At 45.0% G+C, this 288,358-nt stretch overlaps 2 protein-coding genes across 4 annotated transcripts; both read left to right on the forward strand.

Moving 5' to 3' along the window:
* The first annotated feature begins 43,056 nt into the window (after positions 1 to 43,056).
* Positions 43,057 to 197,759, forward strand: SLCO3A1 (solute carrier organic anion transporter family member 3A1). 2 transcript variants are annotated; one of them, XM_030014883.2, is made up of 10 exons: positions 43,057 to 43,431; positions 71,069 to 71,534; positions 161,133 to 161,231; positions 164,259 to 164,522; positions 172,801 to 172,965; positions 174,958 to 175,156; positions 176,084 to 176,222; positions 180,636 to 180,811; positions 183,959 to 184,023; positions 188,490 to 197,759. In XM_030014883.2, exons 1-10 carry the CDS (start codon positions 43,258 to 43,260, stop codon positions 188,867 to 188,869), a joined length of 2,127 nt encoding a protein of 708 aa, XP_029870743.1. In that variant the 5' UTR covers positions 43,057 to 43,257; the 3' UTR covers positions 188,870 to 197,759. The 2 variants fall into 2 exon arrangements, with proteins under 2 accessions (XP_029870743.1, XP_040979677.1); XM_041123743.1 differs by lacking the exon at positions 43,057 to 43,431 and adding an exon at positions 47,652 to 47,666.
* A 46,930-nt stretch (positions 197,760 to 244,689) lies between these two features.
* Positions 244,690 to 280,343, forward strand: ST8SIA2 (ST8 alpha-N-acetyl-neuraminide alpha-2,8-sialyltransferase 2). 2 transcript variants are annotated; one of them, XM_041123804.1, is made up of 6 exons: positions 244,690 to 244,733; positions 261,771 to 261,833; positions 263,815 to 263,943; positions 264,475 to 264,732; positions 267,015 to 267,308; positions 277,825 to 280,343. In XM_041123804.1, exons 1-6 carry the CDS (start codon positions 244,705 to 244,707, stop codon positions 278,108 to 278,110), a joined length of 1,059 nt encoding a protein of 352 aa, XP_040979738.1. In that variant the 5' UTR covers positions 244,690 to 244,704; the 3' UTR covers positions 278,111 to 280,343. The 2 variants fall into 2 exon arrangements, with proteins under 2 accessions (XP_040979738.1, XP_029871503.1); XM_030015643.2 differs by lacking the exon at positions 244,690 to 244,733 and adding an exon at positions 246,455 to 246,662.
* Positions 280,344 to 288,358: the final 8,015 nt, after the last annotated feature.

A 288,358-nucleotide genomic window follows, 5' to 3' on the forward strand; every position in this document is an offset into this window, starting at 1 on the left:
AGCACATACAGCACCCAGGGATCCTCAGCAATGCCCCAAAACCATGGAATCCAAAAGGATGTTTTTCCCTGTCTTTCTTCCACATCCCACCCTCGTGGGCAATAAAAGTGGAAAAATCATAGTTCTTAATAGAATTTCATCCATCCATAACATAATGTACTAGGGGATGAATTCCTGAGCTACCCCTTTTTGTACACAGACCTAAGAGGATGTGGTGGTGTAGATAACAGCATGGAAATAAGAAAGTTTTAACCTTGCTTCTGCAGCCATTGCCCGCTAAGCTGTTCCTCCTTTTCTAGATGCCCTCACCATCTCAGCAATCTTTTGTGATTTGGACTCCCATGTCAAAAAAGAGAGAAGAGCTGCAGCAAAACCAGAAGGCAAGGATTCTGCTCCCAGGCAACTTCAGGAAATTTTTTCCCAGCAGCTTCCAGAACATACCGAAATCTTGTCAGTGGAGTAAAAGCCAAAAGGGCTGGAGAGAAGCATCTCAGAACCATCATACCAATAGAAATGCTCCTGTGATGTTAAAAAGAAAACATAGTTTAAACATTTTTTGGCTCAGTATAAGTCCCTTCATAGAACGCAGTAATCTGGACAGACTGACTAGAAATGTAAGTCAAAGGGACTAATCTATTTTCATATATATATACCAACCTAGATATATGTATTTTAGATTTATAGTGGATAGCTCAACAGTGTCCCCTGAAGGATGTACTGTAAATGAGAGGTTAAGAAAGAAGTAAAAGATGGAAAAAAAAAAAAAAAAAAAAAAAAAAACCAGGAAAAGAAATAAGAATAGGGAGAAATGTGTGAAAATCCTTGGGAAAAATACTTCCAGCTAGTTTTCCTGTAATGATGACACAGTTCTGCAGTTTTACAGGAGATCGAGTAGTTGCTGGAGTGATGTCCAATTAGCTGGACTTCATGCTAGACTTCAGCTAGTTGTGCCCAAGAAACCTCTCTGCATTTCCAGAGGGCACTGCTGTAACAGAAAGATGAGTCTGATGCAACTCCCTCTTCAGCTGATCAGGGAAGCGGTATTTTTTTGTAGGGTGATCTCATTAAAAACCACCACCCCACTGTGCACAGGGGATGCCCTCAGTGACTATCCAGCAGGCACCAAGACGTCAAAAACTTTGCCAGACTGATGCTGAAGTCATCCAGGCAGACCAAAATGGGCCAGGCATCAAGAGCTGCACCAGCCTCCCCAGCAGTGTCCCTCAGTGCCACCAAGCACATCTCAGTCTGTGGGCTTATTTGGGAACAAATGTTTCTGCAGCATTTTCCTTTGAGCACTGAGATGTCTATGCAGAGTGAGGATTGCTCTTGTGCAGCCGTGTTCAGCTCAAGGCCGTGATCCTGCAGCGAGCTCTCTGTGCACGCTGTGAATTCATTGTGGGAATGCAGTTATCAATAACAGCCACAGCAGGATTAGGAAGTTCCTTCTATTCATTTAACATCATTGTGGTTTTTTTGAAACAACAGCATCAATGAGGCTTTCATTTTTTTACAGAGGAGAAACAATCTGACCACAATGAGTTCAACTCTGGCAGAGTTTTCTGTAGGGAATCCATTTGCTGAGCCACTGAGTCCATTGGCACTTTGCAGTAATGCCAGCGCTCGGTAAATATTGGCCAATGTGCCTCTAAGTACTATTAATGAAGTTAATTAACAACAAAAGTTTTCAAATGTGAAAAAGCTACAGGCATAGCCATGGTTCATTAAGCTTCTCAGAAGCTTCAAACAAATCTTAACTGCATTTCTCAGGGAAAAAAAAAAACCAACTTCTAAATAGTTGAAACATTTTAGCAGCTCTGCTCTACTTTATCAAAACAGCATCTAAGAGTATTGGCATCCTTCTGCAGGCAAACTTCACTGAAGGAGAGAAGTACAAATGAAAACAGAAAAAAAAAAATGTGCTTGTCCAGCATCATGGGTTGAACATGTGGCTGGTTTCCTACTCCTTCCAGATTTCCAACATCTAGGAGGATCCAGAGATGCATGAAATAGTTTTGGATAATCCCTGTGGTCCAGCAGCCTTTACCCTCTCTGGTCAGCTTTGGGACTGGGGTGCTTGCAAACCTCCTTTGGGTCAAATTACCTCCCAGGAACCTCCATCAGCTGACAGAGACACCAGCACTACTGAACATGAGCAAACACAGCTTTTTTTCTTGAACACCAAATCTCTACATGTTCAACAGGCTCCCAGAAGCTTTCTTGCTCTGCTGCAGGTGGAAGACCAGCACCAACTGAGCCGTGGAGGAGATAACATGCTGTCAAGGTGAGGTTGCCCATTGGGACCACTGACTCTTCTTCTCTCAGCCACCAGCTTTCTGGCTAGTATGAGCAGAATTACCCATGGTCCTGGGGAGATCCTTTATGTCAGTGTTTCTCACCTCTGTCTTTGATACCTTTCATTTCTCCATCATAAAGCAAAAGGATTACTGCTGGAGAGCCATCAGCAAAAGACAAAACAAAAGCAGATGTCTGGGACTGTTCAGCAAGGCATCTCCTGGTCCTCATCTTCTCTTGCAAAAAACCAGCAGAGTGGGTGTCAGCTCCTCACCTTACAAAGTAGATGCAATTTAAGAATATAAAGCATTGCATGGTGGAAAGGGAATGCCTTTTGCTTTGCAACACCTATGGGTATAAGGAAGATTGGTCCTGCTTTCTTGGCATGGCCAGCAGTAGAGTAAAGCCTGCAGGCTGTCCTGGGGGAATATTCACCTGTAGGTGACCTCAATGATGTACCCTCTTTCCATTCAGATGGAGCTGATGGAGCATTTAAGAGGTATTTAGGAAGGAAAAGAGCATAACCTTTTTAATAAGCAATTTGCCTATGACAGTGCTGGTCAGTCCAGCATATCCCTCTTATGTAATTAATCAAGACCAAGTGCTAGATTTGCTATTGTCCTATTTAATAGCATTATGGCGATCCAAGATTTAAGCCAGTGCTTTAATGTCCCTGCCTTGTTTAATACCATTACTGCATTACAGATTTAAGGTAGCACTTAGGTGGTAAATTTTCAAAGCAATGTCTAGGATTTAATGTCAACAGAAGTTCCACCACTAAATCTGCTGCTCTGCTTTGGAAATGTTCCTCAGCCTCTTGCCTGCTGCTTAACACCTGAGCTAAATGGGATACTTTTATGGTACTCCTCAGGTCAATCTAGTCCCCGGTGAATCATAGGCTCTGTGAGACAGATTTCACCCTGATGGAGACTTTCCCGTGGTGCAGATCTGGGGTGACAACTGATAAGCAAAGATGCTACGCTCACCTCTTAAAGCTTCATTTTCATTTGAACTAAATGGCTTTTATCTTGACCAGCAGAGAACAGGGTTTGTGGCAGGCTGTAGGAAATGGGGGAGAGGGAAGTACCAGATACCTTCTCTCCCCTTCCCCATCCAGGAGATGCAGGTTTGCACAGAACTGGTGCTGTTGCTGCTTCTTCACGCCAATGTTTGAAATCTTTCTGATTTAGGTAGTGAGATCCCACTGACAGCCACAGGACAACAAGTTTTCTCCTTGCTTCTTCCCAATTAAAAGCAAAATGAGATTTTCTTTGCCATGCCCTATGAGTCTGGTTTTCTCCATTTTTAAGTCTAAGCTAGTTGTAGCAATTATTCATTTAAAATCAGGGGTGGTTGTACCACTAGCAGCTGTTCAGTTGAAATGTTACCTAAACCTCTCCTCAGCTGATAAGCTTGTATCACAGTCTCTAACTAGGAGTGAGACTCGATTTCCCAAAGAATATCCCTCCTTAAATAGAAACCTAATCAAATGCATTCAGCATCCTCATTGGTTGCCGGAGCCTATTTCCCAATAATCCATCTTTCTGTGCCAGAGTATTAAGTCCAGTAAACTGAAAAAAGATATTGTGTAGGAAATTAAAGTTAGTCCATTGTGACAGCCATCACCTTTGGCTCAGCCGGCTGCATCTCTCCTCGCTGCTGTGAAAATGATTTGGGGAGCAAAATTCTGTTATTGCACCCTGATATTTCCCCAACAGTTCCCTGAAATATCTGAGAGTACAGAGCTGTGACGTGAATGGCAGGGTCAAACTAAAGACACTCAGGAAAAGTTAATACGAGAAGCAGCTACGCCATTTCATGGTCTATGTCCCTAGAGCACTACATACACATAGAGCCTCCCAGCAAGTAGATTTTTACACAGCTGGAAATATTTGTACCTGAAAGTCAAAAATTATACATTATTCTCAGCCAATCAGGAGACAAAGCCAGTACCATGTTGTCTACATATTTGGTAAGATTTAACCCCTGCTAATCTCCTTGAAGATGAAACACAAATAGTTTTCTCACATATAACAAGAAGAACATGAATCCTTCACCGAATTATTTACTGAATTACCTTCCATGACCAGTCATCAAAGGAGAAAGCAAAGTAGTAATGAATTGAGAAAGAGGTGATGGGAAGCTAACAAACTATTCACGTGGTTTTATTCCTTTGGGAAAAGCCCTTATTCCACCAAAATCAATGAGAATGGAATAGGATGAGTTATGATTTATTAATACAGTCAGATCTCATTGTGGTGCATTAAAGAGGTCATGATGATTACAGATTTTCTCTCAAAATGCTACAAACACAGCAACGTTTTTAGAAAGCATCAGGTATCAAACACCAAACTGTTTCCAAGGGAATTTATAAAATGCCACATCACAAAATGAATCAAAATAGTGCGTTTCCCAGTTTTTATCTTGTTTCCTTTTGGCAAGCACTAATTTGTCAACACACGCTAATCCAAATTCTTCCTTGATGTGGAGCCATTGTAGTCAGTTCTGAGGACAATGTAGTCACACTAGCCTGAATTTGGCAGAGTATGTTGCATCTGGAGCATAAATCAACCTGACTTTGCTTGTTTCCTTCCTTGATCATGCACCAGATAATCAGTAATGACTCAGAATTACTCAAAGAGTAGATATTGCTAGTTCGTTTTGTTATCCTCAATGTTGTCTTGTCTGTGTTTGCACTAATCATGCTCCAGGGTAGCTGGCTTTAATGATGGAATCATCAGAAAGTGGTAGTGTCTTTTTTGAATTCTTTGTGACAATATAAGCCAGCTGATGTATTGTTAGTGATATTTTTCTGCTTATATCCTTAGCGTGGATGGTACAAAGATGAAAGCAACACTGTCAAGCCTTTTTGACTACAGCTAAAATTCCTATTTGCTATCAGAAAAGATTATGTTAAACTAGCCATACTTGGGCTGGAGGTACCTTAAAGACATACTGCAATGACAAAAAGCATTACCAACATGAAGATGCAATTGCCTTTCATGGGAGCTTAGCTTCCAGGTATGACTGATTGTTTTAGGGCAGCAGCACTGACAGGCTGGGCCAATTTTATCAGTTGGAAATTTCCTTCTAGTTTTATTTGATTTATTTTATTGGAAAAGGTTCTCGAAGTGCTGGTGTAGGGGTTTTGTGTATTAAGCATTTTTCTTTGCTAGAAGGGATGTGTCAGGACATTGAAGTCCATCTGATTGTAAGAACTAGGCAGTGACTTTCACAGGGAGAAAGAAGGTTGCAGCTCAGAGGACCTGAGCACTGCTCTCATTAGTTTTTGCTTGTCACCAGGAAGCAAGTGAGTCTGCAGGGTGCTAACGGTGAGTGGACACAGGGCACTTTGAGATGGGAAGCCTTCTTCAGGCTGGGAAGCTCAAACCCTCACTGCTGCCAATCACCCACAGCATCTGCAGGGACCCAGGCTGGTCCCTCAGACCTGCCTCCAGAGCACTTCAGCTCAGACCAGTACCTGCTGTCCATGGGTGCTCTGGTACCTCTGGAGAAGAAATCTAAACACAACAGCAGTAGAAATGGAAAATGATCAGGAGCTGATGGCTAGCAGAAGTACAGGATGTGGGTGGAGAGTGCAGCGTAAGATCAGCTATGGTTTGTGAATGCTTTGGTGCAGCTGGGAGGGGCTTTCCAGCACCGGTAGAAATGTGCCTCCTGTTAGATGAGAACTGATGATGCTTGAAAAGATTCTATGAGGCAAAATAAGTGCAAACACTTGTATTGAGGTTCGACCTGAAATAAATTAATGAACAGTTTTATTCCCTTAGGTGGCTATTTTATTTGAAGAGCTGAGTTCCCTTCTTTTACTCCTGCAAACTGTTTACAGGGTCTTCTCAAGCATCTTCATTATCTGAAGCTCAACCAGTCATATCCGAGGAAGACCCTTGGTGTGTACATGGCTGGTGGGGAGCATGATACAAGGATCTTGCAGAGCAATGGGCTGCTAGTGGGTTGGCAGTAGACAGGGGGAACTTCCCTCAGCCGCTCTCTTCAGAGTCTGCTGCAAATCAATGGGCAAAATTTATGTGGTGTCCAGTACGGAAATGAGGGTTTGAGTAGCTCGTGGCAGAAAGATGTACCCAAACCCCACAGGCACACTGGTATGCTCACTAGTGCTCTGGAGAGAGGTTAAGGGTAGAATATTTCTCCTCTTCCCTGAGGAAATACTTCCAGCTCTGGGCTGGGACCCTGCACAGACCGGACACAGTCCTGAGGATGCCATCCCAGCAACGTTCACAGCCGCTTGCTGGGACTGAGACTATTTCCCTGTTGATGTGCCATCTTTAAAATTAAGGCAGCATCTGTTCCTAGGGTGGAAAGAGGGCTGCTCAACAGAGAAGCAGTGCGGTTATGTTTTATGACCATGGGACTATTTCCCTGATGTTACAGGCAGGTGTTCAGGCTGTGTTGCTCAAAGCAAGAGCTAATCTGCCCAAAGCATTGGGCATGGACTCATTGGCTGTCCTCTTCAGATCAAACACTTTGACCCTTTGATCTGCTGATGCAGTATCTCCTGTATGTGGCTGAGCATTTTCCACCATTGTTAGGGAATACCTACTGGTATTTTGAAGGACAGATCCCCTTTGTGATCTTTGGAAGAGACCAAATATTCATTTGACTTAACTTCATGCTTCCTAAGCGAAGAAAATAGCTAATCCTTGAACAACACAATGCAAGAAAAGTTCAGAGAGCTGCAGTCACATGAGGAAAGAATAGAGGCTGAGTGAGGAGAATTTTACTCATGCATTTAATTATCTGAGGAAGCCTAAATAAATTGGTCATCCCCAAAGACAGCTGGGATCCAGGATCACAACTGCCTTCAGAGGTCCAACAGCAAATGTTTGTCATCTCCCAGTTAGCGCTGCTCTGCTGGCATAAAGTCTCTATCTCAGCCTGAAAAGGGGCCCTCCCTGGAGATCCAGTGAAATATTGAATAGAGGATTATAGATGATAGAAAAAGAAACATATTCTGATACAGTAATAACACTGTATGTCTATGCAGTAATGATAGCTCATATCTAATGCTTCACAAAGATACCACAGCATTTTATCTGGAGAACAATGATGCTCTCATTACAGGCAGAATTCGAGGTGATGTTCATGGTGAAGCTGCTGAATGGTTTTCCTCATGAGACACCCTTCAGATCAGATCCTGTAGTGGAGGGAAATGTGGGGTTTACTTATTTGAAGTTCATATGTGTAAGGGGACTGAATTAAGATTGGTTAGGCAAACTGAACTCAGGGCGTATCTTACACATGGGGCACTTAACTATACAATCTTAACATCCTCTTAATGCTGTTTTTTTAAGACAATTTCACAGATGAAGAATGAGGAGTATGAAGAGTTGTGTTCACGGAAGAACACAGACCAAGTCAGCACCAGGTAGAAAGCAAAGGAGACAACCAGAGGCAAACTTTCTTAGTGAGAGAAGTCTCAGGTTAAAGCCTGATGTGGCTCAGCTGCAAAAGACATGCCCCACTGTACTTTCATCTGGAAAGAGGATAAACTTTTATAAAAAATGAGCTGTTTCTACTCTGTATTGAGCTTCATCTATTAAACACAGTGCCAAGTTGAGGTCAGACTATGGAGAAATACCCTTAGATCCTTTAAAAAAAAAAAAAATCTTACTTTTTAGAGGCAGATTAATTTTGAGAAGTAAAAAAAAGACACTGGCATAACATTTTAAGGAAGGAGATGGAGTTTGCTTTTCCTGAAAGCAGTATCTCCCCAAGTCCTTCCTTTTTCCATTAAGAATAACAATCAAGAAGGCTGATGGTTACCTGTGGTCTGTAGCTGTCAAACACCAGACAACAAGAAAAGATTGACTTTGCGCAGGATGATAGTTCCAAGACTTGGTTACGTGTCAGTGAATTATAGATTTTATTCTAAATTAAATTAACTATTACATGTTCAATATTGTGCACTTAGCTGTAAAACTCTTAAACAAAATTAACAGTAAAAAAGATAAATAATCGAATTAATATGGAAATGTAACAGAGGTGTACAACTTCCCTGTCCTTGCTGGTTTGTTTCATGAGTAATCACCTTCTTCTTCCTTCTACCGTGCTTAGTTATCTTAGGCTCTGATAACTGTGTGGTTGCCACATTACAGCCTTCAGCAAACCCATGCAGGGTCCCATATAAGAATTCAGATGATGACAGCCAACTGAATTTCCTGCTGCTGTCATTATAATCAACTAAACAGAAACTACGTGGGGGTCTTCGCTCCTGCTGGGCTGTAATGTAGATGTAGTCTCTGTGCAAGGTATCTTCTGTTGGTGAGATATTTTGGATCAACAAGATGTCAAAACCCTTCTTTACAATTAGAGATCAAATACAGCAGTTTAGCTCAAGATTAACACTGGCTTCCTGCAGACTTCTGGATGGAAATTGGTATTTTGGCTTACCCCTATTAACAGCAGACTAACCACAAATAAGGACTTGCCGGTGGCCAATGTACTAATCCATGGCCTGGTTACCCAAACTCTCCAAGAAGGACATGGACCTGTTGGAGCAAGTCCAGAGGAGGGCCACGAAGATGATCAGAGGGCTGGAGCACCTCTCCTATGAAGACAGGCTGAGAGAGTTGGGGTTGTTCAGCCTGCAGAAGAGCAGGCTCTGGGGAGACCTTATAGCAGCCTGCCAGTACCTAAAGGGGGTCTGCAGGAAAGCCAGAGAGGGACTTTTTAAAAGGGCACGTAGTGATAGGACAAGGGCTAATGGCTTTAAACTGAAAGAGGGTAGATTTAGGTTAGATGTAAGGAAGAAGTTTTTCACCACGAGGATGGTAAGGCAGTGGAACAGGTTGCCCAGAGAAGTTGTGGATGCCCCATCCCTGGCAGTGTTCAAGGCCAGGCTGGACGGGGCTTTGAGCAACCTGGTCTAGTAGAAGATGTCCCTGCCCATGGCAGGGGGGTTGGAACTAGGTGATCTTTAAGGTCCCTTCCAACCCAAACCATTCTATGATTCTGTGACTCTGTGTGTGCGTGTGTACATGTGTGAGACTAGGGCATATCATTTAATTTCTGTGTATCTTAGTTCTCCATCACTAGGGAACAGTTAATATTCCCTTTGGTACTCTGATAGAAATGCCATTCATTTTTAGGCTGACATCCCAAAGGCACCCATACCTTCACTTTAGAATTACATGTCTAAAGACAGCATCAAATTCCCATGTTCTCTCTTCATTCCTTGCAAGTTCTTCTGCAGTGGAAAGCTTTTAAGAAAAAAAATATGTCACTCAGCTTGTCTCTTTTTGTCTTTTTGAACAGACACTTCCAACAATGGAAAGCTTCACAAGAGGTACACCCACAAGAGCACAAGAAGGAAGGAGAATGCTCTAAATACATCTTTTGCCAGAAAAAAAAAAAGAGACCGAAGTAAGTATATCTTAAAAAACTTGTATTACAAGTTTTCTGCTTGATCACACTGTAAAAATCTTATTCATTTCAATGGAATTACCCCAGTGTAACTTCAAGGAGAATTTGGCTTACGTGGGATCAGAGCAGGAAGCTCAGGAGTAGAGACTGGCAGGATGCCAGAGGTGTTTCATTCCCTGTGGCTCCTTTTTCTGGGAAGGAGACTGAAAGGGAGAAAACCCCACAGGATACGTACTCAAAACATTTCATCAAACAGGTCACTCATCCAAGCCATAGACAAAAAGCCTATTCTCCAGCTCCTGTAATAAAATACACAGAGCTCTGACCTCACGGATAACTCTCTGCATTGGAAATCTGGGGCATCACTTTATGTGGTACAAAATTAAGTCTAGTAGACAGAGACAAGAAGTGACATTTCAAGGAGGAGGATTTCTGTTTGAATACTGGGGGGGGTCACTGTGCTGCCTGGTGACACACAAAGCATCGAACCAGTGCTGCTCTCCAGCTCCCAGTGCAAACCACAGCCTGAGCTGCTGAACCAGCTCTGCTCAAACATGACCACAATAAACTCCTGATGTCTGTACTGTATATCAACCAGTGGATTAAATATTCACCACCAGTACCTAATCTATAGCTAGAAGTTATCATGGTTTGCTTACGCATCTGGTTGACTAAACCTCTGGGCTGGTTTCGTCCAAAACTCCCACTGACATTAGCCAGACACATTCTGGGTGTGGAATCATCTGCATCCCCCTGAGGGTGAAAGATTACAACAACCTAAAGGATTAAAACTAAACCAGCGGTGCATACGGCACTGGGTCCATGGAAAGATTTATGAAGGTATGGCAATTGCAGCCTGCCAGTGAAAATACATGTTTTAACAGTACAGTGACTAAAACTAATGTTGTATTTCTGCTAGCTGCTGCCCGCGCATTTGCTGATGTATTTAGTTTCTAGGTTCAGGGCTAGAAGACCTTACTCATCACAGCTCTTAATGCTCCTATCCTACTGTAAAGCCTGGCACCTGACTTGATGAATAGTTACTCGTATTAATCATTGGAGGGGACCAGTTTCTTCTTTGTACATTTGTCTGAAAAATTGCTCTCTTTGTGGAAGCTTTTAATGGATTTCTCAAGTCTTTCTCAACCGTGACACATAATGCCTGAAATTCAACGGCAGCGAAAAATGAAAGGGACAAAAACCGAGATGGAAGCATAATTACCGTGTATCAAAATATAGGGCTCTGGTAACTGAAAATCACAGGTGATGTAGCAACAGTTTAACATTGTCAGGCACTGGGGTTGACAGTCCCCTTTCTCACAGCCACCCATGCTGCCGCCCTGCTCTCCCTTCCCCAAACTTAATTGCCTTGCAATTATTGGTTAGGAAAAAAAACCTGTAATCACTAGAGGTTAACTGCATCTCTCTGAAACACCCATCCCTGGAACTGACAGAGAGAATGGTCTCAGTGCTTCTGTCCATAGCATCATTTAGCAGTGACAATACAGTGAGGTTTTTTGGACATGTCAGGGGGAAGTTGCCAGCTCTCCTCTCGGGCTTGGACGGCTACTGGAGCATCATCAGCACTTTGCTATTTCCATTACAATGGGGCACAAATCATCTGATTTTAACAGACAACAATGACAAACCATCTCTGGGCCTGCAAGGGATGCTATATTGCATATAGGCCCTGCAGAGAAGCAGGAGCAGATCTTATCTTGCTAGAAGCAATAGAGGGGAAAAATGATGCAGCGCATTGACCTGGGGTGGGACTGCTGCCTTTTCTGGAGAAGGCTGAGATGGGATCTTACTGACCATGTCTTAGATCTTCTTCCTTCTGGCTTTTATATTGTAGACTCCACCAAAACCCATGTGCCCTCATGATCACAATTCACAGATCCACCCTTCTGTTCAAAACCTGCTTTGGTCCAAACCAAGATTTCAGGCTCTCTCTGACCTCTCCCCCGAATGACAGGTTGTCACCACAAGCTCAGTTTGGCAGGAGCAAAGCTTTGAGTCTTTCCCAGCCACCTTTTAAAACACCATAGACAATACCACTATTTCATCTGTCATCCAGAAATATGGGGGACAGACTTCCTTTCAGGTCACAATACCCAGGTTATTTCTAATTCCAGCATAGAGGAGCAGACCATATCTCTTTGCCGTATTTCCATACCCACTCAATACAACATATAGTTTCATGTCACACCTTACAAACTCTTCTGCCTGCTGTATGTGGAGCAGTATCCAGCATATTGTCAGCTATAATCAAGCAACGAGTATTACAGCAAATGATGCAGGAATATCATATGTCTGATTCTGAAATCTTGAAGTGATTGGGGAAAATCTTTACAAAGAATTTTACCAACCACACGTACAAGGATCACATTACGGGATTTACAGAAACACAGCCACCACATCAGTGCAGTACCATAATTTAGAGGCTGAAATTCTCATTCTGGGGTATGTGCCATAATTTTTAATAAAAACAATTCTAAAATAGAGCTGCTGCCAAGCAAAGCATTACCAGGGCTGCCAGAAGGCCTTCTGAGGTGCCAGCCCAGCAGAAAACCAGGCAGGGTTTAAACATGGCTGGTAAGGAAAGTTTCTTCAGATAGCTGGTGGATTTGCATGGGATTTCCAGCAGATTGGGGTGCTTCCTTTTCACTGAACTGGCAAATTTCTGATGGGGAAAAAAGTCCATCTGAAAATTTCCAGCCTGCACTATGTTTTACATAGCAGCTGAGAACAGCTCTTCCGAATGGTTTGAGGTAGGAAAGGAAAAGCACATTTGCCATACGACACTGGAAAGTTCACAGAGCCAGATGATAGTGATGAACCTGGTTCGGGGACAGGACTCCGCAATGACACATGGCAATCACAGATTTTCCCACAGCACTTTCTAGCTTCTGTTCTAATAGTGTCTCACTGTCACTCCTGAGATGGGTGAAAAATTCCCATGGGGGCCTCTTGTACTAGAAGATACCCAGACAATTAAGAATGGACTACAGCACAGAAAATATATAAGCATTTTCAAAAAATGCAACAAGTGCACTGTAAAGTGCTTAAATCCTGCAGCTTTTGTTCATGCCAAGCCCTCAAGCAATGGCAACTGGATACCAAACCGATCAAAGCAAAGTCTTGCCAAAAAGTCTTTTGCCTGGTACACTTGCTGCTTGTACTAAACACAAAGGCTCTTCTGGAGAAGGTCAAGCAGAGTTGGTGGCAACAAGTCCTGGCACCAGCTTCTGAGATACTAGTGGCCTCTGTGATTGCCCTGTGTGCTGGCTTTTTTACCTCACTTGCTAGAGCACCACAGAAGCTGTGTTGTTAAATGACTGATCGAGTCCAAAACACATATGTGATAAGCTACTGGGCCCCTCTTCTGTCTTGATAGTTTATGTTACATGACATGATTTTTCTTTCCGCTCTGCATCTTGAAAAGGAAGATCAATGTTGTGGAGAATTTTAAATTGGCTCACACTGCAGAGTAGATTTCATTACCTACATATCAGTCCTCGATGTACATAGTAATTCTCTGCCTTACATTACTGGAATTTTTTGCATCTTTTCTAGGAACTAGGTATTGATCCCTGGAAAATGAACAACAATTAAAATAAAATATAGACAACTGCAATCCCACTGGTCCCATTAAAGGATGAAATGCTTCATTAACACCTCATAAGAACATTCAGAATATAAGCAGAGGGCAACTTTCCTCCTTCATCGCTGGTGCCTGGTATCCAGAAAGGAATGGCTTTTAAAATTCCCAGGATTAGCCTACACATAAATTGCTCTATGTAACTAAGCCAGCTATAAGTTGAACTGCTCTTTCCTACCACCTCAAGACATTTTTTCTACTTTGAAATTGTTTTATCGTATTCCAGCCTAAATCAGTTACTTAGCAATTTAATCTTAAATGAAGTAAAAGAAATGTAAACCATCACAGAAACCATAATTAGTTTGATGAAACTAGGTCATACTGTAAATTAAACCAACACAACTTCATACATCCATATGCCCTTAAACTTCTTGACTGTGAAGAACCCATATCAAATTGTTGGACGTGATGTCCTCAAAACTTCAGCTTTGAGGTTTTGACTGGGAAAAAGCTCTTTAGTCTATCAGAGGTAGCAAATCTGACTGACATTTGAACATTGCAGAAATGCTGAGTCTCCACCCATGACTATATAGTTTTCTTATATATATTTAAGAAATGATGGGAAAAGAAAACTGAACAATATGCTGTGCTCCTGCTGATTTCCATGGGGCAAAGGTACCTCTGAAAATTAAGTCCCTAAGTGTTATGCAAGTCATAGCTTGCACACTAAGTGGTGCCTGGACAGAATGACTGGAAACACACACTAAATTAGCATGATTCAGGAAAGTGCAACTGGTTGACAGTGAGGAACCCAAGAGAATATGTCTCCAATATTACTTTAGGTGCAAAATAAAGTGTAAGCAAGCCCAAGAGGTAACCATTCAGTATGTAGACAGGATCTAACTAAGCTAGAGTCTCCCATGTTGTCTCCCATGACTGTGAGAGGTTGCAGAGGCTGTCCTAACTCCTCCTTATCCACCCACACAGGGTGTCAATGACGCCTGGATCACACCTGTCCTCCTGAATGACAGAATGCCCCTCTCAGAAATTCTATCTCAGCCTAGAGAGACAGAAAATGGTTCCAGCTACGGATCTGGCTTCCTAATGCCCAGAACAAGCTCATTCTGCATTTTCTGCCAAGTCTTTTATTGACTATTTCATCCAGCTAGAGAGTGATGACACCTGAGACATCAGTGGTGTTATGTAAATGTCTATCCCATAGAATCAGGGTTATCCACCTGAGGCTTCTGAGGTTTCTAGTTTACTTCTGAGAGGTCCATGAAGAGTAACTTGGAGTAATGCTCCTTGTCAGTTGGCTTAAATTTCTCAGCCTGAAAATGCTTAGGAGGGGCTGCAAATCCAAAAAGGTTGAAAACTGAGGCAGTCAATAGATAATGTCAGTCAGTCAGATACTGTTAATGTCTGACAGAAGAAATATCAATAGCTGGCATGATTGATGGGAAATGAAGGAAATACCACCCACAGACAAAAAGTAAATAGGATTTGGAAGCTCCGTGTTGCATTCATTTTGAGACTTCTTATTTTCCCCTTTTTAAAGCTGATTTGATTTCACTCCTTGGTGTAATCCTCTGATCCAGGCATCCTTTATAATAAATAGATAAATAAATACAAAGTGGCCCTTATGCCAGCACCATTAACAAGGGTGCTGTGTCAGTCACTGTGCCTGCCTGAGTGGAGCTTCTGTGAACCGCCACGGAGGGGAATGGAGATACACCTTCCTACATTGAGTGACCTCTGGTGTAATCAAGGGTGTGCTGCTTAATGCCTTGTAAACATGTAAGGGAAAAATAAAGAAAGGAAAAAGTGAATTTTTTTTTTTTTTTAACTGGAGCACAGAAGGAAATGATGGCTAATATAGTTGTTTTTTACAAAAAAAAAACCCAAACAAAAAGTTCTTTTTGTACATCTTCATCTCCTGGTGTCCGAGATTCTGAAGTGTTAAACCACTTGAAATGATAGATAACACAGAATTTTTGGCTGGAATCTCGGTCTTTGAGCTCTGCCAGGCTATAAATAAACATAGATTGATTTACATATTTATTAAATGCATTTTTACTAGGTTGCAAACATTTCAGGTCTTTCACATACTGTGGTCAAAATGCCAGCAAGGTCATTCTAAGAAATACAGCACAAGGATGTTTCCCAGTGCCAGAAATGCATCAGTCTAGGAACAAAGAAGAGAGAAGGCAACCCTTGGGGTCTATTGTGAGTACAGGTGGGGAGGCTCTGAAGGAACTTCATGGAGGTGTTATGTCTTAATAGGCAAGATATTGATGGATACCTTTCAGTTGCTGTCATTGGAACAATGTGACCTAGATTAGTTTGTGGGATAGCAGATCAGATTATACTGAAGAGCATGCCTGCTGCCTCAGGGAAGCATAAGGAAAGGTGGAGAAGTAAAGAAGGAAAAGCATGTGAGTCCACACATACACAACTATTATTTAAAATGTGCCGCTTCCAGGCATCTTTGAGAAAATAAATCCACCAGAACCATGAGCTCAGTTCTTGGCGGCAGCTACGTATCAGTTGCACAAAACTGAGCATTTCAGCAGGAGGTTTTAAGCAGGAGCTCAAGGAGCTATTTCCAAAGAGACCGAAGTATAAAAAGGCACCTCATGGCTTTTTGCCAAGGCCCCATATCTCTCCTCATGTGGAATGAAGTGTTCTGATTTTTCCAAAATCCAACTAGAGACTACTTGCATCTTTAGCTGCCTTCCATCCAATAGGGATTTCAGGGACTGTAAGATGCATCCATTGCAGCTAGGGCTTCAGCTCACATTTGAGCAGGTCTTCAGTATTAACCACACCGTCTCCTTAGTACCTGCTGTCTGGCTCAAGGCTGGAGCAAACTAGCTGGCCAGCTGCATGAAGACACTTGGGTACCACAAGAGGAGAGAAAGACTGGCTTACCCTTGGCAGCACAGCTGTGAGCAGATTGTGCCACGTGGTGTGACAAACTCAAGTGCACACTGGCATGTTTAACAAGGACAATATAAACAGTGCCAACACGAGTTATGTTGGGAACGAGTGATGCAACTTTTTGTTGCTACTTTTCTTTCACACCTTCAAGCCTTTTGACCAAGCTGCGCCACAAAAATGTGAGAAACATGTCATTCACTGGAGGGGTGAGGAAATACTGCTATTCTGAGCAGGAAAGAACAAAGTCAGCTACCGAGCCAATATGTAGATCACTGAAGAGTTTACATATTGTTGTCAAGTATGGATGCCAGAATCTGATGTCTTTGATGGCACATCAGGAGTCTACTCAGTAACATGAAGCCATATCAGAATGGAAATTAATTGTCACACTCTAAAAGACTGACGTTTGACAGGTTACAAGGCATCATGAAAACACCCTCATAAATGAAGAAATTCAGTTCATCCATCAGAGCCTACAAATGACCCCGCTGTGAACCCAGAGGTGCTGGGATTCTCAGGAACACCTGGGGGCTCTGCCAGTGCAGCAAAGGTGAGTTTGGCCAGTCATCCTCCACGGCCACCCGGCATACTGCTGCCCCAACGTCCACATCAGGAAACAGGATCTGTAACTTCTTCTTGACTCACACGTCTGAGAAGACCCTGAAGCCAAAGGATCAACGGGCATGAGGAAATAGAAGAGGAGATAGAAAATTGACTGAAATGTACTGTGACTAAACTACCAAACACAATAGTAATGTGTTACTACAGTGGGACATAAATCAGTCGTTTATTAGTATACCATTCACTGCAGGGCACTTTTAAATACTGACCCCTGTAGAAGCAAATGCCCTTTCAGTACCAGTCCTGGTGTGACTCTCAGTTTCTCAGGGATGTAGGGACTGAGACAGTTTAGTATCTGATGCTACTGAGAAATACAATAACACGCAAAGCAGTGAAGCACTTTACAACAGTTATAAAAATATAAGGTACTCTGCTTAGCAGCTGTAACAGAGCAATAAGGTCATGCCAGCAAGCACCAGTACACCCTAATTGAATTATCTTTTTCTTTGAAAGAGTAAAGCACTCATGCTAGTCTCCTGGTTTTGTGTGCAGGTGGTTTCACAGCACTGCAGTATACAGAAAAGGCTCTGTCCTCCAGATCACTGCTGATTTTGTGCCCAGCAATGTTCAGGAGAGTTTTGATGGGGCAAAGACCTCAGAATTTTGCCTCAAATCAATTGCCTTGATAAGAAATCACACAAATGGCTGCACGGGATGAGAGCAGAGGTCTGTCTAATCCTGTATTCCCTTCCTTATCACGGCCAAAATCAAAAGATATGCTGGACACCGCCTGATAGCCTCCCTGAAGTAGAGTTAAACTCAAGTACATTTGCTTTGCACTTGTGCATCAACAGACTCAGATTCTGGAAAAATGACAGGGGACATGTATTAAAGGCTAGGGGCTTTCCAGTAATAACTCCCATAAACCAGCCACACCCGTTGAGATCAACCAGGCATGCCATTTATTTGGTGTTTTGATAAATTATACCTCTGGGATGCACCAAGCACCAGATTTTTAAAGCTATTCAGCTGTTGAACTCTCCTTGATTTCAGCATAATTGATTTCAGTGGGAGTCAGGTGCCTGTATTGCTTCGCACTTTGGGCCAATCCCTCCTGTGGTAACTGTACCAATTAGGCAGGAGAGCTATTTATCAGAAGCCCCATTAAACAAAAACGGTGGCACCCAATTACATCTAAATTACCAGTTCAGCCACCCTGATGGCTGAATGGGAGGGATGGCTGTTGCTGTAACACTGGCACCACCCTTGACAGGGAGAATTTCTTCCATTGTATCCCACTTAGAGTAACTCTCATTCAGGAAAAACATCTTGTTTCCTCTGTTAACCCACAATTTTTTTTTACCCTTCCACCAGGTCACTCTGACATTGCAACATACTAATGCTGCAATGGATACTAGGAAAAAAAGCAGGCTGAATCCAAACCTAAATGAGTGGGGCTTACATAATTAGAGGGTGAGAGAAAGAGAAACTAGAATCAGAGACACAGTCTTTTCAAGGTTTCCAAGGCAGCAAGTGGCTGCTTCTCACACAGCATGCACCACAATCGTGTTTTCAATTCTACAGCATCGGTTTCCCCTATGATGAGGAGGAAAAAAATCCCCACTCTTTTGAAATGTGAGTGCTTTTGAAATAATAGTGAGAAGGTCCGGGACATTATGCTCCACATGAGTAGTTGTGGTGGTATCTTCATTTATTTGATATCATCTTTTGACATTTTGTTCCATTTGCAGGTGAGTCGTTTGTAATGTTACTTACAAAGGATTCTGGTGTCGTGATCTTTAACTTTTGCCCTGCATCTAATACTGAAGATCATTCAACCATGATGAAACCAGCTGGAGGAAATTCCTCTCCTGCAAGACATGAAGGCCAATGACGGTATGAAAGATGTGAGGCTGCTTTGTCATTTATTGCTCCATATTCCATATGTTTGTCTGATTGGTGTAGGGAAAGGTCCATTTATTAATACAACAGTTCATGTGAATTGTAGGCAGCTGAAAGAAAAGAAAAAAGAAAGCAAAAAAAACAGCCAGGAAGACAATGCAATGACTGAGCAGGCCAGTCTCAAGGGAACTCGGGATGCTGCTGGAAACCACATGAGGATGGTAAGTCTAGCAGGCTAAGCCTTCCATAGCATCATGCTTTGGGCGACAATCTTGGGAAAAAGGGGATCCAGCAGGAGAGACAATTTCTGCAAAGCTGTCAGAACACCAACAGGTGAAGCGGGTGAAGAAGCTGACTCTAGGAAGTATAGGAATATTTCCCTAGACAGATGGATCTTTCTATATAGGTCAAATTTTAGTTTTCTGCCAGACTTCTTTCTCACTCCTAGGACGACACCAGCTGCACCACGCTGTACTGCTGGTTCCTCATTCCTGAAAGAAATTTTTTCCAGGTGCCAAATCCAATTAGAACAATGTAAGTAGCTCAGGTGATGACAGGGAACCAGAGCCAATGTGCTGGGAGGAGTAAAATGCAGAGAGAGCTATAGGAATCTGCACCACCAGGAGACAGACCTCCTGGCCTGCCCACACCACTGCGTTTCCCAGGACATCGCTCCCAACTCAAGCAAGCTTCGCATCTTCCCAGGAGTGCCTGAAAAAGGTAAATGCTGACTAAATCTGCTTCCTTTTGAGATCAGCCTTTAATGAAAGCTCCTTGTTACCCACAACCTTGCTTCAGTATGAATGAGCCAGTTAACGCACTGATGGTATATCAGTGCATCACTGTATTACAATTCAGAATTTCATGCTTACTACTGTTAGGGGAAAAAATATGAATAACTCATTTAGCTAGATTTCATTTCCTTACTCTCTGCAAGGTCTACAAATTAATTCCTCAGTGGGCTTTTGTTCCGGCACTTAACCTGATCTTTTCAGTTGCACCAGTGATCACTTCTCAGTTCCTGCCCTGTTCTGCAAGACAATAGCTCCACAATACCCTGCCTTCTGTGATCTGCCCTTGGTAGAGCTCTCACACAGCCATGCCAGACAGGTCAGAAAATAATTTCACATATTTGGGTGGAATTTGTAATACCATAGTGGTTGGTTTTTATCAGAAAAATCTCTGTTCTTCACAGGACCAAAAGCAAGCACCACCTCTATGGGGTTTCCCTTAGCAGTCATCCAAGCACTCACCTGGCTTTAGCTAAGGCCAGGGAAAATAATAAATGTGACTAATTTCTGTTAAAAGAAAGAGAGAAAAAGAAACTGTTATTTTGCTTTCCTCCACCATCCTACCCCAGTCTATTTCTTCTCTGTTCTTTGCCCAGCTAAATTGTTCATTCACTGTTGAGTCCAACTAACCTTTTTTATAATGTTCTGGTCTTGATAGGTGTGGGAAGGAGGGCATGGGGACTAATGAAGTAATTACTCCCAGCCTGTTACTTTTAGAATCTGGCACTTAGGAAAAGCTTCAATGGTATTTTTTCTTGTGATGAGGAAAAAAGAAGAAAAGAAAAAAAAAAAGTGGTGCTGCTTGGCCAAAAGCTTAGTGACTGAGGAAATCGTCTCCAAACATCCATACCTCAGGGTGAAAGCTGGCTTTCTCCTTCCTGGTTAGCTAATGTTTTCACACATTAGGCTGTAAAATTGTTAAGTGGAGTATTAGGGGCTTCTGGTTTCTCACTGTGAATGACACATAAGGGCACCTTCTTGCTATGGTAACAAGCAAAAGACACAGTGTTATAGCTAGAAAATGTACAAAAGTAAAGCTACAGCAGAAACAGTAAAGGTGGATAGGAAATGCTTTGCTCATCAGGGAGCGTTACCGAGATACTGGGTAGGGGGAATGGGAAAAAAAGACAAAAAGTCATCACTGTTGCCTCTTCTCACTGAACATGTCAGGATCTGGTGCTTCCGTAGATATTGGGCTAGAAGCAAAATGAGACTGGGATTGCCAGTGCGCTGAGTCCTGCCACTGAGTCTGTCTCAACCAGAAATCTTGTGGTCTTCTTTCTTTGGATGTTTTTTAATATATCATCTTTCACAGTTGTAAAATCCCCCATCTATTATCTTTCCTTATTTCCTGAATTTCTCCATTTCTCAAGCAGTTGCTTCCACCCCACCCTCCTTAAGATAACACTCTCTTGAGCCATGAATATCCCTGTTCAATTCTTTGAGACCAAACTCCTATTGCATTTAATGAGCACTTGGCCCAAAACAGGAATGACACCAGGTCCAGGAGATCTCCGAGCAGGACTTCAGCCCAGGTTAGTGCTTTTATTCTTACTCTTATGTATAACTAATCTCCAGTGCCTCCAACGGATAAGTGAGTGTCCTAGACAAGAGTCTTAATACTTCCCAAAGGGTTTTTGCAGTTGATCCAGGCTGGCTAATAAGCCTACAGCTTGTGCACAAGCTTTTAAACATCTGCTCTAAGTGCACCACTTTAGCCCTTTGAGTTTGGCCTTACACGTGCTATTTTTGGCTTGTGCTAGTGACTGACATGTTGTCCTGCTGACTGTGTTATTTCACATCCTGGAAACACTGCAGGCTGGGAGCTACAGGACTCTCGGCTTGGGAAAAACATGTTTCTTCTGTAAATCTCTGTAGTCTGAGTCTGTCTTAGCAAGAGTCACCGAGCAATGACAAGAGAGGTGAGAAATGAGATGGGTACTGAAAAGCATTAATACATAATAAATAAAACAGTGGCATAACAGACAGAATTTGATCAGCTGGAATCTCAAATATTGGTGTGGAAGAGGAGTATTTATAGATACGGGCTGCTCCAGCCATGTTTAAAAAAACTGGCAGAAGTTAGAGGGAGAACTCAGATTACTGCGTAGGGTGGAAATGGCCAACCTACGGTGTAACATTTGCAATTCTCTGGAAATCTTTGGGATTTCAAGCAGCTTGGGGCAAAGTATAATTCACACACATGGTGCCTGCCATGTGTTCAGCCCTCTCTACTCAGGAGGCCAACTGCCAGGATTTGTGTAGCATGTATGGGTATGTATTTGGATAAAGCGTAACTGGAAAGGGAACTTATGAAAACTTCTCTTTGCTGAGGTCACCTGACAAATTTCCACACACAGCTCTAGCACTGTAGTTGTTTTATAATTTGAGCCCAAACGATGCCACTATAAAATTTTTAACCTTTGTGACTGTTCCTTCATTTCCAGAAAGGCACGGGGTTTTTTCTGTCCTTTACTGGCTCAAAATTTATGCATCAACAAGTACAAACAGCTATTGCATCTATGTCAGGTTCCCATGTAGATGACTCCAACCTAGAGCATGTAACACCTGCAGCAATGGTGTATAGGTCATACCTCAGTATTCATCACTAAACAGTTCCCATTTCCTCAGACACATGCAGCAATGAAGTGCTCTGAGTATTGGAAGGACAGTTGAGTTTGACACAGGTTTCATTGATTCAGTGGATAATAATCCTTCCTCTGGCAATGCGAATAGTCTTGGCAGTGCCCAAAATGTCTCTGTGAGTGCTGAGGAGGTGCCAGCTGCTGACATGGTGGGAGATTGAATTCAGCCCGGGGAAGCGGGGAGGATCATTTCAGTTTGTGGCTGCAAAACAATCAGGGGGTGAAAAAAGAAGGGCAGGAATGTCCATGCAGTTATGTGGGTTTTCCCTGAGATGACCCCTATGGATACATTTATTCTGATTTCTCTGAATTTAGCGTTTGTTTGCTGGCTTTTTTTTTTTTTTTTTTTTTTTTTTTACTGTTTGCTTCATGCTGAGCTTCTAAAGGCTCCTGAGATCATTCTGTTTGCGTATCCATATATCTACATGTCTGCCTCTAACCGACCCTCAAACTATCGAACCTGTGGGTCAAATTCTGCCAGCTTTCAGCTGAAGCCAAATTTCAGCTGAAGGAAAGGCTGAACCATGGTCTTAATCTTTCCTAGACCACTAGGCAATGTCCTCAGAAAAGAGACACCAATAGGTCGGACCAGAGTTCAAACCTCTCAAAATACTATAAAATCCAACCGCTAAGCACACCATTGTAGAAAGCCAAGCTTCGCTTTATTGTGTTTGACTTTATTTAAAAACGCAAATGGCCGCACTCCCCGTCCATCCAACCTGCCAGTGAAGATGAGTATGAGGATGTACAGCAGACAGCGCACAACAGTGCTTTCATTATATCTTGTTATGCTTTAGCAGAAAACTTCAAAATGAAGCCTGAAGATTTAATGTATCAATGAACAGTGATTTTGCCTTTCACTGAAGGTACAGAAGAAGCTATAAACACTTCTGTAAACTCAGAGGAGAGGCCTTGCACAGTTATGTTTGCAGACACTGTCTCCCAAGATGATTAACGAACAACAGTAATGGGTCTGTATTTGAGCACAATGCTGCTGGAGTTAATATCCAGATCCTTCCCTGTTTGGGAAAGGCATTTTCTAGGTGTTTGAAAATGGGCTGGTTAATCATCAGAACTGGAGTCATTCAGGCGAGAGGTACTTCAGAGATGAGCCAGCAGAAAGAAAAAAGGCTGCTATGTTTCCTAAAGGTGACAGATCTGACAACATTTTGTTTCTTCTGGAAGACAGAGATGCTTCATCTGGGTTGACATCAAGGAGTACGGTCAGGGTGTGGGATTGTGTAGACTTTATTTTATTGATACTGCATAAAGGCAAAAAGTGACTTTTTTTTTTTTAATTACATTTTTTTCAACAGTCACGTTTTGCAAGACACTATCTATGGAGAAAAAGGAGCACTGCATGATGAACAGTGGCTTGTGTCTTTAAATATTAACCAGAGTTCTTGCACCAACAGTGCGAGTGAAGATGATCTTTGTCTCTCATTATATGCAAGTTTGGATCTTCCACACTTGGTTTGGCTTTCTGCCAGTGAGAGCATTGCGCTAACACCTTTTCCTTTCAACCTTTTTTATAAAACTACAAGAAACAAATTTATGTCAAAGAGTATTGACTGGCTGGAGAGCTGATGTAAATTAATGTTTGTGAAATGCCATGGAGATGTAGAATACTTCAGAAATGCTACTTGTTATGAATGGTGATCAGAACAGGTGGGGGATACACATACAGCATGCCTGTACCGCTCAGGGAGGAGGAAAGGTCTATTTGGATTACACATGAGAGACCAAGTAGTGCTGAGGGTACAGTGAATTGAAGGGAAGAGCTCAAGAGCAGCATGGTTAAACATTTGGGAGAGCAGAACTGCTGTCAGCTCCCACTCAGGATTTGAATGCATTTATTACAGCTACGAGGCTAACACTTTCTCTTTTGTGCTAACTTTGGTTCATCGCAGAGCACGTCCTCCCCCTCTCCTTCCCGAGCGTCTGCTGAGGTCACACCTTCTCCTCTGCTCCCCTGGCCTCCGCGTTTCGGGGACGAACACGTGTTGTTACTCACCCGTACAGCACCCAGCACGCACCGAGCCTTTGCTGCCGCTGAGCCCATCCTAGTATCTCCATAAGGGGATGGAGGCATGGGATCAAGAACTTCCCAGAGCTGCTGGGCCGCATTGTATTTTGTCTTTCAAATTCAGGATGAAGGGACAGAAATCAAGTGAGAGCCAGGAGACGCTGCACGTCCAATATAACGCTTAACTACCAGTACTTTTTCTCTGCTACATGTTCTGGTCTGGTGGAGTTTAGGACCCTGGCCTTTCCTTGCTGCCTCATTTCAGATGCCGTGCAGATGCCATCCAAATTCCTTCCATTACCCGCGTTAGCACCCATGCTACAGGTTTTCTCTGTTGGTGTGGGCACCTCAGCTTTAGTTTGGTGACAACAGTGGGATTTCTTTCCTGCATGTCATTGCTTGGCTTGTACTTGTCATGGTCTATATGTACCACCTACAGACAGGGTTGGAGAGTTGGTACGTTAGTGAATCCTGCTCTAAGAGCAAAGATTCAGAGAGAGCAGGTAAGATCTCTTAACCAGAAAAATCTTGCTACATTAAATCTAAATGAAATCCTTCTTGGTCTTTCCTAAGTGCTAAGTAGCCCTTACTGAAGCTTTTCTTTTTCAGCTTAACTCTTAAGATGTTTTACATATTCTTTACCCAGGGAATAGCTACTAATAAGGTCTGAGCACACTCTTGCAATTTCTTTTAAAGCTAACTAACACAAACCTATCCCTAAAGGGTTGCTTTTGTGTCAGGACTCCACCTTAATTACTATAACTTTACCCATACTCTTGGCTTGCATATTACTGGCCTGTCTTCCAGCTTGACTCCTTATTTGCAGGTGTGGCAGGTTCTGGGATCTCGGGGAGTGGAGGTCATCTGTGAGAGAGGGAGAGGAGAGAGAGCAAGAAATGGTCAAACAAGCTAGCAAATTTCTCCTTCAGTCTGTCAGCCCCCAAATTTCCAAACAAGGGAATAAAAAAAAGACAAAACAGAATTGGACCCTAAGGATTTGGTGGCTCCAGAGGAGGATCCAGCTAAAGTATTTTCAGCAAGAAAATTTCCCTTAAAACAGAAATTCAGATGGACTGAGTCAATGCAGTTGAGCTGACTTCAGCTAACGATGAAGTCTGGAAAAAGTGAGGGGAGCAGTTTTTATGTCCTAACTTTCATGTTCACATTTTTAAATCAAAATATCTCATTTCAGGTGTGCCAGTTGCAGGGGTATGTTTTCAAGCTGAAAAGATTTGCCTCTTCATGCTGAGACAGGAATTTTTACTGAAAAATTGACCCAGAACTGATTTTTTTAAAAGGAAGAAAAGTTTATAATGGTAAATAATCCAAAGCTGAAGAAAACTAGTTTTTTTGAAATATCCATTTTTACTTGCACTAAACTGATTTTCTCCAACGCTCTTATTTTCTATTTCTGCCATTAAATCCAAAAGTCAGGTTTTTTCCTGTGCTTCAGCCCTTCAGGCTGCACCATTCTGACTCCTCAGCACTCCAAGGGCCTTTGCGGGAATTAAGTGCGTCTCACAAAAGGACACATTTCTAGGGTGAAGGTTTAATTTGATTCTGGACTGTGTGACTGAGTGGATGAAAAAGCAAACAAGAACTTCCTCATGCTCCTGTATCAGTTCTGCTAATCGGAGTTCTAAGAGTAAATTAGTTGATTCGCTCGGTTACGGGTGGGAAATGAACTAAAGCAATCCTCCACTCTCCAAATGTCCAGCCAAAAGTAACTTAGCCAGCTAGGAAATAAGGAAAACAGTGATGTCCTCCTGGTCCAGGCCAGCCATGTGTTATTATCCTCCCCAGGCAGGAAGGCAATGGCATGAAAGTTCTCATCAGCAGGGACTCCATGGCACCAGACTTTTGTTAGAAGAGCTTAACAGGGAACACAAGAGCATTTCTGGGTTTAGACAGAAGGGTTGGTCATGGCTTTCTGGTGTAGCATATTCAATTTATAGTTTGTTGAACATACACAGAGCTGCAGTGAGCTACTTCAGCAACTCGAGTATCCCACAGCCTTTCCCTTTCCCTTCTTCTGGGGAATCTTTCAGGGGTCCTTCCATACTGGACCTGTCCAGTAGTAGCCCCACAATTTCTTTTCTTCTATCACAGCAACAGATCACCAGAGCCTATATTGTGCTGGCAGCTCTGCAGTCCCATGCATAGGTAAGGGGACACCCTGAGGCAGCCTTTCCCAAAATAGGGAGACAGTGTTGCCATCCCAGCCAGCTCCCTCATAACATCCATCTGAAATAGGTTAATACTTTTTTTTTTCTTTTTTTTTGTTTGTTTTTTTTTTTTAGATATAGATGGGTAGATTGGGTTGAGGTGGTCATCTTAGGGGCACATCCAGAGCGGGCTGTCCCATCTCTGTCCTGTGCAGAGCAGCGCAGAGAGGTAGAGGTGTGATTCCCAGAGCAGTGCAGTCACATCGTGTATGCCATGCCCCAGCCCACCTTGGGAACCAGCTCAGCCCGCACTTCCTTGGGGATCCCCACCAATGCGCCACTCTCTGGTGCACAGATGCCCTTAGAAAGTGAGCAGCACAGCTAGAAGCACTGCCCAAATTTCATGGTATCTTTCAGTCATCTTTGTCAGCTAAACTGTACTTCTGTCCTGGGAATACCCCAGTGATGTATAGCTTCAGCTGAGGAGCTAGGATTAGAAGGACTTTATATAAGGCCTGTTTGATTAAGTGGCTATCATCAACTAAAAACTTGGTGCTTCCCGTTAAGTACTCTCAAGTGCGTGTCCTCATTTTACTTGCTCTGTGCTTGCATTATGCTTTGGAAGAGGCAGCCTAGCCTTTTTGCCTCATTCAGGGCCACTTTGCCAACGCTAATAAGATGCTCCGCCTTGTTGAGTGCTAGTGTAAGAAACGCAATGCCCTGATGGAACCTTTCCTTAAAGATGTTTCTCCAAAATCACCACATCATCCTGTAGTTTATGGTGTAAATTGGCCCAGCCCCTGTGAACTTTCTGCTCCGGACCAGATCCTTCAGTGCTCCTCCCCCAAGGCAGCGCTCTCCTTCTAGCAGATCAAAGCCTGTACCACTCACAAAAGCTAAAACAACAGCACTCTCACCTTTTGTCTTTGTTTCTATTACTGTGCCAGAGCAGTTTGGTTTGCTGTCTTTTGCAGCATCTGTGCTCAGGCTTCAGTGATTTCCCATAATGGCCCAATATACTTTCCATGATCCATGTTCAATTTATACGCACACCCCACTTTAATCCTTCTGTCCAGATCAGTTATTTTATACTTTTGTACATCAAATTGCATTCACCATCTGTTGGCCCAGTTGCCCTACATAAGCCAAACCCTCTGAAGGTATAATTGCAATATTGTTCATTATTTGCTTGCTCCCTTTCCTCCCAATATACATAACGACAGGAAAATTGAAGAAATAATTTAAATCTAATTTAAATTCCCTTCAGGTTTTTTACACTGCGCTGATCAAAATAGTAGCTAGGGTCTTCAAAAGAAGAAGCCATCCATCTCAGAAGAGCCTTGATGCCCTCAGATAGCTATCTGTGAAAACGAGTGAATTTTTGTAGGACTGGAGCATGGTGTACCAGCATTAACTAAGCTGACGGCAAATGCTATCAGCGCATCAGCATGCTGTTAAATCATTGCACAGAAGAATTCCAATCTGGTTAATCAGGATCTGATTTTATACTGCCACTTCCATGAAATAAATGTACCCAAAACATTATTTTCTTCTTGTCTTATCTATCCTGATCTCTATTTCAGCCAAAGCTCGTTGTTCTAGGACTGTGCACTATACATTGCGCTCGTACGGTTTTTCAAGCATCTACAGAGAAAGCTTGTCAGCGCCAACCCTCTTCCCCAGGGATAACTATTCCTTGAGCTTTGATTTAAGTTTTCCTACAGTCAGGAGGCCACCCACAGATCTCCAGTTCTGCCTGACCTGCTTCATTTCTGCCTCAGCACTAATAATAGCAAGGGCAGGGCAGGGAATAAGTCTCTGGCAAGACTCACAGGTAGCCCAGGCCTGGGTTTGCATTTACCTTTAGGACTTAACGGTGGGGAGGAAACTGCTGCACAGCCACGGGGAAGTACCTCTGACAAACATCAGAGGCACATGCTCCAATGCAATACACTTCACCAGTGCACACCTCCTGGAGGAGCAACTTTGGTGGGGATAAATAAGACATGTAATTTCTTGTCAGGCTGTTGCATTTCCCACCGCTCATTTTAACAATTACACTATGTGACTTTTTTTATTAAACAACTGAAAAGAATAGATTCTTGTAACCTAGGAAGAAAAATTGCCTGGAGAGATGAAACATACCCAGACTTAATTTTCTCTCTTGCGCTTTTTGAGGTGTTTGCAATGAATGTGTTTTCAGTACAGCAGCCAATAATGAGACCTGTGGTTTTGGCACTTCTTTGCCACACTCACCTTTTCAGCAGTCAATTTCCTTACAACCAAACTCAGGCAGAATAAAAGGGCACATCCAAGCTCTGGCTTTGATTTTTGCTGTTAAGAGAGGGCACAACTTTCTCCCCCTGAAATCAGTGGAAACACTGCCGTAGATTACAACAGGAATCGTTAGAGTCCCATAATTATTTCATATGCATCTTTCTCCAAATCTTATTTTTAAAGTAATTAATAAAAGAAGCGATTGCTCTTTAGTGAGCGATGTCCCAATGTGAATTGTAATCAATGCTTCTTCCAAGTGCTTCTTTGCACTGATATCTGTACCAGTCAGAGGCTTCTTCTATAGAAAGGTTACGCAAATGCAATTTTCTTTTTTACTATTAATTATTTTTCAGACAGGGCCAAGTTTTAAGAGCATGTCTGGATTTACAGCTTCAGTATTGGAGTCGCTCTTCTGAGTAAGAGGCTGACTTTAAGACCGACCTGGAAAATATATAAGCAAGGAGCACACATGCTAAATGCTTCAGCACTTCTCTTTGCTTTCAAGACCAGCAGGCTGTACATAAAACACACTCCAGTATTCAAGACTACAAATTCAATGCTTTTTTAAACAGTGATGCTTCTGAACTCAAGATCAACCTGTTGTAAACAGATAATAAGATCAATCTGAAATCCTATGTGTTTGCTCAACTGAGGCACCTTTGAAACCAAAATAAAATGTAGAAGAAAAAAAATCGAACTGTCTTTGAAGACCAAATAGAGAAGGATACAACTGAAAAATAGATACCGAGACAGACATCAACCTGCCCTCTATAAACATCTATGTTTAATTCCAATTCAACAAGATGTGACATGGTATCACGATGACAGAGATTATTGAAATTGCCGGTGATAGATTTGTCTGGTTTGGTGCTGAGCCCATGTTAAAAGTGGGGAAGATCGGGAAGGGAGAAAGGACCGGGGGAATAAAGGCTTTTGTTCCACATGATGTGTGATTCATTAAAAATGCATCTAGCTATACCTGGAATATTTCTCTTGTGAGGGATAGAAATACAATCCCCTTGAAACAGCTACAACACTTTTGTTGGGGGTATTTTTTCCAGGCAGAGCAACACAAATACTCCCCCGTACAGCTATTTCTGCTGGAATCGGTGCCCAGGCAGAGCAGGTTCCTCATGGCAGGGGCAGGATGGCTCAAGACCTCCAAGAAGGAGACTGCTGCTCCATAAATCAAGTACATTGATAAACTCAAAGACAGACTTGCAGGAGTAAGTCCTCAGCGTTGCCACTGCTACTGAGTTTCGGGGTGATTTTTTAAGGCAACATCTAGGTTATGAACATGAAAATATGGCACTCCAGACTCTCAGCCATCTGAACATGGCCGACGGCAAATGCTCATTTCTAAGTTTCTCACCAGGGTGAGTATTGATTTCACTTCTCACACTACACTAGTCACTTGACCAAGCTGCAATCTGATGTTTAATGTGTTAGTCACACTGGCTTGTGGGGACTTGTGGTCTGTAGTCTATCATATGGTGACCTTTATGACTGGGAGAGTCTTAATCATGATAAAAAAGGCTAATATAGAGGTATTCACATCATTATTTCTAGCACTAGGCAATGGGATAGTTGAAGGAGTAGTAAGGTATGAGTAGAGTGGCATTTACTGTCCCCCATGGACAAATGTAGTGATTTGTTGTACAGTTTAATATTTTTTTTAAGGACAAGGACAAAAAGCTGGCTGGATAGGCAGCTGAGAGGAGCTAAATGCTCTGTTTTAGGTGAAGGAGCACTCAGAATAGAGGCATCAAGGCTGAAATTCCTCACATTAACTGCTCATACAGCTTTTCCCGGCATCCTCATTCCCCTTCAAAAGCACTGAGCAGAGAGTTTGTACCTCAAAATGAGGGATGAACCAATGACATCCCGAAGTCTTGTAAAAGCTTGATGTTTGTTAAGCTCAACATGGAATATGGTCAAATACTCTAGCAGCACACAGACATTAAAAATGACCAGGAGAGTCCAGCCCACAGGGAGTTTGCAATATAAGATGCTGACCTATGAGCTGGAAGGTCTCTGCTCCCATGAGGAGCCCTAATAGCACAAACTGTATTTTTCATTGAGACTGCTCTCACCCCTCAATGTCCTCCCCACCCTCCATAAGAAATATACGAAAGGGATCAATATTTCTTCATTCTAATGTTGCCATTTGCTAGCTTTCCTTGTAATTTTTGAACTCTTTCCACCTTCCAAACTGTCCTTTCTTTCTATAAACATTATCACCTGTCCAAAACATTTTCCAGTTATTACATGAGCTGTATCAACATCCTCCAGAAAAGTAAGCAGCTGTGATTTATGGTGAGATCCTCCCCGCTGTGAAGGGTTAACCTGAACCTTATGTGCTACTCAAGCTCCCAGGCTGACCCTCAGTGAAAATTAATAGCTTGTATCTATTTAATATTCCTTTCCAGTACATTGTCAAATCATTTCATCTGTGTTTAAATGGATCAGTGGTTTTCATCTTCAGTGTTTCCTCATTCCTCTTTTGGTTTTTACTAATCTTTTGCTGTTTGCAGGTGTGTTTAAAATCATAGAACAAAGGCCTTTTGTTCATTGCTTTTATTTTTATTTAATAAGATTCTTATAAAGTTGGAGGTAAAGGACATGCACCACATTAACGGATCTATGCTGTCTTGCTCCAACTAAAAAAAGTGGATCACATCTATATATTTTATAAGTTACATTACAGACGTGTCTGTGTCATCATTTGCAGCTAATCAAAACATGCCAGTTGGCCACAGATTTCCTAAACACATGCATCAGTATTATTTGTCATGCAAGTCATTAATTTAAAACTGATGCATCTGTTACAATCATTGGTGCTCGAGATGGAAAAGATCCATAGGGAGGCTTTCAGCTTTCCATTTAGTGCTAAAGAGGAACTGAACTCTATCAGATGTATTATTATTGTCATTATTATTTAATATCCCCCTCTGCCTCCCCTGCACGCTAGCCACTTAACAGAAAACATGAGTACAGACCTCGTCTCAGATTGCTTGCCATCCGAGTGATGGACTAGACGTCCAAGTGTCAATAAAACACATATCACAAAGAGAATGGCATGGCTGTACAGGTGCTCAGGAGAGACAGGCCAGCTCATTGGTGGACACAGAGGGATTTGGGGGTTGTTTTTGCTGTTGAAGTGTAAACGCGATGGTACAGCTGTGAGTTTTTAAGAATGGCATGACGGTGAAAAGATTCAAGGAGTGTATTTGAGCACTGATACTTTATTAGCATGGACACCAAAGTGCACTAGAAAGAAAGAAGTATAATGCGATATATTGCAAATGCTAAATAACGGAGAGATGACAAACTAACCAAACTGCTGCTGTAAAATCCCTCTTTCAGACTGGGTTCAGATGCTCTGCAAACATTGGGCAGTACCTAAGTCTTGCATGCCTTCAAGCTTGTATTAGCCATGCTTCCAAGCTCAGGAACTTCTTTATTTCAGTAGTGCTCATGGCATCTCCAGCTTGAAGTTTGTCCTTGTGCTGTTTCTGCAGGACTCATATGCCCGACTTCCAAAAAAAAATGAGCTTGGCAGCCAAGGCTGGGACCTACTTATCTTTAGGAATGCACTCTCTTCATTACGCTTTGCAGGTTACAGAACTGCAGAGATACTGAGTTTCCAAGAAAACCTTATGGACGTTAACCTTGGGCAAGGGCAGGGGACATTCTCTGTGCTTCCAGGTGACCCCTGGAGCCCAGTGATGGTCACATCCATCACCCAGCCAGCTTTCCTCAGAAAAGCATATTTTGAATTTGTTCAGATCTTAATGAGTCATCTATGTACTATCAAATATTTCACATTCTACATGGAACATCTGAGTTTCCTAAATGACACCATCAGCTGGGGTGACTGCAACCATCGTAAATAATCATCTCCTCAATGTAATGAGTTACCATACAAGGAAAGTCTTGTCTACCAGGTAATGAGTCACAGCTTCACTTTGTTGTAGATCAGCTGAGACACTTGATTTACTGTGAGGGCTACCTGTATTAAAACTAATCAGAGGCTATCGAGGAAACCCAAAGAGATCCAACCTGCCACAACTTAATCTCCCCACAAATAAAATGTACTCATAAATCAGGGCAAGCATGTAAATGTGCCCCTCTAATGCTTCTATTAGGAAAACTAAAACCACAAAAAGCTCAGTAGGATGTGAAAACCATGGTAATGCCGGCAGTATTAGACTACTTCATGACACACAAGAAGCTGGAAGATACATTCTGCCTTTACAGCTGGCTAATTAGTCAAGACAGAGAAAGCAATCTGACAAAAATGTTGGTGTCTCAGTTTCCATTTTGAAACTTAAAATTGACAGATTTTTACATTTTTATTGAACTTCCCTGATAAACACAGAGAAAAAGATAGATAAAAGGTATTAAAATTGTCATCATAGTTTTTACTTACTGAAAAAAGAATTCTGATAGAAAAGCAAGTAAACAAAATATACTGCTATTAGTAAAAAATTACATAAAAAGCTGAGTTTCGCAGAAATATGCATATTAATTACAGGGAAAGCATCTCACTAAAAAAACAACAGTAAGGAAAATACGATAGAAATATGATCAGATCTGGTGATGAGCTATTCTCAAGCAAGCGACAGCATTAGTTCATTGACAGGGTATTCAGCTTGATCAAGAAAAGGCATGTTGATACAACTGAATGCAGTGAAAACCACCCTCTTGAACAATCTTTACCATATCATGTTGTCCAGGTGGCAAATGAACATACATGTAGAAGAGAGTGGAGACTCAGACTTTGTACTTGGGAGAGTGGTACCTCTAGAACTTCAGTCCACAACAGATCAGTTCAGCACTGCTGCAATTTATGTAAGTCAACAAAGTTGAATATTATCAATTTTTTTTTAAAGACCTTGACTGTCATCCCCTTAGCAGATGTACAACTTTAGTGCTCTGTTCCAGAATTGAATTTTTTCTTTGGTGCTAACAGAGGAAAGAATCAAGATCCTTCTCCTTGTCAAAAGATTAATGATATATGTCCACATGGAGGAAGTTATGCAAGAAAGTTTTGTATAAGTACACTGGTTGTTTTAAGATGTTGTTCTCCATTTTGCTTCAGTGTGATGTGCACAGACTATTAATAATAGTAAATTGTTGCATTTAGGACAAAAATTCAAGGAAATAATTTATAACAAAATCTGCATTCAAAGCTATCTCAGCTTATACATACTGGTCATAAATCACCAAAGAGACATTTATGATTGATTTACAAGGAGATTTTTATATTACCACAGATATATAAAAATAACAGTTGCCTTCTGAGCAACTGTCCTTCATCCTAATTATGCAGCCAAACAAATCCTTGGTAATTGATAGGATGTTTTCAGAAAAAAGACTTTGAAAGTCAGAAAGGAAGCTAAGGTATAGGTGCAAAGGTTGATACTGGATGATATTTACAAGCAGTTGCTGTTATTCATGTATCTGCCAGGCAGACCAGAAGAAGAAATTATATTGCAGGACAATACGAGAACCAGAGTAGACAATGGGACATAGTTCCCATCCTTGTGGTGACAGTATTGGTTGTGGTGGCTTTATGGCATCAAAGCCCACTGAGCTCAGGGGAACATCTCTGAAAATAATGTCTCAAGGTAATTTCTTTCATTGGGTTAGATGCTGCCTGTAACTTTCTTGCATTAAGTGCATATGGTCTCCTCTGGGAAAATGAACGATTTTAGTGGGGGAGTGAATCCCATCTCTTGATGTCCCATTTTATGTATAAGAAGCTGGGACCAGTTTCTTAATCTAGAGGGGAGGGAAATTTAAATGAGTTGTGACAGGTTGGTTATCTTTTAATCCATTTGAACCCAGCCATGCTGTTCTCTGCCATGAGATAACGATTAACATCCAAATGTTCACTGATGCACTCTCAACATTAGCTGAATGTCATTCTTGGCTTGCGGACAACTCTTCACACTTTGAAATGTAGGAGACAGATAGAAACTGTGGCTCTTTCTCAATGAAAACTAACTGCTGAGTGCTCACCTGCAGGTCACTCTACCTAAACAGCAAACATTCACACGAGAGCTTGCAGGATATTTCCTGCAACCCAATTATTTTCTTTTTAAAACAGCAATGAAAAGTGGAGCAGGAATATAACTTTGCTAAGAACCTGTCAGGCTTTTCTTCTCCTTGTTGCTGCTTTTCATTTTGCTCCATTTTCTCCATGCTCAATAAATGCTCTAGAATTAGCGTCAGATGAGGCTGTGTTTGAGAAGCATCAAGATAACAAGCTCACAAACCTCCTTTAATAACACCTTCCTCTCCCATACCCTGCCTTTTCTGGTGGAGTGTTCACAGGAGAGTTGTTCTGCTACAACAACCAAAAATATGGGTTCTGTTAGCTTTGCAGTAAGTAAATGAATTGGGCATTTTTTCCCTGATGGCCTTGCTTAATTCAAGGTGAAGTAGAGCAACTCTTTGCTGCCTTACTGAGGCACTATCAAATGACTTGTTTTTATTCTTTGACCTTCCATTGCTTTGCCCTGTTTTCATATTGGAGGTCAGTCCAAGAGCGAGTTCTCTTTATCTTCCACTGACTTATCTGAGTTCCAGCGAGGTCAACAACTCCCCTCTCCCCTGCATTCCTCCATCCTGCATTTTTATTGTTACTTCAGAGATATTAGACTCCTTCATACCAAACACTGTAAGGATCCTTCATAAGAGGAAGTTCCTGTAGCTAAGACCTTAAGGACGAAAAAGATGCAGCAAGACTCAGGTTCTCTTTGGATACAGCTTGCCTACAGATCCACAGGAAATCTGCAGCAAGGTCTTCAGCCACTCTATTGCAGTGACTTCAGTAAAGGTTCCCCTTACACTTGATTTAAGTGTTTATACCAGATGACCATTGCCTTAAACGCCAGTTAGTATACTCAGGCATTACTTATTAGAACAGGATGTTACAGACATTTCAGTTTCACATGCTTTCACAGACCCAGAGTAATTTAGGGATCCTGTTAATTCTAAAAGATGGATCAATAAAGCACAGGAAGGGTTAATCAGTGTTCTCCTGAATAAAATAAGTTAAAAAAAAAAAATCCAACCCCTTTCTTGGGGTTCCTACTTGCTTCCCTTGGCCTGTGTGCAAAGCCTTTGAGGACCAAAGGCTGTCAAGAATGCTGAAAGTCAATTACTACAGGGTCTCAGAGTACAAGACAGAAGAAAACCATCTAATTTTGGCAAAAATGCTCACTATACACTTATATTGCTGCTGGTTTTCAAAGGCACATTGTTGCTTATTAACATGAACTGTTACGCATATGCGTCCAGTCAAAAAGATTGTGACTGACCTTATGGTACGTGAAGGCATTGGTACAGCTAAGGTAACAAAAGGGTGTTCTTTTACATCAAGCTAGCTCAACTGAAATTACATAAGTATATAAGGTAACACCCAACAATACTGTTAGCTGCTGCTAAGAAGAAGCTATTGAATTGAACTGGCATCATGCACCAGTTGAAGAGGTGAGAGAATTCAGTTCTGGCCAAAAAGAGGCAATAAAAAGGCTAGTTTATGGGAGCCGGTTTTGTTTTGAGAAGTCATCAGGCAACATCACAACACTGTCAATGCAGTTCCTTCCTTTTCTGTCTGTACTGGTCCTACTTTGTGCTTGCTGATTGTCTTGTTTGTTTCATGGGTAGCATAGGACACTATTTTAATTGTCATCTGCTCCGTATTTAGCTTCAAACTGACCCATGAACACCTTCGCCTTAGCTTGACAGAAACAGCATCCTCCACAGTGGCACATGGCAGGTCTTTCATCTATGACTACAATGCATGTTACAGAGACTCTAGTACAACAAATTCACCACAAAATGACACAGGAAAGTCACTTCCATTGGGAAGATCCAGCTAATCCAGCAAAGCCCTAAGCCAGGTTTTTACCAGCTCAGAGATGTTAATAAAATCCATTCTGCAAAGAGATACACCAGTCATTTCAATAAACTAAGGAACTAGTATCATGAGACAGATACATGCTGCACATAACATCTAGAGAAAAAAATACGACTACGTCGAATAAAGCAAGCACAAATGGTAGATTGAAAGCATTCACGCAAAAGTGCAAGATCCACAGAGAATATAGTCATGGACAGTAAATAAAAGGGAGGTCAGTCTGTGCAGCCATGGCTAGATTTCAAGATGCCATTGAGTATCTCTGTAAACAATTTCTTTATTAAGGAGACAGTTTGATTTACAAGTATTTGGTCTGTCAAGTTATTATCTAGCAAGAAGCATCAGGGCACAACTGTTCAGTGTCTGGCTGGAACTCCACTTGCTTACAAAGTGCTTATAGCCCCCTTGGTCCAAAGCACTTTACAAACTTTCATATAAAAGCTCTGCCGCATTTTGCTATTAAAGGAAGTTACTTACGATGTGGAAGCACATAGAAGGAACGAAACTCTCTTCAGATAATATAAAAAAACAAATTAAGGGGTCAAAATTAAATCCCAGGAATGAACTTTGGGCTGACCCACTAAGACTAATGCTCAGAGTTGGGCAGAAGTGTCCATGTGTCACCAGCAACTGTGACTGTGTGAGAGCTTGGTGTGACTTCCTACACAAAAGATGGCACCGTCACTCCTTGTTCTACCCCACCACCTGGAAGACAAATTCTTATTGACTCCAGGGAACATTGCCTTCTGCTGCATCATCAGCCACGGATGAGTCTGGCCAAGAATATTTTCCAGAGTGTGACAGTGGCAGGAAAGCAGAACATTTGTAATAAGCTGTTCCTACTACGGGTATCTTAGTTGCTTCATAAAAGCACATCAATTTGTAACGTACAAGCAGATGACATTCCCTTTTTTAATTTTTTATTGACTAAATAGAATTATCTTCTAGAATTAGAGCTTCAAGGTCTCATCCTTACAATACAGAAATGAGATATTTTTATTGTATATTGACTTACAGTTTGGACAATCATTGCTTTATGAGATGCTGATTAACAGTCAGGAAAGTGGTAGTCTGTTGTCCAGTAATTTGCTTTTCATTTTCTGATTCTGCAAATTAACTTTCCTACTAAATGAGGCGTTAGGCTGATATCAATATTTGCAGGTACTCCACAATTATACTGTGTTTGCTAAATCACATTGCTTTAATTCAAAAGTCATTCTGATTTCCATTTAGACCATGATCCTGCTGGGTGCTTCGTTCTCCTGTAAAAGTGTCGCATGCCCTCAGGTCTCATGGAGTCAATGGCATTAGAGATTACTCAGCTGCCTTCAGATCTGAGTCTCATTTATTTGGGAAAACCATAATTAGAGGTTAGGAGCCAGGTTTATGCAAGGTAGGTTGTAGACAAGTCATCCAATTCTTGCATTTAAGAATCTCCTCTCTTTTTTAACTGTTTTCATAGTGGGAGCTTTCAAGGTGAACCTGCACCTCTTGTTAAACTAATGTGTCTTCATTTTCTGCAATTTTTAGCTTCAGTGAGGTGTTCTCCAGCCTTTCATCATCTGGGGGAAGGAACAGCTATCTAATCAGCTTGTCTGAAGGAAATGCCTTTTTAATGAGTCCAAGTCTCCAGCAGGACTCAAAATAGCAAGGCAGTAAAGTCAGAAGTGTTTATAGAAAGAAATTGCATTAAAACTGTTAGCATCGTGGCATCTTGGAAATGACAGCTGCTGATATAACCACAAGCTGTCCCAATCTCAAGCCTCCTTACTGCTGTACACCCTTGGCTGATGTGCATACTTATACCCCCATTCTACACTGGCAGATGATTAAAATCCTTTCCTGTCACCTCCCTCCTGTACCAGCTGATCCATAGGGTTTTGCACCAGAGATTCACAAAAAAGAACTTCAAAGCCATCCCAAGGAAAAGCCTCTTGGCTAGAGTCCTGGGATTTCTTATTTATTTATGCATTCTTCCTTGCTCTTTGAACATATCTGAAGTTATTCCTCATTTTCCTAATATGTAAGCCTTCCCTCAGACAAATGCACCGAGTAGGACCAGCCAGGGGTGCAGATCTGGTGCCGACGGGACATGATTTATGCTACATGCAAATCCATTTTGGCAGCACATGAGCTTTCCTTTCATCCAAATGGCTTAAAGCAAATGAAAACTGGCCTCAACATGGCTGCACTGTCCTGGAAAGAAACCCAAATGGGTGTAGTCTGAGAGTGATATCTGAGACAGCTGTGCCTGACTTTTAATTTCACTGGCATAATTTTGAATGGAGCAGAATGCAAACCTCTCAGGAACATTATTTTCCAGCACCATGACATCCTTGCAGCCAGGTGAAAGCATTTACTCTGTCAGATCAAGGGGCAGAACAAGTGTCAACCCGGCAGATCGAAGCAAGCATGCCCCAAAGGTGGCTCTCAAGATGACGTTTCTCAGTCACTCTTGCAATTACACCAGATTAACAGTGATTTGCAGCTAGGTTGGCACCCAGAGCCACAGGGCAGGAGAGAAACCCTAAGGCTGCACTGCAGGAACACTGGTCATAAAACAATAGCCATGGGGAAGGGCGCGGATGCTGACACTTGGGTGAGTATTAAACTCTAATAGCTGCCCCTGACCTACAGCAGTGTAAAGCAGAGCAATGAAATACACAATTGCCCTGCAGAAAATATCCAGAGCAGTTTTGGTGAGAGAAGATAACAGTTATGGTTGCAGCACTGCTTTTGTTAGGTTTTGTTAATATACACCACAGGAATGATAGAGACCTGTGAGACCATCGTCTTCTCTTAGCACCTGTCCTTGTTTTTCTCTGCTGCACCCACAGCAAGAATAGGTACACTGGGTGCCCACCGCTGCTCCAGTGAGGCTGTACTGGATGAGCACACATTAGCTCTCTGGACTGTAAAATATGTCTGGAAGGTTTGGGAATTCAATTCCAACGGCAATTGTAGAGATGCCTAATGATATAGATCAGCTGCTTGCCTTGGCACGTTTCACAGAAGAGGTTTCCACCAGCTCTGCTTAAGGAAAATCATCCTTTACTGTTCCTCCTCCTGTTACCAACACTGCTCATGGTTAAGCCTAGATTTTCTTTTTAAGTTTGCACTTTTGCCTGTTGAGGTGTAAGATATCAGTTGAGTGCTTCCCTAGGGTCCTCATCCTTCATAGCTCTCCCTCAGTTCTTCTTCTGTGTTAGCCATAAACCCCATATACCATAGGCACCGATTCTAGACATGGATCAAAAAAGTTATGCCTGTCCAGTATCAAAACACATGACTACACAGATAATTTTCAATAAGATTAACCACAAAAAGGAATAAAAAAAATGAACCAAAGCAAAAATGGTTTTAGGATGATGACAGATCAAGAAAACTCCAGCTGCTAAGTTTACCCAAAGGTGAATGTTGACACAAGCCCACAGGTACTTAGCAAGGAGATTCCAGCAGACAAGAGGTAATAAGACTGTCTCAGGGGAGCTGACTCCTTAAAGATTGTAGTGTCCAACCTTATCTATGGTAGCACAGTTGCCTCCCAGCTATGAATGTTCAAGTGTTTATAAAAATCTGACAAGGTATCTGCAAGAAATTTAATGCAAATTATTGTTGGTGGAAAAGTTGCTAATGTTTGCTTTGGTTGGGGAAATAGCTGAGAATTGTGTTGGCAAAACTACTAAGCCCTGAGGAAAAAGGACTATTCTAGCTATAAAGCCCCTTTCATTCTAGGCTAATGATAATCCAAGAACATTAGTATTCCGCACATTAGTAGTTAAAGCTAGGTCAATTTAGACCAGAAAAACTGTTTGGGTATAACAATAATTAACTATTAAATCCAAACAGGTCACTTGTCCATCCCTGAAGCACTCTACTGAGATCTCTCAGGAATGTGGTATGTTGAAGAGTGGCAGAAAGCAAACTCAGGTCTACTGATGTACTTTAGTGGAGATGCAAGACCCTCATTCTTTGTTTCAGCAGAGCAAGCCAGGAGGAATTTTTCTAAAGGAAGTAAGTGCAAGTATACAACATAAAGAAGAGAAAAAAAATCCAGGCGTTCTGTCTCTTCTGGACAGAAATTTAACTGATAATTGTATTCTGCTGCAATAAACTAACCAACCAGATGTTTCAGATAATTAGTATTAGAGTCAAATTTTTCTAGCAGCTGTTTTCCTTTTGACAGACAAGCAGTATATCTGCTTCCTCAGCCTGGACAAACTCTTCCAACAGGATGTCTAAGACGTGATCAAGACATGTGATGGCGCTTGCATATATTATATATATATTCAAGAGCTTTAAAGCATTGACTTGAATATTGGTAACTGCGGTAGCATGTGCAGAAGTTTATTTGGGTCCCCAGATATAGACTCAATGAGTTATATAAGCATTCAGAGCTTTGCTGCCTTTAGCACCTAACCTAGAGCAGGCAAAAGCTGACTGGAAAGACCAGCATGCCCCAGAAATGGGGGGGGGGGGGGGGGGGGGCACGGAATGTTCAGGGAATTTTAAGACTTCCCCTGACATAATTCTACATGTTCAAATGTTTTAAGAGACACGCCTCTATTTTCACTTATTGAAAAGTCTGTTAGATTGTCCATCCTGTTTATAACGCACCACAGCATCCATCTGGAGCAAAGCATCTGTCTAGCCATGCTAATTGAATTAGTTTGTGAATCTACCCATCTAGAGACAGAGACCTTTCTAGCTTTCCAACGTCAGAATTTTTATAGCAGAGGTCCCTAAATAAACATGTTAGGAAGGAGATGAGCACTTTTGTAGTCTAAAGAGATTTCAAGAAAATGAGCTTTTTTTTTTTTCATTTTCTTTTGGTGGAAGAACCAGCTTTCCCTGGATGGAAAACAAACACCTTATGAACTGGCAGAACCCTGTACAGATGAGCCAGTTTTTCATGACCTCATGCAAAAACCTTGGCATTTGAGGCTTCAGGTAGCTTCTAATGTGCATCTTGTGAGGTGCATAATGTCTGAAAGACTGATACGTATCTCATTAAAATTAAGACCACTCAGCTACAAGTACCAGACTGTTCTCCCCACTAATTATTTGATAATGCTGCCTCAGGCCATCAGTGTTGGAGATTGTGTCCCTGGGGTAGATGGGACTATTGACACCTGCTGATATGGCCCAGACCTGCTTTAAAAGCTGTGGCGAGCCAAAGTTCAGCATGGGAGGGAGCTGGTGGCAGCTGATGAGCAAAGGGCAACAGCTGAGCATGCCAGGTCTCTAGCAATTCTTTCCGGCCATAGTCTGTGGTTCTGCTGGGACAAGGTGCATCAGCTGGGCTTGGTAAAGACTCATCAACCTGGGTGGAGACTCTGCTCAATATTAATTTTCAGTATCGTATTTCTTAAAGGTACTCATATAAAAGGCGGCCAAAATAAAAAGCCCCCAGACAACGATGATATTTGGGGGGAAGAAGCTCAAGAAGGGTGCTGAAAGAAAAAAGGGCTTATTTAAACTGTCAGTTCTCTTGACTTGCTGGTGTGCCTGGTGATGACTGGCTTATGCCTTGAAAAATTAGAACGTTCTTAAGTTCCATTTTCAAAGGCATCTTCCTAGGTATTCAGGAGTTTTGAAGCCTCAACCACCTTTGAAAATGGAACTTCGGGTGCAAATCATGTAGTTATCTTTGAAAAATGTAACCTGTTTCCCCAGAAAACTGTTCCTCTCAAAGGTCACAGGCATCCCGGTACTAAATGGATTAAGTACCTAAACCTCCACTTAACTGGAAGTTTAACAACATGAGGAAGTAAGGCAGCAGCCCCCAGTGTGGACCCAGAAATGAACTGGAAAAGTGCGCTTGAAGAGCAAAGCAGATCTGGTGTTGCTGTTAACGCCAGCAAGGAATGTGATCTGTAATAGTAGAAGTGATGATCAGTGGTTTTTAAAAGAAGGTATCTCTTGAAATTAGAACTCGAGGTGGGAGTGACAACAAAAGGCCCCATCAGAACGGCACGTGGCTGGGGACACGAAGCACGGGCCTGAGAGCAAAAGCTGCTTGCCCACGTGGCAGCGGCGCTGCAACGCACGACACCTACTGCCGCTTATTCTTCTGAACATGCAATTTTTATACGGCCTCCCTTTGCCCTTTAGAAAGGAGCACTTGCAGGAGGATGAAATTAGGGCGCCCAAGGGCGGGGGATGCCTATTTGGGGGCATCATGCCCTCAACCTGCGTGAAAAAACTTCCAGCCCCGCGTGGAAACCTTCTCCGCTCCCTCTGCTTGCGGGCTCCGGCCCCGCACCGGGAGGAGCCGACCGGAGGGGGGCAGCCGGGGTTTTGGGGGGGGGTGGTGCGGCAGCCGCCTTCCCCCCCTCACCCGGCGGCGATAAGAGGCGGCCCCGCCGCCCCGCGCGTATCCCGGGACGGGGCCGCCCCGCCCGCCGCGGAGCCTCCGCCGGCGCCAGCCCCAGCCCCAGCCCCGCGCTTTCCCCCGCCCCTCGCCGGCGGGGGCGCGGATCCGGCCTGCGCGGGGCCGGCGGAGAGAGGGAGCGCGGCAGGGCGAGGGGAGGAGAGAAGAGAAGAGGGAGGAGGTGGAGGAGGAGGCGGTGGCGAGCTGGTCATGGCAGCAGCCCGCGGGCGGAGAGGCAGCCGCCGCGGGCTGCCGCTGTGATTGGCACCCCGAGGAGGAGGAGGAGGAGGAAGGCGCGGAGCAGCCGCGGGGCCCGCCATCCCGCGGCGGCGGTGCCCGGGAGGATGCCGGGGAAGCGGGGCTCGGCGGGCGGCGGCGGCGGCAGCGAGCTCCCGGGGGCCGGCGCGCCGCGGCAGCGGAGGCGGCGGAGGAAGGTCTCCTGCTTCTCCAGCATCCAGCTCTTCCTGGTGTCCGAGTGCGCCCTGATGCTGGCCCAGGGCACGGTGGGAGCCTACCTGGTGAGTGGGAGCCGGCCCGCGGAGTCCGTCCGTCCCCCCGCCCCGCGTTACCTGCCGAGCCGGCGCGGCGGAGCTGAGCCGCTGCCGGGCGGGGGGCGAGCCGCGGAGCGGGGGATGCGCCGGCAGAAGTGGAGGGGAAGTTTTCCTTGCAGCCGGGGCAGCTCGGCGGGCAGCCCCCCGCCCCGGGTGGGTTTTACCACAACCCGGCGTTTCACGCCTTAAATGACTCAGCAGCGCGGAGGGGTTACCCTTCTGCCGTCCCTCTCGCGTGTGCGGCGGCAACTTCTGCAGCCGGTCCCCCGGACTCCCGAACGGGCGGCGCACGGCCGTGCATGCGGGCTGGCTCCTCACCGCTGCTGGTTCCCGAGCTGGCCGGTAACTCGGATCCAATGCCAGCTTGTCCAGTTTATACTGAATAAATACCAAGAACATCTAGCGGGGCGTTTACTTCGTGCCTCCCGCGCCACTGATTTTCCTTGTCCTCTTGAAGTCATGCAGCGGTGTTAAGCACGGCAGCCCCCGAAGTCTCGGTGTTAGGGAGAGAACGGTCAAAATAAGGCTCTGCGCTGAATCTGCATAGTGAGATCTGGTGTCAGAGGCAGAACTGTAGTAGAAGAGTTGGAAAGATGTCCATACGGCTGTGCTGGTGCCTTTTGAGTATACACAGAGAGAGGCAGCCTGTGAAAATGAAGCGTTCTTCTTCCAGCAGATGTAAGTGTGTAGTTGATTTAAATTTCTCAAAATAGCTTGCTGGATTTCAGAATTATAGTTTCCATGGAAAAGAAATGTATTCATAATCTCTGAGGCTTTTTGAGGCCATACACGTAATGTATTATACAGTAAGTGGAAGATCTCCGCATTTGGAATACTTGTATTTGGTGTTTAGCACTGCTCCTCTCTCACGTGTCAAGCTACTTATGCAAATTTGTACTGAACGTGATCTATAATTTTTCAAGGTACGTGGCTAAACTAACTATGGTTAATATTCCCTGTTAATATGAAATGGAAATTAGCAGTCATCTGCATATAATAAAACATGTGAGTTTAGTTTGGAACATATTTCTAATTCCAAAGGAAACTACATCACATCTGTTGAGATAAATCCAGCAATTCTGTACCCTATGTGAGTATAGGTGGATATCGCTTAATTTGTGGGAGCCAGACAGGGACGTGCCTCTTTTATGGGAGTAATACCTTAGTAAGTAAATACATTGTTTCCGACGAGCTACTTGCAAAATGAGCTGTCAGCATGAATGAGTGTGGGATAATCCTTCATCAAAGTAATGGCCAAGGAAGAGCCCACTGAGGTGATGTCACCCAGCGGGCACCGGTATGCTGGAAATGTATAGATCTGCTAGAGGACTGTATATTGGCACACTTTGCTACAGTGTCTGAGCGTAGGAGCAGCAGTAATAGTCCCTAGTATGGCATTTTCCACAAACTCCTTTGCGTTGCTCTCTCTTCACCAGTTCAGCATTTCTTTTCCTGTTTTCCCCAACTCTCGTGCTGTGCTTTGTACCGGAGTAGCGCGCTTACTCCCTCTCGCTCCTTTGGAGCGTTTCATGCACCCCAGCCTCACCAGCTGGAAAACACCTCTGCCATCCTGATTCCTGGAGTCCTCCCTCCCTCCTCCAAGGGGTTAACTCGACTGAGGTGCTGCTGTCTCTACCCTCTGCCATTCTCCAGGACTGTATCCTGGCCAGCATGACATCATGCCCCCATGGCCAGCCTGATCCACAAACAGTAACAGACAACTGGTCAGTGGGGGGAAGAAAAAAAAGAAAACTAAACTCACAACAATCCCCAGCATGCATAAGCAGTGGCCCAGCTGCACTGGGCAAATGGTCCTCCATTCCCTGTATAATTTGTCTGCCGTCATTGCAAATACCATGCAGCTCTTCATGCAACAAACAGATGCAAATGTGGAATTATCTTTGGAGGGTAGACCTGTGCTTAAAGCGAATCTGGATGAGCGCTGTGCTTACAGGTGTCACGCGGGAGTGAAAGCAGAAGCAGGGAAGACGCTTGGTGCAAAGTGTGGAGGACCTAATCGTTTTTGCAGACCGAGTGTCCCGTGGGGCCGAGGGCTGTTCTCAGGTGCTGTCTTGGGGTGAAATCATTGGAGGCACTGCAGAGTTGCCCAGGTGTAACTGCAAGTGGATATTCATTTATTCAGGCTCCTGGGATGAGCAGGGGCTGTTGGGCTCAGCAGTGGCGTGCTGGGCTGCTCCCCGAGGGACAAATTAGCAGGCGAGACAAAGCGGAGAGCAAACAGAAAGACAGACAAATAGGGAGATGCTGCGGAGGACGGACACAGTGTGTAGTTCTGGGCAGTTGAATAAACTACTAATTTTAGCCTGTCAGCAGTGAGCGAGTACTGTATTCATACTTCTGCTTTGCTTGGCCACATGTGTGACTTTCCCTAGTTATTTGTAACTCAGGAAGAGAAACCTTTTTTCTCCTTATACGGCGACAAGTTGGTTTCCTCGTTTTTTGTCTGCCTTGCTCTGCCCAGGGAGACCATGAGGGCAAAAACTCAGCTTGTTAAGAAAACAAGTCAGGGGCTTGGCTGCTTAGGAGTGATTGAAGAGCTCAGTTTTGATTGGGCTTGGCTTTCATGTCACTACATTTAGAAGTGGATATTGTTATTTCTTTTTAGAGATGTAAAAACTTCTTTTTTCCATGTTCGCTGTACAATAAACTAGTAGCACCCACTTGAATATATGTACAAAGCATACATTCATTCATTATGTGGTTTTGAAGCAAAGATCATTCACTTTTATTTGTTCGTAAAACATTGTGCTTGCCAACAGGGCTTTATAAATAATAAATGCTGATAAAAATCTATAAAGTCCAATTCTTTTCCCACAGAACTCAGCAGTGAAAATACATACCTCAGGATGCCAACAGTGGATGTCTCTGGTTAATTAGCACGGTGTTTCTGAGGTTCTTCATGTGAAGTTTTAGGGAGCGTTTGATCAATGTCACGTTCCAAAATATTTGTCAATTATTGCGCTTGCTGTTTGCAAAATGCACATGTTCCAAAATGACTTGGTGCCATATCCTGCATAGTTTATGCAAATGCAAGCCTGCGCTGCTGCCTTAATTTCTGGGGCTGCTGAATACACCCTATTATTTGCATATTCTTGTAAGGTTTTGTGTATGCATTTATTTGGTTTCATATAATTACTCCTGCGTGCTTTTGGAAACTTGAATTTCCCAGCAACTGCAGTGGCAGCAGGGAAAAGGCTGCTTGTAGTCTGCAGGCATTCCGGCTGCAGAAGTTACTCAGGTTTTTCGCAGCAACTTTTAAAAGCCCAGATGATTTCCACCCCTGGTCGCTCTCCTGCAGCGTAGGTCCATGGATTAAAGAGCCAAGTGTTACTGGTGCAGATGGCACCAAGAGGGAAAGGCTGGAACCTCTGTTTTTCCAGCCGGAGCCTTGTGCCTTTCAGGCGAATGCAGCAGTGTGATCAGTCATGCCTGCCGTGCAGCGATGAGGATTTCGATAAGGCTGATTCACATACCTTGGCAACACTTCCCTCCCTGTCCCCCCCCACCCCTGGATTCCTGTGTGCATCATATTTTGGAATATTTTAACTGGTAATAATGTTCTAAGTGCTCCTGATGGTTTATCGCCGAGGCATTTCATCAACCTGCCAGTCAAATCTTTTGCCTAGCCAGCGGTGAAATCATTGCTTTAGCAGAAGGCGAAGAGCGCTCGGTTTGACAGCCACAGTTTGTGGAGCAGGAGCGCAATTTAATTTTCTCTCCCTAGCCTTTAGCCTCGGCTCGCTCTGGTTCAAACTGACCTAGTTGCAAGCATCCAACATCTGCCAAAGTCACGGGCTTCTTTAGATAAAGGGCATGCATATGGGAAGCGCGTTGAGATACAGTTATTTGGTGTGCTCCGACTAGCTGTTTTTAGAGAGCTTTACTGGCATGTCTCTGTTTGCTGCAGCTTTGAATGCAGCTATTCATGTGTTTTATCAAGGGATAGAGGATGACTAGCCTGAGCATGAGATGGAAAGGAAAATAATTGGTCCCTCCCAAGGAGGGTGCATTGGTGTTTGCGTGGGAATGAATGCCAAATTGTTTCTTGTTTTGCTGAATGAAAACTTTTGAGCCATGCTTAACTTCCCGGCTCTAGCTTTGCCCGTGCAGCAGCGTTTGACTGCAGCTTGCAAAAGCCCTCTTAACATACCTGCGGTAAAAATCATACTCTGTGAGTCCAGGTGAGATTGGGTGTGTGTATGTGGTCTCTGAGACAGGCTCCTTCTGTTCAGTTTTATTGCTACTGGGGTTTGGGATATTAATGAAAATTTAAAAATTCCATACTCAGGGAAAAAAAGTCAGTATCAAAGATACATATAGAAGTTAATCATCAAAGGGTTCCTGCTGGAACAAACAGAAATAGGGGGTCCTGTGAAATGGACAACAGGGAGTGGAGGGATTAAGAGCAGAATCTGGCTCTTGGATTTTTAAGTTGCTTTGGTGCCAACCCCTTCCCCTCCTCTGTTAAATGTGATAAATACAATACCATTTTCCTGTTACAGAAAGCAGTTGTCTCCTGTTGTAGAGACCCGGTCAAACCCTCCTTCAAGTCAGTGGAGAGGTCCATGTGGAGGATGTCATTAAGGACAGTTTTAATGTAGGAGTACTGCAGTGCTTCAAAGGTTTCTGTTGTGCTTGGTGTTGTACAACAGAATTTGCCCCTAAGTATTTGCAGTCTATTTGCAGTCTACTATTTGAGTAGACTGGGTGGGAGAGATGTTGCAGGTGGGAAAACTGAGGCAGAGATTAAAAGCTTGATTCTGTTGCTGAAGCTATTGATAAAGCTTTTGCTTGGTTAACAGTGGCAGAGCCTGAACGGCTTAGGCATGGGCAGAGAAGAGTCTGGCAGAGCAGGGCATTCCAGTTTCAGGTGCTTTAGTCCAGTGACTTAACTGCAAGAGCAGTTTTTCCCCATTGAATTTATTATTGTTTTTATTAAAGTATTTATTTTCCTAGAATAAGAATCAGCTTTAAAATACTGCTGTCCTTTTTTTTTTTTTTTTTTTATTTCCATCCTCAGCAGTGCTGAGTAATAAATTAGCTGTAATGCTCATAATTTATTTGTCACTGGGGTATTTAAGGGGGAAAAAAAAAAAAAAGGAGTGAAAATAAATGTTTTAGTAGGGATGAAGATTGCCAAGCATTGGCTGGTTATTGCTTACAGTTCATTTTCCCTTAATATATCTTTGCTGGCAATGTTATTTCTGGAAAGTTGTTTCTAGTATGCCTTTCCCATTAGAGAATATTGTCTTGTTTTGCAGCTGAGTTGCACAGAAAGTTATTCTAAACTAGCTCTTTTGACTACATTCATATTTCTTCTCTAAGAAGCCTTTTGATGTTTTTCGGGTCTCTGACTGTAGAGTAGAGGAGAAACCAGATCCAGCTCTGTGTTCTGATGCCTTCAGACTCCTGTGGGGCTTGGGTCGGGAGTGTGGCATTGACTCATTAACATAAAAACTTTATATAAATTATATAAATTCTGATCCAGGTGTAGGTTGGATTTTTGAGTACCAGGAAGGCTTGTGAGTAACTGGCATTTATACTTTGGTTTACAGTTGTTTTTTTTTTTAATCTACTACTAAGATATGAAATGGTGTAGAGAGAACAACATGTTTATCTCTTACATTATATACTGTGTGCCCTTTGCGGAGTAAATCCAAACTTACAATTTGATGCCTTCTTGGTTAAATGCATTTAAAGGCAAAATGCACTTGATGTGTAAGAGTGTGGACTAATTGATTTTAGTATTTAATTCTTTTTATTATTTTTAGCAGAAAGTTTGGCAGTTCTTCCTTTTCCCTGTAAGGGCCAAGTGATATTTGTAAGCCCTGAAAGAAAGAGCAGCCTGTTAGAAATGTTATGATCCATCGTAAAACCAATGTCTCATTTCTTTTGGCCAGCCTTCGCTTCCAAAATCTCTTTTAGCATTTGCTGTGTGCCTATGTGACAACTAGCTCTCTGAGTTTTAATGGCCTGCAGTATTAAAGCAGCTGAGGTTTAAGGGGATCTTGAATTAGATCAGAGAATACATTGGTCTGAAGGTCTGTGTTGTTCTTGCTTAGTAACTTTATGCAGCGTGACTCTTTAAATTGTAAAGTAGGCCCTGTCCCAGAGAAGGCTCAGCTGAACTGCAATCCCTCTCCTTCTCTGCAAGGGAGAGCAGATATTCCCTGTTGCCCAGAAAGGGGTGTCTCTCAGGTTACAGGGGCTTTCTTTTGCCTTACTTTCAGGGTATTGTAAAGGACCAAAAGCTGGCTTCTGTTCTGCTACAGCAGTGTAAATTTATTGCTTCAAAAGAGTTATTCTGCAATTCATCAAAACGAATTTGTCCTCTGTGTATAATAATCTAAAATGTTTCCTTACTTGTGCTCTCCTTGGTCTCTAGTTATTCCTTCACGGTAGCAAGATTAAACAATGGCATACTATTTAGTGGGTGAGGTTGCAGCTTGGATGAATTAGTGTAGCTTTGTCTTCTGATCAACACCAGATGAGGCTGCGAAGTGATATATTTTAAGCGTCACCCAAGGAAGTTTAAATAAACACATGATAATACTTTGTGTAGTAACTCCTTTAAGTGCTCCAGTGAACTTCAGAAGAATTCATTTTTCCTATTGCATAGAAAAATGGGCCACTGATGTTGATTTACAAGGTTTCATTATAACTCTGCAGCAAAACCAGGACTAGAACCCCAAGAGTCCTGTCTCCAGGTCACCTTGGAGTAACCACTAGACTCTCTGTCTCTTTGTAGATACATACTGCAATGCAAATAGCATTGCCTGCTCCACTAAGTAGAGAGTTCACACTGCCATACTTCATACACTATCAATACAATCAATAGCGATAGCAAGCTGTTTAGGGAGTTCCTGGAGTGTCTGGCACTTGTTCCCATTGGTGCAGGGAGGGCTCTGCCCTGTTATGGGAAGCATTTTGTAATGTTTAGAGAGATGGTCCCTGCATCCAAGATGTTTCAGTTTGAGTGGATGGATCAAAGCATGGAGAAAAGGAACCATTCCTTTTTCCCAGATTTTAAGTGGGGATGCAATTGTAATCAAGTAGAGAATAAGACCTACAGCACAGGTATGACTGGATCTGCCCCTCGTCACTTAGCAGATCTAGGAAAGACCTCAGAACTAAAATCAGATTTCTTAAGCTCTCCAGTCAGCAACTTTCTCTTTTCCAGCCTCATTCTGAATGTGATGCGCTTCTGCATTTTGATACCTAAATATTCCTTACTGAAGTGAGTGAGGCGGGCCCCCTCCTTCTGCTGTTGCGTAGTGCCCATCGTATTGAAATTGAAGATCTTTTACTGGGGCTTGTATTGCAGCAGTGCCTGAACACAGTCAATAATTTTAGATGACTGCTTGCGGCATAAAAGCAAAATCTTTATTTCAGGTTTGCTTGAATATTTATCATCATTGTTATTTATTTTCTATGGTTCAGGAAGAAGAAAACCAATTTGCTTTGGTTTGGTTTTTGTTTTTACTCTCTGTTGCCTCTCTCTCTTCGTAGTATCCTTTCTCCTTGCCAAGAAGCCGGCTGATTTCCCTGTATTTTTTTAACATCTTAATCTTTTTAGCATCTGCAGCTATTGCATGGATGACTTCTGCATGTTCGCAGGCCCAGTGACTTTTAGATAAGTGGCTGTGAGGGCAGGTGTGGGAGCACAGAAGTTGTTTTTCCATTCTACATAATGATCTGTTTTCTGGGCAAGGATTGCTGGAATTGTCTTATTTTTAATATTTAAATGTCCTTTTAAAACACTTACCATGCTGTTCACCTGTATAATTCATAATGCCTTAGTTTACTGAAAGTGGAAAAAGACTTAAAATTCAGTTTTATGGTGATCCATAAAATGACAGTGAAGTTTTTGAAGGAACCTGGATAATTCAGTTGTATTAAGGTCTTTGTGACTCACCCAGCATTATGGTTTCTGAAGGAACTATGGCAGATTTGCTTTCAAGGTTGGGTTTTTTTTTTTGGTTTTTTTTTTTGGTGCTTTGATGTTTGCATCTGAATTCAACTTTTTCTCTATTATTCCCCCCCCCCCCCAAAAAAAAAGGCAACTACAAACTCTACTATGATGAAACTGAAAGAAAGCTTGGCTGTTTGCGAAGAGTTGTGGGGTGTGGGTGTAGAAGAATACAGAAACCTTTCAGAAATGTTTCCCTTTTTTTTCACTATATGTTTAAAAACATATAGTGGTATATTCCCCCCCCAGTTAGATTTTTGGCTGAATTGAAATCAGCATTGGTTTTGGGTCAATATATAAGAAACAGCCTTGTAGTGTATGTTGTATGTGTGTATTTTAAAGTGATACTTAACATTTTAATGCCTGAAGAATTCAATGAAACGACATTGAATTGCTTTACAGTTGAGGTGCCAGGTAGTGGTGCCTTCTATGTTACTAAATCAGATGAATTATTCTATAAATTTATATAAGGTGAAAAGTAAGTATTTTTCCTGTAGTCTGCTTGGAACCTGTATTAGATGGGAGCTTTGCATGCTCTCAACTAGCAGGGAGCACCTACATTTGCATGCAGGGTGGCCAGAGGCTAGCAGTGATGGGTATGTTTGCTGCATCAGGACAGAATTCTGAGTCTTCTGTAGTTTCAGATTTGTTTCATCCCTTTAATTCTCCAAAGGGATAACAGGGGGGTGAGAAAACACTGTTAACTTCATAGGATTGCAACCTGTGGTGTTAAACAATGGATGGTCTTTGTTTTTTCTGGTGGAACTTCAACAGGAAGAGATGCAGAAAGGTTGCTTTGGGGTTCTTGTTTTTTATTACTGAAAAGGAGGATGTGAAATAGCTGCTACCTCTTTCCACTTCTCTCCTCAGCTTTGTGCAAACACTGTGTGGCACATCATTAGCAGTAGACCAGAGAGTTGCTCGGGAGTTGCTTGATGCTGGAGTGTGGGCCAAACCTCACACTTTGGCTTGAAGGGAATCTCTGAAAGGCTGCAGGAGGACTGGCATGTGCCTTGCTTGGTACAGCAGCAGGACGAGGCCCCTTCGCCTCCGAATAATACCAGACCTGTATGTACACATACACATGTCTATACTGAGAAATGTCAAGGGAGAGGAGGGGCAGCATTTGAAGCTTCCAAAAGAGAAGCTAAAAATACTGACTAAAAGAAAAAGATTTTGAAAAATATGAAGGAGAAATGGCCCCAGTAGTGTCCTGCTGCTTGTTGTGCTGCGCTAATGACTTTCATCTGCTGGAAACATGCTTACTTCTCATCCTGACACGGTTCGAGTGTTGCATGATGTATTGAGATGCCAAAGTAGGGGTTGATCCTTTCTTTCCCTGTAAGTGGGAAACAACAGAAAGATAACAATATGTAACTAGGTCTTGATTTTTAAAGAGGAAAAACTTGAGTTTAGTTTTCTAGTTTTTCAGTCCTATGGCTTGCTTCTCATCATTTCTCTGAGCTGCAGGAAGAGCTGTCATTGTAATGGTTTAGTAAAGCTATTTTTGCTAAGTTGTTCTTAAAGCTTTAACTTTTCTCTTTTTAAAGAGTATCCACCTTGCTTGGTGAGGTGTTGTGGTGGGTTAACCTTGGACTGCAGCCAGACGCCCACCCAGCCGTGCTCTCACTCCCCTTCTCAACAGGGCGGGGGCAGAAAATGAGGTGAAAAACCTCGTAGGTTGAGATAAAGACTAGTAATTACTGTCAGGGGCAAAACAGACTTGACCTGGGGAAGATTAATTTTTATTGCCAATTAAAATAGATTTGAATGTTTAAAACAAAGGCAAAAATTGAAACACCACTTTCCCCCCATCCCACCCCTTCTTCCCAGGCTCACTGGGAGCATGTCTCCATCAGCTGCTCGCTGCGTTCTGCTGGGAGAGCATCCACCCTCGCCCATGAGCTAAACCGTTAATCATGTTTGAGCATCAACGTGCTCGTTGCAGAGATGTTGGCTGGCATTGGGTAAATGGTTTTCCCTGTGCTTGGATCCTGTCTGCACTTGGTGGTCAGTTGCTGGTTTTTGTGGTGTGCCACTGGGCAGCAAGCAGGTTCAGCCGAAGGAGAAACACGTCTGTGCGACTAAAACATGGTGACGTTCTTTCTGTCCTGCAGGCGTTGTCTGTAAAATTTGATTATTGTGGGAATTAACCTTCCCCATAGCCTCTGCCAAGTGCTGCGGTTTGTGTGATGGGCAGAGACAGTGTTGGGCATATAGGCCCTTTATGTGAAATAGTGGGCAGCATTTTTAGGGCTTACCAGCAAAAGAAAACTGTGGGTTTTGTTTTTGTCTTGTTCAATGTACAGGGCCGAGAGCGGTTAATTACAATGGGCCTTTCAGCCTCTGCATGAGATGCACACTTTGTTTCCTGCTGCCTATGGCTAGTTATAATGCAGGTCCTTATGTCTGAAGTCAGCGCAGCTGCTGGCTGAGGGTCAGGAGCTTTAGCTGAAGGGATGCCTTGTCTAGAGGTGCTTGTTTGTGAAGGGCAGTGATGTTAGTTTTGTAGCATCAGCCGGTTTGGGTGATCCGGTAGTCAGTCTCGTCCAAGGTGCTTAGTGCAGTGAACACCCACTGAGCTCGGTTGTGTTCCTGCAGGAGCCTGCCACATCATGTGTTCTCCGGCTTTGGTCCAGAGAGGGGTGCTTTGGCCCCAAGTTTGTATTTCTGTCGTCAAAATGTGGTGTCAAAAACCACATGGTTAGCTTGAGCCCTTGGGTCACAGTGCTATGATGCTAGTCTAGGTTGGGTTTTGTTTTCTGTTTCTTCTCTTGCTGTAATCTGTGATATTTAATACTATTAAAAAAAATTTTATATCAAGGGATCTGGCTTGAGGTTACTGAAAAGCTTTCCCATAGTCTTTGGAATTCAAACCTACCAACTTGAAAGAACTTGAGAGCAAAGGCTGAAAATGGAGGATTTCAAGTATTCCATGGAGCTAGATAAACCATTCGCTTCCAAGAGTTTATTTGCTCAATTGAGGCCACTTCTGCATTGGCAAATCTCTCTGTGAATGAATGGATTCCAAAAACAGCTTGGGAGTTATTCGATGGCTATTGAAGTTAAGCCACGCTAGCAAACCATGTGCTAGAGGCACAGCTTTGTGGGTTTGCTGTGTCATTTGGCGCAACTGTACAAGCTTTCTCAAATACTGGCCCTATACAGAAGTCCAGTGTTTTCTGTGGATTAGGATGCATCAAGGCTGCTGTGTTGCTCTTAATCTCAATGCTAGCTCTTACCAAGAAGGCAGAAGTTTCAAATCTCTTCTTGCTGTGTCTTGTGGAAGCATTTGGGGCTTATGGTGTAGCCTCTTGTAGCTGAGATGGCATTTATTGATGTGAATCATTCAGCTTAATTCAATGCTGGACAAGCTTTTTGCCAGAATTTTTATTTTGCCTTCTTATTTAAATAGATCCCTAATGAATTACTGTAGTTGTGTATAATGACTCTTGGGAAATACTGGATGCAGCCTCTAGAATCAGTTCTGTGACGTTTTCAAATTGCAAACTCTTGAAGTATATCTCTGAACAGTGCTCAGAGTCCCTTGTCGCTATCTGAGTTTTCAAGATGCTCCCACATTAATAAGCTCCATCATTGGTATTCTGTGGGCAGATATCCAGTGAGCAACTGGTTAGCCGGGTAACAACTCGGAGGTAAATCTGATTCCAAAGTTCTCTCTGCTTTCACTGCATTGCTGGGATGAGAGGGTGGCTGGCAGGAGAAACTGGCTTGTTTTCATCCAGGACACAAGATTTTTATTTTATTTCCTCAGGGTCAGGGCTTGAAACCAGTTGTGGACTCTGCACAGTTGGGATTTTGAGTCAAGGGAGGGAGAGTGGGAGAGTTTGGGATGGAGGTAGGAAAGCAGAATTTAACTTCTTGGAGAGTTCTTTTTACATAAGGAGCTTCAAGTGGGGCTGCAGCAAATAGTCATATGGCTTCAGTGAATTGGATTTCTTTCTTATAGAAGTCACAGTGAGTCTGGGAATCAGTATAAGGTTGTATGTTCTCATGTCTGGAAGCTTTTTTGCAGGCTCTCCTGTAATGTCCCAGCTCAATAATTCTGCGTCCCCATCTTCAAAATGACTTGCTCTGAGATGGCATTACTGTTTGGGGGGGGGGATGGCCAAAACAAACAAAAATGTTCTGCAAATGGCCTGTAGCAAAGTGCTAACAGTGCCTTTTGGCATGAATAGAGTGTGTCTGGTTACTCCAATGTTGAATTTGACCAAAACGTTATGGATTTCTGTTAGGCATCGCACTGAGGCTTCAAGGTATGGGGTCTTTAAGACATGCACAGAACTTTGCTACACTGGAAGTGCAAGTTGAAACTAAAATAACCTTTGCTTTCTCCTTTATTTACCCCCTATGGTGCATAGTGTGTAGATTCAGACACTTTCAATTTCGTTCTCAGCATCCTGATTATGCTCAGAACTCTTGGTATCCAGACAGCATCATGAAAAACTAAGTTCATCGAGTGTTTCCAGGAGTCCATGTCACTGTATTTCCCTGCCCTCTCCCTCATCCCTGCTGCTCATGCAAGTGAGAGATTAAATGATGGGGTAACAGCAACTTGTTTCCTCTGAGCCAATATTGGCTAGGCAGATTCTGTCGATGGTGGCATCTTGGCAGGGACAGAGGAACATTCCTGCCACACATGGGTAATGTTTTCAAGCCAGGCTTTTACTTTGCAGCTGGCTGTCCAGAGCTGTCATGTCCAAACTGCCTCCCTTCATCAGTCAAGACTAATGTTCGTGCCCAGAAAAATCTGTTTTTATTCGTATTTGGACAATGTGACATGTGGCAGACTTGGGAGTGGTCAGCTTTGCCCATAGGATAATGCTTGTTGGCTGAGACACAACTACTATTTGTATTTTCTGGTGAAGATGCAGACTAGGGATGTTTGGGCTCATTTCCTTGCTTTGTCATGGACTTCCCAAGCCCTTCTTTGGGCTTTTTCTTTCCATCAGCAAATGTGCTAGCTATGGTATTGTCTGGCTTCATGGGCATCTTGTGGGCTGAGATGATGGGCACTCAGCTGCTACAATGATGGTAACTGGAATGAAAGAGGCATCTTGGCTTGGACCCTGAACCAGGTCTGTATCAGCTACCATAACAAGTTGAATTAACTGAATTAATGGGCTAGTAATTTCGTGTTATCCTATCTGTGGCTGATCTGTGAGGCTTCTCCCTAGGCTATGATGCAGCCTTGTTGCCAGCTGAATGGTATCACAGCTTCCTTCACACCTGCCTGAAACCACAGGGTTGAAGCATCTAGCCCTTTGTTTTTTGAGCCTTCACAGGAAAAGACTACTCGGGGCTGCTTTACTTGCTCTTTGGTAGTGATGGATTTTAAAAGAGCCTGAGGGTATTATTTTTCAAAGATGCTTTCTGAGCCATACTCTCATTGACAAAAGTGACTTACTCTAAGTGTCTCTTTCAAAATGGGACTCTTGCTCCAAAGCCACTAAAGTGCTTTTGAAAAATCTCCTTCCCTGTTATGCACTGCAGTGGACTGCTTCAGTGGTGTCTAGATTCATTCAAAGCAGGCCGAATTTAGAGTCTAAATGTTACGTGCCTGGCTAATAAACTGTATTGTAATTAGTGCCTTGGGGAGGCAGGAACCAGGGAGAAGCTGAGTATAAAGAGAATGAACTTCATGTAGAAGCTGTCTGCGAAGGATGAGTGAAGAACTGTGGAAGGAGATGAAAACATGGGATTTGGAATGGCTGTGGAGGATATGTGCAATGGGAAGAAAATAGGCATGGAGCTGTGAGGAAAACTTTAATAGGCTTGGGTTAAAAAAGACAAAAGATCTAGCATAGCAGGTAGTGAGACTGGATGAAGAATCATCTTTCCGCTGGTAAAATCCTCTCAGTTAACGTAACCTGCAGACAGGCTAATGCAAGCACCAGTTTTCCAGCTTTCCCCATGCAAGCTGGACTGGACTCATCCCTGTTCTCCATCACAAGTCCACTAAAGTCATCTCCCAGTTTGGGAAACCCATGCTCAGAGGCTGCATGGGCCACTTTGCTGACATATCAGGGGCTTTGTCTTGCTTGGTTTCATGCATATGGCTTTCATTTCCCTTGCTTGCTGTGTATCTCCCAGCGAAGCTTCATATGGCTTTGAGCAATGCACTGGGAGATGACAGATGCGTGTTGGTGGGAATACTGCAGCCATGTGTGCAGCTCTTGTCCTGGCTGGTCTGTCATGCACCTGCAAAATCAGGTTAAGAGAAACCAGAGGTTGGGAAAGTACAAGGAGAAAAGAGATAGCACTCGTGTTGGCTGCACTAACCAATTGGTTAGTGAATGTCTCTGTCCTGGTGTTAAACATTGAAGGCAAAACCATTGCCACTTTGCAGTGCCTGAATTCTGGATTCCTCCCAGAATTTGGTGTGCCCCTGCTGTAGGAGCAGTGGTCCTCCATGGGAACCTCTCTTGCATTGTGCTTTTGCTCATGTCAGACTCTGGTAGGTAAGTAGAAGAGGTGGTGACTTCTGTTTTCCTTGCATGTGCTAGTTGAATTTTTGCAGGGTCTAGTGATTCTACAGTGAAGGGATCCCGTCAGCTGCTGTTCAGTGCCTGTCTCTGACACGGGTTATTGTTAATCCTGCAGACACAGGGGTGAAATTCAGCCATTTGTTGTGTACAGCCACAGCAGATGCATTTATTCATTGGCTTTTTGATAGCTCGCTTCACAGTGAATCCTAAGGACCAGAGCTCCTATCATCTGGTGAGACATCTCGTTGCCTGTATCTCCATTTTACAGGGGACACATTGAGACAAGTGAGATTATGACAAGTCTGCAAGTTATAGCTAGATCTCCCATTTAATTTTTCTTCAACTGTAAGAATTTTTTTATTCCCTATGTGTTATTTTGTGTGTGTTATTTTAAAAGACACTTGTAAATTGCCTTCTGTTCAGGAGGAAAGAGGCTTGCTGCCTTTGAGAAGTGGCAAAATGGGGAGATGAGATGATGGTACGGGATATAAAGTTGCATGGCTTGTGTTGCACTCAGGACTGCCAAACTTAAACATGCAAATGTCACAAGTCTACCTTTTACAACTTCCACCCCACCATTCTTCACACAGGAAATGCTGAGATAATAACCAGGTTCTCAGATGGGAATAGATTTAAGATCACCTTCAAGCCCTGACTTGTCTGTTTACACCACGAACCCCCTGTGCTCACCTCCCAGCCTGCCCCATTCTTCAACGGGAAGTTCAGCAGCAGCCGGCACGCAGCTCCCTTTCGTACCCTTGGCTCTGCACAGAGGCAACGTGGAAGGAGAAATGAGTCGTTTGTGAACAGCTTTGTAGGAGGGTGTTACTTAGCAAATAAGCAGGATGACACGGACAGCTCTTGTGTGGGCTGCAGGGTGTGAGATGGGGATAAGCAAGCAGCTCATGTAGCTTTGGGACAAGCTCGGGGTGTTGCTAGTTAAGTGGTAAAGAGACCCTAATTCCACCTGCAGATGCTTACAGTAATTTGGTGTTTCTTTTATGAGTTGTTATGAATCACAATACAATGTGGCCATTTTGTTGGTTCCCTTTTAAATGGCTTCCTTCCTCCCAAGGCTTACTAAATTAAAGCGTTTCATGTACTGGTTGATGAGAAATGCCTCTAACTTCTTCCAAAGCCGAGTTCCCATTTGTTGTAGCCAGGCATCATTCCTGCTGGGTAGGGAGTGGAGTACGAGAGGTATCAGCAGAGCCAGAGCAGATGAGGAGAAAAGTAGTAGGACTTGTCAGAAAACCTCCTCTCTCAGTATATAGCCTTTATATAATCACTGTTGTCCTCCAACCGTGAAAACTGAATTCAGCTTCCATCAAAGCTTTTATTAATGCTGCTTCAGAGTGTCCTGCCTGTGTCACTTCTGCCCTGGTTCGTGCCTGGCAGCTGGGAATGCTTCTGCAACCAGCTCCACAGGCCTCTCTTCTTGATCTGCACTGTGGCATAACTCGGATGCAACCCTTAGCCCTGAATTCAGCTCTTGATCATAAATTAAGATAACATGAAGTCCTTTGCATGACAGGTTTTCTTGTCAGGCTCGCGTTATGGTTTCTGCTGTGGTAAGTAGCCCTGTTTATAGTAGAAAGCCTTCTCTGCAGGCATAAAAGTGTTTGTGTTAGGAAGTATTTTACTAGGTAAACAAGCAAACTTGCATTGATTTGGGGAGGCGGAGAAGTGAGGGTGTTGCAGTGTGACAGCTTACAATCCTGCCTCTCCAGTGCTTTGATAGTACTTAGGAAGGGACTTCTTTCCTGTTAACAGTCTTCTAGAGACATGAGTTTCATCTCCGCTTTGCCACTGGAAGTGAACCTTGGGCGATGGTGCCCTGTTTACAGAGTCCCGGACCCATGTATGAATCTTGGTGCCAGTCCTTTATATGGCCAAGAGTGCCTTTGATGCTATAGGAGCCTACATCTGAATTATATACAGTTTAAATTCTTCTTCATCTGGCTTTGTACACCTACGTGCCAGCCACAGGAAAAAAAGGAGATCCATCTCTGAATGTGTCAAAGATGCTCTGGCTGCTTTCCCTTGGCTGTTTACTTTGACAGAGCTAAGTGGCTGCCCCTGTTCATGAGCCCCTGCTGCTGTGCACTTATTCCACACGGAATTCTTCATCCTCCGGGTTTGAAATGTGCCGGCAGCGCTGTTCTGTGCTACAGTTTTTAAAGCACGCAAAAATACAGTTACAGGGTTGAGGTTTGTGCTTCTTAGTATGCTTATGATGCATTATTTTGCTGCCAGTGAAAATGACATAACATTTAAAAATAAATAAGGATTCAAATATCCACTAGCTTTGTTGTTTGTGTGCTACTAAAGAGCAGTGTAGGCTACAAATGGATTCTGGCATGGGATGTATTTATGTAGATAACTTGTCAGAGACTAAAATATTACCTGCCTTCCCACAGTGAGGTGAATCTTGAACAGCAGCAGACTTGGAGGCAGAAAGCTTGTGTGGACAATCAGTCTGCAGTTGTGATAATATCACCATATGTTGGGACTTGAAAAGGTTAACAAAATGCAGATCTCAGCCATGGTGCTCATCTGTTGCAGAGCAACAGAAAAAGCCTTTCAAGTTTTACTAGGAAGTTCCGTGTGGCCTGGTGCTCTGTACCTGGGTCTATTTTGAGCTGTCGGTGACTCATACTAACTTTCCATGGTGGATGTGAGGGGGTAGTTGCAAATAACACCCCTGACAATCTTTTTGTTCACACCTCTCTAAATGGGGCAGTGTTCCTTCTCTTCCTCAGGGGAGGCAGGGAAAGGGGGTCAGTCCCTTGTGTCCCATGCAGGATCCTTAAGAAACAAATGGGGAAGATAACGACAGCCCAGTTGCCTTGCTGATTGCTGCAATGATTGCCTGGATTAGAGGTTAGGTTTTTATGTTGCATATTTGATCAGTATGGATCCCAGTTTCACTAGAGTAGTGGAAAATACACTTGTTTAACTTTGAGAGGCGTGTGAGGGGTTTTTTCTGTTTTAAGCTACTTTGAAACAAACTGTGGCTTTGCACTGGTGTATCAACTCCTGACCAAACAGGATATCTTCTGTGGGTGCCGACTGCTCTTTGCTCTGTTTGCAATGTGCAACAGCGTATAGCATTGCTGTGAGTGTTTGTGGCATAGCTGTGTAACCCGCAAAGGGTGACCCAGATACACTTGCTTTGTGCCCTGCGTTGGCTGAGGGCAAGTGGCACAGGATGCTTCAATTACTGAAATGTGGAGAGATGTACAGTGGGGTACAAGAGATGGCAGAAGAGTTTTCTGCATGGTGCTAGAGAGGAGGGGTTGCCAAAAATATGTGTCTTGCCTCGAGCAGGCGTGCGGTGTGCTGTTTCTCTTGCTGCACAGAGTAATACCCTTTCTACTCAGGCCCCTGAAAATCCTGACTTTGAATGTGTGCTTAATTTGGATTGTGTCAGTAATCTCAGAGCTGGTCACTAGAATATAAAATTAATTTTTCAACCAGTGAGGCATATATCCGAGCTGCAAACTCGTCGTGGCACTAGTACAGTAACTTGCAGATTTTCCAGTGCTGGCCTAGAAACAGCATAGGCACATGCAGCAACAGCCAAGCTAATAACACCCTACTTCTCAGCAGTGGTTCAGCTGCGGCGTCTATTATCCCTGTCATGTGAATGCAAATTTCTATGCAGAGATGATTTCCAGACCTTGAGCAGAGCCAGCTTGGGTGTGTTCGTATCGCCACCCTTTTTTGTTTTCCCTTATGTTCATGTGCCCAAAGCCAGCGTGGGTTGCCAGCATCTGCGGTGAGAACATCTCTTAAGTTTCCACTGACTTTACTGGATCAGGAATGGTGTTGAAACAAATGATCAGCAGCCTGAGATGGGAGGTCCTGATGCCTTCACTATTTCAGCAGGACGGGGAACAGCAAGGAATGCTGACGCCTGGGCCTGGGCAAAGAGTATTAAGCTTGTTGCCCTCCTCCCAGCCATCCGATAGCAAAGGAGTGGGCAGAATGGTGGATAGTCATCTGAGTGCAAAGGTTGCAGCTCCAGCTGGCAGGTCTGCACCATCTACCCCAGTGGTGGCCAGTGCCTCTACCCAGACGGACCTGCTGAAGGGAGAAGCTGCAGTGCAGACCTCAGACTGCAGGAAGAGCCTAGACCTTTCTCCTGGGGCAGGGACAGGCAGCAGAGCTGTCTGCAAAAGGTGTGCCCAGGTGGAGGACCTCCTGCAGCATGTGGCTGAGCTGCAGGAGGTGGTGAGAAGGCTGCGTAACATCAGGGAGGCTGAGAAGGAGTTAGATAGCTGGTTCTGAGCACAGTCTTCAGTGGACCCACGGCCAAACAGCCAAAAACTCCCCCACTGGCACACAGGGAAGGGGGGGGCAATAATGCACAAGAATGGAAGCTTGCAATGGCAAGGACCTGCAGGTGAAGGGACTTCCCCCAAAGCCTGAAGTGCCCTTGCAGAACTGCTTCACCGCCTGCAGACTGAAGAGGAAAGACCTGTCACATCAGGAGAGACACTGGAGCCAAGTAAGGCAGCCCGATCTGCTCCCTGTGTAACAACCAGTGCCACTAAGTGATAGTAGTAGGTGACTCTCTTCTGAGAGGTACGGAGGCACCCATCTGCTGACCTGACGCATTCTCTAGAGAGGCGTGCTGCTACCAGGGGCTCCTATCAGGGATGTCACCGAGAGACTACCAAGCCTTGTACAGTCCACCAACTATTATCTGCTGCTGTTGTTTCATGTGGGCACCAGCAATACAGCCAGGAACAGTCTGAGGAGTATCAAGAAGGATTACAGAGCCCTGGGAGCAGTGGTAAGGGACTCTGGAGTGCAGGTAGTTTTTTCATCAATCATCCTGGTCAAAGGGAAGGGGTTTGAAAGGGTTAGTCAAATCTGGTGAATCAACAAATAGTTACAGGACTGGTGCCAGAGCCAGGAGTTCGGCTACTTAGACCATGGGACTTGCTTTGAGAAATCTGGTCTACTGGGGGCTGATGGGGTCCGTCTGTCACGCAAAAAGGAAGCCTACAGAGGGTGGAAGCAAGGACAGGTAGCCTGTGAGGAATGCAGAGAAATTGTCCAAGCAGCCAGGGATCAGGTTAGGAAAGCTAAAGCTCTGATAGAATTAAATCTGGCCAGGGATGTCAAAGGCAACAAGAAAAGCTTCTATAGGTACGTCAGTGATAAAAAGAAGACTAGCAAAAAAGTGGGTCCTCTCCAGAAGGAAATGGGAGAACTGGTTACCTGGGACACAGAGAATGCTGAGGTACTCAATGACTTTTTTTTGCCTCGGTCTTCACCGGCAAGTGCTCCAGCCACACCACCCACGTCACAGAAGGCAAAAGCAGGGACTGGGAGAATGAAGAACCGCCCACTGTAGGAGAAGATCAGGTTCGAGACCATCTGAGGAACCTGAAGGTGCACAAGTCCACAGCACCTGATGAGATGCATCTACAAGTCCTGAGGAAACTGGCAGATGAAGTTGCGAAGCCCCTGTCTGTCATATTTGAGTAATTGTGGCAGTACAGTGAAGTTCCCACTGACTGGAAAAGGGGAAACATAACCCCCACTTTTAAAAAGGGAAAAAAGGAAGACCCCGGGAACTACAGGCCAGTTAGTCTAACCTCTGTGCTCAGCAAGATCATGGAGCTGATCCTCCCAGAAACTATGCTAAGGCACATGGAAAACAAGGAGGTGATTGGTGACAGCCAACATAGCTTCACTAAGGGCAGGTCATGCCTGACAAATTTGGTGGCCTTCTATGGCAGGGTTACACTGTTGGTGGATAAGAGAAGCGCTGTGGATGTCATCTACCTGCACTTGTGCAAAGCCTTTAACACTGTCCTGCACAACATCCTTGTCTCTAAATTAGACACATGGATTTGACAGATGGATCACTTGGTGGTTAAGGAATTGGCTGGATGGTCGCACTCAAAGAGTTGCAGTCAACGGCTCAATGTCCAAGTGGAGACCAGTGACGAGTGGCATTCCTCAGGGGTCGGTATTGGGACCAGCGCTGTTTAACATCTTTGTTGGCGACATGGACAGTGGGATTGAGTGAACCCTCGGCAAGTTTGCCGACAATACCAAGCTGTGCGGTGGATCTGTGCAAACCTCCTGAAGTTCAAGAAGGCCAAGTGCAGGGTCCTGCACATGGGTCAGGGCAATCCCAAGCACAAATACAGGCTGGGCCATGTACATTTGCAGCCCAGAAAGCCAATTGTATCCTGGGCCGCATCAAAAGAAGCGTGACCAGCAGGTCAAGGGAGGTGATTGTCCCCCTCTGCTCTTGTGGGACCCCACCTGGAGTCCTGCTTTCAGCTCTCGGGCCCCCAGCGTAAAAAAGACATGGACCTGCTCGAGTGGGTCCAGAGGAGGGCCATGAAGATGATCAGAGGGCTGGAGCACCTCTCCTACGAGGAAGGGGTGAGAGAGCTGGGGTTGTTCATCCTGGAGAAGAGAAGGCTCTGGGGAGACCTTATAGCAGCCTTCCAGTACCTAAAGGGGGGCTGCAGGGAAGATGGGGAGGGACTCTTTATCAGAGAGTGTAGTGATAGGACGAGGGTGTAAAGGTTTTAAACTGAAAGAGGGTAGATTTAGATTAGATATTAGGAAGAAGTTCTTTACTGTGAGGGTGGTGAGGCAGTGGAACAGGTTGCCCAGAGAAGTTGTGGATGCCCCATCCCTGGAAGTGTTCAAGGCCAGGTTGGATGGGGCTTTGAGCAACCTGGTCTAGTGGAAGATGTCCCTGCCTATGTCAGGGGTGTTGGAACTGGATGATCTTTAAGGTCCCTTCCAACCCAAACCATTCTATGACAAAATGCCAAGGGAGTTGTCTGCTTTTTAAAAAATTGGGCTCAACCCCAAGTGATCATCTGAACGCTGGAACTGCGGAGCAGAAAACATCAGAGCAGAGGATCATTGCCGTTCCCTTGGGCTTGAAGCCTGAGCCTGGTGGCTGTGCTGTCAGCTCAGAGAGTGGGTGGCAAGGCGGGGTGAGCCCACGGGTACCAGCTCTATGGGGAGGAGACCTTGCCTCCAACTATGGGATGCCCTTTGCCCTGTCCTGCATGGCTGCTGGAAGAGAGGATGAGGTGACATCTGAAGAAGTGGGTGGAGGTGCGTGGAAGCAGCAGCTTTTTCTGGCATGGTCACTTTGGCTCTTTGAGGAACCTTGTGTTTCCCAGCTCTGTAATGGAGACTATGGGAGACAGTTCACGTTTGTTTTCCTTTGGGAACATAGTTGCCAGGCAATTATTTTACACCCTGTAGCACTGCAGACATGTCTCTTCAAGTCCGATCTTTTACCACATAACTGAGAAAATGTATTTTACATTAAAAAGGAGCCTTTTAAAAAGGCCCTTCAGGCATAAAGTCAATGTGTTTTCTATATATAACCCTGTATTATTAATACAATGAACTTATCTGTAGACTCTGTGGGTGAATATGACTTGATCATTGGAGATACGAACAATATGATATTCATTTTCTATGCATTGTGTCTCTGACTCCATAATGGTGTCCCCAGCCTTCGGTTCATTTCTTAGTGATAAAGTGGGGCAATAGTGTGAAGCAGGTTTGTGGATTGCATTTTTGCTGAGCATTAATATAAAATAAACAGCCTATAGAGAGAACAAATTTACCTTGCTTCAGAAATGCCAAGATCTATAGATTTGGGACAGACAGGAATGATGAATGTGAGCATGTATTATTGAAATAAGTCCAGAATAGCATGGCAAAAGCTTCCCTGGGTTTAGTTACGGGGGTTGCTATAGAAGTTGCTTTGGCTGGAAAATTTTAAGGTGGTGATTGATGTCTGTCTTTTTTTTTTTTTTTCTTTTGATGTGGGTCACTTATCACTGTGTGCGTTATGTGAGATCATTTTCCTTTTTCCATCATTGAAGAGTGTTTTACAGTGGACTTAGGAGGCCCCTTTAGCCCAGGTCCTTTTGAGCTTAGTCTTCGAAATCACACGAGATGAAATGCGTGTGTGCAGACTTCTGTGGCTCTGTAAGAAGAAGAGACAGTGCAAGCATGGTGTAAGTTTTAATTACTTCTTGTTATTGTGTGTTAGGCAGTGTGTTCACAGAAAGGGAGAAGGCTGGGTTACGTGATCTTTCTAGATCCCAAGCCCACTTTCTGCATGAGCAAGGTACACAGATGCCCAACCTGATTTAGTTTACAGTGGTCCATTTGACTGATGTGGTATAGACTTAGTCTGGAGGAGCATGAACTTGTGGAGTAACAACAGCTGCATGGTTCTGTTGATATCTCTAATGCCATAGCTAAATCTTAGTGGATCTGCTGCTAAAAACTGGGTGGGAGGTGTCTGGAGTGGGTGAAATGGGAGTCCTGCTGGAGACAGAGGATGCGGTTAGACACAGAAAGGCAGTTCCTATCAAAGGGGCTGGTGGAGACCTTGAGACATGGAAAAGGCAACGAGGCTGGCACGATTGAGGGCTGTGTACAGTGCCGCAGCTAAAGTACTTTGCTAGTCAGAGAGCCTCGGTGACCTGCTAAGCACTGGTCTGCAGGACAGACAGGAGGACATAAGAGCAACAGGCAAGGTACAGCTGTCTTTAGCACAGGGACATACCCATACGAAGCTGTAGCTTTGGTACTGTTCCCAACATTGTGGGCACTGGCATTTGCCACAATTACAATGCTGTCTCTACCTCTGTCCTCTTATGCCTTCTCTGGACTTGTCTGGTCCAGTGGGTGGTTTCACACCACTAACTTTCTGGGGTCAAACCGCATGTGTCTCATGTTATCTTATCTGCATGAATTTTACTGGATGTTGTAATAGCTTCCTGGTAACTGTTTTCATCTTACGTTAGAAGCTTTTTTGACTGAATATCCTCTTAATCTGTTCTTTCCAGCCCTGGCAAAACAGCTGTGTAATTTGACAGGAGCCAGGAAATAGCAGCTTCACAGCTAATAACGTGGGCTCCTTGTGTTCCCTGCTGTGTTTTAGCAGGAGGTTGTCCATCTGAAGCCGCTGTACTGCCTCACCACTCCATTCTCCGCGTCCCTGCTATTAAACCAACATCCACGTGGACTGCACTCTTGAATGCTCAACCTGGTCTCAGCACACAGAGACTCTTTATAATCCTTGCAGCCTGTTCACATGACGTCACTATTTTACAGGGACCTGTCGTGTCTTTAGCAACGTTTTATGTAACTCTCGATAAATAGAGTTAGTGTCTAGGAGCAGTGATGGCTTATCTGCTGGGGAGCAGGCTTGTGAAAGGGAATACGGGCAATACAGTGCTCTTTTATCTAACAGTTAGAAGGGCACCGGGAGCATCCCACATGCAGACTGCAAGTATTTAGTCAGATTACACTTTATATGCAGGAAGCCCCGTAAAGCTGGGATATAGAGAAGGGTGGGAGAAAAACCTCAGCCCATGGCTAGAATCAGTTTTGAATAAACGTAGGTAACATCTCTCCTGTGCTAATGCCGATTTTGTAGTTGGCCTGTGTATTTAAGGTCACAGCCAATGTCAAAGCAAGAATTTTGGCTGTGCTGTCTGGGCTGCAACCACCCTGGATGTAATGCAGTTGTGCTCCTGGTGTTCTCTGGCTAAAAATCTGCACGTTGACAGTTTATTTCCCAGCCCTATTTTTATTTTGGGATTTATTCCCCCCCTCCGCCCCTGACTGTCAGTGTTTTGGAGGCTACTCTGCTGATGCTGGTCTCAGCGCTTTGTACTTGGATGCTGTTTTCCTCTGGATGCTCAAGGCTGATGTAATGATTTTGTTCTTTCACTGTTGCCCCCCACTGCACCCCATACCCCACTTAATAAAGACAGAGCTGGTAGCACTGGGTGGCAGTGCTACAGTCAGAAGGAGCAAGCTGGGAAATGCAGTGAGGTCTTGCCAGAGGAATAAGGATAACTTCTGCCAGCTTTTATCAGGAGGGTTGGAGTTTGCTTTGTGTTCTCCTCCTCCTCATCCTCCTCCTCATCCTTTTGTTTCAGTCTCTTCATCAAAGCAAAGCAAGAAACTGTTAGGGGATGGTGGGACTCTGGTTCCCTATTGTGAGTAGTTTAGCTTTTGTAAAAAGGAAGAGAACTACTGAAGTCCCACTGAAATAAGAGCAGAATGAGAATTGGGACTTCTGACTTTATTTCCCAGGTTTGTCACCAATTTACTGTACCTGTCAGTGTGAACTGCACTTAGAAATGGTGCAGGTTTTTATCTGAAATCCAGCTGTCCCAAATCTGACCCTTGTGTGGCACCCAAGTGTTTCTAAATACCATCCTGCTTTCTAGCCACTTGTATATATGTATGGTAAAAGCCTAAAATTCAGCAGCCAGGTCAAAATGTGAGAGAGACTTCCAAAGCTACATAATACCACTTGGCTTTGGGAAGTCACTTCTGTTGGCTTTCAATCTCCCAGCCTAAATTATTCCATCACAAATTAATTTTGTTGACTGTACTTGTCTCGATATTTGGCTCTCTGTGCCTCAGTTTACACAGCTGTAATGAGTAACTAATAGTTTCCTATATAGGTACAGCTCAGAAATGAGCACCATGGATGTGAGTTTGCATGCTCAGAGTTATATACTCATCTTGGAGAGATTCTGCCAAAAACGGTGTTCATGGGACCTCAACTATAGCCGAGTTCTTCTAGGGATGTGCTGGAGGTGGTAGCATGAAGGAGGGCTCCCATACTGGCGGCTTTGTATCACTTGGCATTTGTTGGTGTTTGCTGTGTGGTGTTGAAGTCTGGAGTCCTACCAGTCGGTCTGCACCAGCCCTGTCAGATCACACCTTGCAATACAACCAGTCCTGTGTTGTGGATGATAAATGTAGCTCTGTTGCACGAGTGCCTGGTGGGGCTGCCTGGGACAATGGCATGTTGACTGTATCCCTCCACCTTGGTGTACCTTGCTTTGAAAATCCCAATGTAGTGTTTTCTAGCAGTGTCTGTCCCCACCTGCTTAGCTGTGTCACCCTGGCTCCCACGGAGGGTTGGGAACAGTGATGTTGCTGTTAGATGTGTGCTCAAGCACTGCCTGCCGAGCAGTGTGGCCAAGGTCGCTGGAGCAGGGACAGGCCGTGCTGTGCCCTCGCATGAGAGGACATCGTTTCCCCTGGTGAATCACAGAGCTGTTTCATCCCAGCAGGTACCTGCACCCGGTCTTTCAGATGAAGTGGCGATCTCCTCTCCCTCTGACATGCTCATCTTCACTTGGCTTTGGCGTGGGGAAGAATTGTTGCTACTGCACTGTCTGGAGTCATAGGGTTCGATTTTTAGGGTGGGTTTTTTTTTTTTTTTGTTCACCTTGCCTCAGTTCTTGGCCTTTTAGTGGGGGAGGATTACAGTGGTGGTATAAAGTGATAACTGCCTTTATGGGATGAAGGCTGAATTTTCAGAAAACATTAAAACAATCCAGTTTTGGAGATTTGACTTGGACACTTATCAGGGTCAGGTTTGGGAGCTTTTGCTTATGCAAAGCAGCAGAAGTGGGTTGTTTCCATTTTTCCATTTTGTTGCCGATGGGGCTGTCTTTGCCCAACAGTGCCCTGGTGTACCCTAACAGAGGCTAACTGCCCCCGGAGAAGAGCTGCTGTCAGAATACTTTAAAGTCGGTCAGACTGGCTCCTGCTTCGTGAGGTTTATCAGCAAAGATTTTCAGTGCCTCCAGTGGGAGGCTATTTTTATTCTATCCAGGGGCTACCTTCTGCTCTGAGGTCTTTATCACTTTTTTTTTTTTTTTAATAGAGAAACCTGCCTGTTTTAGGATAACCTTAAATATCTTCATCTTTTGCAATCTGAAGAACAAGGATAGTCTTTTATCCAAGGTAAAAGTTTTTGGCATTTCTGTGACACGTTCAAAATTTCTTTTTTTTTTTTTTTTTTTTTTTTTCCTGTATAAGGGGGACGCTGCTATAGACTTGAGAATGTGCTGAGTTTTTCTCCCTTGAGTAGGGATGACAGCAAGTGAGGTACCTAATGTTTCGTTTTCATACTCTGATCAGTGCTATGACTTTTGCAGAAAATCCACATTGTGTTTCATTGCATCATGTAATCAAGACTGGAAGAACTCTCAAGAGATGATCTGGTTCATTTTCCTGCCCTATGGCAAGATCAGTCATACCTGTGTCTTTCCTGACAGATGCCGGTCTCTGCTCTTTTAAAGATCTCTGCAGCCTCTCCAGGCAGCGTATTTCAGTGCTTCACAATCCTTACCAGTAAAAGTCTAGTTTCTCCCCACCTTGTATTTAACTTGAATCATGTCTGCTGCAGTTTAAACCTGTCACTTCTTGTCCTGCCCATTTTGAATACAAAGAACAGGTCATTCCTTTTTGCAGCAATGTTAAATATTTGAAGACTATTCATGTGCTTCTCTCTTCTTAGTGTTAAATAACCACCATTTGTTAAATCTTCCCGTGGTGGATTTAAATCTTTTATGTAAACTTTAATTGGTCTGTCTTTTAAAAAATATTCTCTAAGTGACGATCCCAGTCATTAACTAATCCACAAACAGTTTAAACCCTTTGATCAGCATTTTATTTATATACTTTAATAGAAGCCTTCTATGCTGGTCAAATTGCCTATTTGTGCATCACTGTCTCTGACTGACTTGATGGCCTTGTGCTGGTGTGCAAGTCAAGTATCCACAAGGTTTTCTGCTGCTCGCTAACTGCGGTTCATTCCAAGAGAAAGATTGGGTGCCTGGCATGATGTGAGGCTTGGTGTGGTTTGTGCCTTGGTTCTGTGGGACAGTGTTTCCAATGGGAAGGCTGTGCATTCAAATAGAAAGCGAGCCCAAAGAGAGGCTAACCAGTCACAGAGTCATGGGTCTCTGCAGGCACCCAAAATATACATTGATGTACGCAGGAATTTGGAAGTGAACATGTGGTCAGACAGGTGGTAGGCTGTGAAATGTCACTTGGTATTAGGACCTTCTGATGTGGCTGTATTTGAATAGTCAGATCATGCTTGGAGGTCAACTACTACTATACTGTGATTTGGACGTTGTTGATGTGTATGTTTTTGGCTCCAAGGGAAAGTCAAGGAAATATATGCTTTAGCAGGACATATGGGGAGGACAGAAGGCAGGTTGTATTCCCTCTCAGTAATTTTCTCTGGATTTCTCTGTTGTAGGTGAGTGTTTTAACCACCTTGGAGCGGCGATTCAACCTTCAGAGTGCTGATGTGGGAGTCATTGCCAGCAGCTTCGAGATTGGCAACCTGGCCCTCATCCTCTTCGTGAGCTACTTTGGAGCCCGAGGACACCGGCCACGCTTGATAGGATGTGGAGGGATAGTCATGGCCTTGGGTGCCCTCCTTTCCGCGTTGCCTGAATTTCTGACCCATCAGTACGAGTATGAATCGGGAGAAATACGCTGGGGGGCTGAAGGGAGGGATGTGTGTGCTGCCAATGGGTCCACCAGTGATGAGGGACCAGACCCGGACCTTATCTGCAGGAATAGGACTGCTACCAACATGATGTACTTGCTGCTCATTGGAGCACAGGTCCTCCTGGGCATTGGTGCTACCCCTGTCCAGCCCCTGGGAGTTTCCTACATTGATGACCACGTGAGGCGTAAAGATTCCTCCCTGTATATAGGTAAGGCTCTCTGAACTTCTCACTGAAGGCTTTCCTTGTGGGCTGGCATCTCGCTCCTGTTTTCTGTTTGACACCAGTGGAAGGGATGCCTTGAGGCCTCTTCTCCGTGTGCTGCTGTGCTTGTGAAGGTAACTTGGCATGGGTATCTACACCAAGCCATTGTAAGCAGCAGGGAAACACTGTGATATTTGCTTGTATTGTAGCAATGGTAAAGGTTGACAGCCATGGTGATTATTACTGCATGATTAGGCAGATGCTCACTGCTTCTATTGTGTTTGCCCAGATTGCTTTAAATTCAGATATTGGTGGCTTATGGTTGAGTTTTAGCTGAAGAATTTCCACGTGGCATATGTGATGAGGATTTTTTTTTCCCATGGTGCCCTAGTTCCCTTCCTGTTCCAAAGCATTTGTCTGTGTCTAAGTGATCGTTGCACTATAAGGAGACTGAGAGGAGATGCATGTCTTGTCACTACCACCATCACATTGTAGCAAGGAAGTGCCTGTTACGGCGTGGGTGCTGTGACCCAGCATGCTGTGGCAGGACCCCAGATAATGTGATCCCTGTAATGGAATGGGGTGCGGAAGCTGGTGAGGTCTATTTTGAGATATGGTGAGCCTGAAGTAGAACTCCCGATTCTGGTGATCATGTTGCAAAATTCTTCCAGTTGGTTAAGATATGAAATTTTGCTTCAGTTACCCAGTGAAATATCTCTGTTATTGGAGTAAAGTGCTCATGGGTTTCAGCAGCAGTACCTTCTCCAGAAGGTTCAAAGAGGATGTTGTGGGTGAAGTTGTTCTCTGAAAAAACTTACCAGCTAGGCTCATTCTTCTTCCTGCAGGACTTGTCACTAGATAAATGGCTCCAATGCAGTAAATCAGTGAAGTGTGTGCTGCCATTAATGCAATCCTTCTGCACTTGTTAGTATAGCTTCTAGTAATCAAAACTCTGTGCACTTGTCCCATCATCTCTGTCTTGACGTGACTTTCAACTGAATGGATGATCCCATTACTGTTTGTTTTGGGGTTGGTTATTTTTTTGCGAAGACGTTTTTATCAAGTTCCCAAGCATAGCTGAATGCAGCTGGGGTATGACCGTAGACAGCAAAGCTGAACAGTCCTGCTGACTTTCTGAATGGTGTTCAGTGTCTTGGGATAGCGAAGAGGCCTGTTGGAAAGACTGACTATATAGCATGCTATGGCATTCCTGGTTGTATTGCTACTTTACTTAAAGAGGTTCTTCTGCATATTCAAAGTCTGTCCATGTTTTCCTGTAACTGGCCATAAAAGCATAGTATTTCAGCATTTAGCTTTGTCCTTGGATCATTATTCACCTTCACTTGGTTCTGTAAGTGCTGGATAAAGCAGGATGATATATAAAATACAAGATACTGTACAGCCCGAAGGTGAATAATGAGACTAAATTCACTGGAGCAACTTTGCCAACACCATAAATGATGAGCTGGAATTAAGAGTGATTCTAAGATTATCTATTATAAATAACTATATAGAGAAGCAGCAACTTCTTTCGGTCTGTTCCATGGGCACTTTTTAAGCAATGCTTTATGTCTGAGAACAGGATTGAGGAGGGTGCATGAGAGGAGGATTAGGAAGAGTGATTCTTTTTGTTCCTGAGATACATTCATCTTGTATGCTAAAATAACTTCTTTAAAGTTGGCAGTTCAACTGTAGCTGGGAAAATACTGCCAGAAAATGATTTCTGCTTACTATATGCTGCTTCATTATTTTTCCTTCAGACATATGCTTCTAACCATGTTCCCTTCTACTGCAGAGTTTAAAAAAATACCTGAGCATTTTGGGGTTGTTTGCTTTACGGGCTTTAGCTATGAAAATCATAATCTGAATTTCTATGTATGAATTATGGGTTGCAGAAGAGTGCATGCATATGCGCTCAACCAATCAGCCGTACCAACAATGAAGTTTAGTATCTGCCCTGTCCCAGCCTATCCATCACAAGTAGGTTTTCAGATATGGGATGATTAATTCTTGTATCAACCTGCAATCAATTTGGCTAGTAAAAATAAAAGCTAACAGGAAAAAATTACAGCAAAAAATCTATTCTGTGAATGAATATAAATGGAGAAGCAGCTGGTAGAAATGTACGTGTCTTCTCAGGTTTGTGAATACTTGAGAAGAGGTCAAATTCCTCAGTTTAAAATGTTTTTTGAGAATTATTTGCTCAGATTTGTCTTTAACTGATTAATTTTGTTGATGTCATCAATGCAATTTTCAGTGGCCTTAGCAGAAAGCTGGCTGAGCAGCTTACCCACTTCATTCTTCTGTTTTGCAGAGGAAATAACTACAGACTGTATACTGTCACTGTGCTATATTTATATCAGTTTGCTTTCTCATAATAGCATGCTCACTCAATAGGGGCTACACTGTGTGTGACAGGATAAAACATTTTTGGGTAAGTTCCTTCAGTTTAAATTAGGAGCAAATCTGGCATAGGTTGTTCTCTCAGGATAGAAACTAATTAATAACAGCAATAATAGTCTGGCCAAACTTTCTGTCATGGCTGGCTGTGACTAAGAAATGATCAGATTGACCAGTTCATGCTGTCTTTAGTATATTGCTAACATCGGGTATGTATATGCTGCATTTGGGCTGTATTGTAGCTGTGGGGGGCAGGAAGCAGCAATCGCTCACCTAACAACTAAGTGCTAGTAATTGTTCACCTGCTGCAATAAAAACCCTCTTGTGTCCTAAGGCAGTGAATTAGATAGAAATAACTCTGTGCACTGAGAGTTGTTTTCCTTCTTTCTGAGTTGTACAAGAGTTCAGTGGAGTAACTTAATATAATATCTAATACTGTCTCTTTGCAGTGAAATGACAATACAGGAAGACTCCTCTAGTTTCAAAAAAACAGAACAAAAAAAACCCCAACCCCAAGAACGTGTCGTCCCACGTGTCCCCCCCTGCCGCCAACCGTTCTTTTTGTATTAGTACTAATACATGTGTGCAGAAGAATGCAGATGTGATACCATATGGAATTTAAAGTGAAACTTTGGCTTTAACTGCTAGTGCAAGTAATAGCATCTGTGGAATATAATATATTTCTGGCCATGAAGTCCGTCAAATCTGGCTCGTGGTTTCTCTGCAGTGACAGGCACACAGGAGATGGTGGGCAGTGCACCTCTGTTGTGCATCCTTTGAAAGCAGAGGTTGCTCAGGCTTGTGCTCTGCTAAGGAGGTGAGGATTCATAGAGTTTCATAATTAGAGAGACAGGGGTGAGATATTACAGAAAGATATCTTTGTGGCATGGGCTGCTGACATGTAGTTTCATGTTTCTTAAGCTAATAGCAGATTTTTTTGATGGCTGCAATGTGTTGCTACCAAACTCAAACAGATTCTGTTGCTGTAGTAACCAGCCCTAGCAAAGAGGGCTGTGTTGTGGTAACTGAGGGCAAATCAAATCAAAAAGATGCGTGCATGGAAGTATGCACCAAAGGATGTTCAAAAGAAAACACATTTGTGCTGTAACAGAGTTAGAAAGATAGCGGGACCATGCCTGCTCCTGCTAATGATGGGAAATACGTTCTCCTCCCATTTCAACATCCGAGCGCCTGCTCAACACAAAGGTCGTAATGTTGGCAATAGCAGCCAAAAGATGAAAAAATAAAGGCATTTTCTTAGCTTTTTGAAGTTAGGAAAAAATCTTCTGGTTTGCTGCTGGTTTGCTTGCTTCTCTCTGTTTGGGTCTGCTCTTGTATTTAAGATCTGAACTCCCATCTAGAAGTTTCCAAACAAGCAGGTTAATTTTACCTGTGTATTTATTGGCATCTGGCCATAAGTAACCCCTTTGAGTGGAGGAATTCCTCACTCCTGCAGACTGTGCAAGGCTTGTTATTGCTGCAGCTTCACTAATGTCAAAGGATTCCCTCGATTTGTGGCATCATTTATTTTTAAGGAGGAAAAGTATGTTGAAGACTACTTACTACACAGTTTCCTTCTCTACCCGCTAATGACTCACTTGACATTTCCCTCTTTAGTTCATTTTCTGCTAGGTCTTGCTGAGTTCTGTTGAAATCAATGAAGACTTTGTCATTAGGAGGGGGATCAGAGCAGTCATGGAGCTGATACGGGGGTGGGGGTGGGGGCGGAACCCAGATCTGACAGTGGTTGTATGGATTTGCTGCCTCTTGGATGAGCAAGAGCTTGCAAGTATTTTCTGGTCACTGGAGCACCCACGTTGCTCTCAGCAGTGGTTTGCGTGTTCAGTTAGAGCCAGTGCAGTGATGTGGTAGATTAATGTTATTAGCAGTCTCCATACACACTTTCTGGGCTTCCTGTAGCATTTAACATTTGCAGATAAAAGTTGTTGCATCTTGTCTAGGACATGGTTGCCTATAGAGCAGAATGAATAGCCTCTGGGAGCCAGTATTTGATCTGGCACAATTAAGGGTTGCATTATATAGAGGAAGTTGCTATTATTCTGTCTCCTGTTGATGGAGGAAATTGATATTGATGTTAGAGGGAGCACTGCCAGATTGTGTGGCTCATTCAGAAGAATGCTGTGTTGATCTTTAATGCTATTTAAGTTTGCTGAAGCTGTCTTACTGTTTAACTTCATAGACACATACCCCACACATTCAGAACCCATAACTCAGACCCCTTGCTGACTTGCAGAAACTGCTGTAATGGGAAGAATTACTTCAAGGAAATCCCAGAAGGGGCAAGTCTTGAGTCAAGGGAGTAAGTGATGAGGAGTGATGAGCGCTCCTGAGTTATTGGTAGTGCAAGGGTGTGCCTGAGCACAGTGTGCTCAGGGCCATAGAGCTGTTCTTGGCCTGCTTCATGGCAGGGCGGAGGAATGGAAAAATAGAAAACTCAGCACTGCTGGACCTGTCTGTTTAGCTGCTTTCTTCTGTCTCATCTCCCAGGCTTCTGTCTGGCCTTTTCTGTGTGTATTTTGGTTTATCATATGGTTGTTCCAGCTGTCACCCTTGGTGTAAGAGGAGAACTTGACAGGATGGTGTTCTCTGTCCACATCTGCCCAGATGGGACTAACCCAGTAAGGGGGACAAGACCCTGCGTTGTCACTGCTGACTTTGACCTTTGCAGCGGTGTCGGGTTATTTTACATGGAATGTGTGGAAGCACTTTTTGTTTTGTGATGACAGTCATAGAGAAATGCTCACTCTTGCTTCTGGTGCTTTCTTGCTTGCTTTAAGCACCAACTCCAGATTTGTTGCAAAGGAAGACAAACATGCCCTAGTTGGAATCTTGCTGTCTCCAGGGATAAATTTGTCCATTTGAAAAATCACTTATGGTAGCTTACGTCAGTCAAAATGACAGCAGCCATTGTGTTTTGGAGAAGCAGAAGCATTTTCTTGACTGACAAGAATTAAATCTGAGAGTATCTGTAGCGGTGAGTTAATAGCAAGTTATCAGCATAAGATGCTGAAATCGTCAGAGTTTGAGTCAACATTTTGTGTGTGGCAATACGAAGAAATAGTACTTGGGTTTCTATTAGGAAGCTCATGTTGGTAAGCTAAGCAGCTTCTGTGAGTTTTGAAACCATTCATCTACTGTGTGTCTTCATAGGATTGTAGAATGGTTTGGGTTGGAAGGGACCTTAAAGATCATCCAGTTCCAACCCCCTGCCATGGGCAGGGACACCTTCCACTAGGCCAGGTTGCTCAAAGCCCCATCCAGCCTGGCCTTGAATATTCCAGGGATGGGGCATTGTCCTGGTTTCAGCTGGGATAGAGTTAATTGTCTTCCTAGTAGCTGGTACAGTGCTGTGTTTTGAGTTCAGTAGGAGAAGAATGTTGGTAACACTGATGTTTTCAGTTGTTGCTAAGTAATGTTTAGTCTAAAGTCAAGGATTTTTCAGCTTCCCATGCCCAGCCAGTGAGAAAGCTGGAGGGGCACAAGAAGTTGGCACAGGACACAGCCAGGGCAGCTGACCCAAAGTGGCCAACGGGGTATTCCATACCGTGTGATGTCACATCTAGTATATAAACTGGGGGGAGTGGGGGAAGGGGATCGCTGCTCAGGGACTAACTGGGTGTTGATCGGCGGGTGGTGAGCAATTGCACTGCGCATCATTTGTACATTCCAATCCTTTTATTATTACTGTTGTCATTTTATTAGTGTTATCATTATCGTTATTAGTTTCTTCTTTTCTGTTCTATTAAACTATTCTTATCTCAACCCATGAGTTTTACTTTTTTTCCTGATTTTCTCCCCCATCCCGCTGGGTGGGGGGGGAGTGAGTGAGCGGCTGCATGGTGCTTAGTTGCTGGCTGGGGTTAAACCATGACAGGCATCCACAACTTCTCTGGGCAACCTGTTCCACTGCCTCACCACCCTCACAGTAAAGAACTTCTTCCTAATATCTAATCTAAATCTACCCTCTTTCAGTTTAAAACCTTTACACCCTCGTCCTAGCACTACACTCTCTGTTAAAGAGTCCCTCACCATCTTCCCTGCAGCCCCCCTTTAGGTACTGGAAGGCTGCTATAAGGTCTCCCCAGAGCCTTCTCTTCTCCAGGATGAAACCCCAGCTCTCTCACCCCTTCCTCGTAGGAGAGGTGCTCCAGCCCTCTGATCACCTTCATGACCCTCCTCTGGACTTGCTCCAACAGGTCCATGTCCTTCCTATGTTGGGGGCCCCAGAGCTGAACGCAGTACTTCAGGTGGGGTCCCACGAGAGCAGAGTAGAGGGGGACAATCACCTCCCTTGACCTGCTGGCCACACTTCTTTTGATGCAGCCCAGGATGCAATTGGCTTTCTGGGCTGCAAACGCATGCATTGCTGGCTCATGTTTAGTTTTTCTTCCACTAATACCCCCAAGTCCCTCTCCTCAGGGCTGCTGTTAATCCACTCATCGCCCAGGCTGTATCTGTGCTTGGGATTGCCCTGACCTATGTGCAGGACCTTGCACTTGGCCTTGTTGAACTTCATGAGGCTCACATGAACTTCATGAGGTATCTGATATTATGTACATTAGGTTTCAACAATAAATACTAAAAAAAAAAAAAATTTAAAAAGGACATGGCGTTTCTGATTTTATTAAAAAAAAGGGAAAATGTGTTCAATGCTATTAAAGAAAAAGCCATAAAAATTGGAGAGTTGAAAACCCCAGCCCTTCGCAGGATGTACCCCCATTGTCTAACCAGTATTCTTGTATGTAACTTACTGTATTTGAAGGACTATAGAATGGGCAGTCAGTGACAGCATCTTTCATAATCGTAAATGTCTCCCTTTTCTTGAAGCTTTTGGAATTCTGTTTCCTCGGGGACACCACGTAATTCTGAGAAACGTGAATATTTTGGAACTGAAAGAGCAGATTTTACAGATGTTTGGCTTTCAGGCTGGAAATCTATTCTTTTCTTTACATAGCGTGATATCTACAGCATGATAGGTTCTGTGTGAAGTTAGTGGGTACCCACAAAAATGTGTTGAGATGGGCATTGGTTTTGTCCCTTCCCAATTCTGTATTTTTTTCGTTCTGTGAATTCTGCCCCCCCCCCCCCCCCCCCCCCGTCAAGAAATTCACTTAGGTTTCCAATAGCTGCTTGCTAGTTTTGCCTCTAACTGCTGAAAAGTCTCTTGCGTGGACAACAAATGCATTTTGCTCAGTCTTGCCCTTTCTGAATTTCTCCAAAATTTCTTGAAGTGTGTGTTTGAACCTACATGCCTAAACCATAGCAAGCAGAATAATTTTTTGTTTATAGCATACAAGTCGTATCACCAGCATTTTAAGGCCCTCCATTGGTGCATATTGATTGGAAGGTCTTTAGGACCCACTTGAGAGGTCTGTACAGCTCTGCTTATCCCTTCCACTCCTCACAGCCTTTCCCACCTAGCTGTATTCCTTCCTTGTGTGGTCTGCAAACAGCACAGGTACTTTATTCACATTAGCCCTTCTTGCTGGAACATGCTTCTCTGAGCTCACTCACTTAAGGCTCTGCCAGCCTTGTGCTTTCCTTAACTCTTTTTCTTTTAAAGCCTGTTTCTACTAGGTCTTATGTAGTGGATCTTAGCTGACTTCCTATCTGCTGTATTTCCTCTGTGTGCCCGCTCAATACCCACAAGCTGCTTGGTGAGTTTGTCCACTTCCATGTGGGCAGACGCGCTTGCAGAGCATGAGCACTTGGTCCAGAGAATTGCTTTTCTCCTTGCTGGTATATGCAATTTTATAGGTATGTAATATTTTTAGCCTGAAGACTTGATGGAATTTGGTAATTGTTTTGTTTGGTAAAAGCATCCTCCTATGGGTGATCTGGAGAGCCGAGCCTTTCTGCCACAGTCTCCAAGGGGTTGAGAAAGACACAGTATTAACACTAAACTAAAAGGAGTGCTGTTGCCAGCATGAGTGCTGTTGATGCCTGCTCATTATTGAAAGGTGTCTTTGCATCAGATTCACTGGGTTGTCTTCCCTGTGGACTAACTGTGATCAGATTAAATCGCATGGCTTCATGCGGATATACCGGTATTAACTGTGTTGGCCTAACCCACTGATCCATTGATAACCTGCAGCCTTTTGTAATTACTCCCCTTTGGGGAAAGATCTGTGTTCTCATTTGCTGTGTGTCAGCGGGGCTGGCTCGGTTACACATGTCCCCTTTTACAGTGCCAGTGGTAATATCCTGGAAAATTAAATGGAAACGTAAACAAGTGTGTAGGGTGTATTAGAGCAGTAACAATAATCAATTAATGGGAATAACCTTCCCCACTGCAGGCAGGAAGGCTGAGTTGTGATAGGCAGTAGCTGAATGGATGTATTTATTCAATTAAATGTATGTATGCACAAAGTCGTAACTGCTATGGGCTCCATTATTTTATAGCAATTGCTCCAGTTACCTTAACCTTCTGCTAATAGCTTTTTTGTTATGAGCTGAGTAAATAAAGCTTGAGTCCAACACAAATGACTTTGTGTGAGAGCATATTGAGGGTGGGAGCTGTTACCATGTTACTCTGTGCTCTCTGTGTACTTTGCAGCTGATTTTTGGCTTAATTGGGATTTGCTGACTCTGGTGTCTTGTAAAGATCCCTTTGTTTTTTGAGCATGTTGGTTTCTTTCTGTAGTGTATTTAAAACAGTCATCACCTGGGAGAGCCTAGTGAGGTACATCGTTCCTGGGGCAGCCTCTTTAAAGCAGTGCCCTTGTCATTTAAATGTCAGATATGCAGAGGACAGTACATATTAGTCCTAAGGTTCATAAAATTAATTAAATAGATTGGAAGGTGCTGAGTTGCCCATGTCAAGAGCTGAAGGCTGTATTGTACCTCCTCGATGGCGCAAGTGGCAGTGAGCTCTGGTGTGTGCTGTCAGTCTTGGCCCTTCTCCTGGGCATTTGACTGAGACTCCCCAACTCATTGCACATAAGAAGCCTCCAGATGTTTTGGTCCCAGTTTACAGGCTGGCACTGAGGACACTTGGAGCTGTGTTTAGCATGTGCCTTCCCATTGTGGGACAAGGCACAGGATCTGCCCCTTTGCCAGCATGAATCAGGGCACTGGCCTCAAAGCAGTGGCAAAAGTCTTGTTGCCCAATACTGAGGCTTGTGTTGTCCTCTCCTCCTACCCAAACAAAGAATTTGGTATGGAGGATATTTTAGGACTTGTCAGAAATGATTATCCTACTCATCCTCAGCCAAGTGAGCAAGAGGCAGCTTTCATGAATTTTGCTGTGCCACTGTAACCTTGCAACAAAGGGCAGTGACCAGAAGTAGTGTTAAAAGATAATCACTGCCTTGAAGTTGCAAGTAGTTACTGCTTTATTGTATAGCCTGACACACACATCCTGCCCAATGCCAGCAGGGCTTCAGACCCCTGTCGCTGCTGCTCTTGATGTCTGCCATGTTGTGAGCTGCAGGGAAAGCTGGCTGGCCTGGCTGTATACCTCTCCACCCGTGGTTATCTGCAGGACAAGGTGTTTGTATGAGTGTATAGGAGAAAGCAAAACTCTTTCACAAAAGCTCCTGCTTTCACTCTTTCACAACTGCCTCTTCTCTTGCTGGGTGAGGTGCTTGACCAATTTTTTTTTTTTCTTTTTTTTTTTTTTTTCCCTTTGGAGAGGCTGCTGCAGGTTTGAGCTGGGTGCCGGGCCTGCTGATGTTCACACCCTTTGGGTGCCAGATAGGTGCTATTTGAGTAACATCCTTAAAAGTGTTTGCGTTTGCGAAGTCCCGAGCAGTGCCACAGCACAAACGTACGGGTCTGTTGACACATGGGGCCTGGCAGTGCTCAGCTGCCAAAGCTGCTGTTAAGCTGCGTTTTTATCATGACTGCTGTGCCATGCCTTGGCAGCTCCGCGCAGGTCGCTCCCCAGCGCAGCAGCTGAAAGGGCAGAGCTCCTTCAGGGCTGTGGGGAACAGGGCAGGAAGAGCTTTTTCCAGAGGCTGTGAGGGACATCAATAGAGTGATGGCCGATCAGGCCCTGGATGAGACTTTCCTCAAGGCTGTGTGTGTAACTGGCATGAGACATCCAACAGGTTCCTGACCAATGTGACAGGTTCAGTGTATGAACCTAAGTAATTAAAAACTAATGGCGTTAACACCAGAAGAACAGCTGTGACGTGAATCAAAGGTGTGGGACAGCCCAATAGTACCTGTTTTGTGACGCCCGGGGCAGAGCTGCTGTGGAGACATTGGTGTGGTCTCAATAACTCGCAAGTGGCTGATTACCCCGATGGACTAGCTGGGAGGAAGAAGTGAGGCCCCAAGTGGTGGGTACCTTGCAAAACAGACATAAAATGCCTTGATGTGCTTCTTGGTCACCTTATAAGCCATAAGAAGAGCCAGTGGAGCGGGAGCCCTTCCTGGTGTGGTGCGTGGGCTCAGGGGGAAGGAAGGTAGTGTATGCGGGGGCTCAGTGACAAACTGAAACCTTGTATCTGGCATACTTGTCACCAGGGGCCTGGTGCTGGGATTTAACCTACTGAAGATCTGCCTGCTTATTTTGGAACCCTGTCCACACTGCTGGCGGAAGAGCCGCCGCTGCGGTGGTGCCAAGGTGTTTCCCCACTGACTAACCTGTCACTTCACAGCCGTCAGTCACCTGCGTCTTCCAAACCAGCTCTGCTGCCACAAGGAAAATGCTGAGTCAAGGACCTAAACTGAGCTTGAGAAAGATGAAATTGGCCATGAGCTGCATCTCTGAAGGTCTGTCAGAGAAAGGTACAGGGCAAAAATGATGTTCCCCTTTCACGTATAGGGTTTGGTTCACCCTGGGGGTAAACCTGAGGCTTTTTGACCTCTCTTTGCCTCCACGCTGCCCACACAAAAAACAATCTGCAGGGCTATGGTGGCAGCTGAGTGCATGCAGAGCATGGCTGGGGAGCACCGCACGCCACGCGAGTGCTGCACGCTGCAGACCTTGCGGTCAGGCGTGGGGAGGAGGAGGCTGGGGGTGCCCACGCTGCCGGAGAAGGGCTGCAGAAGGCCTGTGCTTGGTTCGTCTGGGGTTATTCAGCTAGGAGCTTTCCCCTTGGCTTTGGACAAATCCTTCTGGCTTTGCCTTCTCAGCGGTTGGGGTTTGGTCTCGAAATTGCTCCTTCGAACTTTGGTCTATTGAAAGCACTTGGAGAGTCTTTTTTCAGATTTCTTTTGGCCAAGGTACAGCCATTTCATTAACTGTGCTGCTAATGAGGTATTTGGCTTTTCCTTAGAGGGAGGCCTGGTCTCTCTAAGTCCCCTTTTGATTTCAGTAATAGGGATTTTGTCTGGAGGACGCTATCCAAATTTGGCCCTTTATTAACCAATTAACGTGAGGATTTAAATAGGTTCTCTGATGGATGTTAACAACATGTCACGTTGCTCTTTGACTTAATACCTCAGAGCACTTCGCTGCAGCTAAACAAGACTGCCTCTGTTACAAGGTGCAGGATCTGGCCAAAGGCAGCAGATCAAAGCAATAGCAGAAATTCAGGAGTTCAAACAGGTAGAAGAGCAAGATACACCGTGCACCACTTCTTTCCTCACTGTCTCCCTCTGCTAACCTCGCTTTTTCACTGTGGTTTTCTGTACATTCCTATCCTCAGTGTTGGACAAACCATTCCAGCTGTAACTGTTTGTACAAGACAGTGATACTGCTTATTAGAGTTGGAAAGAAATAATATTAGGGGAGGAAAAAAAGACAACTGGGACAACTTTGCTGTATTAGTCATTGCTGCAGAGACCAATTACCCTTGTGATGAAAGACCACCTGTATCTTGTTAGCCATCAGCTAACAACATATGGATGTCCTAATTCAATCAGACTGATCATCAAAAGAACACTTGTTAGAGAAAGCTTTCCCTCTGCAGAGTTATAAACTCTGTGCTGGGGGGACTGAGAGGGGTGGTGAGGACATCACTGTCCTCAGCTGTGGGTTGCCTCAGCATTCTGTTCATTTGGGGCACTCATGGTGGGGGGGAGGTGGTCAATACTCCCCCTCCGCATTTTACATAAAAACTCCCATTCCTGCAATGCAAGTGTAAAGATGTTTTACTGCACTTTTGTTTTATGTCAATGGATATCTTCATTTATGTCCTTTGTAAAAGCATGCTGTTCTGGTACTGCTGGTAGACAAGCATGCTGTGTTTGTAGACTGTGCAAGAAGCAGCATTGCAGAAACTAAACTATTTGCAGTAGTTCTCTGTAAGCTGTGCAGAGTTTTCCACAGATGCCAGAGGGTAAAAGGTTTGTAGGGAGAGATAACACCTTCTATTTGATCAGCGGAGACAGCTGGAAAACACACATGTTCATGCTTGGTGAATCTTGTTCAGACCAGTGTGACTACTTATACTTAAGGATTTACTTTTTGTTTCCCAGCTGTCACTTGATCTGGTGAAATACACTTCTTGTCTCTCCAAACCTTGCTTCCCTTCCTGTGTTTGTGAGAATTATGTATCACATGCGAACCTGGTCTCTTCTGTAATTGGATATCACACCTCATTAGGGCTTAGCATTCTGGAGGTACTTGATTTATAAGTAGTAGCAAAACTCAAGTTAAGCATGGGTTAAACAAATACTCTTACTCCAGCAAAGTCTCCAGGGTTATAAAAGAAGTTAGCAGGAGCGTGAGAATAGACCCCAGGAATTCTGACACCAGTGCATTGCAATTGCTCTGAGACTTAAAACATTTCACTGCATTGCTGCAAAACAATGTATCTTCCATGGGTGCAGACATTCCTTCCTTTTCAGTGTCAGAGGGGTTAATGGTCCTGGCTTCTTGTCTGCTAGCACTAGCCTTCTCCACCTCTGCTAACTATGGTTAATTTGTCTCTTAAGAGTTGGATGATTAAACTGAGTCCAACACGGTCTTTGCATAGTGGTCAGTGAGGTGCAAGAAGCAGGTTGAGGACAGTCAGACTCCACACTGCTCCATAACCCACTTCCAGGAGCCACCAGCACAGGGGACGTGCGCCTGGGCTTGTCCAGTCACTTTTGAAGTTTACTTATGTTTATGGTCTGCACAATAGAAATGGCAGTGAATTCCACAGTCCCCTGTGGCTTTTCTTATCACCTAGTTAGGTTGCACATTTTTTCTCCCCAAGTCTGTTACTTTCTTGTTTGGATGCTTAGGATTTGGGCTTTAAGGCTATGAAGCTGGTGAAGGGGGAACAAAAGTGTTCTCCTGGACTGAAGATATGGTAGCTGCCTGTCAAAAATCTCGTTGCTGCCGGAGATGGTAGTCATGCCATCACCCTGGCCTTGCCACATCCCACTGATAGGAGTGCTCCGGTAGCTCCTTGGACTGGTAAGAAAGTGCACTGGAGCAGGGGGGATAAAGCACAGGTTTGTGCAGCTGGCAAAGATTAGGGCAGGCCATCCCATTAAGTGAAAAATGTAGTCTTAAATGGGTTTTGCTGATGCATAAAAAGACCTGCTGAAGTGAAAAATTCAGATAAACAAGAGAAGTGAAAATGAAGCTGTGCTGCTCTCCAGTGTTACTGTATAAAATGCTCCCATGTGTAGCTCGTTGAGTTTGTCTCACATTCTGCACCCCCCAAAACTGTGGTAATGTGGAGACTAAGCAGCTCGAGCGAAGCTTACTGAATAAATTAGACTCGCTGTCCTGTGATATTCCAGCTCTGAGTAAACAGATGAGACTTACTCTGTGCCTTAAAATCAGCAAGTTTGGGCTTTATTAGCCCTGGAGGGGTAGTAAATTCTAGAGCTGAGCTGGAGGAGCAGACGGAGGAGGAGACAAGCAAGGAGGTGTAGCGCTGGATAGGATATGCTCGAGAAAGTCCTTGCTGCATATTGCAGCCCAGGAAGGCAATTTGAAATTGAATCTACAGTGCACTAGGGAGCTGTTGGAGGTGACTTAGGCTGGGGTAAGGATTTGGGAAATCTTCATGAGCGAAGGCTGTGTTCAGCAAAGGCAAGAATAAGGATGTTGGCAAAAGTAAGGTGAAGTGGGGAGGTGGAGCTAGTGGGGAGGTAGAGGTGAGCAGCAGCATGTTAAGGCTGGGTGGGGGCAGGTTTTGAAGCAACTAGAGTTCAGATGGGAGCTGAGCCGGTATAGGAGAAACATGGTATGGGCCATCTCCATTAAGTCTACAGAAGCCTGGATCCTCACATCAAAAGGCTCGTTAATTTCTATTAAAATTCAGGCTCTTTATTTTAATCGATAACCATGGGAATTAGGTGTCTAAATAGAATCTGGGCTAAATGTTGCCTTTCTGGATCACAATTGTTGGGTGATTCTCAAGGGCATTGCTGTGTGCTGCCTCCTAGACCACGGGACACACGTGGTCTCCATTTTCTTGCAAAGCAAGCTTGTTTTGTGAATAAACAGTGTGTTTTGATGGTGGGTGTGGGTGGTGTCAGGAGGGGAAGCGAGTGTGCTAGGAGCCTTGTTCCCAAAGAGATCCTAGTGTTTACTGAAGATGCTAATTGCTGCCTCCAACCCATCCTTACTTGTCTTCTGCCCATAACACACTGATCAAAGGTGCTGGTAACACTTGCATTGAGTAAAAAGCTCATAAAAAAAAAAAAAGACACTTTTGAATTTCAGGAGTACCACTGACCTCTGCTTTACTTTTTGGCTGGCATTTTTTGGAGGGATTTTTGACACTGGAGGTGGCAAAGGAAGGAAATGCTTTTGGTTTTTGGTTTTGTTTTTTAATGCCCCATATGGCCGTTTTATTAACTGGAAAACCTCCAGCTGTGACTTGGATGATGTTATACAGCTACAGAGCAAAACTCATTCCCAGCCATGTGGCTGAGAGTACTTGCACCTCTGAGCATGAGCCATTCCTCCCCCATCTAGGGTTAGGGTGAAAAATAAAAGCTGCATTTGCCCTGTTTTGCTGACCCAAGGAAAACATTGTTGCTTTTCATGCTGGGGATGTTGAGCTTTTCAAACAAAATGCTAACCTTGAACAAACTAGCTGTTAGCAGCTCATCAAAAAGCACCTCTGTTTGAGTTGAGGTTCTGCGAATGGCAGGTACAGCAAACCCACAAGTCTGGTTTTTTTAACAGTTTGCAGTGTGTTTATCCACCACAAAATTGGTAATAGGATGGCTATACTTTCATTTTCTTCCCTGCTTGTATGAGTGGAGTTTTCTACCATAGTATGAAAGAACACATTGCAAACCAGACTTCTGTAGCGGTGATCGGCACTTCCCAAGCATTGACTCTTCGATTCCTGCCCGAGGAGCTTTTCTTCACATTGTCCTACCATGCTGAGACAGAGAAATGACTTGCTGTGTGTAGCATCTCAGTTGGCAGATGAGACTGAGAATTTAGAAATAGCTTTTAGTCATGTTCCTACAATCTTCTTCAAGTGTATATGTTGAAGTTACTACCTCGGTTTTCTGTCCAGGGGACTTGGCAACAGCGCATTTCTCAGACCTGCATTTTTGCTTGTTATTTCCTGTTGTGCAAAGCAGGGAAAAGGAGGGTTGGGACCTCAGCCTTTGTTATGAGAGTGTCTTGGTTCTTCCACAATATCCCAGAGACTCTTCCTCTGAGAGGGATGTCAGAGAGAGGAATGGGATTTGTTTAAATGGATCCCTTTAGATTTAAGGTCTTGCTTCATTGGCAGCTGTGAGTGTAGAAGTGGGATTTGATGTTTAGGAGTGGGCGTTTCCCATTTCACATCCCAGAAGCTGTGCATCTGGTCCTGACCCTCACAGCCTTCAGTGCTGGATCCAGCTGCTGCATGGTGGAGTCCACGCTAGCAGTGTCACGAGTTGAAGTTCAGCAAATGATTCATTGTTTTTCCTGCCAGCTTCTCTCTGGAGCTGTGCTAGGTAGCACAGAACTGCTGTCTGCTTGCCAAAGGTGATGTTTAGGACTGAATGGGCTGGTAGAAGTTGCTCTGTGGGTAGGCAGAGCTCCCCATGCCTGTTAGCAGTGACTCAGGGCTGTTGCTCCCTTTCCCTGGGAGATTCCTCTGGATGGGGACAGCCTGCCAGAGACAGAGCAAATAAATAAGCTGGGCTCTGGTTACAGCAGGTGGATAGTCTATCAGCAGGGTCCTCACAGCAGTGGTGAGTGTCTGCTGTCATCTGGGCCAGAAGCTGAGATAACCTTTTGCTGTGCTGAAAGTGCAGGAGCAGAGTCATGGCCGCAGCCTGCTGCATCACTCCACATGCTACCCTCTGTGCCTCTGGGGATGCTGAGTATGCTTGGTAGGTATCGCTGGGGTGGAGCTGGAAGTGGCACAAAGCAGTCACAGGCCCAATTTTGCAGGGTCTGCACCTTCTGTTCTTCGTAACCTCTGGCCCTCCGCGGGAAGGTAGTGGAAGAGGAGCATAAGGTCCAGTTGTTGACCATTGAGGCTTATCGCCTCCAACCCAGGTTAAAGGCTTCTTAGTTGCAACCTGCCTATGTAGCACAAAGTGGCTTCAGTTGCCTAAAGGGTCTTCTCCTTTTCTGCTGGTCGCAAATGTGATTTGATAGGAACTGTGGGTTGTGACTTCATTGATGCCCTCGGCTATGTTGCTGCATGTGAATCAATATCCTTTTTCAGCCAGTTGTGCTCATAGCTGTTGCATTATGGCTGAAGAAAGGGGAGATTCAAAGGTGACACTTAAATTGTTGTCATTCAATAGACTCCTATGTGCAGCAGGAGGATGAGCTGCCTCCTGTACAGAGTTTCCCCTCTCCTGGAGAGGGAGTCCAAATCTAACCTCAAGTGTCTGCGTGGAGGGTCAGTGTGGCTGAATCTTCCTCCCCTCTGAAAGAGACTTTGTCCTGTATCAGGCACATAGGAAATGGCTTAGTGTTATGGTTTAGCACCGAGTTTGTGTTTCTTGTGTCTACTTCTGCTCTTCCTTAAAGAGGCTTTTGGGGTTTAATTAAAGTTACTACCTAACTTCAAGTCCCCAGGGTCCTTGGGTTCCCAGTAGTCAGGGAGAGACTGGCTGCTCTGCAGGAGCTGAGCTGAGGGACTCAGGGCTCATCCCTGGAGATGCTGCTCTCCAGGAACTGCTCCTGCATCTAAGGATGCCGTCATCTACCCAAGTCTGTGGGTTTGACGTTGGAGGTAGGTGGTTACAGTATCCCCCTTACACACACACTTCAAACACAGATTGTGCAGGATTACTGCTGGATAACAGCCAAATCCCAGGCAGTAGAGACTGTTTAATCACACTCCTCTGTCTCTACTGGATTAACATAATTAATGTAAGCACTTTTGGATGGGCGACCTGTTATTTGTCTGGTGTAGCTCTTCATTCGTGCAGCGCTGTGCATACACCCATGATGCTCTAAAAATGACGATGGTCTAATCCCAGTCGCATACAACTGGTGACCAAGTAAATCTCCATTTACAGACAACTAGTTTACTGCTCCATTTAGGGGAAGTTGTAGACTATTGGGAAAAAAAAACCTAAGAATGCCCAAGGTTAAATCAGAATGATCATTTCCCAAGTTACTTCAAGGGAAATTAAAATGGGATTTTTTTTATTTTTAATGTCATCTCTCTAGGGAGGAAAAAAAGTTATTAATAAACTGAAGGTTCATCAGTGCCTTATGGTCCTGGCCCATTTCAAGGGTGATATGGAGTTTAATATGCAGTGGAGATATTAGCAAGTGTGTCCTTGTACACCCAGCCTGAGCACATGGGGCAGGAGCTGTGCCTTTGTCTTCTGCCCTTTGTGGCATCTGGAGTCGTGGCAAGGAGGCAAAAAGTGTTTTCTGGACTTGTGATATCCCATGGGCCCAAAATCCCATTGGCTGACTTCCTCCCTCTTGTTTCTCTGCATTTCTTATGCAGCTGGACATGATCTAACCCTCAACAGGATACTCTGGCTCCCTTTTCTTTCCACTGTTTCAGGGTTTTCTAGCAGCAAATTGGAGAGAGTTTATTTAAGGAAGAGAAAACCCAAAACCAATAAAACAACCCTTGCAAAAAATGAATGCAACAAGTCAAATGCTTATTTGAATATTAATTTCTGAATAGCGGAATGCCTTTAATAGGCTTTTTGTGTAGCGGAAGTACTGGCAATATTTTTTTTTTTTTTATGAAAGCCGCCTTCTGCTTTAGTTTTTCCAAGTTTTAACTGCAACCTTTTATATTTAACAAAATCACAGATATAATAATTTCATAAGGAGTGAAATCGACTTTCATCAGTTCTGGTGGATTGTTTTCTAGATCTTGGCTGTAGCCATCTGTGCAGAAGGCAGAGGCTTTCTGGAGCATTCTCTGAAAAACAAATGCTTGTGTCCAAGCCTGAAAATTAGCATGAAAGTGACATTTAATATTTGGCCAGCAGCTAAAAAGCCTGTTATTTTCAGTGAGGTTAAAAGGAACCTCAGTTGGGCAGCTCTGGCCTCCAGGGTCACAGCTTGCCCAGGTCTTTAAAGCAAAGCCGCTGCAGGCAGCAGTCTTGCCGGCCGTGGGAACTGGCAGCACTCCTACCGGGAGCTCTGCAGTGGGCAGCGTGTCCCGGGCTGCCCTTCTCCCGTCCCGCTTCGTCCACGTGCCCTTCAGAGAAGCAAGAAGCCCTTTCCACAGGGTGCATAGGATGAAAAGACTTGCTGAAAAAGAGCTGATCATTTAACAGGCAATATGTGGTTGTACGTTGCCTCTGATTTCTATTCAGTGCTAGTAAAATGCACTCATTACCCAGCCTGTTCTCACAAGCCTTATTATGGCTAATGTAGAGGCATTTTCCTATCATTTTTCTCCCTGGAGCCACATGGTGTTAGGACTTTTGGATGCTTTGCAAGTCCCAAATGCCCTGTGAGGAACCACAGGCTAGGGTGAGCAGAAGCCAGGAGCATCAGTATACCTGAACAAAAACCTCTATGTGTGTATAGGATGGGGTGTCTTATTCTTCAGCTGCAAGAAACCCAGTACTTAAGGTTCACGTGGAGCATCATTTGCAACAGAATAAATATCTTGGCATGTCACGTTTTACACAGCAGAAATGCTTCTGACTTTCCAGCCCTTGGTATCTGTAACTCGCTTGAAAGAATTGCTGACGTCTGCCCAAATGCCAATATCTTCTCAGCTGTATGAACCTTAATATCATGGCTTAAGCTTCAGTCTTCAAGCTGTGCAGCACAGCTAAATGCAAGCTGTGTTTCCAGCACTGAGGGAGATCCTGACTTTTAACCCACTGGCTTTTTATTTATTTTCCTTCTGTGCTTGTTGTTGAATTGCAAAGTCAACTTAATTCCAGGGCTTCTAAATGGCATATGATTTCTACATGATGATGGCAAATCTCCTTTGGGCTGTTTATACCATCTGATACTGGTGACCTAAACAGGGGTAGGTCAGGACAGCAGAAAGCAGGGCATGGGTGTTATCTTTCCTTGCTACCCTTTCTTTACCCATAGTAAAAAGGCAGGTCATAACACTGCTTTATCCCACCCCTTCCTCTTAATTTTTACACTCCCTCGGCTCAGTCTTCTTTCCTTTGCAACTGTCTGCTGCCAGACTCTCTCCTTTTCCACCCCAAGTGGGTTTGCATTCAGCCTCAGAGCCCATTGGTGGCTTTATCATTGCCTTCCTGGACAGGTGCTCCTGTCTGAGGGTCTGGCTCAGTTTCTCTTCTGCCTGTGGGTGACAAATGGGGGATGTCCCCTCCCACCGGGACTCCCAGCAGAACTGCTTGTAGGTCACCATGGCCTGTTCAGTCAAAAAGATCCAGGTTCAGAAGATCAATTTTGTTTAAAGGATTAAAGCAGGTATGGATTGTTTTGAGAGAATGGGGTTGAGGGTGGTTGTACTAGGTGGTTTTGCTAGGTGACCTCTGGTAGGGAGAGGTGAGGAAGAGCTGGGAGCAAGAACCCCTTTGTAGTGCTCAGCTGCAGTGAGAACGGTGTCCATTAACCTTGCAGTCTGCTGAAATGGCTGTCACTGCAGCACTGACACGTCCTGAGTCAGGGCTGCCCATGGGGGAATTTGGGCTCCAGAGCTCTGAGCTCTTCTCCTTCTAGGTCCAAGCTTCAGATAAAGTAGAGGTTCAGCCTCAGCCCAGGTCATAACTTTGGCTGCTGCTCTAATAGAATTGATCCTGAGACCAGCTGTATGCCTGGATCTGTCATAATGAGCATCAGTCGTATCTTCAGAGGTTTATTAAACTTTCTGCTTGAGGGCTCACAGAGGCCCCTGAATGCTGTAACTGTTGCAATGAGAACTGTATGGGGGGGTGTATGATGGTCAGCCTTTTTTTTTTCTTCTTCTTTTGTTTTTTTTCCCCCTCTTCTTCCCCACACTCCTGGCTCCCCCCCCCCCCCATCTCTAGCAGAGATGCAGCTGTTGGGACCCAGCCCTTGACACTGGGAATATGGTGGAAATGGTGACTTTTCCCAGTGAGAGAAGAGGGAATTGATACCATTCACTGCAATTTATTCTCATTTGCCCCATTTTTCCCTCCTTTAAGGGCAGAGTTTGAATCTTGCAGTTTTTTTCTGATAACTAAAGTACCTTTTTACCTAGTAATTCACCTTATTAAGCTCCTAAGGGTTTTTAAGGCTTCCTGGAAGTCTTCTGCGAACATGCTCACATGTTGGGAATGTCCCTCATGGAAGGGCACTGGCTGTGATTTATAAGTATTCAAGATCATGTGCTAGACCAGGAGTTTGCAATTTGGTGCTAACCAGTATGGACCAGCTCACCCTAGAGCCCTTTGCCCGCCCTGGAGGAGAGGGCACAAATGGTCTGTGGGTTTGGTCCTGGTGCCTGAGGTGTAATTCCCCTAGAGTCATGCAAGGAATTGCTGCTGCTGTTCTCTCCCATCCCACCCACTTTGTTCAGTGTCAAAAGTAAGATCTCAGAAAATGAAATTAGTTTAATCTTGGTGCAGCTATTAGTGTTACACACTGTGGGAAAGCTCTTTAAGGAGGCCTGTGACCTTCATCCATGTGGAATAAGTGCTGAATAATGGAGAGCTTTCATGTTTCCACAAAAAGAAAGTGGCTTTTTAAATCAACTGGAGATGTTTCAGATGTGGAGGAGGAAAAAAAACCAAACTGCATTAGGAAACAGTGGGTAGAGAGTGCATGGAAACAGAGCAGCATCTTCTACTGTCTGGCAGGTGCTGCTGTTTGCAGAGGCCTCTTGTGAGCATGTGAAACTGCACCGACCTGTCTCGCTTGCTGTTACCGGCGTACCTGGAGACCTTTTTAAGTAAGAACACACTTCCCAGTGTATTCAGCCTTTCCTCCTCTCCAGCCCAGAGACCTTCTTGGTTTCTGCCTCGCCAAGCCCTACCCCAGGTTTCTCTCGCTCTTTCCTTGAACTGATTCACATTACATGCTTCTTTCATGGCCTCTGGCAATGTGTGATGCACTTCAGCCATTCATTTATGGAAAGAAATGCAACTTGTACAATTTATATATAGCCTGTCTTGTCTCCCCACCTTTTCTTGCTTTGAGGAAGCATTATGTCCTGGGAGAAAAGTGCTTGCTCCCCGATGGTCTCTTTCCTCACCCTTTCCACCCCATTTACAGTCCACAGCTCACTTTTAACGAGGCTGTTCAGAGTGGTCCACTCACAAAAAGGACCCTTCTTCCTCACCCCATCTGTTTTGTGGGGGTTTGCATGAGCTCTGCCACCCTGTTGATGAATGGGTGCTCAAAGCCTGAGCTGCTCTGGGAGACTTTGTCAGATTCTTTTCCTGCCTGATGCATCATCAGCTAAATAATTAGAAAGATCCATTTGTGCCTCTGTATCACCCAGTGAGGTATGAGCTAGCAGGAACCTGTGATTTGAGATATTAGGTAGAACTGGTAATTTTAAAGTGACTACACAGAGCAACCAAAAGCCACTGAGAAAGGATGGAAATTAAACCTGCCACCCGTCTCTTTTGAAGCCAAGTTACTGACTATGAGACGAGCTTGATTTGGGGACCCTTGGATTCAAACTTCATGACACCAGTTGGCCCTAAGCCTCTTCCCTATATATTGCAGTTACTTTTTTTTTTTCTTTTAAACTGTATTTTGGATGGTGGGACTTGCCTTTAATCTGGGGAAAAAATATAAAAGCCAACAAACAAAATGCAGTTGTGTTGCTTCTATGTGGCTTTTTGTAGTATTTGCATGCTTCTGGCAGCATGACAAGAGAACGGTTTTGTTAGTCTGTGGTTATGTTGAAGGAGGTTTGAGAGAATATAACGGGCTTCGTTGAAAAGAGTTGAGTGAAGGTACGAAACCAGGTTCTCATTACATGAGAAGAAAAGGAGCTGATGTTTGGGTCTTGGACAACAGAAGCTATTAAAATTTTGGCTTCCTGACAAAGTAGCAACAGCTACTATGTCTTTGCAATACCTGACAAGTAAGTGGTATACATCTCAATGTTTCAGAGGGCCACTTGTCAGTGTATTGTCTTGCCTGGCACAGAGGGATCTGCTATTCCCAGCATGGAGGGCTGCTGAGCATGTGGGACAGGGGGAACTGGTATGTGTGGAGTGGAGTAGGGATGTCAGAGGTTAGGAGAAGAGTACAGTATCTCGGGTCTGTCCTGGATGGACCGACATATTTTGTACCGCTAAAAAGGTAAATAGGAGCTGTTCCTTTGACTCTGCTCATTTGCAGCAGCAGCAGAGCTGATTTTGCCTCACTTCCCACAAGTCACTGAACTTCTTTTTGCATCTGTTTCCACAATGTGCAAAAAGGAAAGGCAATAAATATTTATTACTCTGTAGCCTGGGTGCAGGTTTTATCCTCTTACTATTCTTTCACTGCTCCTGTGGCAGCTTATTATGTGGCTTTGGCGTGTCCCCAGCATAGGGAAAACTTAAGAACGGGTTGCAGGAGATTTTGAAGGGGCCCACTGCCACCTCAAGAAATGTTGTTCAACAAACCCTTCTATTGCTTGTCTTCTGGAAGCATTGCTTCTGCCTTTCCGCTTTGCTTGTAATTACAGTGGGCAACAGCGAGCTCTCCTCTAGCACGTCAGATGCTAATCTGCCATTTATCATTGCGTGGCTGTGCAGAGTGCCTGGAAGAGGTTTCCAAGATGTGTACGCTGCACCCAGCGTTGCATGTCCAGCTGTGGTCCCTGCGCCCTCCATGATATGTTACCCTGATCACGATCCTAAAAATTCCCTGCTCTTGGAGAATTTTAAGGCCGGGGGGGGGGGGGGGGGGGGAGTATAATGTTTTATTACTTAGATAATGAATCATTCTTATGAAATTCATGGCACGTTAGTAGCATCAGCATTCTCAGGAGGGAAAACCAAGAGAAGTGAGGCTTCTTATGCAGTATTGACCTTCTGCCTTTGTTTTTTCCTGGAGTTAAAACACAGTTTCTTTACATCATATAGAAAATTAGAAAATTAAATTCAAAAGATTGCAATTAAGAGGAAAATACAGAAAGTCATATAGCTACCTTTCTTTTCTGTGTGCCAGTGTGATTTATGAGTTTGGATCCAGACCTCTGCTCTTGGGTCGAAGGCTTATACTTTCCTTTCTCATTTTAGAGAAAGGGCAATTTCTTTTGTTAAGAGTCCATAGGAGCTGCTGTACACTGGTGTTTTGTGGAAAAGCAATCTTGGATTCATGGTCCATCTTGCTTTTTCCCTCTGGACAGCATCAACAGCAGGGAAGTAATTAGATGGCGATTTTTTTCCTTGAAATTGAGGGAGTTTGTGTCCATCTTTCTATGGTGCTGCTGAATTGCCCTTCTCTTCGCATATACATTCATGCCATTTGTATTGGCAGTAGTTCAGGGATTTCTATGCCACATTAAACTTTGGAACAGCTGTGGCCAGAGTCCCTCTTGGCCTGCACCCTGTCTTGCATTGTAACTGGTAACAAATGTTCAAGTGTGGAAGAAGCAACACAAGGTGAGAATGATCCTCTCCTGGGTATTTGTAAACAGCTTCTGACTATTCAGTGGTTTGGTTTGGAGGCTGCATCTGGACCATTGCTGTGTTTAGTGAGCCTATACTTTCCAAATTACCTAACCTGACTTTAAGCTGACTTATATTTTAGGCCTTGCAACATCTTGCAGCAGCGAGTTCCACAAATTAAATTGTTCTTTTCAGATCGCTTTTACATCTTTTGCCTGGGTACCCACAAGCCCTGAGAGAGTAGTTGGTTTTTGTTCACCTTTTCCATGCAATTCAGTCATCTCTTGTCTTCATCTTAAATTCCCAATCCAGTGGCTCTCTCCTTCCATATTTCCATTTGATATTTCTAATTTTCTTGTCTCATCTTGTCTCTCTTTCCTAGTCCTGTTCTTTTCTATTGTTTCTAAGGCTGGATGGCCAGACATTCACATCTGATATAAAATATCGGTTTGCTTCAGAGTTAGGCAGTGACATCATGGTGTTTTCTTCCCTTCTCAATTCCCCTTCCAGTTTTGCAGAACACACTCATGAGAGGTTTTTTGATATCAGGACAGAGTTGTTTTGTTTTGGGTTTTTTTTCCCCATGATAGTGTAATTTACAGCCTAAGCATTGTCTAGCTTTATAATAACTTGGCACTGAGATATTAAAGCAGTATACTTGTCTGGTGATCTTTACAGCCCCGCTATTGTGTCGTGGGGTGGAGCTGGTTGACTTGATTCCAGGGATGCTTCTCCTTTCTTTTTGGACTCAAAACTTTCTGTAACATGACTCATTTCTTACTGAGACTGTGATAAATACTTAAGAGTTGCCAAACTGGAATGTGATTTTTTTCACAAAGTCTGCAGCAAGTAGCTGAGAGCAGGATTTGTGAGCAATTGGACTGGGAATCCTTTGGGTTTTTTTGAACAAAGAAAGAGAAATAGAGAGGGGAAAAGAACACTGTAGGTACAGGTGCCTGTCTGTGTGGAGGTATGTCTGTGAGTGAAAGTATTAAAGCATCGTACAGTATGAAATTGGTTATTATTTTGAAATCATTGCATTGAAAAGGCAGAGCCTCAAAATTTAGCCTTAGACCTGTGTTCCTGCTGCAGTAAATATTTTTGTAAAAATCAGTGGAGGGAGCCTACTCAGCAGTGTAAATTCTGTGTAATTATTGAGCAGAGAATTGTAGTTGTAATGTATCGATTCCCCCTGCTTTGTTAGAGCTTCCTCCTCTCCTCAGAGCTGAATTGCAGTCACGGTGTCAGCATTAAGGAACTGAAGAAAGGACAGAGTGAGCTGCTGTTAATCAATATATGGGTAAGGGGATGCATGTAAAAATGCACATGTGTACATAGATTGCTCCAAGAGCATCTGATTCACATAAGCAAAACTGCTTAAGGACTGAAATTTCCTCCTCTGACCGCAGAAAGCTCAGCTGCTCCAGCAGTTCATGTGAGCTAATCTTGAACTATTGCTTCAGGGACAGCGCTAGAGCTGAGTGCTTGTGCAGTTCTTGTTCTCTCCTACCTCCCCCATTGAAAACATTATAGCAATGTTTTGTCCTCAAAGTCACACTAGGATGCTTCTATGGGATGTTAATCTGCTGCTTCACTTCACTGTAGAGATGGTTGCAATGCAGAAGCGGGTAAAACATTTCCTGGACTGCGTTTCCAGAGGATGACGGGACCTGAAGGAGAATGTCCCCTATGTGGTTCTGTTTGCTTTTGTTTTAAAGCCAAAGGATTACATGTGTCATCTTGGATGGGTTGTTAACATCACAGAATCCAAACGTTTCCAGTGATCCATTCTGAGGAGCTACACAGGATTATTCTGCTTTAAAACAAGCAACGGCAGCTGCTCAGGGGAGCATTTTTTCTTCGGCTGCATTATATGCCAGAGCAATTTAAGTCCACTAAACTGAAATACTGAATAGGGATTTGTTACAGGGCAGCAAACTCATCCTTATTTTCAAATTCTCAGGAAAGCTATGCATTGCTTACTCAGAGAACACACTGACCTGAGATTCAGGTCACACCTTGGTTTAACGCTGTTCCTTCTGAATACCCTAGTAACGCTTTCAAACCGATGGGAGCAGGATGGTCCGGGATAAGGAAGGTTTGTGGCTGTGGATGTGTGTGGGATCAGCCACTCTTACTGAGTAGAAAGTCAATATTTCAAGGGTTAAAAAAAGAAGCGGGGGGTGAAGCCTCAGAAGAAAGTATGTCAAAGTTTTGGTTGCTTAGGACATTCCAAGGTAGTTGCAGCAAGGGTTTTTCTGGGGGTTGTTTCAAAAATAAATATAGTAAGAAAAAGGACAATCTCAGTTCATTGCACAGCAAGAAATGTTGGTATATCTTTTGCCAAAGTGATGGAGCGGCTGCCTTGCTGCTGCCATTCCTCGCACCTGCGTCAGCCTTTGTATTGATAGAAACGTAACTACCTCCCAGCTGGCACTCAGGCAGAGCTGGTGGCTGGGGCCTGGGGAGGAGAGCTTTGCCTCCCAAAGCTGCCCTACTGGCTTAGCGTCACCTCTTATTCTGACTGCATGGGTCTGTTGTGGCTGGTGAGATGGGGACCTCAAAGTCCTCCTGGTCCCTGGGATCCTGAACGGGTGCTGAGGTGGCTGTCGTGGGACACAGCAGCCCCGGGGCTGCTCCAACCTTATCCTGCTGGGATGCAGAGCCAGCATGGGTTTGGGATGGGGAAAGGAGTGGTGCCAGAGACTTTCTTGTATGCCACAGCTTTAAAAAAAAAAAAAAAAAAGGTTATCACCTGACCTTACAGTTTTTACCTACTCTGAAGAAGTTTTTAAGTAGCTGCTGTCTTTATGGCACTTGAAGCAGAACTGGTTTGTAGTTAATAAGATACACAACTATTTTAGGCAAACATTCCTCATACAGCCTGCCAGTGCAGGGTGGGCTGCAGGCTGTACTGCTAGGCTAAATGCAGAAAATGCTCTGGACTGTGTTCTAACTGAAAGCCAACTCCTGCCTACAGTGTCTCATCCTGGAGTGTAGGATGAAGTGGTTATTGATGCAGCTTCTGTCTGTGAAAAGTGGTTGGGGAAGGGAAACCCTCACGCTGTGAATGAAAGTTATGGCAGCAAACTTCCTAGGGTTCGTTTCTGATTCATGTGTGGTTTTCTGAACTGGCTGAGAAGAGGAGAATTCTGCTTCATAGTACTGTCTGCAGCTCTTTTCCGTTTGTTTTCAGATGTAAATCTTGGATGTGTGGAGGAAGTGAATTTAAAAAAAAAAAACAAAAACAAATAAAAAAAGCAAAAACAACACAACACCAAAATTGTTTAGTTTCTAATTTATTCCTGAGGGAGTGGGAACAACCTTGTACAGGACTCAGTATTGCTGTGTTGAATACTGCTAGGTGGTTTTGGGAGAGAAGGAAGGAGAAGCTTTCCTATGACTGCAGGAAACAAATTTTACCTTGTGTACAGAACAGTACAGATAACTTCCTTCCTCTGATTGTGCCAAGGCAAAATTGTATCACTTATCTGTGGGTTTCTCTTTTCCCAATGTGTTTGGGTGTAAGCTGTCCGCAATAGAGAAAGCCAGGTCAAGGATAAAAATCCCATACTAATCCACTGTCTATTTAATTTCAGCTAAACCCTCCTATCTTTCTGCCTTTTTACCTCTGCAGGGTCAGCAGGGAGGCTGCTGCTTTATGGTCATGCACGGAGGGAACTGTCTTGTTCTTTTTTTAACCTGATAAAATACCCTGCATTTCTATGACAATCTGGCCACAGCATCTCCCCATAACCTTTGTTGCTGCTGGGATCTTTCATAGGGTCACGCCAGGTAACTGTAGTACTGTTGTACTGGCAAATCAAAGCAACATTTTTGGGGTATTTTGGCTTTGGCTCCACATTTGAATCTCTTTCTCCTTCTGCCCCCTTTCCTCAGCTGTGAGGCTGCTTTGCATGCCTACTATGGTCTCGCCTGTGGCCAGACGGTCACTTATTCCTTATATTTGTTTATCTCTGATTCCTTTTTCTTCTTCCTCAAATGTTATTTAGAGCTCTTGTTCCAATTTTTGAAAATATAGCCCTTGCATAAGGTCCCACAGTTTCCAGTCTTGTGCTCTTTGTTTGATATGGACTGGTGGGACTTACCACCTAAAAATCATTTATGGCCTATTGCCCCATTCAGTTATTCATGCACCTTCTACTGACCACTGGAAAATACAGATTTTAATGGTGTCCAAGTCTGAAAACCTCCAGTGTTATTTGATTGGAGGAGAAATAAAATGAGAGGTTTTTGTTGTTACAGTATGCAGAGCAAAGCAGGCTACTTATATTTCACTGAGCATTAAGCGTTATTGCAAGAACTATATTTTTTGGGTACGATACTTAAATTTGAAGTACTCCTGAACTCCTGTAGCCATGGGGATCAGGAGAAACTTTGCTTCATGTCTGTTATTTCTTGTATTTGGCAGGGCTGGTCTGTGGGGCTTTGACAACTGCATAACAAAACTGTACAATCACATGGCAGGTCTTCCTCCCTGTAGCCCTGCCACATCTTGCATCTACCCGGGAAGGGTAACAGAACAGGTCCAAGTCTTTCTGGCTTACATAGTGAACAGCAAAGCTCTCTCCCTCAAGTGCATCAGCTTATACAGTGACCTGTCATGGTTTAGCCCCAGCCAGGAACTAAGCACCGTGCAGGCACTTGCTCACTTCTTCCCCCTGCACCCACAGTGGGATGGGGGAGAGAATCGGGAAAAAATCTAAAACTTGTGGGTTGAGATAAAGACAGTTTAATAGGACAGAAAGGAAGAAAATAATAATGATAATAATAAAATTACAATAATAATAATAGGATTGGAATATACAAAACAAGTGATGCACAATGCAATTGCTCACCACTTGTTGACTGATGCCTGGTTAGTTCCTGAGCAGCAAACTACCCCCCCAGTCAAATCCCCCCAGTTTATATACTGGGCATGATGTCACGTGGTATGGAATATCCCTTTGGCCAGTTTGGGTCAGCTGTCCTGGCTGTGTCCCCTCCCAACTTCTTGTGCCCCTCCAGCCTTCTTGCTGGCTGGGCGTGAGAAGCTGAAAAATGCCTGACTTAGTACAAACACTACTTAGCAACAACTGAAAACGTCACTGTGTTATCAACATTCTTCTCATCCTAAACCCAAAACATGACACTATACCAGCTACTAGAAAGAAAATTAACTCTATCCCAGCCGAAACCAGGACATGACCCCAGGGAGGCTTTTCTCATGCAGGGACCATGAAGCACATGCTGCTTTCTCTCACGCTGAGGTTCTCATCCCTGCTTGCAGCAAGTAAACTGAGTCACAGAGGTGCTACGAGCTAGGTTTGTGAAAATGCTTTTTGCATTTTAGCTGTTTAAAAGTGGCTGTTGCCTGAGCAACAGCTGAGATTTATGAAAATCAAGGTCTTACTCCATGTACTTCTGACAGGAAATCCATGTTTGTTACACTACGTCTTGACTCTCGAGATAAGTGTCATTGTCATCAGTTTAATATATCTAATCTGTTAATATTTCAGCAGTAAAGGCATATAAGGGACTAGATTCTTGCTTAGTAAATCAAGCAAGAATTAATGTACTCTTCTCCTCCTTGTCCCCACAATTAAAAACTCTGGCCTAACTCAAAGCTTCGTGTACTTGAAATGAAAATGTGGATTTTCTTCTGTGTTGAAAATGCTCAGCTTTTGGCTCTTCACCTGTGATTTCTCCGCAGTTCCCTACCGTAGATCACACCAGTGCCCTTGTGCTATAATGCAAAGTCATGCTGGATAATCACGCATCAGCCTAGGAAACACGACTTGGCCCATGATCAAACCTGTTTCACAGTTCAGTATACTCTGTACAAAAGGTTTTTGGCTCATATAAATTAGCCTGTGCTGCTCCTGATGCACTGTTCATTTTGGGTTTTTATCCTTTCAGACATTAATGACTTTTGGATGTGTCTCTTTTTTTTGAGGTCTTAAAAAAAACCAAACTCTTGCTTGCTCATGTTTGTGCTTTTTATTAACTAATCCATTTTTCTAGCAGATATGATGTTTATTTGGATTTATAAGAGCAAGATGATAAAATGCCCAGCCCAAATACTTAAGTGCCCTTGATAAACGTATTCAAAACAAACCAGGCATGAAGACAAACCTAGTGACCACCTCTACTGTGTACAGCAGTAGCTGAGTGAGCTCCCCAGCACTGGAGAAGAAGCAACCACTGTAGTCTGTCCTGAAGAGCACTGCTGGGTGAGAATCAAACCTCCTGTCCCCGCCATAACTGGTGTATCAACAGAGTTGACCTTTTGGATTTAAGGGGTGAACTGTTTACAGGGAGAGTTGGAGTGTTGCATGTTAGAATAATATTCAGTATCCCCTGGAAGAAAGATCCTAGGACCCATCTTTTGCTGTACTCACTGAGCAGCTTCTTACCTCTTGCCATCAGATCCAAGCAGAATTTACCTCTGTCACGTGAAAATGAGTATCAGGTATGGTAAGGAGTGTTAATATTGAGCAGAAAACCTTCTCACCCTCTGCATGAAGGTGTGCATACTCTGCTCCTGCAGAAACCTGAATATCTAACCAGATTTGCAAGTAATATAACAGTTTGGAGGAAGAGATCTCTATTATGCTTTTGGGATGCTCCCTTCAACCTGATGCTGCCTTCCCTAGGTAGTCACTGAATAAAGCATTAAAAATCCTTTAAGAGTTTCTGTGAGCACTGAAACTAACAAAGCCCATTTTCCCATGGATTTGGGACTGAGAATCAGTGACTTTGTCTACAGAGTTAACACCTCCAGTTGAATCCTTTCCTGTTGGGATGCATTTATAAGGTTTTCTGTAACATGGAGTTGCCAGTTTTTGGTAAAACAGGGGTTCCCACTGCAATTTTTCTCTCTTGGAGAGAGAAGTTGAGCCTTTCTGCCTTTTCTGTGAAAATTGTAAGAACTCACTTGTATTTAGATGTCCACCTCTGTGTTGTATTTGGTTAAAAATCTGAGTTGAGAACAATGTGGGTTTGAGCACTGGACAGAATTTGAGGCTGGATTCCTCTGCCTTTGCAGCTCGCTCGCTGCCTGTCCTTGAAAAAGGTAGCTGAGTCTGATGAAGCAGCTGTGAGCTGTGCTTCCAGTTTGACTAGATTTATATGTGCACAAAGACATGTTTGTGTGTCTGTATATGTCTCCAACCTGGCTTTTCACTCAAGTGGAAATGTGGGTTCATTCTGTTCACCTGCTTATTTGAAAATACTGGCTTTAACTTCTATGTATTTTGGCTTTCTCGTCCAAGAAATGAAAACGATAATACTCATTTGCTTACCTCACAAATTTGTTGAGAGGATTAATTGATGTTTGTACAGAGTTTTGAAACCTTATGCAAATATTAAGGTTATTGTTAATAGGCCCTTCAGAATAACACAACTGTCAAATAGAAGAAGCTAGAAGTTGAACTATCTTCATGCTTTACAGCAATCTGGGCTTCCAAGCTTGCACCACGTGTGCTGCTCTGGAGGTGGTATTTGTAGGGCTTCCCGTGTCCCTGCTCAAAGGTATGCACCATGCAAGATTCCTCTGCTTTAAAATACCCTTCACAACCTAGTTCTCATGTCTGTTGCCCAGCTCGTCAGCTTGCAAACAGCTGAGCTTTAGTCATTTTAAGGAGCTTCAGAAGTGTTTTGAAAATTCTCAGTTACAAGATTGTTTTCAGTTTTCCTAAATGAAATCTCAGACTGTACTTTTTAGGAATTTTCTTTCTAAGTATAGGTTTGAGGGGGTGAGTTTCCATTTCAGAATTCAAGTTTGCTTGAAATGTTGTGGCTCTTTGGAGAAGAGGTTTTGTTTTTTGTTTTTTTTTCCCCCTAGCTCTGGTAATCTAGATATGCCAGCCTTGAACCACTGACAACGTTTATCATTTTCTGTATGATCTTTCTCAAACCAAGTTGTGTTTATCAGCTTCCATGCCTGTATCTTGGTGGTGTCATTTCCATGTGGAAGTTGTTTATCCTATAGGAAGGAGCAAGTCAAGCAAACGACACCTCTTCTGAAAATTAGTTTCTTGTCTTGTAGCAAAGTTTTAAGAACTAATCTGAAGATGTGTCTCAAGTCCCAGAAATGAGGCAGAGAACACATATGCTGTATCTCTTCCACTTCCAGGCATGCATGGGGATTATTTTTTTCTGGTTTTCTGTCTTTCTGGCTACTCTTGGCCTATTAAAATAGAAATTACTTCCACCCACCATGTTCTGGAAAAAGCTGTTTGCTGTTCTAGCCATAAGGCTCTCATTAGAGTCAATGGGAGGTATATGACTAACCCTTGGTGTGCACCACTTTAGGGAAAAAATGTAATTACTAACATGGTTTTTGTGTGGAAAATATTTTTGGTGTAAAAAGAGGACTCGGTTTTCTCCTTGATCTATAACATATTTATGGGGGAGTTTGCGTGTTTCAGTATGCTCTGTATATCCTGGAAGGAATATACCCAGTTCTCCTCTTAAAATAGTGATGGAATTTGGCCAAAGTATGACGGCTTTGGAGCCTCCTATTCAGTATGTTCAAAACAGAGCTCCCTCTGGGCAATACCTGGCTCCTAAGCTGATTGAGTTTTGGTTGCTTCTATGTCCTGCTTGAGCTTCCTCTGTTCTTCGTTTGCTCTTCCCCTTGGGGTTGTGTTTAATATCTCTGTGAGGTACTCGCTCTCTAGCTGCTGGGACAGAGGGGTCATCTTATTTCTCTGCTGCTGGGTGAATTGAACCATTGTGGCTTCTCTGGCCCCTGGATGATCTTGTGTGCCTGCTAACTTCACATTTTTAGCCCTCAAGTCCCTGTGGGGCAGCTTGCTTTCCTACCTACTCAAGACAAGGTAAAAACTTCCAAGCCAAAGCTGTTGCCTTGCACATAGTCAGCCTCACCATGTGGCTGATTTGGAGTAGCCTCAGGTAGGCAATGGCTTTGCTGTGCACGCTCAATGACTCTGGCACTGATGCATGGGGAGAAAAGGTGATAATTGCTACTGAAAATTGATAGTGTACATGTTTCTGACTACATTGCAATGATGCACCTCAAGATAAAGTGGGTTGGTCTGCCTACAATTTTACATACATGTTCGGGGCTTCTTTTTAATAGAAGGATTCAGTGTAGCAGATGATGTGGTAGTACTAAGGCCTAAAAAGAAATCAAGAGGAAAGATGGTGATCTTTGAGCTTGTGCCCTGAGAGGGTTTGGTACTGCATTAGAGACTTAGCTGAAAAAGGGCATACAGTGGCTACAGCATTGAGATACACACTTGGAAAGTCATCCTAGAGGTGCTGGTTAACTCATTCCCCATTCAGACTTGGCAACACCCATGGGAAGAAACCCTTCCCTCATCTGCAAGGTGTGAACACTGGTTGTGGTTTTGAAAGTTTTTGTCTCTTTGTTACCCAGGCAGATTGATGATAATGTGAACAGTCTCTGCAGATGTTGGTATTTTAGCATTGCTGGCTTTTGCTGTTCTCTCATGGAAGTTGGTGGCTGACCGGCTTTTTAAATATCTTGGTTGTGCATCAATATCTGGCACTGTGGAGGGAAGAAATAAGCCTTTCTGTGAATGTGAAGTGTGCTGAACTAAAGCCAACAATCTTCAGAGTTTTTAATTACCAAACCATTCAAAACCTGCTGCTTTTCAGAGAGAGATTTTGACACCACTTGAAGGTTTTAACATCTGCTCTTTGTACAGAGCTGAGGCAATTGGTGGAATCTGTTTAATTTTTCATTGTTGGATGTTTTCCTTTTTGTTCCTATAACAACAGTAATACAGTTTGCAGAATGGGAACTCTGTCAGTAAAGACAGCTAGGTTTTGTGGTGCAAAAATTAGTAGTTACTGAATCCTCAGCAACCGAGTATGAGCTCATGTTCAGGGAGTATGGTTGGAGAAGAATTGCTTGGATTATAGTTCAGTTGAGACACTACTGCTCCAAAACTTTGTATGAATTATTTCAATTATGCTTTCCTCATTTATAAAACTTTACAGGGTGTTGTGGGCTTTGAGTAATATTTTCAAAGAGGTAAAAGCAACGGTTGCTACTAGGATGGAAATGTCTGTCAAACCACAGAGAGCTACCAATTGTTCATCATGGGCTGTGGCTAGACATTTCCTGGTTTTAGTGAAGGTTTTATGTGTGATGGTGAAATGCTCTCATTTGGGGTATTGTCAAATGCTTTAATGGTCATGGTAATCACTGGTATTCAGTTTATCCCTGTGTTTTCTACCTGCAGTCAAGGCAAAAAATACTAAAGTGCCGTGACACGTGGCACTTCCTTGAAACCAGAGTTGTGCTACTTGATGTGGTTTGGAAGAGTTGTAAAAGTGGGGGAAGGTCCAAGAAGTTCTCATTGAGGTACATGTTCTGTACGTGATCCTCCCACTCATTACATACAGGAACCAGAACACAGGTGCTGTGCTTTCCACTGGGCTGTCTGGGTCCTACAGCTATAGCCCTGCCCTGAGGAGAAGGGAGCCGCAGGAGCCTTTCCTATTGTCATCTGCCCAAGAGTCAGCTTTCCTAGTACCAAATGAGCTAGTGGCACAGCCCACCAACTGCAGTGGGCATCCCTTATGCCAAAGAGACATATCAGTCATAGTTATTGTTTTTCATTCTGTCTTTATAGCACTGGCACAGAGAATGAGATCAGAGCAGAATTCCTACATCCTGCCTGGGCTTCATTACCTACTCCGTAAAGCTGTGTCACTGTAAGATGCTGTAGCTCTCCCAAACCAGCATGTTTTATAAATGTGTTTTTCCCTCCTTGGCTTTCTACAGCTCGACCTCCACCCAGAGCTGCCAGCCAGTTTGGTTTCACACATAGGAGGGCCGGCTGGGCTGTGGGGTAGAGATTCTAGTCCTCAATACCAGGTGGGAGTCTGCCATCCAGGCTGGAGCCTTTCTGTTGTGCTGCCTCCCTGTAGTGTTACAGTGATTCTCTGAAAGCTGCTCTTCAAGTCTGCTATGGAAACGGTGTGGGAAAGGATGCTGATCAAGTGGGAGATGATATTCTCCAAAGTTTTGCAGAGCCAAGCTGCGTCTAACTCCCCGGTCTGCTTTCTAGGACGAAACTAAAGCCATTGCTTCTTCAACTTTCAGGTTTTTGTATGCAGGCTGCTTGCTTGCGTGTGTCGTCCTCCTGCTCTGTTGGTTTGAGAGTGGCTTAGTGTTTGATTTTGTTCTAATCTTTTCAGTTAAATGTGGGCTGGGCTTGAAAACAAGCTTGTAGCTTGCTTTACCCAGCTGTTGCACAGAAAGAACAGCCCCTCCTTACTTCATTTCCAGGCATCGTTCCTCTACTCGAGCTTTTGGAAAGATTGCCAGTTTAACTCTGACAGTAGTTTTAGTTGGTGTCATGACAAGACTTCAGCACCTACTGTGTGCCTTGTTTCCTGCTGTAACAAGCCTTGAACAAAGCAAGCTTGCTTTTCCCAGGGATCTAGTGATAAATTAGGCTGAGGAAGCAGGATAGTTGTCTGCACTTGTGAAAGAAGCAGCTGATAGTCAGTATTTTACACCCAAGATTAACATAACCCTCCCTGAAAATACAGGGTCAGTCAGATTATAAAAGTAAGTTCTCTAACTATCAAAATTGAACTTGAGGAACACCTAAATTGGTTTTTGTATAAATGGCCAAAAATATTTTAGCTCTGCAAACAACCGTGTTTCAGAACAGCAAAGCTGATAATGTGTTTCTTGCTTTTTCCAACTGCATTCTCATCTGGACATGTCCATACAGCTCTGGAGGTGGTGCGAGTACCACGCGAAGGGCTGAGTGCCTTCTGCGTCTGTGGAGGTGTGATGACTTCCCATTCTGTGACAGCAGTTTCCAAATGTTGTCCCCATTCTTAAGGACAGAGTATGCAGCTGCTCAGGGTATTCTTTGGTATCAGGTATTCTTTGGGCTTCCCTGGGTGCTACAGTGGCATTGGCATGGGTTTGCAATCCAGCATTGCTCTTCAAAACAGTGGGCATGACAGAGAGGATCCTTTGTCTTGAAAGCATAGCTGGGCTGCTCCTCTAATGTGTTGGCTGCTCTGCTACTTTTCCCTATGCCTTGTCTTTTCTTCCTCTTTATCTTCTGGATTGGTTTTATCATCCATCTAAAATTTTTTTGGATAAAAAGTGCTGTCATCTTACTCATAGGGTATATAGAGAACTTTATACAGGCTAGCCCATGTGCAGGACAGAGGCTTAGAGCTCTGGACAGGCTATTTTACCCTGTTACGGAGCCTCTGTTTTCAGACGCCATCAGTACACTTATTTCCAGAGGTAATTTTTATCAAGTTTTATCAACCTTGGCCCTGATCTCAATTTTATAGAATGTTCCCTGTTTCCTGCCACTCATAGACACTAATCAAGTTTAGGCAATAAGCTGGTGATGAGATTTAATTCAGAGTTGGTCAGGAAGGCTCTAGTTAGGATGGACATGGGAGCATCTTGATGAATTTCTGTGGAAGCCAAAGACAGGATTTGCAAAGTCAGGCAGGTATCAAAGCCTATAGCAGAATAAGGTAGGCTTGCGGCATCTAGTGCATTACACTGAACTGCACTCAAATACTGTGTCTGCCCTTTGAGATCTGATGCCCGTGGAGTGAAATGATGTCCATGAAAGCCAGGCTACATCTGTTTGCATCTTTAGATGTCAATGGAAAAGTGTGCAAATGTGTCAGTGAATGCAGTAAGTTCTCAAATATCGTTCAGAAACATCCTCTTGGAGGAAGCAAGTGTGACTACTGGAGAAGTGCCACACATCTCTGCAGTTCCCTTCCCCCTGATCCGGGGAAACACCTCCTGAAGTGCTTACTGGGGGCTGGCAAGGCATGGTCTGTGGACAGATATGTGAAGACAGGAGGCACCCACCATTACCATAAGCTGTCAGGTCTTAAAGTTGGTGCTTCTTAACTGTAGAGAGCCTGAAGAGGAGAAGCAGGTCCTTGAGGCTGGAGAAGTGCCTTGTTGACATAGCAGCTATGGGAGAGAACTGCTAAGGCGGGAGGGATAACTCTTCAGTGGTGGGAAAAGCACAGAGAGGTAAAGGAGCTCTTTGCACAGCTTCCTCCCATGACACACAGCCGAATACAGTCATAGACTTCCAGTTATGACAGTAAAAGAAAATCTCATTCCTCTGGGTCTGCAGGTAGTTGTGCTTTTTAACTAACCTTTCCTTTGAAGTCTTGGCAGACTGCAGTCTTTCTAAGAGGCTTTTAATTTTGATTAGGCACAGAGCTGAACTAAGTCAGCACAGCTCCCAAGTGTATCCCAGGCAGAGACGTGACCACACGGGTAGGGCTGGCACAGGAGTTGGAACAACGTGGGGTTGCATAGCAGTCCCTATAAGGATCCTATTGCAACAGCATATGCCGTATTTGCATTGCCTAGTAGACCTACAGTCTCAGTCCAAAGTTCTACTGTAAGCTTGATTAATTTGTTGTTTAAATCCCAAACCTGATGCAGAGCAGATCCATTATAATCTTCAGCAGCCCACACCTTCCCCTAGGTTAGGGTGCAGGGGTGAGCTGTTCTCATTGCAAGCGAGTTACTGCTTGTAGTTAGTCTTTGTTGGAGCAGCAAAGGAGGCTACTGCCCACTGTTATGTTTTATTGGTGTTAGATTCTATGTTGGATTCAACCAAAAGGAGAACTGATACGGGCTAGGCTGAGATTCTTCAAGTATGTCCCAAGCTTATGAAGAATCCTCAAATCCAAGCTGGTCATGCCAGCGGGTCAGAGGGGTCTGTGTCCTGTGTCCTGACTGTATGTTTGATCTGCAGTTAATGTAACCACTGGAAATGGTCATTCTGCACCAAAATCTGCAGTGATGAAGAAGCTTCAGATTCTCAGTGGTCAAGCACAAGGGTGGGATGCTACTGTGTGGTTTCTGAGCTGCTGCACAGCTGCTATGCTCCTCACTGCAAGTCAGTTTGGTGACCTGTAAATGATGTGTATATGGTCATCACAGTCAGAAATGGGTCATGTGAAACCAAGTATTTGGGCCAACTTAAAATGCTACTTATTCTGTTTTTGAGGTTAAAAACCAAACTGAAACAAACAAAAAAAGCCTACATGCAATTGTTTAACTATTTCTACCTCCAGTGGGACATACTGCAAAGCACAATAAGTGCTTATCTTCTGGGGTGACATCAGCCTTAACGTATGAGCACTTAAATATAACTTTGGGTTTAGAAACATGCTTAGAAATATGCTCCGGTGTTAGCTTTCTGGGAGATAAACCAGCTATCAGCTGGCTTTAGAGGCCATCATATTTTCCAGCTGAGTCAGTGTATATAGAGTTTATTAATAAATCAGAAGGAGCAGAGTCACTGTGAGTGCCCCTTGGCAAACCACTTCACCTCCATGGTGTCTCAGGTTTCCAAGCCCCCAAACTGGGAAATGATATAGACTTCCCCTTGTGAAGATCTGCTGCTGAGAGCCATCTGTTGTTAATAATGAGCCGTCCTCTTCTACTTTTTGCTTTTCAGACTCATTGGTGAAAATGTTTTCCTCAAAGCATTGCTTAGCCTTGGCTTTGAAGGTATAGTGATGATGGGTCCTTGTGCCTTCGCTAGCAAAAGTTTCTCTCCCATCTTGTGCAAGCTTAAACTGTGGTGTACTGGAGCTCTGCCAGGAGACAGGTAATTGTGTGCTGGCCCTATTTTAAGGAAAGAAGACATAGGTGGAGGAAGCACTAATTCGGACATAATGGTTACCATAAGAGTTTGTGTCGGTTGTTCTGGTGATCAGACTATTGCTTGTGATTTCTTTATGTGGCTGTCTCTTCTTTGCAGGGTTACAAAACCTTTATATTTTTTGAAGTGATATCCAGCTTCAAGTAAAAAAAAATGCCAGTTGGTCAAAATTTTCCAAAAAACAATATTCTGTGAGAAATACGTGATAAATAATTCATAAAAATATGCCATGTTTCTGGTTCTTGAGAAATTCCAAGAAATAAGGTGACTTCAGTTACTTTGCAGGCAAGTATGTAGTGCTATTACTCTTCGAAATAGCTTATTTCAAAAGCATCTTGTTACTGAAATCAACTTTGGGGATGCATTTTAAGATTTAGATGGCATCTCCAGATATATGCAGAGCATTTTGTGTTTCTGGAGAGATCTATAAAGGCATCCTCTGTAAACCAAGAATGCCATTTTTTGTTCATTGATACTGTAGAAAGGGAGAGATCGGAAGAAAATTCATGCCCTGGACTTGAAACAGAAAGGCAAGTTATTTTCTTCAGCCGAGGATAAGTATTTACTTCTGTGTCCTGACAGAGATAGAGCTGCCCAACATCTGATAAAATGCCTTTTTAATTGGTTAGGTGTGTTGTACACATTTAAAACCCTATTATAGGGCTCTCCTGATGTACTGCATTTGAAAGCCCTATTCACATGCGTTTGCCTAGGGTCGATTGTTGCTTGTATGTCTCTCCAAATCCCTATTTTCTCTTTCTCTCGTCTCCAAGCTGGTAATAAGATTTCTTATTATCTTCTTGCTTATGACTCCTTCAAGGCTTCTGACAAAGAGGCCTCAGCTGCTCTTTTGATATCATCTGGGCAGATATCAGTAGAATTTGAAAGGGTGGATTAAATAAGTGCTTCACTAATGTTGCCAGGCCTAACTTCATTATTGTGATCCTGCAAAGGAGGAAAGGGGAAAGAAATGAGCTGTCTGAAGACAACTGAGTGCCAGAATAGCGGAGTGTTGTGCGTGCATATATTTCTATACATAAATATGTGTATGTAGGCATACGGTACCTAAATTTGTAAGACCTTGCCTTCTTTCTTTCAGATACATAAATTATTTATAGATCCAAGTAATATACAATACATTCTGCTTTGGAAGAGAATACTGAAATTGAAAAGAGGAGTGACTGTTGTTCACATACACACTTTTCCACACATTTCTTGCTGGCAATCATGGTGGATCTGTCTCTGTGCAGGTATTTGAGTCTTAGCTTATCAGGGAGATATCTGGAAGCCTTTTCTGGAGGCTAGAGAAATAAGTCTCTGTTCTCAGACTTTTCCTGCTTCCTGCAAATGAAAGTTCCTTTGGCCTCTCCTGTCTGTTGCATGGGGATATTGTGTGTCTGGTGTGGAGAGCTTGGCTGCAACATTCACAGTCCGATCCAGTGATTAAGACTGAGACACAGGGAAACAGAATTGTCTTCGTAATTAGCTCAATGGGTAATTATATACAAGTTCCTTTGCCTTGGTTTCCTCTGATGCACCTTATCTGCCCAGACTGGTCAGACCATAGTCTTCAGCATAGGGATGATGCCATTTTGACTGTATCAATTTCCTAACGCAGTGAGGCCCTCCGCTCTCTTGGGTCCTCTAAACATTAACAGAACAAACGCTCAGCGTTGAGTGCTTTGAAAATCTCAGATGAAAGGCAAAGTATTACTAGGAAGAATTAGCATTTCCTTCCCCTATGCATTGATCGATGGGGGAAGTGGTCCCCTTGGAGGCTGGAGAATGGAGACAGCCTTGTGGATGTACTGATTTGTTCTGCATGATGATTTCTCTTGGAGTAATTGCACTGTCAGAGTGTTTATCAGCTAATGAAAACCTACTTCAATAACACCAAAAAACAAGGATAAGTGAGCCTTGTTTTGGTGTTGTTTTTTTTTTCTCTCTGAGCATCCGTTATTCATGAGCCAGTTCTGTTCACTACTCGCAGCTTGCAGAGGATAAGAAAACCTCATCCACCAGCCTAATGAAACCACATGTAGAAATGGGTACCTAGATAAGAAGAATCTTGTTTATCCAAGAGCAGACGGGGTGGAAGGAGAAACCACAGAGGAAGTTTAAACTAATTTGAACCAAGCTCTAGTTGGACAAACTTTGAATTAGCCCTTTCTCTGTGCTGTGCTAGGGTCTGCTGTGCAGACCAGGGCGCTCTCCTGCTATCAGCCCAGTTTTGTGCACACATTGAGTCAACCTGGCAAAGCAAAGCTCCAGGATTACTAATGCAAGGGCAGTGTTGGAAAGGCCCTGCTGAAAGACCAGTGTTCCTCACTGGTGTGGGGAGGTGTGAGCTCAGAAGAGCTTTCAAAAATCAGCCATCTCGCCCTCTGTGACTTGTAGATATTGCAGCTTGTTGCTGGAGGAAGAGAAGACCAGGGGCTGAGTGCAGGAAGGGCAGAAACTGTGTGCAAGTCCAGCTCTGTGGGACAAGCGGGACTTGGATGCTCAGGCAGTTAGGATGCTTTTTGCAGTACTTGAGCACGCCCTGACACTGAGCCATGGTCCGAGTCCCTACGCCACATTGTATATAATTGCATGTTCACTAACCTATGTTGTTAAGCTGCAGAGTAATGCTAGTGCTCCAGATCCAAGTGACTAATTACATTATTTAGTAAAGAAAGTGTTCTGAATCCCCAAAACATACAGAGCAGTTTAAACAACAAAGAGAAAAGAAAAGCAGGGTGATACTCTGTAGGTTATGTGTTGTATGCTGGCTGGGTTTCCCTGGGGAAAGGCAAAAGTGGCAAGGGGAGGAGAGTGGTTTGCATGACTCCATGAAGCCACATGGGGCAAAGAAATATCATGGATCTGTTTGGAGAGACACAGGCACTGTAAGACTAACAAGCTAAATAGCTCCAGTGCAGAAACCATGTTGGCTAATAAAATAATTGTGCATTTGAGTGGGTTAGGCAGTGCCACCCATCAACTTCTGTCTGCACTTTGAATGTTGGCATCCTCATGCTGCAGTGAGAGCCTGCGCTTGTCGTAGTGGGTGAAAGGAGGCAGAATGGTGTCCAGGCACACACACATAAACCCCACAAAAGCTCAGGTCAGACAAGACGTTGCAACCAAATGGTTAAAGCAGGGAGTTAACAAGAGGGTCAGGATGATGTTTCTGGTTGCCATGCTTTCATCCTCCAAAATGAAGGTGTCGCTTGATGGGAGATGAGATGAATCCCACCACTTTGCCCATCTTGCAGCTTTACTGCCAGCCTTGCTTCTCCCCCTGCTGGGATACTTTGACTGGAGCAGCAGTGCCACCTCCCCTCTCTAGAGGGGAAATGAACCCCTAAAATCTTAGGGTTGTGGTCAAAAAGCAAGTTCCTCATACTAAACCAAGGATTATCTTTTGGAAATATTTATTTACTTTTTAATTTTTCTTTTCATTTGAAATTTCTGAGCAGAACATTGTGTCAGACTGGAAAAGATTATATTGTTCATTTTGAAGGCATCTTGGGGAAAATACAGGGGCGATTAAAAAATGTTTCCAAACAGTGGTTGGAAGAGAAGGAACTTGAAACTGTCCCTTTCAGTTTGCACCATAAGATGTGAAAATGGCTCAGATAAATTGTGAACTGGGGCTCTGCTAATATTGCATCCTGACCAAGGTTCAAAGCTGCATGAAGAGCATATGTTATCAGGAATCCTGTTTTGCGCCTGGGTATCATGCCATTAATGTTAAGAAATTGGTCTAAGAGGAGCAAGTTTGTGTTTAAAATGGTAGAGTCTTGAGTTAGAAAAAAACCTTATTGTGCTATGAGGAAAAGTTTTATTTGCTTTAGGAGAGAGTTTATTTCCATATAGAGCTAATTTGGAGGTGATACAGCACAGGGTGGAAAAGATAGTGGGATGTCAGCCCATTTCCTCCTTTCCTGGGGGAAAATATGCCGTGAAACATCACTGCTAAAGCACTAGTAAATCCATGCAAATTGGAAAGTGAGGCATTTAATCTTCTCTCCTGGTTCTTTGCTCGCCACCTGTCTCCATAAGTGTTCAAATACTTGCCTACACTGGAAGACACAGACTGATAAATAACCATGTTGTCAGAGATGTGATTTTCTTTTTGTACTCATGGTTTTCCCAGTGCAGGGCTAAAGGGAACACTGTCTTATTTGGTACAGTTTGTTTTGCTTACAAAAGTAAGCTATACAAATGCAATTACTCTTACATGCACAACTGCACCCATATTGAGGCATGTGGCTGGGTGAGCAGGATGCCATTTTAACCACCGCAGGCAAGTAAAAGCAGCAAACTTCCTAGCATAGGCAAACCCTTAAATTGGATTGTCTGATCCATGAAATGCTAGTGCTCTGTCTAAAATTTCCCTTGAAAGCCTTAAAGCCCTGTACAAGTGTCATCGGGGTCTTACAGTGTGATGGTGGTGGATTAGTTTTTAAACCACAGTTAAGGTTTCCTGACTTTTCTGGGAATCTAAGTGCTTTTCCTATGTTGATGCTGTCCTGTCAGTAATTGAACCTTCAGAGCATGGATATTTCTTTTCTTATGAAAATGTAATGGAAATGGGATGCTTAAACCAAAATTCACACTTCTGAATTTCTTGCCCTTAGTTGGGCAGCTTATGGCTGAGAGTACTCTCCCTTCTTCCCTTGAGCTTCCTCCTCCTCTATGCTGCCGACTTGCATTTTCCTGTTCTGTGATATTTGTGTGACTAAATAGAGGGACAAATGGTCTAATTAAGATATTTAAAGAAATTTTATTAGGCCGAGGACCGTTTGATCACTGCATGGTGTCAGGCAGGACTGCTTACGCCACGTGGTGCAGCTGTGAAATGCCATTGGAGCCACTTCACCCAGCTTTCCCGCGGGGATGCGCAGGGACAGGCTGTGACAAGAGGGGAGCAGCAGCAAGTACCGGCTGACACACGACCACCACACTACCTGTGCTGACCAAGCCACATTGCTGTTTACAGTGCTCTTCTAATCTGACGAGGATTTCCAGTACCGTAGAAGTAATTTTTACAGATTAGCTTCATCTTCCTTATAGACCCCTTGTATTATTGAAACAGCTCTGAGGGACAATAAATGCATTCAGTTCTATGTGTTTTGAGCAATTGGTATTTTACCAGCACCTCTGGGATACAGCTCTAGATCTTGATTTTCCTCATTAAGATGTTTCTACATGTACCTAGTCAAGAAGATGCTGTGAAAAAGCAACTTTTTTTTTTTACCTTACTCAGCAGCTGGGTTTTTTGTCACTTTGACTTTTGGCATGAAGGAGCACTATTGTCAGAACAATGGGGAAGGGGAGGATTTGTATGTTCAGGTGTCTCTCTATCTCAAGATAACACTAAATCCAAAGGGCCAAATCAGGGTGTCCTGCTCATAATGCATAGTTTTCCAGGCTCTACTGATGAAACTTATGGGGAGGAAAGGGGCTGAGATGGCAAACATGACAAGGTTGTGAACAAATACAAACAAGACGACTTATAGTAGGTGGTGTCACAGAGATTTCATTTTAGCACACAAAATCAGGCAAATACTTAGGATTAGGCCCTGACTCAGCCTCATCTCCCTCGTAATCCTCCAAATCTTCAAGTTTTTAGGCCTTTCATTTAACTCTAAGCAGCCTGCCTATGTGGTCATGCTGGTTGATGTAGGTCACTGCACGACACTGGACTTTAAAGCATAGCACAGGGGTCAGGATGTATCCCTGCCGCACGGGGAGGCGATGGGGTCTGGTGGCAAGTTGCCCCCAGTGTAGCTGAGGTCAGGCAGCAGCTTCGTCTATGGAAAGTATGAACTGGAAGTACCACTGTGCCAATACTGGGGAGCTGCTCAGGAAGTGGAAACTCTTACAGCAGATTTGGAGCTTGAGATATGAATGGGACAAAGCCATCCAGGGTGGCTGTGGGCTTCTTTGCTGCTGTTGGCTGTCATCTGCTAATGCAACACCTGTTGGACAATAAATCCCTGACCGTTCATCTTTGTTGTCGTCTGTGCCCATCACCATCTATTTATATCATTACCGGTGCTGTAATCTTATAGCTGTAATTTTATAGATTGCAAGTGGCTGTGGTGTCATTAGTGCATGAATGTGGAGGTAGAAGCTGGAAGTTTTGCCTGGAATTTCTGTGTACAGGAGCCCCTTTGAATGTGCTTCTCGCTGCCTTTCCTGGGAAAGGGGATGAAGCTTTGGGAATACTTGTGCTGGAGAATTGCAAGGTGGGAATAACATTTACTATGTGCATGAGGAATGGTGGTGTATTCCCCATGACTCCCTGCAAGTCCCTTCAAATACTAAACTTACTTTTTGAATCAGTAGTATTCTTTAATGATACACACGTTGTGCAGTGGTTTATTGTGGACTGTTGAGGGTTGATTCTGTAGTTTTTGCTTATGTGGCCGCCAAAAATCTGCCACACATCAAAGCAAGAGGGCAATCCTTGTTCCCGTCAGTGCCAAAGCTCCTGCAGGTGCCAGAGACTGAGACTGGCCTTGGGGGTGAGATGGGGCAGGACAAAGTGACGATATTTGAAGTCTCCCAAATCCTGTAGTGGTTTTGTGATCCTGTATGTACAGCTGTATAAGTTAGGTCTGGTAGTAGACCATTCCCCCAGTTATTTCTCAGGGTCACAGTTGCTAAAGACTCAAACAGGGGTTTTCCCATGACCCCCCAAAAATTCAGTATCAAGGTCATCAGAGACATCTGCCTCTGACTGCCAGTGCTCAGGCAGTTATTTTAGGCAGCCTGGATCATCCCATGCATGTGTGCACAGACATATGCAGGCAAACCTTTCCCATCCATAGAAACCAGGCACCCAGCTTCTCACTGAGGCATTTGACAGAGTCTATAGAATACCAGAATCACTGGGGCAAGTTTCCAAATGATTTATTTGGGTGTAAACTGCAAGACAAACACTTTATTTGCAGATGGCTGAGAGCCTTCCTTCCCCTCTCTCGCTCATGGCTACTGCAGCAGCTGGGACTTGTGTATCATTACATTGCATCAGCGCAGGAGGACCAGAGAGCAAATATTAATCAATGAGACTCTGAACGAGAACAGATTTTACACTGACAGTGGAACTGCTCAAAGGGCAATGCCATTAGCCACGAAGAAGGGCAAAACTTTGCTGCGTAACCATCTGGCGCTCCATCAGTCCCTGCTACCACTCTCCACAGGCTTGTCTGCAGCCTTTCTGTCTGTCTGTCTGTCTCACTTCACATCAATGCTCATTGTGGTTGCTGTTCTTCATTCTGCTCCTGGCACTGGCTGCTGAGCAGCACACTCCCAATCTCATGGACAGATGCCGAACTACTTTGAGAGTGTAATTCAGGCACTGTGTCTAAAAGCCAGTTTTAATTCAGTCTTTACATCTGAGAGTGGAAGTCACCACAATGTCCTCAGACTGTTTCTGGAAGGTGGCATCTGCACTGGGCAGTGATGGTGGGACCTCTCAGTCTCACATGAGGAAGGGAGCTGCCTCTTCTGTGAAGAATTTCCCGAAGTGTAGGCATTTTGTTAGCAGAAGCCACAGCTATGATACCGGTGGTGTCAAACTGAGAGCTGAGTGGTTGGCATCCGAGGGAGATGTTTCTGCATACAATGCTGCTGGGAAGGCTGAACTTGCATTTTTCTGTCAGTGCTCTGCAAACAGTTGTTGGGTGACTTTTTCCATCATGACTGTTCTTGGTGTGCACTATTTCCAGGAGATGAGAGCCTTGTAGTCTATGATCCCTCTAGATAAGCTTCTGTTTTCCATTTTGCCAAAGAACAGAGTATTAGCAGAAGTGGCCAGGTGTTACCATAACACAATATTATAAAAAGGCAGGGACTGGAGCTTGCATGTAGGCTGTTTTTATTGTTTTCACCTATAAAAGGGATGCCACGTAGGTTATACCCGTAGGTTGCACCCTCCCATCTGTATTTGCAAAGCAATCCAGTTGATATCTCTTGGCAAGCTTGAAAAGGGAGCCAGAGCAACAGATGTCTGTGAGGTGCTGCGCCAACATGCCCTTGGGCAAACCTGTCAAAAGGAAACTAAGGAGTCATCTTACAACAAAGCCGTCCAAGGGGGTTGTAAATGCCTTTTTAGCAAGGATCTCAGGAGAGAGAGAAGGAAGGAAGAAACGTGGAGGTTATAAACCCTGGTGACCTTTACCCAAGTATAAATTTGTAGATGTTTCCTTCCTCATAAGCCTTCCTCCTGGGTTATGAAACCATTAATACTTTTTGCCTTTCCAGCTCTAAGTGATGCTTATCCCCCTCCCCTGCCATATCTTCTCAGACAATTCAGTGCATGTAAAGAGTTGGTCCGCTTGGCTTGGTGATCACTGCTTGGCTGATCTTGCCTAGCTATTCTGTTAACGGGGTGTCTGAGAAGATATTTGCCTGAGAAAATTATTCCAGTTGTGAAATCCTATTTTACTTGTTCCTATTTTTCTTCCTTTTTCTTGTCCCATAAAGATAATATGGGGAAAAAAATTACCAATTTATCAGTAGATCAGGCTTTTGATACCCCTGTTGCTTTCCTTGCTTTCCCTTTAATTGATTCTTGGCATAAGGTATTGAGTCATTTCCTCCAAAGGACCAAGCTGGTTTCTGCACTATCTGTGTGTTCTGATGCTCTGCTAGCTACAAAATCACACCAGACCAGCTACCTTGGGGAGCCTGTGGCTTACAGGTGGGATCAAAATGCCTCTGTACTGCATAGTTTGCAGCATCATTTACTGTAAAACACTCAGTGTTAGAGTGTTTGGTCTGGCCAAAGGTGTACCCATCAAAACCAAACCAAAAGTATTTTTGTTGATGTTCTTGGAAATCTAGGTTATTCCCCCCTATTGAAATTATAGTTATGTCACTAGGGCTTTACTCTTAAACATGAACTTGGCTTGCTGGGTGTGTGTTTAGCAGCCTGCAGTTTTGAAGGTTTGTGGTCATAATTTAACATTCAGTGTTGCCCTGAACCTGCCTAGAAGCTGTAATAAGTTTATTGGTATAGTTGTCACAGTTTTAAATTTAAATAAACATGTATGCCATATTCAAATTGATTTTTTCCAGCTTTTAAAAAATAGTAAATTATTTTCATTATTCTTTGTTTCTATGGCTTTCAGCGCGTGTTTGTACTCCAGCTGGGGCTGCAGCAGCAAAAATACCACAAGAAGAGTCTTATTATTCTATACACTGAAGTATACTGCAGCAATGCCTACAAACTTGAGCAGGGATCAGAGCCTCATTTTACTACCTTACCTCCTTTTTATGTGGTTTTCTCCAGCTTTTGGCTTTACAAAGGAAAAAAGAAATCTGCTCTTGGGTTTACGGAAAAGTGAAATTCTGCCTCATTTTTGATGCCATAGCTGTTGAGTCTGTAACAGCAGTTGGATCTCCAGGGCTATTTTTCGTTATAGTGAGAGTTCCTGAAGTGCTGTTCATCTACTTCCAGTTTGAAAAGACTTTGTGACCTGCGAAGGGACCCTTTTAAGTGTGATCCATGTTACTGCTGTTGTGAAGGCTTGGCAGATGAATTTAGCCAGTTCTCTTGCCTGTAGAAAGCACTCCTTATGTGAACAAAACATGGGACACCAAGATTGCCTATAATAATGCTGAGAGGCAGAGGAAGCTATTGTCCATGCATAAATGGGAGAAGGAAAAGAAGTCCTTTTTGGCAAGATCTTGAAGTGTGATGTAAGGCATGGGATTTACTGGGCAAAGAGCAACTGGTTAAACAAGACTTAGTAGCAGGTTGCAGTCAAGGTTGCAGACATCAGGGGCTGAGTGAAGTTTCCTGCCTAAGCAGAGGTCTCGTGGCAGTCACCTGAGGTTTCCTCAAATCCTGGCTGTGCGCTTGACCAGCCAGCCAGCATTAAGGATGCACGTTTTCCCCTTATCTTCATAGTGTTGCCAGGCTGGTGTCACCTGCTCTGCGAACTGTGAGATGCTGATACAAGCTGGATAACACTAATGCTTTGCATTAATTTGGCCTCTTGGAGAAATCAATCCATCACACTAATTGGGTGCAGTGCTTTGGTGCCAGGTGGCTGTCTTGAGTCCAGAAAGTTGGAGCACATATGGTCTGCACTGACTTCTAATAAAAAAAAGAATTAGTGCTGGACTCTAATTTCCCCCCCCCACTTGCAGAAGTTTAAGAGGATATGCTGAGCCATTGCCTCTCTGACTTGCATCCTTTGGAAATCATAGCTCAACACTTATAGTTGTTTGATTTTGGGATGGAGATTTAGGCTGTCTTTTATGGTCCGCGTCCGGTCTCCAGAAAGGTTAAATTTATGCCAGCTGTCAGCACTAATTAACTGCCCTGATTTCTTTGTCCATTGAACAGCTGGAACAAAGACATCTATCCACATCTTTGTGTATCAGCTTTGTCCTCTTGTTGTGGAAGGAGCACTGGGGACAAAAAGAGAGGGACTTTGGGTTTGGGGGAGTATTACAGTGGTTTCAAGCAGTCAATCTGTTGGGCTGAGGCCTCCCAATGAATTGCACTGTGCTCCCACCATGGCAGTAGGAAGGGGATGGACTGAGTTTTCTTTCTGGCACTTAAGCAATTTTTGACAATCACCCTTTCCCTCTCAAATTTCCTGATAATTAATTTTTCTATCTCTTAAATAAGTTTTAATTGAAAAAAAAATACTGGAATTATTTTTTACCTTTTTATAGAAAAACTGCTTCTTAATAAAATAAGATTTGAGAAGATTTTGGCCAGCTCGTAGCTTGTGTGTTTTCAACCCACTGTGCTGTCAATCATGGTGTCAGACTACAGTTTGACCATGGCTGGGAGCAAAAAGAGGCTGCTTCACCACCATCTTGAGCGTATGGTGGCAGGAGAGGTGGTTGGATCTAACTGTTTCTGGAACCTGTTCACTATTTTATAGAAATGCTGCCTATTGATAAATGACTTCCATACCTTCCCCTGTGCAATGAAACTCGAGAAGAGCCTACATGTACCAGTGTGGGACATATGTGAATGTATTGTAAATGTCACTTGGAGGAATCCTATTTCTTCTGAATATCAGACCCTTAAGCCAGCCATTCCTTGGTGTGTGAAAAGCAGTCAGGCAATTGCAAGCAGCTTGATGTATTTGAAAGATGAATCACCTCTCATGTTATTTGGCCATCAGCATTTTAAACCTGACGGAAGAGTGTTGGAGCTGATTGCTGGGTCACAGCAGTCCCCGAGTAAATAAAAGCTAGGAATGTAATTTGTCTCTACAAAGTAAAACATTTGATTAGAGGAGAATGACAAAGAAAAGAGCTTCTAACCACTGTGGCTGCAGCCACAATCTACTTCAAGGTTTCATGCTGATATTTGCCTAAATTACTGGATTGAGGATCCTTGGACTGGGATCTGGGTGGTTGTTCTGCTACTGCCTCTTGTTTGTGACCCTGTAGTTCAATATCTTTATACCACTGTGTCTCACCCCATATACATTTATGCAAAATTAGTAACACTTTATTGCCAGAAGCTGTTCGGAGGTTTCCTGGGATTCTGTAATGCCAGTCAGAATCAGTATCAACAAACCTGTGACGCAATGCCATCAATACAAGCTTGGACACCGAGAGGAGCGTAGGAGCCCTTGCCTGTGCTGTCATGTTTCTATGGCTGTACAAGGACCTCTCTATGATGGAAAATTCATGGGCCAAATATCGAGTAAATATAAAACAGCAGAATACACTTGGGTCGTGTAAGCTGACCGTCTGTCTCTTCAAATTCATATACTGACCAGGGCTGGGATTTTGAATGCTGATGGTTTGGCATGATGTTAACTCCTCATTTCATTGTCCATTGTCTGATCTCATAGCAGGCTAAGTGAAACCCTGCTCTTTCCTGTCTGCACACACAGACTACGTTACTTGCCAGTAAGAGAGATTTCTTACTTCGTCTAATTGCTTTCTGAATCCATCTAAACTTTTGGCAGTCATCATGTGGCAGTGAATTCCACAACTTAAAAATTAATTGGGGGAAAAAAAGGTATTTTATTCCATTTGTTTAAGCTCTTTGGGAATACGGTAATCCAATAAATACTAGAATAAGCCAAATTGTTCCATGTGAGCTATCTGCAAGAAGCAGCTGACTCATCCCTGGTTTATTACTTGGTGCTTGGTCTTCCTCTTCTTAGTTGTTTAAATGCTCTAAAATACATTGTCAGATACATACCTACCATTACTTTTCTTGGGAAGGAATTACTTTAGTTGGCACAATGATCTGGGTGAAGGGGGGTTGACAGGCTGTGTGATCACAGGTGGGGTGGGGGTCATCTACAAGGCATCGGAGACACACTTCAGCTGATGAAAACACTTGACAATTGTCTTTGCTGTTCTCTCCTTCTGAATAACTATCTGATTAGGGAATAAGCATGAGAAAAGAGCAGACTTCTAGATCCTAGATTAAATTCAACAGATTCACTCAAAGACTACTTCTGCTAATTGAGGGCACTGTATTTCTGAAGGTACCATGGCCTATATAAAGGCAGTTCTGCTGGAGAGAAAAAGACCCACTTGAAAACAATCAAGGCCATTCTTTTATAGCCTTCTATTGCATTGTATTTACATTCCAGGATCCTTGACCTGGATGGATCAAGCTCAGTATTTTCTGCAAGTGGCTATTTTGACTCTTCTTTTTCTCTTATCTTTTATCCTTTTAACAAAAGTACATCAACTGTGTTCCCAAACCAGAGAAATGAGAGTTTGGAAATATTTATTACAACCCTGTCCCTCAGGGTTGAATGCAAGATGATTTCCAACAGTAGGCATGCTGATGGCCCATCCAGTCCAGTTTTAAATGGCTCGTGTGCTAGGGTACCCCTTGGGAAGTCTGGGCTGCAGACTGATAGATTATGATTGACAAAGTGTATTTGTGCTAGCTTTCCCCTGAGAGCTCAGGAAGGGGGTTGCCCAATTCAATAGTTAATGTACAGAAGAAAATGGATGTTAATTTAAAACTATGATTTTAAAGTATTTGAAATTAGTTTAATGCTCATGAGTGCCAGATTGTCCTGAAAAGCATCTTTCTCCATCTAGAGAGCGGGGGTGGTGGGGAGAGCTCCCCATGTGCAGCTGCTGGTGTTCCTCTACATGGTCCTTCAGTGAGCATCCCAAGGTGAACTCAAACTTCATGTCTTTTCAGTTTTTTTGGCATTGACACTGAGCTTTCAGCAAAAACCCCAGATAAAGCCGCTGTGGGAGTGGCACGTTGGGCTGTGGCAGGAGACTTTCATATGCATTTTTACATAAATTTCTTAATAGCCATAGGATGATAATGATCACTTGTGGTTACTGATCTGGTTCTTAGTTGAAATCTGAACATTCCATCTTTTGTGATTTTCTGAGGCACTTACAGCCTTCAACCTGTCTCTTTCCCCCCCATATTATATACACTCAGAAATGTTTGTTGAGAGACACATTCTTGCTCCAGTTACAAATTATTTGCTCTTTTACAATGAGGTTACACTAGATACTTCGAACAATGGCTAAGTTAATTGTTGAATCCCAGCACTGTCTAATTGGAAAAACTTCAGCCAAGTTATTTTGGGGTGCAGCTGAGCTAAGAATTACATTATTACTCATGCATCACTTCAGATGTTTCGATGTCTTGTCATTGATTTTAATACACGAGTGAGTGCAGATTAATCCTAAGTGGATTTAGCAAGTATCTTTGCTACCTTTTCATAAGGATATTTCTAGTGATGACATTATAGGTTCTATGCTGCAGTTTGCTTAAAAAACAAACAAGCAAGCAAAAAACCCAAAACCAACAAGATGGTGTTGCAAGGTTGACTGTCAGGCTTTTTGAATGATCAGTAAATTAACTGAAATTATATGTTTCCTAGCCAATGAAATACTGTAACTTCCAACTTACCCACATAGAAGATCTGTGAATTGAAGTTTACATCTTTTTCTAAATTCCTAGTTTTGTCTCTGAGGAGATAAAATTATCAAAATAAATGTGTCTTCTTTTCTTAGCACCACAAAAGCATCAGCTTAGCTATATTGAAAAATTTTTGTGTTACCAATAAAATTTCATGGTCAAAGTCAACGCCTGAAACATGAGATCAAGAGTGATGAAGCTCACTGTCCTTGCTCCAGAGCGAGATATCAGTTGCTGCCATTCCATCTGAAAGGACTTTATGGATCTCTGGTGTGTAAAATGAGTTTTGTATTGTATCACAAACACAGTCATCTTCAGGGAGGAATGAAAGTATATTGTTTCTGACATTTTTTTTTTTTCTGACAGTTTTACACTTTGACATTTCTCTATCCCAACTTGTTTTCCTACTCACTGACCCAAAATATCATAATGGTCTGGTTCAAAGGCTGCAACTAGCCTCAAATTTTGTGCTCTGTTGAGCCTTCATTTCAGTTTAGTTTACTGAATTGTCAAGTATCTACCTATGAGAGTCGGAGAGAGATGGGAAGACACCACTAGAATTCTGATGACTGAGAAACTATGATTGGGGCAGAAGGCAAGATTTCATACTGCTGCTGTTGCGTTATTCATGAGAAAATGAAACACAACGTTTTGACCTTGAAATCCCTTTTTTTCCTTTCTTTTTGCATTTAGGGTTAGATATATAGGCTGTAGCCATGGAGCCGTTGCTAGGATGCCAGGAACTTGATAAATCTGTCTTTCCCATGCAAAAACTTTGCATAATTTCAGAGCTGTCAGTTCTGCTGAGTAATAAGGTCACCCACTGAACTTGGAGGTGTGGATACAGCTCTGTCCAGCTTATGTGTTGCCCCTTGAAGGAGAAGTGTGAAGGTCAGAGTAGTAACTCCTGCCGGGCATAACTGGCACTGCAGACAGTGCTCTGAATGTATGACGAAAGCATCTTTTTGTCATGGTCCTCTAGTTGTTTTAATAGACTTCCCCTAAAAATGAGTTCTAGGTTCAAAAAGAGGCCTGCAGTAGTAGAGACATTGAAAAATTATGCCTGTCCGTTGCGTTTTTTCCCCTGGAATTTGGCAGCATGAGATGCTGTTGTATTTAAAATCCCTTCACAAAACAATAAATGTGTTTCAAACCACATCATAGGAGGCCACAGTCACTGAACCCTACAAGGGTATGGGTGTAGAGTGGGACCACCCTGATATGCTCAGGGCTGCAACATGATCCCTTGGAAAGAGCAACAGTGGAAACAAATTCTGGCTTAGAGAGATGTTGGAAATTGTAATGTTCTTCCGTTACACTGCGTAAAGGATGTTAGATAAATGTAAAACTTTCTCATAGACCTGTATCTAGCTGCCTTTACTCAGCAAATGTCTTGACTATTAAACGTACTATTGGTCTTTCCAATCAAATGCAGGGACTGTAGCCCAAGAATATGATGCTCCATCATGGTCAGGTAGTTGAGCTCAGAGTAGCTGTTGAGGCTCTGCAGTCGCAGCCAGCTGCAAAGTTTGCATTAGGCCAGTCGTACTCATAGAAACTAGGCTAAGGAAAGTGCAGGAGCATGCATTCATTGCAGTGGGGTGGGTGTGAATCGACAGCAAGTATCTGTAGTTTTTTCCTTCTGATGAAGCACAATTTATTTCCAAGTGTTGGGGTGCAACATAGGGAATGGAGGTCTCTCCAGAGCCCTTCCAGGCGGGTAATGGGTGAGCTCTGAGAGGGAGCTCTCCCCTTCCTGCAGGTGGGTAGGGTCAGCCCAGCATTAGAAGACATGTAGGCAGCAAGTGAGGAGTCCTTGCAATGGTGGGAGGGAGGTTTCTCACCTCCTGGGCTCTGCTTTGCTGCTGGCAGGGAAATGTGCTTTCAAAGCACAAGATACAAAAGAGGAGCAAGAAAACAAGATGCAAATTAGAGAAGAAATAAACTTCAGAAGAGTTTCCTTTGTGATTATGACTCAGTTGTTCAGAGAGGCAGACAGTGTAGCTTTTGATGTATCAAAGGCATGTCACTGTATCCTTTAATAAATTCCTCTCTTTCAGTGCCTTTGCACATACAGGAAGGCCACAGATTTACATGGTGCCAGAGCTGCTTGCCCAAACACTAGCCTGTTGCTATGAGTAAAGAAAACAGAATACAGAAACCTTCTTGCTGCTTTTTACACTGTACTGGAGATTAATGCCTCATGGTCACTTCTGTTTCAGTGGTGAATCTGATGAGATGCAATAGGTGTTTCTGCTTACAGGTACAGTGCAACATGGTTGCCTGCTCTGTTTTTTCCACCTTGAAATACAAACATGGGGTCTCAGTTACACCCATATCCCAGGAATAAGCAATTCTTTCCTTCAGCCACTTCAAATTCCTTCTGATTCTTTCAGTTTATTATATAGGAAAGAGGAATTGCTAGATTTCTCCACCCACAGTAGTGTCAAGTTGATAGCTCTGCTTTTTTTCCAGTATAATGCCAGAGCAGGCTTGTTTGCAGATGTCTTCCTCAGGCCTCCACCATTTGTTGTTGCTGAATAACCTGTCAGCTCTTGGACAAAGTTGTAACATCAAAAGCTAGAAACTGGTCTGCCAGACTGGTAACCAGTGAGCGAGGACATTACATAGCAGGAAAGCTGCCCATCATATGTCAGCTTTGCCAGTGCTTTTCCTTCCAGTGCTTTATGATTAACCTGTGGACAAACTTCATGGTCTCTTGAAGTCTTTAAGCACCTTTCTGAGAGATGGTATTTAAGCACAAGTGATGGGGGTCTTGGTGCATGGGGTAATTGGATGAAAGCATAGATGAAGCTATTGACTCCGCAAAGCAAAGTAAGATTAGCTGATGTAAGGATCTGTTTTGGCATCAAATGCTGGGAAGTACAATTCTGCAATGTAAGGAGAGTCCATTTACTTGCAGTTGGTTGTGACCGGATGTGTTTCAAGTTGCTCCAAGGCAATTCTGTCCTGTAAAATGTTAAAGCTGAAAAGCAAAGCCCTGAGGCAAGTTGTACCAAATGAACTTTTCCTGAGCTGCCTCCTAGAGCCATGTGGGGGTAGAAATAGTGCAAATGCATCTCTTGTCTACCCGGAGTGCAAACCTTGAGTCCTGGTTACACAGCAGCTGTATCATACTGTACGTAGTTTATCATTGTGTATCGCTTGAAGGAGTCTGTTGAGAAAATTAAGGCTTTTTCAGGTGTTGCTACTATGACATTTGAACCACCCTGTCAACAGCTTCTGTGGCATTATAAATGTAGCCAGCGCAGGATGTAGAAGAGAAAGAAATGCTTATATTTCTCTTTCCTTCCTATTCTGCCAAAGGCTAAGTCAAAGCTCCTATGACAAGAGTCTTGAGACTGGTGTTTTGAAAGACACCTAATTCTGGTTACCTTGACTTTGGCCTTTCTACCTCGTGTTTTGTGGAATTGCACCAGTCTTCAAGTCAGGGCTGTGGAGCCCACTGGGAGAAAGGCAATACCCTTTCAATAGTCCAAACTGAGGCATCTTTTCCTTTTGAAAATCTGTAATGCCCAGCACTTTTCTCAGACAGTGCTGCTTACTGCATTGGCTTAAAAATAGATTGATACATTCAGTGCTCTTCCCTCATTATGCCCAAATCAAGGGAAAAAACAAACCTGTAATTTTTACCAGCTGCTGTTAAGAGTCCTGTGGCAACCTGCCAGCATCGTGGCTTGTTGGTTGTTATGGACAAATGAAAAACTGGAGGAATTCCACTAATTTACCCATTTTGCTCAGGTGGTCCCTGGCTCTTTATTGGCCCTGAGCCTTTGTTGCCCTTATTTTAGCAGAAACCAGTGTAGCTCTTGAACATGCATGGCTCTTAAAAATCTTAACAGAGAAGCCTGACTTTGGAGATCAGGAAATCGGAGCACAAAAAGGCAGACTTCCTTGCACAGTGATGCGCTGTAGGCCAGTGGCAGGGCTGGGAACAGCAGCTCCATTGCTAGTCCTTTGCTGCATCTGCTGGATCATATTGCCTCGCCCTTCTTTCTCCCCAGGAGTGCAGTTTGGGCTTTCCTTGTCCCTGTGGAATAACAACTTCGATGCTATGCATTAATGAGTTTATCAGGGATGCTGGCAGCGCAATAGAAGAAAGCAGGATTTTGGAGAATCATTTAATTTAATCCTCCTCGTCCCAATATGATTTAGTTGAGGTAGTAATGTAGCGGGAACAGACCTATGTAAACAGTGTCACCAAGTGATCGCTCTCTCTGCTTTCTATAAATGCTCAGTCCTGCATTAGTGACTCTGCCCTGTAGACCTCCTGTCAGAGGAGCCAGCTTTGTACGTGCTTTTAAGCACTATATGCATGTATTGTAAATGTTAGCTGTGTATTTTGGTGGCGTTAACAGCTGGAGACCATTATGGTGTGACAACGCTGCTCTCCTACACTTCATAGGAAATTCAGTTTGGTCGACCTACATTTATCTCGGCCTCCACGCGAACCTGCTCTGTAATCTCTCACTTCTGTTACTGCAAATCTGAAACAGTGAATCAGGAAACAGAGGCTTGCCAAAATTGTTAAATAAGCAGAGCTTGTGTTATTTGGAGACTGCAACTGTGTTTTCTTGCTCACATGGTCCTGGAATGTGTCTCCTGGTAGGGGGAAGGGAGCATTTGTGAATGTGTTTCTCAGAATGAGTCATTATGGTAAATACTTTTTTTTTTCATTTGTGAGTTAGGATTAGTTTTTTCTGAAATAATAAATTGGGACCAGGCAAAAATCCTGATACGGCTACTGGTACTAGCCAAGAGGCCTGATGCACATGTGACGTGTGAGCAAGGTAAAAAGCATCTTTTTAAGGAAGGCTATTTTTAGAAGTTACAAATCCTACCTCTTCCATGTACTGTCCTATTTTTAACCAGGAGTGCTTCTGAGCTCTCAGCCGTGCTCCCAGCTGTGATCTACAGGAACCTCCTGTACAACATCGCTTTGTTAAGAGCTTGTTGCCTATTATGGAACATGAACTTTGTGGTAATTGCACTGGGTTAACCAGTGACAAAATGGGTATCTATTAGTTTCATCTTTCTTTCAGCATGCCTTAGTACCACTCTCAGAGGAGGCAGCTAACCTGTGAGCAGTGAGCAAATTTGGATTAGCAGGTAGTTAGACAGACCAGCTTGGCTGGAGCTGTGAGATGTTTGGAAAGTAATAGAAAGGACTGGATGCCACACAACCCTTCCCTGCTTCTTCCCCACCTTTAAGAGCTTTCAGCCCCAGCAACAGCCCTGACACTCCTGCTTCTTAGGACCAGGAAAGAGCATCCCATAGACTATAAGGGCAAGTTTTCGGTAAGGAGTGAAGCGTGGGACAGGACAGCCCATGGCCATGAAGAGGTGCAATGGCAAGTGAGGTAAGTTCCTTGGCTGTTGGCAAGGGAATGAAGGCAGTGGGAGAGAGTCGCAAAACCCATCCAATCTGCAGAAAGATTTCTGAGGAAAAGGGGGGCTTTTTGTACAAAACAGCTCCTTTTTACATATACAAGAGTTGTAGCACAATGATGCACGTTTTTGCAGGCAGACAGATGTTGCCTATTGAGAATTGGGTCAGAAAAGGTTGCATCTGCAATGAATGTGTGATTAGTAATTACCCTGAATGGCCCTGTGTGAAAAACTTGCTGATTCCTGCAACTCACTATCTACTAGATGCTATTTAATCCCACTTGTAAGCTTTTGAAAGTCTGGCAAACAAAGTCTTTGCAGGTGTGACGTAATGAGCATCTTTGTAGAGTTGGGATCTGAATAGACATGATAAACACAGAGCGGGGAGGGTTGTGGTACACAGGCAGGTGAACAGTGTGTGTGAGAAGGAGGTAGAGAATAATGAAAGGAGTTTGGCTAAAAGTGAGAGAGGAGGGTGTAAGATAATGATCCTCTAAGGGAGGGAGAGGATGGTTCAAACAGAAACTGAACAACAAGCTGAAAAAGCTGCTGTCACAAATTGCATGATCTGCCCGGACATCTCTGCTTGAGGGTTTTCTACAGCTGGTTCTTCTCACTTTAAGTCTTTATCTGATTCATCCTTGCCATCTTTCCTAAGAGTGTATCTCAGTATGCTCACACTCTGACCCCAGGGCTTGGTCATCTTGAGCAGCTTGTAGGACTATGAGTATCTGTTCCCCATCAAGTCCGCTCACTGCCTGGGTTTTTCATCCAAATGCTCTTAAATGCCCAGGTAACAGCCTGGCCCTGAGAAGTGAAGAGCAGAGTGTGGCTGGGAAAGGGGTGGATGAAGAGGGAGACCAGAATGGTAGCATTCAAGGGAACTTTGACCATTCTTTCATGCATAGTTTTGATCATATTGAAGAAGCAAATGTTGGGCTCAAGTACACTGCCTTCTCCTCACTTGACTGGTGGTAATACCCATGTCTTACGTAGTTCATCACCAAATCTTCACCTCGGTTTAACGGTGAGGGAAACTGAGGCACAAAGAGCTGAAGCAACTTGTCTCATGTCACCAGTAAGCAATGGGCAGAGCACAACAGAAACTTCTCCTGAACTGATGCTATGAGCTGGCTTGCCCTGCCTCATTCTGTCACTACCTGAGGGAGGGCAATGCCTACACGGAAAGTGGATGCTTCTTTTAGCCCTGTAACCAGTGGCATAAGCAAACAGCTTAGCCATGCTTCAGAGCATTCACATCTCCCAGCCTCAGAGGTGGGGGTCCCCCGCTGCCTCCAGAGAGGGAGCTTGAAAGCAGCAGCACAAAGGCTCCCAAACTTACTTAATAGATTTTATGAAGTGCTATTAAGCCCCATAAAGGAACTTGTGTTGAGCTGGAGCGTTGTTTATATTGAAGCTGATTGCTGGCATTGCTCCCCCGTTACTGCATGCCTGGCCAGCGGCTTGGGACAAGGGCAGGGAGGGCTGGCAAATGCCGGCTTTTACATCCATATATTCCAGCTTGGTAGGTATGCATGTGCCTGTGTTGTTGCATCTCCTGCCTTTTTTAATCTCATGTTCTATATAGCCTATTACTGTGGTATACAAGCACCCAACAAATTATTTTAACAAGTTGAATATCCAATAGCAGGAGGTCTTTTGGCTGAGCAGGAGATGGCCAAACAAGGTCTAGTGGTTGGAAGCTGAAGTTGGGCGTGTTCAGATAGGAAATAAGGGATGTGGGTTTTTATATTGTTAATTAACCATTGAAACAATTTACTGTACAATTCTCTGTCATAGGAAATCTCTCAGTCCAGACCTAGATGTTCATCTAAAAGAAGTGCCATAGCTCAAACAGATGCTCTGGGGTGATGTAGAAATTGCTAGATGAGGTTCTCGGGGTTTGTGCAGGCTGTCTGGTGTATGTTCATAATGGTCCCTTTTGGCCTTATGTGAATCCCCCAAAGGTGCTATCAACTCTGTCTTTTTTTAATAGCTGTAGTCTTTTTTAATGAGCAAGAGATAATAGTCTAGGAAAGTTTGCTGTGGAGAAGGAGCAGGGAAGAAGGCAGCAGACACAGCTTTTAACTTTGTGCTCTCTCTCAGGTTTGGGCAAAAACTGCCCCATCAGTGGCTGGATGCTGTTTTGCTCTTCCTGATGTGTTTGATGTCCCTCCTTCATCACAGCTGGGCTGGATCTCTCCCTCCTGTTCTCTTTGCCTTCCCTCTTGGGTTTGCACAGATAAATTGCATCCACACTCTTCTGGAGAAGAGGAGGAGAGGGAGAGTATTCACCACAATGTGGATGAATTTCTCAAATCTGATTTAGCTTTTAGGTCCTCTCCGTGAAAGTGTCCTCAAGAGAAGTGCTCCGATGATAAAATGGGCATGAAAAACTTTCACACGGCATTTTAGGCAATTTGGACCTTTTTTTTTAAACATAGAGTCTTTTTGAGGGTAATAATGCCAAAGTAATATGCTTTTTTTGCTCCATTCACTTCTGCTTTTCTGTTGCTGTGCGGCCTGGGAATACAATATGCTACTCTACAATGGCAGAGGCTGTTCTTGCAGTGTTCCCATCACATTCAGAAATAGGAAGAACAAGATGTACCATGAACAAGATTATTTTTGTGAGACTCCACTCCAGCTTTGCAATTGCAAGTGCATCAAAGATATGTCTCATCTTTGGCATGTTTATGTCCATCAAACGAGCTTTGAGGCTCTGCCCATCGCTGGCTGTGCAATCTTGCACCCTGTTTCCCACCTTCTTGTTCCAGAGGTGTTTTGCTCCTGATACCCACCAGGAAGCTTGACTTGGTGGTCCCAGCTAAAGTTGGGATGAAGGGTGGCCTTGAGACATCCTCATCTGGAGGAACAGTCTCAAGGTCTGGCACTTTTTTCAGAGATAGAAGGCTGATTGTGGAGCCTGTAGAAAGAGGTAGGCATTGCCAGAGGATGGTTTGTGTCTCAGGTGGACTGAATTGCCTCTGAGCATGTTTCTCAGTCCTTGGAGGATGGAGTATCTATAAATTAGATGCATCGCTTATGTGTCTAAATAGAGGAGATGCATCTGAGCTGGAGAGAGATAACAGGTATTTGGCCAATTTGTGGGTCAGCTGTATCTGTGAATTCAATGCAGACAAGTTTCCTTCAGCAGCAAAAAATAAAGAAGTGCTGTGGTATTCTTTGTTTTCAAAAGCTCTGAGAAAGAGGTCGCTGTATATTGGCATCATCAGTCAGGAGCTGTGGCTGTTGTCCATTGCATGGGGCTGCCGTGTTAGTGATACACTTGAATGATATGTCTCAGTGGGAGACCCGGACTCAACGTGATGGGGAAGATGGCCTCTTCTATTTGATTGTTAATTATCTGCCTTTAATATAGTTCAGGCACTTGAAGCTTTATTTTTAGAGACTGATTCCTTTTTGTAATTAGATATAATGGCAGAAATAGCTGTTCTTTAATGACCCAGTTCTCATCAGGACTGCCACTGCAGCCAAAAGAAATGTTCTTACCCTCCTTTGTGTTTCTGTATTCCTTTTTCTTAAAGTCTGGGCTGAACAGACAGATGAGCTTGGTCTGAAAGCTGTGAAGCCCCAAGGAGCTGGAGCCACACTTCTGTGGGAATCCTACCACTGTGCCAGGCCAAGGCAAGAGCAGAGCCTTGACCTGTTCTCGGCAGTCTGGGTGTATGGTCAGCATCGTCAGAGGAGGACATTTCCTTTCGGCGTTCCCCTCCAAGCAAAGCATGTGTTATTACTGCACAGTTGCATTGTGCTAATATTCTCCTTAATTGAAGTGTTGCAAAACTCACGACCCAGAGATAAAGCCTAAGAAAGGGTTCATCAGCCCAAATGTTTTCTGACTCTGTTGACCTAATCCATAAGTAGGAACCTGGCCTCCTTGGTTACAAAACATTGCAAATGATGCCAGGAGCTAAGCTTTATCAGCCGCCTCTTCTTAAAAAAGATTTGTTGTATAATGGTGTGTCGGGTGTTATTTTGCCATGATTTAAGGGTCTGGGTCTGCTCATTGATTTCAATATTTTCCAAGAGCATTATGAACCTGGATATTGGGTCAAATTTCTGGCTTGCAAACCTTACAGTTCAGTAACTCACAGGCTCTTTTTAATAAAAGCCCTCAGGAGAAGAGATGTGCCAGGGTGCAGTGAAATATATGCTCTGTTCACAAAGGCGGCAGCAGCTGCATCAGATGATTAATATTTTGTACATCCTGACACTGAAATGCGGGGTTTGGCTGGAGGATCCAGGTATTGTTGTGTCACAACCATATTTTATTACATTTTAAGCTACAGCAACTGAAACAGCACAGTTACTTCCACATGATAAATAATGGAAATAAAAGCTGATGAAATAACAGCCCTCCAAAAGGGGAGAAGCTGCTAGGAGCTTTCAGCCTTCTGATCTTCTGATTTGCTTTGTCTTTGATTTTTTTTCTTGAGGTAGTTTATGGTATACGGTAAAATGTTCCCTGGAAACTGAATTATATAACTTTCAGCAGTGTTAATGTGTGATGAAATGAACACCGAGCCATTCAATTAACACTGCACTATTACTTACACTGATATACACAGACATATTAATGGCATCTGCATTGATACTGGTTGATCATAAAAATACTGCCATTGTCAGCGGTAGAAATTGCTGGGTGGATGCGCAGAAGGGTTGACATAAGATGCAATAAAATCCTGGTGATGCTGGTGCTCAGCTAGCGGTGTTCCCTTGCCATCTGGGGACCTGCTCGGCGTTTGCAGTTCTAAACCAGCAGAATAAACCTTGGATGGGTACTTTTTATGTTGCCAAGTAGATATTTCAGCAACTACCAAGTTCGTCTGCATTTTTTCCTTTTTTTTTTTTTTTAAAAAAAGGAGGGGTTAAACCCATGTTCTTTCCAGTCCAGTGGTCCATCTGTAAAGGCTGCACTACTGAGGCTTCAGAGGAAGCACAAGGAGAGCTTGACATTTGTATTAGGGAAAGCAGGAGCTGCATGGGTAAAGAAAAATCTTTGATTCAATGGGATAAATGGAAGGGAACCTCAAACTGCCAAACTCTCCAAATTTCCATGTGTGTGAGGAAAGGTATGAAATCTGTGATAAATATACATGGGATAACTTGTCCCTGATACTTGGTTCCCTACAACACACAAGGACAGCTTTAGTTAAGTAACCCTTTCAGATTTTTTTTATTTAACATTAAATTCTAATACAAATTTTGTCACGTCTTCAAGTTCCTTCTTTCTGAGAACAAGGAACAAATTGTCCTTCTGCATTTAAGTACAAAATCCTGACACCAGAGACATCTGAAACCCCATCACAAAGGTCTTGTATAGCCATAAAGTATAACACACAAAGTAATGTGCTCCCAAAGGCTGTTCGTTGTGCTGGCTGACATGCACGCTTGGCAGATCTAGCAGCTCTTAAACAGCTTTTAAAAAAAATACCAGCAGTCCTAGGAGATGAACAAGAAGGAAGGCTCTCTCCAAACCTCCAGTTGCACGTGTCATGTTTGCATGACACCCACCAGGAGTTTATGTTAGCAGATTTATGGAGTTGGCTTAGATTTATGGCAGAGAAACAGAACACGAAGGTCCTGGGGGGCAGAGTTGGTTCCTGCCCCAGAGCAAAGTCCTGCCCTTATCAGGGAGCTCTGCGCCAGGTGCCTGGCTGCAGAAGGGTGGTTTGAGCTCATTTGCTGTCAGTTGTGTTTTGTGACTCCGTTAAACAAGAGTATGGGTGCTCCTAGCCAAACTCTGCCACGTTACTTGGAGTGCAGTCGCAGAAGGAGGGCCAGTTCTTACCAGGGATTGCTGTGATCCTCTTGCCCCTGATCCTTGGAGCCGTGTAAGAAAAGGCTGGGTTTGTGGGGTTTTTTTCCTTTTGTTTTCTTTTGAAAATGTTGTAAAAAAAGAAAAAGGAAGAGCTTTGCAAAAGAGAGAGGTGCGTTAGCATAATGTCCAAAGTGCTGGCTTTCATCCTGTTTGATCTATTGTAGGGGTGATGTGTGCTTATCTCTGGTAGTGATGGGACTGGCCCCAAATCAGTTAACACCTGTAAGTCATTTATGTTGATATTCATCATCTCAGTTCCACAGGTAATGTATTTTAACCCATGCCGTACGTGGATGCTCAGCACGTACTTACTCAGTACATGCTTTCTCATCACCGCAGCACAAGCTGCACACTGCATAAACTAGAAACTCCACGCTGCAAAACCAGTCACCATCGGTTCAGAAACCTTCTTGGTTTGCATTGACTTTACCTCTATGTTTGATGACTGGTTTAAAAGACATCGTTCAAGTACTTCAGGTTTTACAGGGGGTTCAGTGGTCTACCTGATGGCTTGTTTACCAGCTGTCACGTCCCTTTGCTCTGCGTTGGTTTTAGTGCTTACAACTTTGCCAACTTTCAAAACTTGACCCCAAGTTTTCCATACCATACAAAGTGTCTACCTCAGTATTAGATTTTAGGAAGAAAAATAATTTTCAGCACAAACAGCTGTGGCTCAGTGGTTTTGGTTGAACACATTTTACTTTATCATGTTCAAATAGTAACATAATTCTTGCAGTTATCATGTACTCCCATGCCTTGCAATCTGGGGAGAGATAATTCTGTAGTCTTAGAGGAGTCTTTTGTCATCACCAAGTGTACTTAACTTTGAGATCTGAAAGATTTTATTTTGTGCTGAACCTCTGAAAGATTTTGTTTTGTATATGCCTGGTGGAGGTCTGGGTAATGCATCTTCTCCAGAATCTTCATCTGCAACGGGCATGCATGTGCCATGGCTGCAGGAGCTGACAAAGAGGTTTCTTGTTCTTAGTCTTTCCTCTCCTTCCTCAATGGCTGAGGGACCAAGAGCTGAGTCAAAACCCCATTCATCTCCTTCTACAATTGCTTTAGTTTATAGTTTGCATTTCAACCTAAAAAGCACTTGTTTTTCAGATCTTCCTGCATGGCAGGATCAACTCTTTGAGTGCTGCTTTTTGAACCCAAACTTATCTTGTTTAGTGTGAGATTTGCCTGACATAACCTAGTTCTGACTAAGCTAGATTTTGTTGTTGTTGTTGTGTAAGAACAGAGAAAGGTGGATTTATTTGTTTTTTCCTCATAAAATAATGGACTGTAAACTGATGTGTGCATCTGGACATTGTCTCTGGAATACTATATTTTTTCCTCCAGAACCACCTTGGCGTCATGCCCATGTAATTAAGTCAAAACGAGTAAGCAACACGTGCTTTGACTGTGCCATGTGGCTCCCTATTGTATGTGTTACAATGGAGCTTCTCAGAACATGTGGGTTAATTAACATCTTTTAGGGACCTGAATAATAGATAATGGTGCACAGGGCTTTAACGTGTTGGGCTCTAATCAGTTTATTAGAAGACGGATGAAGACAACACAGCAGGGCTGTATTATTCTTGCCTCTAGCCCTGGAAATTAAATTGCATAGCATTTATTTGAAATTAACCAAATGCAATCTGTTTAAAAATGTACTAGGACCCATTTTGTTCAGGTCTATACTTTACTTGTTTGTTTGTTTTCACTGCTTGTGGAGGGGAAAGACAGCCACGTTCAGCCCCTTCTAGCGCCTTGTACCACTCATCAGAATTGCTTTCTAAAATTCCCCCTTAGCTTAATTAACATTACAGTCTGTACCCAAGCAGCATTAATTAATCAGTTGCAAATGGCAATTTTGAAGATGGTAGTGGCAACTACTGTTAGCAATCTGCAATCAGCTTTTGCTGCCCACATGACAGGGATGGTACAAAGGAGCTGTGAGTAAGCAGCAGGCTTTTTGCTCATTTTTTTTTAATGTCAGGGGTGGAAATCCTGCTTTATTCTGTGGTTACACATCTGTGTCCACAGGGCAGAATCCAGTGGTGGGAAGGACAGGCTCTGGCAGTTCGACACTTTTGCATGTTGATGAGTGAATCTTCTTTTCTTCTTTCTCTGCTACCTTGCAGCATGCTCTGCACAAACTAGAGGCCTGTCACATTGTCTGCTATCCCACATCTGTAAAGCATTTCACAAATAGATGGAGATACCTGAGCATTGACCTACACCACCCGTCATTTTAGGATAGAGACTGCTCTGCAATGTGGTGGGTAGCTGAACTGCTTTTAAACTTGCCTGATGCATGCAAGAACCTCACAAGTTGAGAGCCAGGTTTTACTTTTACCATTTATTTTGCTTTGGAGTTCAGTTCTGTGACCCTTTGCAGGTTGCAAGAGCAGGGATACAAGCACTGGCAGGCTGGAAGCCAGCTGGAGCAACTGTGCTGTAGTCACAACTTTGTCACAGCCCTGTCTGTGGTGACAATATCCTGAACTTGTGCCCTTGTCACCCCATCATTGAGATGACTTGCAGAACCTGTGAAGTATCCGGTGGTACCCAATGTGTCCTCATTTACAGTGTATCCAGTGACAGCACTGAAACATGAATCTTTATACTCCTAAGAATAAGAAGGAAAAATGCTTTCCCTGCAATGTTTTGAAGGGCTTTATTAGTTGGCAGTCCATTTTTTAGGCCTTTTTTTATTGGTACAGAGCCTCTGTGGATGACCCCACTTTCCATCACCGCTCGGCAGGCTGACAGCCTGGCTGGCTGATGCCTTAGATGGCAAACTCAAAGCTTCTGCTCAAAATCCTGGTGCTTGTTGGCTTTATCAGAATGCGGCAGCATCCATTCTTGAAGGGCTTTAGTGTGTTGAGTGGAAGTGAGATGCCTTCGTCACAACAGTGGGATGAAACAGGAGCTTTCATCCAGGAGAGGGAGAAGAGAGCATGGCTGCAGGGTGAGGAAGTCTGTGTGATGGGGACAGATGGATCCTCAGCTTGGCTGCTGCTTTCCTGTCCTTGTAGGAGAAGCAAAGGGGAGACGCAGCACAGCCAAAAAGGACAGTAATGTGGTACCCGGCACAACGTGTGTGAGATGAGATGTTTGGTGATGGAGTGCTGGGGGGAGCCCAGAAAGCTTGGCTTATATCATCTCCTCTGCCGTTTGCGAGCAGTGGGAAGTGAGGCAGGTATATTTGGCTCAGTTTCTTCTGTCTTCAGAGGGAAGAAAGGCAATATTTTGACCTTTTTTGAGATCAAGGACTGTGGTATGTGCAGTCCCTGAAGTGAGTGTTATTACTAAACTGAGGCCACAGAGATGTGACCTTTCATAGCCTCTGCTGTGTCAGCTGCAGTTTATTCCTCTAGCTGGTATATTCCTCTAGCTGTTATTTAGGAGATACTGGCCCTTGAACCCAACAGGCAGAGTTGCTCATCTGATCCCTCCCTAAACCAAAATGAGCCCGGTGACCATGAGCGGTATAAACAGGTCTCTGCTAATCTGGTTCCTCTTGACTCAAATGAGGTAGGATACCTTTGCACCAATGGCTTAGGCAGCTGGCCTGCCCTTACTGCTTGCAAAAGAAATAACGAGAAGCAAAAAGGGGGCACGGCTGCACTTGAAAGGGACTATTTGTCTGTGGCTCAAGTCTTACAGCACCATTTGTTACTGCTGTTGGGCAGACATGGTGGTGTGGACATGGAGAACCAGCTACCAACCTGTCCTTAAATAGGCAGGGAAGTTTCAGTGCAACTCCTACACTGTGAATATGGCTCCAGGTAGCTGGAAGCAGAATATGGAACTGTCTGCTCTCTTCTTTATTCACGCCAGCTCTACTTTTTCTTACAATGACAGGTAAAGGGAGAGGAATTTGCATTCCCTCCGCCCACAAAGATTATACAGGGCCAATAGGCAGCACAAAGTTACTTTTCTGAAATGACAGTACCTTGTTCACATATATTAACTTCTTTTGCCTTCTGCCTCTGGATTATTCACAAGCCAGAAAGTATGCTGCATAAATACCAATAGTGAGTAATGAGGATTAAGTGTTACCTCTAATTCCGTCGTTATGAATATTTCAGAACTTCCTGTTCAGGCTTAACTGCTATTTTGGTGCAAAAAAGGCAAGTCTTGGGAGTTGAGCTGCTGTTGGCTGTGACATCACAGCACTGTGATTTGGGTCTGGCGGGACACATATTCCCGAGAGCTAAGCTCACTCAAGCCTCTTATGTAGATGTGTCTGAGAACCTCTGTATTCAGAGAAGCACTTGTTAGTGAAAGGGGTAGATTTCTAGTATGCAACAAATGTGATTTTTCTTACTGCTGCTGCTACTTTTTTTTTTTTTTCCAGTTTGCTTCCGGAGCTACAAAATCCAGATCCTGAGCCAGTGTATGAGTTGGGCAGAAGTTTGGGAATCTGTGGCTTGGTTCCAGTTCAGGAATAGTCACATATGAAACTTGGGATCAGACAGGGAGTGGTGCAGGTACTCCTGGCAAGGGAAGAAATTGATATGTGGTCTCCTGGAGGCAGGTGAGGGAGGAATAATCTAATGCCTGGGTTAGTAATGGTAATGCTGCCTCTTTTTCCTTTGGCAGGTTATGAAGTACATGTTTGGCATAGGGGAGGTTAGGTATTTTTGATCACGGTAATGAAACAAAACAAAACAAAAAAATAGTCCTCACTGGGAATTTTTTCTGCAAGTGCTGGCTTGAGAACATCTAGGAGGTTTGGAACTGGAGTTGCTCATTCTGAAGGGTTTTTCAGATCTCATAATCACCTATGACAAAAGTTGTGAGAACAGTGAAATGAAAGCAAGCTCACCCATGCAAAGGGATGGGCTTTTAGTGCCCATCTCCAGGGGCAGGTGAGGAGATCCATAGGTGTTGTATCTGTGGTATGCAGGATGTCTCTCATCAAGCTCCTTTTCCCCCTTTCAAACACATTAAAACCTTTCTCTATCTCTGACACTTCTGTGCAAGCCCCAAATTATTTCCAGTGCCCGTATTAAAGAGCTATAAAGGTTTGTGGAAAAGCTTGTCTCCTCTGCGCACCAAGAGGTGACCTGTTTTTCCTCCACATTATCTTTTCTTGCTGTGACAGGACCACAAGCGCTTTCCTCTGCAGACCGTGGTGGAGAAGAAATGGCAGAAAGCAGTGGTTCAGGGGCCGGGGCTTTGTTCGCTGCCTGCCATTGCTAAATGGGGTGGTTGCAGCACGTTTCTTATCAAGCAGCATGCAGAAAGCAGGATCAGTGCTAGTGAGCAGTCAAAAGGCAGGATTAAACATACCTTTTGCAGCAGCGCTTGTGTAGTGTTGTCACTTCAGGATGGATGAAGGACCCTTTATAAACAGCATCATAGATCTGTGTGTCCCCAGAAGGGTTTTTTAATTTCAGACTGTGTCAGTCAGCACCTTTTTTTGTATTACAGCACCTGCTGTTGAAAGGAATAGTAGTTTTCACACAGAACACAACATCAAGTACACTTTCTTCCTATCTTCCTTTTCTCTAGTTCCCTAGTTCAGTATTAACAATGAGCATAAATGCTCAGTTTTGCATAGTAAAATTGTACATGTGGACATCTGAAACTTAACCCCTTACAAAAGCCAGGAAGAACAGTGATAGGATGGTGATAAAGTAGATGTGACCCGACACAGCTTTGCCGTGATACTGCTGAGCAGCAATACGCTTTCCTGTAGTCATGAAATAGATGGACTCTAATCTGTTTGGACTCTGCAAATTGCATATTGCCAAACTGTCCTTCGTGACACACGCTTCAGTTATCATTCCGAATGGCTACTATCCCGTATTAGTATTATGTGGTTAATGGTCATTCAGCGGGAAAGAAAACTTTTCTCTTTCCTAAGTGGAAAGGTATAATAATTTGCCTGAAGGCTTCAATTAGTGCACTGGAGACGAATGCAGTCCATGATTTCAGTGCCCAGGTAATTTTCTTTAGACACGTGCCCTGCTGCAGTCTTGTGCATAATCTTGCCAAAATGCAATGATGAAATGAATAATACTTTATGCTACAGCCTCCATGTTTGAGGATGTTCATAAAGGTCACTTTCAGATCAGAAACCCCCTTGGTCATCCCTGCACCTTTCAGCTGGGAAAACAAGACACATCAGGTTTGCACAGTAAAACTTGCAGGGTGATTGCTAGGTTGTGTCTGCTGGACTCTTCTCACTGGCGATTTTCTGTAAGGTTGATTCATTCAAATTGAGGTGTTTTGCAGGATTGCATCAAATTTGTCCAAATATTCAACAGGAATTTGTCAACATTATGTCATTTGGATGGGGGCAAAAGATTTTTTAATATAATGTAATAATGAGATGAAACAAACTCTAGGTAGCTATTTTTCCCCTCTATCAACGCATAATGCTTCAATAATTTCAGTGAAGCATTTTGGGAATGTTTCTTTTGGCAAAAAAAAATCACAAGGTCTGATGATTTGTCTTGACATTGGACTAAAGGAAGTATTTCCACAGGGACGGAAAAATCTTTTATTTTTACTGAACCTCTCTGCCAAACTTCCCAGAGAGAAACCTAAGCCTCTAAAGCTGGGAGTTGTGCGCTTTACTTCTGGTGACACCGTGTGCACTGAGGAACCACCACGACGTTTGTAGGTGTTTATCTCCATGGAATGGACTTAACCTGATGAAGTTGTGGATTTGACCATGTAAAGGAAAAAAGTGATGAGAGGAACTAACTCTAACTGCTTTTAGAGTTGCAGCTTCATTGAGGAAAAAGAATGCAAACAGGATAATGTAAAAAACCTAGTCCCCTTCTCCTCCCCACGGTTCAGGTTACACTGGCAGAGGCAAAGCACGGCACTTTCTGGCAGATGTATGCCTGCTTTGCAAAGCAGAAATGATCACAATAAATACCGAGCGCTTTCTATGTGTCCACTCTGGATCCTTTTAAACATATTGCTAGCTTTAATCATAAAAACCTTCTGGGAGAACAGAGTGAAAGCAAAGGCAGAATGTTCCCCTGAGATGGCCATTTCATTGGTGATGCTTTACCACAAAACTAAGTTTGTAATTCTCATATATCCCCTGCAGGATGCGGATTTGGTGACATATGGCAGAGTATCACATTAATTTTTATCAAGATCCTGTGGGTAACTTTATTGAGGTCTACTCAGAGGGAAGCTGCAAACCAGCCCTAGCAGTCTGCCAGCTGCAGCCTGAGAGGCTGGGAAGATGCCATGTAAAGCCTGGCTGGAGAAATCCTGATGGCTTTGAAGGAATGCAAGAGGTGTCAGGGAGCTTGATACAGCCTGGACAGTATATACTCATGACCAAGTCTACAAAAAAAATCTGCCATTTGAGTGGTCCTAAATCGGGATAAGTGGGTTTTTGCTGGGTTTTAGCTCCTGTGCAGGACGTCAGCAATGTTGTTAGTCATATTACCTTTAAAATTTGGTACCTGTGGAGAATAGAAATTCATACTGACTGTAATTGTGATTACTTGCTTTGGGACTGCAGCTTTGTGAAGGTGTTGGGCGTCTGTGTCCTTTGTGCCTGTGATGTGTGCCAAGCCCTTGACTTGTTTCTGTGCTTGATGACTGAAGGTAAAATGAAGACCTGATGCTTATTAAAAGGAGAAGGACATACACTTCAATGGGAGGCTTCACAAACTATGAGAAGGGACCCATCAGGGTAGACTGTAAAGTATCTAATGTGGAATCTGAGCATTTCTTGATAGTGCTGGAGAAAAGAGATGTAGGATTAGGATCCTGGTTCCCTAAAATGCTGGGAATATCCTTGATCATATCCCTTAGGCTCTTGGTGCCTCAATCCTCTGTCTTCTCTGGTTTAGTGAAGAAAACACCTGAAGTGTGTGATAGGCAGTGACAGGAGCCTCTTACTTCCCTTCAGCAAGAGAGAGTGTGAGTCTTCTTCGTGCAAGGCTTGATCCCCCTGTGTCAGGAACCATAATTTCTTTTTAAGGAACTAGGAGATGGTAAAAATTAGAGGGTAGAAGTTAGAGGGTGGAGGAAATGAGAGGTTTTCTTTGGACTGAAAGACGTGTTCTCCTGCCAAGGCAAGCTTGCTATGTCCTGCCAACCCACAGATGAACTTCTGAATGTGCTTTGAGATCTCTCTGTGATACCACATAATAAGCATCTACAATACCTATAAATACAGACAGCATCTGTGGCCAGGCTGTTGCTACTTGACCTTTGGAGCTAGCACAGAGCTATTGCTGTTCTCCATGACCACATATTCATGCCAGTGATAAGAATTTAGGATGTTTAAGACCCCTACTCTCTGTCAGATATAAATGAGTCCATGAAGCCAGTGTTTGTTAGGGAGGAGGTAGTCAGAAGGCACCCATACACCTGCAGAAACCCAGTTCTTTCAAGCCTGTCTCATTCCCTGGAGCCAGCTAGAGCACAATAAGAAAATGGGAGCCTGATACTTGGCAGGTGGAAAAGACCCCAGATTTTTACAGGAAGTTTTATTTCCGTTTTTGGCCATTGTTAGCATCGGGTTTGCTCATATCATATCAAAGCTGCTCAATCCCAGCTGATGTGGGAACATTGGGGACAAGGCTGGTGCAGTCTGAATTTTCACAAAGGCAAGTACCATTGTACAAAATCTCTACAGTTTCAGACCTTTCAAATTTCTGTCTTTGTTGCTTATGGCATTTCCCTGTTCTCCTTTCAAGCCTACCTCTCCCTGAAGCCAGGCTGGTAACATAACCAGAAAGGGTGGTTCTTGCAATGGGTTTCAACAGCACATTAATAACTAATCAAGGCTGAAATCACAGCAGGTGGTTAAAAAGGGCCTGTTGGTCATCGTTTTGAGCTCTGGCAGAAAGCCTGCCCTGGAAAATGTAATTACTGTCCAAAAGAATACGACAAACTGCCAAAAATAATAAAAGTGGATCATCATCCAAAGCCACACCAGCTGAAACATGTGGCAGTTTGCACGGGCCAGCCAAGTGAGATCCTGCAGGGCTTGGCACTCACCGGAGTGGGGCGGGAGACAGCGGCTCTGCTTCCTGCAAGGTATTGAGTTTTCATGGAATGGGTCTTCATTCCTCTTCATGGAGGAAATGTGGCAAATTTTGAAATTTTCCACAACAGAATATTTTGAGAAAAATGGCTGAAACATCAGTGTTTTTATTACCTCTTCATTTTTTATATGGCTATATAGTACGCGATATGAAAATTAATCACATAAAAGTGTCAATGTTTTTTCAAACCCCCAAATAATAATGTGTTCCATTTTGAAATTCTGAGGAGGAGAATTTTCAACATCCTGTCCTTTTTTTCCCCCTCCCAAAAATGAAAATAAAGATAAGCGGCTATAGTCTCATAAAGCCTCCTGACTTCATCCGCTGCATTTTTCCAGTAGCACACTGGTCTGTCAAAGGCTTTCTGACCAATTTCACTTACCAGGACTTTGCAATAAAGATAAACCTTATGAAATGATGATATAAGAAGCAGGCAGCTCTATCTGCTGGTTTGGCAATTGCTGTTTCCAGCCTCCTGTCACATGCTCTGTAGGATTCCTCCCTGTAGCAGTTCTTTCAGCTGGATTATTTTAAAAGTGTGAGTATCTTAACTTGAATTGCTTTGCAGGACTGGGCTTGGAAATGCCAGCACTGGCAGTTTGGCTGGCAGGACTTGCAGCATATGGGTGGTAACAAGCTCTGTAAACCTCTTAATCCAGCTTGGGTCCAGCCAGAATAGTTCAGTTGTCTGAAACTAGTTTCATTTTCTGAGTGCTTACCTATGCAGTCTTAAGGTTAACTTCTTCCAGGAGGTGATTGCTGGAAGCAGGGTAATAAACAGTCAGAGAAATGAGAGAGTCCCCATGAATTCATTAATAGAGCCATGCTGGAGACGGGCAGGAGCTAGTGAGTGACACTACCAGAGTGACTTTAGGAATACTACTCCAAGACACTTGCAGTTACTTGGTTGGGTGCAATCCCTTTTTTGTCTAACCAGGATGAAGGGATGCTTACAAAGAAAAGCAGCTTGAAGCTGAAGGTTTGGGAATTAAGAGGCTTGTATTAATTTAATTTTTTTTTTTTTTAAACCAAACCAACCAACAAAAAACCCCAAACAAACCTGCACCTCCACCCTCTTGAAAACACAAACCCCATCAAAAAGTAGCAAATCCAGAGGTGGACATCTCTGAACAAAGTGGAAATTGGGCAATTATCACTAAGCCATTATTACTCCCAGGAGAGTGACCTTGCAGAACCACACCAGCTCCTGAAAGGTCGCTGGGCACCCGGGGAGAGGAGGAGTACAGGAACAATTTTGAAGGTCCTGTTTCAGTAACAAGAGGCTATCATGCACCTTCCTATGTGCATCCTACTTGGCCCACTAGGGTTGCTTCCCTCAGGCAAGGGCTGCCTCCCACAAAAGACCTTTAACCGGGCCATTCTGATGCATTTGGTTTTAAATGGGATATTCAGGTGCTTTTAATTCACTTCCAAACTTAAAAGGCAATCCTAGGTCTACTGTGGGAGAGAATTGCTGTCTTCTTCCAGAGCCTCCATCCTATCCCTCTCCTGGAGGGCTGGAAAAGGGCTTTGTTTTTATCTTTCAGCTGTGGTTGTGGATGCTTAATTAAGGGAGACTAGCCCATAATGATAGCAGCAGCTGTTCTCTCCCCTGGGGAGAAGGAGACTCTTCATGGACAGGGTCCTCCTTGGCACAAAGGAAAATATTCTTACGAAAGCAGCACTGGAGAGGCTGGTAGCTCCCCATGGCTTCTGACTTAGAAGAAACTTTAGGAAAATGCCCACGTGGCCTGTAATTTTGGGAAGTGGAAGGAAAGCTGGGCACTAGGCATGAAATGCTGAATAACACTCTATCAGGAACATAGTCCTCTGGATCCAGCCTCCAGGGTTTGTGCTTATAATGCAACCGACTGCTAGAAATTATATTGGAAGTAATCTTAGATTGGGGGATTATCCTGCATCCAGCCAGCCTCCCCATCCCCCAGACTAGCATCTGGCATCCCTCAGACTTCAGCACATGGGGTGAGTGGGGGGGATATTTGGAGGGGATTGTCAGATGGGGCCAGCCCCACTGTCTCCTCTGAAACGTTTTGTGGGAGCATAGTGCTGTCCCACCCATAAATAGTATGTATTAAGACTTCCCAAATTTCTCCTGCTGAGAAGTCTGCATAGAGCCTGTTGAGAAGTAAGATTGCCATGAAGCAAAGCACATCTGGAGCCACAACCCCGCATTGCCCACAGCGATCCCCGCAGATGGTATGGGGAGACCTTAGCATGCTCTTGCCACTGTGCCAGCGAAGCAGGTGGAGCTGTGACGTGTGCATGGCCAAGGGCTGAGCAGCCCCTGCAGTGAGGGACCTGGAAGAGAGGAGGTGGGTGGAAAGAGGTGCAAGGATCCTGGCATCAAGCCATGGCTCCTCACTAGTAAAAGTCTGGCAGGTCCCAGGCTAGCACCCTAAATGTCTGGCCATCCTCTGTAAGAAGCAAATGGTAGATTTGATCCAAAGCCAGTTAAGGTCAGTGCAAGAGTTCTCATAAACTTCAGTGAGATTTGGGTCAGTGCAAAGAATGACTATTGTCAAGAGCAAATACTTTTTTCTAATGGCGTTTGCAATATGAGGAAGCAGAACAACAGAAGTTTTGTTTTTAATTTCCTTCCTGACGGCTCAGCCATTACTAGACTAGATTAAATCTATTCAGCAGAGGGAAGTGAAGCACTTTCCTAAATGGTTCATACAGATAACTGTTATCAGCACTAGGTTCCCAGCAACTTGCCTGACGTCACTGGTGATTCCCAGGCCTCTCCTTGCTTCAGGAATTTAGGATGGGCTTACCCAGTACTAGTGCCTGTGAGTCATCCTCCATCACTCCGCATAGTCTCTACCTGAGCAGCAGCCAGGCAAAGGGAGATTTGAAGAGACATCACAAAAGATGTGAAAACTGGTTTTGCTAAAAGTGAGAGTTCTGCTGATGACTTTTGGGAGGTCAAGGGGTTGCCCAGACAGTTCTTGGGGAACTGTTGCTTTTCGGCTACTCTCTTCTTCCTGCTTTCCTTTGCAGAGGAGCAAACCATGTATTACGTTGCTCTTTAATTGTCCTGAGCTTTTCCTCCCAGACTTTTTGAAAAAACATGAAACAAAGGAGGGGGAAAAAAAAATTAGAACAGCTAATGTTCCCAGGGAGATGTCAGCTGAGCTGGCAGCCCTGGAGCAGGGGTGATAGGGACTGCAGGGCAATGGGAGGTTTTCCTTAGCACAGAAGTGCCTGAACAGCAGAAATACGAATTTTCCTCCTATGTTTCAGGGATATGGATTCCGTTGCAGGTGCTGTGTTTGGGATGGAGAGCTACGCATGTATATGTGTGTAACAGCTTGAGCTGGGAGGAGAGGGGAATTTGGGGAGCTGCAGGCTGTTGGGGTATTGAGCACCATACCAGACTGAATGAGTCTGCGTCCTCTGACCTTGGAAAATACCTTCTCTAGCTGATGCTCAGAGAGAAGGCCTTGAAATCCCAGGTGCTGTCAGTACAAGGAAGAACTGGCAAACACTAAGTTAGAGGCATTAAAAGGACTGGAAATGCAGCAGTGGTCCTCTGCTGCTGTCAGGCGAGAGGTGGGAAAGAGGAGTGGGGAGTTCTGCAGAGAAGAGCCTTTCAAATGTCGAGGCTGGCATGGAGGAGGTCCAATAGGGAGGGAACAGAGCTGAACTTTTCTTCCTGACGGCATCATTGCTTAGAAAAGCAGCAAGCTGTCTGTATTGACATAAAATGTCAGTTAGAAATGAAACTCGACATTTTGTCTATTAAGGTATGTAGGATGGGAAAGGAATATCCCCAAGACCAAGGTTAAAGTGAGCGGGAGGTGGTCCTGGCAGCCTTATCCTCAAACAAATGTGTTACATCTGTGCTGAACTCAGTGCACAGCTTAAAAAAAAAAATAAAAATAAAAAAGGAAGGCAGTGTTGCACCAACCTCCAAACAGACAAATGCCAAAATTCACATTTTTCAGGCTCTGAGATTTACCCTGTATGTGTGAATAGCTCATTGTACTCTCGGTCGTATGATCTGTTGAGTTTTTTTCCTAGTGTATTTTAGCATATCAGGAGGATGGGGGGTGCTGGCTGTTACAGAGTTCAAGTGATGGAGATAAAAATGTGCAAGAACCTCAGATTGTGCTTGCAGGTGGGGTAGGCAGCTTGCCCAAGCAGGGGACAGAGAGATGGGAAGGATTTTGTGCAGTTGTCTGATGTATCCCTATACTCCTACGTAGGATCAAAACCACCCAGTGTTAAATGAGAAATTGGTCAGCAAACTCAGAGAATTGCAGTCCTGTAGAGAGGGAAAAGTGCCCTGGAAGTGCATTTCCATACTAACCTACTGTTGGCACAATTCCTGGGAAATAACGCAAGGAAATCTGTCTGCCTTTAGCTAAAGTGGCACCACAGATTTGGTAAAACAGGTGTTTGTGTTTAACGGCTGGGAGGAGATGAACACAGCTCGCAGGCATGCGACTTAAACCCTTTAAAAAAGTGTACTTGGCTTTTGAGCATATTTTTTTTCTTTCAGAGTTTCTTTGGTGGCTGCTTCCCAAGGTAATTAGCACGGAGAAAATTTGCTTGAAAGGCGGAAATCGCTAGTTCAAGCCCACAGCTATGGCTGGCATATTTGCACCGTACATTGAAGGTGTGGAATCGGTGTCTTGTGGGCTCATGCATCAGGGTGTATATAGCCTGCCCTGATTTGTACGCTCTAGTTAGGTATGTTCTTACACCTGCTACACCCGCTTCTTAAACTGAGTTGGCTTCTTCTCACGTGATAACAAGCAAATTTTGGGGACAAGAATATGAGCCAGCAGGGTAGGTGGAGCAAGTGACTTGTCCTTACATTTCAGAGATTGCTCAGCAATGGCTTTTTGTGATACACCTGGCTGGACCGGGCATGGGTTTTGGCGGGGGTTTTTGTTTCTTTCTTTCTTTCTTTGCCTTTTGCAGAAAGTGACGGAAAACTGGACTCTTAAGCTCTTTAGTTTGCCTAACCCAGCCTGAGTCTCTAATCTCTTGCAATGCGTTCAAACTACCTGTAAATCCTTTGGAGGAAGAGATGTATCTTTTATGAGCATTAAGCAATGTGTATACCTTCAAGGATGCTGCTTTATATAAATAACCACCATGAACATAAGTATTTTGGCAGAGTAATGGAGACAGCATTGTACGGTACAGGGAGATGTATTAAATCACTACGTGGTGCATGTGTTTTTGTAGGCAGAGTGTCTGACCAGGATGCTTGCATGGACTGATGCGATTCTGCAGGTTGTTTATATGTAGAGTGTATGTAAATATTAGGAGACAGGGCGTCAGAGTGATTGCAGCTTAAGTAGGAAAACACTGCTACAACAATACCACTGCGTTCATAATCCTCCATGAGTGTTCACTGCTTTAGTTAAATATGCAGAGACTAATGGAGATTGCTAGTGGATTAGTCTCGTATGACTGGTGCCAGTGTTTGATTAGCATAAGCAAATTTCTTCTCCAGCTTCCCATCAGTAAGGAGAGAAATGCAGCAAGCAGTCCCTCCCACTGCCTGGAAGGGTACTGGGACGCTAAGGAGGAAAACTCTTCAGGATTGGGGAACAGTTTGCTCCCAGTGTCAACTGGTGGGACCAAAGTAATCCCAAGACTTTTGTAGTGGGAGCATCCCTGTAGTTTACCTTGCAGAGCTCCCAGATTGGCTACTTTAATTTTTGGTTTGCTTGCAAATGCAATTTTGAGGGTTGTGGAGCTTTTGTCATTGCGTGATTTGTTTCTTTGCAATCTTGTTGGTGATCCTATTTCAGCAGCTGAGCAAAGCAGTGACTTAAAGGCCAATACAAATAGGGGGCTGGGCTGGGTTTTTGGTTGGTTTTGCTTCGGTTTTCTTTATTTCTGTGCTTATCAGAATGAGGGCACAAGCCAGCTAATGGGTGTGTTTTTGAGCTGTCAGAATTGCACCTAGTCGTTATGGAAAATTCAGGGCTGGATGCTGAGCTTGTGCTCCTAATGCAAAAGTCCAATCACTTTTTGTGCTGCTCTGCAAACATTATGTGTGTGTATCAGAATCTCCTGGGACTGTCAGTTGTTGGTATAACATTGATCCTTTCAAATGTAGCCTTGATAGTGCTGGGGACAGGGATTTGCTGATAAAACAAACTTAAGGCTTGGTAATAATTGAAAATGCAGGGTAATTCACCGGGCAAAATACCTGCTTATAGGAATCAGATTTCATCTCAAAGTCAGCAGACATTTCCTTGGAGAAATCCTGAATTCTGATGGAAATCAATATTTAAAGGGACACTGGTAGTCTCGGGAGAAACCTCTATGTAACATATCTTCAAGTCCTAGCAACCTCTTTAGGGATTAACATCTGAATGATAAATATAGGCCAGAACAAAGAACGTGCTGTGAAGAAAGGCCACCTCCATGAGCTCTCTCTGCAGCCCTGCAAGAATCACATTAAAAGTTTGTTATATCTGTAGCGTGGGTGCACTTTTTTCCTGCCTTTTGATAAGTGAACCCCCCCCAACAAGCTTTAGATACAGCCATTAAGTCTTATTGAACACAGGTGTAAATAAGTTGTTCTGCAGCATTTCCATACAGTGGTGAGTAGCTTGTATTAAAAAAATAAATCTTCATGAAGCAGGAGCTGATTTTACAGGCTGCAGACAGTGGTTTGATAAATTGATGGAAAAGTTTGATAGTAGAAAAGGGGAAGAAGCTGATGGGAGATGTCCAAGGCTGCGTGATTACAAACTAGGTAATAATTTATTTCACTGGCTAAAGGCAGGGCAATCAAATACTGAACCCCTCTATGGGCTTCCCATCACAAGCGGTCCCATGGAAATGGGAGAAGTCAGATTCAGTCCAACACTTCTGCTTTGCAGGCTTGCTGCTTGCTGGAGCTGTTTCACTGGCCAAAAGCAGCTGCAGGTCCAACAGTGAGAAATAGGATGTCTCAGGACAGTGCTGTCGGTTCTTTTTTCCAGGTGTTGTATTGCACACACAAATGCAGGCAATGAGCTGTTAGGTGGAATCAATGAGAAGAGCTCAGAATCAAAATTCAGATGTTTGTTCTAACACATTTTGTATCCCTGATTACTGAAGCACTGCATAATATTCATGCATCTTGCAACACTTCACAAGGAGGGACTAGCCTTTGTTAAAAGGTGGAAAAAATTATGAGATGCAGCGAGCAGTCCTTGGGAAGGTCATGACTGAGCAGGGAATTCAGTCTCTCTCTACCTCGGCAGTACCAGGACATCCTTCCCAGTTTTTGGCATCACTTGAGGAACCCTAAATAGATATCCCCATCTGGGGGCTCTACTCTTTTTGAGCTCCTGAAAGTAAAAGTAATAAATAAAATGTGTGCTACTGTACCGAAGGGAGAAAGCCCCCAACCTCTTCCCTCCTCCCCACCTCATCTCATACCAATACAGGACTGGGACCGCTTTGATCCCCATCAGAACAAAGACTAAACATTAAAGTGAATTATCCCAAAGTTGCTCCTCATTAATCGACAGCTGCAGGCACTTGGAAACATCTGTCAGGATTGTTTGAACATTCCCTTCGCTTCAGTGGTTGCACCGAGGAAGCAGAACGAATCAAAACATGCCGTTGGTCCAACGCCACCTATTCAAGTTTCCTACAGTCGATCGCAGCGGTGCAAATAAGCACGAGTGATAAGGGAGCAAGAGGTGGTGATGGGCACCTGGTTGTGTAGACAAGGAGTTGAGCAGCAGAAAAAATGATGTCTTTCCATGGTAAATGAGGAAAGCTGTCTCCAGGAAAGCTGGGAAGGAGGGACTGGGGGCTGAGTGTTGTTGCTGGGTTCTGCGAGAATGCAGGCATCCCTGTGCCCGCGTGGGAACAGGATGGCTCGTGGGCACACTGTCTGCTGGGGAAGAGGGGCAGCACTGGATGACTCCAGTGGGTTTTGTTGCTGGAAGAAGCCATCTGGCTAGGAAAGAGCCTCCCCCTACCCTTACTGTGCGTTTTTGAGGTTAAGTCAACTGATAGAAATGAGAGAAAACCCGTCTCTGCCCACTGGGTGTGAGTGCAAAAGCTTTTATCCCAAGCCCTTGAGGGCCAGTACCTTGCGTGCAGGAAAATACAGCATCTCCATTCTGTACCAGTATGCCTTTGATTCCTGCAGGCTGTGCTGGGGTGGTGTCTCTTTAAGGGCAGGTTGCAGAGCACACAAATTACGCTATTCCAATAATCCCTTCGCGCTGGCCTGCCCCATCCTCCAAGCAGCAGGAAATGTGGGACAAGCAGGGTTTTGAGATTATCTGGTGCTTTGTAAAGCCAGCTCCCTTTGTGCTTTTAGAAAGAGCTTGCTCCTGCAGCAGGCAGAGGACTGGGGATGACTTCTCTGGCAGGATGCTGTCCCATGTCCACAGCATCATCCCCAGGGCCATGGGAGCACATGTGTCTGCTCTGCCCTCCTCTGCGTGCCCCATACGTTCATTTTGTGATGGTCGCTGAACCACCTGGTCGCTGTCATCCTTGACAGAGATCACATTTCACTCCCTGATCCATTCCTCCATGGGAATTTAGTTACTTGATGCAAAGACAGTGCTAGCTTTGCAGTGGAGAGTGTTTCCCACATATTCCAAACTGATCAGCTTTTTGCCCACCAAAGCTGTCCCTTGAGATGGTGCAGGAGGGAACAGGCATTGCTTTGTCCATATGCTTTGCTGAAGGTGTGCTGCTCCTTGGGAGCTCAGTGCACAGCCTTGTACAGTCTAATTTCATGGAAATGCCAAGGCGGGAGCAGCCTGGCTTGAGGAAGGGGACCGAAAGCTCAGTAGATACCAGTGACATCTCCATGGAGAAATAAAATGTGATCCTTTGCAACACCAGGGGTTTGCCCATGGTTGGGAAATGCTGTGTAATTCATTGTTGATGGTCCATATTCAGCTGCTTCACAGCTAAGAGCAGTAAAGATGCTTTGGGCATCCAGGCCCTGGCTTTATGGATCAGTTTAGAAGTGTCGCTGCTTTGCTAGAGTTTCAAGGCATGTTGTAGAGGTTATTTAACTCCCAGGTGGTCAAGCACATCAACTGCCTACAAACCTGTGGAGGAACAGACTGGAGCAATGCAGTCTGTGCATGTGCACCTTGGACCCAGCCCTTCCTAGAAGAGTGACCCAGGTTGCTCTGAAAATAGTAAGCAGTATTTTTCAGAAGGGTCTGGATAACTCAAGCAAACTTTAAATGTGATTGCAAGTCCCTGGAGGCAATTCTAATAGTGTTTCCCAGGGCTTTATTGGTAGAAGGTCACTTTGCAAGGGGGGCTTTGTATCTATCTGAACTTTTCCAAACTGCATCACAAACAAATCTCTTTCCTCTCAGCATCAAATAAATTCTCACTTTGGGAACAGTTGGAGTGTGACTTCTCTTGCTGATGCTGGCTCTTGGGGCTGGCAGCAGGGCTGTTTCGACAGGGGGGCTTTGGGAAGAAGTAAGTGAGCAGGGGCCACAGGGACTGTAATTCGGCTCCATACCCTGCTCCATCGTGCAGCTGGGAATGCTGGGGAAATGTTGACGTTTCTTGGTGTAACCTCCCATCCTTTTTTCTCTCCCCCAGCTTTCCAAAGTGAGTGCTTCTCAATCACATCTCAGTCTGCCACTTGGTAAGGTCAGGAAGGTTGGTAACCTGTGGGATCAGGGTGTGCTTGCACTGGTTACTGGAGTTCAGGAAGGTGTGCTCAAGGTAGGCTTTAAACCGGCTAGCACAAATATGAGTAACAGTTCAGTCCTGGCAGCAGGATGCCTGTGCAGAGCTGTGAGATGGGTCCGCAGTGCTAGGTGGATACTTGGGTACCAAGCTGAGATGCTTGCCGAATCGTGTGTCTCCAAAAGCTGGGCTTTAAGTTGAACGTTGGACACGTGGCACCCAATGCACAGAGCAAAGGCATGAAGAAGGTCACCGTGCTGGTAACTTGGAAGTGGCACTGACTCTTGGCTGGGATATTTGATGTTTGGACCAGTTTGATATTGAGGCAGACAAGAACAAAAGCCTTCAGCGTCTTTGGGGATAAATTCTTGGTTTAGCACCTTGTCCTGTGTTCCTGGGCCAGTTCCTTTGAAGCCAAAGAGCTCGATTCAGGTATGTTCCTGCAGTAGGCCTTAACTTGTATCTAAACATTGTGTGGCGTAAGTCACAAATATGCATCCTGCTGTTATACGTTATTGCATAGTCTATTATTGGGCAAGATAAATGGCAGATGCTGTATGCTTTGTATCAGGACTTAGAAGGAATGTGAGATAGGACAAGATGACAGCCGAACATGACTTTTTCATTTTCTCATTTCTCCACATTATAGGGTACTTCTGACATTCCTACCGCTATTCACTAAATCCCCTTACAAAGTGCATTAATTCCTTTATAAAGCAAAACAAAATCCAGACTCCTGACCATTTTGCCTCAGGGTTTCATGTAAAGAAATGAAGCCTCCAAGTAGAAGAGGGCAGACGTAGGAAACACCGTATCAGAAGGGGATTGGGAAGTAGAAATGGGGGCGTGATGGGAAATGTCTGTGGCTTCAGTAAGAGGAATGGCTCCTGCTCTGATAGCCCTGCGTGCTGTCCCACTGTGGAAAATGCTGCTTTTCCTCCTTCTGTCTCACCTACTCAGCTCACCTTCACCTGATGCTTGTGGCAGCTCTCCAAAATAAATTACCTTGTGTCCTCAGCCCCTGGTGGGGCTGAGGCTTTGAAGTGAAGTGATTTGGTGTCCTTTAGCTGCCCATGTTTTCTTTCTCAGCCCATGACTGTGCGCTGAACCTGTTTTTATTCCCCGGCGAGCTGTACCTGTGATGCCTCCTCTTTACGCCTTGGTGAGGCTGGCAAGCCTTGCTGTGTCTCCCTCCATGTCTTACTTCCAGCCAGGAGGGTTTCTGCTGGGAGTTACTGTCCCCAGTTAATTTGTTACAGAGATTGAGTTGATGCTTCGCCCGCTTCACACTGCGAAAAACATGAGTTTGCTTGTGTTTCGGGATCCTGTTGCTGCTGGAAAGCAACTTGGATCACCAAGGGACAGCTCTTTATTACTGAATATTGACATCCTTTATCCCTGTCTTTGCAACTTCGTTCTTGTGCATTTTGCATGACTGACTGAGCATCTCTGTGCCACAGTCTTCCACCGATGTAGTGGTACCTGCTGCTGCTCCTTCTTTTGCTCTAATGGAAAACAGCATTATCAGTCCTGGGCCTTACTAGTGATAAAATCCCATCACAAAATGTCAGATCTAATACTCCCCTCTGTCCCAGTTCTTTCCTCAGCCCCTGGAAAATGTCTGTTAGTTGGCAGGACAAAGTAGAATTTGGCAAATTGTTCCATTTGAAAAGATGGGGAGGGAAATACTTCTGATTTTGCAGTCCAGCCTGGTTTGCTGCTTTTTTTTTTTCTCCTTGCCTTTTTGGAGGCAGAGAGAGTGGTGCAAGGGATAGAGTGGGAAAGCTGAAAATGATTAGCTGTTTTCAAAATAAAATGTAATTGTGTTTTAAAAGGGCCCAAACCGAAAAGAAGTATTTGCGAGTTATCAAAAAAAAGTTTGAATTGTCCCAAAACAAGGTAATTTTGTTTTTTAATTCACAGCTCTTGACTTATTTCTAAGAATTGCCATAATTTGGAAGGAATTTAAAAAAATAATTCTAAGATTAAAAATAAAAAAACCCATGAAACTGCATAAAGGAGAAACCTTTCTCATCCTACTTCTCACTGGTCTTTGTAGGGCTAACTACACTGGGGACATGCCCTGCTCCTCCTCGAAATGTTGGATGCAGGACCAAGCACAGGCCCTTTGAAGAGGCTCAGCCAGCCCTGCAGAGCAAGAAGCATTTGTTTCCAGGGCAGTATTGGATGTTTTCCCTTCCTCCTCCCGAGGAGAATATTTGTTACTGAATGTACTGCTCTGAGCAATAGAAATAAATTTTAAGCTGAGAATGAAAGGGAAGAGGCCGCAACATCCCATACTGATCGCCAGTTATGTTGCCATCAGTGGGAGTTTTGCAAGAGACTGACAGAGCCAGGATTAGACCTGTGATCTGTTCACTCCTAGTATTAGTGCCCTCTAGCTCTATCAAATCAGGCTGATGTAAAAGTTAGGGGAAAACATGGGAAAAGACCTAGAAGTGGTGTTAAAGCCATCTGCAAGTTTAGCACATCTTTATCCTTAGCAGCAACCCCAGGATTGGGAAAAAGGGTTTTGCTAGACCTTTTCTACTAAGCAGCAGCTTTGTGGTTGCATGACTAGGTGGATGATGTGGAAAGTGTTTTCCTAATAACGGGGGCGACTAGCAATCATGCAGAATTTCTCGAAAGAGGAAGGATGTCTTAAGCAAATTCTAACTTGGCTAATTTCCCCTTGAGCCCCCAATTCCACATAAGCATTCAACCACAGGCACTATCCCAATGCCTAGTAGCCTAGTTCTTGTGCCCAGTGGTGTGCTCTGTTGATCCCTGAGCATGGTCCGGCTCTGTACAGGCCCTAGACTATCCATCATGACAATCCCTGCCTTAGGTTTTTCCAAAACCTGCTTGATTTGTGAGACAAAGTGTAAAATACCATCACTGCAATGATAGGATTTTGTTGGAGTCTCGAAAAAAGTTAACAAAAATGGCATGGGGTGAGCCAGTTTTCTTGATTTTAGGACAAATTAACCTGAGGGTTTCTTAAGCTAGCCTAGAGGTGAATAATAATTCAATATCTTATTGTAAGATCTTAGATACCTGTTTCCCTGTTCAGTGGATGCTCTATCCCACATTGCCCTCTAGCGAGGACATTGCAGAGCAAATAATGCCTTCCAGCTTGCAGCTGCCAGGATATACAAAAAATGGTATTTTAATAACTGAGGCCACGGCTTGTTTCTGAAGTGGTAGTTTGCCATGCAATGTGAATAGTGTGAGGAGGGTCAGCATTCACCTGTTGCAGGTGCTGGTGCATGTACCTGCACTGGCCGCGGCTTTCGTGACATTTGCTTTTTGTTTGAGCTAACTGCCTCTGCATGCATCTCCCTGCTGCTGATGGATCACTAGCAAAAAGTCCCTGCTCCTTTCTGCTTTGGAAAAAAGGGAAAATATTCCCTGGGTTTTTTTGGTGAAGGATAATCTTTTTCCACGTTCTTTATCTTACCCTTTGCTCCATGAAACACACTTTAGTTCTTTGGCTTTGCCTGTATGCACATGGTCTGAGAACCCTGCCTGTGCTTTGGAGATCATCACGGGACAAACTTCTGTCTCTCTTCAACCCAACACTGGTACATCCAAAGGTGTTGCCTAGAGGGTTAGAACTGGTCCTTGTCCTTCTGCCTGCTTAGCTGTGTGAGCCTGCATCGGTGCCAAATGACAATTTTGATGTGTTCCCAGTTCTCCAGTTCTGTCACTTACAGAAAATTATCAACCGGCAACAGGTTTAAAAACAAAAATTAAAAAAAAGGAAAACAAGTGCCTGCTGCCTGTGGAGAACAGGTCATGCCTGATTCATCTTGTTCTCAAGGTCTTAAACCAGCCCTGCGGTACCCAGAGCTGCCCTATTCTGGGTTGTGGGTGCCCTGGAAGCAGCTGTCTGTTGGCCACACAGTCCTTTTGCTTGCACACACAGGTCCCATCGGGGCAATGGCACAGCTGTTCAGCAGCGCCGTTGGCTTCTTGGTGCCTGTGGGAACCTGTCACAGCCTGGAGTGCTTTGGTGCCCACAGCAACCTCCCCTCAGAGAGGGTCATCCCTGCAGATGTGAACCCTCGGGCAGCTCTGGAGGAGCAGGTTTCTCTGCTGGTGCCCTCTGGGCTGGGGATCCGGGACTGGGAAAGAGAAGTTACTCAGGTCTGCCTGGGTTTTCCTTCCCCTTACTCCTCCTAGGGTAGGGAAGTAAGAGCAGAACAATGTGGTGACTCCTGCTGAAATCCAAGGGCTCCTCATCCGAAACATGGGCTGTTTGCCCCAGGTGCTGCTTCAACCGGCGTGAGGGCCACTGTGTCCATGCATGCTTGACCGTAATTACATAGAAATTCATGGTTAATGTTCAGTCATCAAAGATAAACCAGATCTTTGATTGCCGGCTTGTTCATCAGACTAGTAGTCATGGCTATTCCCGTGCTAGATGCTGTCAGTTTAAACTCTTTGACTAAAAACTCAAGACTTTTAGAACAGTTTGTTATAAAATCTGCGATTTCCTGCATGCAAACAGCCAAAGGGCGCAATCTGATTGTGTGTATGGCAGATACATGGGTGAAGACAGCACCCTGCCATCAGTGCGATCCTCGCAGGGGCTGTAGGACCTCCAGTAACATGATCGTGTCTGGGGAGCTGGGGTGGGCTGCACTGTCACCCAGCCTGCTCCACATGGGACTTGTGGGATGAATGACAGACACTGTTGCCATCTAGTGGCCAAAAAAAATGAGATGTGGATATTTTATAAAATGCCACTGGAAATTTTATAGCCCCAAGTGGGGCAGGCCTTTGGTCTGGGAAGGAGGAAGATGGTGCTGGGAAAAGAAATCCCTTTTCCCTGCTCTCCCAACCTGTCTCTTCCCTCATTTCACATCCCATGAAGTGCTTCTGCAGGTAACCGGGGACTGGGATCTCCCATATGAGGCTTTATAGATCCCGTGGGGAGCAAGGCACGGGCTTCCTAAGCAGCTCTGTTGATTGAGGAGCAAAAATTCCTCAACTTACTACTGGATTGTGGAACACAAACCCAATGCCCGGGGATAAGGTGACTGCAGGAGGGGAGATGGCTTGCTCCACTACTGGTGTGGACGTCATGGGCAGAGGCCCTGGGAACTAATTTAAGCTGGCAGCATGGGCTGCGACACAGTGCCTTGCCGCAGCTTTGAGCTTAGCTGAGATGGGGCAAGGGATGGCAGCTTATGTTGCTGCCCTGACAGCAGTGACTCGTTACTGTGGCTCATACAACCTGACACTTTTTTTCCTCCCACCACCTTTGTTTCTCCCTCTTGCTTCTGTAGGTGATAGCTGTGAAGGCATTAACATGCTGGGTTTCTGTGCCAGTGGCTGGCTGGAGACACCGTTGCTTTGTACCTAGTTGTTAATCCAGCCAAGTCACGGTGCCACAAACCTAGAGGAATTAGTTTGCGCTCTACATTTTAAAAATGAAGGTGAAGTTATTTCTGACCGTACCAGCTTATTCTGCTTGGCTGAGCTGTCCAGCAGGTGCGGTTTGCCTTGCATAGGGCTGGTGGTCTCCTGGGAATATTTTGCAGCTCTGATCATTTCTCCAACTCCTGAGAAATGCACAGAGAGAGAACTTGGAAATTAAAAGTTTCCCGTTAAGGAACTTGAGGGCTGAGATAGCTGTGATGAAGTGCATTATGAATGCACCGAGATGCCAGACAGCACCCCCAGAGAGATTTGGAGAAATGTGGGGTGTACCCCGCTGCCGAAGGAGAGTGAGCAAAGCACCCAGATGCGAATAAGCTCCTTCATGGGACATTTCTGAAGTGCAGCGACACCAAGACTGGTGCCAGCGCAGGCTGGCACATCCCTAGCAGGGAGTGCCAAAGAGCTGCCCCCTCACCGTGCACATGGGTCCATCAGCCACGCTCTGCCCTAGAGTGAACGAGCAGGTGCTGCTTTGCTCCATGCTGCTCAGACCTGCCCATGCTTCCTTCAGAAAGCCATTCACAAGGGTCCTTGGGGACTTTTTGTTGGTTTTCTATCCCAAATATGTTCCTATTGTCTAATTTACAAATGTTTTGTGTTATCTTTGCTGCTTCTTTTTCTGGATTATCCTTGTGTCCCCCTGCCTTTCTGCTCAGGATAACTGAGAGTTGGCGGTGTGCCTGTAGCGTTCCTGTTTCAGGGCCAAAATGGGAGTGAGAATAAATGCTTCTAAATATTGTGTTGAAGCAAATAAGTAATTTACTTACAATAGCTCTTCGCCTGGCATTACACTGGCAATTTCATGCAGGTTTTGCAGGAGGAATGAGCAGTTGCGAGAGGTTAGAAGAGCCGTGCGCCTTGGGGAATATTTGCCGTGGGGTATGATGGGGATAAGGGCTTCACAGATTTGGAAGAGTGCTCGTACTTCTGTAAAGGACTTTATCCAGCAGTCTGTGACAACGCTGCATTTCATAGATTTGCTGGCCCTACGTTCTGAAAATATACCTGGCTACCAGGAATTTAGCTGGAGGTGGCAAAGGTAAAAAAGACTTCCCTGCGGGGAGAAGGCAGGTCTACTTTACCTTGTGCTTTTGAGTAAGACATCTTTCAGAGAGGCCAGCCAACCAAAACACAGTATACGTCCACACTGTCTTCTCAGCTCAAGAGAAAAACTTCAGCATTATCACAGCTCCATCTATTCTTTTTCCTGAAGAGGTATGGAAAAGCAAAAAGCATTTAGGGTGCTCTTTTGCCTGAAGTGTTTGACACAGAGACATATCCCTATCTATTTGACATCAGGAGGGCAATAGCATCTTGCAGGAGACAAGCAGAACAACTTGTAATGAATAACTCGAGCCTAGTACTAATTTTCTCTTTTCTCTCTCCCTGTAGGGATCCTCTTCACAATGCTGGTATTTGGACCAGCCTGTGGATTTATCTTGGGCTCATTCTGTACCAAAATCTATGTGGATGCTGTCTTCATTGACACAAGTAAGGAGAACTGGGTTTGGTTTCAAATCAAATACGTTAATGTATCAGCAGGACAAAAATGTGGATGCTTACAAGCTGGAAACTGCTGCTCATTCCATCTTGAGTGCCTCTTGTATGTATATGTGTCACTTTTAGAGGGGTTTTATGACTGGGATTCAGATGTTTTCAACTCTGTCCCTATAGATAACAGATTTGTAGTAGCTAAAATTTGTTCCCTCGTATGGGCTTTTCTACTGCGAGATGACTTTCAGCCCAGCTCTTAGAGGACACCTTAAAGTATCATCGTGGCCGGCACACCAGCTAGCTGTGGACATAGTCTTGCCAGGGGAGCTGTGTCCAGAGGGCAAGATGAAATCTGGAGAGCTGCCATCCCTGGGACCTGGGAGGACTGTCCAGGCTCTCCGATGGAGGCACACCAGTAAGATCCATGCCTGGCACCTTATGTGAATGACCTTGTCTGGTTTGACAGATTCAGTCCCACAGCATTATTGCTTTTTCCCAAAGCAGTGCTAATTATTGCCCACCTTGACTCTGCAGTTGGGTTAAAGCAAATTGTCTGCAGCTTGTCTTTCTGTTCATTAAGAAAAAATCTGCAAATTCTTTTATTGCTACCTGCACTATGTGCTCTTTGCCATTAGAGGGCAATGTGTAATAGGCTGTTCTCTGCTGCTCCGCAAGCCCTTTGGCTATAGACTGCAAACCTGATGCTTCATTCTTTTCCCTCAGTTGTTCAGATGCTTTTTCTACAGTTTTCAGCTCCATCTGATCCCACAGGCTCTCATCCTGCTGGAGAGATGTTGTCCCTTCTGAGGGTGCACTCCAGTTCAATGATGTTGCAAATACACCTTCACAGGATGTGTTTGGATGGAGTTTAACCTTGCAAGACTCAGAACAGGATTGTGCAAATCTGGAAAAGTACTACTGCCCTTTCTTGGTCTTGTATGCATATGGCAGCTGAAGAAATCTAAATAATATTGAATGAGCAGGAAAACTGTCTTTTTTTTTGGTGGCTGAGCCTTTTAGCTGCGGCTTGGTCAAACACCACATGGTCCCATTTCATTCCTTGGCTTTAGCAAAGGTATGCCAAAGACTCGCTTGGTCCTGTAGGCAGAGGAGCTTGTTTGAACCCTGTTACGTATTTGACCATTAAGTATAATTTACTCCAAAATATGAATGTGCAGAAGAAGGTATTTCTTCTCCCAGTAGGTGAAGCTGTGGAACTCCTCACCATAGGGTGTTAAAAGTCTACAAATGGATTCTGAAACAATTGGACAAGTTCATAAAAGAAAAAATGAACATGACATCAAATCTAGCTTAGAAAGCCCCAGAGCCACAAATCACAAGAATAATATCAGGTATATGTTGACTTTATTCTTGTGGACTTTATGGGCATCTGCAGCTGGTTACCATCAGAGGCAAGATGCTGACCTAGCTAAAAAGTTAATGTGATGTAATCTAGCCATTTTTAACATAAGACATTGCTGCGTATTTACAGCTTAAAAATCCCCAAACAAATACGGAGCCATGGAGGAGAACGGTGGAGTGTTATCGCTGAGAAGCCTGGAGGGGCTGTGGCTCAGCGGGTCATAGGGAGTGTGTGGCACTTTCCAGCTGCAGGTCCAGCTGGCTTTGGCCTTGGGTCCATCACTGTCACATGAAGGCTGGGGCACATAAGGCCTCCATCTATTTTTGTATGGGGAAGAGTTTCCACATTGCAACTGGCTCTGCCTTGCAGCCCGGGGTGGCATGAGAAGACCTAGCTCCAGAGGCTTGAGCCCTGCCCTGCTCCCTGTTTCGGGCAGGAGGTGTGGGATGCCAGGGCACACTGCTGTGCTGCCCTCCGTACATGCCCTATTTTAGGAAGGGGATATGAAGAAGACCTTGGTTTACCTGGCTCTTCATGTGGCTGTGTTCCCAAGAACCTGAAAAAAATGTACTTCAGGAAGGAGGAAATAACAGAAGAATCCAATCCCTCCAAAACACTATTTTTCAAACTTTATATATATTTGAGAGCTACGTGTTATTTTCCCCAAGAAGAAAAGAGTTTCCTTCTGTCTCTGCTTGAGAGACAACTTGATTGCTTCACTTGAGACAGATTTTTCAGAGTGGCAGTAACCAGACAGACATCATGAACAGAGGAGCTTGCTATTCCAGCCATGCAGACCTGGGTCTCCCCTGGGAGTCAGTTCTGGTGCTGGGCACCCTCCACCGGCTTGCCGAGCGGCTGTGGCAGGGAGGCGGCTGTTAGAACCACAGTTTCGTCTCTCCTCCAAACTGACTCCAGAGCCTTCTTTTTCCTTATCTCTGCTGAGTGATGGCCTACAGGATACTCTTGCCTTTTACTTTGCTTTTCTTCATTTTTGGATGATTTCTCTATGTTTCTGAGCCCATTTGATGCAGTGGGCCGGTTTCTTATCCAGTATTAGAATCGTTTCACCCTCCACACAGTCACAGGTGCCCATACAGCCCAAATACCCATCTCTCCTTTGCTGAAAAGGGCTGCGAATTCAAAGCAGGGAGAGCATTGACCTCCTGGAAAAAAAAGGGTAAGCCAGGATGGAGAAGTAGTGTCGTTGTCTGTGCTGCTGCTTCTCCATGCAGGTCTTTGTGCCAGTAGGTATGTCGGCTCTGTGTGCACATTTGACACACTGGGACAGTGATGTCCAAAACCTTGGTGCCAGCATGGGGGACCCTAACTGGTATATGGCAGCTTCCTAGAGCTGGCAGAGCCAAAGACTCTAGAGCGAAGCTCTGATTACAAGGTGTAGCAGAAGCTGGATGTACCATCTAGATAGACAAGGTGATGGGTTGCTTGTCCTAAGGACCTATTGGATGTGGGGGTCATTATGCACTGGTGATTCACACAGTATGGGTGCGGGATGCTCTGTGGGTCCCCACCTTGTGTCTGGGAGCCCCTCACTAGCCAACAAAGCCCCCAACAACCATCTTCCAGCCTACAGGATAATGAACACTGTTGTCTTTCCCTCCCCATGGCCAAGCCACTGACGTGCGTGTGTACCCTTGCAGGTAAGCTGGACATTACCCCGGATGACCCTCGGTGGATTGGTGCATGGTGGGGAGGCTTCCTGCTGTGTGGTGCCTTACTCTTCTTCTCGTCCCTGCCGATGTTCGGGTTTCCACAGTCCTTGCCACCACGGCCAGAGCACACTGGGGAGAGCGAGCAGGCCATGCTTCCCGAGAGGGACTACGAGAGACCCAAGCCGAGCAACGGCGTCCTGCGGCACACGCTGGACGGGGAGAGCAGCACGACCTGCTTCCAGCAGCTGCGAGGTGAGACAATGGCTCTTGCCACGTTTTCTGTGAGAGTTGGCAACAGCTTAACAGTTGGTTGGATTTGTAATTGGTCTCTGATTTGGGCTATCTATGTCTACCCCCAAAAAAATCCCCCCAAAATCTCAGTGTCCTGAAATTTCAGTCCCCAGCTTCTAATTATCTCTGGCATTTTCCTCATTTTAAAGAGAGACTTTGTTCCACTTGAAAGGTTTGGTTTTTTTTTTAAACTACAAAGCTTCAGAAATGCACAATAGTCCTGCAGAGTTGATAAAAAAAAGAAGGGGAACACAGTTGGTAGAGTAATTTGTGAACTGCTCTCCAGTCTACTGTCCTGCTTCTCTCTGCCTCCCGAAATGGAGAGTGAGCTAGCAACGGCGGTTAAAAGAAATTGGGAGCTCCTGGCATCTGAGCTGCATCTTAGGGCAATCCCAGATACAAAGCAATGAGTGCTGGGCACCACCACAGCTCTTAAACTAGGGTGGGGAAGAGGTAGACACCAGCCCAGAATAGCAGCAAAGTGGCAGGGCAGAGCATGGCTTGTAGCAAATTAGAGTAGAAAACCCCACATCGTGTCCTGCAGTGATGGAAATGGACCTGGCTCTAACTAAGGTCAGCTGAGGATCCAGCATTTTGTGGGAGAGTGTGGGCAGATACCCTTTCTGTAGGCTGCACTGGAAAATCCTTCATCTGAGCGGGTGGTTCTGTAGCACTGGTGGTTGCTTCCCACTCTCTGTCACTGTGGCAGAGCGGGTTTCATTACTGCCTAATGCATTTAGATAAATGAGGACAAAATCACTTATTCCCTGTGCAGTTGCCTTAATTGGGAATTGAATGAGGTGCGGGTGGGAAGGAAAAAGAGACTTTGGGGAAAAAAGTGTTTTCTTAAATATAAAAATGCCTTGAATAGTTGATGTGGTTGTTCATTAGGGAAGGTCAAAGATGTGAAATTTTGGCTTGATGAGAAAATTCAAAAGAAAGGTAAAGGAATAAATTGTTTGAAAATTTGTCAGTAAAATTAATTCCTTTATCTTTTTATCCTTGCTGCAAGGATTTTCTCAAGTTTGAGGAATGCGCTTTTCCCATGATACATCCATCTGGATAATTCTGTGGCTTTTGTCATAGACTCATCAGAGCGTCTGCTTCTGGCCACTGAGTGTTTGGAATGGGCACTGGAAATCTTTGCAGGTTTTCATATAGAAAAATGAAAGAATACTGCATGTCCCTGCTGCGCGGAGGGGCAGCAGTTCTGGCCGAGGATGGTGCTGAGCAAGCTAAGTTTCTTGCAGACAGGGAGGCCATGGGGGTGTTCCTAGAGCATCTATTGCTCACCAAAGTAGAGAAATTAAACTCCCACATCCACATGCTTCCAAGTATCGATTATATGAGGAGGCACCACAGTCTTCCATGTTAGCCTTCTCGTTGCAGGTAACCCTATTTCGAATCAGTCAGTATTCCAGAAGTGTCTTTGTAGATGGACTTTGAAATACAGTTTACATCACATCAAATCAGACAGGGAATGACCTTTTTAGTTATCCTTTGAGGCTGTCACAGACGACACGGTGTTGGTAGCTGACATCTCCTTTTAAGTCCCTTGCCACTATTGTCACAGTCAGAATGTGGTCAAGAGTCATGTTTGCTGAAGTGCCCGCCTGGAGGAGATGTTCAGACACGTACTGCAAGGGAAGGCAAATGTGCCTTGCTCATTCCTGATGAGCAGTGTTTAAGGTGATGTGTTGAATCTTGCTGTGTATATACCTTATTTTGCCAGCAGCTGAAATATATATATGCATTCTTATGTGGCAGGACCTAGTATCCTTATTCTGTTTGTTGATTGTATAAAGTTTCCTTTGGGGAAAGTTAGACTGTTTAACCTTTTCCCTAGGATAAAAACGACTGGTAATTATATACAGAGGTTAAAAATATATACATACATGCATAGTCATGTCTTCTGTCCTTTCACAGGACATGGAGTTTGCATGTATTTGTGAGGCTGAACAGCAGAGTATGTACCTGTACGTGGGGTTGTGGGTGGAAATGGTCATCGGAGTTTGTGTGGCCATAACTCTGACTCCTTTTTAGCATGTGTTGTCTCTGCAGCTCAGTCCTGGGCCGGTGTGTGCTGGACATAAGTCCATGTCTGCATGGAGGTGCGGGATTGTCTGCCTCTTGTGCACAGTATGGGGAGGAAGAGTTGTTTCTCTGGACTGATTGTGTGAACGCACTGTGTATCAATAGTGCATCCTCAGAGGCTGAACTGGGTCTCCTTTTTGGCTATTGAAGGGGTTTGATTATTTTTTATTTTATTTAATTTTTTTCAGGCGCTGCAGAGATGCTGCAAGTTGAGTGGATGTGCAGGAGAGGAAGCAGGGTGGTGTCAGTTGGAGACATGCTCCCAGCTGAGTCGCGGCTGTCAGCTAGCAACATGGCATGGCTAGCACATGGGAGGATGCTCGAGACACTACAACATTTGCTGAAAAAGAGTGAGATGTAGGGCTGGGTGAGATTCTTTGCCTGTCTGTAGCCTTAGCATGCAGAAAAGCTAGGACTAATATAAAAGCAACCTGCTCAAAGTATTGGAAAGTCTTTTACATCTCTGTCAAGGTCTAAACAGGAGGGAAGGCCCAACTTTTGGGAAGCCACGGCATCTCTTCATGCCGGGTATTTTCATGCCGGGAAAAGAAGCATCCTTAAGAGGAGCTTCAGACTTGAAATGAAGACTGTGCCTTTGAATGGCACAAGGTGAAGAGGCAATCAAAGGCAGCAGAGGCAGCAGGCACGGCAGCTCTGCCCAGCAGGACTGGCAGGGGCATGAGGGCTCAGGGACAGTCCTGGGAGGTGCTTACCATTGCTAAACTGGCGTATGAATGCTGCGCTGCTTTACCTGATTGGTTTTTCAGTTAAGCAATGTAAATCCATTTGGGAGCACAGGGAAGCGAAGGTTTAATAGCAGGGAGAGGATGGATAAATGCTGCCATTGCTCTTTGCTCTCAGCTGGCAGCCTGGCAAGGTTGTTCCAGCCCTGCACTCTCTGTATGGTCTGTGAAAGCACTTCAGGCGTGGACTGCAGCAGTCCTTGCTGTCCTGGGGGCACAGTTTTGCTTTCCTACCTCTGGTCTGCCTTGGGGACCTCTCTGCTGCTCGGGGGCAGAGATGATGCTCAGCTGTGTCAAGGCACCTGTGCCCTCTGCTCGTGTCTGTCCAGCATCTGCCCTCCCACTTGGTGTTAACATGCTGCCTCTAACCCACCACCTGCTCCAGGACGTGCTTGGAAATGTTTTGTTAAAATAGTTTTTCATACGGAAATGTCACTTCTACTGAATTGAGCGGTCAGTTCTGATGAAATTTGGTTTCAAAATGGTTCCTTAGCTTTATCTTTAACACCTCTGAAACACTCTGCTCTAAATGCATTTTGTTTTGCAATGATTTAAACCAGAAATTCATTACATTCTGCTTGTCTATCTAGTGAGAGAGATTAAAAACCTAAAAGGATTGAAATTGATATGGAATCCTTCAGGTTTGGAGAGAGAAGCTCATTCACAAGGAATTAAAAGAAAACTCACTGTGGAATTAAATGAATTTCAAAATTGCAAATTCCCTAGATTTAGAAACATTTTGGTTTCTGTCCAGCTTCATTTTCAAGAGCATAGGAGAGCTGGGATGTACAGCTGACAGCTGTCTTGTCTTCTGTTCAGTTCCTTCCTGCTCTGTGTACCAATCTGCTGAATACCTAGAGGGAGCTGCTCTGAATCCTGGATGTCTCTCCCCAGAAGTGCTCTCTAGGAGCAGACAAGTAGCACTGGGCCAGAAGCTCCCAGCTGTGCAGGGGTGTCCTGGGCCATGGAGAGCCTGTAGTTCTCAGTGGGAGTTCATAGGACTGAGCGGGATTAACAGCTACCACAAGTAGTTTTAAATTCACAGCTCTAACAAGTGATAGTGACACCTTTTTGGACAGGGCTCCATCTGTACCTTCATGGCCATAGCGGTGAGTCTTTGGCCTGGATCCAGACCAGTACCATGACCTTAATGCCTTTTTGGATTTGGGTCTTGGCTCCCTACCAACATCTAAAAGGCTTGCTGAGAAATCCTAATAATAGGTAAGGAGGAGGCAGCTGATCATAAAAGGCCCCACATCAGGTCCTGTCAGTCTCCAAGTTTCCTTTGGCTTGGATTTCATGAGGATGTGGCCTTTGTTGGCAGGTTCTTCTTGACTGTTTCGAAGCTGGCATCCTTGTTATCAGAAGCTTTGATTAATTCAGAAAGACCTTCAGCCTGCACGCTTCGGGGCAGAAGCTGAGCAGCAGCTGAGGTCAGGCAAAGTATGTCTGTCTCCAAAAAGATACTGTGCCTTGCCATGACCTACATGATGCGGGTGAGGGAGGTTTTCGTCCCCCTCTGAAATCAAGCAAAGGCGGTTGCTGGAGGCAAGGTGATAAACTAGAAGGACCTGCTTTCCTTCCACGAGAACGTTACTGTTGCTTCAAGCTTGTATCTGTCAAGAAGCCTCTTTGACATGGGTATCACCCTTTTCCTTCATATGCTTTGTGATACTAATTTTGCCAAGGCCACATATAACTTCGGCATATTAAACTCATCTGAGATATCTTCAGTGCCTTCAGTGCCTCTTGCCATACTCCATCTATAGGAGCTGCTTCTTTGCAGGAGGTTTTTTCTTCCAGCTGCCTGCACTATTTTCTTCATCCCTTGTTCCTCAAGCCAGGTGGAGATTTTACCTTTTGTTTTCTATTCAGATCTGAGGCTCGCTGCCTACGTTGCTATTAGAAAGTAGTATTTTGGCTCAATGCTACACTTCACCTTTTCCTCACCGCACTGTCCTACATGGACTGGGCTGTAAACCTCCCTCTAATTTATTACTTTGCTTTCTGTGTTCCTCATCTTTACTGCAAATTGAAAACATGTCTCTGTAGGGTGCTCCAACTGGAAAAAGGGGCCTTGGTGATTGTAATGTTCCAAACAATTCATTTCAAGCACCAACGTGATGATTATAGTTTGTCGTTTCTGGAGAGTAGTTAAACCTCATGTAATGAGGTTGCCAATTATCCCTGGTACTCCCTGATGTTTAGTGACAAATCAAAGCTACTTGGTGTACATAAGTGTGCTTGCTTGTCGAGCCTGTGGCCTGTCACCCACAGCTGGCCCCACAGCAGGAGATAGGGAGGATGCTTGATGCCTTGGCACGTATGTTGCTTGGGGTGTTAAAAGGTGGGAAGACGAGGGATTGCCAGGGGTGTTGGAGAGCTTTGGGACATCCTCCTGGGTCCCTGCCAACCTATGGATGATCCTATGACCAACGCTGCACATGGATGGTCTGAAGAGTTGAGTTTTAAGTGCTTCAACAGTAAAAAGAGTCTGAGGTTTGTTGTTGTTCTCAGTGTATCTTGCCAGGGCAATGAGAATCGCTTTTCTGCTGTTGTTTCTGTAGCATGCTGGGTGCATTGGGATAAGGATGTTAAATGAGCTGGTCCTTCTGAATGTGGGAGGGGGAGTCTTTCTGTGCCATGTCTGATACAGCTCATGGGTTCTCCAAGTAGATTTCTGAGACTCTTTTGAATCCAGAAGACCTTTCTCTTTTCCCATTTGGCGAATGGGCTTCAACCTCAGATTTATAGCTCCAAAGTGCTGCTACAAAGTGTTCAGTTAACCTTTGGGCCAACAAGGTGCCAGGTAACGTTTATTATGACTTTTGCTGGGATCGGCTCCAGTGAAGAAGTGCCATGCTTAGCTGTTGTGTTCCCCAGGGTTTTACTGTCCCCCGTCAGATATTTTCCATTCTCCCTTCATACCCAGCACCATATGCCAGCCAGCTGAAAGCACGTCACTCTAGTTATTGAGAGACTTTTAAACTTCACTGCTGACTTTTAGTCTTGTTCCCAGAGGTATTTCACCCCAAGAACTGAGACAGATAAGGCAGCGGCAGGTGTCAAATGATTCATCTTAATGGGTGGCAGTAGCAAGATGAAAGGATATTAATTTCTATGGGGAGCCTCCTGTCATTTCCCTTAGAAAATGAAAGGGAACGAGCTAGCCCTGGCTGAGGAGATGGTGGAGGCTGCCAAGCGTTGCCTGCGTTGCCTCTGCACTCTTTGCAGCGGGTTTTGTGTTACACCCTCCAGCTGGTACAGAGTCCTCTTGCAGTGCATGGTGGTCAAACATGCAGTGGAGGACAGGATCTGTCCCAGAAAACTCACGCCTGGACACACAGGGAGGAAAAGCAATGATGAAGTGATGGGACTCATAGCCCAACACTGCCAGGCAAGGCAGTCATGAGGGCCTCCTCTCTTGTGTGAGATGGTGCAATAACTCTGCAAAATTTTTGCTGTCCATCCCCAAGTACGAAGGATGGATTTTGACCTTGGTAATGCATGATGGTTGGGTACCAGCCTTGCCAACTTCAGAAATAAATGCCCATGATCTTTAACTCCCTCCTGCAAAAGACAAGCTGCCATTGTTATTGTTTGGTAGATAAAGTTGGAGGTAGATGTATCTTTGCATTTGAATTGGCACAAAGCTACATCTTGAGGAATCCATTAATCTGGAACAAACTGAACTCCAGAGGCACAACAGGCATTAATACCTTAAATATGACTTTTCAAGTTCAGCACTGCCAAGTCCACCTTTACATTTTCCCTCCTTTTCCTGGCAAGAAGGAGAAATTCTGTAGGTGGCCACCAAAGAACTGGAGGAGGCAGCAGGTGGTTTCTGAGATCTATCCATGTCTGAATCCCACCACCCCCATTTCTCGTGCCCAGTATTGTTTTTTCTTTTTTTTTTTTTTTTTTTCCCTGTTCTGCTGAAAAATACTATGCCTCCCGCACCTTCATTATGTTCAGCAAATCCTCAGGAAGCAATAATTTTATACGGCACAAAAAAATGTTTGTGATATAAAGAGACCAGAAACTGTGGATTGGCCCCTTCCAAAAAGGTTAGATCAAACCTAATTATAAACACCCCCCACACCTGACCCCCCCCAAAAGAACCAAGGGGACCCAAGCAGAGCCTTGACAAAGAGCTGTGCATACACTTGCTGAGGCCAATGCAATTAGATTTTGCACCAAAAAAAGCCCTAAGGGAAAACAGAAGCCAACAACAGAGAAATCTGTCACGTGCCAAACCCTGGTACACCATAGGGGATGTGGGGGATGGATTTTCAAAATGCAAATAGGGGTCCATTGAGGCTTCACTACACTTCACCAAGGTAATTTTCAAACTTAATGATTTTCACATTTAATTCAGGGAGAAATTAGTCATCAGGTATTGAGACAAAGGAAGGCTCTCTTCTGTACTGGGATGCTCTTCTCTTCAAGCTGTGTTATCTCGGCAATAATTAAAATGTTCGCTGAAGTAGAAAATGTGCTATCTGATTCATTAGCCAGATTTCCCTTTGTAAGGTAACTCGTGTTTGCTTATCGGAAATAGAGACGGGCTTGGAGAAGAGGACTCTGCACGCTAATGATTCAGGAGGGAGGAGCCAAGGGATCATGAAACTAAAGCAAGTGTTTGTGCATCTTACACAGTGAATAGCTCAATGTGTCCTCTTCCACCCTTGCAGCCACCAAGGCTGGTAGGCTCTGCATGGAAGGCATTGCTTGGCTGGTGAAGCTCTGGGTTATGGGAACACGCAAACTAACATGCCTGTCCCAGGCATGAGGTCCCTCATGCCCATGGCTGGCCGTGGCCCCAGGCTAAGCAGGAGAGTTTCAGGTTGCACCCAGATGTGCTGCAAGAAGGTTTCCCTCAGCAAGTGAGCCAGTGTTATGTGGGAATAAGAAAAGGAAGCAAATCTGGATGGCAGGAGAAGGAAAGGCCAAGTATGAGCTTGTGTCTGAAAGCTTGCAAGAATTTGTAGGGTGCTGAGTACAGTATTCATGACACCCAACGGCTGGCTCAGCGTTGTTCATGGGGAGCAGGCAGGGAAAGGAGAAAGAGAATACTAGGCTTTGACTGACTTCTCTCTGGGGTAAACAAAAGCAATATTGGAAAACGCTCATCTTTCAAAATTTCAAAATCATCTGTAAGATGTAAATGTAATGACAGGTGACTTCTTTTTGCACCCTCCTGCTATCTGAATCTTTAGATGACACTGTTCTGGTGTTTCTCTTTGTTCTAGTGTTGCCGCTTTTCAACCAGCTTGTCTGTGCACAACAGAAAATTACTCCTGATTTGAAGTGAGTTTGTCCTGCAGGAGAGCAGCAAGGCACCTCCACCACCTCAAGGACAGCCTATACTAAAACACCTCTCCCTTTTTACTCTCTTCTAGTGATCCCCAAAGTAACTAAGCACTTGCTCTCCAATCCTGTCTTCACCTGTATCATCCTGGCAGCCTGCATGGAGATTGCAGTGGTGGCCGGCTTCGCCGCCTTCCTTGGAAAGTACCTGGAGCAACAGTTCAACCTCACCACCTCATCTGCTAACCAGCTCCTGGGTGAGTAACCACAGGGGCCACCAAATCTCCAACGTCCAAAGGCATTTAAAAGTGTTCAGCAGGGCTGGTAACCGCAACCAGTCTCACTAGTTAGGCTGCCCCAAAAGTGACTTGTCCAACATCTAGAAATGTGTCCGTGAGTGGGAGGGCTGGGTTCCAGCTGTGCCTTGGTTCCAGAGCCCAGAGCAGACCTCCGGCATTCTTCCTCCTCGACTGCACTCTCCTCTACAGCCCACTGCAATCACTGCACCTATAGCCAAGACCATTGTGTGAGGAGTGGTATGATACAGCCAGGGTATGAAAGTCTGTGATGGCCCTGAAGTACAGCAGAGATCCCAACCAAACTGGGCAGTTTGGTTGCCCAAGACTGCAGTTGCTCGACGAGTGACAGGGCTGCCCATCAAATTGCTTGTCTCATGGCTCAGATATCGCAGAGTTCTCCAGCCCATCTCCATTTGGGTGAGGAAGCCCAGTTTCTCCTGCTAGTCCCTCCTTTCCCCTTGGACTGGAAATGACACAATTGCAATCAGCAGTTCAAACACCCGAGCTAGTGCAGCATGGTTGACTTTCAAATGCCCCTTCTCTCTGACCATGCTATGCTGCTGCAGTTTCCCATATATATATTTCTCAACGTTCATTCATTCCCTGTCAGGACACTGATGCACAGGCAGGATCTTCATTTATTTTCTCCTGCTGCTCATTCCCAAGCAGGCCCAGTGATTTGTTTATGACAGCCGTTCTCTCGGCAACACCCAATTAAGATATCTGCGAGTTGATCTTGGATGATCTGCAACCACAGCTCACCAGATGGGCAGCTGGCAGTGATCTGTCAAAAACTGGGACATCATGAAATGGGTGGATCTTAATATCAAAATAAGGAGCTTGCAAGCTGCTCTCCTGACAGTTATTTATTTTCCCATTGAACTACTTGATATCTTCTGGTTTTGGCCTTGTTTTCCAAAAGAAACAATCCCCTGCAGTCAATCTTGCCTCCCCCAGTGACACAGGAACTCACTGGTGAATTTTAATAGGATTTGACAGAAGGGCAGAGGTCTCAAAAATGTTAGGCTCTTCCATCTTTCCTGAAAATTAAAGGCTTGGCAAAGGAAAGCAACTTCACTGTTGACCCACTGGGAGAAGGAAAACCGCTACACTGTTTGGTGGGAGATGACTGGCCAGTCAGCACATGAGTACAACTGGATTGTCAGCAAAGAGGGAATCAAGGGAATCACCCGTGAGCCAGACCATGTCCTGCTTCTGACCTAGCAGCGGGAAAGGAGACTTTGATACATCTGTGGTCCTCACAACAACTTGTTTAATTTAAATAAAGTTGCTACCAGATATTCCACTTGTCATTTATGGGAGTCCAGAAATGCCAGGATTTGGATGCACTTCTAAGCTTTGCCCAGGTAAGTAAGGTCTGGAGTATAACTGGCAGCAAAGGGGTAAAAGTGGATCCAGACAAGCTTAGTGTGATAATGCCTTTCTGTGCCTGGAAAGTGAGTCACTTCTGGCAGTGATTTTGCATCTCACAGTTTAAGAAGATTCTTTAAGGGAGACTTCATATTTTCAAATGTGACTATTGCCTAATCTTTGAAGATCAGACTGCTGTGAAGTATACCAAGCAGTGCTCATCCAAAGCCTCTAGACACCTCAGAAAATTCCTGACTTTATTTGTGTGCCAACTGTTGCAGGAAGCATCAGAGATGATGATGCTTAGGTTAGGGTGGGCCAGTCTCAGCAATTTTGGCATCTCCTGCCAATGTGGACAAGAACTGGAAGAAGATCCCGGTTCCTCTGTGCAAGGCAGCGTACACATTTGCGTCTGTTCCTCTTTTTGGGCAACCCCAGCTTGGTGCTGCTGCAGTAGTTGGTCATTACAAGGTTTCCCCATGCTAGCACACAGATCTCTGCTGGAAAGTAAAAAGCTATAATAGTGTGGTTCACTGAGCCTCACTCACACTTCTTACTAACTGATTTTTCCTCTTGCAGGGATGACGGCAATCCCATGTGCATGTCTGGGCATATTCCTGGGTGGCCTCTTGGTGAAGAAGCTCAGCCTGTCTGCTCTGGGAGCCATCAGGATGGCCATGCTGGTGAACCTGGTGTCCACAGCTTGCTACGTGTCTTTCCTGTTCCTGGGATGCGACACAGGACCTGTGGCAGGGGTTACTGTTCCCTATGGAAACAAGTGAGTCCTCAGAGAGTTTCAGGGTCTCACAGAGCCTTACCAACATAAATGCCGTGTTATTGTCCTCAACAGGCAGCCTTCAGGCAGCGCTGGCCCTTAGACAACCATATTGAGCAAGCATGTGGAAGACAGTGTCATATAGGGCTCTTAGTTTGGGATGTTTTCATGCCACTCATTGCTGTGAGGGTTGAGTACCTGCAGCTGACAACGGAGTTTTACTAAAATTGATCAAACTGAATTGAAAGGTGCCAGACCTGATTCTGCACCCATGGCCACCTACGTAGCATTGGGTCCACCACACCATCTGGTTTCTCTTGGCAGCGAGGTACATGCACTGCTTTGTACATTTATTTAAGTGCCTGAGGGGAATTTGTAAAACCAGATTCTAGATGCCTGGAAATTCAGATACAGTGAGGAGACAGTATGCGTGGCTCCAGGCCCATTTTAGTGGGAGAAGTGAGGCACAAGAAGTGAGGCATACGATGCTTTGTAGCATTCAGAGGTCTTGGAGAGAGTTATTCTGTATTTTCTTTTCCGATGCTCCTCAGTATGGAGTGGCAACTCTTCAGAAGATGACAACTTCAGGCTCTCAGCTCCTCACAGTTACTGTTCTAGAAAAATACAGAGCAATCTCCGCAGCATCTCTGTGGGTTTCCTTGGGGCTTCTCATTGGGGTAACAAGGCAGTGCAAGCCTTACATTAGATTCCCTGTTGCAGGGGAATAGGGGCCATGGCATTTCTGTCCCCAAGGAGAGGCTGTAGCCTCTATTTCTTAAAGCTGGGGCCCAGATGGTCTGCCCACCGCTTTTTTGTAATTTGTTTGCCTTAACTACCCCCCTTCAAAGCCATCTCTGTGTGGCAACAACTGGAAAAGCTGGCTGATATCATCACACTGCCTATTAATTTATCTTTCTGTTTCTCTTACAGCTCAACTCCAACCTCATCTCTGGACCCATATTCCCCCTGCAATAACAACTGTGAATGCCAAACTGATTCCTTCACTCCAGTCTGTGGGGCAGATGGGGTCACATACTTATCTGCCTGCTTTGCTGGCTGCAGCAGCACGGTGAGTGAGCTTTCCTTGTGACCTCTTGCCTGTAGGAACAATTCTCTGACCGCAAGTGAGTGACGTTAATGCGTATCTGGTAGAGTATCTCATTTACAGCCAGCAGTGGTTACACCCCCAAAAGTTAACCTCATACCTCAGATGGGCCTGAGCCGCTGTCGTTTTTCACTGTGTTGCATGAATGTCTGCTGACTCCGGCAGCAGTCTGCCAGAGTCACCCACCGAGCAGGATGGGATTTCCCCTCCTCCTCCTCCTCTGTTTTTTCTCCTCAGCATAGAAGCAAGGAACACGAGAGGAGATCTGCACGGTTGTCCACTGGCAGAACCCAGATCCTTGAGAGCTTGCTGGCCTGGGCTGTGGGACCAGCTTCACTTTTCTCCTGCACTTCCTCATCTCCCCGGTTCTCCACCAGTCTGTGTTTGTCCTGCCCAATCCTTTTATTCTTTTTCCTCTTGCTCTTTTCCTGAATCTGGTTCCTAGACATATATGACCAGATCCTGGTTTTATTCACCCTTGTTTAAGCTTTCCTTCCGCTCTTCTTGCTCCTCTCTCTTTCCCTGCTTTACTCTGAGGCAGCGCAAGAGCAGTTGTCAAGGGAGCAAAGACTCCATCCAAAGACATTCTGCATTTTTCAGTTCTCCATATCTAAGAGTTTATTTCCATTAGAAAACTCTTAAAGACCAAACCATCTCTGTGTAAAGAAGATATGGGGAATTTTTAACAGTATCCTAAAAAAAAGTATCTGCTTTTCCATTTTTTGCTGCTGAAATGCTAGTATCTTCTGGGTTACAATGAAAATGAGTGCCTGCTGCTCCTGTGGGTGGGAACTGGTGGGGTTCCTGCGGTCCTTGCTCCCTGCCCGGAGCCATGCCAGGCATGGTGACTGCTGCCACACTGCCTGTGTGGAGCCTATGGGAGGTTAGCCTGGTCGCAGTGACCATTTGTGGCTGCAGGGACATCACTGCTCACCACATGCAATTATCCCTCCACGGCTTCATCCTTCCTTTTTGAGGAGGTGTCAAAACTCCCTTGCTGCCCTAAAGACACAAACCGCCTACAAGTGCTGGTGAGCAGAGCTGCAAGCTTGCTGCTAGCAAGTGCAGCCTCACAGCCCAGATGACCTGGGAGCTCGTTGTTTAAACCTCTTCTCTACTCAATTCCCACTCCAGCTTCAGAGGCGTAGGCATCCCTTTTAAATACCACAGTTTCAGGGTACTTTCAGCAACCCCACAAGGGAATCCATGAGTGTGTGGCACATGCGAAGGTGTTGCCTCCTACCCTCTTCCTCCTCCACCTTCTCCCAACAAAGACAAGTCAACACCTGGGGTGGCAACATGAACATTTTAACAAGAAGCCAGCTTGTACAGGGCACGCAGAATAGTGTCTCCGCCAGATCACCAAGCCCTTAGCAAGAATACAGTTGGTGCGGTCCGTGGCTGGAGTGTGGGAGTGACCTCCTCGCCATGCGGTTGAGGGCAAAGCTCTGGCTCCCCTGGAAGGAGCACAGTAATGAAAATTCAGCTCTGTCCCTTCAGTCTGCAGCTGCCTGACCTCGTGCTCTGCAAGAACAAACCTCTGAGCAAAAACCTTGCTCTCCCTTGCCCTCTCTCATTCTTTCTTATTTTGCCTTTTTGTTATCATCTTGGGGTTCTTTTCATCGCTTTGTTTTGTGGGGTTTTTTGCAGTAACGTTTTGAACACAAATTAGTGAAGCAATAGCATCCTCTGGAAAGGGCATTATCAAGAATTATGGACCAGTTTGGCCATGCAATGGCCCTGAGGCAAAGCCAAATTGCCAAACCAGGTTTTAAACCCATAATCCAGGTAACGACCTGTCTAGAGGGTCTTGTGAATGCTATATGCTTGTGATGAGCCAAGGGTTGCTTTTTACTGGGACATAAAATTCTCTGAATGCTTTATTTAACTTTACTGCATTGGACGTTTCTGACTGCCTCTCTCCACTTTTCCTCTGTGAACAATTTCTAAAAGCAATGTGTAGCTCAGTTAGTTTTTTTCTTTTTCATGTCTTCTCTCTTCCTGAGCTGGTTGCAGAGGTGCACCTTTCCAAAAAGCCACAGGAGTATCGGTGCTGATAGGCAGAGCTCTGGCACCCTCAGGAATTTCTCTTTCTAGCCGTTCCTGGGAATGACCCTTGCGTAGGAAGCCTTTACTGTGCGTCTTGTTTGTTTGGTGCCATTGCTTCTCTCACCCTTTTGGCTCGAGATGCATGAATTCCAGCCTGGCATTACCATACTGGCATCTCACAGCTTTGCACTGAAGTACCAGCCTGTCCCTTCGCTGTCAGAGCCAGGGTTTAAAAAAATGAGTAATTAAAAACATGGGTAATTTGCATAGATAATTACCCCAAACTCAGGATGCTGTTAAAGGTGCAAACTCTGCATCTGTGCAGCTTCACATGCACACAGAAAATCTGAGTGTGCAAGCTGCTGGGCAGTGGAAGGCTGTGATAATGTGTGGTTGAATGCGGTGGGGTTGCAGACAAGAGAATCTATAGCAATTTGGCATGGCTAGCAAAAAGTTGCCTCTCCACAGGACAAAGGTAAACCTCCATCTTTGATGTTTCCTTGTTTGATGTCTGTGAGTTGTATAGTGTGTCAGTAATAAAAGATCAAAGATCTCCCAGGTAAGGATGAGGTGCAGCGCTAAGCAAGCAGATGTAGTTGGTACAAACTACTCACGCTGCTTTGGGCTAGCACCTTGGTGCAAAATGGTCAAAAAAGCAGATTGAGGGGCAAATTTTCAGGCAATGGAAGTGGAGACCTGCCTCGTGGTTTGTAAAAAATCCCACCAATGGGAGAAGAATCTGCCCCACCATTGCCAGAAACAGGTACTTTCTCTCCGTTGATGAGAGCCCATGGGAAATGAGCAGCCAGTTCTGCACATATGCCACGAATGGGAGTTTTGTCCCAGGCTATTTCAGTGCAGGTATGTACTTTCTTGGACTTAGATGGGTTTTAACCCACAGGGCTGTGTCCAGGCTCGTTGCTAGCAATGCACTGGAGTAAGAGCCAGGAACTACAAATTCCTGTTGTCTCTGTGCAAACACCACTGCAGTGGTGCTAATTGTCACCATCTCAAAGCGTTCAGGTGGCAGCTTCTAACTCACAGCACAGGAATTTGTTATGTTAATTATTGCTTGCCAGCCGGAAAGGCACCTGCATGTCTACTCCAGCTCTCCTGGAGTTCTGCACTGCGGTCTCTCTTGCCCTCTGTGCACTTATTTGGAAGAAAATCATTTGACTCCTATGCAAAAGAAAGGGATTGGTGTCAGAAAGGCTGGAGTAGTGTCCCCACGGATCCTTATCTTTGGATGCAGCGAACCGCAAAGTGTGCTTTTGTATGGTCCTAAGGGGACCCCAGCAGAAAAGCAAAGGAATTTCTGCCTGAACATGGTAGAGGGGAAAGGGAGGAGATTTAGCTGTTTTTCAATATGTTTTATTTTATGGCGTTACTCCTCTTACAAACATGTGACCTGCAAACCCAGCGGGCTGATGAAGACAAGCCATGAATCATTTATGATCGTTTCATTCTGTATTCGTTAAGGGATTTCTTGGTAGTATTGTGTGCCTTAATTGCACTGACATCCCCCACTCAGAAATTCAGGAGGGCGAGTTGGAAAATAAGAAAGAAAAAAAAAAAATCCCTAAATCTGTGACTGGCAAACAAAGCTTCTTTTCACATCCTGCACTTGCTGGAGAGATCAAAGAAAAATGCAGTCATTTCGACCTCCTTCTGATCACATATTGATAAAGTTTATCTCGCCTGACTTCAGCTTTTAGCTCAACACAAATCCCTCTGAACCAGATGTCATTTATTAGCCCTGTAGTGCACTTGAGTCCAGCAGTGTCTATGCCGCCAAGCTGTGATAGTTCAGCTCTTGGTGAGTCGCAGCACCCGTTGTGGGTGACTCCTACACGGGATTCAGGGTGCTGGAAGCAGGCACTGAACCCGCAGCCAACAACAGGGCTGCAGATTTACCTGCTTTTAATGTACTTCAGTTTAATTGCAATAGCCAAGAGGACAGAGGTAAATAAGAAAGTAATTAGAACCATAATTTGGGGATCTTCCTTGTCGCAGGAACACAGATCGTTTCTTTATTTTCCTCCAAAGGGGTATAACTTGGTAATAATTCTGTCACACTGACATTTATGGGAGAGACTTGAAAGGAGCAGAAGAAACAAAACAAGCCAAGGGATGGCTTTCCCTTGCTGGTAGCATGCATCAGAGCTGACGCGCTTCTGAAATTCTTTCCAAACCACCCTCAAATAAGCACTTAGGAGTTACTTAATTGACCATTAGAGGATTCAGAGTTGCTGTTGGCAAGCCCTCATTACAGAGGGCAGGTGGGGACTGCAGCTCTCCCTTCTCCTGAACCCCTGTGCTCCTCCACAGAACCTCAGTGGCTGTTCGTGCCTCACCTCAGTCCCAGCCGAAAATGCCACCGTTGTTCCTGGCAAATGCCCCAGTCCCGGCTGCGAAGAGGCCTTCTTGACATTCCTCTGTGTGATGTGTGTTTGCAGCATGATCGGGGCCATGGCACAGACACCATCAGTCATCATACTCATCAGGTAGGACCGCTGCCGGGAGGAACTGATGAGCGTGACGGGGCTGCCCTTGGGGTGGTAGCAGGGCTGGAGGAACCATGGAGTACCACTGGGAGCTGCAGGGAGCTGAGGGTCCCACACAGCTCCTGGCTTCTGCCTTTTAGGCTGTCCCCAGATCCATGACTTTGGACTGAACCTCAGCTCAAGCCATCAGAAAATCCTCCTTTGACTGAGCACTCCCTGGTGGAGACACCTTGAAACAGCTGCCTGTATTTTCAAAAGATTTTGAACCTCCTCAGCTGATGAGGAGCTGTGGTCACAGGCTTTCTCGTACGTTACTGCCTCTACATGCAGGCAGGAGTTGGGGATGTGAAAGCCTGAGCAGTCCTGCCTGAATTTCAGCCCCGTTGTTTCAAGTGTTATTTAAATCATATTCTCTCTAAGGCACTATTTCCATCTGTGGCATGGCCCCACCAAGTTCAGTGCCTAGAGTACTGACCTTCTAGAGAGAATACGGGAATTGCTTGAGTACAGCTTTGGTAAAATGGGAGTGAGGAGGGACTGGGCTTGCAAACCAAGAAGATCCCTGCAGGGATGCTGCAAAGAAAGGTGGCAGGCTTGTTATTACCAAGGCTGGGATTAACATGAGAAGGGAAATACAGATGTGCAGCTTTCAGTCCAGGTGGTAAGGACCTTACAACTGCATCAGGAAAGGGGCAGAATTGCAGCCCATGTTCTCAGCACATAATGGCTTAGTAAGATACCTTTAGAGATGGCCTAAAGATCATAGAAACCGTGGAAAAATGAAAGGCTGCAGCAAAAGCTAGCTTTGGTCAATACCCCCCTGGCTAGAGTTTAACTTCTCTCACCCTGGACCAAGTCCAAGAACAGAAGGAACTTGAAAGTCTGAAGGACATCTCTGAGTTGAACCAATATGAATAGGTGGGCAAAAGTAGCTTATTCAAATAACTGACCTTGTGTTATTTCCAGACACATGAAATGCTTCACCTTATGATATACATATATATCTAAGCCCACATTTATCCAGAATTACTTATCTGTCCGGGCTGTCACTTGCTGAGAATAATAACCAGAGGCATAAATAGCAGATCCATTCTGCTGCCTGGAAAATTCCAATAAAATTCAATCAATAAGGTCTGTATTAGAAACACACTCTTGAGTGGATCTTGGATGGAACAGCTCTGTGAGGGCATGTCTCCCTGCAGGATACAAAATGAGATATTCCACCTACTAGTTTGTTTCCCTCTTTGCATCTACAGTAGCTAAAGGGAAATCAAATTTCTCATGATAAATATCGTGGCAAAAGTAATTTGAAGTTTGAAGAGTTCTTTGTTCAAGGGAGCTGCCAGCACCTGTAGGATCCTGAGTAGAGATGTCTTAGTGTCAACTTCAAATGAGACAAGCCAGTTGCCAGCCAGGAAGAAGAATACAAGGGAATAAGAAAAGCGAAGGGAATATTAAAAATACTCAGCTCACAGCTGTAGGAAAATAAACAATTCACACATCCAAATTAGTAACTACAATCCCCTCAGAATGACTGATAGCTACTAAAACATACAGGGAAGAGCTCTTCACCATGTAACACCACATGCTCTCTTGCAGCTGCCATCTTGGATTGCTAAAATAAAGTTTTGGCATATGAGTGTGTCCCTGGTGTCCATGGCAGTGACAAGTGGCATCAGCAGCTCCTATGGTTAATTTAAAATGAACTTCAGTGTCTACAAATTAGATATCTTGTCTAGGCAAGTCATTTGTTCACTGCTGTAGTTGGTGAGAAAAGGAGATGTCTCCAGGTGGCAACTTTTACTCCACCCTAAGGTATGAGATTGACTGGTCTTAAATACAAAAAGGTGGATCGATGGACACCACCACTGATTAAAAACCCACTGTGAATATTTCACATGGTAATTATTTTTTCCATAAAATAAACTTTAATACTCATTCTGTTTCTTTCATTTCCCACCCTACTGTAGAATCCTATTTGAGCCAAGGCATTAACCACTGGAATGTTTTTCCAAGGGTAGATGCTTCATGGCATAAAGGGTTTATATTGAGCCTGGGGGTCCGCCTGAAAACTCTGCTGAAATTGAGCCAGAGGTCACAGGCTTCATGCAGGAATCATGGTACAATGTTACATGGCCAGTGTAATGTGTGAGATGAGGGCAGGTGATCAGAATGTTCTTCTCAACTTAAAACCTGTTGCTCTTTCTTCCTGTTTTATCGGTATTGTCTGATGCCCCTCCAATGTATTTATACAGAGGACCACCACTGCCACCATGGGTGCCACTAGGAGTGCTGCCTGCAGACCTCTGTAAGAAGCTAATGGAAGAGGCTGCTTAGGCCTTTAAAGTTCCCCTGTGTGATGAATCTATTCATATGGGCATCACTGTCCTGCTTTCCCAGCCTTTATATACTGTGGGAAATAAAATGCTATTATAAGACTTAAGACCAAATTAATGATTTCTGAAATTCCAAAGGCTTTGCTGAGCCTGCCCCAAGAGGATGACTTTAGCCAGTAGCATCCTTGAGCTCAGCTAATTAGAAAGCCATGAATTTTTTTTTAAAGCACCTTTGAAGGATAACACTAGTGCAATAGAGTGGGTTGTGTTCGTAGCAAAAGGTAGCACAACTGTTGTCTTCCCAGCATAAAAAAAATTCACACGCTAAACTCACGCCCTTGAAGAGTAGTCTTCTTGAGCACGTCCTCAATGGGAGGCTTGATTTAACAGGCTGACTGAACCTTTTGGTCTGTCATTGCCTCTTCTCTTTCTTGTTCCCAGTAATGTGGGAAGTCTCAGAACAAAAAAGTTTCTCTCCCACCAGTTCTCAACATCCAGAGCCTTGAAAGCATGATGGGGAGGTTGTAAATGATGATTTACTGGGATGGGAATTTCATTTTTCCCCATCCAATGACAAGATTAGCTGTTGTTATTAATGACTTAGCTAAATTCCTGAACCTATCACCAATGCAATTACTTTTGGGGCTGTAGGCAGTTCAGGCGAAGAGAGAAGAAAAACTCCATTACTGACTTTTTGAAGAGGTGGTGGTGGCATCCTGGCTGACAGCACAGAATGGCCACAGGGTGTGTTAATCAAAGCAGAACAACAAGAATTGATTTCACTCTCTCCCTCCCTCCCTCCTCCCTACAGAACCGTGAGCCCCGAACTCAAGTCTTACGCTTTGGGGGTGCTTTTCCTGCTTCTCCGTTTGCTAGGTAGGTACAAAAATTTCATGTCCTTCTCTCCCATCCTTTCCTCCCTCACAGAAAACTGTATTTTTAATGTGCAAAAGCTGACTTTTACTCTGTGCAGTACTGTGGTTGTCATGAGTGGGGTCTGACACAATGGGGTCCGAGCCCTCTCTATGAAGGATATCACATCAAGGCTCCTGAAGGCACTTTTCCTGCCATTTGAATTGTGCTAATGGAAGAAAATGCGGTGTTGCATGAGAAATGACCATTTCTGCCATGGTCCCACGCAACCAGTTACTCTTCTATAGCTGTTATTAACACGTCAGCAGCTTGCAAAATTACTGCTGTATTGTATATTGCTGAAGCAGAGGGATATGTATTTTCATCCTCCTTTGAGGGACAGGACCTGCATTACATGGTGTGTTTGTCCCTTCCTTCGGGTCTCTCGGAAAGGGAAACAGTGAAATGAGACAGGCTCAGTCCTTCTATCCTCCTGTGGGTTAATATCCCATTAAAATGCATATGGCTGTTCCTCTGAACTGGTATGTGCTTCTCATGTATGAATTAAAAGGAACACACTGGGCCGTTATTTGCCTGCTTCTTGTTTCTGGGTAGAGGGGTTTTTCCCCTTTTGAAGAGATGGCCCTTATTTTAAAGCTCCTATATTTCAGCTCATTAATCTCAACAATTCAGGGGAAAATCCCCTCTAATCCATCATTGTGTGAGTCCATCTCATGCACGGGGTTTCTGTGTGTTGTGGAGGTGGAATTCACTTTTTTTTAGCAGGGCATGGGCAGTACATTCCCTGCCTGATACCCCCCAGTCTCAAAGGAATGAGCCGGAGAGTAAAATGCCATCTCCTAGGCTGCAGCAAGGCACTAGGCAGTAGGGAACCAAAAATCTAACAATACCATATATTGCTTTGAATAAGTGACCTCATTTGTTTACCTATTTTTTGTAACACCTTGTTCCCCACTAGCTGAGAAGGACATGGTGGTCCCAGACCAGTTTATGATAAAGCCAATTAGATTTTCACTGCTTTTGGTGAAGTAACTGCAGTCATACAGAAAGCTGCATCAAGCGATCTTATCCAGAGCTCAGATAGCTCAAAGGGAAGCTTCTGGGTTGACTTGGGTCAGCTCCGGTTCAAGCCTTGCAAAGGCAGCATTTTCTTTGGCTGTCAGGGCTGCTCTCAGGTTTTGGCCTGTCTTCAGCTCTCACTGGCTGAATGTGGAGTGTCAGCAGGCAAGTGCGCGAGGAGGATGGCTGTGGGCTGTTGTTTCCAAAGGAAAAAGTACTTAAAGGGGGAGATTTTCTCTCTTTTTTGTTTTCCTTTCAAAAGAGAGAAACCTCCTGAGATAGTGCCATCTTGAATTCCTCCAAAAGCAGGCTCAGACACGTATGCTTAAGTTGAATAGATTTTTTTTTCTTCCAGTAAGGAAGGCATAGTAAGAATTTAAACTCAAATCTTTATACGTTGCTTTGTCACTAAGGAATTCCCATGAAATAAGACAATACATCCTGAAGCATGTCAGCAATGTAGCTTGAACCCATAGAAAATGAAGAGAAAGGTACTTTTCAATGTGAGCAAGGGTATCCAAATTTTGCCCTTAACAACCTGAGGTTTGAGAATAGCTTTACTGATTTATTTTAAAAGCTTTTCAGTTCACCTTTAAGCTTTGACTTAAGAAGAGAGTGATAATAGCTGCTTCTTGAACCAAAGGAGAGTATTAAACATAGGAGGTATGAGACCCAGAGGTGCAATCGTAGCTAATAGATTTCAGTAAGACAGAAGCAGCTTTTTTTACACAGCCCTACAGTTTCTGCAATGAAATATATATATAGCAGAAATTTTTGCAATACTTTGCAGTAAGAGGTAAAACATGATTTAATCTCTTTAATATTCACTGTAATAACATGAAACAAGACTGAATTCTCCCAGTATCCTCCTGGATGTATTATCTTATTCCATAGGAATTCTGCTGTGAGAGGACAGCATAACAATGTCTTCACATAAAAGTGCTACTGCAGTTTCTCAGAGAAGAGAGTAAGGCAATGCTGTCGGAGCCAAAGATTTGGAATGGAAGTGTCTGGAATAGCAAAGAGTTTTAGACTCGTAAGGTCCCAGACGCATCCTTTCTGGATGGTGTTCACCATGCATCCTAGCAAAGCCTTCCTTTTGTTTTTGCTACAAGTCCATGTTGCTTGCCTCTCTTCTTCCAACATGACAAAACCACAGTGTTTCTCTCTCAGAAGAATTTTACAATCTGCAGTGCAACCCTTCAACTCCCATGTCTCAGAGGGTCTAGGCATTGAGTTGTTCCCGTGAGTCTCTTGTCCTCTCCTCTGGTAAAAATTACCTGAAACACTCACTGGTTCCTAAAAGTTTTTCACGTATTTTTCTTTAAGGTTTCTACATCCATGCCTGCATCCACATAGGTGTAGCTTTGGCGTTCAGTGCATCAGGTCCTTCCTCAAGTCTTATGAGGAACAATTTCCAGGCCAAATTATCTTGAAAACCTGGAAAGCCAGCTGAAGCCAGCAGATGAGGATGATAGCTCCCTCTGAAGTTCAGCCTATATACCTCCAAAGCTTTGTATCAACATCTCTCAGCATGTTAACGAGTAGGGGCTCACATGTCAAAATTATGATCCAAAAGCAGTTTTCTCTTAGTCCAGAAAGCGTGCGGATCCCGCCTTCTTGGTCACTTCCACATCTGGATGTTACCCCCTTAGGTGGCATCCAGCGCCAGTGCAGCACTGGGCACACAAACTGCATTCAGCAGCACAGTCTCTTTGCTTGTTTCTGGCAGGAGTCCAGCTGAATTTTTTAATTTCAGGTTGAGTGTGTGCTTGTCCACAGGTTTCCAAAAAAAAAAAAGAGCATCTTTTAACTTAGAAGCAGAACCAGCCCAGTCTGGAATTTCCAGTCGTTGAAATGACAAGCAGGGAGCTGGCGCTGACATTTTTTCCAGAACATAACCAGGTTTTTAAAGTGATGACTGGAACTAGGGTTTCTAACAAAAAGATTGTCTTGTTTTTCTATCATCTGTTTTTATTTACTACATTTGTGCTATTAATGACTGGTTAAAAGGACTACCAAAAACCCATATAGCCTTTCTTAACTCCTGCATTTATTAACATACAAGGAAGATCAAACAAAATCTGCAGAGCACTACTCATCGACAAAATAAAATAAAGAGATCTCAGTTACCACAGGGAATGGTGAAGACAACCAATTTATTTGTAGTCTTAGGAGATATGTCATGAATGTCACTGTTTTGTTCATGACAAGCTGAAGGAAGGTACCTTTTTTAAGCCTGGAAATCCAGGTTAATGATGAAACTGGATCCAAGATTAAACTCTTTTCTGTCTAGAAACTGCAGTCTGTGTGTCTGTCTGTCTACACATGTATTTATAGAGTCTAGGGCCTCACAGCACCTATGAATGGAGTGATAATGTTGAGGGTATGTTGTGCCCACCTGCTATTTGGTTTCAATAGATACGATGCTCTCCTTTGCTTGCTGTCTTAACCCACAGCAGTGATTTTATCAATCAGGGATTTTTCCAGGGTTTATCTGCTTCCAGCCTCCCCCCATAAATATTACAGAAGGAAGAGAAATGGTTTACATTATGTAGAACATCCAGATTTCCTTCTGAGTACTGCACGCTCAGTGCACGTGTGCTGGCTGGGGAGTGCAAAGCTGCAACGTGGATGTCCTAACCACCACTGGGGCAATGTGAAGCAGGGGGCCTCTACAATGTCCCTGTAGGATGAGGAAAGGTAGAGAAGAAAAACACTGCCTTTATTAGTTAAATGAGATTGGAGTGATTAGTTTGCTTTAAGATTGCAGCTCTGCTGCAAACTATGATTGAGAAACACTCATCAGTAGTTAGTTGCAGTGGCTGTGGGAGAATCCTGCTGTGATATTTCATTTAATGGTGCACTGAAATTTTCCCTTCTTTTCAGATTTAATCTTTGGCATCTATTAGAGGTTATCGCTTATTTTCCTTAGACCTGGAGAAAACCTTCCTGTGTCAGGGAAAGGTCCAAAACTAGACCTCAGTGCCTCAGCTGATATCAGGCTCTGAACTGGAGTCCTATGACATTCTTCAGGTGAACACCCCAGAGTGCAGAATTACCAATATCTAAATAGAGAACAAGCTGCAAGGCTGTCCTCTTTCATTTACCCCTCCACTCAGCCTCATTAGGCGAATGAGAAGATTAATAAAAGCCACTTAAATTTGAGTAAAATCCTTCCTGCATGTTGATATCAGCAGGAATCTCTTCCATAGACGTTGAGCCCAAGCTAAAAACTCATCCACAGGCTTTGTTTAGGTTGATTTAGAACTTAAAAAATTAGAATCACAGGCTGCAGCTGGGACCATTAAACTTGATAAAGTATCCTCTCTTTCCATTCACTGCAATCACATCTTCTCTCTTTATCATAAGGATCATAAAATCATGATTTGTCTCTCTTATTTTGACAGGTTTTATCCCACCTCCGCTGATCTTTGGGGCTGGAATTGACTCCACGTGTCTGTTTTGGAGCACGTTTTGTGGCGAGCAAGGAGCCTGTGCGCTGTACGACAACGTGGTATATAGATACCTGTATGTTAGTATTGCTATAGCCCTGAAGTCTTTTGCATTCATCTTATATACAACCACCTGGCAGTGCTTGAGGAAAAACTATAAAAGATACATCAAGAACCACGAAGGTGGTCTCAGCACTAGTGAGTTTTTTGCCTCTACTCTCACCCTAGACAATCTGGGGCGGGACTCGGTGCCCCAAAATCAATCACATAGGACAAAATTTATCTATAACCTTGAAGATCATGAGTGGTGTGAAAATATGGAGTCTGTTTTATAGTGACTGTGGAGGAGTGAACTATATTAATAATACAAGGGTCCTTTTTAATACAAACAAGAAGAGAGCACGAATGAAAAAACACAACTGCAAAACAACAATGGCGACACAGGAAACTTTTGTCTTTTTCTCAAAGTCAGACCCAGCCAGGATTCTTGAGAACAGCGTCTTTTAATGGGATCACTTGTGACATCCTGCAGGGTGATGGAGAAAGCAGGGAGCTGCTGTGGCTGGGTACCAGCCCCTTTGATGACAGTACGAGCTTCCAAGAAGGGCATCTGCAGAGGTTCATCGGAGAGCTCGGCAAACAGACAGGCTTGGGCATGAGGCGTAGAGAGAGCAAGGTGATAACGGCAATGCTGGAATAGGCGTTTGTGGTTGCAAATGGGGTCCCAGGGGTACGTGGAGCCCCGCAGCGCGGGCTGAAGGGTTAGCCGGTCTGGGTGCTATTCAAACCTGCTGCGCTTTGTGATGGCAAAGAGGGAGCGGTGCTGGAGTTTTTCCACCAGTCATACGCTGTCACCAGCCATGAGTCCACGATAAATAACTTGAAAGCTGCTGGAAGCCTTCCAGGTGGCGAGCAATGCTGTCAGAGGTATCCGAGTCCTTCCAGCCGAGGCTTATTCGCAGATTGCAGCTTTGTGGTTGTCTGTGAATAGCTGTGCTCAGATCTCTCAAACCCAGTAAAGTTCAAGACATTTGCTCGCACTTGCCAAATTTGCTGTCATTTTTAAAGGGGTTGAGTTCCAAATACTTGTCTGTGTAGTCCTCTAATAAGATTTTTTTAAAACTTATTTTCAAATCTATGTTAACCCTTAAATCGCTGACACTTTTCCATAGGGAGGATTTATTTATGCTAGTTTGGGGAAGGATCCTGTTTAATTCACCCAAACATAATGTGACTCAAGGGGTTTGTTTAATCCTCTGATTTTTTATCCATAAGCCTTCATTCTAATATGCTACCAAGCCAATGAAGACACATAATATGTTTTTAAAAAAGAGAATGAATGCACTGTGTCTCTATAAAAACAATTGTCAGTTGGAGAATTATAGATAATATGATGATTTACATAATATAGTTTTTTCATATTCTATGTGACTCAGTGAATACATATATATATGGAGAGGCTGTTTATGTTCTCTCTAGTTTTTAAAGATATATATATATAATTTGCAATCTAGAAATTGTGTGGTGGATGTTTTCTTTAAAGTAAGCGTGTGTGCGTGTGTGTGTGTGTGTGTACAAGATGAAAGGAATACTGACCTTAATCCTGTAACCCTCACAACTGATATTTTTTCTCACCTGAGAAATTCCACTGACTTCAGTGGAAGGCATGTGAGGAAGAAGGAATAACCTCCGGTCCTGGAGGCCATGTTTTGCCCTTAGATGTGCAAATAGTATTCCTATGGAAGGCTGGGTTATGGGAGCAGAGGCTGGCCAGCGTCGAGCACCTCTGAAATTTTCATTCAGATCCTCAAGAGGCACCCATGCAGGAGTAGATTTGGCTTTGCTTTTGCAATGCAGTCTTATCTAAGCCTGCAAAAAGCATGGGGAAGCTTTCATCTGATTTCAAGAAGCATGGGGTCAGGCTTATTTTGCATGCATATTTTTCTTTTCCAAAACATTCCTGCTGGGAAGCAATACAAATTGGTTGTGTTTGATGAGTTTTCCCCAGAAACCAGACCCATTTCCAATGGACTAAATGTCAGAAGGGTTTTAAGGGTTAGCATCATAATCAAAAAGCTCCTTTTTTTGTTTGTATTTTGAAGCTGTTGTGAACTTGCAGATGTTTAGAGGAGTAACCTGGCATGTTGAACCGAATGCTGGACATCACTTCCATGCAACTGGTGGAGGGGCTGATCCTCCCCAAGTCCTTGTCCATTGCTGGCAGTGGACACCCCAGAGTTGGCACAATTACAGAGGGTTGATAACTTGCCACTCATGTTCAACAGCTTTTCAGCAGACTTTGCTCTTATCTAGGAATTGAAACATGGGTGTGGTGTATCAGACTGCTTCCACTTGACTGACTTTACATGTGTGTCTGTAATTTATGCACAGCATTATATGTTCAGCAACAATAAGGGCAAAAAAAAAGGGTGTATCAAATAAACTCCACTGTGCCAAATACTTAACAAATACTGTAACTGCAGATATTTGATTCTTGGTTTTCAGCCATGTTAAGAATCACTTGATTAATGAAGGAGTTTAAGGAAAAAAAAGTTATTAAGCTATGCAGTGCCATTGTTATGTTGGGTGGTAAATGATGCTTTTTAGACCATTAGATTGGTTTAGCATATCCTGTCTGCTAAAATAGAGATACTGCATCCATAAAACAATGAATCTAAAAAAGGTACAGGGTACATAACTGTCTCATAAAATATGTATAATTGTCAAGTATAAGCCTTTGAAATCATTCTGTACAGTTCTCTTCATTCTGCAAATTTATTACTTAGACTGCTGTCTTTTCAAATGTTAGCTCATAATTTTATACTATACACACACATTCAGACTCGAACACAAATGTCATAGAATAGAACCTTTCTAAAAGCCTGATTGCTTGAAATTCTATAACCCCTTTCACAATTTCATTTTTTTCCCCCTCTGAAGGTCCAAGGTGAAGGAGAATAGCATGCTGACATGATGCAAAACAAACTCTCGGTGTTCAAGAGCTGTGGTTTGTCAGTACAGTCAAAAGTCCCCCTTGACCAGAGTTACAGAAACAGGATTCCAGGGCACTTAACATTTTCATTTTTATTTTGGGATTGGTTTTTTTTCATTTAATCTCTTCTCTTGGTATGTATAGGAGACACAGTTGAATGGGGTTACTTACATTATTTTTAAGCTGTAACTTAAAATTCCTGCATGATCGTTGTTTTTTAGTTCTTTTGATAATGCGACTTTTGAAAAGCTCTCTCCCCATCCCACTCTTTTGGTTTTTTTAAGGGTGTATCAGATGCCTGCATCATGAAGGGCTTTACTGTCAGTGCTTTGGTACAAATTCAAGAACAGAGCTTTAGTTTAAAGAAAACACACAGACCAAAACCTTCATCCGTCCCAGCAGGCTCTTTGTTTTTTCTGATTTCAAAACCACAGCCAGTTTTGCCTGTGACCCAATTTTTGTTATAGAATAACAAATGAAGAGTCTCAGACATCCTCCCGCTTCCCAAATTGCAGTACGGGCTTTTGCCTGTCAGCACTTCGCTTCCATCCCGCAACTGCCTTAACCGTGCAGGAAACTTAAGAACAAGGATGGAGTTAGAAGAATGCCCATTCCTGGGAACAGAAACAGGGGTATGGTCCGAGCTGTGCAGTCCAGATCCAATGTTGGAAATTTTTTTCTCCATATTCAGGGGCATTGAAATTCAGGGTTTTGTTGAGACCTCAGTCTCAGCAGAAATGTTATTTTGACATTTCCAAGCACTGTGTTCCCTGCATGGCTGTCTGCTAAGGAATGGGATGTTTGAAAAAATAAACTAGTTGAGATTTAGCAGTCTCTAGGGGATTGTCCAGTTGCCTTGCATGACTTCAGGTTGGGGTTTCCTTTCCCTTGCACAGATACCACCTTGGCATAGCCCCAGTGGAATCAAAAGGAGATCCCAGTCTAAAATTGGTGCAGATGACATTAGAATCCATTTCTTTGCATCCTTGTTAACAAGGGGATGCATTTTCAGAACCTTCTTTTTATACATATTGAAATCATACATTTTTCTGACTTTGCCCAGCACATCTTGGATGTATGGTGGGACCGAAAAGGCCATCACTTGAATTATCTAGACAAACCTTCCATTCCTTGGGAATTCAACTAATAGGGGCCTCACACTGCCATACCCCTGTGAGATGCACTGAACTACTCAGTGCTGCTACTATCAATCTCAGTTGGGTCTCACCTTGCTGGGAAGGTGAAAAGGGAAAGATGCAGAGAGGAATTAGCTTCAATTAGCTGAGTTAGCTATGCTTCAAAATGCTTCAGAATTGAACTGATGGACTGCAGATGTTTGGAAAGTGATTGGAGTATTTCCAAATGGCTGAGATGCATTGGCATTTTTTTCGTGAAAAAAAAATAAATTAAAGACTAAGGGAATGAATGAGATTTGGAGTCCCTCCTATCCCCATCAGAGTTTTATGTTCATCACATTGCTGTTGGATGCAATGCACTTCAGGTTTCCCTTTGTGTCTCAGTCAGACACATATTTTTTCTCAGTAAATGAGGTCCTGGGAGACAGAAAAGCAACTCCATCTCGTAACAGCAGTTCCACTCTGCAGCAAACTCAAGACAACCTGAAGGCTACCAGCACTGTGAAGCTTTAGCCCCTGAGTCAGCCAGAGCTGTTGCTGCCATGTGAGAGTTTCTCACACCTGGGTGTGTTGGGCTCAGTATTTTCTTAAGACTTGGACAATCTTGGTGTGATGTTTGTTTTATTCTTGGCAGGTGACACGGGGAATTGTCAGTATTAAAGACATATGCAAATGCTTCACTGGACTGATGTGATAACAGCTTTTTTCCTTTATTCACAAGGGTTTCCAGACTTATTCTGACTCTGCCTTTAGACATAGCCATGCTCATCTGTCCCCCTAATTTCACATGAGCTATCTTTGCAGACAGAAGCAAGTTTGTGTTGATCTTTCTCTGGATCTGCTTAATGCCTGCAAAGTTCACAGGCTTTCTGTGCGTAGGGCAGAGCACCCCTGCATACAAATAATAATACTGACCTGTTCCCATTTGCGTTAGGAGTTTTTGCTTTTCTTACCTAAATCTGAGTTCACCTCTCCCAACATCCCATGCTGCTGCTATGACTCGCCTTTTTTGTGGGCGGCAACTTCAGGAGAGTGTATATTCTCCTTTCCTTCCAACATGACACCCTCCTGTCCCCACAAGGCAGCCAAGATACAACTGGTGTGAATGTAAGCAGCAGTTTATTAAGATCGGCAATCGTGTGATGGGAGCCTTTGGCATGAGCCAGGCTCAGCTTTGGTTATCTGATGGTTGAGATTGATCCAAGGAGGAAAGGAACAACCAGGGCATTGAGGCTGAGCCTCCTGGAGTCTCTGAAAGGATTATCCACCCTTCAGTGCTGCTGGATAGACCTACCTGCCCTACCTCCCTGAAACCCATGGTTTGTGGGCATTTCTTCCAAACTGACCATCAGCTTCCTTTCTCCAGCCACAGTTCTTCCTTCCTCCCGATGGCAAAGCACAGCTCAGCTCTACCAAGTCTATATGAGGTGTTTGGAGTTACTGACTGGCTTTTAAATTTGCCTGGGATGCCAGCAGGTCCCACTTAGTATTACATATGCTCAAAATATTATAGTTTGTTCTGCTTTTATGCACTAAATCTATTACTTCTAGGCTGCAAATGATGTTTTCTATCATTCCATTGACATTTCTAGCCAATCTGAGTCTTAATACAATTGCTTCACTGAAAAATGGCCTTTCAGCAATTCTTAGACATTAGGTACTTCTTTATTAACTAGTCATGCCAAGTAAAATCTTTGGGCATTGTCTGTTCCCTGAATCCAGTGGAGCAGAAGGAGGCTCTGTCTCCTCAGAAGCAATACCAGTGTTCTCTTCAGGGTATGAACAAGGACCACTTTCAGCTTCAGTCTTGCTACAGCTGCTCTGCTATGAGCATCCCGCTGTCCTGAGAGGACAGAGGGGATTCAGGAGAAGCCATGTGGACAGAGGAATCCATTTAGATGGCTGCAAGAGTAGGACCATAGGATGTATGTAGCATATATGCTGTTTAGCTTGTCAAAACCTTGCTTCAGCCTCCATTTGTCTGATGAATGGAGTGACTCCAGGGATGGGGTCTTTGGGATACTATGAGTTTGCAATGTTTCCCCCACTTTCTTCAGCTCAAGTGTGGCAGAGCAGAGTGTCACACCCTAGGAAGGAAAAGATTAGCAATACCCTGACAGTTTGTAGCGCTGGGCTTCTTCTACAGGAAGTTGGTGTCTGCAAATGGCAGAGAGCAATAAGAAACTTGTCGAGTCCCGCTCAGCAAATAATTTTTAGCAAGTTCATTAATGAATTTCCCTTTTTATTTCTTCTTTGCGAATTGCTGAGAAAACCAAGAAAATGCCTCCAGTGTATTTGCAAGGTCATTTCTGCATATCACCTGTGGCCTGGAGGGGTTTGGAAAAGCTTGCTTATAATTCATATACATTGGTTTGTTCTGACTGGACATAGAAATCATGGGGGATATTTCTACTCCCCGAGTTCCCTGGGCTGGAATTTTCTCATCAGTACAAATATTTAGTTCAAAAGTATGTGATTAGGAATTGAGTAAGAGGATCTTTGCTCAATGCCAATGGGCAGAGTACCACTGGACATACACTGCTCCAGGACAGCCAAAGTGCTGGCTTCCAACTCACAATCCACTTTCCAGGAATATTCTCTCACAGATGCTTGAAATTATCTGCCTCTCCCAGTGTTTCTACCAGTTAATGCATTCATGTCAGTAATTACTGAGAGCAAACACGAGAAGGGTATGAACCCAGAAAAAAACAAATTGGTATTAAGGTGAAGCAGGTGGTGCAAATTTTATTTGTGATGTTTGCACAGCTTTTAGATCAGAAGCAAAAATCTCTCGGGAATCAGAGAGTCGCATATGGCCTAACATATCTTAGTTCTTCCCAATTGAATTGCCAGTTGGTAGGACAGCAAAAAGCATCTTTCCCTGCCATGTATATCTTAGCCCTTCAAAACCCTTTTCTTTTGCAGTATGGCATCGCACAAATATCAGTGCATTTACAACTCAATGTAAACTGCATCTCAGTGCTATGTTTTCGGTGCCTCACAATTCTGTGTGAACTTGAAAGGAAGAAATGACCCCTGTTCTTCGCCCACGATGCTTTCTGCCTGATTGGAGGATGATGATCTCTCTTGAAGACTCATAGCCGTTTTCCTAAAGTCTTACGTGCAGTGGGACCAAAACTGTGCTCTGTTGATCGCAGGTGGCCTATAAGCTGTGCTCAGAGGTCTGTAGCTTGTCTACAGCCCACATTGCCTTCACAATGTTTTCAATGCAAAGCATGGTGATGAGGCTATGCGTAACTGGCCCTGACAAATGTTAAGGGTTGCCAGTGGTCTATGACCACCGAAGCTTGGGATTCTCCATGTTAGGACATGAAAGCAGCTCCCATCATCTACTTTTTGGGAAGGAGCCATCTCAGAGCAGGGTTCAGTGGAAAACTGCAGCAGTGCTGGGACCACCCAAAAGGGAGCTCTTGGTTCACTTTGGTACCATGTCCATAGGGAGGAGCGGTGGGGATGGGAGCAGGGGAAGAGCTGTGACCTTTTAAAACCCATAGTGCCTACCACTGCAAATGGAACGCTGTATTGTATTATATTATACGTGACTACCATGTAAATAAAGTACAATAAATGTGGTGTTCGTTAGGATTTTGATACAAGTCAAATGCAGTCTGCAGAAATGTTTTTTTCCCTGCTGTATGTACTTCCATCACATTCCAGGCATGGGGACATTTGGGGCCGTGTGAGCTAGAAATCCATAAATGGCATTAGATGGAAAATGTTTGCAATAAGAAAATGTTAAAATTCCTTTTGTCGTGTATAGATGAGACATAAGCACCATATGAAAACCAGCCAGAGTGGAGGGAGTGGGGGCAGATTAAATATGCAGGAGGAGAGCAGCTCTTGACTTGACGTGGTTTGTGAGCAGAAGCGACAGTGCTGCCCAGTCAGTTCTGGGCAATGCTTCATTCATGATGGAGGAAAAGCAAAGTTTTTGTTTGGCTGATTTCTCTTTGCTTGTTTTCCTGATAAAGAGGTTGATCAGGAGCATATGCCTTGCCTCTGTAACCTGGTTATTCTCCACCCTTGAGATCCCTTAGCAGCAGCTACAGCTGAGCAAACTTGAGAGCTTAAAATTCAAAGCAGATTGGGAAAGAAGTTATCCTGTTCTTACCTCAACCAGCTGGCCCCTCTGTGGCTCTGGCAAACATTGAGGGGCTTTTTTTTTTTTTTTTTTTGGCTAATAAGAATATTAGGAACTTACTTTGTTCCTTAACCCACTCCCTTCTCCATCCTCATGTTTCTCCATGGTGTAATAACAGAATTAACACATTTCAGCGAGGCAGGTCTGCCACATGCCCTCCAAATCCAGATGCATCTTTTAACTAGGTTCTTGGTGAGAGTTTCCTCCAGTCTTCAGAAGCTCAGGAATTCTCTGGCAAGTGTTTGCAGCTGGTGTGCAGATGTAATCTTCCATTGATGTGTGGAGGGTGCTTCCACATTGATTGTGTTGTTGGAGGAACAAGACCACCCCATGCAGTTTATCACACCTATGGCTCAAAACTCCCTCCCAGAGCTCTATGCAGGGTCCACAATATTAGAGGAGTACCTACCTGCCTCCATACCAGACCAGTCAGTGATGTTTGTCCCTCATACTATTGCTGTTCTTCGTAGTCACCTGGGCAGAGCAGCATTTGTGGGTGGTTGTATGTGAAGAAGGTTATTCCTGCGCAGGACATCTCCACAGATGGTCTGTAGCAGCGTGCGTGGGACCTAGAGGAGCCCAGGTGCCTCTCCCCTGCCTCAGGCTGTAGGTTGGTCTTTTCCTACAGTGCCCAAGGGAAAGTGGTTCTCGGAAAAGTCTTTGAAGTGTGCTGGTTTGACTGCTGGTAATTTTGCAGATGCTTAGCAGCACTTCCAAAATAAACTGAAACCTGGTTTGGAAAAGGAAATGTTTCACTGTACAATTGATTTAAAAAAAGAAAAAAAAAGAGAAACCACATGCTCGATATATTTTGAGTACTGTGTTCTGTATTTTTGCAGCTTATATTTTCCAGATGAGCAGTTTAGAAATATGTGATGTGAAATACATACTGTAAGTTTGCTGTAAATGATATTAAAAACACTATTTTCATTCTTCTCCTGTCTCACTGGATGATCTCTTTGGTTCTGCCAGCTTGGCTGGCTGGGCTGGTGCTCTGTCTCTCCCAGGAAGTTTTCAGTTTCAGTAAAAGCAGGGTTGAGACTTTGGGTTGGAGATTTGATGTGGAGGTTGAAAGTTTGCTAGAAATGGCAGTGGGCCTGAACGTGTTCCCGTGCATATGCAGTGCCTTCAGAGGAGAGGTCCCGGTGAAGAGGTGGTTGTGACAGAGAAGGTAAGGTAAGATTTTTGGAAAGGGAAAGATGAAGTTTAATTAATCGTTGTAGAAAAGGAGAGGGAGAATGAGGACATCCTAGATGGCTGCAGAATGGGGGAACGTGAACACCTGGAAGACAGTAAGATGAGAAGGAGCTCAGAGGGAAGATGAGTTGAGGAGTTAGGAAAAATGCTCGATGTCTCGTTGATGACGAATGTGTCTGACACTCTTTGTGTCAGTTCAGCTGTGGAGGAAAAAAAAAAAAAAAGAGCTTCTAGCTAAAATAGCAACAGTTCAGTGAAGTGGCTGAGCCCTGCAAAGCACCCTGAGCCCCTGCAGCTGGTTTTGCTCCAAGAGCTGCAGAGGCTTCTCCCTTCATCTCCATCAAAGCGCCCAGTGCCGTGGGGTCAGGCCAGCAGTGGCACATTCGTGAGAATGTGATGATATCCATTTCCACTTGTTCTAGCTGCTGCATTGGTCAGATTAAAAGTAAGCACTTATTTGACCCATTATTTTTAAATGTTTCAAATCTGTTGTAGGAAAGGAATCATTTTCTCCTGGGCTTCTACAAAATGATGCTAAATGAGGCAATTACATTCAAACTGAGTTGAATATTCAGTTATTCCTCGTTTGTTCCATTTTTTTATCCTTCCCTGTTCCAATTCCCTCTTCCGGAAGGCAGAGGGCAAAACAAAGATTAAAAGTTAGGAAAAAACCTTCCATTTTAACTGCATGCAACTTGAATCCATCCACTGTTGCTTTGAATTCACTTTCAAACAACAGAAGCTTTGGAGAACAGTTCAGAAGGAGGGAGTGAGGGAGGAAGGCTAGAAAAAATGTTTTGCTAAATGTCAACAGCAAAGAATATTTATTCATTTTATTGCTTTCCCTCAGCCTAGCTGGTGCTGGTGTTGGAGCCTACACACACTCCCTCTGAAGGCATCATTCCTGCATGCTCCGCTGGTCGTTTCTTACAGGTCCCCCACAGCGGGTGTGCACACCAGCACACATCACACTCAGCTTTTCGGGGCCTCCCTTCAGCCATCCTAGACCTTGCATTTTGCTGCTACCTCTAACAGAACCCGGTTAATTGGGTATTTACTGAGCTGGATTCTGTTGTGGATGCAGATTATTAACCTTAATGTCACCTAGAAGATATTACACCTGGTAAAGTTAATGTTTTGAGACTGGGAGGTTCATGTGTCAGTGCTCAGCCCTCCCTAATTAGCAACAGGGCTATGTATATGGCTGTGCTGTGAGCCCTGCTTTAATTAGAAAGAACTCACAGATGGGTCACAATAGCGTAAGTTTATCTGCCTCCTTCAGTCCTCTCTGATGCATCTCCTCCTTGCTGTCCCTGGGCCTCTGGTAAGACTTGCAGACATGGTGCCAGCCCCAGGGTGGGTGTGATCCTGGTAGCCTTCCCACGGCCAGCCTGTTTGTAGTATTCTGAGCCTGGGCTCAGTCTAAGGCAGCGACTGGTGATGAAGTCTGGGGAGCTCCAAGCTGAGAAGGTTGTTGTGTATCCGGGAAGGTGCTTAGCAGAAGGTCTTATTAGCTCTGCACCAAGTTTGCTCAGCTCCCGAAGCCTCAGGTGATCTTTACAGTGCCTCTAAGCTGGCTGAATGACGTGAAGTAGTTGTAAGGGCTTGAAAGAATTTGTTTTGGTTTTGTATTCTGGTGTTCTTATGCTTGCAATTGGTGCGTGCCCCAGGATGTGTACTTATTGGAGTAAGGATTATGCAAAGAGCAATCTGGTGGTCAGGAGCAGAGAATATTGGAAGGATAAAACCTGTCATTAAAATTGTGGACTCTTGTACCACAAACCTTGTTTGAAGAGCCCTACTCAGCCAGTCAGGGAAGACAGACAGGTCCCGTGTTGTTCACGGCAGGGCAAAATGAAGTATTTATCCCTTGTTTCTGGTTTTCCATCACTCCTGTGACAAACGTGGGCTGGGCAAGAGCGTGGGTTTGTGCCTTGCGAGACCAGGAGCTGCCTGTCTTCAGAGAGCTGTTTGCAGCTTGTGTCCTGGCTGACCCTGAGCAGCCCTGGACCACACTGTCTCCTCACTGCAAATCCATAGAGGTCTCGTTACCAGGAGAAAGGGGTTGCTCTGCAAGAGGCAGCTGCTTGCTGATCCATGGCTTTTCCATTTGTACCTGCTGATGCCTATCTCTCAGCTCTGTAGGGATGGATCCTGGCTCATGTGGCTAGTACAAGGTAACAAGATCAGACAGGTACTTTCAGCAGGCTAGGAGCCTGAAGGTTTCTTTTTTGAAATCTTGCTTTTAAACAGCAGGTGTTTTCCTGACGGCCACGTGCTGAATCATATTTCTGTGCCTCAGATGCTGAGACAAAGAGCTTAGGCACATCTGCGTTTTGCAGATACCTAGAGGCCTTCAAAATGCTACCTACCATTTCGTTACCGTGCTACTGGCCATTGCTGCTTCCATAAGTGAGCTAAATTCTTCCCCATTCACTGGTCCCAAATGAACTCACTGCTTTCTGTATGGCAAAGGACCTTTTATGTCACGCAAGTAGCAGGGAGAGATGCGTGTGGAGCTCAGTAAATGCAGGCACTCAGTGCAAGGCTGCTCATGTACAGGGCAGAAGGAAAGTGCTCAGCACGTTCCACAGTGATGCTGTTATCTGTGAGTTGTGCTGCAGTAATACCTGCAGTCCCTGACACCATAACTTGGACAAGTCCTCACCATGACTGAGACAAGTGCTCTGCAAACTTTGATAACAGAAGTGCCTGTGATCTACACAAAAGATAACCAGATGGAGGCTGAAAAATGAGCGATAGAGGAGAAAAATGATTAGTCTTTTCAGCCTGCTTGGAAGAGATGTTGCACATCAAGACCTAACTTGGTTTTATGAGTCAACCTTCAGCAGCACAAGGAGGAATCTCAGTCCCCAGCAGGTATCTCCTCTGTAACGTGGTGGATTTCAGCTCCTTCATGTCGTGGCACTTGTCCTTCCACACAAACACCTTTGAGTTGTGCAGGCAAAGTGCAGAAACAAACTGCTAAATACAGCCAGTCAGAATATTCCCCATGAGGAAAAAATTTCATTTTTGAGTCATTTCCTCAAAATTGTGACTTTTTGTGGGAATATCTCCATTTCGGTGGCATTTCCTTCAAGCAATCTGATGAGCTCAGTGTCTTGTTGGAATTGGATCATTTAGAATTTTCTTTGGGAAACGGTAGCTTAAATTCTATCAGCATATAAAATAAATTAGAGTATTTGGACTTTTACCAGAATGAAATGTTTTGATTGCCTTCAAGCAATCTTTTCTGCTTAACATTACACTTCTGTGGAAATCTTAGAAATTCAATATTTTGTTCTGTTTTGAAATACAAGTGCATATAGACCTTCTGGAATTTTTCACAGATGCTTCTTGCCACCTCACACCCCACTGGTAAATACTTCTAATACATGACCAGCCTGGTGGTTACCTGGGACATGGGAGCAGACATGGCTGTGAGGGAAATGCAAGAGCACAGCCACCCAACAGCAGGCCATGCTCTTGCCAGACAGCATGAGGATAAGTCCTACTCCTAAGCAAGTAAAGGGTTATCCATCGCTCAGTTTCCTTTTTCCATTGATCCAGTCTTTGAGAGAAGAACTAATGTATTTAAAAATCAAAGCCAATGGTGCATTTTCCCTGTTAGTTTGAGGCCAATGTTCACTTTAAAATTGGCTTTGCATGTGCTCTTCTGCAAATTTGCATCTCCCCTCTCTGTTGTTCTCAGCTGGGGATGGGAAGATGCTGCCAGTGCCATGCTTGAGCTGGGCTCACCCTCAGACAGGGAGCACCATATTCGGGGGCAGAGCTTGCTCGTGTCCCACTGCCTTTGTGCACAGGCTGCAGATGACTACATAGCTATAGCCTATATTTTTCAGAATACAGAGGTCTCAGTAGGAGGATCCTTATTTTAGACGTGCAAATCCATGAAGTTGAAGGGCAGCTGTAGAAATCTGGTGGTTTTGGTGGTCTTGTAGGTAGGGAAAAGCTGATTGAGGAGGACAAAGTGCAGATCAGGGGAGTTTGTTCCCTGTCTGAGGTCCACACAGCTCGCTGGCTGTCATGAACATTTGCTCAGCACATGGACCTTGCTGGCTGCCACAGTGCTTTTCAGCAGAGCCATTCCTCCACCTCTCAGGCTGTTTAGTCCATTAGTCACCTCCCTGGCCCTAAATAGAAGGAATTTCATGTTTTCATTAAAAACCTTGAGCCTGGGATGATGATGCTCAGCAGAGGTCCCACTTTCACCTTTAGGAGATGGCCAGAAAGAATAAAAATGGTCTGATTACACTGCAAGTTAGGAAAATTTCTACTGAGAGGTGGGAGAGAAAAGGGGACAAATACTTTTATCTTATTATCAGACAGACTCAAGATGGCAGTGAGGAGTGAATGTGCCCCTAAAGGCTGCAGGGTGGCCTGTGCAAAATGAACAGGACTCCTTGGGCTTCTTCCAGCAGGCAAATGCAGAAATTTGGCAAATTCAGCAACCAGAAGTTCAGAAGGCTAGAAAATGCTCAGGCTGGAGTGGAGCCTCATCCTGCTTTTCTCCTAGAGGTGGTTTCTGGGGCTGAACTTGTTATCTCTCCAGCCCTCTCTTCACATGCAAGAAGAAAGGGACTGCTGAACCAAGGATATGAATGATCGATAAGATTATGTTGTCATAGTACCCCTTAGAGGTCACTGAATGCTACCTTTCCCCTTAGATTAATTAGGAATGCATTTACCTGAAATCCTGGAGACCTCTTTCCTGCGAGCCTTGGGTGTTTACAAAGAACATCTTCTCCATTCAGAACATATACTAATTCCCCACTTAAATCAGTGCTTATCCAGTACTAACACCCACAGAACTTCCAAATGCCTCTGGAAAGGAGCAGAGCAACTTGAAAGACATCTAGATTTCTAGATGAAGCCAGAAATCAGAACACAACCCAGCCTTTGTTGAAGTTACATTTGAACAAAAAGGTGCTTGATTCCCCGCCCCCCCCCCCATGTTGTAAATATGCCACTGAACCACAAATGCACATGGAGATGCAGAAGAGGGTACTGAGCTGCAGACCAAAGCCTGTTCATCACAGGAATGCACTTTACAGCTGAAGATGAGGTTTTTGGGGATACTCTTGGCCCTTGCATCACATCTAATCTGTTTTCACTGCTGGTCGTGAAGCCTGGTGTGCTGATTTTTTCAAGTGCTATTAGTTTATGGGCTTGTTAACAGAAAGGATTTTATTACCTTTCAGGGTCTGATTCTCACTGAACCAGAGATACCACAGTGTAATTTTGATGGCAGAGAAGAATCAGGTTAATAATATTTAGGATTGCCTTTTCAGCAAATACTATTTGAGCTGGTCGCTTTTCACCTCCCTCCTTTCCCTCCTCTGTTGTTGCCATCACTGGAATTAGCTACCTGGTATTATTGTAGCTCTATTTAAATGTCATCATTTGGGTTAAGGCTTTAGAAACAAGTAGGGCAGCAGCCTTTTGGGGGCTAAGGTTAAGGTGTCTCCAAAATGCATGTTTATTTAGTTTTGCATGTGTATTCTTATACAAAGCTGCAGATGGGAATGCAGGGGTATTTAAAAGCCAGGAGAGACAAAACAAGTTAGAATTTTAAAGTATTGTTAGAGCACAGCAGTCCACAGGATAGTGGAAATATGAGACAATAAAAGGGTGTATCAGTTAATTAATCTGTTTAGTTAATATACTGCTACAATCAAAACTACTCTACCGGCAGTGCTGCCTTCCGGTGTGAATGGAGTAATTGTTAGAGATATCTGAAAAGGACAGTGTGTTTTGTGGGTCAGGAATAAAGCTGTGTATTATTTCAGCAACGGCAGGAAAAAATATCCAGAGGAAAGCCTTCTACAGTATTTGTACCTTCTAGAAGGGCTGGAGTTTGTAGGTAGCTCTTGATCCACATTACATGTGCTGACTTGGACCTTTCATAATGCTACTTCTGCTGAAGAAGCCTTTTGATGGTTACAACTCGGAGACAGCCTGGCCTGGCATCATTCACCTTTTATCTCTTCTTTTCCAGTTTTCTAGTTAAGTGCAAACAAAGTTGGAATGCACCAGGAAGAAAAGGTTTGGGTTATTTCTGGGAAAAACAGTCTAACAACCTACTGCCTGCTTTCATTCATCACCTTTCTCATATGAGGGAGAGAGCAAAGACCTTGCTGGTTTTCAGTAAGACATTTCTCTTAAAAGGTAACAACCTTTACAGCAGCCTGTGTTTTGATGGGACATTCTTAAGATCTAATGCACTGATATCTAAGACCTTTCCTTTCTTTAGAGAGGTGAAAATGAGTTTTTGCCTTCTAGAAGCTCAGTATAACTAAACAACCTATTGACTTCCCTGCTACAAGGTGTCTGCTTTCTCAAGATGCATTGAACATGACAGATACACCTCTAGTCCCAGGCAGTACAGCATTAACCATGTCTGTGCACTGCCTCTACTGCAGGATGCTCTTCCCAATGTCCAAACTGACATGAAGAAACAGAGAGACGCTGTAGCTACACACACTGGAGAAATAGGTCAAAAATAAATGCTTTCAAGAACAGAGGAAATTATTTCACTTTCATCTATGCTCCCTGACACACCATGAACTCATCAATATCTTCCTCTCTATGACAACCCTGAGAAAAGACAATTGGAGAGTCAGAGAGGTTATTTAAACAAGTATGCCAAGTGGCTTTCAAAAGTAGCTCTTGTTTATTATAGATCTGCTGGGATTCTTTGGAAGCACTCTGTAGACAACAGCTTAAAAAAAAAAAAAAAAAAAAAAAAAAACAAAAAAACCCCACCAAAAAAACCCACCACCACCACATCGAAATCCTGAGCAGCTTGGCTCTCTTCCAGCTCAGGTTGAACAGAGCTGCAAGTCACTATGGAGGAGCTGACTGAGGTGAGATGGTGGGAACAGTCTGGGGCAGGAGTGTAAGGGTGTATCCAGAATTCTTAGAAATGTCTTTTAGACTTCTTCCAGCACAGATTTTATTCCATCTTTAACAGTTACTATTGGCTGGGCACAAAGGTCTTAGAAACACAAGAGCTGTTGTCTCATCAGTGTTAGTTCAGACTGGCTTTGGCAGATGGGTCCTGTGGAGCTGCTGTCCATCCCACATAGGAAGTGCCTCTGCAAATCAAGGCATCTCTGCCCTGAGCTCATAAACTGTTCCATATTAAAGGTTATAATCTCACTCAGCCTAAACCCAAACTCCACTTCTGGAGAAGGCCATCCTCTCTGAAGGTGGGACGTGCCGCTGCCTTCTGGTATTTTGGCCATCCTGCTGGTAGGTTCAGCTGTCTGGGATACCCTGGGGTCCCTTGGTTGGCCTGGTCCCAAGCTTGGGCCCCATGGCCAAAATCATCACTGACCTCACCAGCAGAACAAGGTGAAAAGCCCCCCCTGAAGATGCTCCCCAGCTTAATAACGTGGAGGGCTCAGCCCAGTGGAGGTCTGTTGTGGTTTAACCCCAGCCAGCAGCTAAGCACCACACAGCCGCTCACTCGCTTCTCCCCTACTCAGTGGGATGGGGGAGAGAATCAGAAGGAAAAAGGTAAAACTCATGGGTTAAGGTAAGAACAGTTTAATAGAACAGAAAGGAAGAAAATAATCATGATGATGATAACAATAATAAAATGACAATAACAATAAAAGGACTGGAATATACAAAACAAGTGATGCGCAACGCAATTGCTCACTGCTCGCTAACCGATGCCCAGTTAGTTCCTGAGCAGTGATCAACTCCCCCCAGTTTATGTACTGGGCATGACATCACATGGTAGGGAATATCCCTTTGGCCAGTTTGGGTCAGCTGTCCTGGCTGTGTCCCCTCCCAACTTCTTGTGCCCCTCCAGCCTTCTTGCTGCCTGGGCATGAGAAGCTGAAAAATCCTTGACTAAGTACAAACACTGCTTAGCAACAACGGCAAACATCACTGTGTTATCAGCATTCCTCTCACACTGAATCCCAAACATGACACTATACCAGCTCCTAGAAAGAAAATTAACTCTATCCCAGCCAAAACCAGGACAAGGTCCAGGCCTCTGTGCATGAGGGCAGGAGCACACTATTCCGCAGTAGCAAAAAAGTACCTCTTTAGCTTAAGCAACTTTATCTTTTCCTTTTTTTAATTTAAAGGGCCTTGGTTCAAACACTGCCGCAAGCCTAGACAGGTGGCCATTTCATAGTTACAGTAAATAATTTACATGACAAATTCAGACCTGTCTCTTGGTCCTGTATTATTCATGAATGAAAGGGCTTGGGTTTTATGACAATGTTCCTTATTCAAACACGGTCTGTGATGTATCTCAGTCCTCGAGTTCATTTCAGTTGCATCTGGCTGTTTGCCAGCCTTTTGTTGCTATTTTCTGTTTTGCAAAATGTATTACCTAGATCGTATTACTTCAATTTTCTTCCTGAGGGACTGAAACTTTTATACGCAGCAAAGAGATTTCTGCATGGCTCTATAAGCTCCTTTGTAGTGAAGCTTCACTCAAATGTATATTTCTGAGCATTTGCCTTTGTACAATTGTTCTTGCAAACAAAAATATCATTTGTATAAACATTCATGGCAAAGGTCAGAAATACCTCCAAGGAAAACACTCAAGCATCATTTATATAAATCTTCACAAACACTTCACCGTTGTTTGCTCATTTTGACTTGCTCTGGTCTCACCCGTGGGGTTTATGGATGTGAGGGTTTGGCTCCCTGGTGACCTCTGGGCTGCCCATTATCTCTGAGCATCTCTAAATCCCATTCGTTTTGTTGGAGGTGGCGAGGGTAAAGCTGCAGTTTCCCAGCTGCTTGCTGAGTTTCTGAGGTGTAGAGCTACTTGAGAAGACATAAGCTTTGTGACTCAAGCACCACGCGCTGAAAAAACAGGAGTCACTGCTCGACCCTTTATGCACTTCCATTTGCCCTTGCTTTGCTTTTCACCTGTAAAATGGGAATAATAATAATAATAATTACTTCTTTCCCAGGTACCATTTCCTTGTCCCATCAACTTACCCCACAAATGCTGTGAGCCACAGATCCAGCGTCATCTTTATGCCTATTCATACAAATGAACCCTCATCCCAACAATGATAAATAAACATGCAGTGTCTGTGTAACACCAGGCAACTGCGACAGCATTGAAACATGAATCCACCCTTTTGTATTAATTTATATACTGCTGAAATATCTTATATAGGGGGATAACTGACCCTGATGCTCGTATGAGTGATTTGCTCATATGCAGCTGTTTGCTGCCTCTGTGCTTGACTTAATAATAGATGGTGCTTACTGTTTTCATTCATCCCCTGAAATATAAATGTGTATAAAAATAGTTTATATCTGCTTCATCCCCTGAAAATAAGCCCATATAAATTAGTGAGAAGTTAAAGATACTATTATCTAGTTCTTCTGTGAATGTGTGGTCACAGCCTTGAAAAAGTTGAAATCCAAGTGAGAAAACTGACCAAGCGTGTTGTTAATGCCCTCTATGTCTTAAAAAAAAATGGATTCATTTGCTACTATGATCCCTTTGGATGAAAAGGGTCATGGGTTATTTCCAAACAAGTGTTATTTCTCTAGCTGTCATTACTCAAAACTATCAGGGGTAGGGGGGAAGGTCTTTATTGTCTTTACATTTCTTTCTGTATTCGAGGAGGCTCCAATTTGTCAGATCTCTGCTTTTAATACAGAATTCCTTTAAAAGCCAGAGGATATACCAAGCCCTCTCAGGAGGTGACGAGACTGCTGATCTAATTAGGAAAGGATTCGGAGCATTGCAGCCTCCTCAGATGACTTCACTAGAAGTTGTGGGTGCAGAGATGCTTTTGAAATTCAATCTGCACATCCTTTATGTGTGTCTGGCCCAGAGACCTCCAAGGATGCCCCAGGACTCTCCAGAAAGTGGTGGCGTCAGCACAGGACTAGCAGAATTTATTGTTTCTGAAGATAGGTTCGGTTTTCATATGAGACCAAAGGAAACGCCTTAATCACTCACTATCATGAGCCATCCTCTGCCATTTCTGACAAGTGCCAGGTGCTAATTCTGGAGTCCTGGTTTAAAATGTCCTGCAGTGGCATCTGAATAATTTATCTCTCTGTACATGTTCTTCTTTGTGCTTTTGGGCAGTGAAGCTACTTTGGTTACAGTGGTGACAATTTTTTTTTGGCCTCTGGAGCTACTTCCCAGCAATGGACCAAGGAATTTGGGCCTGTAAGGTTTGTTGACTAGTTTGGGTCCTTGGACAAAACATTTTGTGTAAATCCCAAATCCCAGCTCCAAAAGTCAGACAGGGCATTCTGTCTGTTTAGATATTTTGCAGATCTATACTGCCATGCAGCTTAGATGAGTTCAGCAGCACTCTTGGGCTGTGAAGGGTAGAAAGGATAATGCAAGTCAGGACCAAAAGGTATCAGTAGAGACTTGGAGAATCAGGTCTGGAGCAAAGCAGAGGTGCATTAATACTGTTGCTTTGGGATCTTGGAGTTGAATAAATGCAGCAAATAATTTTGCTTCAAACTTAGATGAATGAACATTGCTCTGTAGTGCTCCAGGACTGGAGGAGGAAGGCAACCCAGGCGCTGTCAGACCAGAGAGCACGGATGATAGCGGGAACAGCCAGAGGGTACTTGTTAGGAGTGAAGTACAGCTGCAAGCTGTGGCAAGTAGATAATTTTGCACAGAACTTTATATATTCCAGCCTGTGCTATTTCTCCCTTTATAAACAGCATCCAAGCAGCAAAGTCAGCAGGCGTGTGTATTTGCCCAAGGCCAAATAGAGCTCTGCTGTCATCACTGGCCGTAAGGACTACCTGCCTAATTCGTACCCAACTGTATATCCACAAAAACACTGAAGTTTCAGGAGCCTTGAATCCTTTCAATGCTCCTGTGGATTCAGCACAGGAAATCAAAATCCAACATTGTACACAAACATCTTGTGCTTTCTGCTGCTGCTCTGCTAACCAGATTAGGTTCCCCTGCTACCTTATTCATTTTGCACTCATTAAAGCTAAATTTAGAAATGAAGGCAACTCTTCTCCCCTCTGGGAAAGGTAATAGGGAGAATCCTTGTTGCAACAAGCCATGAGGAGGCAGAAATAGCATCTAGATTTTCACTCCTTTGAGCTGGAAACATGCACGGTTCTGCCGAGACAAAGAAACTTGCACCCAGTTTCCTTCTGCATATGACACTCGTTGGACCCTGGGTCTAAAGGAATTTGTGCAAATTGTTGTTGAAAGTATGCAGAAAAAGGTTTCTTTGACCCAAATCACAGGCATGCAGCAGTGGCAAGAGATGTTATTTGCACTGGCCGGCTCTAGTGGAGTGGTAGCTTGCTGCTGAGTTCGGACCTTGGGTTTGTCTCCAGCGTGACCCTGGAAGATGGGCAGTAGCTCCCAGATTTCAACTAAAGAGACTAATGCAAAGAGGTTTCTTCCACTCATTGACCTTTATAGTCAATGATGTCAGCTTTTTATGAAAAAATAATAGTGACGTAAAATCTGTCTTCAGATTCTTATGAGCAGGAATCGGTGGGCAAGAGGCCCAAAGAGAGCTGAGCTTGGTGTGCAGTATCTGCTCCTCTGATACCCCACCAAACGGGGCATCCCTTCAGCTGTGCCTTTGCTAACAACACAGCCGGAGCGAGGGGGAAGAGCTCAGGTCTTTTGGGCAGTCAAATGCCATCACGATGGCTGGGAACCTCAGAAGGATCTCAGAAATCTGCATGAATAGGTAAATCTGATCTGTGGTGTAACTGGCCATAATGCATCTAGGGGGAAATAATCTGAGCTATCTCTATGTGCGCTGAGTTTGGACTGGGCATAGCTGGATTCGCTCTTGACAGTCCTCCAATATCATTAGTTCAGTGTGCAGTGGCAGCCAAAAAAAGCTTGCAAAATATTGGATATCATCAGGAAAGCCACTGAGAACAAGATATGTTGTTGTTTTGCCTCCATATCAGACCTTGGGATACCCCCACCGTAGGGGTGGGATACCCCTGGATGGGGGTATGGACCCCAGGTACTTAGCTTTGCCTTGCAGCTGTGGACAGCTGCTGGGTGCTGCTTTCACACAGCAAACTGGGGAAAGGATGGGTTAATCTTGGCTTTGAGAGAGAGAGCAGCCAAGCCTGGACATGATGCCATAGCTTACAGCATTCACAGAGGCTCTGACGAGGAGAAATGGACTGCCACCAGCTGTTAAACCCCAGAAGGTGGAAGAAGCTTGTCAAAAGACAAGCTCTGTGTCTGCGTCTGTACGAGTTCCCGGAGGCCTGGTGGGAAGTGCTGCTCCTTTCCCAAAAGATACAGGCTGAGCACCAGACCCTCTACCACTACTGAGGCTTGTGTGATGCACCTGCGCTGGGTAGAATTGCAGGCAACATCTTTTAGGAGCAAAAATGACGTGTTTGACCATCATGGGGAAAAAAATAGCGAGGAAGTCTGTCAGCACTTGATTAATGAAGTATTTCCCTATGGAGAGATCTGTGCACAGCTTTCTGCCAGGGACCCTGGCAATGCCAAGAATGAGGCATGGGATCAGCACCTCTTCCAGGGCTGAGAAATACAAATCCAGCAAACAAACAGAGCCAGCTTCACTGATAATTTCCAAGGGAAATTGCACTTACCAGCACAACTTGTTAGGCAGCAAAAGTTAGAGCAAAGAATATTGTTGGGTGAATAGTGTCTTAAGCCCAGGTTTTAATAATAATCTCCAGGTTTTTCATAGCTGGGGTGAGGAGGCTGGTGCAGACACTCTTGTTCAGGTTGTTCCTGGTTAGCCTGAAGGTGCACGTTTTGACTGATGTGTAGCAGCAGATTTAAGTCAAAGGCAGTGACTGGGACCACCTGAGCCTTGTGCCGACCCTCCACAGGAGGCTGTGTCCCTCCAGGCAGGGACAGCAGATCCATGTGTGACTCATGTCCCAGCACACCACTGCTTTTGGGCACGTGCTCTCAATTCACTGATCACATCTTCAGTTCACCTTCACCGTGAGGCCGAAAATTTCCCTGGCTCAAGAGCTGGGTCACAACAGGATGGGCATCCCTGGCTTAGCGCTTGATGGCTGGAGAAGTAGCAGCTTCTGTCCATCTGTTTTTGATCTGCTGCTCTAAGTTGCCTGGAGCCTTTCGGCAGCCTGAAGTTTTCTCTTTGTGAGATGAACTTCCCCCTGGTTCATTTACACTTGGTTGGCACTGGCCTCCAAGATGGGCTGTGAGTGCCAATGCAATTCCCTCAGGGGAAAAAAATCTGCTTTGACTTCCAGGCAGAGATAGTGATTCTATTTCTAGAAAATAGAGCTATAAACCCAGCTTATGCCAAATAAATGCTATGCAATGTCTGTATTAAGCTGGGGTGGGGGGACTTATGTCAAAAGAAGATGATATTTGTCACTCACCTGTCTGAGTGCTGGGAAATGCTCTTTCCTTTATGTATTGAGTGCTTCATTTTCACCCTGCCCGCTTCTTGGCCTCACTTTTTGCTCAGATGAATTCTGATCTCAAGCCTGCAGAGCTCAGTAGAAAATATTTCCTTTTCTGTTCAGCACATAGGTCTGTAGCAAGAAAGAACCGTGGGCAAAGTTGCCTAATGGGCAAATATAGGAACGTGCTTGGGGTAGTTTGTGCCCTTAATAGAGCATGTATAGAAAGAAAGAGTAAGCTAAAAAATCATGTCTTTAACTGTCCATCTACCTGACAGGCACCTAGATGGGCACATCAGAAACCTGATGGATAAAATAGACGAGGCAGAAGTAACAGGCTGCTAAATTACATGAAGTGCAGCCACAAATTGCAGGCACAAAAAAAGGAAGGACAGCTTAAAAAAAATCATAGCTTAAGTATCCATTTCTAGACCAGTACTTGTGATGCTTGCAAACAGATATATCATTTGAGTCCAAAAGAGATGAACTATTTATTTAGCATGAAGATTGCCCCCGGCAACTGTGAATCGAAGGTTATCTAATGTCTTTGCCATAGGCTGTAAGCGTCTGGACAGTTAGCATATGCAAGGGAATTACTCACAGATAAGCATCCAGTAATTTATACAGAGCATTCCAGATAGAAACCTCTTCCGTATCAATTTCTGCCTGCTCTATAAACTGCTCCCATTTATCAAGCCGGCTAAATTCACAGGCGGGTAATGAGGGTGTGCTGAGATCTGTGTATACTTTATCAGTTAATATTCACTGAGGTCCCTTTGACATGATTGGAGTAAATCTTTCTCTCCTTTTCTTTGGTTATGACCAGTCTATAATCTTCCGGGCTAAACACCATTCCCATGAACAAAGAATAATACTGAGACATAGGGGAAAAAATAATATGTAGAGAGAATGCATTTCATCTCACTTTGGAGGTAATGAGACAGTTTAGTATCACATGTCATTTAAAACCAGGTTTTTCTTTTTAATAGATTCAGTATCCCTGAAGAAGTGACTGACAGATCAGTGCATGACATACTTCTCCCAGGAAGAAAAATTTGAGGTTGACACAACCGGGGAGGCAGCAGAGTTGCTGTGATCTTCAGGAAGACAAAGGGTCGAGTCTTTCTCCATCAGGTACATAACACAGACCTAAAGTTATACAAATTAAGCTAAAAGTTTCAAAACCAGTGCCTGTTAGATGAAGAGGTGCCTTCAGTGCCTATGTCCTTTAGCTGCAACCTGTAACTGCCCAGCTCTGCAGTGGAGGCAGTCCCAGCAATGTGCCCTGAGCAGTAAAATACCCAGACTCCATTCATCCTTTCTGTGGGCTTTGTCTGCAACCTGCTGCCATGTGCCAGAAAATTCCTACTCCATGCCCCATTTTCCCTGTGCTGTGGCTGCCTTGGGAATATCAGCTGAGGCAGTGTTTGAGGTTTTCTTTGGCTGGGAAAATCTACCAAGACTGGGAGCCTGGTGAGGACTGGATGGGTCCCAGTAGCTTCCTTTTGTGCAGGCTGCCAGCAGCCCACTCCAAGCTATCCAAAATGGACGCACAGTTGTTCACTCAAACCGGACAGATGCTTCGCTCCTTTTGAGTGTGAGTGAGGACTTCAGAGTGCATCGCAAATGGAGGCAGCTCCTTTCTTGTACAACAAAGGTGTACCACCATGATCCCAGACATGAGAGATGTTGCCACATACCTGGATAGAGTTCACACACAGCTCTTGAAAAAAAAAAAAAAGAGGCGCATAATGAGTCCTGGCACGCGCGTACTCAAGGCCCATCTGTTAATGTGATCTGTTGCCAATTTGTAGAGCTAGGAACCAGTATCTGCAGGTCACAGATGCCAAGATAAGATGGGCTTAGAAAAGGCACTTGCAGAATGTGCTAATGGCCACTGTTTATCAGAAAAAACCTTCCTAGCAATGAACACCATCAAAGGAGGACTGTGCTGCTATTTGGTATCTGGGACCACATCAGCTGGTGGAGCTGGTTCCTGCCATTTCCTGATGTCTCTGTCCCTGCAGTGAAAACCGGAAAGTTATAATCCTTTGTAAACACAGCAAGAAGTAAACTTCTAACCAACCTACTCTATAAGTTATTCCAGTATTTTTCCTTCTGCTGCATGACTAGATTCTCCCTTATGGGACAAGGCTGGAGAGGAATTGATGTATACCTGAGCATCCTTAGGAGCAAGAACAACGCAGGTTACAGAATGGATAAAGAGCCATTTTCAGCTGTGGCAAGCACAAACGCCACCCTTACCTGTTCATCAGCTGTGTCTGGAATCTTACTTGAGGGACACCCTTGGAGCAGGAGCCTTCCCTCCCCTGCTAATCTCCAAAGTACTGGACCTAACCTCAGGGGACAGCCAAATAAGGAGGAATGAGCCAAGGTTACAGCTACCAGAAACCTTAAAAAACCAGCATATTGTTGATAAAAAGGGCCCTAAGCAAATCAGATTTATTTCCTAATCAGCGCCTGGTAATGTCATCATCATACATTTGCATAAGCAGGATGTTTTATGCATTGTTTTTCTTTGAGCAGGTACCTCCTCATTTGCGTGTACTTGCTGATGTGCTCTCAACCTGCCACAGGCTTCCCCAAAGCTAGTGTCTGTGAATGCTTCTCAGATAATAATTAGGAGTATTCACCCCCTCTACATCCTTTTTCTAACAAAGACTTGAAAAATGCAACCTCATTTTTATTTTTTTTTTTTCAGTTTTATCTCTTTTCTTCTTTGTTCAGGTACTGGCTGCATGGAGGGCAGGTGCCTTTTATCAAAAGACAAGGAGTCGTCTTCTCCTTCAGAAATGTTTATGTGCCTTCCACAACACCAAATTGAGGAAATAGATTACCTCTCAGAAAGCCATCTGTTTCAGCATCCTGTGAACTCTCAGGTTGGTTCTTGCATTTTAGAAGACATTTGAATCCTCCTGTGATTTCTCCCTTTCACCTGTCTGCCTGTCACAAAAATTATTCTGAAGGCTCAGTGCGCCCATTCAGACATGTCAGCACCTGAATTTCAAATGTTGTTTTAGGATTGCATTATTAAAATAAAAAAAACCCACAACAAACAGACAAACAAAACCAAAACAAAACCCCCCAAAACTCCCTTCCTTTTATGCTTTAAGATGGATGAGCACAGACTAACGGGAACTGGATGAGAAAATGAGAACAGGTAGGAATTTGGGAAATCTTTTTAATTATTTTATAGTAAACCAACATTTTCGGTCCCTAAACCACAAATTATGAGAAGAAATTGGTTTCCATAGACAAATCTATAGCTTTCCAGTGAAAAATTGAAATTTTAGGAAGATGGCCAACATATCGTGTGGAAGGATATGTTTTGCTGAGAACACAAACGATTTTTCAGAGAAGGGCTCCAGCCTGCCCCAGCTCCCGTGTCTTGCTTGTGTACACACCACCAGCTGCAAAGCCGCAGGCTTATTTTTTGGAATAAGTTGTTATTGGGGAATGTGAAGATTATCCAAACTCTAGAGTGGTTCTTCTTACAGTCCAATTTGAGTCTTAAAAAGTTCATTTACTCCAATTACAATTTCTTCAGTTTGCTCACCCTCCTCTACTCATGTCAGAGCCACTTAGTCTCTCCTTAAAATCCAAGTGGACATAAGATGGACTAATGCCAAAAAAGCTCTCATCATATACCAAAAATACCCAATAAATAGCTTTCCCAGCTTTATCACAATACATTTTCTGCAGTAAAATATGAAGTGTTTGAAGAGTGTATGCTGAAAATAGAGTTATCACAAAGCACGTAGAAATTACTACTAATTGAAACGTGGTCCTTATTTTTGGAGTCATTAGTTGATGCAAGGGATGTGATAATGGCATACAAAACTTTTCCCCTCTGGATCATGGGTTACACTGTGATCCAGAGAATGAGTGACTAAAGTAATTAACAGCCGCTTTCTGTTCAGTAGCATAACTGAAATAGGATTAAGCTTGTCCTTCCAACTCCAAACAGACCAGTGTCTCCATTACCAAAGCCACCAACACAATTAGCACTAATGGACATCTCCTCCTGAAGAGATATGGCATGTGCGCAGCAATTTCCTCTGTAGAAAAGTTACTTAATTGGTAAATTTTCATCCTGGAATCTAATTGGGACACTTTTCACTGCAAGAAAGGCTCGGAGTAACACTCCGTAGTGCTGTGAGGAATAACACAGCGTGGATGAGGGAGATGGGGAGAGGTTTTGTCATCGGGGGATGGCCTGTCCTCCCAGAGGAGTTGGACACTGTTTCTACCCCCAGTGCACAACCTTGGGCAAGCTCCATCGTCCCTCTGGGGCTGTCTCCCTTCATAGCCTTGCTCTCCTCATGTCAGACCGGCAGCTATTTGCAACGGAGACCCTTACGCCCCGCACACCCTTGCTCCCAACATGAGATGCTTGCAGTTCACCTTCCTCCTGCCCCATTCAGCAGCAACCGCCTAACAGGGCCAATATTTTCATCTCTAATTGAATGATTTCTCTCTCTTCCTTCCTCCTATTTTTTAAAGAAGTGTCAGTGAAATCAGTGCTTTAAAAAAAGGAAAATAGATGAACTGAAGCGTCCTGAGCAGCAGTGCCAGTACTGTTATTTTTAGCAGCGTCTCCCGTGGCTCAGAGCTGCAGCGGGTGGGAGGTCCTGGGAGGTGACCCAGTGAATCCCGGGGGTGGGCACAGGCTGCTAGCAGTTCCACAGCTATAATGACCACCAGTCAGACAATGGCATTTTACTTTGCCTCAGATAAAAAACCCATCGTACCTCTGCAGCCCTCTCAGCCAGGGAGATGCCAGCACCTCGATTAAGCCACACTGGGTGGTGCCCGCATTATTATCTGTTTTACAGGCAGAGCAACTGAGATGCAGGGAGATTAATTGACTTGCTCAGGTGAGGTGAGACCAGAGAAAAACCCCAGAAGTGTAATTGCCTGCGCTAACTCTAACTGCCAGCACACACATTCACGTCTGGGAGAGGTATCTGGAGAAGCAGGGGATGTAGAGACATCCCCAGGACAAAGTAAGAAGCCATGACTGAGGGTACCAGCGAGGTAGGAAATGGGGCTCCTATTTCTGTATCATGCTATAAGCATCAGCAGCCTTGTTCTGGGATTGCGTGATATCCTGAGCATTGTTTGAAGTATGGGAATAGCAAAAAACAATTTTTTTTTTTTTTTTTAACTGGGAGAAAAAAAAAAAAGCTGTGAGCTGAGCAGCCAGCCCTTGGCCCCATCCCGAGCCTGTGCTCTCCAAGCTGGAGGCACCGCTGCATCGCTTCTGCCCCTCTGGAGCAGCTTCAGAGCCACATCAGAGTTAATCTTTCCACTTAAGTGGTTTGCCTCCTCCCAGGTAAAAGAGAGGAGGTTTTGTTATACTGGCAGGATCCCACTGAGCCAAAAGTAGCATAAAACCCACTTGCCTTGTAAACACAGCACAGCAGAAGCCGGGCGTCTTTGGGCGAGAGCCGTCAGCCCCGCAGCACTGCTGCTGCACGCCCGGCCCTTTGTCCAGGGGACGTTTTAATGCTGCTTTGGCAGGATAAGGAGCTTTTGTCACCGTTATTAAGCAAAGCCAATCACCGTGCTGCTGAGCATCTCTGCAGGCTGCAAACATGCCTCGTAACCAATGGGATATCTAAGCTTACACTTTCACTTAGGGGAAGCTTTGTTCTTCACTGTTGAATTGAGGTAGAAAGAAAGGAGAGAGAGGTTTTCTCTTCCCATTCAGCAGCAGATGATGGAAGAGGCAAAAGTGAACATCAGTCACTTGTCCACAGCAATACGAATTGATGGACTGTGGCCCCTTGGTATCCCAGCGGAGAGCTGAAGTTGCTGGGAGTTTCACAGAGGTTTGTCCCCATCTGAAATCCTGAGTTTGCTGTGCAAAATGGATTTTGTGAGAGCTCTGCTGTTGTTGCTGCAGGGACTGTGACAAAGCAGGAGTGCTGGTTTTTGTTGTACCGTATTACAATGAATGAATAAATCGATAGCAATTAGGGCAGATATTTTATTGACATCCCAAGGCAAACACTACATTTATTGCCAGGAGTAAAACATACTCCACCCCAATAACCACAGAGCCATAATTTGATACTATTAATATATGACATGGTAAATCATGGCACTGCCTCCTTCCATAATCCAGCTCCATACACAGCAATACAAAACCTTTGAGAAGATGACATTTGTCTATCTGAACACAGCAGCTGGAAGCTCTGTATGAAGCTCCTCAGGGACTTTCTCAGAGGCCAAAATATTTCATTATGTGATTGATCATGGTTTTTCAGTACAAGATTTTGCAGAGGAACTTGCTCTTCCCTTTCACCCTTGCAAACCTTTCCCCCTTCCCCCTCTGCCGGTAGTCCCCCTTCCTTTCACTATTGTTGTACAGGATTTTGTCCCCATTCCTTTCAGCTTCCCTTTCTGCTGGTTTCACTGTTCCTGATTTTTAGTCATCATTTGGTTTGGACAATTCTCATCTCTACTTCTTCGTTCCCCCAATTTGCCCTTTATTCCTCTCAACAGTGAACACTAAAATCTGTTGCTTCTTTGGTATGGCCTCTGATATATCCTTCTGACACCTCCCACTTAGTGTATGCTCTTTTTTTTTCCTTCTGCCCACTGTCTTCCTTCACTGTCCATTCTACTTAGCATGATATATCCACTTGGCAAGAAAAAGGCGTTCTTAACTTGAGTTTATTAATTGGAATTAGCCAACCTTGTGTTTAGTTCAGGTAAGCAAGTAGTTTTCAACTCCAGGTTTCTCTGCAGGTGTCTCTACCACTGTCTTATATCTTTTTTTCTTAATTTTTTTATTAAAGCAGGTCCTGGAATTTTTTGCTTCTTTCCACAACTTCCCTTCTATTTAGTGAAACCCCCTTTTCCTACCTGTCAATACCCTTCACTTCCCACAGAGCTTTTTCCCAGAGACCATTCCTCAATCTGTTCTTCCACTGTCCTGCATCTTCCTTGCATTCCTTGTCCTGATTTCCGTCTTCATCCATGGATGACAGCTTTGTAGAGGGACACTCCTTGGAGGTTTGCACCATCCCATGTCCATGCAAGCTGCTCTAGAAGTGGTCGGTGTATAGCCGGAGCAATCACCGGCTCTTCTTGGCAGTGACAAGGTGAAGGCTTTTGGACGCCGGAGTCTCCAGGGTTATCTTTGCTAGGAGTGTTTGCAATACTTGTCAGGGAATTAATTTATTTTAAGTCAGGTTTCAGCAGGGCTGTGGTGGAAGCACAGGGCGTGTGCCAGCTGCTCGGCACAGATCGGCAGAGGAAGGCTCCTCTTGCCAAGCCCTAGAGCCTCCTGCTCGGGTCAGACTCCAACTAATTGCTCTGTGACCAACAGAAGAAATGCAAGAGCATCAGCATTTTCCAGTGCTGTATCCCAGGGTGAGGCAGGGCTTTGCACTGCTGTATTAACTCTTAGGCTACTCCTGAAAAGCCAGGGGGTGGAGGATGTAAAGCAACAGAAACAAAGGGAAGAAGTTGGGAACCTGATCAGAGGAGGAGCAACAAAAGAAGGTGCAGGTGGCCGCTGAGAGACAGCTCCAACAGCTCGTTGTAAAAACACACCCTCCTCCCTCCCTGCAAGAGGGCACATCTGAGAGCCATAGTTCCTTTATCATGTTGAAGCAGTTGGGGTGGTTTTTTAATTAATTTTTAATGGACATGTTTTGTTTCTAATTTTCTTCTATAGCCTGGTGACTCAAAGATTTTTTTGTGATTTCTTGTGTTGTGGCCACATAGCCATGCACTTGGGATGGGTCCTTATTGGATGTACATGAGGTCATCTGTGGTTCCACAGAAACTTACAGACGTGTTGCAGAGACTTTGTATTTAAATAAGGCAGCAGCAAAGAACAGATGTAACATGCACACCAGTGAAACTCAGTTCTCCCTGTCCGTCTTCTCTCCTGTATATGTATCCCAAGCTCATACGCTCCTGGCCATATTTTGGTCTACTGTCCCAGGTCAGGTCAGGGGCCTCCTTACCTTTCCATTTCAGCAATAAAAATTTAGAATAAATGTCTGCAGCATCTAATCCTGTGTAATTCCCTTAGCTGGTTCTTGCTCAAAGCCACAGTGAGGGGAAAAAAAGAAAAAAAAAAAAAGTGCGTTTCATAAGCTTAATGCCAGGGTTCATGTGCTCCAGCAGCAAACCCCACCTTGAAAGTTAATTCCAGTCTCTGTCCAAGATATCCTTTCAAGTCTTGGTTGAACAACTCCAGCTGTGAATTTGACTCCACCTCTCCAACTCAGACTGACTTCTGGGCACTTGTTAAGTTATTTTAGATCAAAACATCAAGTTCCTCATCCTACCCTTATGTCTAAACATTGATCGGGTTGTAAACAGATATTCTGAGACTGTTCAAAAACTTTGTTGGAATAGAAATAGGGTATCGCAGTAGAAAACCGGTCAAACATGAACTACCAGCACAAAGCTGTAGCTAAGAGCACAAATATGAGCCATGAATAAGTAAGGAAAGAGATTATAAGTAGTGCAGAGATGTTGCATCTGAATGGAATGTCAATGAGATTAGTTTTGGTACTTTCTCCAGTTTGGGCATCTAAAACTCAAAGAAAGATGCTGGAAAAAATGGAGAGAGTTCCAGGAATGATTTAAGATCTCGAAAGCCTGCTTTATCCTGAGAGGTTTAAGCCCTAATCTATTCAGCTTATCCACCAGAATGCAAAGAGCTCACTCAGTCACCGTCTGCAGCTTCCCACTTGGATTAGAGATTGCTCACATTTACGGCTCTTTAATCTTCTCGCAGTGGGAACTGATCCTGGATACACTCACACTAGCAATATGGTATACTTTAGTGATGCAGGTAAATAAGCCTTTCAACAGCTGACCTACAGATGTGATGAAGTCTCTGTCACTTGAGATCTTTAAATCTAGACTTAACACCTCTTTAGAGGGTGTGCTGTAGCACAGGCAGGACTTACAGGCATGCCTGCAGTGTAGATGCTGCTGGAAGAGGTTCTGTGGTCTGGTTAAAAAAATGCTGTATAAATAAATTAGCACAGTCATTGCTTCAGGCCTTAAAAATCTATTAATACTTTCAATACCCGATTTCTGAAATAATCATGCCTGCCTTTTGCAAACCACACGCCTGAAACTGTGGTCAGATTATGAGTTAATTATGGTTGCGAACAGCTCTGGATTGTACAACTGAGAAATCCGAGGCAACAAAAACTTAATTGGCTTTTCCAAGGGCATCCAGCAAATCACTGGCAAAGCCAGGCACTGAACCCAGGGGAACTGGTGCTTCCTCACTGCATCTCACACTTCCAGCTGCTAATAAAAGTGATAGCATCGGGTAAGAAGTGAGGGCCTTTGAAATCTCCTGAAGGGCATGGTTTTGACTCAGCATTATCTGATTCTGTGCCAAAGGGAATATCTCCCTGGTGACAGTCCATCAATGGTAATTGATGAGCCTGGCTCCTGCCACAGACGTGCCATATCTGATCACCCCACCCCTGAACTCCCGTTCTGATGGACAGCCTTTTATTTGGATGGAGGAGAGAGGGTCACGTTCTGGCCCCTTGCACCTCAATTTTAGCAGCTGAACAGACCTGCCATCGCATTCTGCTTCTTTTTGACCCTATAATTCGTTGTGTTTAAGATTGTTCGATTTATTTCCCAGATTCACTCAGTCATCAAAGGTTAAACAGCCCTTGGTTTATCTATTAAAGAAGGCAGCAATTAGTTCCCCCACGCTGACTCTAAGTGAGAGTCGGGAGGGGACGAGATAACCTTGTCCTCAAAACTGCTGCAAGAGAACGGCACAAACACCCCAATGCCTTCTTACAGGTCCACAACGATCGCCCACCTCAGAGAAAGGGATTGCTTTCCACCATGCAAGCAGTTGAGTGAACATCCCCAGGGGGCCCGGCTAAACATCTGCTCTGAATAAAAGCTGGGGGGAAAAGCCGCAAGGTTGGCAAGCATCGCTGCAGCTCAGGCAGGTGCCCGGGCGTTGCTTTGTCGAAGGACAGTGCTGGGAGCTTGACTAGCGCGTGTCGCCTCTGCCTGGCAACCCAGCGGAGGAGAAAATGTCATAGAATTGGCCTGTCAAAATGACGAAGCTCAAAAAGCTTCCACAAAGCCAGTGCCGTGCAGAAATTCAAGCTGTCGACAAAACGCTTGAAGGAGCCTGCTGGGACAAGAGCCCATGAGCGCACTGAAACTTGGGGTGGGAAAACACCGGTCCCATCCCACAGCACTTCTCCTGGTCTGGCCAGGAAAGTCCCGCCCATATATTTTTTTGTTTGGTTTTTTTTTGGTTTGTTTCCAGATTGATTATTAAAGTGAAAGTCACACATTAGCTCCTCTGACCCCTGTGGAGATCATTCCTCAGCTTACCACAACCTCCCTGCTGAGAAGGTAATTTTGCCAGTGGGCCTACATCTTCCCCTGGCACTCTGCCAGGCACCCGCCTGAAACAGTCGATCTTTGCCCTTGATATTTTATACTTTTCAAATAGATTTCCCATTAGTACCTTCTTGCTTAGTCATCATTTAGCCAACACAGGTAGCTCTTCCTCATCTGTCACCATAAATCACCCCCTCCAGACCTGTATATTTTTCACTCCCCTTCTGTGAGCTCTCCTCGGTTTATCAATTTCTTTTGAGACTGGACTTTAACCATGTTGTAGTCTCCGCTACAGCCTCTGGGGATTACTTTGAAATGGTTTGGAAAAAGAAAAACCAAACAAACCAAACTTGTGGCTGTTGCAAACAGCACCTGGGTTGACCAAATCCCTTAGGATTGTGAAAACCTTTGAAATTAAACCCTCAATGAGCACCTCTTGAGGGTAGGAAAGGGGAGCTCAGTGTGGCATTTCTGACCCAGAAGCCCTGGTTTGGTTCATTAGGATCCTCAAGCATATGCAGGTCCTCAGAAACTTTAGGTGCTTAAAGCCCACTGAATCCTAAAGTAAAAGAAAGAGCCTAGTTGCTTTTGAAGATTACGGCTTCAGGCTCTCTGTGCCTCAGCCACCCAGCTTGGAGCTGAAATCAGATATGCATTGATTTGAGATTAAACACAGTTTTCCAGGAGATTAACCAGGAGTCTCCATTGCTTGGTGGCGGGATGGGGTACCATGGGGAAGGAGGACATAAGCCACACACAAGGAATTGAGGTAAGCGATGAAATGTCCCGATCTGTGTTAGGTTGGATGATGCAAAGTTCTCTTCTGTCTTTAAGCATTAATTCTCTGTGAATCTGTAAAATGGAGCTAGCAACCATCCCTTCCCCACAGGGCTATTCAAAGAATAAAGACCACCAGGCAATGGATGGTAAAGTAATCAGGGCTTCTCTAGATATGTGAGATAGTTAGATTGACTGTGCCCCCACGAAAGCAGCAGAATCATTTTGTGCAAGACTGGTGATAAATTGAATGAGAAGGCTCATGCAGCCCATCTATTAACAGCTGGCCTCTGCAAAGGCTCCAGCAAACAAATGCTGCAAATGAAGTCGCGAGATGATCTCTCTTCACAGAAAAAGAACTTCTCTTTCCCTTTTTTCCCCTCTTTTATATCGAGGCCCGCCAAAAACCAAATGTACTGGCAGCTTTTTAAAAGTGGTTGTTTTTCAGAAATCCTAGCTCACTCACTTGTTGGCTTTTCAGCTTGTTGGAAATGGGGTTAAATCTAGGAGGTGAAAAACAAAAAAAACAACCTGAAAGTGCTCTGAATATACACCAGGACGAATGAGGAGCATCAGATGGTAAAACAGACGACATCCGATGCCGGCTCTCCCCTCCGTCCTCTTTCTGAGCCAACCAATTCCCTCCAAATGACAAAAATACATGCTATTTTTGCCTTCCTGATTAGTTTGTTTCAGTAAATCCCACTTCACAGATAGACCCAGCTCACTTTAATTAGCTTTGGCGCATTGACAACGAGAGGGAAGAAAACACCACAGGACAGTGCTGTCCGGACACACATCGCCAAGCAGTGACAAAAATAAACCATTTTGCTACATAACAGCTAAGTGCTTCCTGACTGCCTGCTTTTATCCCTGTAAGCCTTCTACCTAGCTGGTGAAATTAGTCTGACCAATCCAACACTTTACTGAACAAAATCTGTTTTTCATCTCTTACTAGTAAAATGTTCTAAGCGCAGCAAAATCAGTGGCCATTTGGAGTTGGTTTTTCTTTGATTTTTTTTTTTCCCCTTTAACAGTCTCTCCTTGGTTCCCACATCCCATAGTGTATCTCCTGCCTGTTCAGGGCAATCTGGTCATTGCTAGGCAACATGTCATCATAAATATTTCATCAGCAGAGGAGTGTTCAGAGCTGCAGCCAAAAATCTTTATCTGGAGCCACCTCCCCGGTCCCTTTTTCCTCACGTACCCGCAGGGGTGCACATGGGCAGCAGCGCGCACCGGCTCTGGACACCATGCAGCAAAGGCATGACCAGGGCTAAGGCAAGCCACGAGCATCGCTGGGAAGAGGTGTGGGCTTCCCACCCAGCATCAATGCCTGACTCAACGCACAGGAGTTGCTGCAGGTTGCAACAGCTGGAGAAAGCTAGTGCATCCTGCCCTGCGCAACGTCTGGGGGTTTGGACTAGATATTGGCCCTCAGAAGCAGGTTTTGGCAATTTGATGATGATTTTGTGCATGTGTATGCATAGTGGGGAGAACTGGGGTGGGAAGACAGAGGATGGCTGCTTGTAGATGAACACGGCGTTCCTGACCTTGCTGAGAGAGGAATCAGCATCTTGCAACAAAGCAAAACATAAACCCAAACCAGACTGTGGAGTGCCATGGGCATTTTCATCCTTACTGCCAGGACCTCCAGAGCTCTCTATCCCAAAACAGCCACATCTCATACCTTTCACTCCCTCTCTCTTTCTCCTCTGAGAATAATCCCACCTGGAAGGTGTCACCTGAGCAGCAGCTGAAGCTCTGGAGCTGACTGAGCAGCTCTTACTGGAATGTTGCTTCATTTTGTCAGTAGAGCCTTAACTGTGGAGAGAGTTCTTCCTCATGCAGTTGTCTGTCACATTGTTGTTTTTTCACGGTTACCTTATCTAAAATGAACCTGGCCTGCCTGTCTTTCCGTGGCTGTGTGGCTGATTATTGCTGCTGTAAGAACTATTGAATCAGTATTAGGAGCCTGGCATTAAAGTGGGACCACTCTACCTGGTGGGCTGCCTGTTTCTCAACCGTGCATGCAGAATGGGGGCCCAGAACCCCTGGTGACCCCCAAAAAGATTGGTGTTGTCTGGTCTCTGTTCAGAGGCTGTCTGGGACTATGGCAATGGGTGGTATTACAAGAAAGCAGCCACATGGTGACGTCTTTATGGCAGAGGTTACCTACAGGTGCCAAAGAAGATGCAATAAGAGGGTGCCTTTGGGTGGCAAAGAACAGCCTGGGGGTGAGAATTACAGCATCTTGGAAGACACATCAATAAGATGCAGCTGTTTCCAGTTACTGCTGATTTTTGCAAGCAGCAAAGGTATCCAGCTTGGGTCCCACTGGAGTTTAAACTCAGGCTGAGGTAGGACCCAGAGCCTTACACAGAAATGTCCTTTATGCTGATTGTAAAGCAAAGTCTTGCTGCCCTAAAAAGCAACCTCTCTATTCATTCACACTGACCTTAGCAGCTGATCCACCACTTCTTTAACTCATGATTTGGAAAAAGGTTTTGTGGTCATGGCACCCTGAAAGGTCCAGCCCTGCTCCAGAGGAAGATGAGCACCTTCTTGCCCTGGTTCCAGAGGAGACCTGGCATGGTCAGCCAGGACCTTTCCTCCAGGCTGCTCTGCAGTAAAGCCCCTACCTCAGCCTCCCTGCAGGACCGATCTATGCCTTCGAGGCACCAGCTCATCCAAGATTTGCTCGATGCGTGGAAGAGCTGTCAGACTAACGGAGTACTCTTCTGTCTAGACTCCCTGTCGAGCCAAGTACAATCTTAAAACAAATGACCTACTGCAACAGACTAATGCTCATGCCTGGATGTTAACAAGAGTAAAGGCAAGGGGAGGGAGGTATTCTGAGTTTATCTATTTGCTTTCTTCTTGCCCTATGAGGTGAACTTGCAGCTGTTTATATAGATCTGATGGTGCAGAATTTTGCCCGCTAGAAGAGCAAGCTCAGCACTTGATATGTGCTGCCTCCCATGGGAGTGGAAAAACCATTACTCAGGCAACAGTGTTATACCTCTGATTGGGATGCTTTCATCACATCTGCCTGCAATCATCAATCAAGATTTTTATTTCTTTGCAAGCCAAGAAATAGGTGAGGTTGGAAGAACTCCTCTGGAGATACTGTTAGCTGAAAGAAGCAAGCAAGAAGGATATGAATATATTTCTAAGCCTGTGGGAAGCTTAATGATTTCTGATCAAAACATCAGCGTTTTGTAGCTCTGCAATTTTTTTATTTTAAATGCTTTAAGGGAATTTTATTGCCAGAAAAAAGTGCCCAATACTTGGGCATATGGAAGGGGTCTGATGCAAAGCCATGTTTTCATTAAGTGAAAGATATGGAGACAGGGAATTACCCTTTCCCAGTCTTTCTCCTAAGCTCTCAAGGACAGTGCCAGTGCAGTGGTACCTACTGGATGTCCCTAGCTAAATGGCACCAGCTGATCTCAGCCTAGCTAAGAAGAGCCAGCTCGTTAGTAAGAGTATTTCACCCTTGCCCACAGGAGGTCAAACTCTTGAAATGGCAATGCCACAGTGAACATAAGGAGAGACCTGAGGCTGCCCCAAGACATGACTCACCTATGCTGCAGACAAAATGTCTCCAAGTGTAGGCTTCAGATGTGGCTAGAAAGTGCCCACTGGACCACCTGGGACCTGCATGGTACCAGGCAGGCTGGCAGGGCTATTGCAGGCTGCTGAGGAGGTGGCTGTGCACGCAGAAACCACAAGGGACATGCTGCTTGCCCTGCTAAGCTTCACCCCTGAATTTGATGGTGTCGTGCTAACAACTGACGCTGTAAGTCTGTGCTTCTGGTGTGTTGTCAGTCCTGCTAGTCTTCCTCCCCACCACCCCAAGGCTGGCAGGGAGTGCAGCAAGATGTGTTGAGACGGCACAGCCTGACACGGCTGGTTTTTTGCAGTCTTTTGTCTTTACAGTTTCAGCAATGAGCCCTTTGCGTTAGGACGTTAGACCTCATCACCACGTGCTTAAAATTAAGCAAAGGTGTGTCTCCATGGTGCAAAGGTGCAAGAGACACCAAAGTAGCCCTGTGGGTGAGAAATAATACACGTTGACTTCCAGGGAGCAACATGTGCATGCAGCTCAGATGCCAATAGTGCAGATGCTGCCTGACTCAGAGCTGGCTGATACAGCTCTGCAGAGCACTGAATTATGCTGTATAGACATGGCCACGGTGACAGCAGTAAAATGTTGGAGACCCGGGCAGCTGTGAAGCTGAGACGGACTCCTCAGTCTGCTGGCTCACACTGAGGGACAGAGTAACTGAGACCCTGAGTGCGAGGAGAAGCATGCAGCGCTATCCTGACTGCGTAAGGACATGGATGGTATTGCTAATGTGGGGTTCATCTATCGTGGGAGTGCTTTGGTGGTAGGAAATAACCTTTAGGAGTCATAGTAATCCATTAGGCTGTGGAGGGACTCTTGGGATTAACTGCAATTGGCCAACAAGGTGGTCCCTGTCCAGCATCAGTGAAAGGCATATTTGATTATCTGATTAGTTCCCAAAATTTGTCAAAACTATATCTGGAGATCCTGAACTTCCCCAGAAAGGACAAGTCCATGAACAGAACTTTTTTTTTTTTATAAGGATGTAGAGAATGGTTGTACTCAGCTGAACCAAGCGTCTGCTTTGCTCTGGCTTCTGTCTGTAACAGTGACCAGCAGCAGAAGCTTTTTTGTATAGGAAGAGAGGAAAAATCTCTCTGTGTCCTTTCACCTTTAGGCAGTAGTAGTGTATGCACTTCTTTGGGCAATGTTTAAGTCTTTCTTTTTAATGGCTCTTGACAGTTTTTTCTGGGCATGAATATTTTTGGCCTCCGTGTAATCCTGTGGCAATATATTGCACAGTTCAAATACATGTGCAAAAGTACTTATTTTTTCTTTGCTTAAGTCTGCAATTTGAGAATTTCATTTGATGATCCCTTGTTCTTCTGCTGCAAGAACAGTGAATAATTGTTTCTTACTCACCTTCCCTCTGGCACACTTTGATACAATTCCAGTTCTCCCCTGATTTTTCTGTGTAGCTATACCGTCATGTGGGCAAGTTGATCTAGCCATACTTAAACTACCTTCTGTAGGTACCAGCAGCAGTGACAGTGGAGGGTTGTGGATGTTGCCATGAGTCAGTAGACCATGAGTTTCTATAGCTTACAAAACTGTCTATTCCATTGGACGTCCACTATCATTGTTGTCCATGCTGGATACATCAAACCTGGCATAGTTATGCCTCCCAAGATTACAGTCTATCTCCATTAGATAGGACGGGACTCCAGTTCAGAGTTACTCTTTTAGTGGTGGTAGCTGAGATGTGAATGTCTATTAGTGTGACATAAAGGTATGCTGAAGGCCCAGATGATATTTGAAGATTCAGACTGGATATTGACTGCTAACAGCATCTCAACATGGGAATTGTACTGTTTGAAAACCCCTAATTTTCAGAAGTCCCTGACGACTCTGTGCTAACCTTTAGCTGACTTTAAAAATGAATCCAGCCTGGAAGTACTCTGCAAGCACAGAGCCTATTATTGTGACCACTTTAATTCTTCTTGGTATTGTACAGGGAAAAAAAACCGCTGGTAGTTTTTTGCCCCAAGCAATCATATATAATATATAGTGCAGGGTTGAATCCCTGCTTGCCTACTTCTGTATTGTCAGAAACTCAGCTGAAGTCAACACTTAACTTTGCAGAGCAGTCAGCCTCAAAATACACACAGCAATCTGTATGTTGTCACCCCCAGAGTTAAATGCCTCCAGATAGTGAGGGCAAGTCAGGGCCGAACCCATTCCGTATCTCAGCTGGAGAAGCCAGTCATGAATCATCATGGCTTAATGAACGCTGTGCTGAGGATTATGCATGAATGCAGGAGGTAGTATCCAAATTCTCCACCAGAAATGAACTGATTGCTTTGATTTTTCATGTTTTTGAAATATGCAAATGAAGGGAGTTCTCGCCGGCCCCAGAGTTCAGAGGAATATTTTTGTGTCAGGATTTCTGTTATATTACAACACTTGATTTGGGAGGCCAGCCTCACCTGCTGCTAACTCTTTGTAATGGCGAAATACAGACTTACAATGAGGTCACTATCCACTAAAATTTCTGTTTAAATTGTCACCTTTAATTAAATCATTTCATGTATTTGGAGGACTAGCCAGTTCCAGTACAGTCTCTTTGAAGGGATTTTTTTCCAAATATTAGACCATTAGACAAATGGTTTCATTTTACGCCAGCTGAGCTCATCTCTCAGAAGAAACACAAGAGAGCTTTTTGTTTCCCCTAATTATGGGACACGGGAAGGCACTGAGAATGATGTGGTAGCACTAAGCAAGGCATGGCATGTGATGCAGGCACCTCGAGAGAGGGCATTGGAGAAGGACATGGTCTCTAGTCGTGTAGCACCTTTTCCCTTTGGATAGGGGACAGCAGAGAAATTCTAGATGGAAAAGTGCCCATTGGTTCTGTGGTCCATCTTTATTCTGTCTGGTCTGGAGTCATCCTGATATAATCTCCAGTGCTTTTGTCCCTTCCAGTTGCAGGCTTATGCCCATTTCCATCAGTTATAAGAATATTCCTTCATTGACTTCTCCCATTCAGCCCAGATTAATTTGATTTTATCACCCCACCAGTGATTTTTCTTCCTTTCTCTAAAGAAAAATCCAAGCAGGGTAGTTTAGGAGCCTGTATTGACAGGGAAGAGATGGGCTAAGAAGGGCATTAAAGCACTGGCATAACTGAGGGGAGAGCTCAAAGCTAATATTGGGGGAGCAGAGAGCTTGTTCCTCTGACCTTCTCTCAGACCATCTTTGTCTTCAGTATTTCCCAGGTTCCTCTCAGCTGTGGTGGCTGAGTCCCTCATCACTGGCTCAGCAGACCGGCAAAGTTTACCAAGGACCAGTGGCTTGGATGGCTGACAAAAGGCAGAAGGTCTTGCACGTAAAACAACTGCCCTCCATTGCTGCAGCATCATGGAGGAGGGGTGGCATCCTTGCTGCTAAGGTGAAGCCAAACAACACTTGGAAAACAAGCTGACTTCCACCAGGAGAACATCCTTATTTGTTACAAGAAATGAAAAACCTCTTTAGCCACATCAGTGAAGCAAAGTCCAAGTGTTCTCTTTAATCCTCCTTAATCATGGTGTTGCTGATTAACATTTGAATAGAGCTTCTAATTAGAAAGAAGAGACACACACAACCTCACCCTGCTGAGGAGGTGAATTCTTAGCTCCTACCACTCATTCCTGCATATGCTGTGCTGATTAGGGCTTGAACAGGACAATGATTAAAGAGGCCACTGCCACTTTGCAACATCTCAATAGCAGAGCTACATTCAAGGATTTATTTTCAACTAAAACTTGAATAAATGTTTTGCAAATGTGAGCCACTCCTGCTGAATAGGAAGAGCTTTTGAACGCTTCTGAAGCACAATTCCATCTTGTTCGTTGCTTTATCGCACTGATCTCTGCCTGTGAAGAACATGCCCTGTTTGACCATAATGTATTTCAATTAGGATCATGGTTTAAGCATGTGTATTTCACTTGTTCATCTATTTCATTATTCAAAAAGCAGCTGAAGCCTGGCGAAAACCTGAAAATTGTGCTATTGAAAAATCACTTCTACCTTCTTGGGCAGAAGTGTTTTGTTTAAATTCTTCCATCCATTATATAATTTGTTACAGTTATTAATTTGCAGTAGGCCTAACCAAAGTCAGGGCTCTGTTGTGCTAGGAACTATCCACATTCAAAGAAAACCATATGCCTAATCTCCTAGGAGTTTTTGATCTCTGCTTGAGTCACTTGTAGCTTAGAAAGGCAGCTCTTCTATGCCTGTCCCCATTACTGAGCTGGGGAACAAAATGGTCACGATTGACCTAAGCCTTGTCAGAAATGGGTGTACAGCCACATACTCAACAGGACCTCCTGGTTACAGAGTGCTGGCAATGAATTCCTGCTGCAACAGCTTGAGAAATTACAGCCTCCAGCTGTTTTGATGCCTATCTGCCAAAGCTTCTCTCCCCTCAGCTTAGCACCTCAGCCTTTTCTGCACATGGGTCTGTATCCTGCAACATGCGGTGATGGTGGCTTTGAAGAAGGATGCCAGAACCTGCTTGTGTGCAACTGAGGTCCAGATCCATGCTCTCCTCTCGGGAGGAGGCAACATCCTAAGCCACTGCAGCAACATTCACATAAACCCATCTTTCAGGTGTCTTTCTCTCCCAAAGATGCTGACTTAGGACATTGGGAGACCTCCTGCAGCACGATGCAGTAGGGGCCTATTTTTTGCTGTAGACATTAAGTTACGTAAAGAGAGATGGGAAATGTTTTGTGGCCTACAGCATATGGAACAGATGCTTTGTAGACCCTTCTACACTAAATCCCCTTTGTTGTCCTCATCTTCCTAAACAGAACTGCAAAATCATCCTTCTCTCAGAACTAAAGACATCTTCATAAATGGGACCTTGACAGTATTTTCCACCCAGGTACCCCAAATTAGGCTTTGTGATACAAGTAGATTCATTATGAGGCGGCACTGAGCTCTTGTAGCTTGAAATGATTACCAGACAATGGGGAACAGAGGCAGAAGCAGGTGAAAAGAGAGAGGCAAAACATGCAGTGTAAGATCGATGGGTCTGCTTCAACTGTGGGGGAGAAGTAAAGAGATTTTACACAGAGCTACGGAAAGAAATAATCTCTAAGGGATCCTTCACTTCAGAAGTGCCTTTTCTGTAGTGCTGGGCCATAGGCACCTAAATAGGCAAAAAGGCGACTAGCCAGCTTTTTTTTTTTTTTTTTTTTTTTTTTTTTTTTTCCAGCTCATCATAAAAGCAACTTTGTAATAGGTGTTTGGTGAATGAATTGTGACTGGTAGCACTTGGGAATGGATATTCAGCTTTCACTGTGCTGGAACTACTAGCTGGGCCCATTCCATGTGAAAGCTCAGCAAAAGCACAGTCAGCTCCACATCCCACCCTCTCCCCATTTGTAGGCAGATTCCAGCAGTAGATACACCTCCAAGGTATGTCTTGGGGTGTACTAACCTCTGAGCCTGCTCTGAAAAACTCATCTGTGGCTGTACATCCAGCACCTCTCTCTTGGCTCTGCAGCAAGGTCTGGTCTTGAAGGTGCCAGTACAGCTGGACCCACCAGACAGCAAAGACCTCAACAGTAAATAATGGTGGTTTACTTCTTTGCCATTTATTTTGTCTGGTATCTGGAGTGGTTTACTGAGTATCACTCTATTTCTGAAAGCAGGAAGCAAATGTTATCTGGGCCTGAGAGCCTGTATCACCCAAATCAAGCTAAATTCAGAGCCGCAGCCCTCAGCTACAACCCACCCCCCCCCGCTGCCAAGGAAATGCCCTGAGCTGACTGTGGGGGTGACCTCTAAGGCGGAGAGACTCCTCTGCCGTGGCACTCGTCAGGACCTGCCAGCCACACCGCTGAGGCTCATTACAGAGAGAGACGACGCTTCCTTGGCCTGGTCCATCACTTGGTGCCACAGGAGCTCCAGGTGGCCTCAAATGCCTGCAGCTGTCAGAGCAAAATGGAAAATTGTTCAATTGACTTGACATTTAACTTCCCACAGCAGCCGCACCGGAGGAGAAAGAAGGAGAGAAGAGAAAGGCAGGGGAGAAAGGGTACAATTTGTTGAAAGACCCTTTTTAAAGGAAGAAGGAAAAAGCAAAATGAGGTGGCACCCACCCACATTCAGAGCTTATCTGCAGAAGCCTGAGTTCGCACACTCCAGTAATGATCATCGTATAAATGCAAAGGCATCTCTGCCATTTAGCAGCTGTTTCCTGGATTTCAAGATAGCTTGTTCCTATGGGCTAGACATTGACAACCTCCTGCACAAGTGCAGCAGAAAGACATGCAAAAAGACCTCTCCTTGGTCTCTGTCTGTCCCCTGAGAGTTTCCCAGTCCTGCTAATTGGATTTGCATCCAGCCTTCCAGCTCTGGGACTGCTCATGCTCAATGGCCAAGTCAAAAAAGGAGTTTAGAGATACCACAATACACTGGAAACACGCTAACCTCTTCCAGATCTGCTCTTGGGAAGCTAGCCCTCATCAGCACCCACCTGCCCAGAGAGGTCCTGATAACCTGCTACGGGCACGTGAATCCCCACTGTGATGGTGCAAAGGCAAGAGCCTGCTGAGTCCTGTACTCATTACATTACCCCTCTTGATAAGTGTGGCTTTGGGGGTCCTGGTGTCCCTGATTGAAATTCAAAACTGCCAGTGACTTCTTTTCCCTTCCATTAACTTCCTAATGTGCCAGCTATTCTGGGATTATGCCCTGTCAGGACCAAGGGCTATTCTTGGACCGCTCTGCTTATCACACCCAGCAACAGCAGCCTTCACTGACAGCTCCTGCAGTTGCAAAGCAAGGAGGGGCAGGCAGGAATAATTTCCCAAGCCAAGGCAATGCAAGTAGAGCTGTGGCTCGCTCTGTTCGGCCGATCTAACTCCAGAGAGCAGCAGCTGAGATACAGCAGCAAAGCAGGGAAAGAGAGTTTGGAGTTTAATGCTTCTGAAAGCAAAATCGCCAGCAGTTGAAAAATTTATGGAGCAGTGAAAAGTTGCTTGCTTCCAACTAGAAATAAGGAGAGTTTCATGTACGTGATGAGGTGGAAGGTCTCTGTCTTAGCCATTCTGCACCCACTATGCATGCAAGAATGTTTTTAGTGACAAACTTGCTCTCTTTAGGAAGGAACATGTTTCCAGCCCAGGCTAACAAGGACCCAAATTACTGCCCACTGGCACTGGGAGCAGGTATGAAATAAATTGGTTGGGGGTACACTTACTTTTAAAAGTAAAAAATAACGTGGCTTATAATGTTAAGGTCAAAGTTGAGCACTGAAGGCTAGTGACTCATGCGCAATAGAAATTCAAATGGCATAACAGAGCAATAGTGGAGCAAATTGCTGCAAAATGCAGGACCTGGTAGGTAGCAGCAGGATATTGAAAATGAAGCTCACATAGTGATTTTAACAGGTTTTGAAACTTGCTGCCATAGCTTGTTTCTGATTGCTGTGATGTTATTTGGGTTCGTTAAGAGTGTCAGATGCTTAGGCTCTCTGTGGAGGTGAGGGGCATATTCAGCTTATGCTTATTGTACAACCAAATTAACAATAACCTAATAAATAATAACTAATAAAACCAAGGTTTAATTATGCGAAACCCTGAGTGTGTTATGAACAAAGCAATCCTCCCAGGAGCAGAGGCAGCCAGAGGAAGGATGAAAGAAGAAGATGTACAAGAAACTAATGTTAAAATAGCTGCTTTGCTGCCATTTTATTGAGCTCCTTAGGTATGTGTGTGCCACGGTCAACTTGGCAAATCACTCGGTACAAGACATTAAAAATGCAACAAAATGCCTTAAAATGTCTGGAACAGGATTACAGGTACCCCAGAGAGAGAGCAAATGAGTGCACCTCAATACAAGGGAACATCTTTGGTTAAATGCAAGTGCAGCTGGTGAGAAATCCCTGCGTAAGGGCTTTTCTCTTGTCTCCTGGCTCCAGGTAGGCTTGGATGCATAGGGGGAGGATATGTTTATTTTGCTGGAGGCATGCTACAGGAGGGAGAAGGGCGTGAGAGCCCATGCCTCCAAGTCCTGGCCTTGCAAAATGCAATTCCCAGGCTTTGGCATGTTGATATAGCCTGTTAGGAAGACAAAAGTGTTTAGAGAAACCCCAGTAAGGTCCTGCCTGTCATTAAAGCTGAATCTAATGGCAGGAGAAGATGGAGATAAAGTTACTGTGGGTGATCCCGTTGCACATGGGATCAGGTTTTTCTTTCCCACCCTACTTGTGCCATTGGTTGAGCTTTGCACGAGCAAGAAGTAGCAGCTCTGGTTCTTGCTTCATCGCAGCCAGGACAGCTGAGCGGCCCAGGCTCTGCCCAGCCCCGCTGCTCGGCTTCTATACAGGAAGGTAACGTTTTTATTCCAGGCCACTTTACCAGGCACGCTTTCAAACCTAATTAAGCTTAGCGTTATCATTGTTTTTATCACATTAAGATCCCACTTGGCTCTCAGCAGCACAGACCACAAAGTCAACACTGCATCTTTAAACAGAAACAACAGATTTTGGTTCAATTAAAAATTCATTAAAATGTAAATTAGTTTGTAGGGTTCTTTCCTTCTAATGCCTATTCAGTGTGGCACTCTAATGGTGCAAAGCATTAAGGGGAGGTTAACTCGAAGCACAGAGACAAATTGCTCTCCATATACTCACCTGCTTAAGTGATCTTGGAAAAGAATTTAACCCTTTTCCCTCATCCACCGGGGTTTCCACCTTATTCCAATTGTTTGTTGTGATCTTTCTTTGTCATGCTTTCTTAAGTCTAAACTGAATAACTGACCTTATCCTGAAGCTTTGCTTTCCCTTCTTCTTTGCGATTCTCCTACAGCTCTCAAGGAATTCTTTTTCCCAACAAGACCTATCCTGAAAGCCGATTGTTTCTTCCCAAACCCTGTTAGATGTGCCAGAATAAATTTCCTGGATGTTTCCCTTCCAGCGGTTGCACAAGATATGGTGATTTAACCACACACTTATTAAATCATTTGTCACTTCTAATGCGCTATGAAACCACGTGTGAGCAGTATTATTATTATTTTCCTTATCGTTGTAAACTCAGTCGCTATTGCAAATTCATTAGGTGTCGTTAATTGCTAACAACATATTCAGAACGTATGGTAAACGCAATTTAATTGAGAACTAATTAACTTGTTATAGTTATCTCATTACATGCCAATTAAACTTTTTAACATTCCTTTTCAGTAGATAAAGGAACAGTTAAAATCCCAGGGACCAAATTCAGAGCTGGTGTAAGGGGGGCAGCTTTGCTGCCTTCCTCTGTAATGCATTTGCTGACAAGGGGTTTGCTTTGCATCTTGCATTTTTGTAAGATTAAGGGAAGCCAAGGGAGTTCAGGTTAATTTAGTGTGTCTCTGAAGAGGCTGAGAACTTGCAAAAAAAAATGCCTCTGATGGTGATTTTATGTTTCATGAGAGGAACTGAAGGACCAGGGCCAGGAATTTCTGCTCTGCAGCTGAATCAATCTACAGGTTTTGGTAAACCAACCTCCAGCTTTTCCCACATCTGCAAATCATATGGGGGAATATTTACATACTACGCCCAATCCAGCATCCATGCAAAGGCATCCCTTGATCGTGGGCTTTGGATCGGCATCTTTGTGGTACATAATTTCAGGGGACTCTCTCCAAACAAACTCCAGCTGATCGCACACAAGAGAGTTCAAGGCAGCATGACTGACTGTACCTGCCCCCTACCAGCTCTGTGATCAAATCACATTTGCCTAGTTTATGTTTCTCCCCTTCCTCTGCATGAAAGTGTCAAGCAAACAAAGGAGAGAGAAGTAATGGAGAAAAAAAGCAAAGCCATGTGAGTACGAAGTGCTTCCCAAAGACACAAAATAAGCAGCTGGAAAAAAATGGGAACAATATTGCCTTTAATCTCTAAGATAACCAGGTTCAGTCATCTTAGATGTTACTAGTAACATCTGTGGCTTAAAAAAAATACAAAAATCAACCTGTAGCTGAGCCATGAAGTTCACAGTGTCACTGTAATGTTGGCTTCAAACCCAAAACAAAATCTTTGAAAGAGAAGAGTTCAAGAGGTTCTTATTAAAGTGAGAAGTAACTATTCTGGCACTATTGAAGTGAAGGATAAAGTCACTGAAGGGATTGAAGATTAATTTCTGTTTTATTTGCTCACTGAAGTAACTGTGTGAGAAACTTGGAAAATACATGAAGAGACAAGTGGGCAGGTTCAGTGACCAGCTACACAAGGCTTTGACCTTTCCCCGATAAAGGAGTTGCTGCTGCATGGGGTGGGAAAAGAAGTCCAAGAGTGCTACTACTGTGCCACTGATGCCTCAGTACAACACAGTGAGAGTCATCTGACATGAATCAAAACAGTTTGGGTGCAAAGCAGAGTTAGCACGGACCAATATCTTTTGTCAGGATGCAGAATCATCCCCCATTCCAGGTGCTGTTGCAGGTTCAGGGGGTTGATTCATCTACAGTGAGAGCAAACCATGCTCTGCTAGAGCAAGTATATATGAAAAAGTGTCAGGGAAATGAAGCTAGAGCAGTGAGGCAGAGCGAGCTGTTTGCATCCTTCAAAGGAAAGCAAAGGAGTGCCTGTGAAGATGAACCTTAATTTAAACCACAGGGAAGAAGAGTGCTAATGCAACACCCATCTCATGCGGCTTTTCCAATAAGGCCTATAATACAACAAAAGCAGCTGAAGAGGTTTTTCTCACAGAATTTTCTAACTAACTTTGTAAAGCCAAGAAGGCAAAACTCTTCTGGAGACCTTTCATGTTCTTAGTTTGCTGAATCCAAACATTTACATGCATCTTCCATAACCACTGTCGTTTAAATAGATAGCACTTCTCAAGTAGAAAGGGTGGGTGTGATGTAGTGTTATGGAGGTTACTAGTACATACCAGAAGCCTCAAGAACTCTTCAGCATTTCTATCCAGGATGTGCTAAGATGGCAATACTTGCATGGTGAATGTGTTTTTACTGTGTGTTTTTATGATGTTTTCATTATGTGCTTTTATTATGTGGTTATAAGCTGCTAGAATGGAAACAGGGGCGATAAAGCTTGATTGATTATTATATTCCCATATATAAATGGAGATTATTTTTTTCCACTAGGAATCTATGAACAACAGACAAGTTTGATTGGGATGCAAGTCCAAGCATTAAGTCCAATCCTGGAGTAATTAAATCCAACTCCTCAAGTCAATGCTGATGCTTCTGAGCGTTCTTCAAGCCATCAGACCCTCAGCTTTGCACAGCTGGAGAGGCAGCTGGGAGACTTGGTGCCCTGTGTCCCCACAGATCTCCAGGAGCCTCAGGCCACCAGGGTTACCTCCTTCTGAAATCCCCAGAGCTGAAGCAGAAGCTAAATTCAGAAACAAAATGGGATGGCCCAGGCTCTTGTTTACGATCTTGTTTCTGATGAGGTCTAATTTAGACAACAGAGTCAAGAGCTCTACAATGAGACTGTGTCCTCATTTAGGGCTTAATGTTTTGTGATGTGAAAGGTCTGACGAGTGCTACTGAATACCCCGTGTTCCCCCTTGCTCTCCCCTCAGCACAGTGCAGCTTCCTGCTATGTTGCTGCAGGTCCCACTGCTGACTGCACCATCCTGGTGAAATCCAGGGTTTGCTCCAGTCCAAAGCGAAGGTGAACCACTTTAGTAACATCTATTTATGGTGGCCAACGTAATGGGCTCTTCATTAGGAGCTGCAGGGACTCAGCACCTTGCAGAATCAGGCCTTTCAGTGAATTCAGAGTTAATCTTTGCGCTGTTCCCTCATGCAATACTGTACTTTATAAAACGTTCCCATCTGCCAATGCAAGTATTCATCAGGCCGGTGAACATTGCGACTGGTTTCAGCTGACACAGATTCTGCCTTTTTTTTGTGCTATATCAGAGGCCTATTCTCTGCAATGCTCCTTTCATTGTTCACCTACCCTGGAGACAGCAGCTCGCTGTGAAATATATCTCCCAGGCATCTCGATGCAAACAGAGCCTTTTCTCTTACAGACCTGAGATGGCTATCAGTATCCAAAATTCCCTGCAGAGGCCCTTGAACAAGCTGCCCGGACCAGGAGGAAAGCGTGATGAGGTGTGCTCTGGGAGAGGCAACACCCTGGCTTTGAAGGAAGCAAACCCAAGAATCTTCCCGTAATTTATTTCTAGAAAGAAGCAAGGGAAATCTTTCTTGGTCCTCTAAATAAAACTCTCTCATTCCCTGACTCTAATTGTTCAATAACCTCACACAGAGTGGAAGCATTTCCCTGTCCTCTGTAGATTTTGTGCCTTGTATTGTTGCTTGCTAAATATATGCAGGCATACACTTACTGCAGCATGCAGGCTCGTGATCTTTGCATGGCTTCTTCCCCTCTAGGAATGCCATAAATAAATCACTAGGTCAGGAAGGCTGTACATGCCTGTGGTCTCTCTCCCCCACGCTGGCTCTTTTTCTCTCTCCTTACTCCTTCTACATTTGTACAGAGCACTTAAACCTGCCAGGAGTGTTACGTGCCGTCTCCCCCTTCTGCTGGTATCTCCCTGTGCTAGGTGCAATCCGGCAGCAGATCAATCATTCATATTCCTCGCCACAGCGGACTCTAATGATCTAAGATCAGAGCAAAAATCACATCTAGGTACAAGCTGCACTAAAGTTTTCTTTCCTGAGGAACGTGCTCACTGGACTGACAACTCAGGTTTCCAGAGAGGTTCGTTTTCAAGTGTGTGGTGCTACACAACCAGGGTCGTGTATTCAACAACTTTAATTTAGGATCCAGAAGGGGAGTATGATACTGAAAATATCCTGCCCCAGCTGCTCCTACTGTGATTGGGGTGTTTGCAATACACTAAGATGTTTTTGGATCAAATGTAGGTGATTTTTCCTTGGTGTTGACCACCAAGAGGCAAGGTCTTAGGTGAGCTGTAGGCGAAGAAGTTCTGTTCTTGCTCCTGCAGGAGGAGTTAACCTGGGGGCCATGCTCTCCCTGCAGCTTCTGGCTAGAGCTCTTTGGGGGGAATCCCGCCACCCTACTTTACTTTTTCAAAATTCCCTTTGTTCTGAAGCCTAGGCAATTCACTCAGCAGCTCTGCCCACCACAAAGGACACGAAGAATGAGAAATATTAGTATAAAAGAGGGGAAAAAAGCATTTATTATTGATAGGGGGCAAAACGACAGTTGCTGTAGACAGAAATCATGTGCCTTTCTAGAGCTGAAATGAGGTTTTGCATTAAAGGCCTTTTGCACAGCAGTTTTTTAGCTGTTAGCAAGAGGTGGAGAGAAGAAAAAGTTACATTCTTTACATTGCCCCTTAAGATTTTGTCATTTTTCCTAAATGGAACACATTGTTGAATCTCATGTTTTCCTTGCAGAAAAGTTCTCATTTGCAAAGGACCATGTGTGCACGTGATTTTTTTTTTTCTTTTTTTTTGGTTGTTTAAATTGCTGTTGTAATCTGCACAGTTTGCAAGGATTTACATCAAAATTTTCCCGAGGACCATAAGAAGATGAGGAAAACGCAAGACAGCCTTCTTGTAGGTTTTCTCAGGTGTGCTCATCACTAAGGTGATAGATTTTTGAGCGGTTAGCAGCGCTGTATTGGATGGCCTCAAAGGAGGGTTATAAAGATTTCCTCCTCTTTATCTATTCCTGTGTCATCTCCTCGAGTCCTCTTTTTCACTCTGACTTCTCACAGGCAGGAACAATCTGAAATCTCAAATTAATCTTGCAAGAAACCCCCTCCCATACTTCACGGTGCCCATACACAGCTTGTTTCTTCATCCTGCATGTAGGATTGTTTATCCAAACTAGGTAGATTTACCTCCTCGACACAGTTGTGGAGAGTAATTGGGTTTCTGTCAAGTATAGGACAAGATTAATCAAACCTGCCAACTTGAAACAGGCCAAAACTAGAGTCAAATATGACCTGCGCTTTAAGGGCCATGAAATGCAGACAGAAGTACTGTGATGAAGGTGTACTGCAGAAACAAACCTAAAAGAAATGCCACATCTTAGCAGCTTTGAACTGAGATAAGAGACAAAATTCAAAACCCGACAAGGTCTCAATTTGGCATCTGAAACCTATATCTGTTATCAGACACTTAAAATCTACCATTATAAGTGAGAAAATCTTATTAGTTTAGAATTATCTTGGGGGGATGCATTGTTAAATTCAAATCATTGCTGGTCGTATGCAGAAAATGGGCATGCTTCATATGCACCGAGCACACATGTGCGTATTCTGAGTCACTGAAAATATGCCCTTGCTGGGTTAATTATTCTTCTGCGGGGTGGGAAGAACAAGGGCCAAGCGTGTGGGTTAGGGTAAAGTCAGGGAACAGGGCAGGTATCTGTTTCAGGACTATCAGCAAAGGGCTGCTTTGTTCCTCTGATGACCGTACAAGACAAATGCTGCAGGTGCAGGTTTGCAGGCAAGGCTAGGACAGCTCGGATCAGCCTGGAGTGCCAACACTGGGGTGGGATTGACCTTCGGGCACTCACTCCTCCCGGCTGAGGAGTTTTGCACAGGTCGATGGAAACGCAGCGATCATCCACGCTTTTCAAAGTTGAAGCATCTTTCAGCCCTTTCTTCTCCTGCCTTCTGCCTTGAGCACCGCGGTGGCCTTCAGCGTATCAAGGATCAGCAAAACTTACCCAGGTTTGAGACACCCTCCCCAAAAGAGGGTGTCCCCCCCAGTATGTGTATGTGTATATATATATGTGCATACACAGCACTGCCACCCAGTGGCTTGCTAACCACAAAAGAGAGGGGGTGGTCCAAACTTGTTTTAGGTTGTTTTTTTTCCCCCAAATGCCATTAATACACTATAAAAACTTCATGCAAGCACGTACTCAGCTCTGCCTTCCCAATCTGGAGGTGCCCAGCTTGGCACGCACACAGGGCTAGGCTGTAAAAGCGTGCCAGCTGTGCAGCTGCAATTGGAAATATCAATACCTTAGCATCGGATTCAGATAACAGGCAATATGCAATTGTCACACATATTCTACCTTTTCCCTTTTTTCTACCTTTTCCCTTTTGTGTGCATGTGTGGTTAATTGTGAGGGGGAGGACGGCAGACCTTATCTCTTGCGACTAGTGGTGGCAAAACTGAAAAATTGTTTTCATTACCAGGTGGAAGGCTTTTCACATGCAAATTATCAATATCATTGTGAATGTGTCATTTTTATTAATCCAAACCAGCTTACCTGACCAAAAAGAAAGAATGATCATTCTTCTTTTATATCAAACATTTTGCTCTGACAATGACAGGTAGTATTTGATGAAATGTTGCATGGATCACTTGATTTTTGCAGTTTCCTGCAGGAGAGAAAAAAATAGAAAGGACTAATGGATGGGGTTGGGTTTGGGGATTTTGGGTGGGTTTTGGTTTGGGTTTTTTTTGCTTTTGCTCTTTTTCTCTTTAGGACACTTCTCCTAAATGCCAGTCAAATGATGCCAGTTTACGTAAGTGTTTTAACTTCTCTTCTTCAACATCAAAGAAACTGATCTGATTTTATAGATGTGAGTATTTTTGTATCTCTATTGTGTGCACTTCCCCTTCAGACACCGGGAAAATAAGGTCACATTCCCTACTGAGTCCATCCTTTTCTATTGATTTTACTTTCTTAAAATCCTAATAGAGCTTGAAATTAATAGAGTTTAATTTTCTTCTCCCTTTCTTGTGAACCACCAAAGCTTTCTTGTTGCTGCTACACCACTCTGGGTATAAAGAAAATGAGAGACTTGGAGTCCTCCTTCCAATGGCAAAATTCCCTGAAAAGAGAAAATCAGGAGGGTTTCGGCTCTTTCTCCAAGGAACTAAAGGCTCTCCCTTCCAGCCTAAGAGATAAGGAGCAGGGATGCTTCTTCACTCAGTTCAATAGGGGACAGACCACAGAAAGTTACAGACCCCTCTTATGTGGCTAAATTCAGATTCACCGACACTAGGACATGTCTAAATGCCTCTGCTAGGGCTGCATCTCAGTGCTGCCTGCTTCTCAAAAAAGAACCACATTCCTATCCCCCCTGCCTACGACAAACAACTTGTCCAGCATTTGGGATTCCTTTAGTAAGACCCACAACTCCTCCGGGAGGCAGGTGAATGCACTTTAGTAATGGACCTAGCTGCTTTGAGATCCAGCTGGAAAACATTCACCCAAGGGTACATAAAGCCAGGTGAGGACACTGACAGCTCTGGAAGCTGCTTGGTTATTACTAGTGTTTCTCCATCCATGAGCAAAGAGGCTGGAGTGGTACTCTCCAATCCCTTGCTCTGCACGGAGACCAGCAAGAGCATTCAGGAGAAGATGGAGGGCAGAAAACCTACTGAATCAGCGTCCTTCCTTCCTGTTAATGAACTTACTGGGGAGGAAAAGACACTTCATGCCCCTTGGGAGTTGCCTGACTTTTGCAGGAGGGACTGAGGGTTTCGCTGGAGAAAGCACCTAGAGGCAGGTTCGTTGCCAATAATGAGGCAATGAAACATCGTGACCCTGGTTAATACAGGCTCCCATTTGTCATGCCCGTTCATCACATCAGAGTACTGTTTAGCTGTATAAAATGGGCTGTAAACTTTGTTCATTTTGGCTGACAGATATGATAAAGGTTATGTGTGTTTTACAGCATTACAAATTTGATGGAGGAAGGTCCCCTGAGACCTCTCACTGTACCAGGTCTTATCATTCATCATAGCACGGCAAAGACCTCACGGGTCATCCTCTCTGTCCCTCCTTTGCTTGTTCAGGAGCCACTACCTTTCTCAGTGACGCTTCTCACATAGATTAAAAGCATTTTAAATATGTATTATTTTTGCACTCTCTGTGTATCTGTGCCTTTCGTACCCGCATCTTAAATTCATCGCCTCTCTGCCAGTTGTTTGTAAATGTCCCTAGGTGTTTAACTCTTTTTCTCTGAATCCTCTGAGCTATTGTTGGTAGATATGGCTATTACATATTCCTGATATTTCTCAAAGGTCAAAAGAAAATGTAAAAATGCCATTTCTTTTCTCTTCTCCCTTCAAAGCAGCAAAATGCAATATTGTTCTGGTGCAGTTACTTTTGCCGTTATGCTAAGAATTTTTTTTTTTTTTAAGAACACCTTATTGTATTTACTGCAAATGTTCTGGATACAGAATTATTTCCTCAAATTATTAGGAACTAGAAGATATAATAGCCTTTCATTCTGTTTCAGAACATATTACTCTACCACAACAGTCTATTTGCGACAGTTTGCTCTCATCTTCCTGCAACCCATCTTACAAATGAGACATAAAATTGAGGCTCTGGACTCTGACGGACCCAATCCTGCAACATTTATGCACCTGTTTAAGCTGAATCATGTGAGGATTCATAGTAAATGGAATGTGCAGAATGACTAACACTTGAGGAACTACAGCAATCGCTCCAGAGCGGTTTGCAGTTCTTCAGGATAATGAGCAATGCATGAAACTAGGGTGCACTATCTCCTCCTCCCCAAATCTGGCCAGGATGCTGTAAAGGATGGACTTGGAGCAAGTGCAGAGTAAAATGTCCTCTCCTGCACCCAGTATGTATTATATTCAATTCTTTCTATCACTGTGGTAAGACTCCTGATCGTGCAGAATTTAGCCCTCAGCAATGCAACAAGATCTCTAGGTTTTCATTGCAGAGTCGCACTTGCTGATGTTATACAACCTCGTTAATTGATTACAAAATAATTCAGCAAGCTGCACTGTTCCTGTGTCTTCTATATAGCTTGCTGCCTCCTCATTCAAAACTGGCTGTACTTCAAGGTCCCGGTCCCCCTGTTTGAAGCCTGATCAACTGAATAATGACCTTTCTCTCCGACCTACATCTTTCAGAGGAATAAAGCAACAGATGACACCAAGTACAGGATTCACAGAGCTCTTTGTGCAAGCCCCTAGCAGTGGAGCTCTCCAGTGAAGGGCACCAAGCTTAACTCTCAGCTCACCCTGCAAGGAGGGGTTTTCTTCATTTCAGTTAATAGCAGCATTTCCATCGACTTAGGCAGGAGCAGAGTCAAATCCCAGCATGTCTTTTAAGACAAGCTACTCCTCAGCAGAAGCAGCATCTCAGCAGATAGGACGTCCCTGCCCCTGCGAGAGTCCTCATCCAGAGAAACCGACTCCCACCACACACTGAACAATCCCCCCACTTATTGCTCAGTCTCCATCGAGATTTCTGTTCTTGCACATTGCCACCGTGATTGGCAACTGAAACAGAAAGATCAGACAAAAGAAGCTGAAACACCACCTGGGATGGAGCTGAAAAAGATGCAGGAGCAGATATCTCCATCTGTATTCTCCAGTAAGTTGGGAAGCCAGCTGTGGTGTGGTAGTCCCGAACCACAGGGGACTGGTGCTCTGCCCCATTGCATCTCGGGAAACCCCAATGTCAGTCCCCACACCAGCAAGGTCACCTCAAAGCCTGTTTCCTCATCCTCAGGCCAGTCACACTGCTGTGAAACTCCAGAATAGGGTGAGCAAAAGGAGTCCAAGAACAATAAAACGGAAGGAAAATGAGGCTTTTCTCAGATTTATGCAGAAGTTAAATTATGGTGCTACTTACACCACCTAAAATCACTTTCTCCCTAGGGGCCTGAATATGCACTATTATAAAAGCTGTATCCTGGACTGTGAATTTGCCATATATACTACAGTGTAATTGTACCAGACTCACCTATGTTGTATTTTTTACCTATAAATGTAACGGTGATTTGTTTGTCTCCTCTTTCTACAAGAGTTTCAGAATTGCTAGGAAAGCACATCGGCCATAACGGGCTCCTTCTACCATTTAATCCAGATAAAGAGAAAAATCTTCCACTGAGTATGCCTTCCCATACACAATACCGGTATTATGCATCCCCGTACGTCTGGACACACTTACCCCCGTGCAAAGCACCTCGGCGTCCTCCGTAGGAATCACACAACATTGACAGCGTATCATGGCCTGAGCAACGTACTTTTGTATCGATGCAAAAAGCCGTGCGCAGAAGGAAAAATGGCAGCTTTCCAAGTGGCCCCAGTTAATAGCTCTGTTTTGCTTAACGGTGCCTCCCATTCAGACTAAAGATGCTGTTTTAAATATGTAAGCAATTAGTATCTCTCTCTCTCAACACATCTGTGCTGCTTCTATCTGCTGCATTATAAATCCACTGCATCCCTCTCCAGCTTGGTGGTGCATATATCACCAGATATTCTGATTTTCAGCAACTTTCTGGTCCAAAAGAATTATGCTTGGATTTGGAGATGCTCTGCCAGGCTGGCCTTGCCTCACCCCCCAGCACAGCCAGCCTCGCCTCTCCAGGGCTGGCGCTGGACTAAGAGATAACAGGGATATAGGGAAAGGACTTCTTGGTCTTTTTTGGGCTGTTCTTTGGTCCAGCCAGTCCCTTTTTCCTTCTTCCCAACTTTCATACACTTTCATCTCCTTTTCTGGATGGAAACTGCAGCCTTTTCTGTCCATAACAAAACCTAAGGGTACGCCTGTAGCCTGCAGGAGGTTGCTCGCAGGAGCTGCGCGTGTGGCAGACCCATCCAAGTGCCCCAGGAGCAGAGCCCCTTGTGCAGTTTCCGCTTAAATAAATTCTGCCTGTTCCAAGCAAGATTCAAAGAGTCGTGGCGGGACCGGTATGGTTATGACAGTATTTATAGTAATGCAAAAGGATTATTGATACTAAAATAGGAATTAATAGTAACAGAGATAAGTGTGATCAGTTATTCATGATCTTATTTTACCAAGTGTTTTCCATCCCAGAAGATCTGCTTTATTGCACGCACCTTGCGAGAGAGGGAAAGGCACAGTCACCACCGCCATCGCAAACAGTAGTTAGCTTTGTCTTATTTTATTACAGTTTTTGTCCTTTCGGGGAGGAACCACCCGCCTGCGCGTACTCCTCCCCCCCCGCCCCCGCCGCCCGCCAGGACTGACCCCGCCACACCGCGCCGGTGCGCGCAAGGTTGGGGACGTGCCACGGCCGCGCAGGGGCAGCGGCAACAAAAAGCAAAGCCCGCTCGCAGGGGGCACCTCCGAGGGCGGGCAGGCGGCGGGTCGTGTCTGTGCGTGCGTGTGCGCGCTCCCCCCGGGACGCGGGGCAGCCGCTGCCGGGACGCCGCGGGGACCCACCGCAAACTTTAGCGGCGGGGGGCGGCGGGGGGCAGGGCCCGCCCCGTGCGCCCCCTCCTCTCCCCTCCCCGCGCCGGGCGGGGCGGGACGGGCGCTCCGCGGGCGCCGAGGGGCGGAGCGGCCCCGCCGGGCGGCGGCGGCGGCGGCGCCGAGCCGGGACGCGGCGCGGCGCGGCGCGCCGCGCTCCGCACCCCGCGGAGCGGCGCGGCGCGGAGCGGCCCGGCCCGGCCCGGCCCAGCCCAGCCCGGGAGCCATGCCGCTGCCGTGCCGGGGCTGGACGCTGGCGTTGCTCACGCTGCTTGTCGGTTTCCTCATCTTCGCAGATATCTCCGAGATCGAGGAGGAAAGCGGGTAAATACCCCCTTCCCCGGGGCGGAGGGGCGCGGAGGGGCGCGGAGGATAGGGGTGCTGGAGGCGGCGGAGGAAGAGGAGGAGGAGGAGGAGGAGGAGGAGGAGGCGGCGGCGGAGGTGGAGGGGGGGGAGCGCCCGGACAGTTTCTTTGTCTCCGGCTCTCCCGGTTTCTTGCCGTGCTGAAGTGGGAAGGGAGCTCGCTCCGCTCCCGCGCAGCGCCGCGGAGCCGGCGGCAGCCCCGGGCGGGACCGCCCCGCCGCCGGGCAGGACGGGGCGCGACGGGGCACGGGGCCGGGGGAGAGCCACGCCGGTCCGGGCGAGGGTGCGGGAGCTAGTACCGCTCCCGTTAGAGACGCTGAGGTACCGGTCCGGGCAGGGATGCTGCAGCGGGTACCGGTCCCGTTAGAGACGTAGAAGTGCCGGTCCGGGTAGGGATGCTCTGTCAGGTACAGGTCTGGGTAGGGATGCTGGGGGGGGTACCAGTCTGGTTGAGAGGTGTTGGAGCAGTTAGTGGTCTGGGGAGAGGGGTTTGGGCGCGGGCAGTGCTCAGGTGCTGCTGGACTGGTGGAGCAGGTCCCTCAGCGGGATGCTGGTGCAGGCAGTCTGCTGGCCAGGGACGGTGGGGCAAGTTGCAGCCCAGGGCGCTTGGGCAGGGGTGCTGGTCCGGATGGGCGTGGCAGAGGGGGCACCAGCCCGCGGGGTGACGGATAAGGGACCAGCCTGCGGGGTGCTGGACCAAGGACCAGTCTGCAGGGTGGGGGAGACTGAGCAGGGACCAGCTGGTGGGGGTGATGGAGCAGGGTGGGAGACTTCAACCCACTCGTCTGTCCCCACGGGGTGCATCAGGGGCTTCGTGATCACCCTTTCCCGGTCACCTACAAGGGTGGGTGCTTACCTGCAGGTGCCCGGTATGGCAGGGGCTAAAGCGGCCCCAAAGTCTGGGCAGAGGAGCAACACCCTACCCACCCCATAAACCCCATCTCTGAGGGCTGCTTGGAAACTTAGGGGATGAGAGGAACAAATGCGGAGAGGAGGACTTGCATTAACTTGAGGAACTGACTACAGCAGTGAGGGAAAACAAATAATTCTAGTAATGTGGGGTGCACTCATAGTGCCCAAATGGCACAAGGTCTTTCTATTTGGGACCGGGTGGCATCGTCCACTGTGTTGCATCAAAACAAACACCTGGCTGAAATTATAAATGAAAGGCAGTGATGTTTGTCATTGTTTCATTGTTACATTGGATTGGGTGCCACGGGCAAAGAAGTGCTTAAAGGTCAGTAGCCTTGTCCAGAAACATCCAGCACCGGACTGTAGGTTACCAGGCTAGATGAATTGTTGCTCTGCAATGAGCTGGCACTATCTATATAATAATAAAGGAAATGAAAATCTTCTGAAGCATCCTCCCCATCGGACAGACTGCTCTGATCCCCTTGCTTTCCTCCCATCTTCTTTTCCGGCTTCTGTTCTTTCTTCTCTCGCCTCGTCTATCTGCTAGATCTGTCCGCTAGAACTTGCTGTGCCCTTATTGAAAATCTATTCTGTTTTGTTACTTACTTGTCCTGGTTTTCACCCTGGTTCATTAGGGATTCCCAGTGTTGTGGTTTTCTTCTCCTCTCTTTTCTGTACATTGTATGGAAATTGGATGTTCGCTGGCTGCTTATCTCCAAGCCCTGGCATCCGAGTTTGTTGCTGTAGTTCCTCCAAGGAAGTACTGCCAAGCAGTGCAGCGGCAGAGACGGCAACAGGGTCAGACGAGTTCTGTAGAAACGGCCAGCAGCTTGTTTCATACAGCATTTCAGAAATTGTAGTGCATGAGGTAACTAGCAAAGGAGAGGAGCACCCTACACCCCAGGGAGTGAAGGAGGGGTCCTGCCATCTGGTGCCCTCTGATATGCATTAATCCCAGACCATTCATAGATAAGTTCCCACATAAGCTGTGCTTCTGTTACAGGGATGCACAGAGCAAAGGTGAGACCCTGTTATATTAAGAAGTAATCATGAACTAGGGCAAACTGACCTTTTCTCTTGCTTTGCCCTCTCCCACCCACTTTTGTTACCCATTGCATCTCTGAAGTGGTTCGGGTTTGATGAGCTGCTTCATCCCAAAGACAGCGAGGGGCCAAGCACTGTTCATCTGACACAGTGCGCTCTTAGCACAGGAGCCTGGCACAAAAAACACATCATCCCTGTGCTGCTGTGGTACCAGGAATGGTCAACACAGCGCCCTGACCTGACTGAAGTATATTGCTGGGGAGATGTGGAAAAGCTGAGTGCCTGACCTGCAACAGATCAGGGGACGATAAACGGTTTTCAACTTTGAGGGCCACATGATAGCAGCATCTTTCGCAACAGGCCCTGTAGGTAAAGGGGACTGCATGACAGCAAAGTGCACAACAGTGTAGAGAAAGAGACCCTTCCAAAGTTTTCCACGAGCTCTCTGTGTGTCCAGGAGGGAACAGCTCTTCTCACTGAGAGGTTTGGGAGATACCGGATATTTGTGCAGCTCTCCGCCAGGTCAGGAATATTTGGCTGATGGATCGTGTGGCTCAGTATCCTCCTCCACAACCCTGTAGACCACCTTCACTTTGGTCAGCGCAGCCCAAGCATTAAGGAAAGCGAAGAGCTGGCCAGGTGTCCCCTGGCAGGTTCAGGGCACTGAGGGGGGCTGGGAAATGCAGGCAGGTGCAACTCTTTTCTTCTTTTTCCTTGGCATCAAAACACTCTCTAATTATTGTGAGGAGCGAACAGCTTGCCCACTTTTACACATACCCTGCCCCCCACCTGTGATTTGGATTGTCTTTGAAGAATATGCCTCATATGGGTGGGAGCAGGGGGGAACATATTTCTCTCACCTACAAATACTGAGAATTGCAGAAAGAACGAACAAAATGTTCATTAGGTACAAAGTAAGAATATAATATTACTGGGAAAAGAACAACAACAAAACAATCATGCTATTTCCCTGGACAGTAAGTTCCCAGCATCACAGATGAAGGTAGGAGCCAGGGGTGGCTGGAGCTCCTCTGCCTGCCAGAGGCTTCTGAGAAAGATGTGTGCTCCTTAAGCAGTCCTGTCTTGCTCCTCAGATATTCTTATACTACCTCCTGCAGCCAGGGGATACTGAAACAAAGAGGTGTCAGGGCAAGGATGAAAATTCAGCAGTTTCTTGCTCCTAACGCCGTGTCGCTCTTGTTAGCCTGTTCCTCCCACCCTGCAGCCAGCCCCGTGCACGGGTTTTCATCCTACTACATCCTTGTCATTATATATACATATCACCCATAGACGCATCGCTCGAACTGCATGCTCGGCGGTGCTGCGGGATGTCAGCGGGCAGGCAGATGCTCTCGTCCCACTCGCCTTGGCTCGCTTCTCGCGCTCGCCGGCGTGTGCTGCCGCGGTGAAGTATTGCCATTGCTAACGGTCTTGGCACTTTGTTCCCGAACAACCACCTGGTTCCAGGCTGCTGAACTTTTCCTGCAGCCCAGTGGCGCCTACATTTCCCTCCATCGCTCTGGCTCTTTGTTTCCCTGGAAGGAAACAAAAGACACATTCACTTGGGGAACGCTAATGCAATCGCAGCCATTTCTTCATCCACCCCGGGATAGGGGAGCGGGCCAGACCTCTCGCCATGGAGGAAGACAAAGGACTCGGCATCGAGTGGAATAATTATTGCCGGTGACAAGGAGGAAAATTCTGCTCCTTGCTGGCAGTTTAAAGGGACTCTTTGTTATTATGCATCTGCTGTAGCAGTTCTGCAGGGGTCCGGCTGTGTCCTGATTGTCTGTAGAGGGAGCTGGTGACCTGCTGCCACCAGGTGACTTCTCAAATTAGCCTGTGAGCCATCTTAGGGAGCACTTGACACTTGGTAATGGGTTGGTCTTAATATGAGTCAACCTTTTCTTTGCCAGTCTAGACCATATGCCTTTCCATCCTGATTACAAGAGGAATTATATTCTGCTCTTTTTAAGTGATGAATTGGAGTATCTAATATTGCTGGCCTGCCTGGAAGCTTGTCAGTAAATTGCCACTTTTTCCTCATGTGCCCTTTTCTAACGCTTGCCTTTCAAAGGCTCAGGAATGCCACAAAGAGATTTTGTGTCCTTTACGGTGGCTGATGTGCTTGCTCTGAGTGGTCTGTAGCGTGCTGTAGTCGTAACGCTTCTTATCAAGGTTGGTCCATGGAGTATAAATGTCCTGCTTAGGTCTTTCAGGCTGTGATTTACTGCACCTGATCCAGAGTTAGTCTAAGACTTGCTCTCCACCAGAAAGTTTTGTTGAAAAAAGTGCTATATTCTAGCAACATACACTTTTGTGCACTCACACAGCGGGTGCACACAAGCCAACAATTATCGGGGTTGGTCTGGAGGAGTGATACCTCTCTGCAGGACAGAAGCCCGCAGGTACCCTGTAACTATTCATGTAAATGGAGCCAATGGAGAGACCTTTGTACTCGTCGGGTATGGCAGGGCTCTAACAAAAGCCCCATGATGCATCAGGCTGGAAAATAAAAGCAATGTTGGAGTGATTTGAGTAAGAAAATACTCGGTGTAGGCTTTGATTGCAACTCTTCTGATGATAACTTGAGCTCAAGCAGCCAATTTCAGGTTAGCTGCAGAGCTCCCCTTCCTCTCTGTAAAGCACTCCTTCATCTCCTGCTGCCCTGCAGGGGCAGGGGTAGCTACCACAAAGACGTATCCAAAACCCCTGTGCTCCTGCCTAGAGCAAGCCGAAGGAGATGACTCTCCGTACCTTGTTTCCTTAAGCTGAGCTCTGAGGGAGTGGTGGGAGCAGTGGTACCTGCAGGGAATCGGTGTTCGGCAGAAGGGCTGGCAGCAGCAGGATCAAAAGCACTAGCAGACCCCTGAGCAATCCAGTGGAACAAAAAGAAAACCCAGCACCATGAATGTAACCAGTCCCTCTAAGGCCTTTCCAGTAGAGTTGGTGAAAAGTTACCTTTGGTCTAGTCCTGATTGTCAGGAGCTTGCAAGACCCCCAAGGAAGGAATTTCCGAGCTTGCCAGTGAGGAAGGCAGTAGCTGTGGTAGGAGAACGCGTGTCGCCAGTCAGCGCTTCTTGGGTGCAGAGTTGCTGGACCCATGGCCAGTCCCACCCCCAGTGACCAGAGCAATGAAGAGAGCAAAGCAGTTCCCACAAGGGCTTCAAGTTTCCCTTTCGTCCGGGTGGGCTTTTTGTTTCCCACCTCTAACCCTGCAAATGCACAATTCCAGTCTGGAAAGCAAAGGAAACCTTTTTCTCTCTGCAGAGAACAAGGAGTTGCAAATGTTGGTTCATTTAGCGAAGGCTTGTTGAGCAGCTAACGGCGAGGTTAAGAGATTCAGCCGTCAGCAGTACAGTGCCCGCTCCTCCGTGCTACTGCCGTACTCGTGGGCAGAGAGCGAAGCCCTGGGACCACAGCCAGCAGTGACACAGCAGATCCTGCTGCAGCTGTGAGCCCTCCTGGCCTCTCCCGCGCGTGGATGAAGGGGTCACTTTTCTCTTGTGTTCTCTGCAGCAACCATGGTTATTCTGCTTGGACATCTGTTCATCGGTGCCTACTTGCATGTCAGATGTGCTTTTAATCCTCAAGGAACGCATTTAACGGGAGCTCCCTTATCTGTCCTTGGGCTTTCAGGCTACAGGTATTTTGTTTTTTCATCCCTGAGACCAGCACTACTTAAATACATCTACAGGCACTGTTGCTATAAAAAACATTTGTTCCAAAGACAGACTTCTTTTAATTGCCTCCATCATTTGTTTTCCCTGGGCCTGGGTCATCCTCAGCAGCAAGAAATAAGCCTGAACTACAACATTAGACAGTAATTATTTTGCCATTTCTCTGGTTTCCGTCCCCAGTTGCCTCTGGAAACAAGGGAGTTCCCTGGCACAGTAAATTCACCGTAGGAGCAGAGTTTCAGGTGTCCTTCAGCAAGCACCCTGGCAGAGCAGGCTGGTGTCAGCAGCTCTGCCCCTTGTAATGCAATAGAAAAAAGAAGCAAAAAGAGAAAGAAAAAAAAAAAGAGCATCTTTACAGCTCCTTTTTCTTTGTGTTCCCACTGTAAATCTAAACAACTCCTTGTCTTGGCTGAGCAGCAGCACTGGTGGTGGTGGTGGCCTTGGGAGATGCATCCTCATCAACAGCAGCAGCACTGGCTCCAGTCGGGAAGCAAAAGGGCCAGTCCAGGGAGACGAGCATGGCACTGCCAAAACCTGCTAGGGTAGCGGCGATGGTGCGGGGTGAGAGGGCAGGCTGGGAGCAGGAAGGAGGATGAGCAGGGAGGGCAGCACATGGTAAAGGTGCTCAGTGTGTGGGTGGTGGGACCAAAACGGTTCTCCTGAAGCAGCAAGTGATGCCACAGCACAAAAGCTGTGTCCTGCCATCAGGTAACCCCATTAGGAGTCCTTGCACCAGCCCAGGGGTGATCATCCCTCTTGGGGATGACACTACAAGGCAGAAATGCCATCAGCTTTAGGGATTCTCCCCTTTGCCAGGCAGTCAGCAGCTTCATCGCCCTGATCCCACTAACTCTGCTGGCCCTGTGATTGACCCTTCTGAGGTTCCTTGTTTGCACGGTGTTTGATTCATCAACCTCGCTGCTTATGCACCGGGTCAACTCTTTCCAAATTTAAGTGCTGGACTCTTTCTTATTGCTACTGCAAATAAAGTCCTCGTTATTGCATGCAGAAATTCACTGGGAATATCACAAACAAACACACACAAAAAAAACCCCAGGCTGGCCGTCTGCATATTGAGCACGCTGTCCCTCCCTGTCCAGTGCTCTCCATGGGCAGGGCTGCTTTTAAAAGCACATAATGTCACAGTCACGACACAGTTTTGAAGTGCTCTCTCAAGGCCTCCCTCAGTCAAACAGCATCGCAGTGGGCTCCAGGTATTGCTCGTGTATCTGGCAGCTCCGAATCGAAGGATGGTTCTTCCACCATGACCCATCACCTCCCAGCCCAGGCTTTACTGGCGTCTTCAGGAATATAATTCAGCTCTCAGCCAGCGGCTACAACAGGGGACATGTTTCCCCTGTGAAGGTTAAGCATTGTCATAAGGCATCTCCAGTGCCTTTTCAGACACCCAGAAGCACACTCGACTGTCAACCAGCAGCTGCTCAGCTGGTAATTAAACTTCTTCTTACTGCCGCCTGGATTTCCATGGTGTAGCTTTATGAACGAGGGGAGGAGGGAGGAGGCCGAGTTCTGAAACAGCTATTGGCTTTTCAACACTTGGCACCTGGACATTGTCATCTGGGGACTAAGTTCCTGCAAAGGTTCTGGGATGGCTCTGTTGGTGGTGAGTGCCTGTAATGGTGGGCAAACACCTCAGGCAGTTCCTGGTTGCGGGGTGTAGCTGTCATCCAGGCACTGCCAGCCCTCTTTGTGTAGGCACCAGATGTTATTTTGAGGATGCTCGTACAGAAGAACCACCTCAGGAGGATGTCACTGCCTGGGACAGGTCCTCAGCATCCACATCAACAGTGAAAGAAGAAACCACACGAGACCTTCAGTATTCCAAGGGGCTGTGCAGAGCAGTGGGGAAAGTAGGCAAGAGATGGGTGTGGGAGGATGAGCCCAAGGACCCACAGCCTCTCAGACACGATTTCTTTTCATATTGCACCATTCTCATTTCCCAAGGTATTTGGCATCCAAGATGCTGCAGGAGCCACTGGGATTTCTGTCTTTTGGGATGCAAATGCTCAGGGTGACAGGATCTGCTGCAAGACTGATGCTCTGCTGTTTGCACTCCCTGATAGCTCTGCTCTGTTGGCTGAAAAAATTATCTCAGGAAAAATGTATGGCGTAGACATGTTTTTTAAGCAGTGAGGCTTCTGTCTCAGCTCCTTTCTAGGTCTTTGCTGGGCTCTTGGGGTTTTTTCCTTCTCCCTTCCAGAAGGGGAAAGCTAAACACACAAACACACAGCCCTCCACCAGTCCCAAGCCCCTCACTGGATCCTTTTTGCCTGCCTTAACGTCTTTTTCGTTGTTGGCTGTTTCATTAACACAGCCAAAGAAACTGAACCGATGCCAAGAATAAACTTCTAGTGGCAGACCTGAGATGAAGGAAGGAATAAGGTCCTGCCAGTACGCATGATGGGGAGAGGTGAAGTATGTGACGTTTGAGCCCTGCGAGCACATGAGTATTTTGTCTTTAGAGCAGTGATAAAACAAGAGCATCACGGGGTGATTGAGTCAGGTCATGCTGACGTTATGGTGAATGCATGTGGATGTGAGAGCTGACACTCTACAGGTGCGAGAGACTTTTCTGGCTCAGGGAAAGTGCATGCTGGCTTAGGGGCAGAGCCTGAAAGTAGTGGACCATGGCTCCCTCATGGGCAGCAGTAACCATCAGGCTGCTTCAAGCATCCTCCTGCCTCTTACAGGTCCTTCAGGGCAGGTAGCTCAAGGCAGGGATGGGGTTTTGGTTGTGGTGCTCCAGTTACCCCAGTGCAGAGTGATCCCCAAGCAGCATCCTGGTGGCAGGCTGCCACGGGCGTCCCTCCCATTGCCTCCTGTCCTTTAGTCGTCGGAGCTGCACTGTTCCTGCTGATTCTTCACCAGTTTTGTCACATAAGCGTTTCAGCCTAATTGGCTTATTCCCTATTAAGCAATAGGTGTCTCTGTTTTGCAAACTCATGTGTCTTGATTCCTGCGTCCTCAGCGTACGCTTGCAATGATTATAGAGAGTGATTTGCAGCCAGGCAGAAATCTCAGGGCCAAACCCTGTTCTCATTTACGTGGGAGCTGCTGTGGAGCCACGGTTACCACCTGACAGGTAGGGATGCTGAGCGCCTTCGACCTTCCCATCTTGTTGTGGTCCCCGGGAAGGAGCCTGCAGGATGGGTGACGTGACGGAGGTGGGATTGGGGCATGGGAGGAGGTGACCAAATTAGCAAGGCTGGTTTGAATGACACTGACAGATCTTTTTTTCACGTGGTGGGTAATAGCAAGGGCTGTGAGCAACAGCGAGGCCATCGGCTGGCGCTTTTACACCGAGTCTCCTTGCCTTGCTGGAAGATGCTATGCCGCCAGCCTGGCTGCACAAGTGCTGCCCCTGCGGCTCATATACCAGAGCCGCATCAGGACCCCAGCGGGGCAAGGTGATTTTCCTGAAAGCCATGGTGTGGGCACACTCTCCCAAATGTGGTCGTATGACTCAATAGAAAGAATGAAACTTGGAGCAGTAAAAATAGCACCTGATATTTAGGAAGTTTTTGACACTCAGGCTGCCAAGCTGTGACAATATGAACAAGTGAGATTTTAAACACATCGAAGTGCAATTTCAAATGTCTCATCAAGATGTATTGCAGGATCTTTCATCCTAGCAGACAAATGCTTTAGAAATGTCTTCCAAATTAATCCCTACAGAGGGAACCTTGCTCACCAGGAGAGCGCGGGTACGCAGGGCTGCCCAATGGCTACCACTTCTCTTAATTGCAATCTCCTCCACACCCCAGGATGAAAGCCCCAAAAGTGACTGGTGAAACGTCACAGGGAATGATCTGCAAGTGTCAGATGTCCTGGCTCCTCCCGGTGTGTTATGAAATGTGATGCAAGAAGGCGAGATGAGAAACGAGCCCACGAAAGCTGCATTTCTGGATGGGGGAAGACCAGTGTTAGGGAGAGTGCATGATGTTTGTTTCAGTATGTTATTTCAAGGTTCAAAAATGCACCTCTGATCCCATCGCTTCTCACCTGGCTTTGGCTTTTGGTTCTAATTGGTTGCATGTTGGTTTCCATGTGGGGCTAACCAGCAGTGAAGCCTTTCCTCTAAATTAGTCTCTCCTGTGATAGCAGAGCATTTTATGGATATGGGTGGGCTTCGACCTAAACCCCGCAGAAACCACTTGAGTGTCCAGTGAGAAGCCCACACGGGGACTTGCCAATGAATGTGGCCTTTTTCCATCTTTTCAGTGAGACCCTGATGTGGAGATGGAAAGCTAGGATATGGTCCCTGAGGAATCCTGGTTTCCAGCCTCTGGGCTCGGTTCCTGCTCACTTTGGGCTCCTGGGACACCTTTGCTTCCCCACCCTGCAAGGCAGGCTGGACAGGTTGGCCCTCAGAAGCCAATTATTTCTCTTCCATAGACAACTTGGAAATGCGGCCATATTCCCCTAAAAGCCCTGGAGTCGCGTTTGCTGCTCTGCTGGTCTCAACACAAACCCTGAATTTCAGGGAAGAGGAGGGAGGATTGAAACCTGTATCCTGATCCACATTTCACAGCACTGGCCCGAGCGACTCCCGCCCCATCTTTGAGGACTCAGGGAGCACATGGCTTAGCTTAATGACTGCACTGCTCTTAGTCAGCAGAATGAATTCACTCACTTAATAGGGCAGTCGGTGCATCCAAGCCCATCTCTAATGAGGTGGCGTGCCAGCTAGTCCCTGATGTTGCAAGGTCTGGCTTATGCCCGTGAATGCACACGGGATTATATATCACTGTGAGCGTCAGCAGGAGCAAGTCTATCAAGCTTGGGAGGAGGGGGGCGATCTATGTGTTTGTATTTCATTTCCAGTGGCTGGGCAGTGTCTGCCTTTCCCCAGAACTGTTAGTTACAGTGACTGGGTCCGTCTGGCCACGAGGCAGCATCCTGCAGAGGGTCTGTGAGCATCCCTCTCCGCGTGCCCTCCCCACCCAGCTGCCTCGGCGAGAGCCCCTGAGTTGGGAGGGCAGTGATTTTGAGAGGGTGGTCCCTGACCAGGCCTGGCATCACGCTCATGTGCTCTTCAGATAGAAAACAGCCATTCTGGTCTTTAGGACAACATCAGAGCAATCCTTGAAAAGCAAAGTAAATATAGGTGGCGATTTTTTTTCTTTTTTTAAGAGATACAGACTGCCTTATGGGTACAGCCTGCAGCCATTTCAGCAGACCAATGGCTGCATGTGCTTTTCAGGCCAGGGAGACCTTTTCAGATTGATTCCTGTGGTCCTCTGGGTGACGTGCCCTACCCTCTCACCCAGCAAGAGCCGTACTCACACTGAGCAAGTAAAGAGCAGCATTTTCAAGAGGACAGGTCTGCTGTAAGCCCATAGTGCCTGCTCCTGTCCTGGCTTGTGGGACTGTCATTTTTTGGTGTTTCAGGCCAAGCCACTTCACCCCAGCGTCCCAGCTGTAAAACAAGGATCATAAAATGCACCTAACACAAAAGCAAGTTGTGAAACCTTAGTTGGTAGGTATTAATCATTTGAACGCCTCAGATAAAAATTGTGGCACTCTGAACTCTCTTTCTGAGGAATTCAGATGGATAAATTCTGCTTAACAATCCCCCAAGGGATTATTATCTCTCTTTTATGTGGAGGACGGAGAAGAGGAGGACTTGGATTGCTCAAGGTCAGGAAGAGGCAGAGGTTTTGTTCCACCAGGAATGGGCTCCACAAATGTGGCTAAATGGGTGGTTGGGTACGGCTGAAATTTCTAGATAGTTCATGCTTCTCGTGCCTGCTTCCCATGTGTATCGTCTGCCACAGATGCTGGGGAGAAGCAGGACTTGTGAGGTTGGCATTGTAAAATATCCATGGAAGACACATTTTTTAGTTTGTAAGCCTGAGAATATGGATGCATAAAGCCTGCTCTTAGAGATCCACTCGCCCAAAGAGGCTGTGTGACCTACTTGCTCAGTCAAAGCAGCTTTGATTTCATGTATCCAAATTGCTCGAAGCAAGACCGAACCGTACCTAGCAACAATTAAGAGAATCATTTAATAAGTGGGAAACGATGAAAAAGGAAGCGAAAACCCTAAACAGCCCATTCATAGTGGGTGAATAGAAAAGTCTTCGCATACCTTATTTGTCAGAAATTATTCATCCAAGAAAATTTGCACCTGAACCATAAGACAATTTTTCTTTTTTATCCTCTGATATATGAATCAGTGTCACTTTACATCTGAGCACAGACTGTTTTGACCTATATAATATCTTAGATAGTGGAAATTCAGCTTGAAAATCTCAAAGCAAAAGTGAAAAAGGATGGCATAAGCCAGTAATATGGCATTAGCACACATAGATGCGACTTATCACTGGAAAACATCCCAACAGAAGTCAAAAGAAGAGCGTTTTGTAAATAATAGGATTAGGAAGCAGGTTGGTACTTTGTGGAGCTGGCTATACAATCAAACTGATAACAACTAGATTAATAAGGCAATTCAATCTAAACACGGTGTAGCTCTAGAAAGCTTTTCAAAATCAATGCCTATCTGTGCAATTTTAATCGAGGTTGGTCTTTGCCTTTTGAAGCCAAGAGATGTGAAACTCCAGGTCAGCAAGGTATAATAAAATGGGCTGACTTTTTTTTAACGTGTGCCTCTTAATTAGTGCCCTCCGTTTCTTAATGTTTTCCTCTTCCCAGGTGGGGGAAGTGAAACAGTACAGCAATATTGTCTTGCCTGTGTTGGTAATGAACTATGGCAGACCTTGGGAAATACCGTGCTTGGCTAAACTATGGGTGTTTTGAGCAGCTGGTTTTCCTGGCTGGTACCCACCGGTGGGCTGAGCTGAGCAGTATGGCTGGACGTGGATTCACCCCATGGTGTCATATTCACAGCACACATTGTCTTTGACTGTACAAAGGGAGATTGTAGGGAAGATGTCCACAAGTTGCAGTGTAGGACACAAAGGGCCAAAAGGCTGATGGTTTTGAAGCCACAGTAGCATTTTAGGATTCACAAAACCAGCTGAGACCTTCAGCCAAGTATCACGTCCCAGCTTCAGGCAATCTCCGTGGCTCGGAGAGAGAAACCAAGCCTGGTACAGGGAGCAGTGTCTTTGCCAGCATCTCGGGTGGCCACCAAGAGCATCCTGGCTGCTGCTGGCCAGCAAAGCAGTGAGCCCAGTGCCATGGAGTAAGTAATGGGAAGATGGCTAGCAGAGCCCTGCTCTCTTCTCCACTGATAAGCCACCCCCTCCATGTTCATATATGACAGCAGAACACTTCGTGCTCTGTTTGCATTACAATATTTTGAAAACGTTCGTTTTTCACAGTGTGCAAGTGGGAAAGAGTAACCCCTGAAACTGTCCTTGAGGGGTTGCTCAGCAGGGGATCCAGGCAGCCGATCTCCTTCCCCACCACCTCTGCACACAATTTGTTGGGAGATGTGCCCTCAACTTGTCTTCCTCACGCCCAGCATCTCCAGCCCCGGTGCCTGCCTTAATTTCAGGAGGAGACATGCACAGACCTGTCGCTGGGGGCATGTAAAGCTAGACTGGATAAATGCATTTGAATAATACGTTGTGATGCTTTGGATCAGTCCTGCCATAGCTGCAAAACATGGGAGCTAACAGGTCTTCTCCACTTCCTAATTTCTTTCACAGAGATTGTGAACCAGCACTTATTCAGGGAGCAGCATATCTTTTTCTAAGCCCTTAATCCAGTCCCTACCTGTCTTACAGCAAGTGTGAAGGAGTGTGAATCCCATTTGGAAGGCTCCTTCAGAGGAGACGTCTCTGAAAGGATGTGTGGTTTGCACACTAATCCAGTCTGCTCCCACACCCTGCGGTGAACCCTATTAAAGCAGAGGCTTGTTAAATGCCAGTAGGCTCTAGGAATAAGCTAGTCCTGCTGTTCCCTTGATGCACCAAAAAATGAAACAGCTCACTGACTCTCAGATTTGTCAAAGGAAAGAGGAGAGTGTCGGAGCAGGAATCGCTCTGACTTGGCCATAGATGGTCTCCAGCAGGAGGGAGGAAAGGGACAACCATTGTGGGATTTCCAAGGGTTTGATGTTATGCGGTGCTGAGGGCTGTGCTCAGCCTAATGAAGGGCTTTACATCGCATCCTGCAACTCTGAAAATCTTTTTTGATGGCACCAAATGTTCACACACTCTATTTCTTTTTCATTTATGTCTAATGCATTTGGGATTTTTTCAGGACTGGTAGAAATACGTGCTCCTGAGATACATTTTCATTAACGTATATATTTCCAGGTAACAATATTTCTGCTGGAAGACAATTTGGTTCTCTTTATGAGTATGTTCATTTGGACATCTGTGCAATGGAAACAATAAAACAGAGCAATGAGCATGCGGCAGTTAAAATGTGTGTGACTAGGAGCCCAGCTCCCACTGAGCATTACGAAGTGGGCAACTGGTTCTTTGTGACACCATTGAAAATAGCAAGCTAAAGCAAGAAGGGGCTCTGCAGCCAACTAGATGCAGACCAATACTTGTATGTATTTATTTTTAAGTGAGGATTCACTGGTTGTATGAGTGGCATTTATTTCTGAAGGGGCTTGGACCCACCTATTCTTCATTATAGCATCATATAGGTGCTGGAAACTTTGGCTGTCCGTTCCCACAGGTCTTGCTCACACAGGTCTGGCACTTGTCCTTGTGCAGTGGTGGCAGGCCATGGGAGTGACAAGCTGTCACTTCAGGTCTCAGCTCCAGCATGCCAATGACTGTGGTGAGTTGGCCTCGTAGCTTCAGCCAGGTTACACCAGAGGTGGGGACAAGGGGCTTCAGGGCACTCATGGGATTGGAGGGGGCTGGAATGAGGCCCTGGGTCTGGCCTGGGTCACTGGGAGCCAGGAGAAGGCTCACTGTGAGGATGAGTTCTCCACGAGTCACCCAGGAGGCTGGTGGCTCAGTCTGGATAAAATGGAGATGTTGGGTAATCTCAACTGAAAGCCCAAGATGAAGACAGTGGTGGGAAGCCTGTCCAGATCATTCAGCTCAGTCCTCATCTGAAAAGGACAGGTAAAGTCGCTTGGTAACCTGGTGATGGAGGAGACCTTCTCTATGCACTGCTAACACCTGACTCGTAAAAAAAAGTAGAGATGTATTTAATGCAACCTGTAGGCTGCATGCTGCTTTGACGACAGAGACCAGATGTCTCTGATGGCTGGTTGGATTGCGCAGGTATTATTAATTGGGTTTGTTAGGAGCTTTTTTGCCGGAATGATTTTACAGTCGCAGTAGGGCCGCAATGACAACGGATGTGAAAAGCCCTTCACAGGCATCAGGACATCTCCCGTCTGGATGGGGTGGGATGCAAACGGCGCAGCAGTGTCTCTGTTCGGAGCCCTTCAGAGCAGGATCTCTTGACTGTTGAACAATGCTTGGCAAAGAGGAGCTGGGTTTATAAATAATGCATTTCCTTTGTCTTGCAGGAGTTCTGGAGGCAGAGGTACAATCAGATCAGCTGTGAACAGCTTACATAGCAAATCTAATAGGTTTGTAAATTAGATTTTGTGTTCATTTGTTTTTGCTGTAAGGCAGCTATTAATCTGCTTCTCCTCTTCGCTGGATAGTGCTGTTCTTATTTAGCAAATATATCTGTTTCTTTTCACTTCTGCTTTGCATTTTCTTAATCGTTTCTCCCCCTCCTTCCCCCAGCTCAGTGCAATAATCATTTGCAAATAACCAAGGATCTGCAAGTTGTGGTGATTGAGAGAATGAGAAAGAGAGAGTTACTTATTGTGAAAATAAGTCAGTGACAGAGTTGCCATTTTCGTAGTTTTACTACGTGCTGTTAGAAGAGAGATCGCTGTCTTTGACATCAGAACTTCATTTGGTTTTATCGTAATGCACTTCAGTAACGTCGCTCCATTGCAGAGTCATTTCGTGGCATCACAGCCTCATTCAGTGTCTCTCTGTGGGTTTTTTTACAATGATTTCATGTCAGCCCAGCATTACCAAGTGGCACGGTTGCAAAGCTTAGTGACACCACACAAGAAAGAAAGAGTGATACCATTCTGTGATGAATTTATCACCCATGATCAAAACACAGAAAATGGACAAAACCAAAAAAATCGTAGTTATTCCCCAAGATTTCTTTACCCTATTTCCTTTATGATTTTTGACACCTGATAAGTAAGCTTTGCAAGACACGAGGTAATACGGCAAAATGCAAGATGCAAACAAATCCAACAGCCTCAACTGGCAGGCTCTGGAGAGGTACTGTACAAACACACACAAGGACACTGGCAGCCAGCATTTATAAACACATTTCCTTGCCTTTCTGAAATGTTATGTGGTGTGAGCCACAGTGTGTCCTCAGGAGCTCCTTCCTGGGGCTGGAGATGTGCTCCCAGGAGCTGGATGTTGTCCATGAGCCTGGGCCACCAGCTCTGCCCCATCTCTCACTCTTCTCCCTCCTTGAGGTTTACGTGCTTTTTATAAATGTATTTATTTGCAAACCATTTCCCAGCTGGAAAAAGCCCTTTGCACCAGAGAGGGGGACTCCCTTCAGCTGACAGCGAGTGCTTTGGCTGTGTATTTTTCAGAGCACTCTGTAGTGTGAAGGTTTTTTCAGGGCTGCAGATGCACGTGCAGCTTCTTGATGAGATGCTTGGGTATTCTCTTTGGAGGGCGGCTGGCTGGAATCAAATATTCATCTTCCATTTGATGTAAATGGCACTGAACTGCTGGGGCTGATTTGCTTCTTAGAGCAGGGATTAAAAACTGGGGTGTCCCAGTGATCATGTCCAAACCGCAGCATCTGGCTGTTGTCCCTCCCCCTGCTCATTTCTGGGTCTGGAGCAGGCAATACGGATGCTGAAATCCTCGTGCTCTCTTCTAACGGGGGAAAAAGCTACCAGCGAGCCAGCCTACCCCTGTTCGGTACGGGATGCTCATAGCCCAATCTCACAAGCAGCACCCAGCGGCTCAGCTAAATTAATTTCTCCTTTAGGTGAAGTGAAGGTTGCACTTCTCTGACGAGGATTTTAACCCTCTCCAGGAGCTGAGCTGGCTCCACTTCGGGGTGTTCATGTGCGACCATGAGGCAACAGGGCAGCAACCTTGGCTGCCCACATAGGAAATGTCTTGGTGAATTTAGAGGGCTCCCCGGGACTCTGGGGTGTCTTGTCTGCAAGTGTCTGTCTGCCAGCCTGTCTTTGCAGAGCCTGCTTGTGGTTTTGTGTGCATGCCTTTCTACAGCTAGATGTGTAAGGTTGTGTTTTCTGCAGAGCTGTGCCTGGCTGTAAGTCTGTGTTCATATAATCGAGCAGGTATTTAAGGATTTGTGTCTGTCTGCTTGAGTGTAGCAGAATACAAACAGGCTTTCAGTTCTCGTTTAGCTAATAACTACAATTTTGCTTTTCTGATGAAGTTTGAATTCCAGCAGCCAGAGCCAAAGACAGTGATTAGAAATGCCATTGGGATGCTAACGGATCCTGTCTCTCTCCTTCTCCCTGTCTTTCTTTTCTCTAGAGCTGAGGTAGTAATAAATGACTCTTCGTCTCCAGCTGTTGTTGACAGAAGTAATGAAAGCATTAAGCACAACATTAAACCAGCCTCATCCAAATGGAGACACAACCAGACACTCTCTTTGAAGATCAGGTACTGGTAATTACCTATAGGACAAGAGACAGATTTGGTCCTCTCCAGTGCAAGCTGGCAAATTGCCTCTGTATATCATCTAAAGAAGTCGAGGAAGAAATAAAAGGCTTATCTCCTGCTGAGCTAGGCTTCATATCTGTAAGCGATCACTTGGAAATGAATTCCCGGCTGAACCAGCTGGCCTTACAATGACGAAACAAGGAGCACTTGAGCGCCCGTTTTCCAGGGCAAGTGGAATTACTGTGCACTGGCAGCGGGTCATGGAGGGGAGAAGGAGACCCTCTGCCCGGGGTAAATGCAAGGACCCCCCACTAATGGTGGGCTGACTGTGCTAGCCTGCCCAGGAAGGGATGGGTGGAGAAGGAGCGGGCGTTAAGATGGAGATAGCTCTTTGTAAGCTCTTTCTGGAGAGCATCAGTCAGATGGACTGGCCACAGAGCAAGAGCAGCCAGGAGGCAAGAGTTCATCTTATGTATGACCCAAGTTATCTCTGTACCTCACCTGATGGGCTGTTTCATTCCCTGTCCTCAGGAAACAGATCTTGAAGTTCCTGGATGCAGAGAAGGACATTTCGGTGCTGAAGGGGACGCTGAAGCCGGGGGACATCATCCACTATGTCTTTGACAGGGACAGCACCATGAACGTCTCGCAGAACCTGTACGAGCTGCTGCCCCGCACCTCGCCCCTCAAGGGCAAGCAGTTCCCCACCTGCGCCATCGTGGGCAACTCGGGGGTCCTGCTCAGCAGCGGCTGCGGCCCTGAGATCGACGCACACAGCTTCGTGATAAGGTAGGGGCCCACGCCCTGCCGCACGATGGGGCTGGGAGGGTTTGGGGAGGGTTTGGAGAGGTGGAAAGGGGCTGGAGTCCCAATCCACGTGGTGCGGCGCAGCCTTGCAGCCCCGCGTGCACGCGTAGAGTTCACCGATGCGAACGTCCCGCTGCAAATGCTTCTACCAACCAAGTGCTCCCCCGCTGTCCTTGCAAATGCACCCCATGCGTTCTTACGGTGCACCGTTAACCCCCCAGGGCTCCATTAACCCCCAGCACCCCCAGGCGCAAGCACTCACTCCTCTTTTCCCACATACTTACCCTCTTGTAAATACACCCTGTCCCGGACTCTCCTGTGGACACAAGCTCGATCCTTCCCCAGGTCACGTCTCCCCTCAAGCACTGGGTGCGCCGCATGGTGCCCTGGCACCACGCTTCTGCATGCCCAGGTCCGACGCTCTCCTGTGGCCATTCCGTCCCCAGCACCGATGTCCCCGCAGATGCACTGCCCCATGGACCCGCACCGGCAGATCCTGACCCCCACTGGGGCACATGCCAAATTCACCACAGAAGGTGCTTGAAGTGGAGAGGAGCGTGCCAGCCCTCCCATCCCCAACACCCGTGTACATCCGTTAGCTGAGGGGCTGTAGGAGTCTGCTGATGATTTATGTATGTGCAGATATTTGCTTTCTGGCTAGTCTATTATGAAGACAGCCCAATCCATCAGCGGCTCACAGAGGCGGTCCTCGGCGTGACGTGGGAACAAGGATAATGTCACCTCTGCCCCCCGCTCAAACCTGGCTGTTCCAGCCTGCCTGGCTGCTGGCAGCTCTGTCCTGTCCGCGGGGGACAGGACACTATCCTTCGCATCCTTAAGTGTAACCAGAGTGAGCAAAAGGAAAAATTGCTTATTGCAGTTCCGGCAAAGTTTAGGGAGGGGCTTTCGTGGCAGGCAGCAAAGTTGCAGGAGAAAAGCCTTTCTGGGTATAAGGATTGGGATTTTGAGCGACTTCTCTCCAGCCAGGTATGCTAGTGCAGATCTGGCATGGACATGCTCTTCCCACTGTAGGTTATCTAAGCCACCACTTGAATCTGCATCTTCCTGATGAAGGTTTGCTCCGTCCAGGCAGCCTTTTCAGCAGGGCTGGCAGTGACCAGCGATGAGCTCTGTGTCCAGGATACAGCTTCACTCTTCAGACCCAACGTTTATTTTCAGCGATTTTACTCCTGTGATGAGTGGATCAGAAGAGCCCCATGTGCCAGTAGCTGGATTTTCTTTACACCATTCCCTTAGCTTCCCCATCTGTAAAGTAGGGAAAACAGTAGTAACGGCTGATTATCAAGGCAGATGGTTAGGATGCAATTCCTGCTCATTAAATACTGTAACTTCACTGTAAAACGCCTCAGGAGAGCATGCAGTGTACTAACATGTGGGTACCCTCTGGTTTTCACCACGCTGGGGGTGCATCTCTCTGCATCCCTCCATCAGCTGGTCACCTGTCCCATATACCCAGCGCCACGTGCATGGCAGGGCCACGGCTTAACGGCTGTGGATCCCCCCTCGAGGAGCTGTAGGAAACCACCATATAACGAGGGTGATTTGTTGGCAGTTTATCCCGGAGCCCCTCAGCCCTTGTCCCTGGCGTGACGCAGAAGGTTGTGGCATGGGAGCTCCCAGGGGAGCATGTGTGCCTGTATCAGCATGCGCAGCCTGAGAGGAGGCACCAACTAATACTACAGAAAGAGACGTTTTTTGAAGGTCACAGCCTCCAGACAGCCAAACCCTGTGGAGACCATGTCCTGGCATCCACTGCCCACTGGTATCATTATCACTGCCAGTGCCACCGGGTCTGCTGTTAGCAGAGACTTATTGGGAAGGGAAAAGGGACTTGGGATAATATTACCCCAGCAGGGCTATAATTAATAGGTGATTGCTTTCCTTGCGTGGGAAAGGCCGTTTCATTTCAAATCTGCCATGGCAGCAAAGACGGGAGGTTTGTTGCTATGTGTTATTTTTGAACCACACCAGAAGAGATACCGATCCGTACAAACCCACCCACCAGACACCAGTTATTTCTGTTATTAACATTGCCCCAGAGGAATATGCACACACATGACGGCATGTCAGAGCCTCTCTAATTTATTGCAGAGACTCATTCTCACTCCTCCTCCTCCCCAAAATGAGGGTGAATGGGCACATCTGTCACTGCCCATGTCGACTTCTGGCATCAAACACCCCTTGTTTTTATCACTGCCCTCTCACGTCCATTGTAAAAGGCTGTTTGGTGCTTCCCCTCGCAGGTGCAATCTGGCCCCTGTCCAGGAGTACTCGCAGGACGTGGGCATGAAGACGGACCTGGTGACCATGAACCCCTCAGTCATCCAACGGGCCTTCGAGGACCTGGTGAACGAGACATGGAGGGAGAAGCTGCTGCAACGCCTCCACAGCCTCAATGGCAGCATCCTCTGGATCCCGGCGTTCATGGCCAAGGGGGGCAAGGAACGAGTGGAGTGGGTGAATGAGCTCATCCTGAAGCATCACATCAACGTCAGGACTGCCTACCCCTCGCTGCGCCTGCTGCATGCTGTCCGAGGGTGAGAGCGTTTCTGGTGTGCTCGGAGCCAGGATTTTGTGAGCCTCCTGAGCTGGGGAGCGATCGATGGGTTTGTGCCAGAGGCAAACGGCGTGAGCTGTTTCTTTCTGCAGACCGTGAGGAGGACTCCACAGGCAGTGGCTGGTCCCTAGATGAGAACTGGAGACCACCTCGCAAGCAGGGGCTCCCCCCTCTGCACTTTGAGTGTGAGGTCTTTTAGCCATGCAATATAGTGAGCCTAAGTCTTCTAATGCTTTTGTGGCTGTAAGCCTGGGTGTCACCATGATAACTCCCCAACCTACGGTTAGGGCTTTCCTTGGAGAAATGTGTGTGTGATGAGCTAGTGATGAGGTTTGTCACCTTGTGCTTGAGTGACACATGCAAGTCTCACACAGCTTCTCAGGTCAGGGAGCTCATGGCAGCCTGGACGGGTTCGGCAGTGGCAGAGGCCCAAGGGCTGTTCCTGAGTAGCCTTTACGCTCCTGCAGTGGTGACAATTGCACTGCTCATCTTAAATGACCAGCCAAGGCAGGGAGGCGACTGACATAGTCTGGTCCTGCTGGGTGAGATTTCCATGTAAATGGCTTGGGGATGGGGTAGGCTCTTGCTTTCTCGCTTTGTTTCTCTAGAGAGAGTTCATTAGGCACTCAGGGAGTCTAGGCAGGTGGTGGATTATGCTGGAGGTGGCTTAGTGGCAGTAGTTGTCCTACCTGATCCTGACTAGACCCCGTCGATCTCCCAGGGTGGGATTTCACTCATGTAGCTGGTACTCCCACCTCTGAGCCTCAGCATTAATGTTTCTTGATTGCTTTGAGTACTTCTTTGCCTGCACACCTCTGAGCCTGAGCTCTTCTGGTCAGTTGGTCCATGCTGGGTGTCGCTCTGTCCCAGCTCACGTTGCATGTCAGTGCAGGGGGTGGGCACAGGACAGTTTTTGGGGTCATTTCCCACAGGAGCAAGCCTAAGGGGGAGCTCCAGGGAGAGGGCTGTGAAGGGCAGGTCCGCAGGCAGCCTGGGCGGGCTGGGAGGAGTGGAGGCTCTGGTGCTGTGGTGCATCCCAGGCAGCAGCAATGGGTGAGAAGAACCATGTCTGCCCCAAGTGCCTGTGTTTGAGACTTCCCTGGGCCAGAGAGGCATCTTACAGAAAACGCTGGCTTTGAGGTAAAGAAAGGGAAGGAAATGATACCACAACTCACAGAAAGGGAGGAGATGAAGAAAAAAAAAAAAAAACCCACAACCCAAATTCCGAGCTATTTCTAGCTGTAATTGACTTACTTTCGTCTGTCAAAATAGAATTAAGCTCCTGTAATAAGCCCTTTAAATCAACAGGCTGCTAATCCTGTGCTGGCAACCATTCCCAGTGCCAGAAACTTCCTGTAGGAAGCTTTGCAGAGGAATTGGCAAGGGCTGGGCATCACTTTCCCACAGGAGAGGAGGAGGATGCCTTGATAAGCTCTGCTGCCGAGCTTATCTTCTAACTCACGGCACCTTCCTGGCCCTCCTCTGCTGCAGCCCTGCAGTCCAGCTGGTTGGTCCTTGGCGCTCTGGTTGTCCATGTGTATCTCCCACAGAGCAGTGTTGGAGCCACCACCCGTGGCTGGCAGGTCCTGCCTGGCTGGAGGGGATGCAAGGATTTTGGGACAAGCCCAGGGGTTCAGCACTGTCTCTCAGTGCAGGGGTTGAGGTACCACTCTCCCCCGTGGCTTGTAATAGTGTCTTCTTTTTGCATGTGTTAGTGTTCCCGTGGGTTTTAATGGGATCCCATGCAAGGAACATGGGTTCAGGCTTCTGAAAACCTAGAGGGGCTCAGAGGGATGTAACCAGTCAGACCAGCAAGAGAGTGAAGTGGCCGCTGTTGGTGGTTGTCTGGGATAGATATGGTACCAGCACGTGGTCGGACACCGGCTGATGCTGATGATGACAGGCTGTAAGTACCCAGTCTGAGCTACAGCCAAGACCTCGATCCTGTCCTTTGGGTTGGTCACTGTGCTGTGGGGCAACGGAGAAAGGTGGGTCATGGCTGCACAGAGGCAGCGCTAATTCAATTAGAACCGCAGAAGCCAGTGCTAATCCTCGTCAGGGCTTGCCCTCTAAGCCAGGGGAACTGCTGCCTGACCTGCCCTCTTGCTCTCACACTTAACAGCAGAAGAACAAGGATGCCTACTAATTAACAATTAATACAATTAAAACTGCAGCCCCCTCAGAAAGCCAGAACTGATGGGAGCACTTCAACACCTACCCAGTGTGTTGTGGCCTGGCCAAGGAGGTGTGCAGAGGGAGCACCCAGGGCTGGGGGCAAAGGGCTGTGCTGTAGTGGGGGAAGGCTAGAGTCAATGTTAACCCTTTCCTTGGTGCAGCCTCCTCAGGTTTGGACTCGGATGGATTGAAGAGTGATTCAGGCAGTATTGAATGAACTGGCCACAGCTGAGGGAGGGGAGTTATGCTGAGGCTCTTGGTGCTATATAGGAAGTCTCTCAGGTATCTTATAGGGTTGTCTTGACCATCTGCTCAGGGTAATTGATATGATGTAGTTTGGGATGAAGAAGGAGTCTTTCCTCAGGTCAAACTGACCAGAATCACTAGAACTTTACTTATTCATCTTCTGTGATACTGTCTAATTCTTACGATCATCCTATATTTTTGCTTACGAGCTCCTTGCTGTTACAGGGATATGGTCTCCAATGACTTCCTCTGTCTCTCCAGCTCTCCCTGCGGAACATGCCAGTTCGTAGCATTACACTTTTCTTTGACAGATCTGAGATTTGTGAAATGAATACGTTTTGTGGCATATAGCATGCAGCAGAGAATCGATAATCCACAAAGCCCCACAGAACATCCCTCTGTGCTGCAGTGGGCTGCAGTTGCACAGATGTCCCATCTTCTCCTTTGCTGGATAAAGCCACCCTTTATAATCTATCCTAAGTTGATTTGGAAATCACAAAGAAATGGGAGAAGTCTTTCAGCCAAGACACTCTTTTATATTTTTTTTTTTTTTTTCAAGGAATAGCGCTTTCTACAAAGGCTAACATCTCAGCCAACTTCAATTTGGCTACAAAAGCTTTGGCTTTTCTCTTCCTTCACTACCAGCAAAATGCATTTGTGAGTTCTTGACTCCTCCTTGAACCATAGTATTTATTGTCCTGCTCTGCTTTCCCCCAGACCAGAATGCATTTCAGTGGCAATTGAGCATTTTTTCCTATAATTTTCAGTGCATTTGGGGTATTTGTAGAGTGTGTGTTGCTGAGATAAGTAAAAAGCATTTGGTTTTGTTGTCCTTAACGGCATCATTTGAGTCATCACCTTCCTAGCTGTGAGGGTGCCTTAAATGTTTGCTGATAGCTTTTGGTGTCGATGATTCTGGATAATCTGTGCAGTAGGACAGAGGCTCTTCTTACACAGTTAAACTCACCATCTTCACACCAGGAGGGGAGAGAGCCATCAGCATTTCCATGGAGAAGCTCAGAAGGAAGCCAAGTCACTACCTAAGGCTGAGGAGGAAAGCTGTGCCGTGGCAGGGAGCCAGCTTGCGGGGACGGGGACGGTGCCATGTGTTTCAGGGGTGCGTGACTCACTTCGGAACGATTCTATAAAATGTCTCCTGAGCAATTCATCTGGCGAGCGCAGTGCTCGTCTCGTGGCTGGGAAGCAAGCAAGCCCCTTATAAGTCATCTGTTAGTGTCTCCAAAAAGCCTTGTAATTCCTATTGCCAAGCAGCTTTTGTTAGAGAAATAACACGAAATGCAGGAAGCAGGGGAAAATAATTGTGTCTGGAGGTTTGACTATCACTCCTTGCAGAGAATTCATGGACATGTTTCAGTTTGCCTTGTCTAATCTAGTCTAGCATTTCTCACTGTGTCCATCACGAGGGTCTCTTGGCAGTAACCAATTCTAATCCCATAAGATTTTGTTAATAGCTTCTTGAAAGAAAAAAAAATAAAAAATCAATATATCTTCCAGCTCCTTGGCTAGGTCTCCCATTAGGTTTAACATCCAAATCATTGTGACAGTTTACATGCGCTCTTCACGACGATGATCACCTTGCTGAGGGTCCATAGCTTGCGTAGTGCATCTCTGCCACGTATCCTCAGAAGTGCAGCCTGGTGGGGCATAAGATGGATTCATCTTTGCCTCAGATGTCTCTCTGGGTCCTCACACCCAGACAACATCTAAGCCTTTGCTGATTTTTCAGGGCAATGCTGCTCAGCCACTGCCTTTCCCATCCGTCAGCCATGGTGGAAACCCTCCCCTGGTCCCTCCTTGCCTTCTGTCCTGATTATGCAAACCTCATGAAGTTCAAGAAGGGCAAGTGCAAGGTCCTGCACATGGGTCAGGGCAATCCCAAGCACAAATACAGGCTGGGCAGAGAATGGGTTGAGAGCAGCCCTGAGGAGAAGGACTTGGGGTTATTGGTTGACGAGAAGCTCAACATGACCCAGCAATGTGTGCTCGCAGCCCAGAAAGCCAGTCGCGTTCTGGGCTGCATCAAAAGAAGTGTGGCCAGCAGGTCGAGGGAGGTGATTCTCCCCCTCTACTCTGCTCTCGTGGGACCCCACCTGAAGTACTGCGTTCAGCTCTGGGACCCCCAACATAAGAAGTATATGGACCTGTTGGAGCGAGTCCAGAGGAGGGTCATGAAGATGATCAGAGGGCTGGAGCGCCTCTCCTACGAGGAAGGGGTGAGAGAGCTGGGGTTGTTCAGCCTGGAGAAGAGAAGGCTCTGGGGAGACCTTATAGCAGCCTTCCAGTACCTAAAGGGGGCCTGCAGGAAAGCCAGTGAGGGACTTTTTACAAGGGCATGTAGTGACAGGACAAGGGGTAATGGCTTTAAACTGAAAGAGGGTAGATAGATTAGATGTAAGGAAGAAATTCTTCACTATGAAGGTGGTGAGGCACTGGAACAGGTTTCCCAGAGAAGTTGTGGATGCCCCATCCTTGGAAGTGTTCAAGGTCAGGTTGGATGAGGCTTTGAGCAACCTGGTCTAGTAGAAGATGTCCCTGCCAATGTCGGGGGGTTGGAACTAGGTGATCTTTAAGGTCCCTTCCAACCCCAAACCATTCTATGATTCTATGCCACCTCCTTTCCAACAGCCTTTGCCTTGCTTATAGCCGTACAGGACACATGTGTGCAGATTATTCTCCTAGCCTGTTGCTTTGATTGCATCACCCTGCTCTTTTGCATCCCTCCACAGGCTCCCTTTTTCTCTAACACATCAGACCTAAGCTGCTGCCTTTCCTTTTCACAGCCCTCCCAGCTCATCTTTTCTCGCTCTGTCTCGAGATCAGTTCTGCTGTTGATTAGGCAGCATCACCCACCTGTGGGTTTTCTAAACCAGCTACTTTATGCTTCCTCCCTTATAGTACTTCATGCTTACAGGGGCTTCTCTGAAATATCTGCCCTGGGGATTCATGCCTTAAAGCCCTTCCTCTCTGCTCCCACAGATGGTTTAAGGACAGTGGTCCTGCACTCAGGTGAGGGAAGAAAATGACCAAAGGCTGTAGGGGGAGAAAATAGCCGTTCAAAAGTGTGTGACTGGGGTAGGATGTGAGGGACTATGACTGCCCCGTAAAGTCACGTATGGGTTAGATCAGTGGATATCCCACAAATAAATCCTTGTGTGAGCTATTATTCTCACCCCTTCTGCACTTGAGGCACATTGTACCTGAGCTGTGGTGTGTCTGCACTGAGACCCCAAGACAGTTAATTTGTTCTGGTTAATCGGGAAGAAGATTTAGTCTTTTCTTTGTCAAAAGAAGGGGAGGGACATAGGAAGGAAAGGGGAAAGAAATAGGGTAATTTTCTTCCCAGTTACTTTCCTCTTCTTCTGTCTGTTTGGAAATGCTTTAACTTGTGGGTGTTGAGTACCATGTGTGTTTGAAGGGCATCGCAGAGCTCAAGACCTGGAGAAGAGAGTTATTTATCTGTGACTCAGCGTTGATTTGCTTGCACCAAGTCACCAAAACCAGACCCAAGCCACACGGTACAGATCCAGTCTGAATATAGAGGCTTGATTTGGTGTTTGGGCTTTGCCCAGCCTGGGGATAAACCCAACTCTGATTCAAGATCCAGCTTTTGGAGTCAGCATTAGCATGAATCTGGATGGGAACCTGCCCATTCCTACCCGTCCAGCACAGATCTCATCACTGTATGTGCCTCTCAGCTATTTTGGTGGAGGTGACAGGAGACTGGATACGTGGACAGAAAAGGGCTGGGAGAAGCTGGGTGGAGGATAGTGGTTGCTTCCTGGGCTCCAGCACTTCATCTCCATCCACCCAGCAGCTGAGATACATGCTGTGCCCTGTCCTCGCCCCACCAGTGTGTCAGGGCACTCGCTCTGATTATCTGTAGCTGGTTTTTCATGAGTATTAATGGGAGCAGGATGTGTGTGGCAGACTTATAATATGCTTCTGACTGTCAAGGACTAGCACCTCCACAACAGCTTGTGTTTGTATCACACTGTTGTGAAGAAGCTGTTTTAAAAGGGTCTGAAATTGCATTATTTTAGTTAATTCTGATTTGTATCACTAAATAATGGAGCTAATACTGCTGAAACTTGATTTCTTCATTGACCTGAGTTTTTTATTCATTTCATCAGGGCAATGGATTTTCTGTTCATTTTATCCTGCAGGTTAACCCTTACCTGGGGTTACAAGTTACTTCAGGGTTTTCTCAGACATATCAGGAGGTGATGGGTAAGCACTGAACAGGACCCTGCCCTCACTAGCGGTCCTCAAACCCTGCCTGCAGGGAGGAGTTTTGCACCCAGTGTTTCAGTCCAAATCAAGGCCAGGCTGTGCTCTCTGAATTCAGTGATGCCGGGGGGGGATGAATACTGTCGGTGCAGTGGGGTGCGTGCTCCAGATGTGCGATGTGGAGGCTGCCACCTTCCCTCGGGTGGGAGCTGCAGCTTCCTGGGGGCAGTTTCAGAGCGTTTTGTCTCCTGAAGGATTCTCACTGGGCTGTAAGCTCCAAATACAGCAGTTGCTTCCCCTGTGGCTGTAGTGCAGCCCCCTCGCAGGAGGCACACACGGATGGTCAGGCAGCCGGCAGCAGTGCTATGCAGTTCTGCTTAGGACACTTCTTAAGTTTCTTGGAAACCTTTTGGAAAATTGATGTTGTTGAGGAGCAACGAGAGCCACCTACCAGCTAGGACGAGACTCTCTGAGCTGCTCTTCTTGAAGCCTCTGTCCTTGGCTACCATCAAGTATTAGTTCAGATAGGTGCTAGGGCTTGTGTCTGGGCTGCCTCCTTAGAAAAGATGGCCTTGAAGATCTGATGGCATTTTCCATCTGTCACTATCATGATCCGAAACAAGAGCTGTCTCAGACAATTTTTGCCTGACAGCATCACAGTTCCTGTTCATAGCTGCATCCTGCGCAGGCACCAGCCTATCTCTGTAGCTGCTTCCACCCCTGAGGGTTTATTTACAGAAACGACACAGCACCAGCTTTTGAAGGAGGTCCACGCTGTGAGAAGAGCTCTGAAAAAGAACGTATTGGGTTTCAGGACCGCTCGTTGCTCTTCTCTTTTAATTGCTGTCTCTTTCCATAAAATGTTGCAGTTAATAGTTATGGTGATTGGTGTAGCCAATTTGAAAAATAATTACTGCCTGCTTCAAGATTATCTTTCCTCCTAATTAAAATCCCGGACCTCACATATTAAAGGTGCGCTGTTGACACAGCATCCCATGTGCGCCCAGACAACCTCATTTGGATTTACAGAATTAATTAGGTTTTATTTCCATCCCCAGCTGTTCTCTCCTGCACCAGGAACGTGGCCACTGTCTCAGTTGGCCAGTGGTGGGAGAGATAAGAGGGAGATCTTCCTGCATAGCTCCCACACCCCCATCACAAACCAGTCATTAAAAAGTATTCCCCAGACCTCACCAGAGGATTTCCCACCTTCACTGTCCAGGAAACAAACTGCAAGCACTGTGGCATGGCCTATGTTATGGTTTGGGCATTATATATTATGTATGTCACCTGTGTGGGTGGGCTGGGACAGCCTGAAGTCCATCACCCCCTCCCAAAGCTGCAGCCAGCAATGAGAATTTATGATGCTGTAGGAGCCAGATTTGTCATCCTTCTCGTTTTCACAATGCCATACCTGCAATAGAGGGAAATACAGTAAAAAGAGTCTGTTTTTTAATTTTTATTATAAGAAACTGAATTGTCATTGTTCCCTACCCTGATATTATTGAGTGAGTGCTCACTACCTGCGTGTGCTGACGTGGATACGCTGGGCTGGTTTTGGTAGGGCTGCTTTTGGGTAGTGGTTGTGCACGCTTGTTGGTCTTGGTAAGGCTGTTTGTGCATGCTGGGTTGCAGAGGACAGCATGCTTCTTCTGTAGGTCATTTCTGTCATTAATATGCTTGAAACGTTGGTGGTCACGGGTGGTAACCATGTGCAAGGGTCACTTCATCACGCTGTCAAGGTCATTGTACATTCATAGAGTTTTTACAGCCTCGCGACAAAACCCAAAAGTTAATCTTTTGGGCAGCTGTAAGGTCACCAGTATCTTTTCTGTGCTCCAGCTGGTAAATTGATAAAAGGAGAGTTTTAAGGCTAAAGCAGCTTGCAGGACAAACCCAGACAGTTGTCTTCCCCCAACGCCAGCCGGTTAATGTGGCTTGGCAGTTCTTCCCAGGTAGTTTCCCTGCTGCATGAGGATACCCTAATTCACGGTGTTAAATGGTTGTGATAATCTCCCATTTCTCTCCGCTCTCCAGGGGTCTAATGTGCTTACCCGTAAACTCATCAAGGAAGCTGTTTTATGGCTACCTGTGGGAGAAGATTGCCTTGGCACCGCAGCGAGCATTGCTGTGTCCCCATAGCACAACCCATATGGCTGGGCAATCCCAGAAAATGCTGATGTCATGCCTCTGAGATACTCGTTCTCACCAGTTTTCCCCCAGTTTCTTGTTCCTTTCTCATGCTGGATGCCAAGGAAATGAGTCAGGCAAGGAGGACCTCCCCAAAACATCGTACTTGTCTTTTGCTAAAGCTACAGGTGCTTGGACACCCCTGGGGTGTGGGACCCCAGTAAACCCCGCTGTGCCCTTCCTGCACGTGCTGAGGCAGTCACTCTGCTTCCAGAATTTGCTTCACCAGAAAAGTCAATTTTTCTCTTATCTGGCTGAGAACAAGCAAGTACGTTTTGTGCCTTGGTTGCTAAATTTTAATGGCTTTCGTGAAAAGCTAATTTGCAGGATTAAGGCTCAGCTCTCCCAAGGGTTCCCGCTGTCTTGAGTGCCGCACCCTCAGGAGCTCGGCGGAAAGTGCGAATGAGGAGCAAGACACTTCCCGTGGCTCCGCGTGCGACAGCGGGACCCGGCTCAGGACCCCAAACCTCTGGGTGAGGACACAGAAATGCCACGTGCTTTGGCCCGCTTCCTCATGCTTTTTATCCAAAGCGCTGCCAGTCACTCACCTGAACTGAGGCCCTTTGAAATATCTATTAAAAATAATCCAAGGGCTTGAACGGGCTGTGACACGGTGGGATGCGCTGCCTGCACCATCCCTGCCTGCTGTGGGGCAGCGGTGGCATCCAACGTGCTGGGGGAGGAGGGAGTGCACCCGGGGCGGGGGACATCTTCTACCTCCCTCAAACCTTTTGCTTTCTGATTTTGCTCCTCTGACAGTGTTTTTCTGCTGAGCAAACCAGATAAGTTGCCTGTGCAATAAAATCTGGGCCCTGGAAACATCTTCTTACAGGATGTTGATGCTGCAATAACTTTTATCAGCAGCCCAAAATACAGCCGCTGATACCGTTTCTGCCTGTGCATCACTACAGGGTGCCTCCTTCCCCTGTTCTTATTGCCATCCCTCATAAAAAATAATGTACTTTTCAGCAGCGAGCACAGCTGACCTCCGTATCGCATATTATGTATTGCAATATGCCATATTATGTATCTCATGGACTGATGTTGCAGAGTGTGGTGATGTATTTTGGTCCAGGATCCCAGTAGCAATCGCTGAGTGTAATGGGAACACAGTGTGTTTTAGCTCTTTCAGCCTGCTGACCCTTTATTCCAAGACAAACGTTTTACAGCCCTGTTTTGTTTACCATCAGAGTAAAAATCTTCATTCATCAATGAAAATCATCAGCTTGTGTGTGCGAGAGTGTGTCTGCTTCAAGGGGTTGCTGGAGTCTACTTGACATGTGGATGGCTTGGTCTGTGGTATTGATCTCCTAGGTTGATTGGAAGATAATTGTAGGCTGAAGTACTGAAGGCCACCATTGCAAGCAATTTGTTTTTCATAAAGGATTGCCGAGGCATGAGATGCTTCAATGCCATAGCAACAAGTGTGATGTAACCGCCAGAGCAGGAGGATGCTTATTCATGAAGCAATCCCTAGAGAGGCTTTTTCTTGGCATGGAGAACTCTTCTGCTAGTCAGAAACCTCTCAGTTTGAATTACCAATATATCTCAGTCAGAGGCTGGAGAGAGAAAACGTGCAAGACACGAGCTTGGCGTGTGGCGGGAATAACACGCTTCCCTCTACTCTCCCTTTGCAGGTACTGGCTAACAAACAAGGTGCACATCAAGCGACCCACCACAGGCCTCCTCATGTACACCTTAGCCACTCGATTCTGCAACCAGATCTATCTCTACGGCTTCTGGCCCTTTCCCCTGGACCAGAACCAGAATCCGGTCAAGTACCACTACTACGACAGCCTGAAGTATGGCTACACCTCACAGGCCAGCCCGCACACCATGCCCTTGGAGTTCAAAGCCTTAAAGACGCTGCACCAGCAGGGAGCCTTGAAGCTGACAGTGGGGGAGTGCGATGGGGCCACGTAGGGTGGTCCCCGGCCGCGTTCCTGCACAGCCACAGGAGGAAGGGGAGGGGGCGGAAAGGACGAGTGGTGCCTGGTGGGGTTGGTTATCTTTGTTAATGCGCAGAACAGCGACACAAATATATATACGTGGTACCTATATATATTGACCTGAGTATTATAACTGTTTGGTGTTCACCAAGGAAGGGGCAGGAGAGATGCGGGAGCATCTGGCATGACTGGCCTGAGCAAGACCCCCTGCCGTGGGCTTGCTGGGCTCGGAAGGGCGTTCGACCTACGTCCGAAAGGTGTGAAGGTGGCCTTGGTTTTTGAGGGTATGTTAGGTGATGGGTAAACGTTAAGCCGTTTGTCGTGACTGGTCCGAGGTTGGTAGTTAGTTTGTTTGGCCAAGGACGCCGGCGCTGGCACTCTGCAGCGAGGCACGTTCTTGGCCCCGTGCTCGTGGCGGGGAGGGGAAGGGGCAGGGAGCGGGGTGGGCAGGGAAGGTTTGTTGGCGGCTCTCACGGCCGAGGGACTGCCTGCAGCACCGAGCAGGACCCAGCTCCTGCCCAGCAGGGACTGGTGCCCGGCGGATTCGCGCACAGATCCACCCGAAACACGGACCACCGGGCTGAGCGCAGCCTGTGGAGAGGCGAGGGGGAAGCCTCCTGGGCTGCGGCTTGATCTCCAGGAGGTGGTGGGGCATTGTGCTAAGCTGATCCCAGTGACATTTGCTCGGAGAGGAGATGTGAGGGCCTCCAGAGAACGGGCGCATCAGCGTTGAGCCGGGTGGACGGCGAGGAGAGCGCTGAGCATGTATTTTCTCTTCCTTTCCTAAGGAGCAATTTAGAATGGAGCAAAGATGCTGGAACGTGGCAGGAAGGAGGTTTGCTGCCACAAACCGGCACCATTAGTATTAAGTGTCTTACTGTGCCACAGTCGAAGACACTCAACATCTGTCAGGGCTCGCGAAAACCCTAAGTACATCTAGCTCTTAATTCCCAAATGCTACCTGCTAAGCAGCCTGCCTTCTCTCCCCCTCCAAAAATAACCGCTGAAATATGGGTGATAGGCCTGAGACCCAGCCAAGCAGAAATACCGCAGGACTTCAAGGGACTTTGTCAAGTCTAAATAATTTATTTTCACTTTGTCCACAAAGAACCAGCATACAGTGCTGTATTCCTGAAGTCCTTCTCAGTCCTTTCTTTCAAGCTCCAATTAGCTCTTACTCTGAAGAGTTAAATAGGATGTCAGATGTATCTTGATGGGATGCTTGCCTAGTGATGAACGTCAAAGAAATAATCTTTTCCCTTTTTTTTTTTTCCAGAGAGAACCCAAAATATAAAGAAGTTTTTATAACCACATTTGCTTTTCTCTAAGTTTTGGGTTTTTTGAGGGAAGCATCTAGATTGATCTGATTAGCCTGTTTAATTTTCTGCTTCTGTAGTCTACTCTATTTGTCTCCTAATTAGCCAGAATGCAGGTGAGTCCAGGGTTCAGTGAGTGCAGTTTGGGTTTAATTTGTGGGACAGTAAATAACACTACACAGGCAAGCCTTGGACATGCACTGCAATGCTTTCATGGCTGGGTATCATGGTATCATCACCTTTGTGCCTCCTCCTACTGCTGTGTTTTTTAAGTTAAAAACTATACAGTTTGGGACTGAAATACTTGAGATTGTCTCTTTAAAAGCTGAGTGCTTCAAGTGGTAAAAGGAAGAGCTCACTTTCATGTTTTGGGACGTAGAAGCTACTGTACCCATAGGAGCCTCCAGCCTGCTAATTAGTGTCAGATGAAGATGCCTAAGATTAAGGTATAAGCAACATTACAGTGGATAAATGTAGGCTAATCTGCCACCGAGGGGATGTTTCTTTCCAACTCCAGAAAATGATTTCTTTTATGTATTTTTTAAAACCTGGCTTTTTTTTTTTTTTTTTTTTTTTTAACTTGAGTTTAGTTGCACGATAAAGCTAAACCTGACTGTGAACCTCAGCTTGAGCTGTTGGGGTTTCCTGAGATGGGAGGAGACAGAGAGTAAAACTGCAAGATGGAAGTAGTCTGCAATCCTGAGGAGCTTCCCATGATTCAGGAGTGGTTGTTAAAGCTGGATAATTCCCTGGTCTGTCCCCGGCACGGAGGAGGGACAGAGCAGGGATGAAGCCGCAGGGACTGCTAAAGCCAACCGTTGTATTGAGGGGCCTGGGCCACGGTACTGATTGCTGTTAGCAAACCTTCTTTTTAAATAAAAATACAAGAAATGAAATAAATGTGCAGGGGGTTTATTTTTATTTTGTATTTATTTTCATTGACTAGAAGGGCAAGAAGGGGGGCCAAGACCATGAAATGCCATGCGATTAAATGGGGACACCCTGTGACCTTCTTTGCCAGTGAAGGAGAGGGGAAGGCTGGGCTTATTTGCCCATCTGGGGTGGATGTCAGTGCTCTGCTAGGGGACGTCTGAAGCCACCAGGATGTCCTCACTGTGCCCAGAGAGATTATTGAGCTGAATCTAACAGCAGTGCAACAGGGGTGTGCTGGGGGGGGTGAAAAGGGGGTGGGAGAAGGGATTTCGGGTGCCCTTGAAGCAGCTTCTGGATCAAAGCACAGGCAATTTATAGACAAGTTATTCAGGGGGATGAAATTGCTGGTGATGTTTCTATTCCCAGAATGGGTCCTGCTCACCCCTGTTTTAAAAATACATTAAACCAAGAGCAAGACCCTGAAGCTATTGAAATCAATGGCTGAGCTCCCATTTCACCTCGCTGCCATGTGAGTTGGTCCCTGCTGAGTTTATTTGCACAAAAACATCTAGAAATTTCCCCTTGCTTTAGTGGGCTGTGTCAAGTCCTCCAGTCTTGTTCTCCGAGCAGCTCCTCAGGTTGGAAACATGCTTTACCATCTCTGTTTCCAGCAAATAGCTGGGACCTGGCTCCACAAAGCCCCAGCCCCTGCAAGTCAGCAAGCCATAAAGCCCATGTGGTGTTCATGAGCAGCGGGAGCGGACTTTCAGGTTCACCTTCTGCTCTGCATAGGGAGCGGCCGTGCTGCAGTAGGTGGATGATATTTGGGCTATTTTGGGGCAGCTGCCAGCCACTGAGCAGCCGCGGGACTGCAGCACGGCAGCTGCCAGATGCTGTGGGGACCCGACCGCCGCACCATGCTGCTGCTTGATGAAGTTCTTCATGCCCAATTAAGGCTCTGCTGTCGTCAAGAGTGAAACAAAAAGGAGTATTGATGCTATTCAGGCAGGGATGCAGGTGCACGTGCTGCACCGTGAATGTACTTAACTGCCCTAAATGACAGCAGCAGCTCCCTTTGGTCTTCACTCCTCCATGCCCCTGCTCCCTCCAGCAGTGAGGCCAGCCCAAACTGGCAATGCTGGTGGCTCCGGGACAGGGAGCTCCCTCCCACGGGTTAGGCACATTTGTGCCAAAGGACCTTCAGATAGTAACAAGTGACCTAAACTTGTGTCTCCACCTGGGTAAGCCCAGAGTTTGGGGCTGTGTTTCCCAGCATGGCTTTTTGGGGCAACAGTCTAATGGGTGCTTCTGGCCAAACCCAACATCCTTTTCCTCACCATGTCCCTCTGGTGCATTTTCCCCTTACAACGGGTTGGGGATAAGGGTCTTATCTTGCTTGCTCAGCCACACCACGGCCAGAGGCACAGCTGCCTGAACTGCATTTCTTTCTAACCATGGTTTGCGTGGTTACATCCCAGCCTTCAGATCTGCCACACGCTTCTTTGTGTCTCTGGGCTAACAGCCAGCCGAGCCATGAAACCTCACTGCACCCTCCGACGCTGCTGAGCACCGCGGCAAGCGCACGGTCACTCCTGTTTTCCTCCCCCTTCATTACTCCAGTGATTTTGGTCCCTGGTGAGCAAAGCTCAAGACGCGAACCTGTCATTACAGACCTGTCCAGGCTGAACAAGGATCCTTCAGACAAGAAGTTTAATTCAGCTCTCACCGCGCTCGTTGCTCTGTGCTTGTGCTGCGGAGCCGTGCAGAGGAGGAATGCAACAGCACAGCACTTTTGTTCTTCCTATAAAAGTATAGACACAAATATAGTGATGTGGCTGTTGCTCTCCTGGGAGAGATCTTGCCCGTATCTTGCACTGGCATGGAGCGTGGCTCCTCTGGTCAAGCTACAGAGTCCGCGGGCTCTGTGCTGCCGAGATCCTTTATAAATAATGCCTGCATTGCCTTATTTAAAGCTGACTTGGGTGAGCTGCAGCAGCTCCTCTGTACTGCGGCGTGGGACCTCGGCTGCCTCCCGCGCTCGCCAGCCCCTCGCGCAGGCAGGGCTGGCAGAGGCACCCCTTCAAACGAGAGGGATGGAGGAGGGACCGTCACCTTGCCCCGAGTGCTTCGTCAGCGGGGACTTGGTGCAGGGTCAATAACCAAGCCCCTGCTTCAGTCACAGCCCAGATAATTAGTAAACAAAGTGCAAATAGTCATTGTGAATCAAATTACAATTTTTTTTTAAATTTTTTTCAAGCTGCCTGAGGGGTTTTTTAGCACTAACAAACAACTGAATGTTCTAATCTTCTTTTTTTTTTTTGAGACACCAGTCTTGCAAACGAGAAAGACACAATATTTTGTATTGAAGGTGTGATGAAAATTGTTTTCATTTTTACATTCCGTCTTGGATACTGCTTGGAAATGTCACTGAACACTATGGACTTCAGTCAGACACTTAAATGACATAAATGGTTTCCGTTGATCCCAATACAAAATCATTTTTAATTTGGGGCAAAATATTCTCAAAAAGGTTGCACCATCTACAGATCTTGGTATATAGATGGATTTTTTTTGACCACCACTGCTTTTAAAAATTTAAATGATGCAATTTCATGCTAGAGAGGCTTGAAACTATGGGAATTAAAGCTTAAAGCTTTGAGACCCACGGGGGATGGCAGGGAAGTGGTTTGCTCCAGAGCGTGCCCAATGTCAGGAGGTAAAACCAGGCACATAACCATGGTCTCCAGTGTAATGCTTTGTTAAACCACATATTTTTTCAGCTCTTTCAGTATTTTGATTGCTTTCCTTTTTAGGTTTCTCACATTTATGAATGGTTTATTAACACCTATTTTCATCTCTAAATGTTACTCTATTGCCCTTAGCACCAGAATTTCAATTTGGGGTCCCCCTTTTGACCACATCAAACACTTTCTAGCTTTCCTTTTCTTCACCTCTACTTAATCATATTTTTTCCTATGAAACCAACTGAGCACCCATGAGCTGGCAAGTGCCCTCTGCAATTCCAGTACCACCATGAGATGGCTCGTGTCCAAGCTCCACGTTGGGTCATCTCCTCACTGTGGATGCTACAGCACTCCCAGCTTAAGCTCCAGGTTGGAGAGGATACCACCAGTGGGGAATGGACTACATGTCTTATTTCAACCCCCCAGACAGTTGCACATCACCCATGTATGCAAAGAAATGACTGCAAAAGCCCTTGGACAGAGGCCTGAATGATAGCCAAAAAAAAAATCATCCTCCTCCCTAGAGGATGGACTTCTCTCCCAGTATTAGCAACATCAAGGGATTCGGCAATAAGCTCCTTTCCAGCTGGGAATAACTCGTGTTGAGCTCCATCAAACCTAGCCCGATGCAGAGCAAAGCCGTCACATGCCAATTACATTCACAATCCAGCTGAAGGCAGATGCATTTAGCTGCTTAACATCATCTCAGAGCAAATCCACAAGTGCTTCTACAAGAATCACAACCAACACCCACCAACCCTTCCCACTGTGATGCTCTCATGACCTTGTGCATGAGCTGAGAATAAACACAAAGTGACAGCATGGATGGAAATACCTCCCTCTCGGTTAGCATAGGAATCCTCAGGACCCAGCAGCAGCTGTCTCCATGCCCCTAAAAAAGGCACAGGGCAGGAGGAGGGCACTCACCCCGGCCCTGCATACCCCAGGGACGGCTGGGGAGATGCCATCTTAAAGGAGATACCAACCTCCTTCAAGACTGCACAGTGCAGGCACTGAATTTACTGCTCAAGTGCTCAAAACAGAACTGAGCTGCATCTGTTCCATTGTATTGACAAGAAAAACACAGAGTTTGAGCAAGGATTAGGCACCAGGACAAACACTGCCTTTGAATGCCGAAAAGCAACTGGGGGTGTTGTCTGCCCTCGAAGTGCCTGGCCAGAACAAACCTGCCGGTGCTGTTGAAGGAGTGCAGCCAGCAATAAAAGTTAAGTCCCGCTATGTTGAAATGGTGGCAGGCCATCTGATACTAATCCTGTGCCTTCAGCAAACAAAACCTCCCAGGCGTTGTGAAATATCCACAGCTATTTGCTGGTTTGGTTGCCTGGAGAAATTCCTCTAGCGAGGGCCAATGAAGCACTTCGTGTTCTTGCACAACCCAGGCAGCAAAGGTTAAAGCACGTTATAAGGAATGTGTCGTGGTTTAAGCCCAGCCAGTAAATAGGCACCATGCAGCCGCTTGCCCATTCGCCCCCCCTGCACGCAGTGGAATGGGGAGGAGAATTGGAAAAAAAATAAAACTTGTGGGTTGAGATAAGAACAATTTAATAACTAAAGTAAAATAACATGTAATACTAACAATAATAATAATAAAATATACTACTACTACTACTAATAATAGTAATGAAAAGGAATATAATAAAATAAATTAAAAAAAAAAAAAACAACCAAGAAAAAAGCAAGCAATGCACAATGCAATTGCTCACCACCCGCTGACCGATGGCCTGACAGCGATCGGCCCCTCCTGGTCAACTCCCCCCAGTTTATATAGTGGGCATGATGTCCTATGGTATGGAATAGCCCTTTGGCCAGTTCAGGTAGGCTGTCCTGGCTATGCTCCCTTCCAGCTTCTTGTGTACCTGCTTACTGGCACAGCATGGGAAACTGAAAAATCCTTAACTTGGGATAAGAGCTACTTAGCAACAACTAAAACATCAGTGTGTTATCAACATTATTCTCACACTAAATCCAAAACACAGCACTGTACCAGCTACTAAGAAGAAAATTAACTCTATCCCAGCCGAAATCAGGACAGAATGTAATGGGTTTTTTAACTAGCACTCTGGAAAGCCTCACACACTGCTTTCTAGAAAATGTTGCAATTTAGGCTTCAGCAGGAACCACAGAGCAAGGATAATATTATGCTTGGGCCATCACTCTTGTAGTGTCTTGCTGCACAGGTTCCAGATGAACTTGCTTAACTCGGCTTGTGTCTGAAAATTACTTTGGATTTGAGATTGCTAGAAAAGAGGAGAAGAGGCATGCTCTATTCCTGGACTGCATATTAGTGTTCCATATGGGTGCAGAGCCAAAGCATATGGACCTCCATCTGTTACGCAGGCCTGGCCTGGCCCCATGGATGGTTTATAATGCGCGTAGATTCATCCAGATTTGGGATTCCTCCAAAGGAAGAGGCGAGCCAATGACAAATATTGTGTAAAGCCATTGAAACTAATGGCACTAAACAACAGTCATTTGTCTCCTGTTTGATTTTACTTGCTGTAAAATAATGAATTAGTTATGGGGGTGGGTGAATGTTGTGTTATGGATGGAAGCTTTGAAGGAAACATGGTTAAAAGAAAACAAAACAAAAATCATCCTAGTTATTCTGTATCAGCTTACTGCAATGTATTATTCCCCAGAAAGTAAGCTGTGTCCTTCAACTTCAATAACATGACATTTATGCTCCATCTGTGATCAGATTTAAAGAGGTTTGCAAGGATAATTCAGGAAACCCTCAATGACAAATTCAAGGAAGCTACAGAAAGGACTCTTGAAGTTCTTCCGTGACTAAGACAACTCTAGGAAAAATGAACTTTGCTCCTACAAGCTCTATATTAACCACAAGCCCTGGTCTTGGATGTTTTCTTTTCTTTAAAGCAAATAATGAGCCCTAAAAGACTCCAGGTCTTAGCATGCAAGGCTGTTCCTTGCATCGAGAAGCCAGCATATGGTGGGACACGTCCAGACCTCACTAAAATCAAGAGGCAGCTTCCACCAAGCCCAGAAGCACCACAATTTCATCCACGGCTTCGGAAGGTGACATCTCTGTTTCAAAAGATGGACCTTGGCAGCTCAGTTTCAGGCAACATGCTGGAAAAATTTCTGCTGAATTTTTCTGCAGGATTGTGTGGGGGACATGATTAAAGCCATGGGATGACCGCCAAGGAGATGGGCTATTGTGTCAGCCCCTGGGAGAGTTCATAGCAGGAAAAAACCTCTCTCCACTAAAAGAATTAATTACCATGCATGTTAGCTCTGTGGTTCAGGGAAATTACTGTGGCCTGATTTCCTTCAGCGCTTTTATTCCTGGCTGGAGACCAGGGGAGTTGTTGAGGTTGCTGACTTAAGACACCATAACAAATGCCAAGAAATGACTGGACAGGCATTATGATTTGTAACCTGTGTGTCTCACCTGCCTCGAGTATGGGCTTCGTGGCGTCTTTTCTCAGGATTTTATGGAAGGGGTCAGATTTACAAGCATGCCAGCCTGCTCCTGGGCTTTCCAGGAGACACCAGGAGGGCACAAATTTCTTGGCTGAAAACCATTTGAGAAGCCAGGCAGCTCTGAACATCCTGTGGTTTATTTTTGGAAGAAGTCATTTTGGTAATTGCATGTGTTAAATGAAATGCAATTAGGGATGGAGAGAAGGTGTTACATGTATGTTGGAAAAGCAGCCAGTTCCTAGCCAAAGGATCTGTTAAAAATGTGGACCCCTGAGTGTGCTGCAGGGCAAAGGGAGCAGAGAGGAGGTGCTGTAAGGGTGCGCAGTTATTTATGACTGTTTAATGTGAAACGGTATGGAAACACTTGCATCTGTGACGTGTCTTTTATGGTCTTCCTAAGGTTTTAATTAAAAACGCAATAAAAACATGACCATAGGAAACCAGGATGTTTTATAAATCATCTGCTATAAATTGTTTTGTGGGGCGGGGAGGAAGAAAATCAAAGAAGTGTTTGTATAAAAGCGTTCAGGACACTGAGTTCACATGGAGAAATAAACTCTTTAGGACAGATTTTCCTGTTAGGAAGCACGTGCTGCACAAGACAATGAAGTGCAGGGGGGCTTCCTTGCTGCCACGGGGATCTGCCGAGCAGCTGTTTCCCCTTCGGATGCATCTGGCCGCCAGAAACGCAGTGCATGCCAGAGGATGGGGAGTGGGACCATGTGCCAGGAGGTGGGATCCGGAGGACGTTGGGATTTGGGCTTGGATGGTTTTTGGATGGCTCAGAGGGGTTTCAGCTGTAATTTCCAAGATGATACAGCACGATGCATTTTGTGCTTGGTGACAGACACACTAAAATAATTTTGTGCAGCACCTGTTGCCTCTAACAGAGGCCATGGCAGGGAAACACTGGTGCATGATGGAAGGGAATTAACGAGGCCTGGAGAGGCAGCTGCAGGGTGTTCAGTCATCGTCTCCAGCTGTTTTAAAGGGGTTATATGAGTTTGGGGTAGTTCATGGCCTTGGAAGGGATTAGGGGTTTGCTGCCCACTGCTGTGGGTGCCCAGTCCTTCTGGAGATAAATGCAGTGGACATCTCTGTGAGCTGGACCCCTTCTTCATGCCTGTGTGTATCCACACTTCTCAGCAGAGAAGGGAACCCTGGGCCAACCACCCCAGCACTCCCTGGCTCTTTCTCCATCACTCCCATGACCTTGGTGCCTTTACACCTTAGTTTTCACTGTGTGTGCTACCTAGCTTTTTGCAAGAAAAGAATTTCCTACGCCCCAAAATGGTCCTTGTTGCTCCCACAGAAGCATCCTGGATGGGTTTTCTCTCTGCCTTCCAGGTGAATTCAATGAAAGCCCACAACAGCCATGGCTCCAAGCAGTCCCTGAAGACCAAGATTCCCTGAGCTTGTAGTTTAAACAGAGATTAGCTTCTAAAATTTAACAAGGATCTCTGTGAAAACAGAGTCTCAAGGATAAAACAACAACCGAAAAAAAAGAAGCCCATTGAATATCCATCCAATTAGAGCTTCCAACTGATCCTCATTAAACATCCGCTTCTGACATTTGACAGCGCAGTTTAGATTAGAGCAGTGAAAAATCCCCTTGAAAAGGCAGATTGACATTTTGCAGAGGAGTGTTTTCATAGTAATACTAATGGCTTTAAACCCCCAGCTTTTACCCTAGCATGGAAAAAAAGCCCCCTTGGGCTTGGCAAAGGGGTAATGCACAGCCACGCTGGCTGGCAGGGAAAGTCCCGGTGACCAAACTCCTCACCGCAGTGAATGCAGGCAACCCCTGACATTGGCTCTCCACGC

This window comes from Aquila chrysaetos, chromosome 5, assembly GCF_900496995.4.
Source record: "Aquila chrysaetos chrysaetos chromosome 5, bAquChr1.4, whole genome shotgun sequence".
In the NCBI taxonomy this organism is placed as follows: domain Eukaryota; kingdom Metazoa; phylum Chordata; class Aves; order Accipitriformes; family Accipitridae; genus Aquila; species Aquila chrysaetos.

Coding starts and splice junctions, on each gene's coding strand:
- SLCO3A1 (XM_030014883.2), top strand. CDS start 43,258: ATGCCGGGGAAGCGGGGCTCGGCGGGCGGCGGCGGCGGCAGCGAGCTC. Junction 161,232..164,258: donor TGCTGTCTTCATTGACACAA/GTAAGGAGAACT, acceptor GTACCCTTGCAG/GTAAGCTGGACATTACCCCG. Junction 176,223..180,635: donor TTGCTGGCTGCAGCAGCACG/GTGAGTGAGCTT, acceptor GCTCCTCCACAG/AACCTCAGTGGCTGTTCGTG.
- ST8SIA2 (XM_030015643.2), top strand. CDS start 246,565: ATGCCGCTGCCGTGCCGGGGCTGGACGCTGGCGTTGCTCACGCTGCTT. Junction 246,663..261,770: donor GAGATCGAGGAGGAAAGCGG/GTAAATACCCCC, acceptor TTTGTCTTGCAG/GAGTTCTGGAGGCAGAGGTA. Junction 263,944..264,474: donor ACACTCTCTTTGAAGATCAG/GTACTGGTAATT, acceptor CCCTGTCCTCAG/GAAACAGATCTTGAAGTTCC.